The following is a 260,578-nucleotide window of genomic DNA, read 5'->3' on the forward strand; positions in this document are numbered from 1 at the left end:
CTAGAAGATGAAGAACCAGACTTTGTGCCAGGAGAGTGGGATTGGAACACTGTGCTGGAGCACAGGCTAGGAACTGGGAAAACCCCCCACCTGGGAGAATCACACAAAATCCTGAGCCTGCAGAAGCGTCTGCAACAACTGTGGTCTGTGCTTGAGGTCCCCGACAAAGACCGGGTGGACATGGCCATTAAGTACAGCTCCAAAGCCCGTCTGAGACAGCTGCCTTCATTGGTGAATGCCTGGGAGCAAGCCCTGAAGCCCATTCAGCTGCGGGAGGCATTGCTAGCGAGACTAGAGTGGTTTGAGGGACGAGCTTCCAACCCCAACCGCTTCTTCAAAAAGACCAACTTGAGCTCCAGTCACTTACTGGAGGAGAATCAGATCCGCAGCCAACTCCACAGGAAGCTCAACTTAATGGAGTCTTCTTTGGCTTCCCTCCTGGAGGAGATTGAGTCAATCTTTGGCGAGCCAGTGATCTTCAAGGGGCGGCGCTACCTGGACAAGATGAAGAGCGACAAAGTGGAGATGCTCTATTGGCTGCAGCAGCACCGGCGGGTTCGCCATTTGGTCTGGGCCCTGAAGGCCCCCCCACCAGTCAGCCCTGTTCAAGAGCTCAGCAGCCAGCCTTTGGTAGCTCCTAGAAATACCCGTATCACCCCTTGACCAGGCCCAGTGCCCTCAAATGCCTCCCTTACCCCCAAATGACCAGCAGCTCATCTAGACCTCTTTACTGTTTTGGAAGAAGAAATATTTGTCTATATCTGTGAGTGCAGGGTTCAGGAACATTATGCTTCCAACTATGAAGGGACTGGGACTAAAACTATTGTTGTCACAGTGAAATCTCGTAAAAGAGCCCCCAAGCCTAGTAGTCTCATTATGTCAAGCATTGCACAATACAACCCAAATCTCTTATATCAAAAGAACTGAGGGCCAGGCGTGGCAGCTCACGCTTGTAATCCAAGCACTTTGGAGGCCAAGGCGGGCGGATCACCTGAGGTCGGGAGTTCAAGACCAGCCTGACCAACATGGTGAAACCCCGTCTTAAAAATAAAATAAAAGAACTGAGACCTTGGAGTTCATTGTAGTGGGAAAGGTCAGACAGGCAGTTGATCTTTGGACAAACTCACTTTAGCATTCCTTTCACACTACATTAAATTAATTGTCACACAACACTAAATCGTCACCTCTTTTAGTTCTCACACACTATTAGAAAGCTAAAATTAATTAAAATGTTACCAGTTACATGCATATGGTACAAAGTATATCAGGATGTGTACTAAAAAGTAAATCTTCCCATACCTACCTCCAGTATCTCAGTTTCCTGTTGTGGGGATAAGTGTTACAATTTGTTTTGTTTTGTTTTGTTTGAGATGGAGTCTCACACTGTCACCTGGGCTGGAGTGCAGTGGTACAGTGGTGCAATCTCGGCTCACCGCAACCTCTGCCTCCCAGGTTCAAGCAATTCTCCTGTCTCAGCCTCCTGAGTAGCTGGGATTGCAGGTGCTTGCCACCACACCTAGCTAATTTTCCGTATTTTTAGTAGAGACAGGGTTTCACTATGTTTGCCAGGCTGGTCTCGAATGCCTGACCTCGTGATCCACCCACCTTGGCCTCCCAAAGTGCTGGGATTACAGGCGTGAGCTGCCACCCCAGCCTACAATTTTTAAATTTAATTTTTATTTTTTGAGACAGAGTCTCATTCTGTCACTCAGACTGGAGTGCAGTGGCATGATCTCGGTTCACTGCAACCTCTGTCCCTCAGGTTCAGACGATTCTCCTGCCTCAGCCTTCTGAGTAGCTGGAATTACAGGTGCATGCCACCATGCTCAGCTAAATTTTGTATCTTTAGTAGAGACAGGGTTTCACCATGTTGGCCAGGCTGGTCTCAAACTCCTGAGCTCTATCAATTAGCCTCAGCCTCCAAAAGTGCTGGGATTATGGGTGTGAGCCACAGCACCGGGCCTTTTTTTTTTTTTTTTTTAATTTTAGAGATAGGGTCTTGTTCTGCTGCCCAAGCTGGAGTGCAGTGGCCTGATCATAGCTCACTTCTAGCCTAGAACTCTTAGGCTCAAGCTATCCTCCTGCCTCAGCCTCCAGAGTAGCTGGGACTACAGCTGCTCACAACCGCACCTGCCTAATTTTTTAAGTTTCTTCAAAAATATATATTTTTGAGGCCGGGCGCGGTGGCTCAAGCCTGTAATCCCAGCACTTTGGGAGGCCGAGGCGGGCGGATCACGAGGTCAAGAGATCGAGACCATCCTGGTCAACATGGTGAAATCCCGTCTCTACTAATACAAAAAATTAGCTGGGCATGGTGGCACGTGCCTGTAATCCCAGCTACTCAGGAGGCTGAGGCAGGAGAATTGCCTGAACCCAGGAGGCGGAGGTTGCGGTGAGCTGAGATCGCGCCATTGCACTCCAGCCTGGGTAATGAGCGAAACTCCGTCTCAAAAAAAAAAAAAAAAAAAGGCCGGGCGCGGTGGCTCAAGCCTGTAATCCCAGCACTTTGGGAGGCCGAGGCGGGTGGATCACGAGGTCAAGAGATCGAGACCATCCTGGTCAACATGGTGAAACCCCGTCTCTACTAATACAAAAAAAAAAAAAATTAGCTGGGCACGGTGGCGCGTGCCTGTAATCCCAGCTACTCAGGAGGCTGAGGCAGGAGAATTGCCTGAACCCAGGAGGCGGAGATTGCGGTGAGCCGAGATCGCGCCATTGCGCTCCAGCCTGGGTAACAAGAGCGAAACTCCGTCTCAAAAAAAAAAAAAAAAAAAAAATGTATACATATATATATATTTTTGGCCGGGCGCGGTGGCTCACGCCTGTAATTCCAGCACTTTGGGAGGCCGAGGCAGGTGGATCACGAGGTCAAGAGATCAAGACCATCCTGGTCAACATGGTGAAACCCCATCTCTACTAAAAATACAAAAATTAGCTGGGCATGGTGGCACATGCCTGTAGTCCCAGCTACTTGGGAGACTGAGGCAGGAGAATTGCTTGAATCCGGGAGGCAGAGGTGGCAGTGAGCCGAGATCGCACCATTGCACTCCAGTCTGGGTAACAAGAGCGAAACTCCGTCTCAAAAAATAAATAAATAAAATAAAAAAATAAAAATATATGTTTTTTAGGGCCAGGTATGGTGGCTCACGCCTATAATCCAAGCACTTTAGAGGCCAAGGAGGGTGGATCACCTGAAGTTGGGAGTTCAAGACCAGCCTGACCAACATGGTGAAACCCCATCTTTAAAAAAAAAAAGTGCACATATATATATATATGTGTGTGTGTGTATATATATATATGTATATATATATGTATATGTTTTTTGGCCGGGTGTGGTGGCTCACGCCTGTAATCCAAACACTTTGGAGGCCAAGGTGGGCAGATCACCTGAGGTCGGGAATTCAAGACCAGCCTGACCAACATGGTGAAACCCTGTCTTTAAAAAAATAAAATAAAACCGGGTGCGGTGGCTCACCCCTGTAATCCCAGCACTTTGGGAGGCTGAGGTGGGCGGATCACCTGAGGTTGGGAGTTCAAGACCAGCCTGACCAACATGGAGAAACCCTGTCTTTTTTTTTAAATAAATAAATAAATAAATAAAATAAAATAAAATAAAATTTTATATATATATATATATATATATATATATATATACACACACACACACATAAATATATACATATGTTTTCTGAGATAGGATCTTGCTCTGTTGTCCAGGCTGGAGGGCGACCTTAGGTGGGGGATTTCATTTCCTTTTCATTCATTCATCCGTCATATATTTGATGTACATTGTCTGTGGGTGTGGCACTGAGGAAGCAGCAATTAGGAAAGCTGAGAAATCTCTGCCCTGAAGGAGCAGATTCAGACAGAGCCAATAAACATATACAGTGGAAATAATGGGAGAAAGAGGCATGGGGAGACCTGTGGATCACCCATGACCTGCAGCCTCAGAGACATTCCTTTTCTCCCATGAGAGTCTCAGCTGAGTATAGATTCTACCTGAGCCTAACCAAGTCCTGTAATCTGGACTTTGTGTTTCTCATCTCATTGTTTTATCCTGTACTTACAAGACATCATGATGCTCACTTTACATATCAGAAATGCTCAGAGAAGCAGAGCAATTTGCTCAAAATCTTTTAGAGACCAGGTCTCTCTCTGTCACCTAGGCTGGAATGCAGTGGTGCAATCATAGCTCTCTGCAGACTGGAATTCTTGAGCTCAAGTCATTCTCCGACTTTGGCCTCCCAAAGTGCTGGGATTACAGGTGTGAGCCACTGCATTTGGCCTGCTCAGGTCTTACGGTTAATAAGTGAAATCAATTAGGAGTCTACAGGACAGAAGACTTTAATGGTGGGGGCAGAGGCAGGTAGTGGGCTCTATCAATCAATAGGCATTGGTCAAAGGGCCATAACAGAAGGTGAGATGAAACCAATGTTAAAAAGGATCTCCTGCCGGGCGCGGTGGCTCACGCCTGTAATACCAGCACTTTGGGAGGCCAAGGCGGGTGGATCACGAGGTCAAGAGATCGAGACCATCCTGGTCAACATGGTGAAACCCCGTCTCTACTAAAAATACAAGAAATTAGCTGGGCATGGTGGCGCGTGCCTGTAATCCCAGCTACTCAGGAGGCTGAGGCAGGAGAATTGCCTGAATCCAGGAGGCGGAGGTTGCGGTGAACCGAGATCGCGCCATTGCACTCCAGCCTGGGTAACAAGAGCGAAACTCCGTCTCAAAAAAAAAAAAAAAGGATCTCCTGGCCACGCACGGTGGCTCATGCCTGTAATCCCAAAACTTTGGGAGGCTGAGGCAGGTGGATCACCAGAAATCAGGAAGTCAGGAGTTCAAGACCAGCCTGGGCAATATAGTGAAACCCCATCTCTATTAAAAATATAAAAATTAGCTAGGCATGGCGGCACACACCTGTAATCCTAGTTACTGAGAAGGTTGATGCAGGAGAATTGCTTGAACCTGGGAGACAAAGGTTGCAGGGAGCCAAGATTGTGCCACGGCACTTCAGCCTGGGTGACAGAGCAAGATTTCATCTCAAAAAAAAGAATCTCTGGTGTCTTGTTCTCCCTTCTTCCCATTATAGCGGAAAGACACAGGATTTAAAGTCACCCAATCTCTATCATTTATTTATTTATTTATTGAGATGGAGTTTCAGTCCTGTTGCCCAGGTTGGAGTGCAAAGGCATGATCGTGGCTCACTGCAACCTCCGCCTTCCAGGTTCAAGTGATTCTCTTGCTTCAGCCTTCCGAGTAGCTGGGATTACAGGCCATCACAACTAGCTAATTTTTGTATTTTTAGTAGAGACGGGGTTTCACCATGTTGGCCAGGGTGGTCTTGATCTCTTGACCTCGTGATTTGCCCACCTCAGCCTCCCAGAGTGCTGGGATTACAGGCGTGAACCACCGCGCCCAGCCATTGTTGTTATTGATGTCGTTGTTGAGACTCCGTCTCAAAATAATAATAATCATAACCATGTCCACTAATATTTCAAAGGGTTTTCTCTATGCCAGGCCCTGGGCTGAGGATTTTTCAGCCATTAACTCCTTTATTCTTCACAGCAACCTACAGAGGGACTAATGTTAGCCTCTGTTTTGTAGATGAGGAGATGAGGCCCCAAAGGCCGGGAGCCTCCCTGGCTCAAGGGGAGATGGCGTGGGGCAGGGGAAAGACATAATAAGCCTTTGGGGTAGACTTGCTATAGACCTAAGACATTGCTTAATCTCTCAGAGTCATAGAGGCCACCAGAAATTAGGCTCTGGTGACAAAGCTAGTGAGCTCAAGCCAAAGGCTAGGGTCATTCAGGTGTTATTTGGAGAGCTGTCTATAGCAAGACACCTGCTGAGGACCAAGATTTGGCCCTAGGGAAGGAAACCTGCTGGGTGGAGTTTGGCATCAGCCTGGGAAGTGGGGCAGGGAGAAGCATGGCTGGAGGGGTCCCAGGAAGCGGTGAGGAGGGTGAATTGAGACATTCTTGAACATACAAGGAAATTCAGCCCCCAAGGCTCTGGGCCAGAACCTGGGGTAGTGGAGGCATGCTCTGTTAGCACAGAGCCCTTGAGAATTTTTGTTAATAATAATAAAAATAATAATAATAATTATTATTTTTTATTTGGAGATGGAGTTTCACTCTTGTTACCCAGGCTGGAATGCAATGGCGCGATCTTGGCTCACCGCAACCTCCGCCTCCTGGGTTCAGGCAATTCTCCTGCCTCAGCCTCCTGAGTAGCTGGGATTACAGGCACGCGCCACCATGCCCAGCTAATTTTTTTGTATTTTTAGTAGAGACGGGGTTTCACCATGTTGACCAGGATGGTCTCGATCTCTTGACCTCGTGATCCACCCGCCTTGGCCTCCCAAAGTGCTGGGATTACAGGCGTGAGCCACCGTGCCCAGCCCCCTATTATTACTATTATTTTAAAAGACAGGGTTTCACCATGTTGGCCAGGTTGGTCTTGAACTCCTGACCTCAGGTGATCTGCCCGCCTCAGCCTCCCAAAGTGCTGAGATTACAGGCATGAGCCACCACGCCCGGCCAATTATTCTTATTTTTAATGGGGCTGGGTGCAGTGACTTACACCCGTAATCCCAGCACTTTGGGAGGCCAAGGTGGGCAGATCATGAGGTCAGGAGATCGAGACCATCCTTACTAACACGGTGAAACTCTGTCTCTACTTAAAATACAAAAAATTAGCCGGGTGTGGTAGCAGGCGCCTATAATCCCATCTACTCAGGAGGCTGAGGCAGCAGAATCGTTTGAACCGAGGAGGCAGAGATTGCAGTGAGCCAAGGTTGTGCCACTGAACTTCAGCCTGGGTGACAGAATGAGACTTCGTCTAAAAAAATAATAATAATAATAATGCAGATGGGGTCTCTGTCTCTACAAAAAAAAAAAAAAAGAGAGAGAGAGAGAGACAGAGAGAAATATGTCACAGGTATGACTGGCCAGGGCTAGTGTTGTAAGCAATAAAAGAATTTACCAAGACAGTCCTGAGGAAAGAAAGGCAGATTTACTAGAGGGACAGTACATTGCAAGGAAGCAGTGGGCAGCACAGCAGAGAAGGGGCTGTCTGCAAAGAGGCAGGGACTGGAGATAATTTTTACAGAGTCATCCTGGAGGGGCTACATGGGACGTGAGGTACTCGGGAACAGAAAGTGTGCCAGTGACTTGTCTCTGATTAGGTGTCTCTTGGAACAATTGTTCTCCCCAACCTGGGGCTCCTTTCTTGTTGCTTACTGATCTTTTTTTTTTTTTGAGACAGAGTCTCACTCTGTCACCAGGCGCCAGGCTGGAGTGCAGCGGCCTGACTTCGGCTCACTGCCACCTCCGCCTCCCGGGTTCAAGCAATTCTCCTGCCTCAGCCTCCCAAGCAGCTGGGACTACAGGCGCACGCCACCACGCCCAGCTAATTTTTTGTATTTTTAGTAGAGACAGGGTTTCACCATGTTGGCCAGGATGGCCTCGATCTCTTGACCTCGTGATCCGCCTGCCTCGGCCTCCCAAAGTGCTGGGATTACAAGCGTGAGCCACCGCGCCCGGCCTTGTTGCTTACTGATCTTATCAGGACTCCACAAATATGGCAAAAAGAGAGAGAGAGAGAATTTGTAATTTTTCCATTTTCTTTTTTTTTTTTTTTTTTTTTTTTTTTTTTTTGAGACGGAGTTTCGCTCTTGTTACCCAGGCTGGAGTGCAATGGCGCGATCTCGGCTCACCGCAACCTCCGCCTCCTGGGTTCAGGCAATTCTCCTGCCTCAGCCTCCTGAGTAGCTGGGATTACAGGCACGCGCCACCATGCCCAACTAATTTTTTGTATTAGTAGAGACGGGGTTTCACCATGTTGACCAGGATGGTCTCGATCTCTTGACCTCGTGATCCACCCGCCTCGGCCTCCCAAAGTGCTGGGATTACAGGCTTGAGCCACCGCGCCCGGCCTCCATTTTCTTTAAAAACTTTTTTTTGTAGACTGGGCACAGTGACTCACGCCTATAATCCCAGCACTTCGCAAGGCCGAGGTGGATGGATCACTTGAGGTCAGTAGTTTGAGACCAGCCTGGGCAACGAGGCAAAACTCAGTCTCTACTAAAAATACAAAAATTGGCTGAGCACATTGGTTCACGCCTGTAATCCCAGCACTTTGGGAGGCCGAGGCGGGCAGATCACCTGAGGTCAGAAGATCGAGACCATCCTGGCCAACATGGTGAAACCCCGTTTCTACTAAAAATACAAAAATTTGCTAAGCGTGGTGGCATACACCTGTAGTCCCAGCTACTTGGGAGGCTGAGGCAGGAGAATCGCTTGCACCCAGGAGACAGAGGTTGCAGTGAGCCGAGATCCTACCACTGCACTCTAGCCTGGGTGACACAGCAAGACTTCATCTTAAGATAAAAAAAAAAGCCAGATGTGGTGGTTCATGCCTGTAATCGTAATCCCAGCTACTTGGGAGGCTGAGGCAGAGAATTGCTTGAATCTGGGGAGCAGAGGTTGCAGTGAGCTGAGATTGCACCACTGCACTCTAGCCTGGATGACAGAGTGAGACTCCGTCTCTACAAAAAAAAAAAAAGAAAAAAAAAAAAAAGGTTTTTTTTGAGATGAAGTCTCACCATGTTGCCCAGCCTGGTCTCAAACCCCTGGCCTCAAGCAATCCTCCTACCTTGGCTTCCCAAAGTGCTGGGATTATAGGCATGGGCCCCCCACACCCAGCCCAGACAGGTTTCTTGTAGCTCTTGCATCACAGGCTTCCACGCTTGCTCCCCACCCCCACCCCACAGATGTTGGTGTTAGTCCAGGTGTGGTTCTAGTTTCAGGTTTTAAATCACTATACGTAAATCTGACCAAACCTCCAAATGACTACTTGCCAGCTGGTTAAGGAAGGGATTTAATTGTTAAGATGTCAGGCTCTCCTAGGTCTGCAGGCCTCAGACCACCTGAGATGACCTTTTTAAATTAAAAGATATTTCCTGAGAAGGGTTTAGCACTGAGCTCAAAGCAAGCACTGACTATTATGATAATTGTTGAATATCTCCTCTGAGTTATGCAAAGGTGAGGTGAGTAGGAGGTCATTCTGGGATTAGGGTGTAACAGGAAGCTTTTAGAAAACTCTAAACTGCTATATCCTGAGATCTTGCAAAGAAAGTAATGAGGAGGATGTGAATCAATTTAGGCAGGAGGCCCTGGGGCCTTTAGGGGTGGGAGTGAGGGTGGGGAAAGTCAGTATCCTAACTCTGGGCATGATTCAACAGGAAGATCTGTAGGTGCATCAGAGCTGCCCAAGGCTGAGGGACAGCCCGAGATGACTTCAGTCCAGGAAAGAAGTCTGGTCTCAAGACTTGGGGACCAGAATCTCCATCCTTCTGTCCACTCATATGCCTATCCATCCATCCTTCCATCCATCCTTCTATCCTTCCATCCATCTATTCATTCATTCAACAAATATTAGGGCAAACCAACTAAGGGCCAAGCCGTACCATTTTTTGACCCTTAGTCCCTCCTTGGGAGCCCCAACCTTATCATATCTGATGAAATTCACCTATATCCCAACTTAAGTAACATGATACCGTAAATTTTTTTTTTCACCATGTTGGTCAGGCTGGTCTTGAACTCCCAACCTCAGGTGATCCGCCCGCCCTGGCCTCCAAAGTGCTTGGATTACAGGCGTGAACCACCACGCCTGGCCTTTTCTTTTCTTTTTTTTTTTTTACAGCTAGTCAAGTTCTCAAGTATTTTAGATACTGTAAATTTTTTTACTTTTTTCTTTTCTTTTGAAATGGAGTTTCACTCTTCTTGCCCAGGCTGGAATGCAACAGTGCAATCTCGGCTCACCGCAACCTCCGCCTCCCGGGTTCAAGCGATTCTCCTGCCTCAGCCTCCCGAGTAGCTGAGATTACAGGCATGTGCCACGACGCTTGCTAATTTTGTATTTTTAGTAGAGACGGGGTTTCTCCATGTTGGTCAGGCTGGTCTCAAATTCCTGACCTCAGGTGATCCTCCTGCCTTGGCTCCCTAAGTGCTGGGATTATAGGCATGAGCCACCGTGCCCTGATGATACTATAATACTTTTTAGTATTTAACTGACTTCACATTAACTAATTTATGAATTGTGTGATTTTTATTTTGTTATTATTTTTGAGACAGAATCTCACCCTTTCGTCCAGGTTGGTGTGCAATGGCACGATCTCAGCTCACTGCAACCTCTGCCCCCAGGTTCAAGATGAGGTGATCTTATGACATTTAGACCGAGACTGGACAGCTAAGAAGCCCTACGAAGCAGAGGAAATCTCTGCAGGGGGAATAGCTTGGGCAAAGGCCCTGAGACAGGAAACCACTGAGCTAGTGGATGGGAAGGGAGTCACTGCAGCAGGGAATAATGCGGGACAGCAAGAGAGGCATGAAATGATTTCAGACAGCAAGGCTGGGACCAGACCGTGTGCAGCCGTCAGGCCATGGAGGTTGGATTTGATTCTAAGTGCAGGGTATGCCATGAGCTGTCATGGGTTGGGCTCCCCAGGAAGCAGACTCCAAGATGGAGATTAGCAGGTAGGAGGTCAGTTAGGGAGACCTCTCAGGATCAACGGCTGGGGAAGAGAAGGAAAGGAAGTGAAACTGAGCAGGGGAAAACCTGAGCTGCTCAGCAATCTCAATGAATGCCTCCCCTATCCTGCAGGGAGCTCCAAAGCTGGGATGACGCTTCAGGTTTTTCAGTAAATAGAGCTGCTTGGGGAAGGGGGTGTGACTCCCCAGCTGAGGCCATCCCCCTAGCGGCTGACAGCTGAGGGCTACACTCCCAGTAGGTGGACACCAAGTCCATTTCCGAAGGGGGATCCTGTTTGCACATCACAGCCCATACCTGGTCCGGTTTATGTTGTTGTTTTTGAGGTAGAGTTTTGCTCTGTCACCCAGACTGGAGTGCAATGGCACAATCTCCACTCACTGCAACCTCTGCTTCCTGGGTTCAAGCAATTCTCCTGCCTCAGCCTCCCCAGTAGCTGGGATTACAGGCGCATACCACCATGCCCAGCTAATTTTTGTATTTTTGGTAGAGATGGGGTTTCACCATGTTGGCCAGGCTGGTCTTGAACTCCTGACCTCAGGTGATCCACTCGCCTCAACCTCCCAAAGTGCTGGGATTACAGGCATGAGCCACTGTGCCTGGCCGGTTTATGTTTAAGGTCCCTACTTGTGCTAGAGGTCCCTCCAGCTATGTGCAGAGGAGCTTATTGGAGGCAGAAGTGGATTCAGGCAAGCAATCGTGGAGATTTGGCCATGAACAGCAGCCGCGGGCATGGGGAGAAATGGACAGATTGGGGAGATATTTCAGTGAGGGATAGACTCCAGGGCACTTGGAGATGTGCTACATGTGCAGGATGAAGGCAAGGAAAGAATCAATGACACTTCCAGTTCTCTGGACTGAAGAGCTGGGAGAATAGTGATGCCATATGCTGGGATGGGAGATTCCTGAGGACGAGCGGGGATGAAAACAATACCCAGGTTAATTTTGACATCCAGGCGTAGAAGCTATGTAGGTGGTGTGAGGCGAAGGGCCCAGATCTCTCCGTTTTAATTTTTAGCTGCACGTAGGGGATGTAAATTAAGGCTGATTTTTATCCAGTGATGCCAAATTCCTCTCTGGCCCTGCCTCCTTGACTCGGTGGTTGCGCTTCGGAATGCAGTGGCTGCGTAGGAGGTGAGAACCCTGCCGCTTCTTCCAGGGCTCCCGACGCTCGGGAATGCGCAGGACTGAACCTCAACAGCGCCACTGTGTGTCGATAAGGAGTCATGACCGCAGTGGACCCCTGGTCTCAAGTTGCTCTGCCAGCACCCTCAGAAACCAGCCCCCCTCACTCCCCTGCTCTTTCGGACAAAAATCATTGTGGATTCTGGAACGCTTAGAGGTGGGAGGAAGGAGTGACCTCAAAAGAAAGACGTAGGCTGGGTGCGGTGGCACACACCTGTAATCCCAGCACTTTGGGAAGCTGAGGCGGGTGGATTATTTGAGGTCAGGAGTCTGAGGCCAGTTTGGCCAGCATAGTGAAACATCATCTCTACTAAAAATACAAAAATTAGCCAGCTGTGGTGATGTGTACCTGTAATCCCAGATACCAGGGAGTGTGAGGCAGGAAAATCACTTGAACTCGGGAGATGGAGGTTACAATAAGCCAAAATTGTGACATTGTACTCTAGCCTGGGAGACAGAACAAGACTTCATCTCAAAAAAAAAAAAAAAAAAGGCCGGGCGTGGTGGGTCACGCCTGTAATTCCAGTGCTTTTGGAGGCCGAGGCAGGCAGGGATCATGAGGTCAAGAGATTGAGACCACCCTGGCCAACATGGTGAAGCCCTGTCTCTACTAAAAATGCAAAAATTAGCTGAGTGTGGTGGCACACACCTGTAGTCCCAGCTACTCGGGAGACTGAGGCAGGAGAATCACTTGAACCCTGGAGGTAGAGGTTGCAGTGAGCCGAGATTGCGCCACTGCACTCCAGCATGGGCGACAGAGTGAGACTCCATCTTAAAAAACAACAAGCCAGGCGCGGTGGCTCACGCCTGTAATCCCAGAACTTTGGGAGGCCGAGGCGGGTGGATCACGAGGTCAAGAGATCGAGACCATCCTGGTCAACATGGTGAAACCCGTCTTTACTAAAAATACAAAAAATTAGCTGGGCGTGGTGGCGCATGCCTGTAATCCCAGCTACTCAGGAGGCTGAGGCAGGAGACTTGCCTGAACCCAGGAGGCGGAGGTTGCGGTGAGCCGAGATCGTGCCATTGCACTCCAGCCTGGGTAACAAGAGCGAAACTCTGTCAAAAAAAAAAAAAAATTAGCTTGGTATGGTGGCTCACACCTGTAATCCCAGCACTTTGGGAGGCTGGCGTGAGAGGATCACTTGAGGTCAGGAGTTCAAGACCTGACTAGCCAACATTGGGAAACCCTGTCTCTACTAAATATACAAAAAGTAGCCCAGTGTGGTAGCATATGCCTGTAATCCCAGCTACTCAGGAGGCTGAGGCAGGTGAATCACTTGAACCTGGGAGGCAGAGGCTACAGTGAGCTGAGATGGTATCACTGCACTCCAGCGAGGGCGACAGAGTGAGACCCTGTCTGAAAAAAAAAAAAAAAAACTGGATTCAAACTCTGCATCCAGCATTCATCAATTTCTGGGCAAATTTCTAAATCTCCTTTTGCTTTTGTTTCCTCACATGCATCACAGCTATCTCAGAGGGCTGTGTGGGGTTACGCGAGCTGATAATGCACAAGCCGAGGACTCTGAGTGCACATAAAACGTTAGCCATCATTATTGCTGCTGTTAATATTTGTGTGTGCTAGGTACTCTTCTGGGGAATGCCTGCGGCAGACAGGCACTAAGATGGCCCCCGTGATCCCCACCTCCTGATATTTACACCCTGGTTTAATCCCCTCTCCTTAAGTGTGAGTGGGACTGTGACTTGCATCTAACCAACAGGATAGAGCAGAGGTGATCTATGTGATGACATGGATGTGATTATGTTATGTAGGATTGTGATAATCTGTGTTTCCCTTCCTGGCTTTGAGGAAGCGAATGGCCATGCTGGGAGGCTCATGTGTCAAGGAACTGAGGGCAGCCTTGCTTGCAAGTGGCTGAGGACCACAGTCTGGTAGCCACAGAGGCTGAATGCTGTTTGAGTTCTTCTCCCAGCTGAGTCTCAGAGGAGATGGCAGCCCTAGCCAGCTCAGAGTGCTGCCCTGCAGAGGACCCAGGTAAGCCGTGCCGACTCCTGACCCACTGAAATGGGGTAAGAAACATGCATTTTTTTTTTTTTAAGACGAGGTTTCACCATGTTGGCCAGGCTGGTCTAGAACTCCTGACCTGGTGATCCACCCGCCTCAGTCTCCCAAAGTGCTGGGATTACAGGTGTGAGCCACCACGCCCGGCTGCTTTTTTTTTTTTTTGAGACAGAGTCTTGCTCTGTCTCCCAGGCTGAAGTGCGGTGGCACAATCTTGGCTCACTGCCACCTCTGCCTCCTGAGTTCGAGCGATTCTCCTGCCTCAGGCTCCCGAGTAGCTGGGATTACAGGCGACTGCCACTGCACCCAGTTAATTTTTGTATTATTATTATTTTTTTGTAGAGATGGGGTTTCGCCAAGAAACATGCTTTTTTTTTTTTCTTTTTTTTTCTTTTCTTTTTTTTTTTTTTTTTGAGGCAAGGTCTGGATCTATCAGCCAAGGTGGAGTACAGTGGTTTGATCTCAATCTCAGCTCACTGCAAGCTCTGCCTCCCGGGCTTGAGCCATCCTCCCACCTTGGACTCTGGGTAGCTGGGACCACAGGCATATACGACCATGCCTGGCTAATTTTTGTATTTTTTGTAGAGATGGGGTTTCACTATGTTGCCCAGGCTGGTCTTGAACTCATGAGCTCAAGCAATCCACCTGCCTCAGCCTCCCAAAGTGCTGAGATTACAGGCATGAGCCACCACGCCCGGCCATGCATTGTTTTAAACCACTAATTTTGTGGGTAATGGGATGGTTGGTTTGGGTTTTTCTTTTGTTTTTCTTTTTTTTGTTAACAGGATTTCCCTCTGTTTTCCAGGCTGCAGCACAGTGGTGCAACCATGGCTCACTGCAGTCTCCAGTGATCTGCAGCTCAAGTGATCTTCCTGCCTCAGCCTCCAGAGTAGCTGGGACTACACGTGCATGATGTCATGCCTGGCTAATTTTTGTATTTTTTGTAGAGAGAGGGTTTTGCCATGTTGCCCAGGGTGGTCTCAAACTCCTGGGCTCAAGCGATGCTCCCACTTTGGTCTTCCAAAGTGCTGGGATTACAGGGGCAAGTCACTGTGCCGGCTTGCAGTAGTGCTTTACGAAGGTGTAATTAACTAATACACTACCTCTCACCTCCTTAAGCTCTTGGCCTCTTCAAGCCTGCTCTCTTTCTTCTGAGTCATCAATATCTCTGTTCTGATTCCCAGCAATCACCAACCCATATCCTGTGTGTGCTTTAGTGTCTCCATCTTTTTTTTTTTTTTTTTTTTTTGAGATGAAGTTTTGCTCTTGTTGCCCAGGCTGGAGTGCAATGGCGGGATCTAGGCTCACTGCAACCTCCGCCTCCAGGGTTCAAGCAATTCTTCTGCCTCAGCTTCCCGAGTACCTGGGATTACAGGCGTTTGCCACCATGCCTGGCTAACTTTTTGTATTTTTAGTAGAGATGGGGTTTCACCCTGTTGACAAGGCTGATCTCAAACTCCTAACCTCAAGTGATCCACCCGTTTTGGCCTCCCAATATGCTGAAATTACCGGCTTGAGCCACCATGCCCAGCCGTGTCTCCATCTTATTTTATTTTTTGAGATGGAGTCTTGTTCTATTGCCCAGGCTGGAGTGCAGTGGTGCGATCTCGGCTCACTGCAACCTCCGCCTCCCAGGTTCAAGCAATTCTGCCTCAGCCTCTGGAGTGGGTGGGATTACAGTCACCCAGCACCATGCCCAATGAAACGGGGTTTCACCATGTTGGCCAGGCTAGTGTGTCTCCATCTTAAAAGCACTCTTCAGATGCCCCATGCCCCTCTGGCTCTCACCTTGTTTCTCTACTCTCCCTCCTGGCAAAACTTCCTGAAATCCTTGTCTCCAGTCAGTGTCCACATTTCTCACATCCTCTCCTCAAATCACTCCTGCTAATGAGGTGTCCAGTGACCTGTCTGTGGCTAAGTCCAAGGGCACTTCTCTCTCCTCATCTTCCTTGACCTGTTGCTGGCATCTGACACAGCCAGCCACTTCTTCTTTCTTGCAATACATTATATTCTGCTTTCTTTCTTTCTTTCTTTTTTTTAAAGATGGTGTTTCACCATCATGGCCAGGCTCGTCTTGAACTCCTGACCTCAGGTGATCCACCCAGCTTGGCCTCCCAAAGTGCTAGGATTACAGGCGTAAGCCACCGCGCCCAGCCCATATATTCTGGTTTCCTAATCACTCTCTCCTAGACTTCCTTCTCCCTCAGTGTCCACTCCTTCCCAGTATCCTCCACTACCCCCACTTTTCGGTTCACCTTCTGAACACTGGGATGACCCTGGGCTGTTGTATCCTTTTTTTTTGTAACTATACTGAAGAGGGAGACCCAGGCATCTCAGATCAACTTCCCCTTTTTGTTCCTAAGACTGTAAACTTCCCCTCTTCATTCCTAAAACTGTAAACCGAAGCCCTTTTCATATGTAATTCCTGAGCCTGTAAACCGGAACCCCTTTTCATATGTAATTCCTGAGACTGTAAACCAAGACTATTTTCATATGTTAAGCTATAAACCTAAGATTCTTCCACATGTAACATCTAAAGTATAAGCCTATATAAAGACGGAACCAGCCGGGCACGGTGGCTCAAGCCTGTAATCCCAGCACTTTGGGAGGCCGAGGCGGGTGGATCACGAGGTCAAGAGATCGAGACCATCCTGGTCAACATGGTGAAACCCCGTCTCTACTAATACAAAAAATTAGCTGGGCACGGTGGCGCGTGCCTGTAATCCCAGCTACTCAGGAGGCTGAGGCGGGAGAATTGCCTGAACCCAGGAGGCGGAGGTTGCGGTGAGCCGAGATCGCGCCATTGCACTCCAGCCTGGGTATCGAGAGCGAAACTCCGTCTCAAAAAAAAAAAAAAAAAAAGACGGAACCTTCCTTTGTTAAGAGAGCTTGGCTGTTAGGCAACTATGCCACCTTGCTCCCAGCCGAATAAACTCCTTCCTCCTGTATTCAGTGTCCTATGTGGGTAACCCCCCATATAGGCACGGAGGAATGAGAGTGAAGCAGAACCCTGGCACAGTTAGGACTTGAGGAATATCTCACTTTATAGTGTTACTACTCAGCTATTTCCTTTTATATACTCCTTTACATAATCATATATTAGTTTATAGAAATAGGGCCTGACGAATCCCTTTATATAATCCTCTCTATATAATCATAGAATAGTTGATAGTATGAGTGCCTAAAGAATATTTCCCTACATATATACCTATAATTATATCTTAGTTCATAATCAGAGGAATGCCTAGAGTGGACACAGTACAGAGCATGAATTAAGGAATAAGCAGCTTATAATCAGAGGAATGCCTAGAGCAGACATAGTGCAGAGCATGATTTAAGGGAAGAACAGTTACACCAGGACAAGAATCCATGGCCTAGGTGGCAGCGTTCAGTATTGTAAAGATACCCGCTATATGGCAGGCTTGGGGTAAGAGCCACTCCTCCTGATAAAGGAGTTGTAGGACCTTGCTCCAGTTCTTGTGGAAGGCTGCCCTCAGACTGGCAATCCACCTTGGTGTCTGTGAACTTTATCAGCTCTTGCTACTGTGCTGCTTGAAAAGCATCTTCCCATTGAACCCACTGGTAGCTGCCAGAAGGTGGTGGTAACCTTGACAGCTCTGTCACTGCTATGTGACTTAAAGCATCCTCCTATAAATCTTCTTAGAAGTAGTTTCCCATAGATAGAAGTATTGCACACTGCACCCTCTTCACTGCGCACAGCCCACCTTCAAGCCTCGGTGACCTAATGCGGGTGGACCCCTTACTGCACACGGCCCTGGCCTTCATGGGAACGGGCCCCTTGCTGCGCACTGTCCACCGCCTGGCCTAGGTGACCTAATGGGGGTGGACCCCATGTTTTATTGCTCACGACCCTATCACTATCCTTAAAGATGATTTCACTCACTGCCCTGCCCCCTAACCTATACACAATAAACACTTAACGCTTCTGGACATTCGGGGCCTCACCTGACTCCGCTTATAGGTGGCATGGCCCCCCGGGCCCAGCTGCATTTTTCTTGTACTTCTGTGTCCTGTCTCTTTATTTCTCGGATCCTGCGCCTCAGCACAGCATAAGGCTCACCCCACGACCCTGTGGGACACTCAGCCCTACATCGGGCTCCCAATGTGCCCTACAGTCCGAGCGATCCATTTCCCGCGGCCGCTCCTGCTACAATACCATGTCTGTCCTTCCTTCCTTCCCTTCTTTCTTTCTTTTTTAGTATGTATGTATTGTTAAAAACATGCGCTTTGAATGAAGAGACCCCCCCAAACAGGCTTTGTGTGAACAACATGGCTGTTTATTCACCTGGGTACAGGTGGGCTGAGGCCGAAAAGGGCATTAGTGATGGGTGGTAGGATAGGAGTTGGTTTTATGGGTTTCGGGTGGGCAGTGGAAAGTTACAGAGTAAGATCAGTTACACTGGTGGGGGTAGGGGCGAGGAGTATACATTACCATAAGTTCAGTTACAATGGCCGGTAGGGTAAGGCGTAAGAGCAGTTAATATGGCAGTGTGGGGTGAGGAGTATTCACATTATCATAATAACAGTTAAGATGGCCAGGTGGGGTGAGCCATCTTAACCGGGGAAGCTCCACTGGGCTATCAGGGATAATGGCAAAAGCAGGCAGGGGATGGGGGGCGATCAGCCAAGGCAGTCAGGTCTTCAGACTTTCTGGGTTCAGGCTTGTGCATGGAGGCCTGACATGTATGTATTTATTTTTGAGACAGAGTCTCGCTTTGTCACCCAAGCTGGAGTGCAGTGGCGGCATCTCAGTTCACTGCAACCTCTCTCTCCCGGGTTCAAGCGATTCCTGATTCTCAGCCTCCTGAGTAGCTGGGATTACAGACATGTGCCATCTTGCCCACCTAATTTTTGTATTGTTAGTAGAGATAGGGCTTTTTTTTTTTTTTTTTTAAAGATGAGGTTTCTCCATGATCACCAGGCTGGTCTTGAACTCCTGACCTCAGGTGATCCACCCACCTCGGCCTCCCAGAGTGCTAGGATTACAGGCGTGAGCCACCGCGCCCAGCCTGAGATAGGGTTTTGCTGGGGTTTTGCCATGTTGGCCAGGTGATCCTGGCTCACTGCAACCTCTGCCTCCTGGGTTCAAGCCTTAGCCTCCCAAGTAGCTGGGATTACAGGCACGTGCCACCATGCCTGGCTAATTTTTGTATTTTTGTTGTTGTTGTTGTTATGACAGAGTCTCACTCTGTTGTACAGGCTGGAGTGCAGTGGTGCGATCTCGGCTCACTGCCACCTCTGCCACTCGGGTTCAAGCGATGTTCCTGCCTCAGCCTCCTAAGTAGCTGGGATTACAGGCAACTGCCACAGCGCCTGGAGAATTTCTGTAGTTTTAGTAGAGACAGGGTTTCACCATCTTGGCCAGGCTGGTCTTGAACTCCTGACCTGTTGATCCATCCGTCTCGGCCTACCAAAGTGCTGGGATTACAGGCGTGAGCCACCTTGTCCGGCCCATTGTATTTTTTTTTTTAAGATGGAGTTTCACTCTTGTCGCCCAGGCTAGAGTGCAAAAGCACAATCTTGGCTCACTGCAACCTCCGCCTCCCGGGTTCAGACAATTCTCCTGCCTCTGCCTCCTGAGTAGCTGGGACTACAGGCATGCACTACCATGCCTGGCTAATTTTGTTTTTTTTTTTTTTTTTTTTTTTTTTTTGAGACGGAGTTTCGCTCTTGTTACCCAGGCTGGAGTGCAATGGCGCGATCTCGGCTCACCGCAACCTCCGCCTCCTGGGTTCAGGCGATTCTCCTGCCTCAGCCTCCTGAGTAGCTGGGATTACAGGCACGCGCCACCATGCCCAGCTAATTTTTGTATTTTTAGTAGAGACGGGGTTTCACCATGTTGACCAGGATGGTCTCGATCTCTTGACCTCGTGATCCACCCGCCTCGGCCTCCCAAAGTGCTGGGATTACAGGCGTGAGCCACTGCGCCCGGCCTAATTTTGTATTTTTGGTAGAGACAAGGTTTTGGCATGTTGGCCAGGCTGGTCTCAAACTCCTGACCTCAGGTGATCCGCCCACATTGGCCTCCCAAAATGCTGGGATTATAGACTTGAGCCACTGCACCAGCCAATTTTTGTATTTTTATTAGAGACGAAGTTTCGCCATGTTGGCCAGGCCGGTCTTGAACCCCTGGCCTCAGGTGATCTGCCCACCTTGGCCTCCCAAAGTGCTAGGAGTACAGGCATGAGCCACCACGCCTGACTGAATTTGGTGTTTTATTGCTACGTTCTTGAATGTATTGCAAGAAAGTCTTAAGATCTCTGGCTTTTTTTTTTTTTTCTGGAACAGGGTTTCGCTCTGTCACCCAGGCTGTAGTGCAGTGGCATGATTATGGCTCATTGCAGCCTCAACCTCCTGTGATTAGGAGATCCTCCCACCTCAGACTCCCAGGTAGCTGAGACTATAGTGCACGCTGTTATGCCTGGATGATGTTTGTATTTTCTTTTTTTTTATTTTTTAGAAGGAGTTTCGCTCTTGTTACCCAGGCTGGAGTGCAATGGCGCGATCTCGGCTCACCACAACCTCTGCCTCCTGGGTTCAAGAAATTCTCCTGCCTCAGCCTCCTGAGTAGCTGGGACTACAGGCACGTGCCACCATGCTCAGCTAATTTTTTGTATTTTTAGTAAAGATGAGGTTTCACCATGTTGACCAGGATGGTCTCGATCTCTTGACCTCGTAATCCACCTGCCTCGGCCTCCCAAAGTGCTGGGATTATAGGCTTGAGCCACCGTGCCCAGCCAATGTTTGTATTTTTACAGAGTCGGGGTTTCACCATGTTGCCCACACTGGTCTCAAACTCCTGGGTTCAAGTGATCTTCCTACCTCCATCTCCCAAAGGGTTGGGATTATGGGCATGAGCCACCATGCCCAGCCTAAAATCTCAGTTTTAATGTTAATTCTGGTCAGTCGTCCCTGAATTCCACAGGGAGGAGAATATAATGAGACATGCTCAACTCTCACTTATGGCCTGAACTATGATAGTTCTTGAGGTTAACTTTAGAATGTCTTTCACTGAGAGAAAGGGTCATTTGGGTGGTTGGAGGGGATTAGGATTTTATTTTTAATTCACACAGGGAAGAGCATAATCAAGGAGAGCCTAGTATCTGCTGGAATCTCTCAGGTCCTCTCCTCTCAGACCTCAGCTGGCAACTGGGAACATTGAGATGGCTCCACTCTGGCTCCAGCACTAATTTCTGAGTAGCTGGAATGTCACTTTGTCTCTCTAGACCTCTGCTGCTGTAGCAATTCCGGTTTGAACTAGATGATTTTATAATCCCAGATGGATTCTTCCTACCCACTGCACAATGAATTCAGAGACCATAGCATTGCCGTAAAGAAAGACTTTAATTGACACAAGACCTGCCACGCCAAACGGGAGACAGAGTTATTACATCAATCTCACTGAAGGCTCGAAGGTTAGAGTTTTTCAAAGATAGTTTAGTGAGCATGGGGCTAGGATATGGGTGCTACTGATTGCTTGGGTCTGAAATCACAGTAATGTGGAAAATGACCCTCTTGCAGTGAGTCTGTTTCTGGGCGGGGGCCACAGGACTGGTTGAGTCACACATCAGGGTGGGGCCATTCCATAATCAGAAATGCAAAAGCCTGGAAGAGATAGCTCAAAAGGCCAATCTTAGGTTCCACAATAGTGATGTTATTTACAGGAGTAATTGGGGAATTTGCAAACCTTGTAACTTCCAGAACAATGGCTGGTAGTCCTTTAACTATGCCTACATCTGGGGGGCGCAGTGGCTCACACCTGTAATCTCAGCACTTTGGGAGCCCGAGGGGGGAGAATCACGAGGTCAAGAGATCGAGACCATCTGGCCAATGTGGTGAAACCCTGTCTCTACTAAAATACAAAAATTAGCTGGGCTTGGTGGTGCATGCCTGTAGTCCCAGCTTCTTGGGAGGCTGAGGCAGGAGAAATGCTTGGACCCGGGAGACAGAAGTTGCAGTGAGCTGAGATTGTGCCACTGCACTCCAGCCTGGTGCCTGACGACAGAGCAAGACTCTGTATCAAAAAAAAAAAAAAACTATACCTACATCTTTTCAGAATTCAGGCCCCTCTCAACCTTCTAACTTGATGGCCGTTCATTAGTTTTACAAGGACGGTTTAGTTTTGGGGAAGGGGTATTATCATTAAAAGTATAAACTAAATTTCTCCAAAAGTTAGCTTGCCCCATGCCCAGGAATGAGTGAAGACAGCCAGCCTGTGAGGCTAGAAAGCACAGCCATGTCAGATTTCTCTTACTGTCATAATTTTGCAAAGGCAGTTTTAATTTTTTTTTTTGAGGTGGAGTCTCATTCTGTTGCCCAGGCTGGAGTTGAGTGGCACAGTTTCTGCTCACTGCAACCTCTGCCTCCCATGTTCATGTGATTCTCCTCCCTCTGCTTCCTGAGTAGCTGGGATTACAGGCACTCACCACTACGCCCAACTAAATTTTGTATTTTTAATAGAGGTGGGGTTTCACCACATTAGCTAGGCTGGTCTCGAACTCCTGACTTCAGGTGATTTGCCTGCCTCGGCCTCCCAAAGTGTTGGGATTACAGGTGTGAGCCACTGCACCCAGGGCCAAATTCCCTCAAAGTTTCTTTTCCCTGTTTCCTCTTTTTTTTTTTTTTTTTTTTTTTAAAGATGGGGTTTCATCATGATGGCCAGGCTGGTCTTGAACTCCTGACCTCAGGTGATCCAACCACCTCAGCCTCCCAAAGTGCTAGGATTACAGGCATAAGCCACGGCGTCCGGCTTCCCTGTTTCCTCTTTCCTAGGTGGGAACACCTTGCAGGAAAATGTTGTTTTTCTCATCTGTCCTTTTTCACATTAGACTGTGAGCTCCAACAATGTAGCACTATGCCTGTAATGCGGCTGTGCATGCTTTCCCTTGGTAGACCCTGGAACACAATAGGTGAATGCTTGAAGGAATAGTCCCAACCCTGGGCACCTTGCCTCAGTGGTTACTGAATGCTTGCATGATTGCATTTGAGCCTCACAACCGCCTGAGACACTGCCAGCGCTTGGAATATTACCGGCCATTTCACTGTTGAGAACAGGGGCTGAAAGAGGCGATCAAGCTGCAAACCCAGGCTCAGAATTCAACTGCTCTCTCTCTCTCTCTCTTTTTTTTTTTTTGGAAACGGAGCTTCGCTCTTGTTGCCCAGGCTGGAATGCAATGACTGGGTCTCAGCTCACTGCAACCTCTGTCTTGTGGGTTCAAGTGATTCTCCTGACTCTGCCTCCTGAGTAGCTGGGATTATGAGCGCCCACCACCACACCCAACTAATTTTGTATTTTTAGTAGAGACGGTGTTTCACCATGTTGGCCAGGCTGGTCTGGAACTCCTGTCCTCAGGTGATCCACCTTCCTCGGCCTCCCAGAGTGGTGGGATTACAGATGTGAGCCACTGCACCCGGCTAATCACTCACATCTTTTTTTTTCTTTGTTTCTTTTTCTTTGCTCCCTCCCTCCGACTCATCTTTTTCTTTATTTTTTTGAGATGGAGTCTCACTCTGTCGCCCAGGCTGGAGTGCAGTGGCGCAATACTGGCTCACTGCAACGCCTCCTGGGTTCAAGCGATTCTCCTGCCTCGGCCTCCTTGGGTATCTGGGATTACAGGTTCCTGCCACCACGCCCAGCTAATTTTTATATTTTCAGTAGAGACAGGGTTTCGCCATGTTAGCCACGCTGGTCACGAACTCCTGATCTCAGGTGACCCACCTTCCTTGGCCTCCTAAAGGGCTGGAATTACAGGAGTGAGCCACTGCGCAGGGCCACGCCACTAAATCTCTCCAAGCCTTGTTTTCTCGACTGTACGATGGAGATAGCACCTACTTCAGATATTGCTACACCGAATAAAGGGAGCTGGCATATCATGTCTAAGACATAACAAGCGCGCCATATAGGTTAGTAACTAGCTTAGCCTCAGGCCAATGGCCTCCTGTTCCCTAGACCCCGCGCGCCCCACGTGCCTCCTGTAAACAAGCGAGCGCGCAGGCGTCCCAGGCCTGCCCCCATTGGCCGGAGCGCCCGCGGGCAGGAGGAGGGCGGGCGCAGACCCCGCTGGCTGCGGGTTCGGTCGCGGGTGGGTTGGTGTCGTGTCCGTCGGTGTGCGCGTCTGGGCTGCCGGCTTCGCCCTCGCCATGGCGCCCTGGCTGCAGCTGCTGTCGCTGCTAGGGCTGCTCCCGGGCGCGGCGGCCGCCCCCGCCCAGCCCCGAGCCGCCGGCGAGGCCTGGGGGCCGCCGTCCCCGGAGCTGCTGGCGCCCGCCCGCTTCGCGCTGGAGATGTTCAACCGCGGCCGGGCTGTGGGGACGCTGGTCGTGCTGGGCGCTGTGCGCGGCCGCGTCCGGCGGGTGAGTCGGGCCGAGGTACAAGGGTTGGGAGCTTTGCCCTAACCTTGGGATGGGGCCTGTCCTCTGGAGAAACGGATCTCTGGCGATGGGGAACGGGCAGCGCGGCACGGGCGGGGCCGTGGGCGCCATGAAGGGCCGACCCTGCGCGCCTCACCCGCTCCTCTCTCCAAGGCGGGCCAGGGGTCGCTGTACTCCCTGGAGGCGACCCTGGAGGAGCCACCCTGCAACGACCCCATGGTGTGCCAGCTCCCCGTGTCCAAGAAAACCCTGGTGAGTGATGGGGCTCTAGGGGTTCCCCGCCCCCAGGCTGAGTAAGGCAGCAGTTGGATGATGACAGTTCAGGCCTAGACGCAGGGATCTGAGGCAGCTGCTGCCCCACCCTGAACCCCTTCCCAGGCCTCGAGGGCCAGAAACCAAGATGCTCTGAAGCGGGGGGAGGATGACCCGGTGCAGGCCGTGCCTCACTGTCCACTGTGGGGGTGATTGCCTTAGGAGTGCCCCTCATCTGAGGATCCTCCAGCTCCATCTTGCCCAGACCTTGCTCCCATCCAGGCCCCCAGGGCAGCTGCTTTCTCTCCCTCCAGCTCTGCAGCTTCGAAGTCCTAGATGAGCTTGGAAAACACGTGCTGCTGCGGAAAGACTGTGGCCCGGTGGACACCAAGGTTCCAGGTGCTGAGAGAGCCCAAGGCTGCTGGGGAGCCCAAGTCAGCCTTCACTCACGGCTCAGTCATTTCTTCTCTGTCCCAACCCCATCCAGACAATAGAAACGAGACTTTCAGCCCCGTCTTTTCACTGTTGAATGAGGATCCCCTGCCCCAGGTGAGGAGCATGTAGCTTAAGGAGCCAGCCGCTGCCTCATCGCCCTATTCCTCCTTCCCTCCTGGAGTCGGTTTCCCTGGTCAGGCTAAAGATCAGTTTGCCTATCCAGGACTTGACTGTGAAGATGGCTTCAATCTTCAGGAACTTTGTCATTACCTATAACCGGACATATGAGTCAAAGGAAGGTGAGGACCCAGCCTTGGCTGTACCTGTTACAATCAGAACAGGACTTTCTCCCCAACTTGGCACTTTGGGGGAGGGGAAAGACGAGAAGCAGTGCACCTGTTCCAGGACCCCGTAATTCCTGAGCTTTCCTTTAGCCTTCCTGGCCTGGGCAGCCACTCTGAGTACCTGGTCCCTTCTCCCCCTTATCTTCCCAGTCAGAAGCCATGTGTCTTGGCTGGGCGCAGTGGCTCACATTTGTAATCCCAGCACTTTGGGAGGCCAAGGCGGGCAGATCACCTGAGGTCAAGAGTTCAAGACCACCCTGGCCAACATGGTGAAACCCCATCTCTACTAAAAACCCCACAAAAATCAGCTGGGCGTAGTGGCACATGCCTGTGTCCCAGTTACTCAGGAGGCTGAGGCAGGAGAATCGCTTGAACTTTGGAGGCAGAGGTTGCAGTGAACTGAGATTGTGCCACTCCACTCCAGCATGGGTGACAAGAGGGAAAACTCTTTTCTAAAAAAAAAAAAAAAAGCAGCCATGGGTCTTCATCACTCTGGGTAGGGTGGGATGGGGGCAGAGGCCAGATTTTTTGTGCTGGAGAGTTCTTGACAACATGGCCTTTCCCCACCACCTCTTTTTGGTGGTGTCCTCTAGACCCCATTTATTGCTTTTGCACCTGGGAAGTCATCACTTCAGTTTGGCCCCAAAAGTTGATCAGACCTCCCACTCCATCACTTGCACGTCTAGCCCCCACCCCTACCTGCTCCCCAGGAAACCCCTGCCTGCTATCCCCAATTGCCCCTTTTTTTATTTGCCTGGGGTCGAGCCCCTCCTCTTCTGCTCCTTGGTCCTCAGAAGCCCAGTGGCGCCTGTCCATCTTTGTCCGTAACATGGTGCGAGCCCAGAAGATCCAGGCTCTGGACCGAGGTACAGCTCAGTATGGAGTCACCAAGTTCAGTGATCTCACAGGTAGGGGGAGTGGCCAGAGTCCTCATGGAGCCAGGAAGAGATAGGGCCTTGCTCGCAAGGCCTCTGGTCAGGTCTGGCTTAGAACACTCTTCTTCCCCCTGCCCTGTCCACCTTTGCCCACAGAGGAGGAGTTCCGTACTATCTACCTGAATCCTCTCCTGAGAGAAGAGCCTGGCAAGAAGATGAAACAAGCCAAGTCTGTGGGTGACCTTGCCCCACCTGAATGGGACTGGAGGAGTAAGGGGGCTGTCACAAAAGTCAAGGACCAGGTTGGACTCCTAGAAGTGAGGGCGGGACATGAGCACAGCACTGGGGCTGGCGCAGGGATCCAGCTCTGATTCTACCCATCTCTCGTAGGGCATGTGCGGCTCCTGCTGGGCCTTCTCAGTCACAGGCAACGTGGAGGGCCAGTGGTTTCTGAACCAGGGGACCCTGCTCTCCCTCTCTGAGCAGGGTGAGCATCTCGCTCTACCCATGTGTCCCCAGCCTAGCCCCTCAGGAGGGCTTCTTGGGACCAGCCTTCTGTCTCCTAGAGCTCTTGGACTGTGACAAGATTGACAAGGCCTGCATGGGCGGCTTGCCCTCCAGTGCCTACTCAGCCATCAAGAATTTGGGTATGCATTCATGGGGTCAGGAGGGGCCTCTGCAAGAAGTTAGTTTATGATGGGGGGAGACATGAGCATGAGAAACACACAGCACTGGGTTCAAGTCTTAATGCTGACCCAGCTACACACGATGGCTCATGCCTGTATTTCCAGCACTTTGGGAGGCCAAGGTGGGAAGATCGCTTAAAGCTAGAAGTTCAGGCCCAGCTTGGGCAACATAGCAAGACCCCTATCTCTACAAAAAACTAAAGACATTAGCTGGGCATGGTGGCTTGCATCTGTAGTCTCAGCTACTTGGGAGGCTGAGGCAGGAGGATCGCCTGAGCCCAGGAAGTTGAGGCTGCAGTGAGGCGTGTTTGTGCCACTGTATTCCAGCCTGGGTGAAAGACTGCTAGGCCAAGCCCTTGGTGAGGAGTCAGAAGTTGGAATTGAGTTCTGTCTCTGCCACTTTTCTTTTTTTTTTTTCTTTTTTTTTTTTTTTTTTGAGACGGAGTCTCGCTCTTGTTACCCAGGCTGGAGTGCAATGGCGCGATCTCGGCTCACCGCAACCTCCGTCTCCTGGGTTCAGGCAATTCTCCTGCCTCAGCCTCCTGAGTAGCTGGGATTACAGGCACGTGCCACCGTGCCCAGCTAATTTTTTTGTATTAATAGAGACGGGGTTTCACAATGTTGACCAGGATGGTCTCGATCTCTCGACCTCGTGATTCACCCGCCTCGGCCTCCCAAAGTGCTGGGATTACAGGCTTGAGCCACCGCGCCCGGCCTTTTTTTTTTTTTTTTTTTTTTTTGAGGCAGACTTTTGCTCTTGTTACCCAGGCTGGAGTGCAATGGCGTGATCTCGGCTCATCGCAACCTCCGCATCTTGGGTTCAGGCAATTCTCCCGCCTCAGCCTCCTGAGTAGCTGGGATTACAGGCATGCGCCACCACGCCCAGCTAATTTTTTGTATTTTTAGTAGAGACGGGGTTTCACCATGTTGACCAGGATGGTCTCGATCTCTTGATCTCGTGATCCACCCGCCTCAGCCTCCCAAAGTGCTGGGATTACAGGCATGAGCCACCGTGCCCGGCTCTGCCACTTTTCTTGCTGGCTACTGCTCCCTCCTCCCTACCTCTTCCAGCCTCAGATGTGTTATTTCTAGAATGAAGACATTCTTCAGAGGGGATGGCCTGTGGCCTGGGGTAAATGAGGAATGTGAGACCTTGTGTAAGGGGTTTAGTCCACTTCTGGCTGTCAATGGCAAATGGGAGCCCGTCCTTCTCTATCTATCCCCACTGTTCCCCAGGAGGGCTGGAGACAGAGGATGACTACAGCTACCGGGGCCACATGCAGGCCTGCAACTTCTCACCAGAGAAGGCCAAGGTCTACATTAATGACTCTGTGGAGCTGAGCCAGAATGAGCAGAGTGAGTGAGGGGCAGAGTGAGGTGAGGCCAGGAGGGGCTGGGGCCTGGGTGCCCTCTGATGTCACCCCTTCTATTCTCAGAGCTGGCGGCCTGGCTGGCCAAGAGAGGCCCAATCTCTGTTGCCATCAATGCCTTTGGCATGCAGGTGAGGCCCTAGCCCCACTGCCGCTGCCCCATCTCTTGACCTCCTCGACCTCTCAGAGTCGATCCCCTACTCCTTCTCCTCCACCTCCAGTTTTACCGCCACGGGATCTCCCGCCCTCTCCGGCCCCTCTGCAGCCCTTGGCTCATCGACCACGCGGTGTTGCTTGTGGGCTATGGCAACCGTGAGTTCCACTGCCTGTCCTGCATCCAGCCAGGCCACAGGCAGGGGCGGGAGCACAGCATCTCAGGTCCTCTAGAGGGGAAATTGGGGGAATGCCTAGGAACCCTATTCTTTACCTGCTGCCTGGGCCGTGGTGCCAGGTGGGCATCATCTGTCCTTTATGGAAGGGAAGCTGAGCTGTGGTAGGTTGAATATTGATGGCCCAATACCCTGCAAGAGGTGGGTGGGTGGGTGCTTCCTCCCTGCCCCAGGGCTGGACCAGGTCTCCCTGAGGCTGGTAGGTGGGGCCCAAGATTTCTGCTCTTCTCCTAGTCCCTGTCACACAGTAGGCCCAGTGCAAGTATTTGAAGGGTGCAAAGTGATTGAGGCTCTGCCTGGAGAATTCAGGGCCCTGATCCTTCTGCTCTGCACTGCACCCCAGGCTCTGACGTTCCCTTCTGGGCCATCAAGAACAGCTGGGGCACTGACTGGGGTGAGAAGGTGAGTCTTGCCGGCTCGGTCCTTGGCCCTCCAGGCTGCCGTCCTACCCTGGTGCCCTCACCAGCTCCCACTCTCCCCCAGGGTTACTACTACTTGCATCGCGGGTCTGGGGCCTGTGGTGTGAACACCATGGCCAGCTCGGCGGTGGTGGACTGAGGGGCCCCCAGCTCAGGACCTGGTGCTGATCAGAGTAGCTGCTGCCCCAACCTGACACGTGTCCAGGCCCCTCCTCGGGAGGTACAGCTGGCTGAGGGACAGACACTGGGTACCTCAGGGTGAGCAGAGGGCACTGGGCTGGGGCACAGCCCCTGCTTCCCTGCACCCCACTCCCAACCTGAAGTTCTGCACTTGCTCCTTTGTTGAATTGTGGTAGCCCAGGGTGAAGCTCTCGGGGTGAAGGGTGGTGGTTTGGCAGTTGAGGCTGGGGCAAGAACTCTGGGCTCAGGTAATGAGCAGGAAGAAACTAATCTTACCCCAGCTCTGTCCTGCCCCACTTTCCTCTGATACTGTAAATTTTCTGGTTCCCTTGGATTTAGGGATAGTGTCCCCCTTCCATGTCCAGGAAACTTGTAACCACCCTTTTCTAACAGCAATAAAGAGGTGTCCTGGTCCCCAATGTGGTATGAATGCTCAGTTCCCAAGGTGAGGAGGAATGGCAGGGACTCCTGGAGGGTCAAGGTGGGATAGCTGGTTCTGCCCAGGAGCCTGAGGGCGCCCAGCTTCTGCTTCAGGAACCAAAAGGAGATGGGGAGAGGCCCACTGAGGGATCTTTATTCAGAAGCGCTTGGCTGGTCGCTCTCTCAGGCCTTTGCCCTGAGGGACGGATGGGATCAACAACCACAGGGTGCACCCTCTCTCCATTTTGCATAGAGAACCTCAGTGGTTGGGGTTAGAGGTCGCTCTCCCCATAGAGGGCACTGGAGAAGGCCACGTAGTCCAGGGCTCCAGCCGGGGCCCCGGATCCCTTGTAGGGGACCATACGGCGGATGCAGTACTCGGCCTGCTCGGCGGGGAGCTCGCGCCGCAACTCCTCGGGGGTGATGTAGTTCTGGGGAGAAGAGGCATTGAGGGCCCCCAGGTCCCATGCCTTGCCCCAGCCCACCAGCCCCTCCACTGCCTGGAACTTACCTTGTCTCCTGCTAGGATCTTGAAGGAGGCCACAACTTGCTCAGCCGTGTCAGTCTCGGCTGTCTCTCGGGTCATGAAGTCTATGAAGGCCTGGAAGGTCACCACCCCGGCTGCATTGGGGTCCACCATGGTCATGATGCGAGCAAACTCCACTTCCCCCTGCAGAGATAGAGACCAGGCGTTATGCCCATGAGCACTAAAGCCAGGAGGGCTCCTGGGATCTCCTCCTGGGGACTGTCCAGCCTTGGCTTGCAGAGCCCCAGTGACAGGGTGTTCCCTTCCTCCAGAGACCAAAGTCCTTTATGGTAGGCTGAAATCTGCAAATTTGCAAAATCTGCAAAAAGCCCAGCCATTTGCTCCTCCAGAGAGCTACAGCAGGAAGCTGGTCCTGATTTTTTCCCCAGGGCCCCCCATTGCTGTAGTGCTGTTTTTCTACAGGTAAAAATGTTACAAGCTCAGATTTTGGGTCCATACAGAACTGGGTCCAAGCGAGTTTACTCTCTGAACCTTGCTAGCCCCTGTGTGGATGTGATGAAGGTGCAGGGCAGTGTGTGTGAAGATGGGAGGCTTGCAGTAGGTGGTCAGCACAGAGGAGGGGTGCTCACCAGGTCATAGCCCATGGAGATGAGGCAAGCTCGGAAGTCATCGGGCTCCATCATCCCATTCCGCTTCTGTAGGGGGTGAGTGGGTATCAGGCTTGGTCTCCAGCCCCCACCAGCCCCCAAGTGTCTTACCCCACAGGGCCAGGCTCCTGCTGACCCGGTCAAAGTGGTTGAAGGATGCTCGGAACTCGTTGAGCTGCTCCTGGCTCAGGCCCTTGGCGTCTCGGGTCAGTACCTGGTTCTCCACTTCATTGATGGTACGGGCGATGGAGGTGAGCAGCTGCTCCCAGCCCACACGGATGTGCTGGCAGGCAGAGGACAGGCCATCGTCAGTGGGCGGCCAGTGCCTGGCCACTGGCTCTAGCTCCACGCTCAGTCTGCTGAATGACCCTGGGCAAGTCCTCCCCCTCACTGGGCCTCCATCCCCATCTGGAGGCTCCACTGAGTAACCCCCCAGCAGTCCTTCCTGTCTTCTGCTAACCAGCTATGGCCAATCCTGGCCTGGCTTTGGACTGCTCTGTGATTCTGGAAGGGTCGCTTTCCGTTGCTGGGTCTTAAGGGACCTGGCCAAGCTGAACTGGGCACCCTACTGGGACACACATGTTCTGTCCAGCTGTGATCTCCCTGGGCCCCCTGAGCCAGCGCCGCCTGCGCTCTCTGCCGAGAGGGTGCAATCCCACCTCCATGCTGTAGACGGTGTGCTTATTGTCGAACACCAGGCTCTCCTGCAGCAGCTGGTGGTCACCCTCCAGCCGGTCAATGTTAGTCTTGTAGTTGATAATGTTCTGCTCCTGCTGCCGTAGCCCAGCCATTTGCTCCTCCAGAGAGCCGGCCAGCCCCGCCGCCAGCCGTCCCACCTCCTGCAGGGGTACCCAGGTAGCATGAGAGCTCCCGACTCCCTGTGGCCCAGCCCTGGCCCCACTCCCCCAGGTTGGCCGCACTATCCCAGCCCTTACCTCCACCTTCGCCTGGATCCAGGGTCCAATGGCATTGGCCTGGGCCGCAAATTGTCGCCGGAGCCTCTCGTTTACCTGCTGCCGTGCCAGCTCCTCCTGCAGTGTCTGGTCACGGCTGGGCACCAGCTTTCGGACCTGGGAGGAGGGTAGTTATGCCAAAGCTAGCTCTGGTGGCTGGGAAATGGCTTTGAGGGGAGATGGGCTCCAGCCCCTCAAACCGCAGCCCCAGTTGCCTTGCGCCAACTTGTCTGGGATATATGAGAAAGCTCTTGGGCAAGTCACTAACCTATATGGGCTTCAGTTTTCTTATCTGCAAAATGGGGCTGATGGCATCATTTATAACTAATATGGGTGGTTTTATAAAACATGTCCACATGCAAGGCTTAATTCTACTTCACATCAGTGTGACAGGAAAATGCTGCTGTTAATGGCTCATCAAATACAGATGAGGCCAAGATAGGCAAGGTGATTCATCCAGTCCCATGTGGAGTCTGTGGCAGACCCCAGATCTGAAGATGGACTTTATTCTCCATATCTTGGGCCACCCAAGGTTTCAGGGTGGTCAGAGTGTGCAGGAAGGGGTGGAAGGAAGGCTACAGGTGGCACTGACCATGTCCCACTTGGTGTTGATGTCCTGCGGGCTGAGGGTGATGTAGGGGTTGGTGGAGCAGGGCCGCAGCCCATAGGTCTGGCAGATCTTCTGGATCTCGCCCTGGATGCCCATGATGGCGCCTCGCTCTCGGTCAGCCTCGGGCAATGTTGCTTTGAACTGATCATGTGCTCTCAGGAGGCTCTAGGGGTGACAGGAAGTATCAGCTGGTGTCCCCACTTACCACAGGCAACAGAAAGGGCCGCAGTGTGCCCCAGGCCACCCAGTGGTCCTGGGCAGTCCTGACACAAGAACCCTGGCCTCCTGTCTTCCAGCCCAGCACTCGGAAACGGGTTTTCCTCCCATCCCTGTGCCCCAGGAGCGTAAAGTTGTGGCTGGCAGAATTTGAGGCCAGCTTTTCTGTCATTCCATCTGTCACCTGCAACCCTGGCACCCACCTGGGTCTCCTCCACAGAGTGTACCAGCCACACGTCCTGCAGGTCCTCCACGGCACCGTCCAGCCAGTTGTTGAAGGGCGCGGCCCGCCGGGCAAACTCCAGCTGCAGCTGGTCTATGGTCTCCAGGAGCTTCTCCATCCGCTAGGGATGGGTGGTGTAGCGGGTCAGCAGCCTGCCTGGCAGACCTGGCCTCACCTGCCTACACACCCCCCAGCTCCCCCGCCCCCAGCCCCACCTCTAGTGCGTCCCGCCTTTTCTGGGTCAGGGTACCCAGGTTGTCCCACTGGTCGCAGATGGCCTGGCAGCGGCTGTTCACTGAGGCCGCCTCGTGGTAGTCCAGCTCACTAGGAGAGCAAAGTGGGACGAGTGTGGGGCCAGCCCCAGCCCAGATGTCCTAACTGCACTCCCAGGGCTGGAACCAGCGCCCCGCGTCGGGGCGAAGGTGTTGGAGGGAGCCAGGGCAGGTGGTGGGTAAAGCTGGGCGCTTTCCTAGAAAGGGATGTCCCTGGCTCATTAATGTGGGCAGGTGGGTGCCCGTGCGTTGTTAGCTGCAGTCCAGGAGGTGCTTGGGTGGAGGGGCAGGGTTGTGTGAGAAGGGGTGGCCAGGCCAAGGCTGATGCGGAGGGTTTGGGGCAGTGGGCAGGGTTAAGGGAGCAGGTAGGTTAGAGGACAGGCCATGGAGTGGGACAGGTCGAGTGCCAGTGGGAAGAGTGTGGGCATCAGCGGGATCCGGAGATGGGGATGGGGTTTCAGGAGGGGTCGGAGCGAATGGTGAAGGGGAAGGACGTGGGTGCCACAGCGGGGTCACAGAACTCGGGAGAGTCTAGGGTCTTGAGGAGGGCAGTGGGGACAAAGGCGGGGCTAGGGCGGTATTTGGGGCAGGCCTCGAGAGGCCCCGCCTACTTGAGCTCCTGGGCCAGGGCAGCAATGTGCTCCACGCGGTCCTGGTGTGCCGCCAGGTCGCTCTCAAAAGCCTCGTGGCGCCGCAGCAATGCCCGCACTTCTTGCAGCGAAGCTGAGTCGTAGTCGCGCTGGCTCAGCATCTCCTCTTTCCCTGCCCGAAGAGAGGCCGGCTCTGGTCACCCAGTGACAGCAGGGGCAGGGGTGCCGGCTGGGCTGTGTGACCTTGAAGCCTCATCTGTTAAGGTGACAATCGCCCAGGCCTAACGTGTCCTAAGCCCTGACCTGGCCTCCTTTGTTCACCAATAAAATCCTCGATAGAACACCAAATGAATGTTTCTATCCAGAGTAACGTACTTGACTCATGCAATATTTTAGCGTCAGTATACTTTGAGCATGATCTAAGTGATGTGAGGACTGGACTCTTGGACACCTGATACATATAAAGTGCTACATGATGAATTAGAGCAAACCTACAGAAGACCAGAGCAGGGTTGGGCAGTCAGTGGGGAGGCTGAGTTTATAGATAAATGGCCGGGCATCGTGGCTCATGCCTGTAATCCCAGCACTTTGGGAGGCTGAGGTGGGTGGATTGCTTGAGCCCAGGAGTTTGAGACCAGCCTGGGCAACAAAGTAAGAACCGATCTCTACAAAAAAATACAAAAAGTTAGCTGGGTGTGGTGTTGCATGCCTGTGGTTCCAGCTACTACTAAGGCTGAGACAGGAGAATCACTTGACCCTGGGAGGCAGAGATTATAGTAAGCCAAGATTGTACTGTCCTGGGTAATAGAACAAAACTCTATCTCAAAAAACAAAACGAACTGTGGCCCACAGAGGGGCAGTGGCCCAAAGAGAGGCCCAGGTTGCACCACAGCAAGTCAGGGTGGGACTAGAAATCCAGTCTCCAGCTTCCCTGCAGAGCACCTACCCCTGTCCTGTGGATTTTGCCAAGAACCTCCCCTCCTGCCCCTGCACATCACTGTGGGAGACAGTCTAGCCCCGTGAGGTAGTTATGCCTACCCCGGGTCCAGGCTTCGTGCAGGGAGGCTTTCTGCCGGAACTTCTCAGCCAGGTGCTGGAGCCGCTGCAGGCGCCGGATCTCTGAGAGCAGCCAGTCCTCATAGCCCTTTTCCACCTGCTCCAGCCCCCGCCATGCGTTGGCAATGTCCTGTGGGGCAGGCAGGGGTGCCCTTCATCACGGTTCGCCCATTGTACAGATGGGGATATGGAGCCCAAGGTCACCCAGGGAATGCGTGTAGAGCTCACCGAGACCAGCTTGCCCTCGGAGGGCATGAAGGCAGGCCGGTGGCTTAGCCGTAACTTGGTCTGCAGCGTGTTGAAGTTGATCTCCAGCTGGCACTTCTCCTGGACACGGGGTGGCTTGTGCAGGCGCCGGTAGTCCCGAAAGTCCTCCAGCTTGCGCTGCATGGCACTCATGCTGGGCTCGCCCACACGGTTCTCCAGCCATGGGACAGTGCGGCGGATCCACTCCAGCAGCTGACAGGGCCAGGCAGGGGCAAGGCAGAGAGCTCTGAGCCAACCTGCTCAGCTCACCCACCCCTCTCCACCCACACTCAGGCCTTGGCCAGAGGGTACGTGGGGGTGACTTTGACAACTACGAAGGGCAGAATGGGGTAGTCTCCACGAGTCAGGGAAGGAGGGGATGGTTGATTTCTGAGTCCAGGGGCTAGTATAGGTTGGTACAGAGCAAAGGGCTGTGTGACTATCTAAATACAAGTGAATGGATTGATGTGTGAGTAAACAGATGAATGATGAGTGAATCAGTGACTGATCAGGAGCTTGGGTTGGCAGAAGGTCAAGTGATGGGTGGGGGCGGACAGGAGGAGGCTGGGAGGAAGCCAGGGCTACTCTGAGCAGAGGGAGGCTCTGCAGGCCTGTGCTTGGGGTTAGCAGGGTTGGGAGAGGATGGTGGGAGGGGGCTCTCTGGCCCAGCCTCACCTCACTGGCAAGCTTCTCATATTCCTCCATCAGCTTCTCATTTTCCTGGTTCACCGCCAGCACCTTGCAGATCCGGTTGGCAGCTGTCTCTGCCTGTGGGAGGAGTGGGCAGAGGGCTGGCATTAAAGTAAGCTGCCTCTGTAAAGCTTAAAAACCAGAGCCCCTGGCTGGGCATGGTGGCTTATGCCTGTAATCCCAGCACTTTGGGAGGCTGAGGTGGGTGAGTTATTTGAGTCTAGGAGTTCAAGACCAGCCTGGGCAACATGATGAAACACCATCTCTATAAAAAATACAAAACTTAGCCAGGTGTGGTAGCCTGTGCCTGTAGTCCCAGTTACTGGGGAGGCTGAGGCAGGAGACAGGTCAAGGCTGCAATGAGCCGTGATCACGCCACTTCACTCCAGCCTGGGTGATAGAGTGAGACCCTGTCTCAAAAAACAAAACAAAAAAACAAACAAAACGGGAGTCCCTGCAAATAGGGAAAGGGACGAGGGAGCACGGCTCTTAGGTAGGGAGGGAGTTTCCAAACCAGGGTCCTCTGTTCCAGAGCTCTCTGAGGATTGAGTGTGTGCAGCTGGGACAGGGGCACTCCCACCCCCATGGTCTGGCGCCTTCAATGTTGGACTGCAGCCAAGGTTGGGCCCTTGGGTCCACCAGTGCAGGCAGCAACAGTTGGGCCCTCTTACCTGCTCAGCCCCGGCAAAGGCATGGTAGAAGCAGGACACATAGGTCATGATGGCCTTCTCATCTGGCTTTGGGGTGTTCACAATGTCTGGGGGAGGACAGCAAGGTATCTACTGGCCAAGGCAGGGGTCCCTCCCCAGGCAGAGAACTCCCTCTGGGTGGGAGAGTTGGAAGCATCTAGTCATGGCCAACAGCTGCCAGCCACCCAAGCCCAGTGTCGTCTTCTTCCTTGAAGCCCTCTCTCCTCACCCCAGGGCTCAGCGACTTCCCCACCTTCTCTCCTCGAGGTGAGAAAAGTGTGAAGGAGTGGGTGAGTGTGAGTGGGTAGCCACTGTGCCCCTCGTGAGGGACTGATCCACACTGCTTTGTGCCTTGAACTATTCTATACCTTCCTCTGTCTGTCTTTCCCCCAGGCCACAAGCTCCTTGGGGCCAGAACAAGTTCTCCTCCAGCGGTGGCCGCACAGCCCGAGCATCATGCATAGTAGATGCTTAGAAAGTGTTTGCTGCTTCAGTTGACTATTGCCTTGCCTAGGCATGGGGACCACAGGAAGGACGTCCCCCAGGGGAGCTGCCAGTCTTGAGGGACCAACATGATCCCAGGTGACCCAGGTAACTGGATGTGAGGCAGAAGGTATATTACATAGGGGAGAGGCAGGAGAGGCTGGTGCTCCTTGGGGAATGGGGCAGGGGACAAGACAGAGGACTCCTGGAGAAGGGGGACTGTGACCCGGGAGTGGGGTGGGGGCGGTCAGAGCATCTCAGGAGGAGGAAAGGGCAGTGCAAAGGTGTGGAACTTGTACCAGGCCCACCGGAGCCCTCCCCTGGGCTAGCTCACTCTCACCTTCCGCGTCCAGCATCTTGGGGATGTCCAGGTATTTCTCTGCCACCTCGAAGGCAGTGTTCAGGTTGCCGATGGGGTCATCCTAGATGGGTGTGAGGGAGGGAGGTGAAAGGTCAGCTGAAGGCAGAGGTCGTGGACTGGGGTGGCAGAGGCCTACCTTTCGCAGTTTGGCGTAGTCGATGAGGTCGGGGCGGTGTCGGTGGATGAGAGCGCAGAGGGCCAGGCCATCCTTCCAGCTGGACAGAGAGAAGGGGGGGGTCAGGCCTGGGTTCAAGCTGAGGCCCCGTTCTCCCTCGGTTCAGGAGTACCCCCCCGAAGGACAGCCTCATATGTAAAATGGAGTAAAGCACAAACTGCTTAGGTTGGGATTTGAGGCCCTCCATGACCAGATCTGGACCATCTCCTGCAAGCCCATCACGATTCCGTCACATATCCAAGCTTAGGCCTCACCAATTTCTAGATGTTTTTGGCTTCCAGCTTCCCTCTGGCTGGAATGGCCTTCCAGGGATGTCTCAAACACTCCCTCCTCCAGGAGTTAACTGGAACCCTCCTGGATTCAATTCCATTCCACTCAACATTACTGAGTCCTCTTTTCAGATACTGTTCTAGGAACTGTGCTGTGACCTTTTCCTCCCCTGTGGCTTGTGACAGGGACCAGCTCAGTGACCTTCAGTGATCAGAGAGGACTCCTCTCTGTGCCCAGTGCCCCACAGAGGCCCAGACACATTTGCTAACCAGCTGACAGACCTGGTGTGGAAATTCTGCACGTTGACGTTGCGGTATGGTGCTGTCTTCCTCTGGCACCACAGGAGCAAGCCTTCCTTGGCCGAGGTTTCTGGGTGGGGAGGAGGGGGCAGTATTCATTGGAAACGGGTCTGGGTCAGCCCTCTCACTCCTTTTTTTTTTTGAAACGGAGTTTTACCCTTGTTGCCTAGGCTGGAGTGCAATGGTGCAATCTCAGCTTGCTGTAACCTCTGCCTCCTAGGTTCAAGCGATTCTCCTGCCTCAGCCTCTCGAGTAGCTGGTATTACAGGCATGCACCACAATGCCTGGCTAATTTTGTATTTTTAGTAGAGATGGGGTTTCTCCATGTTGGTCAGGCTGGTCTCGAACTCCTGACCTCAAGTGATCCACCCACCTCAGCCTCCCAAAGTGCTGGGATTGCAGGCGTGAGCCACTGTGCCCAGCCTACATTTCTTTCCCTTCCTCCCTCCCTTCCTTCCTTTCTTCTTTTGCTATGTCATCCAACTGGAGTACAGTGACAACAATCATGGTCCACTGCAGCCTCAACCTCCCAGGCTCGAGCAATCCTCCTACCTCAGACTCCCTAGTCTGGGACTACAGGCACATGCCACCATGCCCAGCTATTTTTTTTTAATTTTAATTTTTGGCATTTTTTGTAGAGATGGGGTTTCACCATGTTGCCCAGGCTAGTCTTGAACTTCTGGGAGATCCTTCAAGTCATCTGCCTGCCTCGACCTTCCAAAATGCGGGGATTATAGGCCTGAGCCACTGCACTTGGCCCTGACCTCATTGCCCATTGCTCACCCTCCACAGAGATGTCCTGGATGGCGAAGCGAAGGATGATGGTCCAGATCATGCCCAGGGTCATCTTCAGGTTCCCGTCGACGATCTCTGCAGGGCAGGGGTCAGGGGACAGATTCTGCCTGGCATTCAAGTCCTGTGCTATCTGGCCTCAACTAACCTTCCCTCTGCTCAGTCCTCTGGCCCTTGTCTCCCATCTCAGGGCTGGCACCTAATAGGTGGGCACCTAGCAGATGCTCAGTAAGCATCTATTTTTCTTTTCTTTTCTTTTTTTTTTTGAGATGGAGTATCTTTCCGTTACCCCGGCTGGAGTGCAGTGGTGCGATCTTGGCTCACTGCAACCTCCGTCTCCTGGGTTCAAGCGATTCTCCTGCCTCAGCCTCCTGAGTAGCTGGGACTACAAGTGTGCACCACCAAACCCAGCTAATTTTTTTGTATCTTTAGTAGAGATGGGGTTTCACCATGTTGGCCAGGCTGGTCTCGAACTCCTGACCTTAAATGACCCGCCCACCTCGGTCTCCCAAAGTGCTGGGATTACAAACGTGAGCCACCGTGCGCAGCCATATCTATTTTTTGTTGTTGTTTAGTTGGTTGGTTTTGAGATTTTTTTTGAGATAGAGTTTTCTCTTTTGTGTGTGTGTGACAGAGTCTCACTCTTGTCATCCAGGCTGGAATGCAATGGTGTGATCTTGGCTTACTGCAACCTCCACCTCCCAGGTTAATGAGGAGCTGGGATCAGCCTACCAAGTAGCTGGGATTACAGATGTGTGCCACCATGCCCAGCAATTTTTTGCATTTTTAGTACAGATGGGGTTTCACCATGTTGGCTGGTCAGGCTGGTCTCAAACTCCTGACCTCAGGTGATCCACTCTCCTTGGCCTCCCAAAGTGCTGAGATTACAGGCATGAGCCACTGTGCCCAGCCAAGATGGAGTTTTGGTATGTTTCTCAGGCTGGTCTCCCAGCTCCCAGGCTCAAGTAGTCCTCTTGCCTCAGTTTCCCAAGTAGCTGAGACTACAGGCACGTGCTTCCATGCCTGGCTTGTTACTTAGAAATGATTTCACTGAACTCTTACTAGGGTTCAGGGGCTGCGCTGGCACTTTAGGTATATTTGCTCTTCTTTTTTTTTTTTTTTTTTTTCTCCAACACACTAAAAAGGAATCAAAGGAACTGATCCTAAAACTATGTGTTGTTCAAGCAAAGGGAAGGGGTCAGGTTTTGTCTAAGGGACTATCTCTGTGTTTCACTCTGTTGCTCAGGCTGGAGTGCAGTGGTGCAATCTTGGCTCATTGCAACCTCCGCCTCCCAGGTTCATTCGATTCTCGTGCCTCAGCCTCCCAAATAGCTGAGATTACAGGTGTGCAGCACCACAACCAGCTGATTTTTGTAATTTTAGTAGAGATGGGGGTTTTGTCATGTTGGCTAGGCTCGAACTCCTAGCCTCAAGCGGTCCACCTACCTCGGCCTCCCAAAGTGCTGAGATTACAGGCGTAAGCCACCAGGCCTGTCTGGTAGATTGGCTCTTTACAGGCTCTCTGGCGAGGCAGGGATTATTCCCATTGTTGAGATGAGGAAACTGAGACTCACAGAGGTGATTTGTTGATATCAAGAGAGGCTCCCACTCCCTGCCCACAACCCTTCCTGCTACCTCCTCACCTTCAGCACCAATGGACACCAGCTTAACCCCCTTGCTGGCAATGAAGTCCAGGGCCTTGTTAACGTTGGCGATTTTGTGGAAGCGCATCTTGCCTTTATCTGGCCTGGGCAGCCTCTCTCCTGGGTATAAGAGGAGAGTCCAAGGGCCAAAGGTCATGAGAGGCAGCTGAAGCCATTGCCCACAAACTCTCCCCTCCCCGCCAAGTCCCGTCAAACACTCTGCCACCCTATGGCCCCTGCTGTCCAGATGTTCCTGGGTCCTGGGGCCCAGGTGCACTGATTTCCCATCCTCACCTGAAATGACCTCCAGGAGCAGCATGAGTTTAAGGCCATTGCGGAAATCATCCTCGATGTTCTCGATCTGGGTGCCCGCCTTGCGCAGGTGTGAGTTGCACCAGGCAGTGAAGGTCTGGGGGCAGAGGATGGCACTCAGACCCTACAACCAGGTCTGGGGGATGTGGGGCACGGTCCTGTCTCCTCACTCAGGGTAGGTCTCAGAGCCTTGTATTTCTGAATTCAAGTCTCAGCTCAACTCAGCCACTGACTTGCTGTGCATCCTGGGCCAGTCCCGTTCCCTCTCTGAGCTTTAGTTTTCCTGGCAGGGGAGAAATGGGGTCTGGGACCCATGCAGGTCCCAGTTTGGACTTGGGGCACCCTCCCACCAGCACGTCAGCCTTAGCTGGTCTTAAATACTCGAGGGGCCCTAGAAAATGTTAACACATTCAAAGTGTGGGGCCCTTTGAGGTCTTGAACTATAAGAACCAGTGCAGGGCGATACTGCCTTTCTGAAATCTGAAAACTCCTGGACTGAAGCACATCTGGCCCTCAGGGTTTTGTCTAAGGGACTGTCTCTGTCTTTCTATTTTCTTAGCCCCACTGACCTTCCAGGGCTGTTGTAAATTGGCCTCTGAATAGACCTTAAGTGTGCAAGGACTCTGCCGGCTGTTGGAGGGTCAGCTGGCAAGGGTCAGGCCTTGCCTGATCTCATTTTGTTTTTTTAGAGACAGATGGGGTCTTACTATGTTGCCCAGGCTTGTCTCAAGCTTCTGGGCTCAAGTGAACTGTTGGGATTACAGGCATGAGCTACCATGCCTGGTCTGAACTCATTTCCCGGGGTGGCTGCCCATCCCTTCCCCAATAGTCAGCCTCAGCCTCAGGCTCCGTCTGAGATGGGAGGGATGGTACAAGGCTGTGCATCTGTTGGGGATGGGGTGACATGGCACTTGGTACACAAGTTTCTGCCAACCTGCTGCCCTTCGGGTTCTGAATTCTGTCTTTCCAGAGACGCCTTGGTAGAGTCAGGGTGGGCTCCAAGTCCAGCTGAGCCACTCACTCTCTGTGATCTAGGGTCAGCCCCTTTCCCTCTTTGGGGATTGGTCTCCCCATTTGTGTAATTAAAGTAGGCGCTGAGTACAACTTGATGGGAACCCAAGCACTGAACAGGGCAACTAGATTTCCCACAGTTCCCTCCAACCCTGGAGTCTGAGATGCTTTGAGTCTGGAAAAGGCAGGGGGACAGGCAGGTCTGGGTGGTGCCAGACATGACTCTGAATGAGACGTGCTTCCTGCCCTAAGGGAGCTGATAGTCTATCCAAAAGTCATGTTGATCTGAGATGTGCTGGAAGAAGTCGCTGAGGAGTTTATGGGAGGGACGCTGCAGATCAGGGTGGGGGCCTCTTGGGGAAGGCCAGTATTTGATCAGAACTATGATGGACAGGAATTATTCAGGCAGGGAAGGGCAGGCAAGGGCATTTCAGGTAGGGGCAGCCATGCGGGCAACTGCTTGGTGGCTGAGAGAAACAGTTGCTACATTTGTCAGACTACAAGGATCTGGGCACTGCTGGAATGAAGCTGGGGGTGTTGGGGCAGAAGTGGTAAGAGGCGGGCCGGAGGGGCAGCAGGGGCCAGGTCATGCATGATCTTGGGTGCTAAGCCGGGGAGATTAAATTTGATCTTGAGGGCAACAGGGAGTCAGGGAAGCCTCAGGCAAGAGGGAGGTGGGCAGAACTGTCCATGCTGGTTGCAGAATGGAGCTAAATGGCTTGGTGCGGCAGAGGGGAGAAGTGAGGAAGCAGTAACTGGGACCAGGGCAAGAGAGGAAGGGTGTCAGTGATGGGGACAAGGCAGGATCGCGTGGATGAGACAGAAATGATGGAATGTAAGCTCCCTGTGGCAGGGGCTTTATTTTGTCTGCTGCCAAATCCCAGCACCTAAAACGGTGCTGGCACATAGTAAGTCACCAGGTGGGAGGAGGTGGGCATGCTGCTCCAAGACTGTGTGAAGGAAGCCCTTGGATGGAGGAGTCACTGGGGAGAAAGGGAGCATAGAGGAACAGGGAGAGGGCAGGGCTAAAGCAGAGCACAAGGATGTTTATTACCACCTTGCAATAAACAACGCTGGATGAGAAAGACATGAGCCACATGTCCAACTACAGGGGATGCTGATTGATTGTCAGAGCCTCTATGCTTCGCAGCCGTTGAATGAATGGATGAGATGGTGACTGCAAGTTGCGATGAACAGATGTTTCTGATATTTTGTTAGGTGACAAAGGCAAGTTACAGACTGGCATGTGTCATATGAGGGGCATGAAGACCTGGATCCAGGAGAGGCCCGGGTGGGAGGGCGTAGGGATAGATGTTGCAGAACAGGTGGCAGCTGGAGCCAAGGACAGGGATGTCATCACTGGGAAATTGCCAAACCTGGGACTGCAGCCAGGCTGGAGACAGATGCAGGGGAGCCTAACGGGAGGTCTGTCACCTGGGGAACCCTGGCCGAGTCAGCGGAGCCTCCTGGCCCTTGGGGTCATCTCCTGTTATCTAACCCAGCGGAAGTGTTCTGATTCTAAATTCTAGCATTCTCAGGTCCTGCAAATTCCACTGAGTGCCCCGGTACCCTTCCCTTTCCTGGAGTCATACGGTGTTGGCACACGCTGAGCAGGGTCCAATGGCTCATGGTGCTCTCTTAGTTACCCTTGGCCTGCCACTCCCCAAACTTTTCTCCCTCTGACCTGGATCATCTTCTCTTTGGGAACCCAGGTGTCCTGTCCCCTCCACTTGGGAAAGTCTGGGAGTGAAAATAGCTCAGGGAGGGAGGGGCCCTGAGTGCCCAACGGGCTGGGCCCCTGAGGTGCTGCCTCAGCACTACGTGTCCATCTGGCCAGAGAGTCAGGTTACTGCGTAAGGGGACCCAGGTCTCCCCTTCCTGACCTGTGGCCTTTTCAGCAGACTCAGGGCCCCTGGGGTATCTTGAGAAAGAATGGGGGAGGGGCAAGGGATAAAGATCCTCAGGTTAGGGGGTCTTGAAGTCTGACAGTCTGTGATTTGAGGCCTGTCTCTGCTCCTTTCTGGGCTCCAGTTTCTTCAATTGCTTTTTTTTGAGACGGAGTTTCGCTCTTGTTACCCAGGCTGGAGTGCAACGGCGCGATCTCGGCTCACCGCAACATCCGCTTCCTGGGTTCAGGCAATTCTCCTGCCTCAGCCTCCTGAGTAGCTGGGATTACAGGCACGCGCCACCGTGCCCAGCTAATTTTTTGTATTTTTAGTAGAGACGGGGTTTCACCATGTTGACCAGGATGGTCTCGATCTCTTGACCTCGTGATCCACCCGCCTCGGCCTCCCAAAGTGCTGGGATTACAGGCTTGAGCCACCGCGCCCGGCTCTTCAATTGTTAAATGAGATACAGCGACTATGAACCCCACCCTGGAATGGGGTGGGGTCTGAGAGGACCCTCCTCACCCCACCACACTCCCAAGTCCACTAGCTGCCTGGCTGCAAGCCCTCAGGGTGGGGCCTGGGAATATTTAACTAGAGAGTGGTGGGGGAAAGATTCTTCTTCCTGAACCCCGAAACTTGGATCTCCTGGACTTTGCCCAGCCTGTTTTGACCAGCAGAAGTGGGGCAGTGGGCCCAGGGGAATGAACCCTGCGGGGTGGGGACCCCAGAAACTCTCTTGTCATTCTAAACCCCTCTTGAGGGCTCCCAGTCCTCTCCTCCAGCCCTGGGGACAGCAGACAGCTGATGGGCAGAGCCTGGGCTAGGGACTGGCACTCTAGGTTAAAGACAGCCTCTGCCCCTGTCCTGCTGAGATGCCCAGGACAAACCGCCCGGCCTCTCAGGCCTTGGTTTTACTGTCGGGAAATGGGCGAACACTCACTTTCCGCTGCTGCTTCTCCCAGGCCGGGTCCAGCAGCAGGTCGCGGTCCCAGTCCTCCTCCTGTTCCATGTACTCGCCGCCCCCGCCGCCGCCCGCGAAGGGCCCCTCCCCGGCCCCCAGACCCTCGGGCTGCATAACCATCATCATCTTGCTCGGGCTCCTGGCTTCGCTCCGCTCCGCGCGCTCTCGGACACCCGGGCCCCGTTAAGTAGGGCCCAATCCAGCCCCGGATCGAATTCGCACTAAATATGGGGGAGGAGGGAGGGGCCGGATGGGGCGAAGGAGCTCGGGCTGGACCTGGCAAGGGGTTGTCCTGGGGCCAGGGACTGCGGAGCTGGGGGGCGCCGGGATGGCTCTCGCGGCGGAGATCCTGGGTTTGCATTCCCGCTCCGCTGCGGGGGTGCTGTGTGACCTTGGGAAATCCATGGGACCTCTCTGAGTCTGTTTCCTCCTCTCCATAATGGAAAGGCCGATAATAATAGTGGCCGCGGGCCGCCCTGGCGGCTGCCCTCTGGCGCTCCTCGCTAGCCTCTTCAGCCCCTCGCTGGTGGGACACGGAGCCCTATCCCCATTTCACAGTCAGGAACACGAAGGCGCCGAGCTGTTTTGCATGTTTTCTGGGGTGATGAAGGGAGACACCGGGCGTGGGGAACGGCTCTGAGCCAGCTGGATGGGCCGCGGCAGGGCTATTAATATCGGGGCGGCTGGGGGGAGTAGGGGAGAATTTGCTGAGCCGGGAAACCCCGACGCCGCCCAGGCTGCAATTCAATCCTCCGGGCGCGCCTGGCCTGGGGCGTCTGGCCGGGGGCGCCAGCGGGCGGGGCTCCGGCGGGGGGCGGGGCCTCCTAGGGTGGGCGGGCCGATTACTCCGCGGCGTCTTCCGTGCTCCAGTGCCGCGGGATTCCGAGCGCCTCCTGCTGGTCCGTCGGCCCAATCAACTTGCCCCGTCGGTCGGCCGCTCCCTGAGAGTCTGAGCGCTCGCCGCACCCCTTCGGAGCTTTTATTGGCCGTAGCAGACGTCCGTCTGCCGCTATTCCCGCCCCAATACGGAAGCGGCCGAGTCCTCCGGCTCCGATTGCTGGGGTGTCCAGGCCATGGGGCAGCCCTGGGCGGCTGAGGGCGCGGTTGGGGCGCCCGCGCGGCTGCCTCTCGTGCTCACTGCGCTGTGGGCCACGGCCGTGGGTCTGGAGCTGGCTTACGTGCTGGCGGTCGGTCCTGGGCCGCCTCCGCTGGGACCCCTGGCCCGGGCCTTGCAGCTGGCGCTGGCCGCCTTCCAGTTGCTCAACCTGCTGGGCAACGTGGGGCTCTTCCTGCACTCGGATCCCAGCATCCGCGGCGTGATGCTGGCCGGCCGCGGTCTGGGCCGGGGCTGGGCGTGAGTTGGGCGTGGAATCCGGGGGGAGAAGTGGGAGCCTTTGCCAGGGCGGAGGGGCCCCAAGACTTGAGATGTTAGAACCGGCTTACATTAGGATCCGGGTTGTTAGAGCCAGAAATTTTTTTAGAACCTGGGATGGAAGAGCTAGAACGACTGTTCTTTATTCACTCAAAACTTCTTATTGGGCACCTACTAGGTGCAAGGTACTAAGGGTACAATAGAACAGATTCCTGATCTGGAGCTCATTTAGGGGGCAGATGAGAAACTAGAGGAGTAATAAGAAAATCATATAGAATGCTAGAAGGTGATAGTAGTATGGAAATAAGAAGTAGAGCAGGGTAAAGGGGTTGCAAGTTTCAGCATTAAATAGGTGGTTAGGCTGGGCACGGTGGCTCATGCCTGTAATCCCAGCACTTTGGGAGGCCGAGGCGGGTGGATCACCTGAGGTCAGGAGTTCGAGCCCAGACTGCCCAACTTGGAGAAATCCCGTCTCTACTAAAAAAAAAAAAAAAAAAAAAAAAAAAGCCAGGCGTGGTGGCACATGCCTGTAATCCCAGCTACTCAGGAGGCTGAGGCAGGAGAATCGCTTGAACCCGGAAGGCAGAGGTTTTGGTGAGCTGAGATTGTGCCATTGCACTCCAGCCTGGGCAACAAGGGCGAAACAACATCTCATAAATAAATAAATAAATAAATAGGTGATCAGGCCAGGTGCAGTGGCTCACGCCTGTACTTTGGGAGGCCAAGGTGGGAAGATCACTTGAGGTCAGAAGTTTACAAGCCTGGCCAACATGGTAAAACCCCGTCTCTACTAAAAATACAAAAAAATTAGCTGGATACGGCCGGGCGCGGTGGCTCAAGCCTGTAATCCCAGCACTTTGGGAGGCCGAGGCGGGTGGATCACGAGGTCAAGAGATCGAGACCATCCTGGTCAACATGGTGAAACCCCGTCTCTACTAATACAAAAAATTAGCTGGGCACGGTGGCGCGTGCCTGTAATCCCAGCTACTCAGGAGGCTGAGGCAGGAGAATTGCCTGAACCCAGGAGGCGGAGATTGCGGTGAGCCGAGATCGCGCCATTGCGCTCCAGCCTGGGTATCAAGAGCGAAACTCCGTCTCGAAAAAAAAAAAAAAAAAAAAAAAATTAGCTGGATGTGGTGGTGTGTGCCTGTAATCCCAGCTACTCAGGAGACTGAGGCAAGAGAATTGCTTGAACCTGGGAAGTACATGTTGCAGTGAGCAGAGATTGAGCCACTGCACTCCAGCCTGGGCTACAGAGCGAGACTCTGTCTCAAAAAAAAAATTATTCCACGTCGTATTGATAAATCATAACATTACTTGGTATCCCTTAAGTATACACAACTGGAATTTGTCAATTAGAAAATACAAATTATACCAGGTAACAGGCTCTACACACGCATTTTATGCCAGGCACAGGCTTTTGCCTGTAGTTCCAGCTACTTGAGAAGCTGAGGCTGTAGTGATGTGTTCACAGATTGCACCTGTGAACAGCCACTACACTCCAGCCTGGACACCGTAGCAAGACCCTGTCTTTAAATTTTTTTTCTTTTTTTATTATTTTTATCATGGAATGCTTCATGAATTTGCATGTCATCCTTGCGCTAATCTTCTCTGTATCGTTCCAATTTTAGTATATGTGCTGCCGAAGTGAGCACTAAAATTTTTTTAAATTAATTTTTTTTTTGAGATGGAATCTCACTCTGTTGCCCAGGCTGGATTGCAGTGGTGCGATCTTTGCTCACCACAACCTCTGCCTTCTGGGTTCAAGTGATTCTCCTGCCTCAGCCTCCCGAGTAGCTGGGACCACAGGTACATGCTACCATGCCCAGCTAATTTTTATAATTTTAGTAGAGATGGGGTTTCACCATGTTGGCCAGGCTAGTCTCGAACTCCTGACCTTGTAATCCACCTGCCTTGGCCTCTCAAAGTGTTGGGATTACAGGTGTGAGCCACCACGCCTGGCCAAATTAATTTTTAAAGTAATAAAAATAAATAGGTGGTCAAAGGCAGACCTCATAAAGAAGGAGGCATTTGAGCAAAAACTTGGAGGGGGTGGGGGAGTTAGTCATGTGGAATCTGAGGGAAAGGTGTTCCAGGCAGAGGGAACAGATGAAGCAAAGGCTCTGAGGCAGCTGTGTATGTAGCGTGTTCCTGGAACAGCAAGAAGGCCAGTGTGGCTGGAGTGGAGTAAGAGGGGAAGAGATGTCACAGATGGAAGGATGCTCTAGGACATGGAAGGCTTTGAAATAAATTGGAGAACCACGGAGGGTTTTAAGCAGAGGAGGGTCAGTTTGGTTGCTGGGGTAAGACTGTATGAGGTGGGGCAAAGGTGGAATCGGAGAGCAGTTGAGAGGCTATTGCAGTAATCCAGGGAGTTCCTAGTGATCTGGACAAAGGAGTGTCCATGGTGGAAGGGAGAGATTTACTGGTGGATGTTAGTGGCTTGAGAGAGGTCTCAGGACGGGGGATGTCAGGGCTGGAAGAGACCTCAGACCTGGGGTGCTAGAACTAGAAGGGCCTAGGACATCTTGTTTGGCCTGCATTTACCTGTAAAGAAATTGAGGCTTATGGCCGGGTACTGTGGCTCACGCCTGTAATGCTAGCACTTTGGGAGGCTGAGGTGGGCAGATCACGAGGTCAGGAGATTGAGACTATCCTAGCTAACATGGTGACATCCCGTCTCTACTAAAAATACAAAAAATTAGCCGGGCACGGTGGCGGGCACCTGTAGTCCCAGCTACTTGGGAGGCTGAGGCAGGAGAATCACTTGAACCAGGGAGGTGGAGGTTGCAGTGAGCCAAGATGACGCCACTGCACTCCAGCCTGGGCAATAGTGAGACTCCATCTCAACACAAAACAAAATAAAACAACAACAAAAAAAGAAATTGAGGTTAAGCGGGGTAAATGACTGTTCCTGCTTCCCCAGGATGGGCTCTGGGGCTGCCCCATGCATGATATGGGGCACTCGAGCTGCTAGGGGAACTGACCCTGTGGTTTCTTCCTGCAGTTACTGCTACCAGTGCCAAAGCCAGGTGCCGCCACGCAGCGGACACTGCTCTGCCTGCCGCGTCTGCATCCTACGTCGGGACCACCACTGCCGCCTGCTGGGCCGCTGCGTGGGCTTCGGCAACTACCGGCCCTTCCTGTGCCTGCTGCTTCATGCCGCCGGTGTCCTGCTCCACGTCTCTGTGCTGCTGGGCCCTGCACTGTTGGCTCTGCTGCGAGCCCACACGCCCCTCCACATGGCTGCCCTCCTCCTGCTTCCCTGGCTCATGCTGCTCACAGGTGGGGTGCCTGGGAGGCCTCTGCACAGAGGCGGGGGCCTGGTATTGGGCTGGGGTGTACACCCATTCTGGTGGGAGATGGTCTTTCTGGCCTGGGGGGACACAGCCCCTGTGTCAGTTATGGTGAATAAGGGCAGCTTGGTATTCCCCCGGGGGTGCAGAACAGAAACTGGTGCGTTGAGACAAGGCAGCGTTCTGGCCAGAGAATCGGAAGGATTCCAGGAGTTGTTGAGAGAGGAGAAAGACCTGTGGGAGTTCCCGCGTGGCAGGACGTGGGAGCGAATTCTAGGGGTATTTCTAAGTGAGAGAAGCAGCAGGAACAAAGGCTTGGAGGGTAGGCGGGAATTGTGAGAATTAAGGCCAGATTGGTAGGGGAGGCCTGGCTGGCGGGGTCCCGAGCACTGGTGTGAGATGTCTCTTACTTGACTGGACAGTGGGGAGCCAGTGAAGTGACAGGCAGGAGAAGGCCCAGTTATGGAGGGCAGACTTGGATCAGGAAGCTCCCTGAGATCCCGTGTTCTGGATGACACGTTTCTCTTTCCCCGACACCTCCGCAGGTAGAAGCCCCGCTGGTCCTTTTTACTCTTTGTTCTCTACGCCCAGAATGCTTTGGCCTTTCTTGCCCCAGTTCCTTCCTCCTGACCTTTCCATGGTTCCCTCTGTCACTTTGATCTGTGGTGAGGAACCTCCCCAGCCACTCCGAGTAGTCTCTGTGCCTCCTCATCCTATCCAAGCCCAGCTCTGTGCATGGAGCCCACCCTCTAGCCCAGGGGAGGCCTCCCCCTGGGGTTATCAGAGTCTTCATCTGCCCTCACTGGCTTCCCGACAGGCCCTCCTCTGCCCTCCTCATGGACCCCTCCATGAGTTCCAGCCCTCCAGCCGCACCCCTGTACCTCCTTGTGGTCAACACACACTCCCCTCAGTCACGGAAGACTCCGGCTTCAGTCTCAGACTTTTGCTCAGCCCTGGGCCCTATAAAAATCAAGGTGTCTGGAAGTTTGCATGACCAGCACCCTCAATGCCTTGATGGCTTAGCTCTTGGCCTCCTCCTTCATTTTCCTTCCTTCTCCTACTCCCATCTCCACACCCCAGTCCTGGTCAGAATCCAAAACTGAGTCACCCCCCAGACCACCCATCTGCCTCCCTCTTTCTGCTCCCCACCTCCTCTTCTCTCCATCTCTTACTCCTCTACGCCCTGGCACCTGCTCCATAAGCCTGCAGGCTCGTGGCCCTCATTGCCCGTCTGTGCCTTTCCACCTTTGCCACCGACATCGGCTCAGAGCTCATCCTTCCCACCATTCTCCTGCCAGCGTCGCAAACTTCCTCCCTCATCTTCTTCCGTGGTGCCTTCCTGGCTTCTCTGTGTCTGCCTCTGGCTGCTGAGAGCCAGAGGCACTGGTAGTCTGTGGCAGGTTGATGCCATGCCATGTTCCCGGCTGCTGACCTCAGCAGGCCCTCCGCCATGCCTGGTCTTCCTGTTTGTTCGTAAGCTTGCTCCCGCCAGTGACAGCAGCTCAGACCTTCCCTGCTCTCCCACCCTCCAAGCTCTGACACCGAGAAAGCGAGAAATCAGCTGGCACATCCCAAATTGCACTGTCCTCAAATCGCGGAGACCAGCTGTCTCCAGCTTCTTGTGTTTGGTGCCTACCTCCCTGCTTGGAGTCCTCAGGCTGTGGCGTCTACCTCTCCTGCAGGCTGAGCCCCCTCTGCTGGTTCCTCCAGCTTTGACACCTTGGACAAACCCTCCCTTGTCCTGCTCTAAGCTTCCCGAGGGACTTGCCCAGGCTCATGGGTGCGCATTCCCTGCCCGCTCCAGCCTGACTTCTGCCACCGCCACTCACCCAGGGATCTGTCTCCACGTACTTTAGGACCCACTCGAGTTCGTGCTTTATGAGACATTTTAGACTCATGACAGTGCTGGCCCCCAGGCCCTGTGAAGTGTTCTCTGCCTGGCATCACCAGTGGCTGGGACCTTGGTGCACCTGCCTTTCTTTCTGGTTGCCCTTTGTCATCTTTTATCTGATCCCCAATAACTGATTTCCCCACGCTCCTGTCTAGGCGCCGTTCCCCTCTCACCCTGCGCTTTGGCAGGTCTGGGTGCGCTCGCAGTCTCGGGGCCTTGCACCCCTACCTGACGGTCTCGGGGCCTTGCACGCCTCTTGCAGGGCCACTTGTCCAAGCTGCGCTTCTCCCTGTGCTTGCAGACCTGCAGACTGGCCACCCGCTTGTCTCACAGGTGCCTCTGGTCTGCCTCAGGACCTTCAAAGAGAATGGTTTTTTTTAGATGGAGTTTCGCTCATTACCCAGGCTGGAGTGCAATGGTGCGATCTCGGCTCACTGCCACCTCTGCCTCCTGGCTTCAAGTGATTCTTCTGCCTTGGCATCCCAAGTAGCTGGGATTACAGGTGCCCATCACCATGCCTGACTAATTTTGTATTTTTAGTAGAGGTGGGGTTTCACCATGTCAGCCAGGCTGGTCTTGAACTCCTGACCTGAGGTGATCTGCCTGCCTCAGCCTCCCAAATTGCTGGGATTACAGGTGTGAGCCACCACACCTGGCGCAAACAGAATGTTTTATCCTCATTTTATAAACATAAATGAAGTCTAGTTCACTTACTGAAGAAAAAAGGGAAAAAAATAGGTGAAGTCCACTGCTGCTACCCTCTTAATAAGTTTGCATGGCATCCCCCAACCCCCACCCCTTGCCATGGGCTCTTTTTATTGAGGTGAAATTCATCATTTTAACTATTTTAAAGTATACAATTCAGTGGCTTTTAGTACATTCATGATGTAGTGCAATCACCACTAACTCCAGAATGTTTTCACCCTAAAAAGAAACCCCGTACCCATTAAGGGTCCCTCCATGTCCCACCCTAATCCCCTCAGCCCCTGGCAACCACTCATCATTCTGTCTCTGTGGATTTGCCTATTCAAGATGCTTCACATAAGTGGGATGATAAACATGTGACCTTTGGTGCCTGGCTTCTCTAACTTAGCGTAACATTTCATGGCCTCCCGTACTCCACTAGTTCTGCTGGTACTTGTTCCTCACTGTGGGCCAGGATGGCACAGGATGCTGGCTTTTCTGTGGTGACACACATTAAGTAACAGAGAATGGGCTCTCTCTTTTTTTTTTTTTGAGATAGAGTCTCGCTTTGTCACCCAGGCAGGAGTGTAGTGGGGCGATCTTGGCTCACCGCAACCTCTGCCTCTCAGTTTCAAGCAATTCTCCTGCCTCAGCCCCTCAGCCTCCTGAGTAACTGGGATTACAGATGCATGCCACCATGCCCAGCTAATCTTTGTATTTTTAGTACAGACGGGGTTTCACCATTTTGTCTGGACTGGTCTTGAACTCCTGACCTTGTGATCCGCCTGCCTTGGCCTCCCAAAGTGTTGGGATTACAGGCGTGAGCCACCTCACCTGGCTTTTTTTTTTTTTTTTTTGAGATGGAGTCTCGCTCTGTCGTCACCCAGGCTGGAGTGCAATGGCGCAATCTCGGCTCACCAAAACCTCCGCCTCTCAGGTTCAAGCAATTCTCCTGCCTCAGCCCCTTAGCCTCCCAAGTAGCTGGGATTACAGGGATGTGCCACCACATCAGGCTAATTTTTGTATTTTTTTTTTGAGAGGAAGTTTCGCTCTTGTTGCCTAGGCTGGAGTGCAGTGGCATGATCTCAGCTCACCACAACCTCCGCCTCCTGGGTTCTAGTGATTCTCCTGTCTCAGCCTCCCGAGTAGCTGGGATTACAGGCATGTGCCACCACGCCTGGATAATTTTGAATTTTTAGTAGAGACAGGGGTTTCTCCATGTTGGTCAGGCTGGTCTCAAACTCCTGACCTCAGGTGATCCGCCCGCCTCAGCTTCCCAAAGTGCTGGGATTACAGGCATGAACCACTGTGCCCGGCAGTTTTTTTTTTTTTTTTTTTTTTGAGACAGAGTCTTGCTCTTTCACCGCACTGGAGTGCAGTGGCACGATCTCGGCTTACTGCAACCTGCTTCTCCCGGATTCAGCGATTCCCCTGCTTCAGCCCCCCGAGTAGCTGGGACTACAGGCACGCGCCACCACACCTGACTAATTTTTTGTATTTTAGTAGAGACAGGGTTTCACCATGGCCAGGATGGTCTCGATATCCTGACCTCATGATCCACCTGCCTTGGCCTCACAAAGTGCTGGGATTACAGGTGTGAGCCACTGCGCTCGGCCGAATTTTTGTATTTTTTAGTAGAGACGGAGTTTCACCATGTTGTCCAGGCCGGTCTCAAACTGACCTCAGGTTATCCACCTGTTGTGGGCCTCCCAAAGTGCTGGAATTACAGGCGGGAGCCATTGCGCCCCACTGAGAATGGCCTCTTTGATGTCTGTGAGCTCCCTGAGGGCAGAGACGCTCTCTAGTGCCTGGCACCGCCTCTGGGGCTAAGGAGGTGCTCACCAAGTAGGTGATGCAGGAATGAAGCCGTATCCCAAGCAGGGGGCTGTGCCTGCCTAGTTTACCAGTGTGTTCTTGTCACCCAGCACCGGCTGGACAGTGAGTATCGACAGACACAGGGTTTGCTGAGCAGAGGAATGAGCCCTCCTTTGTGGTGGAGGGGAGCAGGTGAAAGAAGAGCTGGGTTCTACGGCCACTCCCTGACCTCTGCTCTCTCCTTGCAGGCAGAGTTTCTCTGGCACAGTTCGCCTTGGCCTTCGTGATGGACACGTGCGTGGCGGGTGCGCTGCTGTGCGGGGCTGGGCTGCTCTTCCATGGAATGCTGCTGCTGCGGGGCCAGACCACGTGGGAGTGGGCTCGAGGCCAGCACTCCTATGACCTGGGTCCCTGCCACAACCTGCAGGCAGCCCTGGGGCCCCGCTGGGTCCTCGTCTGGCTCTGGCCCTTCCTGGCCTCCCCATTGCCTGGGGATGGGATCACCTTCCAGACCACAGCAGATGTGAGACATGCAGCCTCCTGACTCCAGGAGGAGCCAGAACTGTACAGGGAGGAGGGGTAGGAGGGGGACCCAGGGGGACCCACCCCCAGACTTAGGAAGGAAGTAGGGTTGGACCTTAACATCTGCACTGAACAACTCCATCCCTTCCTTGGCCTTGCCCCTGCCCAGCCTGCACTCCTATGGGTCCAGGGCTTGGGCTGTGACTTGGGCAGAGAAGTGCAGAGGAGGGTCTGGCAGGGGCTGCTTAGGCTGCCTAGCTGCCCCTTTGCCAGGTTAATAAAGCACTGACTTGCTTCTCGGCCTCCCTCCATCTTTGCATGGTTTCTGGCCCCTCACTTTGTTGCTGGGGCTACTGTTTCTGGGTCCCTCTGTCAGGCCTGGAAACCCCAGAATGCCTGAGGGTCTCAGGGGCTGGGGCTCTACCTCCCCTGGCCTGGGTGAGTTGGGGGTGGGGTACCAGCAGGCCAAGGCAGTGTCCTAGTGATCCAGGCTATGAGAATCCAAACCTTCTTTCCCAGGTTCGGCATTTTATAGTTAGAAGCATTTCTGCAACAGCAGTTTCATGGAACCTCTCTTAGCTAACCTGGACCATGAGGCAGCAGTTACGCGCTGAGAATCAATGTGGTAAGACCATGGTGTGGCAGATGGAGGAGGATTCGAACCCAGGTCTCTGTGCTTTTGCCTTTACCCTTCCACAGCCGGAGGAAATGAGTAGGAAAGCAATCAAGGTAAAGAAATGCGCTGGGGCTGTTTGGGCTCCTGTGGAGGGCGGTGCTGAGAGGGCTCGGCCTGCACCTCTCTGGATGCCTCAGGAGCTGCTTGTTACACGTTTTTGTCTAAATAGAATGAATAGAGATCGCCAGTTCCACACAGCAGGCTTAAACACATGAGTTCATCTCAGTTGTCTCTTAGGATCTCTCTAAGTTGATAGCAAAGGAAACCAAATATATACCAAGGGAAAGAAAACAGGAGGGAAGACAGTAGAACAAAGAGCCTGACATTTTCTTTTTTCTCACTCTCTTGTCCAGGCTGGAGAGCAGTGGCGTGATCTTGGCTCACTGCAACCTCCACTTCCCAGGTGCAAACGATTCTCGTGCCTCAGCCTCCTGGGTAGCTGGGGTTACAGGCACCCACCACCACACCGAGCTAATTTTTTTTTTTGTATTTTTAGTAGAGATGGGCTTTTGCCATGTTGGCCAGGCTGAACTTGAATTCCTGGCCTCAATTGATCCACCGCCTCTGCCTTTGTCTCCCAAAGTGCGAGGATTATAGGCCTGAGCTACCATTCCTGGCTGACATTTTCTTTTAAGATGGAGTCTTGCTCTGTTGCTAGGCTGGAGTGCAGTGGTGTGATCTCAGCTCACTGAAACCAGGTTCAAGCAATTCCCCCATCTCAGCCTCCTGAGTAGCTGGGACTACAGGTGCACGCCACCACACCTGGCTAATGTTTTTTATTTTAGCAGAGATGGGGTTTCACCATGTTGGCCAGGATGGTCTCGAACTCCTGACCTCATGATCTGCCTGCCTTGGCTTCCCAAAGTGTTGGGATTACAGGCATGAGCCAACACGCCCAGCTGCCTGGCTGACATTTTCAAAGATGGAAAGTGGATGGAGAATTAAGAGTTGAAATTGTGTGTTCCCAAAAGGAGGGGCCAAGAGGCAAGTGGAATTACCTGTGAGAGCCCCAGAGCAGCTCAGGAACTCCACCAGAACCATGAAGGGTGAGGTGAGGCTTCAGCCAACAGTGGGGACTGGTGGGAAGTCAGTGTAATAAGTGAGTGCTGCTCCCCCACGTCCCCCCACACCCTACCCACGCCATGCAGCCAGCAGCTACCCCTCTGGGTGGGGTGGTGTGACATGAGGATTATTTGAAGGATAAATGGAACCAGAGAAGCTCCAGGTCTTAATCCTGGGAAGGGGAGGGTGAGGTGTTGGACCGAAAAATGGGGTTAAGTGAAAGTCCACAGATACTGCTGGGGGGTTCCTCCCATGAAATAACAGGCTGGGCCCCCAAGAACCTTCAAGAAACCCACCCTTCTGCTAGGCTCTGCCCATGCCCACAAAGATTTTAGCTGCTTGGCTGGTTGTTTTTCTAAAAGGCATGCTCTGTTACTATTTTTTAATGACAGTAGGAACTTGGTGTGCTTGGCACTTGGGGCTGTACATACGCGTTAGCAGACTCACCTTGGTCCTGTTTCATCCCTTGCCCTCCACAATATCTTATTTTATTTATATATATTTTTTGAGACCGAGTTTTGCTCTTGTTACCCAGGCTGGAGTGCAATGACGTGATCTTGGCTCACCGCAACCTCCGCCTCCTGGGTTCAGGCAATTCTCTGCCTCAGCCTCCTGAGTAGCTGGTATTACAGGCACGCGTCACTGTGCCCAGCTAATTTTTTGTATTTTTAGTAGAGACGGGGTTTTACCATGTTGATCAGGATGGTCTCAATCTCTTGACCTCGTGATCCACCGGCATCGGCCTCCCAAAGTGCTGGGATTATAGGCGTGAGCCACCGCGCCCGGCCTCACAATATCTTATTTACATATATATATTTTTTAATTCTAGCAGCTGTATTTTATTTTTTATTATACTTTAAGTTCTGGGGTACATGTGCAGAACGTGCAGGTTTGTTACATAGGTATACACATGCCATGATGGTTTTCTGCATCCATCACCCTGTCATCTACATTAGGTATTTCTCCTAATGCTGTCCCTCCTCTATCCACCCCCCACCACTACCCCTCCCCTAGCCCCCCACCCCCACTTTTTTTTTAAGACTGAGCCTTGCTCCTTTGCCCAGGCTTGAATGCAATGGCCTGATTGCAGCTCACTGCCACCTCTGCCTCCCAGGTTCAAGTAATTCTCCTGCCTTAGCCTCCTGAGTAGCTGGGATTACAGACACCTGCCATCATGTCCTGCTAATTTTTGTATTTTTGTAGAGATGGGGTTTCACCCTGTTGGCCAGGCAGGTCTTGACCTCCTGACCTCAGGTGATCTGCCCACCTTGGCCTCCCAAAGTGCTGGGATTACAGACATGAGCCACTGCACCTGGCTTTTTTTTTTTTTTTAATTAGTGAGGTGCTAAAAAACACATTTATATATAAAATTAATAAGAGAAACAACATCCCCCGTTGCATTTGAGAAAGTTACCAGTTCCTTCGAAGTTCCCTGTGGGGGAGACACTGTCCATTTCAGTCATTCCCTTGCTTTGCTTTATAGTTTTTTTGTGTTTGTATTGGCTTTGCATGTTTTCAGATTTATGAATGAAATCATGCCGAGTTTATTGTTTTACAGTTTGCTTTTCCACTCGAGTATGTTCCTGGGATGTATCCAGATTACTGTGTGGCTGGATGGCATTCCTTTCCCCTGCTGCATAGTGAGCTGTTGAAAATACCACAATTAATTTTTCTATTTGGTTTCACTGGCCATTTTTTCTGCCATGTACCCTTTGAAAATCATCTCCTAAACAGTCTAGTCTTGGCCCTTGCTCTTCCATGTAACCTTGAGAATCAGCTTGTCAAATTCCCCCAAAAAACCCCTTCAGATAGAGAATGGAACCCAGTTGAATCTGTAGATCAATCTGGATGAAATCACCATTTATTTCCCCACTCAGTGTTTTCAGTAAAGTTGTATACCTTTTCCCATAAAGATCATGCCTTTTTAAATTGGACTGATTCTTAAGTATTTTATGCTATTATAAATGCACTATGAAAACAGACTGTGAGCCTGGGCAACTTAGCCAGACCTTATCTCTACAGAAAATACAAAATTAGTGGGGTAGGGCACTGTGGCTCACACCTGTAATCCCACAATTTGGGAGGCTGAGGCAGGAGGATCCCTTGAGACAAGCCTGGACAACATAGTGAGACCCTGTGTCTTAAAAAAAAAAAAAAGCCTTGTGTGGTGGTGCGTCTGTAGTGTGGGGGATGGTGGTAGGCTGAGGTGGGAGGATGGCTTGAGCTCAGCAGGTCAAGGCTGCAGTGAGCTGTGATCATGTGGCTGCACTCCAGCCTGAGTGACAGAGCTAGACTCTGTCTCAAAAAAAACAAAAACAAAATCTGTGTCCAGGCCAGGCATGGTGGCTCACATCTGTAATCCCAGCACTTTGAGAGGCTGAGGCAGGTGGATCACCTGAGGTCAGGAGTTCAAGACCAGCCTGGCCAACATGGCAAAACCCCATCTCTACTAAAAATACAAAAATTAGCCAGGCACGGTGATGCATGCCTGTAATCCCAGCTACTTGGGAGGCTGAGGCAGGAGAATCGCTTGAGCCCAGGTGGCAGAGGTTAAAGTGAGCCTAGATCATGCCACTACACTCCAGCCTGGGTGACAGAGGGAGACTGTCTCAAAACAAAAACCAAAAGAAACAAAACTTGTGTCCAACAAACCAAAACCTTTTTTATTGAGATGGGGTCTCACTCTGTCACCCAGGCTGAAGTGCACTGTCGTGATCATGGCTCTCTGCAGTCCGCCTCCTGGGCTCCATCAATCCTTCCACCTCAGCCTCCTGAGTAGCTGAGACTAGAAGCATGCGCCACCACGCCCGGCTAATTTTTGTATTTTTTTTGTAGAGATGAGGTTTCACAAAATAAAAAAGAGATGAGGTTTCACCATGTTGCCCAGGCTGATCTTGAACTCCTGGGCTCAAGCGACCCTCTCACCTTGGCCTCACAAAGTGCTGGGGTTACAGGTATGAGCCGCTGAGCCCAGCCACCTTTTTAAATTTTTGTACCTCTTTTCTTGCCCCTCTGTATGGGTGAGACTCCTATATAATGTGGATTGCAGGTAGCAGACACTCTTGTTTCTCACTTTAGAATAAGTTCAATATTTCACCATTAAATGTTTGTTATAGTTTTTTTAATTATTGGGCAGCCCTAATGTCAAATATTTTTATTATTATTTTTTTGAGATGGAGTTTCACTCTTGTTGCCCAGGATGGAGTGCAGTGGCATGATCTCGGCTCAGTGCAGCCTCTGCCTCCCAGGTTCAAGTGATTTTCTCCTGCCTCAGCCTCTCAAGTAGCTGGGATTACAGGTGCCCGCCACCATGCCCAGCTCATTTTTGTAATTTTGGGGCTTAATTGGAGTTCCAGAGAGAACAGAGAAAACGAAGTGGGGGAATCAGCCACAAAACAGCAGCCGTACAATTTCCTGGAGCTGAAGGATGCACATCTCCACCCACAGCGCAGCAAATGATAGGAACATATGGTGGCTGGCTGTGGCGGCTCACGCCTGTGATCGCAGTACTCTGGGAGGTGAGGCAGGCATTTCACTTAAGCCCAGGAGTTTAAGACCAGCCTGGCCAACATGGTCAAACACTGTCTCTACTAAAGATACAAAAATTAGCAGGGCATGGTGGCAGGTGCCTGTAATCCCAGCTACTCAGGAGGCTGAGGCAGGAGAATCGCTTGAAACTAGGAAGTGGAGGTTGCAGTGAGCCAAGATCTCGCCACTGCAGTCCAGCAGAGTGGGACTCCATCTCAAAAAAAAAAAAAAAAAAAAAGAGAGCGATCAGGACTGAGAATGTAAGAATGGCATCATGGAATTTCTCAACTGCATTATCTGAAGTTAGAAGACAAGGGAGTACTACCCGCAGGAAAAATATTTTCAACTTTGAATCTTATGACCCAGCCAAACTGTCACATATGTATGAATTAAATAAAGAAATGTTCAGACAAGCAGTGTGTTAAAATTCTTAAAAACTCCAATGACCTTTTTTTTGGAGGGGTAGAGACAGGATCTCACCATGTTGCCCAGGCTGGTCTCCAGCTCATGGGTTCAAGCGATCCTCCTGCTTTGGCCTCTCAAAGGGCTGGGATTACAAGTGTGAATGACCCTACCCGGCTTCTAATGACTTTTTTTTTTTCTTTTGAGAGTTTCACTCTTTTTGCCCAGGATGGAGTACAGGGGCATGATCTCAGCTCACTGCCACTTCCGCCTCCCAGGTTCAAGCAATTCTCCTGTCTTAGCCTCCCGAGTAGCTGGGACTACAGCTGCATGCCACCACGCCTGGCTAGTTTTTGTATTTTTACTAGAGACAAGGTTTCACCATGTTGGCCAGGCTGGTCTTGAACTCCTGACCTCAGGTGATCCGTCTGTCCTGGCCTCCAAAAGTGCTGGGATTACTGGCATGAGCCATGGCACCCAGCCTTCTGGCCACAAGTTTTTAAAGATATTTGAGGATGGCCGGGCGCGGTGGCTCAAGCCTGTAATCCCAGCACTTTGGGAGGCTAAGGCGGGTGGATCACGAGGTCAAGAGATCGAGACCATCCTGGTCAACATGGTGAAACCCCGTCTCTACTAAAAATACAAAAAATTAGCTGGGCATGGTGGCGCGTGCCTGTAATCCCAGCTACTCGGGAGGCTGAGGCAGGAGAATTGCCTGAACCCAGGAGGTGGAGGTTGCGGTGAGCCAAGATCACGCCATTGCATTCCAGCCTGGGTAACGAGCGAAACTCCGTCTCAAAAAAAAAAAAGATATTTGAGGATGTGTTTCACCAAATGAGGGTGAACTGAGAAATAGGAAGCCGTGGGGCCCAGGAATCAGGATCTAGCCCAGGAGAGAGGCAAAAGGAATTTACCTGGAGAACAAATAGTCCTTAGTGAAACAGGGGATGAAGGAAAAGTGTCCAGAAAAAGAGGAGCTGTCAGATGGTGGGGGAAGAATTTGCAATTGGTCTATCAGAAAACAAAGTAAATGAGAAACTCAGGGCAACTCATTCACTCCATAAAAAAAAAGTACAACAAAGTGAATTTAATTATATTCCAATTCTTGACTCTGCAGTTAATAACTTTCACATAATAATAGAAATAGTATTCTAAACTGAGTATTTTTTTAACCTAAAAACCAGGGATGGGGGAGGGGTACAAGAGCTAAAGCCTCATGTACAACAGGGAGTCAACAGGTAATGTCTAAGATTGATAAATCAAGCAGGAGTCATATAAGCACATTTTGAGAACAGCTGAAAGACCTGGAAGTGACTGCTGGGTGGGGGAGCAGTACTAGAGAATGGGAGAGACTTTTCTTCTTGCAAACTGTGTAATTCCACATTAGTAAGTGGGTACACGTTTTTAAATATGTACGTTTTAGAAAGACCAACTCTCCTTGTCCTAATGTCTGCAGCTTCTCTCTAGTGCGTGCACCGGGCACCCTGCACTGTGTCTTGCTTCATGTGGCTTTGTGAACACACTGTCCACATGGTACGGTTCATGTGTTCTTAGTGGTAGGTACACAGCATTACATTATATAAATTGACGTCAGTGTTGGGCATAGGTCTCACATTTCATCCTCAGAAATAGCTATGATGAGAACCCAGATCAGACTTTTTTGTTCCCAGTTCTCGAAGTTCATAGCCTGATTGGGGTGAAAGGGATCATCTGGTCATCTGGCCCATCCTGTGACCCTGCCATGTGATAGCGCAGCCGCCATTTGCACACCTCCAGCAGTAAGGGGCTCATCACTTTCTAGGGCAGGCCCTTCCGTCTCTGCCAAGTTCTTCAGGTTAAGTTGAAATCTGACAGCGTCACTCCCTCTGCCCCAGGTCTTTCCACTTCTGGGTTATAACTCCTGCTTGTTCCAGCTGTGGCTCAGCAGGCTTGATCTAGAAACCCTCTGCCATCCTGACCCAATTGGTCTGTGTCTGCAAGTGGCCACGCAGTGCAGAGTCCCTCGCTTCTTTTAGCCTGACCTCAGATGCATCCCCTGGGAGGCACAGGGGTGGGTGGTGGGCTGCATCACCTCAGTCCCCTTGTCCTGGGCACAGCGGCTGCTGCCGGCAGTGGCAGTCAGCCTGGGGCCCTTAGCCTCAAGGGCAAAAGCTCTGCAGTTACTCCTGTTAAGTGTCAGCTTTCTGGAGTCAACTCCTCCTTCTCCAGAGGGGCTGCCAAACTCACAGTGTATTAGAGGTGAGAGTTTTCGGAACAATCTGGTCAAACTGCCTTATTTTACATGTGGGAGACTGAAGCCCAGAGGGATCTGGTGACTTCCTAAAAGCCTGAGCTGTGTATCACACTGCAGGGTGCACCTTGGCAGGCAGGGGAAGATGCAGGTTTTTAGGGAGCAGGGCTCAGGGAGGCCTGTGAGGTGGGCCAGGTAGACTAGCCAGGAGCTTAGGCCGGGTCTGTGGGTCTCAGCACAGGCCTTTGTTCAGTCTTCAGCTTTATGAAACACCTCTGGGCCCAGCCTTTCCTGCTCATTCTCACGATATGGCCACTGTCCTGGGAACTTCCCACTTACATGACTGATTCGGGCTCCAGGACGTAGAAGGGCATCTATATGGGCAGTTCTGGACTTCTGCCTCCTGTGGCACTTCCCCAAAGGCCCAGAAACACCTCTCCTGGTGCCCCTGGCCCTGGCTCTGCTCTGTCTCGCTCCGCCTGCCTCTCCTGGGGTTTCTTTCTGGGCATAAGCATCCCCGTCAGAAGCAGCTGCTGTGTGATCTCTAGGAGCTCTAGTGGGGCTGAAGCCACCAGCTCCCTGTGGGGCACCGTCTACCCTCCTGCACCCCCTTCTCCCTGGACAACCTTTGTGCACCATCATAGGCCTAAGAACGGCTGAGTCTAAGGTTTCAGAGAAGTTTCCTGGAGAGAGGAGGGCTATTCTCTGGGCTTGCTCAGCTGTCAGGAGAGAAGGGAGCATGTGTTTTGTCTGCAAGCTGAGCGGGCTGCAACCTAGCCTCTGGATCTCCAGGGAGCAACAGGAGGCACAATCTCATCCAAGAAGAGCTGCTGATTTCCCTGGCCAGGCCTAGCCCAGTTTTGGCCTTGGCCTGCAGCGGGAGACGAGTGACGCGCATGAGGGATATGGCAGTGGAGAATGGCTGGGCCTGTCCTGCTCATCTCACTTTGACCACTTCAGAGCTCTGTTCCGAGCCCAGGGTGGTTTCTGAAAAGGCTGGGGAGGGGGAAGGCGTAGCAGGAGCTCAGAGGACCAATGCCTGGTTGGTCCTGAAGGAGGAGTCGAGCCGCTTAGGGTACTCACTAACTGCTACTATAGGCCCAGTGGTGGGGGTGGTAAGAAAGGAGGTGCTTAGGAGAGGGGAGACAAGCTGTCACCCTAGCGCACTGCTGCATGAGGAGTGGGCCTGGGACCACTGAACCTGCCTGGTTTTCCCTGGCTGATTCCTCAGGGGCTTTCACAGCAGCCCAGGGCTCAGGTGGCCACCAGCCCCTCGCTCCCGGGCATGTTGACGTGGGCGCTCAGCAGGGGTGCGCTTTGGCCTTCTCGAAGGACCAGCACCTATGGAGGAGTGACCATGGCAGCGGGGGGGCATGCACCCCTGATCCCTTGCCTGGTCTGCGCCGGCCACAGGGCTCCACTGTGCGGATACTCCCACCCCCACCCAGCAGCCCCTCAAGGGCTTTGTTGGAGCTCACCCTCACTGTCCTCCCCAGGGTCCCACTCGCCCTCCACATAGTACAGGTGCGGGACCTACCTTGATGATGTCTGAGATGCCCTTGTTACTGAGACTTTCCACAAAGGTCTCCAGGGGGTAGCTGAGCCCTGGCACCAGCAAGGGTACCTATGTTTGGGGACAAAGAAGGAAACCAGCCCATGTGCCAGTGTTTGGCATATTCCCAAGTGCATTCAGGCCCACAGTCTCCACTGAGCCTCAGCACCCCTGCAGGGTGGGCAGGACGATTGCTGGGTAGAGGAGGATGCAGGTATGGTGGGGAAGTGAATGTCCCAGGGCCACACAGTGAGTGAAGAAACCTAGATGTCTAGACTTCCACCAAGTCTGGGGCTGTTTACTGCATATTCCAGTCTCTCTGTTTTGGGGTCTCCCAAGTTGGGGTCGGACCTGGGGCCTGGGGGAAACCAGGCCCTTCACTCTGTGGGCGATGCTCTTTGGGGCACAGAGGCTCCTGTTCGTGTTGCAGGAGTGGCTGGGAAGCAGGGTGGGCTCTGGGATCCCCCAGCCTCCAACAGACTTCTGGGAGGTGTAGCTGGGGCTGGGGCTCAGGCTCTGGCAGTTTTCCCAGCACCTTCTATGTGGCTCCTGGAGACCCCTCACAGGCTGCAAGAAGAGCAGCAGAGGTGGGGCTTGGGTTCTCCCTCCAGCTGAGGCCTTGGCCTGGTCTGCGGTGGGAGAGTAGGTCTGCTGGCCACCTCCCAGCCACCTGCACACTCTGACCCTGAGCTGCCGGGGCTCTGCAGGCATCTCACTGGCCCCCTGCCCCGGCCTTTTCTGCTCCGTTTCTAAGTGAGGAGAGTCCAGTACCTTGAAGAAGGCCCGGGGCAGGGCATAGAATGCCTCGTTGTACAGGAAGCAAATCAGCAGCCCCAGGATAGGACGGGCTGTCGAGGTGTTCTGCAGGTGAAGTGTGAGCTTAAAGGTGGGGCCAAGGCCCTGAACCTGTGGAGGGGGCAGGTGGAGAAAGCCCTTAGGACCTGGCGCCCTGCCTGCCTTCCACTAATGCTCTCATATCCCCTTCTCCTACTAAATCTGCCCCCGCAGACACAGAAGACCAGAAGGAGCACAGGGATCAGAAGAGGCCAGAGAGGGTGAGCCTGAGGGAGGTCATACAGCAAGTTGGAGGCAGAGCTGGCCTGGGACTGCAGGCCCCGACTCCCACCTGAGCCCCTCACCCCCACCCCTGCCTGTTTCACCTCCCACTCTCATCCTAGGGTAGCCTTGATGATTTCATCGTTCTCTCGCTCCCGAGTCACCTTGTAGCCTCGTCCTCCTCTGCATCTATTCACTGTCTTTAGGAAAAGAGAAATCGGAACCGATTGGGTCAGATGCCATACCTCAGGTACCCATTTGGAGCTGGTTGGAGCCTTGCTGACCCTAAGCTCATTTGCCTCTGAGCCTGTGGACTCCTCTCCTTGTGCCTGTGCTAGTCTCGGTACCTGTGGGTCAGGTCGGGATGGCCCCTTCCCTGTACCAGGCAGTCCTAATGTTACCAAAGTGACAGACTTCTTTTCTGTACCATAGCTGTAGGGATCCCTCCAGGTTCCGGGGAAGAAATGTCCCCATGTGACTACTCTGGGGGCCTGTCTGAGGCACAACATGGAACAGGGAGCTGGAGAGTGTCCCACCACATGGCCAGCTGAGGGGAGAGGCGGCACAGGAGGGCAGGAAGGTGATGAGGGGCACAGGCTGAGTTGGCTTGGAATCAGCTCTGGGGCTTAGCTGTGTGGCAGAGGAGTTCCTGTGCACCCCAGCCTCTGCCCCCCCGGCCTGACTCCACCTTCACCCAGATGCTCACCATGGCGTGCAGCTTCAGTGGCTCTCGGGCTGTCGCGGACACGGGGCTCAGGCTGGACTCAAGGGCCTGCAGGTAGGTGCGGGCAGCCCGCAGGCGCAGCAGGTAGAGGTCTGTCTGGAAGGCCCGGTGCATGGCTGCAGAGAAGGGGCACAGAGGCTGGCGGTGAAGGTGGGGGGTGGCAGGGAGGAGGCAGGAACAGGGGGCGCTCCTGCTCAGGCTGCTGTGGGGAGGGTGCAAGAGGAAGGTGCTGTGGGAGGGGTCTGCAGGAACTGGGAAGGTGGGGAAGAGCCCAGCCTCTGGCAAAACCGGATGAGGTGGGCTTGCCCTGCCTCTTCCTCGCTCCCCTCCCACCTCCCTGCCCACGCCGTCTGGCTCCTTTGCTGGCTCCTCTGTCCGGCCCTAGAGGCTGGTGTTCTCCTGAATCTGGTCCAATCTCTTCTCATCCTCCATTTTCTTCCCCCAGACAATCCATGTCCTGCCACAGCTCTGACCACCACAAAGAAGAACAGCTGCGAGCTCCTGAGGGCAGGTTCCGCACCCCTCCTAAGTTCTCAGTGACCACGCTCCATACTGCACGTATGTCCCCAGCAGCTCACCTAGCACTGGGCCTGCCTCCTGCTCATCTCCACAGGGAGGTCCCATCAACGCCTCAGACTCAATGCTACGGAAACCAGCCTCATGGTCCTGCCTCCATCACTGCCTCCCTGTCCAAGTCACCTAGGTCCACTCCTCACGTCACCATTTGCAGGATCATTTGACTCTTCCCCAAGCTGCCTCCAGAGATCACCCTGCCCCCACCCCACTGTCTCTCTTCCAGACTGAGCACCTTGGTCTTCCAGGACGGCTTCACTCTTCTGTGCGTGTGTGAGGTGGCTTCTGCCATTCAGGAGACTACATTTTATGTTATCCCACCTATTCACATGTCCTTTTTCTCCAGTACTTTTTCAACTTATTTATTTATTTTTGAGATGGAGTCTCACTCTGTTGCCAGGGCTGGAGTGCAATGGCACCATCTCAGCTCACTGCTACCTCTGCCTCCTGAGTTCAAGCGATTCTCCTGCCTCAGCCTCTCAAGTAGCTGGGATTATAGGCGCCTGCTCCTATGCCCAGCTGTTTTTTGTACTTTTAGTAGAGACAGGGTTTCACCATGTTGGCCAGACTCAAACTCCTGACCTCGTGATTCGCCCACCTCAGCCTCCCAAAGTGCTGAGATTACAGGTGTGAGCCACCATGCCCAGACCTACAATTTATTTTTAATCTATCCAGAACTAATTTTTGTGGCTGGTATGAATAAAAGGTCTAATTTTCTTTTCTACAAGCAAGTTGTCCTATTTTGTGTTTTTGGACAGTCTCACATTTCCCTGCCAATTCAAAATAACACCTTTTGCACACTCTGACTTTCCACATGTTCAGGGTCTGTTTCTGGACTTCCTAGACCTGCCCCTGCTCTCCGTGTCTATTTCTACATCCACACCACAGCTACTGATTCCCACAGCTTGAGTTCATTTTGCTACCTGATAGGGTAAGTCCCCTCAGTCTTATTTTCCTCAAACTTCTTAGGTTTACTCTGAATCAACTGGCCAAGTCCTTAAAACAAACCCCACTGGGATTTTAACTGCAACTTTACTATGCTTCTCGATTAATTTCAGAAGAATCGACAGCTTTACAGCATTAGGTCTTCCCATCCTACAACTTGATGTATCTCTCCACTTAAGCATTCTTGAAGGTGGTCTTTTCTGTTCTTGAAGATAGTTTCACAATTTTATTAGACTTTGTACATTTTCTTTTTCTTTGAGACAGAGTCTCGCTCTTGTTGCTCAGGCTGGAGTACAGTGGTGCAATCTTGGCTCACTGCAACCTCCAACTCCTGGGTTCAAGCGATTCTCCTGCCTCAGCCTCCAGAGTAGCTGGGATTACAGGCACGTGCCACTGTGCCCAGCTAATTTTGTATCTTTAGCAGCATGTTGGTCGGGCTTGTCATGAACCCCGACCTCAGGTGATCTGCTGCCTCAGCCTCCTAAAGTGCTGAGATGACACGCATGAGCCACTGTGCCTGGCCTGCTCTCTTGAATCCAGGTCAACGTGTGCCTCTGCCTATATTACCCTGCCTTGCCTGACTGGGGGTCTGGCAATCATCTTTTAGGGTAAAGCCCAAAATCACCTCACTCTGAAGCCTTTCCCAAGCTTCCCAGGCAGAAGTCTTTACTTTGTGTGCTCCAAAAGCTCTTTGCAGAAACCCCTTCTATACCTGAACATGAAGTTGGCCAGGTAGACTGAATTCCTAAGGTAGGGACTATTCTTTTTTTTTATTTTTTGAGACAGAGTCTCATGTCACCCAGGCTGGAGTGCAGTGGCGCTATCTCGGCTCACTGCAACCTCTGCCCCCTGGGTTCAAGTTATTCTCCTGCCTCAGCCTCCCTGAGTAGCTGGGATTACAGGTGCCTGCCACCTCGCCCAGCTAATTTTTGTATTTTTACTAGAGATAGGGTTTCACTGTCTTCGCCAGGCTGGTCTTGAACTCCTGACCTTATGATTTGCCCATCTCGGCCTCCCAAAGTGCTGGGATTACAGGCGTGAGCCACTGCGCCTGGCCGGTAGGGACTATTCTAATGAAAGGCACCTGGCACAAGGCCTAGCGTAATCATAGGTACTGAATAAATGAATGAACAAATAAACAAATGAGCAGGAAAAACTGGACAAGACGACATAGTCAAATTCTACTTTTCTCTCTCTCTCTTTTTTTTTTTTTTTTGAGAAAGAAGTATCACCATGTTGCCCAGGCAGGTCTTGAACTCCTGGGCTCATGCTGTCCTCCCACCTCTGCCTCTCTAAGTGTTGGGATTACAGGCATGAGCCACTGTGCCTGGCCAAAATTCTGTTTTCCTCATGATAATTCCTGCATTTGGAAGTGACTGCTCCCTTCCCTGAATTCTAAGGCTCTTGCCGTCACTCACAGCACCTTCCACCCCGAGGAACAGTGATTTGCAGGCAAGGTGTACCTCCTAGGGTGTGTCTGGATTTCCAGAGCCACATGACCTGCCTAGTTGGCCGAGGTCTCCTCCCAGTGCGCAGGGTGGCTGCGCAACATTCTCTCAGCTTTGCTATCGAGGAGGAAGAAGAGAAAGGACCCAGTCTGAGTCCTACCGGTGCCAGCCTCCCGCTCTCGCAGCGTCTGATCCACATAAAGCCGGGTCTTCCGGGGCACATTGAGTTTCATGGCCTGGGCTGGTGGGGGACCCAGCTCACTTCCTCCCTCTACAAACACTGCTGTACGCTTCAGGATCTTGATGATCAGTGCGCCGCCTAGGGAAGTGGACAGTGGAAATAGATTTGTTCTCCCCAGTTCTAACCCACATTCCCACTCTTTCTTCCCCAATTTGCCTCCTACAGAGCTGTTTCTGTACACATCTGTCTTCCAGATGAGACTGTTTCTGGAAGGAATGAAGTGTATCTTAATAGTATCCCATCATTAATTCATTAATCCACTTAGCAGTTATTTGTGGAGTACTGGGATGTTCTTGGCATTGTGGCAGGCACTGGGGATGCTGGGTGAACTAGAGAGATAGAATCCAGCCCAGGACCCAGCCGCTGGGTAGGTATCTGATGAGCTGTCCCGTGGAGGCCTAACCCTGGAAGGACACATCTGTACACCTTGCTTTCCACACCCAGGTCCACGCATCCTTCATACCCACCCCCTCCTCTTTCCCCAGAAGCTGGCGTGCCCCTTCACTCCCGACTCCAAAGCCCTTAACAGGTCTGACTCCACTCACCTCGTGTGGTCATGATGAGGGTGTTGTCCTCCCGCCCATAGCGGCCAAAGCAAAGGCTGGTCACTGCATCCTATGTGGAAACGTCAGAGTTTAGTTGGGGAACTATCTTGGAGAGGAAAGCAACAGCCCAGATGTAATCGGTGAGAAGTGCTAAGAGATAGCCCTGGGGCATCGCTGCCTCTGAAATATTTTCTATATTTCTCATCTCCCCTCCAAACTCGCTACCACAGTTCGAGACCAAGTATCACTGGCCCTCACTTTTGGGGTCAACCTCCTAATAGGTTTCCCAGCCTCATCTTTCTGGTCTTTCACCCTAGTCTGTCCTTCGCAATCTGCCTTTGCTGCCTTTCAAAAACACAAACATGTCTGGTCTCTGCTAGAAAACCTCCAGTGGCTTTTGTCCTCTGTTAGGACACTGAAGGCCTTCCACATTTGACTCCAGCCTGCCTTTTCCATCAGTTATCTCCTCTTTACCCTTCTTTCAACCAGCAGACCACCAGCTCTCCCAGTACCTACGGCCCAAGCCAGTTGTTTTCAAATTTTATATTGTGACACAGGACAATTTACACATATAGGTGCACATGCACACATACACACGTTTCACTTGTGACATATTTTTATTTTTATTTTTGAGATGGAGTCTCGTTCCATCGCCCAGGCTGGAGTGCAGTGGTGTAATCTTGGCTCACTGCAGCCTCTGCCTCTCGGGTTCAAGCAGTTCCACCTCAGTCTCCTGCACCACCATGCTCAGCTATTTATTTTTGTTGTTGTTGTTGTTTTTGTTTTGAGATGGAGTCTTGCTCTGTGGCCTAGGTTGGAGTGCAGTGGAGTGATCTCAGTTCACTGAAACCTTCGCCTCCCGGGTTCAAGCAATTCTCCTGCCTCAGCCTCTGGAGTAGCTGGGATTACAGGCATTGTGCCACCACACCCAGTTAATTTGTGTATTTTTAGTAGAGACAGGGTTTCACCATGTTGGCCAGGCTGGTCTAGAACTGTGATCACCTGCCTTGGCCTTCCAAAGTGCTGGGATTATAGGCGTGAGCCACTGGGCCTGGGCCTCACTTGTGACATATACTTTGAATTTACTATTCTATTTTTAAAAATGTTGCTGGTTGTGATCCACTAAACTAATTTAATGACTCACAACTTAGAGTCTGAAAACCTCTGGTCCAAACTCATCAAATGACCTTAATCAAAAGCCTTCATATTTCTCAGGCTTTGTTCATGCTGTTCCCTGTGCAGAATGTTCTTCCTCCATTTGTCCACTGGACAAACTGTTTTGAGGCCCAGATGAACTGTTACTTGTTCTGTGAAGTATCCCATGAAGTCCATCTCCATTTATCTCACCCCCTACTCTTGTCACTCAGCTGCCTCTGTGCTTTTTAGCACTTTGCTCGGCTTTAGTTGGCCCTGCTTTTAAATTTGCTGTGTCTCTGGATGGCTGTTACCTTAGACAGCAAGCCTCCCGAAAACAAGGACACCTCCTCCCACACCAATATGGTAACTTGTACATATGAGGTGCTCAACACTTTTTTTTTTTTTAAACATAGGATCTCACTCTGTCACCCAGGCTAGAGTGCTGTGGTGCAATCTCGGCTCACTGCAACCTCTGTCTCCCCAGTTCAAGTGATTCTCCTGCCTCAGCCTCCTGAGTAGCTGGGATTACAGACATGCGCCACCATGCCTGGCTAATTTTTATGCTTTTAGTAGCAATGAGGTTATGCCATGTTGGCGAGGCTGGTTTTGAACTCCGGATATCAGGTGATCTGCCCACTTTGGCCTCCCAAAGTGTTGGGATTACAGGTGTGAGCAAGTACGCCCGGCATCTACAAATGTTTTTGAAATTCATCAATGTATGGTCAGGAGAGGCAGCTAAGAAGCCCCAGAGGTGAGACTAGGGCAAGGAGGAATAAGCGGCAGATGCCGGAGCTGGGGCTCACCGGGGTTCGGATGACGTTGAGCAGGGCCTTGTCGCGATAAATGTGGACCTCTCCATTGGCCAGTCCAGCCATGACGGCCTGCAGGCCCCGGGAATGCTGCTCCAGGAGGTTCATGGTCAGGATGGCTGCGGGCATCTGCACTGTCCACAGCTTCTTCCCCTGGCAGGGAACAGCCAGTGTCTGTGGAGGGCTCAGGGCTTACAGTGGAAAGAAGGGTTTCTGGGGTGGGGAAGCCAGAGGGCTCTCTTGCCAAGGGGGTGCTGGGGACATAGGCATGGAGGGGCTGCTGCTTCCTGGGGGCTGCACCTTATGGGTGAAGCCGTGCAGGCTGTCTTGGGTGCTTCCCACCACCAGGATCTTGTGTACTCGGACAAGTCCTACAGGCTGGGCGCTCAGCTCGATGCAGTACTTGGGGTGCTTGGAGTCTCTGTGGAATAAATGACACATTGTCCGGCCCTGAGAAATCCTCTCTCCACTTCCATGGCTGACCCTCCTCTTTCTAAACCCTATGGACTCACCTAGGAAGAACACTGGCCCCAAAGCAGATGACCTTGGGATTATTTCCACCTCTGTCACCTTAGTAAATGTGTGGCCTTAGAAAACATCAAGTGTGTTCTCCTACACTGTCTTCCTCCCACCTTTACTATGGTGGCTTGTATGATCATCTGGCATTTAACAGTTTTCAGCGAGTTTACCTAAGGCTGGACTAGCCAGGACAAGTGGACTTAGGCAGTTTACTAACTTACGAGAAAAGGATGAAGAGCTTTGCCCTGTGTGAACGCAGTTTTAAGTTTACTGGCCTCTCAATTTTAGTTTCCCTTATCCAGGAAGTACAGTTAATTCCTCCCTACTTGAGAAGCTCATGCCAATGTCTTTCCCTCTTTGAGTTTCCCTACAACACTCTTCTCCCACTTTCTCAACAACTGCTTCCTTCTGTTTTTGTTTTTTTTTTTGAGACAGTTTCACTCTTCCTGCTCATGCTGGAGTGCAGTGGTGTGATCTTGGCTCACCACAACCTCCACCGCCTGGGTTCAAGCGATTCTCCTGCCTCAGCCTCCTGAGTAGCTGGGACTACAGGCATGTGCTACCATACCTGGCTAATTTTGTATTTTTAGTAGAGATGGAGTTTCTCCATGTTTGTCAGGCTAGTCTTGAACTCCTGACCTCAGGTGATCTGCCTGGCTTGACCTCCCAAAGTGCTAGGATTACAGGCGTGACCCACCGCGCCTGGCCAATTGCTTTCTTCTTAACCTTCAAGCCACCTCCACAGACAGGTGTTTCTGATCATCCTTGCCCATTATTTTTCCCCATTGAGCTTGTATTTTCTCTCCATAGCACTCATCCAATTTTTAGTAATATCTTGGTTTCTTGACTTTAAAACATCTGTCTTTCCCATGAGGATAGGGAGCATATTTATCTTGTTCATCAATATATCCCTAATACCACACACTGTGTAATGCATAGTAGGTGCTAAATAAATATTTCTTGAATTTAAAAAATGCATGTTATATGTGATGTTGAACTAATGCATAAACAAGTGTCATATACCCTGGAAAGTAATAAATATGGGAAATTATTTTATTTCTTCCCATCAATTTCCTTTTTTTTTGAGACAGAGTCTTGCTCTGTTATTCAGGCTGGAGTACAATGGTGTGATCTCGGCTCATTGCAAGCTCTACCTCCTGGATTCAAGTGATTCTCCTGCCTCAGTCTCCCAAGTAGCTGGGGCTAGGGGTGCATGCCACCATACCCAGCTGATTTTGTATTTTTGGTAGAGATGGAGTTTTACCATGTTAGCCAGGCTGGTCTTGAACTGACCTCAGGTGATCTGCCTTCCTCGGCCTCCCAAAGTGCTAGGATTATAGGCACGAGCCACCACACCTGGCCTATCTTCTCATTTCTGATCACGTCACTCCCGTACTGTAGTCACTCAGCCTAGTCTCTCACTTTGCCAGCCCCCATCTCACAAGCCTACAGGTAGCCTCCCTGTGCTTGTGGGCTCAGCCTCCTTCATGAAGTTCTCAGCTCTTTACATTTCCAAATTCCAAGCCTTAAAGCCCATTCTCATCATGCAAGCCTCTGAAGCCCTCAGTTTTCTGAGATGTTCCTCCCGGGCCCAGAGACCAGAGATGTGGCTACCTTCTCAGAATATAGATGTTTCCATTGCGGCAGGCCGCAGCAAGCCGGAATTCGACATCAAACTGGCCAGAAACCTCTAGGAAGACGGGGACGCTGGGAAGGCTCATCTGCAAAGAAGAGGCACAAACACTCCAATTTCTCTGGAGCCCCCGTTCCTCCCTGCCCTGACAGTAACTCCTCTGAGTGAATGCCTGGTCTAAAGTCCCAGTCTCCTCACTCACACCCAGTTTAAACTCATACAGTTTTTCAGGAGGGGCAACATTTACCAAAAGCCTTTTATTCTGTGCCTTTTGACTAAGCGATGCCACTTCTAGGACTGCATTCTAAGGAAGTACTTAAACAACCATGTAGCCAGGTGCGGTGGCTCGTGCCCGTAATCCCAGCACTTTAGGAGGCTGAGGTGGGTGGATGGCTTGAGCTCAGGAGTTAGAGACCAGCCTGTCCAACATGGTGAAACCCTGTCTCTACCAAAGTACAAAAACTGAGCTGGGCGTGGTGGCCTGCATCTGTGGTCCCAACTACTTGAGAAGCTGAGGTAAGAAGATTGCTTGAGCCCAGGTGGTAGAGGTTGCAGTGAGTTCAGATTGTACCACTGTACGTCAGCCTGGGTGACAAAGCAAGACTCTCTCTCAAAAACAAACAAATTCAAGCATGCAAAGATATTTGGGTAAAGAAGTTTGTAGCCCTGGTATTAACAGCAAAAACAAAACAAAACAAAACAAAACAATTTGAATGTACAATAGGCAAAAAACGAAAAACAATTTAAATGTACAATAGGTGGCAGGGCAAATAAATTATGGTACCTCTATATGATAGATATTGTGTGGTCTTTAAAAAGGCTGATGTGGGGCCGGGTATGGCGGCTCACACCTGTAATCCCAATGTTTTGGGAGGCTGAGATGCGCAGATCACTTGAGGTCAGGAATTCAAGACCAGCCTGGCCAACATGGTGAAACCTCATCTCTACTAAAAATACGAAAATTAGCTGGGTATGGCGGTGCAGGTGGCTGAGGCATGAGAACTGCTTGAACCTGGGAGGTGTAAGTTGCAGTGAGCTGAGATAGAGCCACTGCACTCCAGCCTGGGTGACAGAGTGAGATTCTGCCTCAAAAACAGAAAACAAAACAAAAGGTTCAGGTGGTTTTACAGATATAGAAAGACACTGATGATATGCTGCTACATGAAAAGAACATGCTACATGATCCTCCTGTTTTTATTTATTTATTTATTTATTTATCTGTTGTTTTAAGAGACAGGGTCTTACTCTGTCACCCAGGCTGGAGTGCAGTGCCACAATCATAGCTCACTGCAGTCTCAAACTCCTGGGCTCAAGCCATCCTCCTGCCTTGGCTTCCCAAAGCACTAGGATTAGAGGCATGGGCCGCCACAACTAGCTAATCCTGTTTTTATAAAGATAAATATTTACATAAAATTATATATCTATGTCTAAATACGAAAATGTCTAGAAGGACCTATGTGTCAACCTTAACAGTATATATCCATGGATGGTAGGATTTTTGGCTATATATCTTTCTTTATGCTTATCTAGTTTCTAATTTTTCTACAGTGAATATACATATTACCCAGAACTAACTGTGGAACATGCGGAGAGAATGAAGCCTGGGCCCCCAGGGTGCCCAGGGCCAGACCTGACACTGACCTTGGCTAAAATGGTGAAAGCCTCAGGGTCAAGCACCAGGAGCTCCTTGTTCTCAGTGCCCAGCACCAGGCAAGACACAGCATCCTCGTCAGCCAGGTTCTTCTTCAAGGTGGTCATGGTGGTGATGACTGTCTACAGAAGGACTCCAGGGGTCACCCAGAGAACCCCTACACACCACCCCCAAGATACTCCCAGGATGTCACAGGAGGGAAGAAAGAGGGAAAGGAGGATGAAGAGGAAATATCAGAGATGTGACAGAAGATTTAAGTACGAAGCTGTTTATTGCAACAAATCTAACTTTCTAACAAAAGAGGATTGTCTAAGTCTATTATGAGCTATCAATATTATCAAAAACTATGCAGTCTTTTTTTTATTTTTTGAGACAGGGTCTCACTCTGTTGCCCAGGAAGGAATGTGGTGGTGAAATCTCGGCTCACTGCAACCTCTGTCTCACAGGTTCAAGCGATTCTCCTGCCTCAGCTTCCCGACTAGCTGGGATTACAGGCGCACACCACCACTCCCAGCTAATTTTTATATTTTTAGTAGAGACAGGGTTTAACCATGTTGCCCAGGTTGGTCTTGAACTCCTGACCTTGTGATCCACCTGCCTCAGCCTCCCAAAGTGCAGGGATTACAGGCGTGAGCCACCATGTCCAGCTGCAGTCATTTTTTAAAAGTCATATTTTAAAAAAATATTTGGGCCAGGCTCAGTGGATCATGCCTCTAATCCCAGCACTTTGGGAGGCTGAGGCGGGTGGATCACCTGAGGTTGGGAGTTTGAGACCTGCCTGATCAACATGGAGAAACCCCCGCTCTACTAAAAATACAAAATTAGCTGGGTGCCCTACTTGTTCCTTTTGTAATTATAATTGGAGAGAAAACAAAAAATAAAAGATCTCCTTTGTAAGGAATTTCTCCTATAGATATTAGCAGAAGCAAAATGTTTTTATTTAGATAAAGCTGCTCATTGTGTAATTATCATTAAGACTGAAAAAGATGGCTGGGACAGCAGCTCACACCTGTAATCTCAGCACTTTGGGAGGCTGAGGTGGGAGGACTGCTTGAGCTCAGGAGCAAGACCAGCCTGGGCAGCAAAGTGAGACCCCGTCTTTGCAAAATATAAAAATAAAAAAATTAGCTGGGTGGTAGCATGCACTTGTAGTCCAGCTACTCAGGAGGTTGAAGGGGCAGAATCACTTGAACCCAGGAGTTTGAGGCTGGAGTGAGCCATGATCACACCACTGCACTCCAGCCTGGGTGACAGAGGGAGACCCAGCTCCACCCTTCCCCAAGAAAGATTTAAAAAGAGGAATGATTTTCAGTGCCTAATAGAAGGAGAAAGGTTACAAAAATGTGGACAGATATTAGTAGTAACTATTCCCATTCTAGATGTTAATGGTAACTCAAAGATGTGAGTGGTTGTCCAGGTACAATGGCTCATGCCTGTAATCCCAGCACTTTGGGAGGCGGAGGTGGGTGGACCTGAGGTCAGCAGCTCGAGACCAGCCTGACCAACATGGCAAAATTCCATCTCTGCTAAAAATACAAAAATTAGCCGGACATGGTGGCACATGCCTGTAATCCCAGCTACTCAGAAGACTGAGGCAGGAGAATCGCTTGAACCCAGGAGACGGAAGTTGCAGTTAGCTGAGATTGTGCCACTGCACTCCAGCCTGGGTGACAGAATGAGACTGTCTCCAAAAAAAAAAAAAAAAAAAAGCTGTCACTATTAACTGGAATGTGGAAGGCACTGCAGCTTTATAACTATACACACATGGCATGGCTGGAAGGGATATAGCAGAGACACTGGCTGGGTTTCCTTAAAGAATTTACCACTGATATTAAGTGGTCTTTTAAAAAATATATAATTTTTTTTTACAGGGAAATAAAAAGAGAAGGAGGTATTACCTGCCGCTTGATGGACTTGGACTTGTGTTGGTTTACAAATGCCTCCATTTCACTCAGCTCCAGCTGCAGAAAACTAGACACACACAGAACTGGCATCTGCAGGCCCCGGCCTGGCTGCCCTCCTCCATCATTCTGGCAGCTGCTTCCTCCCCCTGGAGCCTCCCAAGCCCTGGCCCTCCACAGTGCCCTTACCTGAGTGACTGGACGGATAAAGGCTCCTCTGCTGTCTCCCTGCAAAGAGAGGGGCCAGCATGGCAGCTGAGTGGAGGAACAGGAACCTGGGCTCGGATGGGATGAAGGAGTGGGGAGGGATGAAGGGGAAGGCAGGCTCTCACCGGATGCTCTCCAGCATCTCCTTCAGGGTTAAGGGGTCGATCTGGTCCTGTGACAATGTGGGAAGAAGGGAGAGCCTGTGAGCTCAAGCCAGGCAGGAAACTCAAAGCCCACGTCCTCAGAGAGCTCCACACTTCTGGATGTACCTCTTGGTCTCTGCCTCTCTGCCAGCCTGCCTCTGCACTGAGCCGCAAGCTCATGCCCTTTATCTGAATCCAGCCTCAGGGCCATGTATATCATCCCTTTTATCAACGCCTCCCCAAATTCCCTCCTTCTCCTGGTGTTTCCAGTCCTCCTTCTTTGGTTTCATCTCCCCCAAAGTTAAGCAGGGGTGTGGCTAGTGCAGAGGAATTTTCTGGGTTCTACTCTCCAAGGGGACTGGCTCTGTGCCTCTCTGGGAGCCACTGCTGAGTAGCCAAGCACAGCATCTTGCCCAGAAGTGCCACCACTAGGCTGGGCATGGTGGCTCATGCCTGTAATCCCAGCACTTTGGGAGGCCAACGCAGGTGGATCATGTGAGGCCAGGAGTTTGAGACCAGCCTGGCCAACATGGTAAAACCCCGTCTCTACTAAAAAAATACAAAAAATTAGCTGGGCGTGATTGCCAGCACCTGTAATCCCAGCTACTTGGGAGGCTGAGGCAGAAGAATTGCTCGAACCTGGGAGGCGGAGGCTGCAGTGAACTGAGATCATGCTATTGCACTGCAGTCTGGGCAAGAATGAAACTGTCTCAAAAAGAAAAAAAAAAAAGGTGCCACCACTGCTGTCCAAGATGGACTATAGCTGATCTACCACCAGCCCATCTTCTTCCCAGGAGCCCAGCCCTCCTCACCCAGTGGCTGCCATCTTTGCCTTCTGGTTCCCAACTCCCATGTTATTTACCTCTTTGGCCTGGTTCCAAAGGTCTTGTTCCAGAGGGTTTGGAGGCAATTGAGGCAGGCTGAACTTGAAGTAGGGTCTGAGATTCTTATACACATAGACACAAGGGCCTGAAGCAAGTGCCAGAGCTGGGGTCCGGGGCTCATGTTGCTCCATGAAGAAGGTGGTGGCTGCAGCTGGCAGAGCAGGTAGCGGGCTTTCGGTCATCACCAGTGGTCCTTTGAGCACCTTCAGGCGGGGCTGCTGCCCACCAGGGCCAAGGTCCCCTACGACCAGCTGCAGGGAGAAGGTGGCTCATTCTAGGCTCAGGGTCTGAAGACCTTTCCACTTGACCCTCTTCTTGCCTTGCTGCTGGTGTGCATTAATTGATTTCTGCACCAACAAAGGCTTTGCCCTCAGGCTTTCAGGCTGCCTGACCTTGGGAAAGCTGACTAGCCTTTCTGAATCTCAGGTTTCCCGCTTGCAAAATGGGAATACTTTCCTCATGACATGTGGTAAAAATCAAATGAGATAATGAGTTACAGAACCTGGTAAGTGCTACTGAGGAGTAAGTGGCAGTTGATGTTTTTATTATTCATTTGGCAAACATTTCTTCCATGCCAGGCACTTCTAGAGAGACACTGGGACAGTGGTAGAGGTCAGCTGGGGAAGGGATGGGGACACGTGTATCTGGGCTGCTGAAGCCTGGTTTCCAAATGCATGGCAGGATGTGCTCTGTGGACACAGAGAGGGGAACCAAGCTCCTTGGTCTCTCAGTTTTCCACCCTCCAATCCATCTTCCAAGCTGCTGAAGCTGCCACACAAGCCCATTCCTCTGAATGAGGCCTGCAAGGCCCCTCTAATCTAGTTCTCAACTTGTTTCCTATCACCGTCTCATTCCTGTGTTCCAGCCAGAAAGGGGGTCCCAAAGAATGCCTGGATACTGAGCATGTAGTATGTGCCAGAGACCACATCAGAAACTGCATGCATCCTTTAACTCTCTCAACAATCTTCTTCTTCTTATTATTATTATTATAATTATTGAGACGGAGTCTTGCTCTTATTGCCCAGGCTGGAGTACAATGGCCTGATATCGGCTCACAGCAACCTCCACCTCCCAGGTTCAAGTGATTCTCCTGCCTCAGCCTCCCAAATAGCTAGGATTACAGGCATGCACCACCACACCTGGCTAATTTTGTATTTATAGTGGAGATGAGGTTTCTCTACGTTGGTCAGGCTGGTCTTGAACTCCCAACCTCAGGTGATCTGCCCACCTCGGCCTCCCAAAGTGCTGGGATTACAGGCGTGAGCCACCATGCTTGGCCTAACAATCTTATTATTTTTAAGAGACTGGGTTGGCTGGGCATGGTGGCTCATGCCTGTAATCTAAGCACTTTGGAGGCCAAGGTGGGCGGATCACCTGAGGTCGGGAGTTCAAGACCAGCCTGACCAACATGGTGAAACCCCGTCTTTAAAAAAAAGGAAAAAAGAGACTGGGTCTTGCTCTGTCACCTAGGCCGGAGTGCAGTGGTGCGATCATGGCTCGCTGCAGCCTTGAACTCCTGGGCTTAAGTGATCTTCCCACCTTAGCCTTCCAAGCAGCTGGGACTACAGGTGTGCACCACTACACCGTCTTTCAACAACCTTATGAAGTAGGTGCCATTAGTAGCCTCATTTCTCAAATGAGGAAGCTGTGTCTTAGAGATGTTAGTAAACGTCACACAGCTATTAAGTGGGACAGCTAAGTCTGTCTGAATCCAAAGCCATAGTCTTAACTACTATTTTATGTGGTAGTTATTTTATATAGGCCTCAACTTTCTAACTTCACATTTACTCTTTCCAAATATGCTATGAACTTCTAAGCCTCTGCACTTCTGCTTGTGCTGTTCCTTCTACCTGAAATGCCTTCCCCATTCTCTCATCTTTGCCTTCTTGAGAGACTTTATTCATCTTTCAATGCCCAGTTAACACATTACTGCATCCTGGTACCTCCAGATAGAATCCATTGTTCTCACTGGTGCTCCCATATTACTTTCTACATGTTCAATTTTAGCATCTACTCACTTCCCCACAAATATTTATCAAGTACCTACTTTGTCCCAGGCACTGGGCTAGATGCTAGGACTCAATGGTGAATAAACTGGCTATTAAACATGCTATTACGTGAAGATACTTAATATTTCTTTTTTTTTTTCCCAGGCGGCACTGAAGGAAAACATTTCTTATTAGCTACTGTGTCTATGGTTTCTCTTCCCTCACTATTGTAAGCCCAGGGCCAAACACAAACTAGGTGTTCAATCAATATCATGGAATAATGGTCAATGGTGTCTGTATCTCCTCCTATGTGCTGATGGATTTCTGAATATAGTGTCCCCACAATGCCTGACACACAGTAGGGACTCACTATACACTTCTCACTATATACTTGCTGAATTACTGAATGCATTATGGATAGGAATTAGGGGGTAAAAACCACTGGGTCCTATTGCACTCTCCGAATGGGGTAGGATTTCAGGACTATCTTCTAGCCACCCACATGATATAGCCATTGCGGTGCCGTTGCCTATAGTAAGGGCTGAGCTATGGAAGAAAAAGTACAGGACTTGGAATCAAACAGACCCAGTTACAAATTCAATAAACTTAACTTCTTTGAAACTATTTTCCCATTAACAAAATGAGAATAAATAAAATCTGTGTTTATGAATGTGCCTCCATGGAAGGTCTAGTCCAGAAATGGATACTGAATCCATGCTAACTTCATTTCTTTTATCCCAATATACTTCTCTACCTTTAAAAAAAGTATGTCTTTTTAAACTTATTTATATTTTTATTTAAAATTGTGTGTGTGTGTGTGTGTGTGTGTGTGTATTTGAGACTGAGTCTCACTCTGTCATCCAGGCTGGAGTGTAGTGGCACAATTTCAGCTCACTCAACCTCCACCTCCTGGGTTCAAGTGATTCTCCTGCCTCAGTCTCCCAAGCAGCTGGGATTACAGGTGCCTACCACCATGCCTGGGTAATTTTTGTATTTTTAGTAGAGACAATTTTTCACACATGTTGGACAGGCTGGTCTCAAACTCCTGAGCTCAAGTGCTCCACCCACCTCAGCCTCCCAAAGTGCTGGGATTCCAGGCGTGAGCCACCATGCCCAGCCTTAAAATTAAATTTAAAATTTAACCTTTTTCTATGGAAAATTTTCATTCATATACAAAAGTGGAGAGACTCATATAATGAACTCCCATATACCCCATTATCCAGCTTCAACAATTGACAGCTTATGGCCAATCTTAAAATCTTTTGATAAACATAAAACTCTCACTTCCCTCCCTTTTACTTTCCCTCCAGATTCTAATGACCGCCCCCAACCAAGAGATTTGCCCTTCCAACAAAAAAAATCATGTTAACTAAATTAAGAGGCTTTGTCTTAGTAGAATCCCCAGAAATATTTGATCTGCTTTACTTTCTGCAGTCTGTATTATGAAACCAATTAAGTTCTCTTCACTTTCCACATAAAAACAAAATTTAATGCGAAGTGTGCTTTTTCACAGTATATGTGAATTCCAGAGTATGCTGGACCTCTTTTCAGCAGTCGGAAAATCTCATTTCTGGGTACACCCCCCTGCCCCCAACTCTCCTGCTAGGGTGATATGCTTACCTTGTATTCCCCATCCCCATGCAAATCTGCCAGCGCTGGAAAACAAAAGGGCCAAAACCAGGGTCTCAGAATCCCAGAGGCTTCACTACAGGACCATCGTCTGACTCCCCATCCCCCTAGAAACCAAGGTTCCTGGTTCCAGAGACTCACCTAGGCAGGCAGAAAAGGTGTGGATGTTGGCCATTGGGTCGTAGTGCGCATCCAACCATTTCGAATTGGCCTCATTGCTGGGAGTGGGGGAAAGAGAGTTGGGGAGTGAGTCCCACAGGAGGGGAAGAAAACTTCGAGGGAGCTGGTACAGGTCACTCAGGAACATAAGATTAGAACGTCTGGGTACAAGTCCGGGGCTCCGCCACTGGCTCACCGAGCGACCTCCAGACACATACATGCACATCTTGGGCCTTGGTTTCCCTATCTAACGTCTAAGAGTCCTTCCAGACTGCCCGAGAACAGAAACCCAGAGCCCGGGGACCAAGGGACCCTCTTTACACGGGTAGGAAAGGAGGCTTTGAGGAGCCCCGCCTTCACCTCTCAGCTCCGCAGCCGTCGGAATCCGATGAGGACACAGCGGCCATCTTGGCAGGCGTCGTCCTGGCAACCAGCCCCGCCCCTGCCGCCGCGTAACGCCCAATAGTGCCCGAGCGCTGGGAAGCGCGAGTACAAAGGTTCCGGGCGCCAAGCTTTCCCAGGGAGGCACAAGAGCCCCTGGGGAGGACGCGCTGGCCATCTTCCTGGGTTGAGGAATCTCTCTTCCCAGCTCATTTACCTTTGTTCCTTTCCAATGAGAGCCACCTTTCCAGGTGTCTGGGTCCTTCAATCTCTGGGTCAGCCACAGGGCCCTCTGGCTTCCAGGGCTGGAAAGTAGCCCCTTCTAGCATTTATGAGCAGCAAAACGAACTCCTGTCTCCATCTTCATGGCTACCTGGTGAGGAGCCATGTCCTGTCTTGCTGCCTTATTCTAGAGGTCCAGGCACAGAGAAACAAAACGCGAGGGTTAAGGGGCAAATGCAGAGGATTCTGACCGAAGTTGAGTTTGTAGGTTCCCAGAACATTAAAAAATGCAAGAAGGCTGGGCGCGGTGGCTCACGCCTATAATCCCAGCACTTTGGGAGGCCGAGGCGGGTGGATCACAAGGTCAGGAGTTCGAGACCAGTCTGGCCAACATAGTGAAACTCCGTCTCTACTAAAAATACAAAAAATTAGCTGGGCATGGTGGCGGGAGCCTGTAATCCCAGCTACTCAGGAGGCTGAGGCAGGAGAATTGCTTGAACCCGGGAGGAGGAGGTTGCAGTGAGCCAAGATCGCACCATTGCACTCCAGCCTGGGCAACAAGGGTGAAACTCCGTATCAAAAAAAAAAAAAAAAAAAAAAGCAAGAAATGCCACAAAGGAGGGCTGCAAAAATCATGCTGTGTTCAGCTCTGTGACTGTATATCCTCATCTAGAGATAATGTCAACATCTTGTTGTGGAAGGGAGGCTTTCCCCCTCCCCAGGCCTTGAGCCCATCACCCTCCTGCTAGGAGCAAATGAGAAGTCAGAAAGGCAAGGAGGAGCCACACACGCTGCAAAGATGGTGGTTGTCTCTGATATTTATTTGTCTGGTTATAAAATTAATACGTGAGGAGCATTGGATTTGGTGAGAAGGTTTTGAACCCTAGCTGTCACGTGCCTCCTGCGGGATCTAGACCAGTGACTTCTCAGAACTGCCATTTCCTCATCTGGTAGACGGGATGGTGAGCCCTGTCTTGCTCACCCCACACATGGCAGTGCAGATGAAATGAGATCAGAGGGGAAGCACTTGGCAAGCTGGAAAGTGCTGACAAATGGAAGCGGTTAGTGTCACCACCCTCAGCTGAGGTAGTACCAAGGTCCATGCTCCTGCCCCTTCCCCTCCTCTAGCCCCTAAATACACATATGAATGGAGGGTCACTTGCAGCCTTGGTTTGGTGGAGTTGGGGGAGAGGCCACACACATCTTCCTCAAGCCTGGCCAGATGGGGCCTCACTGGGGCCCTTCCAGAATCGGGCATCGGCTGTGGCCAGCTGTGTGAGGATCTCCTCCAGCTCAGGCCCATCATCTGGGAAACGCTCAGAGAAGGATCGGATGAGGCCAGCAGCTGAGGCCTCGTATTCTAGAAGCTGCACATCTGAGCCTAGGGAGGAGATGGAGAGAAAACAGCAGCAGGAAAAGGTCTGAATTGGGATACTAAATCATCATAATAGTCTTAATAATCACAATCATAGCAGCAACTGTTTCTTACTGAGCTCTGCAAAAACAAACAAACAAACAAAAAAACTGTGCTCTACATTTTAGGTTAATTACTTAATTTAATCTTTACACTAACCCTGTGAGGAAGGAAATACTACAGAGGGAGTATTAAATGCATGGCTACTTTCATTCATTCATTCATTCAGTCAGTCAAATAAAGATTTAGGCTGGGTGTGGTGGCTTATGCCTGTAATCCTAGCACCTTGGGAGGCCAAGGCGGGAGATCACCTGAGGTCAGGAGTTTGAGACCAGCCTGGCCAATATGATGAAACCCTGTCTCTACTAAAAATACAAAAAAATTACCCGGGCATGGTGGTGTGTAGCTGTAGTCCCAGCTACTTGGGAGGCTGAGGCTGGAGAACCGCTTGAACCTGGATGGCGGAGGTTGCAGTGAGCCGATTGTGCCACTGCATTCCAGCCTGGGTGACAGAGTGAGACTCCATCTCAAATACATACATACATACATACATACTAAACTAAACTAAACTAAATAAATAATAAAATATTTGGCTGGGTGCAGTGGCTTATGCCTATAATCCTAGCACTTTGGGAGGACAAGGTGTGTGGATCACGAGGTCAGGAGTTCAAGACCAGCCTGGCCAATATGGTGAAACCCTGTCTCTACTAAAAATACAAAATTAGCCGGGCATGGTGGTAGGCACCTGTAATCCCAGCTCCTCGGGAGGCTGAGGCTGGAGAATCGCTTGACCCGGGAGGTGGAGATTACAGTGAGCTGAGATTGCACCACTGCCTGTGGGACAGAGTGAGACTCTGTCTCAAAAAAGAAAGTTTTTACGGTACATCACCATTGCAGCCTTTGAAAATCCAAACTGTTCTTCAGATCTAGTGGGAACCACCACTTCCTCCCCAGAACGTTCCTGGATACTCTTGAAGATGGATGCGATCATTGGCTATTCATTAACATTTCCCTTGTATGATGATTTATCTCCATTATCTTATCATCCCCAATAAGCTGTGATCACCTTTGGATCCCCAGTGGCTCCTCCATAGCTTGCACAGGGTTAGACATAACAAAGCAATCAATGATACTGTCCACATGGCTGACATGATTTGTTAATACACTCATTTGGAGCTATAAGAATCTTTTTTTTTTTTTTTTAATAGAGACAGGGTTTGGCCATGTTGGTCAGGCTGGTCTTCAACACCTGCCACAGCCTCCCAAAGTGCTGGGATTACAGGCATGAGCCACCGCACCCGGCCTCATTTGACAGTCACTGAGCAGCTCCAGTGTGCCAGGTTGTGCATGAGGCACTGGGGTATGTTGCTCCTGCCATCATGAGATGTGACCAGCAAGAAAATGGGCAAGTGTGATGGGCACATGAAGAAAATGAAGCTGGGTGGCAGAACAGAGAGGGACTGAAGCGTTACTTTAGGTTGAGGGGGTCAGAGACAACCTCTCTCACAAGGTGCCATTTTACAAGGACCTGAAGGACAAAAAGAATCAGACAGGCAGCTGGGCGTGGTGGCTCACGCCTGTAATCCCAGCATTTATGGGAGGACAAGGCAGATGGCTCATGAGGTGAGGAGTTTGAGACCAGCCTGGCCAACATGGTGAAACCCCATCTCTACTAAAAATACTAAATTAGCCAGGCGTGGTGGTGCATGCCTGTAATCCTAGCTACTCGGGAGGCTGAGGCAGGAGAATCACTTGAAACTGAGAGGCAGAGGTTGCAGTGAGTGGAGATTGTGCCATTGCACTCCAGCCTGGGCAATAGAGTGAGACTTGGTCTCAAAAAAAAGAACCAGACAGGCAAAAATCTGGAGGAAGATCATGCCAAGCAGCGAGAACAGTCTATTCAAAGGCTATAGGAGTGGAGTGAGCTCAGTGGGTAGAAGAAACAGAAGGGTCAGGAGCCTGGAGTACAGTGAGCCAGGGAAGAGGTGGTGAGGCTGGCAAGGGCTGGGGCCAAATCCCAGAAAGCCTCTTGAGGGCATGGAAAAGCATCTAGAATGAGCCTTTTTTTTTTTTTTTTTGAGACAGAGTCTCGCTTTGTCACCAGGCTGGAGTGCAGTGGCGCAATCTCAGCTCACTGCAACCTCTGACTCCCTGGTTCAAGTGGTTTTCTTGCCTCAGCTTTCTAAGTAGCTGGGATTATAGGTACACATCACCATGCCCAGCTAGTTTTTGTATTTTTAGTAGAGTTGGGGTTTCACCGTGTTGGCCAGGATGGTCTTGATCTCCTGACCTCACAATTCTCCCACCTCAGCCTCCCAAAGTGCTGGGATTACAGGCGTGAGCCACAGCGCCAAGCCAAGCCTCTTAATAAATGCTTTTTCCACCGGGCATGGTGGCTCATGCCTGTAATCCCAGCACTTTGGGAGGCTAAGGAGGATGGATCACTTTGAGCTCAGGAGTTTGCCATCAGCCTGGCTAACATAGAGAAACCCCATCTCTATAAAAAATATAAAACTTAGCTGGCTGTGTAGTCCCAGCTACTGGGGAGGCTGAGGCTGGAGAATCACTTGAGCCTGGGAAGCAGAGTCAAGGTCTGCAATGAGTCAAGGTCGCACCAATGTACTCCAACCTGGGTGACAGAGTGAGACCCTGTCTCAATAAATAAATAAATAAATAAATAAAAATAAAATAAATAAATAAAAATAAAAAGGCCAAGTGTGCTGGCTCACGCCTGTATTCTTAACACTTTGGGAGGCCAAGGTGGGCAGATCACTTGAGGTCAGGAGTTCGAGACCAGCCTAGCCAACATAATAAAACCCTGTCTCTACTAAAAAAAAATACAAAAATTAGCCGGGTGTGGTGGCAGGTGCCTGTAATCTCAGCTACTCAGGAGGCTGAGGCAGGCCAATCGCTTGAACCCAGGAGGCAGAGGTTGCAGTGAGCTGAGATTGCACCACTATACTCCAGCCTGAGTGACAGAGTGAGACTCCATCTCAAAACAAACAAACAAAAATAAATAAATGCTTTTTCCTCACCAATAGTAGGTAATGACTTTTTACAAATATTATTCTATTTAACCCTCATAACTGACCATGACGATGCTTTTTTTTTTTTAAGAGTTGAGATCTTGCTCTGTCACCCAGGCTGGAGCACAATGGCACAACCATAGCTCACTGTAGCCTTGAACTCCTGGGCTCAAGCGATCCTCCCACCTCACCCTTTCAAGCAGCTGGGAATACAGGCAGGGGACACCATACCTGACTCAACCACTCTTTTTATTTTATTTTATTTTTTTATTTTTTATTTTTTTTATAAAGACGGGGTTTCACCATGTTGGTCAGGCTGGTCTTGAACTGCCGACCTCAGGTGATCCACCCGCCTTGGCCTCCAAAGTGCTTAGATTACAGGCGTGAGCCACCATGCCCGGCCGACTCAACCACTCTTTTTTTTTTTTTTTTTGAGACGGAGTTTCGCTCTTGTTACCCAGGCTGGAGTGCAATGGCGCGATCTCGGCTCACCGCAACCTCCGCCTCCTAGGTTCAGGCGATTCTCCTGCCTCAGCCTCCAAGTAGCTGGGATTACAGGCATGCGCCACCATGCCAAGCTAATTTTTTGTATTTTTAGTAGAGACGGGGTTTCACCATGTTGACCAGGATGGTCTCGATCTCTTGACCTCGTGATCCACCCGCCTCGGCCTCCCAAAGTGCTGGGATTACAGGCGTGAGCCACCGCGCCCGGCGGACTCAACCACTCTTAATCTGACTCTTGGCTCCTCTACTAAAAAGGAATAATCCTTGTGCAAATTACTCTCTTTGCCTCAGTTTCCTTACCTGTAAAATGGGGATAACAAAAATACCTACCTTATTGGGCTATTGTGAGGATTTAAAAGGTGAATCCCCAGAAAGCACTTAGAAACCACAGGAAGGAATTCAGGTTCACTATAATATCAGCAAGCAATCCACACTCGCTTTATGAATGAAGACACCGAAGTCTAGAAAGGTCAAGCGACTAGGCCAAGGTGACAGGGCAGTTCTGAAGCTGGTGCTCTAACCACTCCATAACATCACATTGTCTTAGGTGTCTCAAGTGACAAGTATCAGGAAAGATGAGTCAAGGGGTGAGAAGAACGTGAAGGCAGTACGGTGCTGGGACCCGAGGAGGTTTGAATATGAAAGGTACAAGCACCGTGCGGCTAGGGCTAGGCTCTGGTGTTGTTGCTTGTAAGGAAGAGGGATGATGCAGCTGTTGATCACCATCCCAGATGCGACTGAGTCGCACTGTCCCCTGGGTTTCACTAGGCTTGCTGGGTCCTAGCTCCCTCCTGACCTGACCCCCAACCTGGGTACCCAACAGGTCTAATTCTTTGGTACGAATGCCTGGCTTCCCCCTGCCTGCATATTCTGCTATCCCCTGCTCTGGTGGTCTTCTTCAGATCTTCTGTCACTGTCTTACAACCTGTTTGACTTTGTGTTTGTTGGGGGGTGGTGAAGTGACAGAAACCAAGATTAGGGCCTGAGGTTTGGCATGGGAAGGACCCTGGAGGTGGGACAGAAAGGATAAGGGCCATGCCGGGCTGCTCTCCCTGAGCCCCTGGGTGGGTTCTTCATGCTCCCCATAGGGCCCCGTGTGGTCCCCATGAAAGGAGCTCGAGAGTCCATTACCTTCAAGGCGAGTGTTGGGCTGAACGATGAGCTTCCGAGATTCCTTACGCAGCAATACTGTGTCCCGGAGGGTGAGGAAGCACTCAGGGGGTGCATCAGTGACTGCCGCATACCCCTCATACAGGGCCCGGCCTCCAGCCACATCCCCTGTGGACTTCAGCACCTGTGGGAGGATGGAGTAAGCGTCTAGGATGGGCTCTGCCACAGGCCATAGCTGATTGTGCTCAGCCCTGGGCAGTCTGTGCTAGGGTTTGAATGTGTCCCCTCCAAAATTCTGGTGTTGAAACTTATGGTTAAGTTTCAACCTAACCATTAAGGCTCCTTCCTCATGAATGGGATTAAGGCCCTTATAAAAGAAGAGGCTTCAGGCTTGGTGTGGTGGCTCACATCTGTAATCTTAGTACTTTGGGAGGCAGAGGTGGGGGAACACTGAGCCCAGGAGTTTGAGACCAGCCTGGGCAACATGGCAAGACCCTATCTCTATTAAAAAAAAAAAAAAAAGGCTGGCTATGGTGGCTCATGCCTGCAATCCTGGCACTTGGGGAGGCTGAGGTGAAAGGACTGCTTGAGCTCAGGAGTTTGAGACCAGCCTGGGCCACATAGTGAGACCTTGTCTCATCTGTAAATAAAAAGAAAAGAAAGATAGAAAACGGAAAACAGGCTTCACGCCCGTTTGGCCCTATTGCCATTTTGCCTTCCACTACGTGAGGCCACAGCATTCCTCCCATTCCTCTCCTCCAGAGATTTTGGCAACAAGGTATCATCCTGGATAGAAGGGGAGAGTAGCCTTCACCAGACAAGGAAACTAGCTGGTGCCTTGATCTTGGACTTCCCCACCTCCAGAACTGTCAGAAATAAATTTCTGTTCTTTATAAATCACCCAGCCTGTGGTATTTTTTTGTGTTACAACAGCACAAAACAGTCTAAGACACTCTGCAAAGTGCTGGGCCCTGTCACTTACAGGCAGTGTAACCTTGGACAAGTTACGAAACCACTCTGAGCTGTTATCTCTAAACAGGAAGAGTTCTGCTCTCACACAGTGTTACTGTGCTGAATGAGTGGGAAACACAGGGCAATGATTAGCACAGACTAAATGCTCACAAAATTAAAGCTAATGTTTCTTGTTTGATTATCTCATTTGACATGTAGCCAAGGCAGGTATTATCATTACCTTTTTTTTTTTTTTTTTTTTTTTGAGACAGTGTCTAACTCTGTCACCCAGGCTGGAGTGCAATGGTGTGGTCTCACTGCAACCTTCATCTCCTGGGTTCAGGTGATTCTCTTGCCTCAGCCTCCTGAGTAGGTGGAATTATAGGCGCCTGCCACTACGCCTGGCTACTATTTTTAGTAGAGACAGGGTTTCACCATGTTGGCCAGGATGGTCTCAAATTCTTGACCTCAGGCGATCTGCCCACCTCGGCCTCCCAAAGTGCTGGGATCATCGGTGTAAGCCACCACTGACCACCATTACCCTTTTTAAAATAAAACATTTCTGGCCAGGCGTGGTGGCTCACGCCTGTAATCCCAGTACTTTGGGAGGCCAAGGCTGGTGGATCACCTGAGGTCAGGAATTCAAGACCATCCTGGCAAACATGGTGAAACTCTGTCTCCACAAAAATACAAAAACTAGCCAGGCATGATGGCAGTGCCGATAGTCCCAGCTATTCAGGAGGCTGAGACGGGAGAATCACTTGAACCCGGGAGGTGGAGGTTGCAGTGGGCCAAGATCACACCATTGTATTCCAGCCTGGACAACAAAGTGAGACTCCGTCTCAAAAAAAAAAAAGTAAAATAAAAATAAGAATAGACTGGGCACGGTGGCTCATGGTTGTAATCCCAGCACTTTGGGAGGCCAAGGTATGCGGATCACGAGGTCAAGAGATCGAGACCATCCTGGCCAACATGGTGAAACCCCGTTTCTAATAAAAATACAAAAATTAGCTGGGCATGGTGGTGTGTGCCTGTAGTCCCAGCTACTTGGGAGGCTGAGGCAGGAGAATCACTTGAACCTGGGATGCAGAGGTTGCAGTGAGCCAAGATCGTGCCACTGCACTCCAGCCTGGCAACAGAGCGAGACTCCATCTCAAAAAAAATAATAAAATAAAATAAAAATAGCCGGGCATGGTGGCTCATGCCTGTAATCTCAGCACTTTGGAAGGCTGAAGTGGGTGGATCACCTGAGGTCAGGAGTTTGATACCAGCCTGACCAACATGGAGAAACCCTGTCTCTACTAAAAATACAAAATTAGCTGGGCTTGGTGGTGCATGCCTGTAATCCCAGCTACTTGGGAGGCTGAGGCAGGAGAATCGCTTGAACCTGGGAGGGGAGGTTGCAGTGAGCCGAGATTGCACCACTGCACTCCAGCCTGGACAATAAGAGCGAAACTCCATCTCAAAAAAAAAACAAAATAAAACATTTCTTACCCAAAAAAGATACAGTATGTATGCTGTAAAGAACATTAAAACAGACACTCATACAGCCACCACCTCACTTCAGAGTTAGTTCAGCTGCTTCTGCTTGACTGCACCCTGTGGCTGCCCCCATTTAAGGAAACCACTATCCTTGGTATATACTTTTTTTTGAGATGGTGTCTTGCTCTGTCACCAGGCTGGAGTGCAGTGGCACCATCTTAGCTCACTGCAACCTCTACCCCCTGGGTTCAAGCAATTCTCCTGCCTCAGCCTCCCGTGTAGCTGGGACTACAGGCACGCGCTACCACACCCAGCTAATTTTTGTATTTTTAGTAGAGACAGTGCTTTACCATGTTGGTCAGGATGGTCTTGCTCTCTTAACCTCATGATCTGCACACCTCGGCCTCCCAAAGCGCTGGGATTATAGGAGTGAGCCACTGAGCCCAGCCGGTAATGTACTTTTTAAAAAATTCCCTTGCTTTCCCTGAGTTTTACTCTAAATCATATATTAAGTTCTTGCTGTTATTATTATTTTTTTTTGAGATGGAGTCTCACTCTGTTACCCAGGCTGGAGTGCAGTGGCACAATCTCAGCCCACTGCAACCTCTGCCTCCCGGGTTCAAGTGATCCTCCTGCCTTAGCCTCCTCTGCAGCTGGGTCTATGGGTATCTGCTATCATGCCCGCCTAATTTTTGAATTTTTAGTAGATAGGGGGTTTCACCATGTTGGACAGACTTGTCTCAAACTCCTGACCTCAGGTAATCTGCCCACCTGAGTGGGCCACCTGGCTTGGCTGCTTTTTGAACTGTATATATTCTGATTTGCTCTTTCTGCTTGGATTACATTTGAGATTCATTTGTGCTAAAATATGCAGCTATAGTTTCTCTTTTCACTGCTGTGTAGTCTTCTACTTAAAACACACAATCTCTTCTACACTGATGTGTAATTTAGTGCTTTTTTTTTTGAGATGGGATTTTCGCTCTTGTTGCCCAGGCTGGAGTGCAGTGGCACAATCTCGGCTCACTACAACCCCTACCTCCCGGGTTCAAGTGATTCTCCTGTCTTAGCTTCCCAAGTAGCTTGGATTACAAGCATACTCCACCACGTCTGGCTAATGTTTTGGTATTTTTAGCAGAGATGGGGTTTCAGTTTCACCATGTTAACCAGGCAGGTCTCAAACTCCTGACCTCAGGTGATCCACCTGCCTTGGCCTCCCAAAGTGCTGGGATTACAGGTGTGAGCCACCGTGCTCACTGGTGCTTTTTGCTAATAATGCTGTTGTGAACATTCCAGTGTGTCTCCTGAGGAACAGATGTAAGTTTTCCCAGAACTCATTCCGTGTAGGTGACAGGAATGCTCAACTTTAAGAGATGCTGCTGCTGTTTCTTGAAATTCCTATGTAACACAGCCTTCCAGAAGCGCAGTGGATGCAGTCCTCATTGCTCAGTCTACCAAGGAGATGCTGGCAGTTGTTAATTTCTGCCATGCTGGTGGGTATAAATTGTAATTAATGCAGCTTAGGTTGAGCTTGCCTGATTACTAACGAGGTTGAGCATCTTCCCTGAGTTGGTCAAGAGCTATTCATTTTCCTCTTCTGTTCATTTGCTTATTTTTCTGGTGACTTTTCTTCTTCACTTTTTTTTTTTTTTTTTGAAACAGAGTCTCACTCCTTCGCCCAGGCTGGAATGTAATGGCGTGACTTCAGCTCATTGCAACCTCTGCCTTCCAGTTTCAAGTGATTCTCCTGCTTCAGCCTCATGAGTAGCTGGGATTATAGGCGCATATCACCACACCCGGCTAATTGTTGTGGGGTTTTTTTTTTTTTGAGACAGAGTCTTGCTCTGTCGCCAGGCGCCAGGCTAGAGTGTAGTGATGCAATCTCGGCTCACTGCAACCTCTGCCTCCTGGGTTCAAGCAATTCTCCTGCCTCAGCCTCCCAAGTAGCTGGGACTACAGATGCACACCACCACGCCCAGCTAATTTTTATATTTTAGTAGAGACGGGGTTTCACTATGTTGGCCAGGATGGTTTTGATCTCTTGACCTCGTGATCCACCCGCCTTGGCTTCCCAAAGTGCTGGCATTACAGGCGTGAGCCACCGTAATTTTTGTGTTTTTAGCAGAGACAGGGTTTCACCATGTTGGTCAGGCTAGTCTTGAACTCCTGACCTTGTGATCTGCCTGCCTCAGCCTCCCAGAGTGCTGGGGATTACAGGTGTGAGCCATCATGCCCAGCTTCTTCTTTACCTTTTAAAAAAAGTTCTTAATTTATTTGTATTTTTTGAAATGGAGTCTCACTCTGTTGCCCATGAGGGAGTGCAGTGGCATGATCTCAGCTCACTGCAACCTCTGCCTCCCAGGTTTGAGCGATTCTCCTGCCTCAGCCTCCTGAGTAGCTGGGATTACCAGCGCCTGCCACTATGCTCGGATACTTTTTTATATTTTTGGTAAAGGCAGATTTCACCATGTTGGCCAGTCTGGTCTCAAACTCCTGACCTCAAGTGATCCATCTGGCTCGGCCTAAAAGTTCTTCATGTATTTTAGATATGAACTATTTGTTAGTATAGCAATCCCCACATATATATGAAGGATATGTTCCAAAACCATGTAGTGGATGCCTAAAGCCATGGATACTACAGGGCCCTATATATACCCTGTTTTTTTTTTTTTGCCATATATACACACCTATGAGAAAAGTTTAATTTACAAATTAGGCACAGGAAGAGATTAACACTAACTACTAATAAAATAGAACACCTGTAACAATATAACACAATAAAAGTTAGGTGAATATAGCCTCTCTCTCAAAATATCTTTTTTCTTTTTGAGGCAGTGTCTCGCTCTGTCGCCCAAGCTGGAGGTCGGGGTGCGATCTTGGCTCACTGCAACCTCCATCTCCCAGATTCAAGTGATTCTCATGCCTCAGCCTCCTGAGTGGCTGGGATTACAGGCACCTGCCAAAACACCCAGCTAATTTTTGTATTTTGGGTTTTGCCACATTGGCCAGGCTGGTGTTGAACTCCTGACCTCAGGTGATCTGCCCACCTGGACTTCTCGAAGTGCTGGGATTACAGGCGTGAGCCACTGCACCCAGCCTAAAAATATCTTGTACTCTACTGTGGCTACCTGCAGCTGCAGAAAGCAAAGCTGCGGATAAGCGGGGACTAACCATATGTGTTGTAAATATCCTATCCTAGTGTAAGACTTGGCACTTTCTTTAGGGTAACTTATGATTAATACGCTTTCTTTTTTCTTTTAGAGACAGAGTCTAGCTCTGTCGCCCAGACTAGAGTGTGGTGGCGTGATCAGGGCTCACTGCAGCCTCTACTTCCCATGCTCAAGCGATCCTCCCATCTCAGCCTCCTGTGTGGCTGGGACCACGGGCGTGCATCACTACACTTGGCTACTTCTTAAACTTTTTGTAGAGATGAGGTTATGTTGCCCAGGCTGGTCTTAAACTCCTGGACTCAAGGAGTCTAGCCTCCCAAAGTGCTGGGATTATAGGCATGAGCCACCACGCCCAGCCAAATTGAGCATTTTTATTGCTGTATAAAGTTCATATTGTAACCTTACATTCAGCATCACTCACACTATTTCTTATGGCTTATCAAACCTTCTCTCTGGGGCTGTTTCTTTTTCCTAAATTATATCCTGAAGAAGTTTTGTTACTGAGGGTTTAGTAATGGTTAACTGTTTTTGTTTGTCCGAAAATGTCCTTCATTCTTAAAAGATGCCCTTATTCTTTTTTTTTTTTAGAGATAGGGTCTTACTCTGTCACCTAGGCTGGAATGTAGTGGTGCAATCATGGCTCACTGCAGCCTTGACCTCTCAGGCTTACACGATTCTCCTACTTCAGCCTCCAGAGTAGCTGGAACTACAGGTGCGCACTACCAAGCCTGGCTAATTTTTGAATTTTTTATAGAGATGAGGTTTTGCCACGTTGCTTGGGCTGGTCTTGAACTCCTGAGCTCATGTGGTCCACCCGCCTCGGCCTCCCACAGTGCTGGGATTAAAGGCGTGAGCCACCCGACGTGCTTACATGTTTACTGGCTACCTTTCCTCACTACGGCATAAGAAACTGCTCACAGCTTATTCTCTGTGCCTGGCACATGGTAACACTCAGTGCCCCTGGAGAGGTTGGTGGGGGCCCCCCAGGTGAGAGGCCTTTGCTTACCTGAAGTTTCCGCAGGAAGCGCTCTAGGGCAGGCTTGCCCACAGACTGGATTTTGCTGCGGTCGAGGCGGACCCGGGCATCTGGGCGCCCATCAGAGCCTGTGGTGGGAGTGATGGTGACGAGTCCCTTGCCAGCCTCCAGCAAGACTCTCAGGATCACAAATCGGGCCTGCATATGGGCCTGCCGGGGTGGGGGAAAGACGACATTTGCAGCCTGTATCAAGTGCTAGGTTCTAGGCCTGGTCTATAGTATATGCTCATTAACTGGCAACTGTTACTGTCAATCTCCCCCACCCTGCGGGTCCTTTACTGCTTATTCCCCTCCCCTCAAATGCTTCCTCCTTTCTCAGCTCACAGAGAGGGTAGGTTGCCCTAGGAGACAGGGAGGCCATTTCCAGGCAGGACCTGGTGCCTGTGCTTCCCGTGTCATCCACTGTGACCCCTGCTGCTCCAGTTCCCCCTGAGGACAGCAGCTACCCTCTCCAGGGCCCCCAAATACTTCTTCCTCCACAACCTTGTTTGTGCTCAAAAGTGGAACCAAGTAGGCATCATTATCCCGTTTACGGATGATAAAATAGAGGCCCAGAGAGGTAGAGGGACTTCCTTAGGGGCGCACAGCTAGTAAAGGAAGAGTCAGGACTCAGACCCATTATTTCTGGACTCTGAATGACATTACATCACCTCCTCAAACCACACCCATCTGATTTTATCAAAAAGTTTCTGTTGCTTACCCCGTGTCCAAAGGACACATAACTAAGCGGCCCCAGAGGCACCATGTGGATGCGAATACTGGCTCTGCCACTTAGCGGCAGGTAGCTTCATCTCCTTGTGCCTCAACTTCCTCATCTCTAAAATGAGGATAACAATAGCACCTACCTCCTGGGGTAGTTAATTCATGGAGGATGCTTAGAATTGTGTGTTGCAGCCAGGCACGGTGGCTCATGCCTATAATCCCAGCACTTTGGGAGGCCGAGATGGGAGGATCATGAGGTCAGGAGATCGAGACCATTCTAGCCAACATGGTGAAACCCCATCTCTACTAAACACAAAAAAAATTAGCTGGGTGTGGTGGTGTGAGCTTGTGGTCCTAACTACTCAGGAGGCTGAGGCAGGAGAATTGCTTGAACCTGGGCAGCAGAGGTTGCAGTGAGCCAAAATTGTGCCACTGCACTTCAGCCAGGCAACAGAGAAAGATTCCGTCTAAAAAAAAAAAAAAAACAACAACAACGAATTGTGTGTGGCACAGAGTGCATCGACTGCGAGGAGTCCTAATAAAGTCACCTCGTCTGATTCACCCTGAATGGTGGCCGGGGAGAGTCCTACTGCCATTTCACAGAGAGGAATTCTGGGGCTCACAAGAGTGATGTGACTTGCCCCTAAGTAGTGGAGTCTGGGATTAAACCCAGTTCATCTGCCTTAAAGGTACAGCGGTCCCATCCTTGCACCCTGATCTTGGCACCCACTGCAGGCTCCCTTCTGCCTCCTGGGGGCTCCACCCAGGCCCCACCTGTCGCCAGTTGGAGGCCTCAGGTGTGTAGAACTCCAGAGCGAGCAGCCCGGCCCGAACCATGTTGAGCCAGTTCACGTAGATCACGTCCTCCGCATCAGCCCCCTCAAAGCCAAAGATCCTGTGGGAGGGGCAGGCAGGTGGCGAATGGTCAGAGGCTGCCCTGTGCCCCTCCCACCAGCCGCCATCACCCACTCTCCACGCCCCTAGCGCTGGCCACCGCACTGGGACAGCCCACCCCTCAGCCCTGCCGCTCTTACTCCAGCACTTGCGGGTGGAGACAGAGGTAGAGCCCCACGCTCTCAGCCCGGCACTCTTCGTAGCTGGAGGCAATGGTGCTGAACTTGCTGTCCCATGTCTCCCCACTCCGATACCAGCTCTGAATCTGGAAAAGGAGCTGGACTGTCAGACTTAGAGTGGCCAATGACCCACTGGTGCCCACCCTCCCAGCACCTGGGGCTCCGCCGAGGCCTCCCTCACCTGCTCGCCCGTCTCTGGGTTGATCACTGTCTCCTGGTCAAAGTTGAATGCTCCTTTTTCATCCTGCAGAACACAGGGCGAGTGAGGGAAAGGAACCCCCGGCTGGGTCCAGGCCTCCAGCCCCAGAATCTATGGGCCTGGAGAGTAGCTCAGAAAGGCAAGCGGGAGCACAGGAGCGGGTGGCGGGAGCAGCAGGTCCATCCACACACTGACGCCTGCACGGCCCTGAGCCCTGTGATGCTGGCTGCCTCCTCAGAGCCATCAGGAGCGTGAGAACCAGAGCTGCCTACCCCACCGCACAGAGAGGAAAACTGAGGGCCAGACAGGGGAGGGACTCACCCCAAGTCCTGTGAAGACCCAGATCTGGTGTCTCCAGACCCCAGTGGGAGATGCCCCAAACGTGTGGGCCAGAGAACCCAGTTGTGCCCACCACGGGCTTCCGGCCGGGCTCCTGGCACTATCAGAGGAGGTCACAGTGTCATCCTCACCCTCCCATCGCATGCCAAGCATCTTTCAGGCAACATCCTTTTAATCCTCACAACCACCCTCTGAGGACAGTGCTACTATTACCCCACTTCACAGACGAGGACACTGAGGCTCAGAGCCTAAGGGCCCCAAGATGGAGTCAGAGTACACAACCTCCATGGACACTGTCTCTCAACACTAATACCTGCTTGCTGAGAACCTACTGTGTGCCAGGGCTTACTGTCTGTCTTCACTTTTAGTCCTCACAACAGCCCACACAGTAGGGGTCAGGAACCTCATTTTACAGATGGGCCAACTGAGGCTCGGTGAAGGAGCTGACTTATCCAAGGCCACAGCCTGGATAAAGCCTGGACAAGGCGCTCCACCAGACTGCTGCCCCAGCAGCTGCTCTCTGCATCCTCCTGACCCTGGGGCCCAGCTCCAGCCCTTCCCCATCCAGGGAAGCAGCCCCATCCCTGGGGAACAGGGCCCACCCAGAACCCCACCCTCGGAGGGAAGGGTCCACACTCCACCCCACCTCTGGTCATCTCCATGCTGGGGGTCCACAATCAGCTTTTTCAGCCCCCCACAAAAAACTGTCTGTGTTTCCATATTCCCTGGGTAGGTGTGGAGGGGCTGGCAGGCAGGAAGGGGCTGCTCTAGGGAGAAGTGGCTCCCAACAATACCTGGAAAGGCCCAGGCTCCACAAAACAGCAGTGCAGACAGCAGTGCCGCCTCAGATGGGAGTACCAGAGATGCCCCCTGCCCCAGCATCTGTCCTGGGGCTGCTGGAGTCACACCCTTAGGGTACGCTTCCTTAGCCTGAGCCAAACAATTCCTCCTGGTGTGGGAATGGCAGCTGAACTGTCCCGGAGGTCCCTCTACACTTCTACACTCAGGCATCTGAGCTCCTGCGACATCTTGAGGGAGGGCAGGACAGAGTCTTCTCTGCTTAAGGGGCCATTTTCCCCACCCGACCCACAGCTCCTGAGGGCAGAGGCTGGAGCAGCTTCACCGCTGGGTAGGGCAGGTTGTGGGAGAGTGGAGCTGTGGGCGGGGGTGCCAGGGCTGGCCGCTGCCTTCTCACCTGCACGAAGAGCTTGCCACTGCCATGGCCCAGCAGCTCGTGCAGGCCCACCTGCACATCAAAGGAGGGCCCCTTCCAGAGGATGTACAGGTCCTGCCAAGACAAGCAGAGAATGCGCTGTCCACTGGCCGGCCCCGGCCACAGAGCCTGTCACCCTCCCCTCCCCTGGGCCATGGGCCCAGCTCAGTGCACGTGCTTGGTGAAGGCCAGTTGTGCTCCACCCAACAGCCCATCTCATCTTTGCAACAACCCAGGAGGAAGGGAGGGAAGCCTCCCTAGTGTGACCCAAGAGGACACTGAGACTCTAAAGTCCGCATGGTCACGTGACTGGGAAGTGGCAGAGCCAGGACTGAAACTGCGCTTTCCTTTCTACTGCTCTGGGTTGTCTGCCTTCCCAAGTCCACTGAGGCAGGTGAGGCCCAGCCCCGACCCTCCGACTACTGGTGCCCACCTTGTCATCCTCCTCCAGAAAGGTGAGCTTTTCCCGCTGTGTGGCGTAGGCCACAGCCAGCACGTTCCCCAGTGACACATTCTTAAAGCCTTCCGTCTGCCTCAGGTCATCATCTGGAGGAGAAGGCGGAGAAGGACCAGGAAGAAGAGGCGAGGGTCAAAGGTCGCAGACAGGAGGCACAGGGCTGTTTGTGGAGGTTGTACATGTGCAGAGGGAGGAGCGACTCTAAAAGGAGGCTTCTGGGACTTGGGGGCTGGGCCTGAGGACACTCACAGTTGGGGATGTTGATGCCAGCAGGGATGCCAGAGCCAGCGAAGGTGAGAACATCCAGGGAGGTGAAGTCGGGGGTAAGAAACTTGTCCTTCTCAAAGGCTGGGGGCCAGGGCAGCTCCTTCAGCAGCTGCTCTGCGCTCGCCACCAGCCGCTCAAACTTGGCACTCATGGCCTTGTTCACCACGGCTACGAAGCCTGCAGGGGAGGGAGGGGGCTGTGGCTTGGCAGGGTTCCAGGAGGGCTCCCACTTCACCCTACTCCAGCCATCACGCATGCACTGAATGCCTATTGTATATGATCACTGTGCTGGCAGCTGGCAACAGCAGTGACCCAGGCCTGGGCCCTACTGGGTCAGGACTGGGGCAGGAAAGCTGCAGCTGCACAAACCTGTCTCCCACTCAGGCCCCTGGGCCACCTGCCCCTTCCCCCTGGGCCTGGGTCTAGGGGCTCCACATGAGCCCCATCAGGCTGTGTGCTCTCCCTCCTCCCAGGCTAATCTCTTCAGTTGTAGCAGGCAGATGCTCAGAATCTTCTATATCCAGGGCAGGGGCTGGGGAGGGTTAGGGCAGTCAGAGAAGTGGCTGAATCCTCAGGCTGGATGCCCTGCCTTGCACAGATAGGTCCCCTGGGGACGTGGGTGGGGGCTGAGGCGGCCTGCCACCAGCCTGGGATGACAGCCTCGGGTCAGGTCTACAGTCACAATGTCTATCCTGCTCCCAGCCACTGAGTGCAGCAGTCTGCATCCTAATCACACTGATGCTCAGAGGCTGGGCTAGTTGGCCCAAGATCACACAGCCGGGTGTGGTGAAGCTGGGCGTGGGAGGCACATGTCTATTTGGAGCCTATGCCCTGACCAGACACCAGAGGCAGCACAGCAAAGGGGCTCAGAGCCAGGGTTCCTGGCCACCCCGCAACTGGGCCCCAGTGCTCACACCTGTTAAGATAAATCCTCATGGGATGATGAACCCTGAATTAGTTAATATAGGTAAGCTTCTTACAACAGTGCCCAATACATTATAAATGGTGTTTATTTACCATGGCTGTTCTTATTGTTATGATTATGGCTGAGGAGGGTGGGGAGAACCCTCAAGGGACGCTGGAAACATGGACTTGGAGGTGGAAAAAGGGACCGTGACTGACCTCCCGCTACCCAAGGAAGTTACCTTCAAATTCTCCTCGGGAACCAAAGGGGTCACGGTAGCTCTCGATGAACCCGATGTAACTGGGGGAGAGAAGGGCAGAGGTAGAGGAGGGGCGGGCAGGAGGGGCAGGCAGGAGGGGCGGGCAGGGTGGAGCTGGTGCCTCACCTCTCCACAATGGGGCCTTTGTCCTGGATCCAGAAGCGGGACCCCCTCTTGTGGGCCTCGATGGAGCCCTGGGTGAAGCTATCTATGTACTGGGCCAGCATCTGCTTCTGGTGGCTGTTGGCTGCATACGCCTGGAGTAAGATGGGGACAGTCAGCCTCGGGCCACCCACCCACCTCCACACCCCCTCTGCTGCCCAGAAGGGTCCCTAGCCTGCACCCCTAAGACCGCAGCCAGTCCAACCTTGGCTTTGTCCAGCTGCTCCACCACCTTCTGGAGGATGGGTGCGTAGTCCCCCCGGGTCACCTGGAAAGGGCTTCCCCGGAATTCATAGCTCTTCAGCTTGGAAGTCACCTCGGAGTCTGGGGAAGGCTCTGGGGAAAGAAGGCGTCACTCAGTGAAAAGGCTGGAGTAAGACACTTCAGCCAGCTCTTCCCCACAGCACTCTTTTACTCTAAGATCTTCGATGGCTCCCTGTAGCCAACAGACATAAGTATAAATTCTCATCTTAAAAAATAAGTATATCAGCTGGGCATGGTGGCTCACACCTGTAATCCCAGCAATTTGGGAGGCCAAAGCGGGCAGATCGTCTGAGGTCTGGAGTTCATGACCAGCCTAGCCAACATGGTGAAATTTCATCTCTATTAAAAATACAAAATTAGGCTGGGCGTGGTGGCTCACACCTGTAATCCCAGCACTTTGGGAGGCCGAGGCGGGTGGATCACGAGGTCAAGAGATCGAGACCATCCTGGTCAACATGGTGAAACCCCGTCTCTACTAAAAATACAAAAAATTAGCTGGGCATGGTGGCGCGTGCCTGTAATCCCAGCTACTTGGGAGGCTGAGGCAGGAGAATTGCCTGAACCCAGGAGGGGTAGGTTGCGGTGAGCTGAGATCGCGCCATTGCACTGTAGCCTGGGTAACAAGAGCGAAACTCCGTCTCAAAAAAAAAAAAAAAAAAAAAAAAAAAGAAAATTAGCCGGGTGTGGTGGCATGCACCTGTAATCCCAGCTACTGAGGAGGCTGAGGCAGGAGAATTGCTTGAACCAGGGAGGTGGAGGTTGCAATAAGCCATTTCATACCATTGTACTCCAGCCTGGGCGACAAGAGTGAAAATTTGTCTCAAAAACAAAAACAAAACAAAAAAACTGGCTGGGTGCAGTGGCTCACACCTGTAATCCCAGCACTTTGGGAAGCTGAGGCAGGTGGATCACCTGAGGTCAGGAGTTGGAGATCAGCCTGGCCAACATGGTGAGACCCTGTCTCCACTAAAAATACAAAAAATTTAGTTGGGCATGTTGGTGGGCGTTTGTAATCCAGCTACTTGGGAAGCTGAGGCAGAAGAATTGCTTGAACCTGGGAGGCGGAGGTTGCAGTGAGCTGAGATCGCGCCACTGCACTCCAGCCTGGGCAACAACAGTGAGACTCCATTCTCAAAACAAAAACAACAAAAAAATAAAAAACCAAAAATATATGTATCATATAACATGTGCTTTCCATGTATTAACTCCTTTAAGCCTCATTCCAACTCTGGGGGGAGGGGGAAATTATTATCTCCATTTTACAGATGGAAAACTAAGGCACCGAGGTGTTAAGTGGATAGCAAGTGGCAGATTGGATTTTAAAAGACAGCCACATCCCGAACATAATCGACAGTCCCACAGGGACACAAGAAGGTGACTGAAGGGAAGAGCTGTGATGATAGCAGAAGGAAGCTGGAGTGAAGTCGGGGGCTGGGCAGCCTTCCAGAAGCTGGAAAAGGCAAAGGAGCAGGTTCCTGCTGAGACTCCAGAAGGAATGCAGCCCAGCTTTGCCTTGCTTTTAGACTCTGGACCTCCACAACTGTAATAGAATAAATCTGTGTTGTTTGGTGCCACTACATTTGTGGTAATTTGTTACAGAAGCAATGGCATGCTGACACACAATTGTATTTTCCTTGTCTCTGACCAATAAAATATACTTCAAAGCTACGTAAAAACAAACAAACACGCAAAAAATAGCCACAGTATTTCCTGTCTTACTGCTCTTTTTTTAAAAAAAAACTGGGATAGGATCTCGCAAGGTTGCCCAGCTGATCTGACTCCTGGGCTCAAGTGATCCTCCTGGCTCAGCCTCCTGACTAGCTGGGATTACAGGTATGAGCCACTGTGTCCAGCTCAACTGTGACTTCGCCCATGGAGATGTGGGATCTGTGTTCCCTCCTCCTGAAGCCGGAAGGTTGTGACTTCGAGGCCAGGTCACACAGGGTGAGCAGGCTTCCGCCTGGCTCTCCTGGGATGTTCACTCTTGGAGCCCAGCTACCATGAACGGTAAGAGGGTGCCACGTGAGGTATTGTGGTCAACAGCCCAGCTGGGTTCTAGCACCTGCGTGTGAGCGAACGAGCCCACGGATGCCTGCAGCCCCAAGTTGTCGCGTCTTCCCAGCTGAAGCCCCAGACATGGTCACCCAGCGACTGGCTGTTCCTACTGTGCTCTGCCTGCATTCCTGACCCAGAGTCTGTGAGCATGAAAAGATTTTTTTTTTTTGAGACAGAGTCTTGCTCTGTCGCCAGACACCAGGCTAGAGTGCAGTGGCACAATCTCGGCTCACTGCAACCTCCGCCTCCCAGGTTCAAGCAATTCTCCTGTCTCAGCCTCCCGAGTAACTGGGACTACAGGTGCATGCCACCACACTCAGCTAATTTTTGTATTTTAGTAGAGATGGGGTTTCACCATGTTGGCCAGGATGGTCTCAATCTCTTGACCTCGTGATCTACCCACCTCGGCCTCCCAAAGTGCTGGGATTACAGGCGTGAGCCACCGTGCTCTGCCAAAAAGGCGGTTTTGTAGCACTAAATTTGGGAAGCATTTGTTCCACAGCAATAGATAAGGACCCACTCAGGTAACCTGGCTGCAGGGCCTCACTCAACCGCTGCCCGACACTGCATCCTGTACGTTAAGTATGGGCCCAGCTTATATTCCAGTGAGATCCACTCCTGTTCCTCTGAACCCACATCTGCCATCATCTCCCTAATGGATACTCAGATCCGCCAAGCGCTGAGCACTGGGGAGACGATGGTGGATGAAACACATAGACCCTCCTCTCGGGAGCTTGTAGTTAGGGAAACTACTGAGTGTGCCAATGGGAAGAGAGAAGGGCATGGACTCTGTTATGGGAAGACGGGGGAATATCCTGAGGAAGGCGATGTCCATGCATGGCCTAGAAGATGGGGAAGAGGTGGCCAGGGCACAAGGAGAGGCCAGAGGAGGTTCTGCATGGGAAGCAGGGAATAGATTGTGCAAAGACCCAGAGAGGGGCCAGGTGCAGTGGCTCACACCTGTAATTCCAGCACTTTGGGAGGCCGAGAGGCAGGCAGATCACCTGAGGTCAGGAGTTGGAGAACAGCCGGGCCAACATGGTAAAACACTGTCTCTACTAAAAATAAAAAATTAGCCAGGTGTAGTGATGGGTGCCTGCAACGCCAGCTACTCTGGAGGCTGAGGTAGGAGAATCACTTGAACCCGGGAGGCAGAGGTTGCAGTGAACCAAGGTCATGCCACTGTACTCTAGCCTAGGCACTCCAGCCTGGGCGATACAGCGAGACTGTCTCAAAAAATAAAAACCCCAAAACAAAAACGAAAACAAAGACCTGGAGAGGGTCCATGAGAACTGGATGCTGTCGAGCACAGCCAGAGCACAGAGCACAGAATGGGAGACTGTGGAGATGCAGGCAGGGGCTGGGGGGTGGGTGGGGAACAAAGTCAGGTGGCAAAGGCCTGCACACACTTCTGTACACACTATTTCCCCTCTCCTGGGAATGAACCCCAATTTCCCTTTGAGAACATCGCTCCAGCCCCCACTACTACTACCCTAGGTGCAGGTGGCTGGGGAAGGGCCAATGTCTTTTTTTTTGAGACGGAATCTTGCTCTGCCACCCAGGCTGGAGTGCTGGAGTGCAGTGGTAAGATCTCGGCTCACGGCAACCTCTGCCTCCTGGGTTCAAGCGATTCTCCTGCCTCAGCCTCCTAAATAGCTAGAATTATAGGCAAACGTCAGCACACTCAGCTAATTTTCGTATTTTAAGTAGAGATGGGGTTTCACCATGTTGGGCACCATCCTGAGCTCAGGTGATTCGCCCGCCTGAGCCTCCCAAAGTGCTGGGATTACAGGTGTGAGCCACCGCACCCGGCCTGAAGGGCCAACCTCATCGCCTGACTACAGGATAGGTGTGAAACCAGGCTGAGCCAGTCAGAGAACTGTCCCTTGCTAGCCCTCAGGGATTGGTTCACAGACAAATACGGGACTAATATAGAGAAACTAGAGCCATTCCCTGGCCTTATGCAGAAACTCCTGGGAGAGAAGGACCCTCTTTCTGCTGGAGTGGCAGGGCTGGTGGCCTGAGCCACCCAGGTCCAGAAATGGCTGGGAGGGAGCAGAAGGGAAGCCTGGGGCTAAGCTCACCTGTGCCAAGCACAGAGGCCAGCCGCACCTCATAGTGGGGCTTCCCTTCTCCGTCGACCTCTTTGAAGAGCCGGGTGTTGTAGGCACTGAGGTTCTAGAAGAGACCAGGGCAGGGGTTTGAGAGTGAGGTCTGGAGAGGGCAGTGGGGTGGGAAGAGGAAAATGGGCCACCCAAGGGGGAGAAGGCATGCAGGCAAAGTAGGCTGGGGGAGAAGGCATGCAGGCAAAGCAGGCCGGGCCTTCCCAGGTGGCTGTGGCAGGGGAGAGGGAGAGAGTGGGCAGGGACAGCCCAGGGCCAACTCTCCTGCTCTGCTCGTGACACTGTGCACTAGCTTTTACTAAGCACTGACTCCAACCACTGTGCCAGGCACTGCATGGCCTCTGTGAACCCAGGGCTACCGGAGGTGGGTGCCACTTCACAGACATGGAAACTGATCACATAGCTGGTAAGTGGCTGAGCTGGGAGCTCCACTGACACACAGACCCCAGAGCCACACAAGGATGTGGCCTGAGATCCTGCCTCCTCATCCTGCTCTGAGCCTGTCATTAAGCTCTACAACCTGGGGTGGGGCAGGGGTGGCACCTTCCCTAGTACACAGGGGCGGGGGGTAGTTGAGCAGAGACCCAGGAGTGGTCACCAGGTGTGAGGGGGCTGGGACTAGGAACCCCACCAAACCGCTGCTACCCTGAGCTCCCCTAACCCCAAACCTGTGAGTCCAGAAAGTCTTGGGCCAGTTTGGCATCTTCCATGGTACAATTCCCAGAGAAATAGGTGGTGATTCCCTGTTGGGGAAGAGAGGGGACATGGGAAAGAGGAGTTGCCGAGGTCAGGGCTGCAGGGATGTCATCTTCCAGGATTCCTGTCCCTCCCTCCTTCCAGCAGCCTCTACCCCTTACCCCTCCATCTACCTCTAGGGGAAAAAGCTGTAAAACAAACAAACAAACAGATGCTCATCTCCAGCCTTCCTGCAGCTCTGCTGAGGCCTCTCTCAGGCTGGCCCACCCCTAAGACTTGCCAAGGTCCTCACCCCAGGCAACTGAGGTGGCCTCCAGAGGTGGGAAGCCTGAACGCCCTCCTTCCCTGCCATCCCCTCCTCAGCTCCCTCTTCCTTCAGCCTTCTTCTCCTTCCCTCCATCAGCACACCGCATCCTGCATGCAGAATGTCAGATCTGGGAGGGCATTCAGAAAGCATTCAACCCGACCTGCTTCCCATTCTACAGATGACAAAACTGAGGCCTGCAGTAGGGAGCAGTATTGCCTCAGGAATGTGAGGCAGAGCCCATCGCCTCCCCATTCCGTGTCCTTCCCTCCTTAACAAGTGGCCTGGAAGGATTCCCTCCACTCCCCCTCCCCTTGGAGGAGTCGGGGCCTCACCTCCTTCCCCAGGCCGAGGTGTCGAAGCCTTGGCTCCAGACAGAACATAAGCTCCCCGCAGGTCTGCCAGAGGCCCCTGACTTCTTCTGGGTGCTGCTGAGCGGCCTCACTCCCTAGGATCACCCGTTCCAGCTTCTCCTGCAGGGAAAGGGAGGCCACTGGTCCAGTCACCCCACCCAAACCTGCCTTCCAGAGCCTCCCTATCCACTCCCAAGCTCTTCTCCCATGGCCTAAGAGCTTTGGCTCGTTGTGTGGTCCATGGACCAGCAGCACTGGTGGGGCCTGAGAAATGTCAAGCCTCCATGTACGGTGGCTCATGCCTATAATCCCAGCACTTCAGGAGGCAGAGGAGGGACATATGCTTGAGGCCAGGCTTGGAAGCCAAGACAAGCCTGGGGAACATAGGAAGACCCCCATCTCTACAAAGAATAAAAAAACTTAGGCAGGGCAAGATGGCTCACGTCTAATCCCCACACTTTGGGAGGCTGAGGCAGGTGGATCACCTGAGGTCAGGAGTTTGAGACCAGCCTGGCCAACATGGTGAAATCCCATCTCTACCAAAAATATAAAAATTAGCCGGACGTGATGGTGCACGCCTGTAATCCCAACTACTTGGGAGGCTGAGGAAGGAGAATCGCTTGAACCCAGGAGGTGGAGGTTGCAGTGAGCTGAGATCCTGCCACTACACTCCAGCCTGTGGGACGAAAGTGAGACTCTATCTCAAAAAAAAAAAAAAAAAAAAATTAGGCCAGGCACAGTGGCTCATGCCTGTAATCCTAGCACTTTGAGAGGCCAAGGTGTGAGAATTGCTTGAGCCTAGGAGTTCAAGACCAGCTTAGGTAACACAATGGGATTCTGTCTCAAAAAAAAAAAAAAAAATTTTTTTTTTTTTTTGAGACAGAATCTTGCTCTGTTGCCAGGTGCCAGGCTGGAGTGCAGTGGTGCAATCTCAGCTCACTGCAACCTCTGCCTCCCAGGTTCAAGTAATTCTGCCTCAGCCTCCCGAGTAGCTGAGACTACAGGCATGTGCCACCACAATCAGATAATTTTTGTGTTTTAGTAGAGATGGGGTTTCACTATGTTGGCCAGGATGATCTCAATCTCTTGACCTCGTGATCCACCCACCTTGGCCTCCCAAAGTGCTGGGATTACAGGAATAAACCACCGCACCCAGCCCTCTACAAAAATTTTTTAAAAAATCAGCCAGGCGTCGTGGTGGCAGGCGCCTGTGGTCCCAGCTACTCTGGAAGCTGAGGAGGATCACTTGAGCCTAGGAAGCTGAGGTTGCAGTGAGCTGTGTTTGTGCCACTGCCCTCTAGCCTGAGTAAGAGAGTAAGGTCCTATCTCAAAAAAAAAAAAAAGAAAAAGAAAAAGAAAGGAAGAAAATTTAGGTGTGGTGGTGCATGCCTACATTCCCAACTACTTGGGAGGCTAAGGCAGGAGGAGCACTTGAGTCCAGGAGGTTGAGGCTGAAGTGGGTCATGATCACACCACTGCAGTCCAGCTTGGGTGACAGAGCAATGCCTTGTGTTAATGAAAAATGTCAGGCTGGGTGCGGTGGCTGACACCTGTAATCCCAACACTTTGGGGAGGCCAACGTGGGCAGATCACGAGGTCAGGAGATCAAGACCATCCTGACTAACATGGTGAAACTCTGTCTCTACTAAAAATACAAAAAATTCACCGGGCATGGTGGCACGCGCCTGTAGTCCCAGCTATTCAGGAGACTGAGGCAGGAGAATTCCTGGGACCCAGGAGGTGGAGGTTGCAGTGAGCAGACATGCCACTGCACTCCAGCATGGGCAACAGAGCAAGACTCCATCTCAAAAAAAAAACATGTCAAGCCTCGGGCCCCCACAGACCTGCTAAATCAGATGCTGAATGTCAGTAAGATTGCCAGGTGACTTGCGTGCATGTGAAAGTCCCGGCTCTTACACCTGCTGTAAGAACCACCTCTGCCCTAAACAGACTCAAGCCTCATAACCCTGGCGGGGATGCCCCCTGCCCAGCGCTCTCCACTGTTCCTTGTTTGCAAGCACCTAAAAGGTCACAGAACGCTTCCACATCCCGCCCTTGTTCGACCTGAAGATCAGCAGTCAGGGAGAGCTGCGCTTTTCATTTATACACGAAGATGCTGCAGCACCCAGTGAGGCTGGTGACACCCACAGTCACGCAGGGTGACAGCAACAGGCTCAAGGGTCTCTGCTTCTGATGCTGCATTCCACCCCCACCCCGCCAGACCCCATCTCCACTTCCCCAGCCCTCCCTTGGCTCACCTTGGGCAAGTTGGGAACAAACTTGGTATCACCAAAGGACTTGTAGTTGCCCATGTTGGAGTAAACACCCGCGGCATAGACCAGGAACGCCTGAGGGGGGAGGCAGGCATCAGAGACCTAGGAAGCACAGCCTCCCTGACCCCAGCGACACCTCCTCCTGAGACGTGAATGCCCCAGCAGAACCAGTGTGGGTGAGGCTAGGAAATCTGTGGGCAGGACCCAGGTCCTGGGAAGCCCCAGTCTGGCCCACACTGACTTCCACAGACCCATTTTCACACCCTCATTGTCCTGCCTAACTGATCTTCTGGGCAGTTCCCACACACACCCAAGCGCTTGTCTGCCTTTGCCCTGTCCATCTCAGCACCCTCTCGGCCACCTGAGGCTTCTGCATCCTTTAAGGCCTAATTCCAGCACCACCTCCATCCTCCTGGGAGCCCGTCCTCAGCCTCTGACCTGTCAGGCAGCTGGCCTCAGAAGCAAGCAACACATGTTGGAGCCGGAGGGGCCTCAGTCATCTATCTTCTCTGTGGCTTCTGCTGGCCCCAGATCTTCCTCTGGTAACAAGACCTCAGACGTCCTCTTGTGGGTGGGGGGCTGGGGGATCTCCCTTCCCCCAGCTCCAGGGATGGGCATGTAAGCTAGCTCAGCCAGTCTGAGAAACCACCATCCCTGGCTACAGGAATGGACCTAAGGCTCAAGCTGGCCCAAGAGCTTTACCTAGGACATTTCCCACTGGCAAAGAGCCTCTGTACACCAGGGATCATCAGGCCTGGAACCCCTGGAGCTCCCCTCCAGGAGTGAGAAAAGCAACGAAGCCGAGAGATGAAGATTGCATCCCAATGGGAGCACTGAATCCCTGCATCCAGCCCTGCCCGAAACTTCCTCTAGACTTGGACTTTTCAATCATGTGAGCCAATAACTCTCTTTTTCATGTAAGCCAATTTGAGTTGGGTTTCTGCTACTCGCAAACATAAGAATTCCCCTGAAAATAGTAACGCTTGGGTTGTACCTTTTCATTTATAAACATTTCCACAGATTATTAGCTCTTTTAATGAGTAAGCCAAGGCCTCAAGATGGGAAGTGATTGCCCACCATTCAAAAGAGGTAGAAGAAACAGCACGTCAGCTCAGGGAGAAGCAATCCAATCCCTTTATTTCACATGTAGAAAAACAGGCCACATTCTTGTACATTCTTGGTGAGAATATAATGCAGTGAAGCTTTTTTAGAAGATGATTTAACAGAATCAGTCAATTGTAAATGTACAGAGCCTTTGACCCAGTAGCTCTCCATCTAGAAATAGATCCTCCTCACATGTGTGCACAAGTATGCTCACCATGGCACTGTTTGTAAGAAAATCAGGGCAAGCTAAATGTCCAGCAATGAAGAAAAGAGTAAATTGATTATAGTGTACATTGTTGTGGAATGCTTCACAGCCAATAAAAAAGAATGAGGTACATTTATATGTACCCCATGGAAGTTCTCCAAGAACTGGCATTCAATGGGAAAAGCAGGACACGAAGCAGGAAAAGAACATTATCTCATTTCTATAAAAGCGAAAATAAGGAACTGAGTCACCATGCAAGTACACATATAGGAATGTAATACACAGATGGCATTGAAAAGGCTGTAACTGGCCAGGCACGGTGGCTCACGCCTCTAATCCCAGCACTTTGGGAGGCCGAGGCAGGTGGATCACGAGGAGATCGAATCCATCCTGGCCAACGTGGTGAAACCCCGTCTCTACTAAAAATACAAAAATTAGCTGGGTGTGGTGGTGCGTGCCTATAATCCCAGCTGCTCAGGAGGCTGAGGCATTAGGATTGCTTGAAACCAGGAGGTGGAGGTTGCAGTGAGCCACGATTGCACTACTGCACTCCAGCCTGGTGAAACTGAGACTCCATCTCAAAAAAAAAAAAGGCTGTAACCAAGGCCAGGCATGGTGGCTCACACCTGTAATCCCAGCACTTTGGGAGGCTGAGGCAGGTGGATTGCTTGAGGCCAGCAGTTCAAGACCAGCCTGGCCAACATGGTGAAAACCCAGTTCTACTAAAAATACAAAAATTAGCCGGACATAGTAGCACATACCTATGGTCCCAGCTACTTGGGAAGCTGAGGCGTGAGAAGCGTTTGAACCTGGGAGGTGGAGGTTTGCAGTGAGCTGAGATTGTGCCATGGTACTCCAGCCTGGGTGACAGAATGAGACTCTCACCAAAAAAAAAAAAAAAAAAAGAAAAGAAAAAGAAAAGGCTGTAACCAGCCTCAGTGGTTACCTCTGAGGAGGGTACTGAGAATGAGTGATCTTTGGGTTTTGTTTTGTGTCTTTCTGCATTGCTGCAATGCACTAAGAATTCATGTATTACTTGACCAATACATCCAAAAACAAAAACCAAGAGACAGGCAGAACATTCTTTCCAGGGCCACACAGTGTGGTAGAGAAGAACTGGTCCTGATCTCAGACCTGATTCCTACTCTGGACTCCTTCCTCTGCCTTCCCTGAATCTCCGCTACAGTTTCTTTTGTTATAATCAGAGCAGCCACCATTTATCTTGAAGTCAGGCACTGTTCTAAGTGGGTCATCACAACACTAAGAGGTACACACATCCCACATGCATATTTTACAGATGAGAAGACTGAGGTTCCAGAGAGGGGAGGAGCCTGAATTTGTAATCTTTGGTTTAATCCTCCACCTACCCCTTGAAAGAGACAGACATTTGCATCCTGGTCTTCCACACCCAGAAGCCATTCAGGAAATGCGGGTTGACGAGAGAACTGACCTGATACTCCTCCTCGGTAAGGCCCTCGGCCAGGGCATGTTGGCGCAGCTGGTCGGGGTCCTGCGCGTGGAAGAGACGGCTGAGAAGAGCATAGATGTAGGGGGCCTCGGGGGAGGTCTGCAGCAGCACGGCCAAGCCTCCGTACCAGGCCGCACGGGACAGGTGGTGGGCATAGAGGCGCTCTGCAGGTGACAGCAGCCGGAAGGCCTCACGGCAGTCCAGGCTAGACACGCCGATGTCATTGGGCAGGATGTACTGGGTGTCCGCCATGGGCCCTGCTGAGAACCATCACTATCATCACAGCTGTTGTTTACCCCACACCAATTGCATACCTGGCTCTGAACTCTTATGATCTCATTTGATCCTCCCAAAAGCCCACATGGAAAGGAATACTATTATAACCCATTCACCAGATATGCTAACTGAGGCTCAGAGAAGGTGAGATGATTCACCCAAGGAGGTCACAAAATACAATGGTGGACCATATTTGGTCTGTAGCCCCTACATCTTAAAGACTGACTCTAAGGCCGGGGATGGTGACTCACGCCTGTAATCCCAGCACTTTGGGAGGGTGTGATGGGTGGATCACCTGAGGTCAAGAGTTCAAGACCAGTCTGGCCAACAGGGTGAAACCCCTTCTCAACTAAAAACAAAAAATTTAGCCTGGCGTGGTGGTGGGCGCCTGTAATCCCAGTTACTAGGAAGGCTGAGACAGGAGAATTGCTTGAACCCAGGAGGCGGAGGCTGTAGTGAGCCAAATCACACCATTGAACTCCAGCCTAGGCAACAAGACTCCATCTCAAAAAAAAAAAAAAAAAAAAAGACTCTAACTATCTAGTATTACATATGGGGAAACTGAGGTTCAGAGAGGCTAAGGGCCTTGCTTAATCCCACAATAGAGACATCAGCAGCAGAGACCCTCATCTCTAGCTCCCAGCCCAGGCCCCTCCCTGCTTCCTTGTTCAAAATTCCTTTTTTCAGAAGGAGTCTCATTCTGTTGCCCAGGCTGGAGCGCAGTGGCATGATCTCGAACTGCAACCTCTGCCTCCAGAGTTCAAGTTATTCTCCTGCCTCAGCCTCCTGAGTAGCAGGGACTACAGGTGCATGCCACCACACCCTGCTAATTTTTGTATTTTTGGTAGAGACGGGCGGGGGGGGGGTCTCACTATTTTGCCCAGGCTGCTCTCAAACTCCTGACCTCAAGTGATCCACCTGCCTCGACTTCCCAAAGTACTGGGATTACAGGAGTGAGCCACTGCGCCCGGTCCTGGTTCAGAATTCTTGACACTTTCCACTGTGCTCACAAAGATAGAGTGCCAGGTCACCAGACGGAAGGCTCAGCCTTTAGCAAGGACTCAGTTCCAGATTCCTCAAAGTCAAGTCCATTGCTTCACTTTTCTGTTCCTCCGTTTCCTCCTCTGTGAAAGAGGGAATAACCCTAGTCTTACCAGGTGGGTGCACTAATCAGATGAGGTCGTCCTGGACGGAAAGTATCCACAGCAATAAATGACTTTCCTTGAACCTGTCCCATCCTCATCCCTCTAACTGCTTTTCCTCGGCCTTCTATTCTCCGGCTCTCTCCCTGTGCTCCGCTAGGGAAGCCACAGAAGTTCACAACTAGAAGAAAACCCATTTTACAGATAGAGAAACTGAGGCTCGGAAGGGCCAACAATTTACTGAAGGTCTGACAGCCCCGTTGGGACCGGCAGATACCCCAACCCGCGGCATTCTCCCCGCCACGCCCCGTCCCGGCAGCGACTGAGTTTCGCGTCTCCCCGCCCGGCCCGGGACTCCAGAGGCACCGCCCTAAAAGCACAACCTCCAGGTTCCGAGAGGGCTATTAACTCTTTGCTGCCTGGAGCGCTTCTTGGCCTCGAAGGCCGGATGAATTTGGAGGCGGTACTGGAGAGTGGGCAGAAAGGGAATGATTTTGCGCTCAGTACAGATTCGTCTTGGTCCCCCGGGATGACACACTGTGACCCCAAAAACCCGGGCGCCGCGCCTCACCTGCAGCTGCTGCTCCGTTCGCAAACTCACTTCCTGCTTCCGGCTCCCCCATTCATTGGGGCTCTGCGAACCCCGCCCCCTTTGGCCAACTGCCTGGCCCCGGGGATCAGATGGGCGTCAGTTCCAGCCAATAGACGCGCCGAGGCGACCTTCTCGGCCCGCCGGCTCCCGCCCCGCAGATTGGCCCCGCGGGCTCGGCCTTTTGTCCGCAGGCCGCACACGCGCCAGACCGGGGACCTCTGTGCCCTGCCTGGCCGCGGCCTAGTCCCAGCAGACCGGACTGACAAGGTCACCAAGCCCAGGCCGAGCTGGCAAGGGTATCAGTGACTTGAGAACCCCCCTTTCCCCAGCCCCGATCCCGCTTTCCTTTGGGGTTTCACCCCAGGGGCCCGGACCTCACTTTTGCAGGTGGGAACCTACACAATAGGAGTAATGTGGCTCCACCTTCCTCACGGGACTCCGGGCCTGGGGTTGGAGACTTGGAGGCTGCAAAGCTATCGGTGGCGGGAATCGGGGCTACTGTCGAGCGGACTCGGGCCAGGGCTGAGGTGGTCCCACCCGTGTAGGGGCGCGGAGAAACGCCTCGAGTGCTTCACTGCACCACCACCCACCCGCCACGGGCCTGGAAGCAGCCGCTAAACATTCCCGAGCCTCAGTTCCCTCAGCACAAACAGGCTGGCAGTTTCCTGGTGCTTGACAGATGCCAGATGGCTGAGAAAGCCTTCTGCGGGCCCCAAAAGGGAGTCCAGGGCAGAGGCGGGCTTGCGGTCCGCTTTTGGACAGGCTCACACCTCAGTCTGAATGGGGCATGTGGAAGGACCTAGGCCAAGTGGGGAGTAGTCTAGGTGAGGGCCCAGGGTCAGACCGGGGATGGAGCGAGGTTGTCTGGAAGTTTTGGCTCTTTGAGCCGGAAAACCAGGCTAATAATTGAATTCACTCCAAGGGATATAGTAGGTTGTGATGTGTTGACTACAGTGCTGCTCCCTATAGTTGTGCAGGGTGAGGGGCTTTTAGGGACTGAAACCCCACAGTGTCCTTGCTGCGCCTGTGTCTAAGCCAGGCAGCGTCCGCCTACCAGACACCAGTTTCATCCACAAAGGCGCCCAAGGCCCTGCTTGGCACAAGAGTGTTACAAGCTTTTAGCTTTGATGATGACTTGTTATATGGGGGAGTTCAACAAGTTGGTCAATGTCCTCAGTAAAGTCACCCCTCTTCTTTCCTGTGCCTCCGTTTTAATTGTCTTTAAAATGGGTGTAAAGGGCTGGGCATGGTGGCTCACACCTGTAATCCAAGCACTTTGGAAGCCAAGGTGGGAGGATCACCTGAGGTCGGGAGTTCAAGACCAGCCTGACCAACATGGTGAAACCCCGATTTAAAAAAAAAAAAAAGTAAAAAAGTAAAATGGGTGTAAAGTTGACTGACAGGTGAAGTAGATATATGCACAGGTAAAGGAGGTAGTGCTGTCCATTGCCAGCAGGGGCAGCTCAGGCAAGCAAAAGATTTCAGTGCTCTCAGGATCCCCAACCAAGCTGCGTGATCACATTTTTATGATTACAGATAATATGAGCATGTACTGAGGTCCCTTGCTATCAGTTTGGCATGGAGGACCTTATTTAATTCTTGCAAAATTCCTGAGGTATCATCACTTTACCCATTGTACAGATGGGGAAACTGAGGCTAAGAGGTTCATGGACTGCTGTAACGCCACATAGTTCAGGTGTCCCTGAACTGGGGCCTGGCCTGATTCAGATCTTGCACCACACTGTCCCCTTCACCTGACTCCAACACACAGACACACACACATGGAGCAGTCTATCACTGGAGTCATAACTCCCCAGCCTTGGCTCTTCCCCCTGGGAATGAACAAGGGGTAGGTGAGGAGTAACACTTATGAATCAACTGTTACAGGTGCCCTCCATATATTCACAACCACCTGGCAAGGTAGTGACTGTTATTCCCTTTAACACTGAGGAAACTGAGGCTCTCAGAACTGGCAAAGCAGAGCTGGGATAAGACCAAGGCTATCTGATCCCCTCCACCAATACCTGAGTACTTGGGAAGAGTTGGATTTTTAGTGCTTTGTTGCATCTATGTGAGGGGAGAGAAGTTGGAATGCTCCAACGCTTCCTGCAGCATCCCCACCCTTCTTCTTGCCCCCACTGCAGCAGTGCCATGCTCTGGAAGCAAGAATCTGATCACACCCTCCTCCTCTCATCACATGTGGTGCCCTCGATCCTCGCAATAGCCCAGGCCTGGTCTTCCTGGCCCCAACCAACTGTGCGGCCTTGGGCAGGTCCATCCTGCCCCTTGGAACCTGCATTCCCCTAGGGTCTGCCATCTGCCTTCTCCTGGGGACCCAGATCAGGTCAGGCCTGTACTCAGAGCCTTCTCTTCATCTCCAGAATAGCCATCTGTCTTCCTGGCTCACTACCCCGAGGAACGGTCTGGGAGCAACCCCAGCAACATCCCTACCTGTGGCCAGGATGAAGAGGAATCTAGTTCAGGCTTGGTTTCCACAGCAATCAGGGCCCATCAGGCCCCAGCAACCTTCCCCACTCCTCATTCCCTTTGGGGGCCCCCCTCCACACCGGGCATGTTTCCTGCCATGCCATGCTGTTCCCCTCACCTGGGCTGCCCTCCCAACTCTCCCTGCCTCTGGAGATGCTCTGCCACTCAAGACTTGGCTCAGTCTCCAGGTCCCTCCTGGGCCTTCTAGAGCTCCTGGTTCTCACTCCTCCAAACACTTCCAGCCTGGCTGATAGCCCACTGCATCCTGGCCTGGGGTGCAGGTGGTCAGCACAGGTGTGGGGGTCAACTTCCGGCACAAGCACAGGTAGGTCCTTCTGCAGACCATGGGCTGCCAGAGGCAGGGCCTTGCCCACTGCAGGGGCCCTGCACAGGGCTGGGCATGAAGCAGGTGCGTGCCCACCAGTCCAGTATCCAAAACCCTGCTTGGTCCACCCCCACCTCTGTTGAAGGAAAGCAACACTGTGATGGAGAGGAGCAGCTGTGGATTCAAATCCTGGCTTGGTGACTTTCTACTTGTGTGACTTGGTGAATCTGCCCTCATCTCCTCAGAAACACAAACAGCAACACCTCCCTTCTTGGGTTACTATGAGGATTAAATAACAAAACCTCCAAGAAGCAGAGCCTGGTGTCTGGAGAGTGCTCAATGGACATAGTTATTATTATCATCAGCACAGTGCGGGGCACGTGGTGGGCATTCGGGGATGATGGCCCTTGTGTCACAGCCAACACTCTTGACCAGTGAGTCCTCTCTCCTCCCTTTGTTAACTCCTGACCATCCACAAATGAGGTTCAGAATCCTTCATCCAGCATCTTCCTTGATCACAATCTTCCCTGGTCATATGGTCTCAACCTTTTGCTCCACCTCCTTCTCTGTTCCCCTGCAGTCCATGCTCTAGCCACCCTGAATCTGTCCCTGGATTCCTGGCTTACTGACACCCGAGCCTGTGCACAGGCCCTCCCTTCTGTATAGAGCACGCTTCCCATCCTGTGGACCCGGAGGGTTCCAAGCAACCATCGAGGCTGAGCTCCTATGCCACCTCCTCCGTGAAGCCTCCCTCACTTTTCCATGACCAGTGAGGCCTGCCACAGCCCAATCATACTCTGATCCTGGCACACATGAAGCTGTTGCCATTTGGTAACAGTCTGTCTGTCATCCACTAGACTGTGAACTCTGCCAGGTGGGGAACCAGGTCTGATTGCCTCTGTATCCCCAGGGACCACGTAGCACAGAGTCCAGCCCACTGTCTATCAGCAAATGCTTGGCCCAGCCTACCACCTACCCACCACTCACTCTGGGCCTGGAGGCATTGCAAGCATGCGGGGCACGTGGGACTTGTGAGGGCAGCTGAGCATCGAGGTTTATAGAGGAACCCAGGGTGGCAGCAAGAAGTGTAAGTGTCTGAAACTGGGTTGGCAGGCGCAGGGCACAGCCAGCCTAAGCTGGGGGTCAGGGGCCCCTGACCCCTTCACTCCCCCAGGGGCACACAGTGTCGGCGGCACGATGCGGGATGCCCCAGGAAGGGCAAGGGCATGGGGCTGGGCTTTCCTCCATCAACCCAGGACAGAGCTGGTGCTGAAGGCCCCATCGGCATGACTGGGGTGGAGATCTTGGGGAACTCCTTGGGGGGCCACAGTTGGGGGGAAGGGCGCAGCCCATCCAACATGTCCATCTGGTGTGGCTATGTGCCAGCAGGGAGTGTCCCACATGCAGAGCTCCCTCTGGGCTGCAGGAGGTGGGGACCTGGGTGGGCAGGTGGGCACAGCAGCAGGGGGCTCCAGGGAGCCTAATCCAGTGGGCCCTGGAAAATGAGACGGACGCAGCCATGCTCGCCGGTAAGCCAGGCCCCGCAGAAGGGGCAGGCGGCATGGAAAGCGTGGGTGCCATGGGGCAGTGGTGTCTGGGCCCAGTAGCGGGCAGTCTTCTCAGAGCAGACGTGGCCGCAGGGTGCAAAGGCATGGCTGGGCGGCCCAGGGTCCAGGCAGAGGCCGGCCTCCTGGCCAAGCCACAGGGGCACATAGGGCCCCACAAGGCGGCAGAGAGGACATTCACGTTCCTGGGGGCCCCGCTCCCGCCGGCAGCCCCAGCCGTGGTAGCCATGGACGTGCCCGCAGCGGACGTAGACCCAGGGCTGCTGTTTGTCAGGTGCCGTGCGGCCACGGGCTGGGCTAGGGAAGGCCAGAGTGCTGAGGCCCACAGGGCACTGGGGCCGCGCTGCATTTGCCTCCTGCCGCTGGGCCTCCAGTTGCTTCAGTGTGGGAGCCCGCAGCAGCCCCGCTGGTGTGCGCCACAGCAGTGTGGCCCCACATAGGTCGATGAGAGAGCCGTCCTGTAGCACGTTGGACTCGTTTTCCACCTGCCAGAGGCAGTAGAAGGGCCTTACTGCCCAAGAGGCCCCTACTGAGCCCGCAGGTCCATCCCACAGAGCCTCCCTGGAGAGGACACCTTGGCTGGCAGGGCAGGCAGGGCAGAAGGGCAAGGCAGGCTAGGAGGCTAAGCAGACGGGCAGGTGCACCCCAGGCACATGCTGACCGCCCCCTCCCAGTGGGGCATGGGCCTTGGTTTCCCCATCTGTCTAATCAGGAAGTCTGGACCCAGACAGTTTTTCTAAAATAAGATGTTTCCCAAAGTGCCTCCTCCTGGAAGAGGCAGGAAGACTTCTAATGAGGAATGCTGGGTACTTAGCCCAAAGCATCTGTCCCAGTGGTTACAGTTAAAAGCAGAAAGTCAGGAGCTGGGCTGCCCAGGCTGAATTCTGGCCTCACCATTGACTAACTGTGTCCCTGGTTGAGTAACTTAACCTCTCTCCATCTCAGTTTCTTCATCCTCAAGGTGGATTGCACCTTCTGGCATCTCAAATGGTTCTCGTGAAGATTAAATGAATCAATCAGGCTGGGTGCAGTGGCTCATGCCTGTAATCCCAGCACTTTGGGAGGCCGAGGCAGGTGGATCACTTGAGCTCAGGAATTTAAGACCAGCCTGGTGAACATGGTAAAACCCCATCTCTACTAAAAATACAAAAAGTTAGCTGGGTGTGGTGCGTCATGCCTGTAGTCCCAGCTACTTGGGAGGCTGAGACAGGAGAATCGCTTGAACCTGGAAGGCGGAGGTTGCAGTGAGCCTAGATTGTGCCATTGCACTCCAGCCTGGGCCAGAGTGAGACTCCATCTCAAAAAATAAATAAATAAATAATCAATCAACATAAAAACTTAGAACAGGGCGTGGCAAATTGTGGGTGCTCAAGCAGAGTAGGCCTGTGAAACGTTCACATGTATCGTTTTAACAAATAATGCTTCCCTAGACCTCCCAGCAGAGTTGACGCTCTGGAAAGAAAAGCCATGCTTTTCTCTGAGGTTTTGCATCTCCTTGGCCGATGTGCTCATGCCTGGGAAGAGCAGTGCATGGCCTGTTTGAGGAGCACAGCCATGTGACCTTGGGCAGCCCCTGCCTCTCTCTAGGACTTACTCTGGCTCCTAACCTCAACTCTCTGATCTGTACCACAAGGAGCTTCCACTAACACCTGTGTCAGAACTATTCTAAGGACACTTTCCTCCTGGGAGAGAACAGTGCGAAACCTGTCTGAACGTGACAGACGTGCTGCCAACACTTTAGGCTATAAACTGCTCGCACATGGGCCAAGTGTCACTCTTATAAGACAGTGTGATTTTTTTTAAGCTGCCAGCAGCCTCAAAGCCACCTGGGACTGCACGGTATGTCTGCGTGCGCCTTGCTTTGCATCACCCCCTGGACCTCCAGTGGTATGCACGCTATGCTTGGGGACCCTGGTCTGTCTGCCTGTCTGTGGGACAAGTGGCACATGCCAAGAACTCCCTGAGTCTGGGATTCCCCAACATGGAGCCTGTTGGGGTTCCCTGGGGCAGAAGGACTAGAGATCATTTCCTGGCTTGGGCAGGGGGATGGGCAGCTTGTGAGGGCCTGGCAAGGATGGGGGTGGGGCGTGGAGTGGGCCACCTACCAGCTTGCCCCGCTGCTGGGCTGAGCGGCTGTCCCGCAATGTGTACACATTCCCACAGACCGAGATCTCCCGCCAGACACCCGGGGCTGAGTCCTCGGAGAAGCCGCCCGCCGGGTGCATCACCAGGACTCCATTGGTGGTCAGTCCATCCATCAGGCCATCTGGGGTCCGCCATTTGGCCGCCCGCTCCTGGGACCACATAAGGGATCAGATCATATCTCCCAGTGGCCACCAGCAGGCCATGTGCCAGAGCCACTGTCCCTCTACTCTCAAGTTTGGAGGTGGCCCAGAGAGGCCTGGCATTGAAGCTGCATGACTTGAGCATCTCTCTGGGCTTCACTTTGCTCATCAGTTAGCTGGGGTTGCTAAGCCCTTCTGGGACCATCATTTGAATTACTGTGGGCTGGTTCACCCCAAGATGCTGCACCTCCCCAGCCTACCCCTTGCCTCACAGACAGAGTTGGTCCCTTCCTGGGCGCTCACTCACTCCAAGGAAGATGTTGCTGGAGGCGTCGAAGCCAGCGGCATAGATGCGGGCAGTATAGGGCGGCCGGCGGTCACAGAGGATGCGGCAGGCATAGCGGGAGATGGTGCTCTGGGCAGAAGGGCCCTCGGCAGCCCCTCCTCCAGGGGATGTGTCTGTTACCACAAAGTCAATCATGTTCTCCGTGGAGCGGCCAATCTGTGAGGACAGGGAGGGCAAGCAGGGACTGTGCACAGGGGACTCTCATGGGCTTCCCCACCCAGAGTACCAGCAGCTGCTCTGTATGCAAGGCCACCAAACAAGGAGGCTGCCAGACCTTGAGGAAGGGGCAATACCAACTCTTTAGGTCCTCTAGGTTCCCAGATGGGGTCTCCAAGTCCAAGAAGCCATGGCCTGGAGCTTCTCCTTCTCTGTTGCCCCCAGCACTGGGGATCACCTCACTCAATAAATACCAGTTGATTTGCTGACAGGATAATAATTAATAATAATATAATAATAATATCTGCTGCTCAAATGTTAGCAGCAGATAGTGAATTCCGAGTAACTATTTGCCATAGGCCAGCCACCATGCTAAGCATTTTATGTGCAATGCCTAAGTTAATCTTCCCGTGGGGTGGGTATTATTATGGGCGTCACTTTACAGATGAGTAAACCAAGGCCCAGAGAACTTAAGTGACGCTGGCTGGGCGAGGTGGCTCACGCCTGTAAACACTTTGGGAGGCCAAGGCAGGTGGATCACCTGAGGTCAGGAGTTCAAGGCCAACATGGTGAAACCCCGTCTCCACTAAAAATACAAAAATTAGCCGGGCGTGGTGGTGCATGCCTGTAATCCCAGCTACTCAGGAGGCTGAGGCAGGGGAACCACTTCAACCCAGGAAGCAGAGGTTGCAGTGAGCCGAGAGTCCGCCACTGTACTCCAGTCTGTGTGATGAGAGCAAGACTCCATCTCAAAAAAAAAAAAAGAAAAAAGAACTTAAGTAATGGAGTCTGAACCCACACATTAGCCTCTCACACCTGAACTCCTGAACCATGTGACCTCCCACAGTCTGGGAGTCTTGAGTTTGAGACTTGATACAGCCGCTGACTTGCTGTATGACTCTGCAGTCAGCAGCCCACACTAGGACATCCTGCTTCCTCGTCTGAAGAGAAGCAACTTTCCCATGGCCTCCCATCATGTAGCCTCACCTGAAATGCTTGCAGAGCCTAAAAGCCTGGTGGCCAGGAGGTGTGTAGAGAGGTCTGAGCATACCTGGAACATGTCTGTGTCACTATCATGTGTATACTCCACTATGACTGAGTGGCTCCGGGACAGTGTGTACGAGATGCTGTGCTGGCCACGGTTACTCAGTGCCTGAGGGGAGAAAAAAGTCACTTGCCAGGGTGTGCAGCCATGATAAAGGTATGCCTCGAGCCAGCAGTTGGAGCTCAAGGCCCAGCAGCCACTCCCTGGGAAGGGGGCAGCTCCATCCTTTGCAGAGGATGGACAGTGCAGCGGGTGTTTCACGTGATTTAAACCCTACAGTCACCCTAAGAATTTTTGAGTAATTGCCTCTTCCAACTACCTGAGGTTGCTGGGATATCAGGGAGCAGGGGCACAGTCAGAAGGTCAGGATATTCAGTGGTGCCAGAGGATGGACCACAAATGGGGTTACCAGTCTGGGCGTGGTGGCTCACACCTGTAATCCCATCACTTTGGGAGGCCCAGGCGGGCAGGTCACTTGAGGTCAGGAGTTCGAGACCAGCCTGGCCAACATAGCGAAACCCTGTCTCTACTAAAATATAAAAATTAGCCAGGTGTGGTGGTGCCCGCCTGTAGTCCCAGCTACTCAGGAGGCTTAGGTGGGTTGAACCCAGGAAGTGAAGGTTGCAGTGAGCCGAGATCACACCACTGGACTCCAGTCTGGGTGACAGAGCGAGACTCTGTCTCAAAAACAAAAAAGAATGGGGTTATCGTTCCCATTTTACAGTTGAAGGAACTGCGGGTCAGAGTAAAACTGGCCTAAAGGCACACAGCTGGAAATATCAGAGGCTGAATTCTAACCCAAATCCTCTAAAGCCAAAGGTTTTTCCTTTACCATTGCAGTGTGACTGTCGCCTCCCACTCTCTGAACCTTAGCTGCCTCTAAAATGGTGCAGCTCATTTCCATCCATTTCCATTTCCATTGGATGGAAAGAAGCAGCACCGTCTTAGAGGTAGCCAAGGTTCAGAGAGGTCCAGTGGTCAAGGAAGTATTTTGCAAATTGTAAAGAACTGTGCACACTGCAAAGGATTTCTCATCACCATTCTCGGCTAGCCCAGTAAGCAGTGAGTGATGACACAAAGTGGGCTCCCCTGTTGCAGTGGGGGCTGTGGGCAGGTAGGACTGGGAAGGCCAAAGATCTGGGCCTTGGGCAGGACCGGCGCTCAGGTCTATGGGTCAGTTGCTTGCCTTGGAGACGAGCGGCGTGGAGATGTGGTGCATGACATCTGGCTTCACTCCGTTGGCATGCGGCCGGCGGCTCAGTGCCAGGCGGCTTCGCCGGCGGCCCTTGTCCCCACTTGCCAGACATCCATTGTAGCTATAGATGTGGGGGGGTTAAGAAGAAAGGGTTGCAAGAGGAGAGAGACAAAGAGGGAAGGTGAACCCCTGATGAGACTTGGAGGAAACTGCCAACTTCTGGGGAGATCCTACGTTAATAAACGAGCTCTAGAAGCCCCTGAAACTAGAAGACCTGCAATAACAAATTGGTGCACTGGGGAGTGGGCAGGGGGTGTCAGAACAGTTTCAAAAGCACTTTCATTCAGTTAACCAAGTATTTCCTGGACACTTGAGCCATGCCTGGTTCGGTGCTGTGCATGGGGGCAGCAGAGCACCACGGGTCAGTTGTGGGCCCTCAGTGGAGAGGTTCCTCAGCTTCTCCAGGAACCTAAGTGCCACCTGCCACACCCAGACACAAGCCAAGGATGCCATAAGCCTAGAAGAAGAAAAGGGAATTCTGGCTCTAAGATCAGGTTTCTGGGAGAGGAAACACCTCTATTGGGTCTTGAAGAACTAGAAAGGGTTCACCTGTAGCAAACTGTCACTTCTCACACCACTACTGGGAACCAAAATGAAAGGAAAAAATGACCCACAATACCACCACCTCCATATGTCTATACATGTCAAATTTCCACCTGCCTTTCCAGCTCTTGTCTGGAGGGGATGGCTGTGAGAGGCACAGAGTGGGTGAGTCATAGCTCTCATTGTTGCCATGGGCTGCTGCCCCTGTGTTCCTGTCCTTTATGTTATCAATCACCTAATGGAATCTGTGCAGTGGCCTGTCAGGCAAGTGGCTTTCTGCCCATCTTACACATGAGAGAAATCAAGGCTCAGGGAGGTAAAGTGACTTGCCTCAGGCTAGTAGGTGAAAATGTCCAGATTCGAGCCTGGTCTGTCCCACTCCAGACTTGCAGAAGCCCCTCTAGATAGAGGCTCACCCTAAGCAAAGGTCCCAAGGCTGTCAGGGTCTGATGAGATTGGGGAATGGTGACTTTGGTGGTGAAGTGTGGCGGGGAGATGACACTGGTGGGAAGGCTCTGAACTCCAGGCTGAGGATGTTATTCTGTAAGCGGTGGGGAGCCAGGAAGGTTTGGGAACAGGAAGTGACAAGACAAATAGCTGCCAAATACAGACAAGGCCGCTTGATTCAGAATCTTCCAGGGAGTTTGTTAAAATCCAGTGAGGTCGGGTGTGGTGGCCCATATCTGTAATCCCAACACTCTGGGGGGCCGAGGCGGGTAGATCGCCTGTGGTCAGGAGTTTGAGACCAGCTTGGCCAACATGGTAAAACCCCATCTCTACCAAAAATACAAACATTAGCCAGGAGTAGTGGGTGCCTGTAATCCCAGCTACTCAGGAGGCTGAGGCAGGAGAACCTCCCAGGTTCTCCTGAACCAGGGAGGCGGAGGGTGCAGTGAGCTGAGATCATGACACTGTACTCCATCCTGAGCAACAAAGCAAGACTCTGTCTCAAAAAAAAAAAAAAATCCAGATTCCCTGGGCCTACCCATTGTGACAGTGATTCTGTAGGCTTGGAGAGGGCCTGTCAATGTATATTTTCAGTGTTCTCCAGCCATCTGTGGTGTGTAGCCAGTATGGACTCTGCTCTGCAGGGGGCTGCCAGGAGGGCCCACACCCGTGGCTCTGCAGCTTCCCACATTAGTGGCCTTGCCTTAGGCTGGAAAGCCAGTCCTGCCTGTGAGATATGAAGCAGCTGCTTTTCCAAGGCAAGCTCTCCCAAGGGAGACATCACTTTTGCCCTTGTGAGCTCTTCCCACACATGGGCAGGGGCAGGCCTTGAGGTGGAGCAGTTCAGGACACAGGCTTGGGCCTGGCTTAAATCTGGCTCTTCTGCTTATCACATGACCTCTGTAAAATGGAGCTAATTTTTTAGGACCTACCTCGGAGGTTCATTTTGAGAACTAAATGAGACGAAGCATTTAAAAGTGCTTGGCACAGAGTTTGGCATATTTATAGCAAGTCCTTGATAAGTGTTCACTATTACTGTTTTTTTTTTTTAAAGCACATGTCAACAAACAGCAGCCTTTTGTTAAAAATCATAATGATATAGCTTATGAAATAGTTTCTTTAGGACTAATGGCAGAGAGAGGCCAAAAGGAGACCTGGTTGGGAGAGGAGGAAGAAGGAAGAGGGTATGTCCCTGGGGAAAGAGCTGAGTGGATGGTGCAGGGATCCTGGTCAGATGGAGACCAGGAAGGGATGAGGTTGGCCTGGCCGCCAGTTCACGTGGCTTCCTCTCTCCTGGCCTTTGCTTTCCCATCTGCAGTGTGTGGGTCAGCTGTGGCTTAGTGAAAGGGCACTTGACCTAGAGTAAGAAAGACCTGGGTCCAAATCCCAGCCCTGCCACTTACCAGCTGTGTGCCCTTGGGCCAGTCACTTCCCCTCTCTGAGCCTCGGTTTCCTCACCTCCTTCCTCACAGCATCTTTGTGAAGATTGAAATGAAATAATGTCCATGAAAGGGCTTGGCACAGGCCTGCCTCCCAGAACACTCGATATGTGCTGGGCGCTGTTCTATGTACTTTACAGAAATCACCTCATTCATTCCTTCTGACAACCCTCTGAGGAAGGGATTATTATCATCCCCATTTGCAAAACAGGGGAAACGGAGGCACAGGGAAGTTCAGCAACTTGCAGAGGCAGGATTTGAACTCAGCTAAGAGTTCTTTACCCCACACCACACATACTAGGTGCTTTAGGAAAAGCAGCTGGTGTTACATTTTTCTCATCTGATCAGGAACTTGGGCGGTTAGAGTTGTCACAGTAATTTGTGAAAAATGGGAAGATAAAATAATAATTATGAATTGAGGTGGGTTTGGTCTATTTTGTCTTTCAGCTGGGAAGGTGAGGAGGGAAGAACAGCAGAAAGCCCTATGTCGGGGAAGGAGGGGTCGGGGCCCTTGTTCTGGCTGTGCTGTGTGTGTGGGGGGGGTGTCTGGTGCCTCACCCCTCCTAGCCAGGGATGCTCACCCCAAGACAATGAGTTCACCATACTTGATGGGCTCCTCGCCTGGCCGTGCATCTTCACCGGGAGAGGAGAGAACACAAGAGCCCTTGTTCCCCCGGTGCTGGAGGTCTGAGGTTCGGGGGGACCCCACTTCAGGGTTTCCTTCCAGCACCATTCTGGGCAGAGTGGGAGAGAAAAGAGCTTTGCAGGTTCCCACCCCAGCCCCGCTCAATCCCAGCTCCAGCCTGCAGCAAGGCCGCCTAGGCTAAGGCAAGGGTGACCTTTCACCGCCTCTACTGCTATGGCAACCACTTCCCCTCTGCCTCCTCTAAACTGCCTGAGGTTGCTGGGATACCAGGGAGGGGTGGCACAGTCAGAGGGTCAGGATATTCAGTGGTGCCTGAGGGATGGACCAACTTGGGGTAGTCAGAGGCTACTTTTTGGCCAAGATCCCAATCTGGGATGTGCTTCAAAGAGGAGCACCCCATGAGTTGGGGGTCCTTACCCCTCATCTCAGACTCAGTTCCTGGGTATAGCGCTTAGCCTCTGGACCTCTGGTTTAGCCCCTCTAACAGGTTCTTTGAATCTACCTGTCCATATGAATCTTTCTGCCCCTTCAAGGTCTAGGCCTCTGTCTGTCTGTCTGTTTTCTCAATGACTCTCTGTCCTCCCAGCTGCTGTCCTTTTCGCCATCTCTCTCCCCCATTCCCCGTCTCTGCCTGTCTGCCCGCCTCCGCCACACCATCCATCTGCCTCAGTCTCCCTATCTCGGCCTCCCCCTGCGGGCAGGCCAATGGACTCCTCCTGGGTGCTCGCCCTCCCCTCCCTCCCTCCCTCCCTCCCTCAGGTGTCTGTCTGCGTCCCGGCCACCCAGGTCTCAGGAGGCCTGTGGGGGTGGCGCTCCCCCCTCGAGCTCGGGCTGCAGCAGAGACGTCTCCCGCAGGCAGCCTGTTTGGAAAACATCCCCGCGCCGGAGGGACTGCGCCAGGGCAGGCCCGCGCCCGGCGCCCTGCGCTCGGGCGGGCAGAACGAGAACCGCGGCCCAGCGCCTACGCAGGTCCACACCCGGAGGCCCCTCCGCACAACACGCGCGAGCGCACGGCCCCGCACACCCCGGGCCCGGACGGCGCAGAGACCACCCGCACCAGCGACCGCAGGGACGCGCGGGCGCGCAACAGCCACCGGCGCCCGCCCTCGGACCCACTCCCTCCGCCACCCCCAGACACGCAAACACGCCCCCCGAGCCCGCCGGGGCCCGCCCGGCTCAGCCCCCGCCCCCTCCGCCCCGGCGGCCTCACCTGGCCACGCTCCGGGCCCCGCTGGGCGCCACTCCCTCCCCGTCTGGCCCCTGCTCGGCCCCGGGCCGCTGCGGCGGGATGGGCCCGGCCCGCGGCGGCTTCGCGCTGCCTCGTCACGGGGACACCCGGGGCCGGGGGAGGGGGATGAGCGCGAACAGCCACGCTCCGCCCCCTGTCCTGAGGCCCCGCCCCATTGTCCCCGCCCCTAGGAAAGCCCCGCCTCGCTCCAGACTCCGCCTCTTGCGGCGACGCTTAGCCCTCTTCGGCGGAGCTCCGCCCCTTCACGAGAGACCACGCCCCTCCCCTGGCACCGCCCTCTGGCCAGGGAAGCCCCGCCCTCCACTCCGACTGTGGGACTCCCTTGCCCCTCCTCTCCGGCTCAGGACTCCCCCTTAGTCACACGACCCGTCCCCCATTTCAGGCTCCCCAGAATCCGCCTCCATTTCCGGGAACTCCGGGATTTTCCCAGAGACCCAGGCGCCCCCTCCTCACCGTAGATCGGGGCTCTCACATGGCGCTGGAGGCCCCTTCCCCGGCCTTAGGCCCGAGGACTCCCCACCCTCAGCTCCGACACCCCGCCTCCCATCTGGGGGCGCCACACAATTAGAGGAGAGGAGGAAAATGGCAAAGGCAAAGGGGGTGTGCGTCAGCGGTGGAGGCAGCCTTAGTTGACTAGAGTCGCAGACTTGTCTTCCAGCCCAGCTTGGGCATCCCCCATTCCTCTCCCCTCAGCCACCTCCCCTCTGCCAGCATGCATACAACACCCGACTTGCTGCAAAGGAAGGAGACCTTTGGGGGAGCACAGCCCGTTCTGAGCCTGGGGTTCGCCAGAGATCTCTTCTATGTCAGGCGCTGTGCTCTGTGCTTTGAGCAAATTAAACCCTTTACTTTAATCCTGGAAGGCAGGCATGATGGTTGCCCATTTTACAGATGAGGAAATAGATTTACAAAAGTGACTTGCTTGTTGTAGTTTGCTAGAAATGGGCCAAGAGGGAATCTCAGCTGTATGAGTGACTTCAGTCACAACTCCTAACTTCTGTACCTTGTTGTTCTGACAAGGGTTGGCAGGATGGAGCCTCAGAGGTGCGGAAAAGAAAGCTTATCTGTATCAGGTAAGGTCCCCATTGCTCAGTACTCTTGGTCTGAAACTATAATTAAAGGCTGGGTTATAGTTCCAGACCAAGTCTTTCGTCTTGTGGGTGGCAGTGGTGGTGTTTTATGAGAAAATCAAGGAAGGCTGCACAGAGGAGGTGGCTTTTGACTTCCATCGTGAAGGATGCATGGGAGTTTACCTAAACATTCCTGAGAGAAAGAGAAAACTGCTGCCACCCACCCCCACAAACTTGTTGTACCTGAAGCTCCCAATCTACCAGACTCTCCTGGGGCCACCACATCCACCCCACTAGCTCCCCCGCCTAAAAATAGCCAAAGATACCAACTGCTTTGCCAACTGTTCTGGGGCCCAGTGGCTAGATGAAACAAGAAAGCACCAGATGGCACATTCTTTAGGGGATAAGACACTAGTCCCAGAGTATCTCCCTGGGAGACCCCCACCAAGCAGACTGCTGGGCTGCTGGCTACAGGTCACACAAACCCTGTGACACAGGATAGCTGTCCTCACTGATGCCTCCAGAGGCCTCTGTTGTGCCGGTGTGCACAGGGACCCTTGGACAGCCTCACTCCCTTGTGTACCCCTAGCTTTCAATGCATTGCCTGCCAGAGCAGGTCCTCAGTGAACACACGCTGAATCCCTGTTATAATCTCCAGTTTACACACCAGGAAGTCGAGGCTGAGGCAGGAGAAGAAACTTGCCCCGGGTCACAAGCCAGGCAGATGCAGAGCTGATGCTTCCACCTGACACTGGACCGCATGGAGGAAGGTCTGAGGGGGATCACCAAGACTCACTGGAGAAGGAGGCAGGGATTTCTCCTGGGGCAGAGTACTGGGATTGGAGCTGTATGGTGGGCACAGCCAGACCTTCAGGGGCCTCAGGGAGCCCGGGTGTGCCCGATCCCAGGATTGCCCAAGTAAGGGAGAGGAAGGGAGAGTTGGACACCAGCAGCAGACACAGATGCCGAAGTTCCAATCTTGGCTTCTGGCTCTAAATCCAGCCCTCTGCCCCAAGAACTCCAGCTTCTTAATCTCTCTAGGCCTCGGTTTCCTTATGTGTAAAATGGGAATAATAATGATGCCTATATGTGGTGAAATAAGATTTTGCAGTATTGTTTTGAAATTCCTTTGTCAGCCCTCCCTTTTCTCTCTTCAATCTGGATCTTGTTCCTGTTGCATCAAAGAAACGGACAAATAAAGGAATAAGATATAAGCTTTATTTAATTCTTGGGTTCGAATGCCTGAAGGTGAGGGGCTTGGAATAGTTTGGAAAGGTAGTTGCATATCTAGTTCTGAAAACATGTTGAAAAAACAAAACAGGGCTGGGTGCAGTGGCTCACCCCAATGCTTTGGGAGCCTAAGGCAGGAGGATCGCTTGAGGCTAGGAGTTTGAGACCAGCCTGGGCAACATAGCAAGTGTCTCTACAAAATTAAAAAATTAGCTGGGCATGGTGGTGCCCGCCTATAGTCCCAGCTACTCAAGAAGTTGGGGCAGGAGAATCTCTTGAGCCCAGGAGATTGAGACTGCAGTGAGCTATGAACATACCACTGCACTCCACTCTCGGCAACAGAATGAGATCCTGTCTCTAAAAAAAATTAAGAAGAAGAAAAAAACAACAAACAAAAAACAACTGCAACAAACTCCTTCTGGGCTGGGAGATTTGAAGAGGAGAAGGGAGAGCTAAGATGCTGGGTTCTGCGCTTGAGGCCATGCTGGAGTGGGAGGGTAGGGTTGGGAAAAGACAGATCCCTCACAGAGATTTGGGGATCCAGGGCAAAGGTGACCTGGGCTTCAGTTCTCAGGCTATAGCTTTAGAGGAAAGCCCTAGAAGCAGGGTGACTACAGCAGTGTGTGGGGTTTGTGCTGTGTCTAGGAGGGCTGGTCTGTAGAGTCTTAGATGTGTGAGTGGCATGGGAAAGCCTTGAGATTTCTGTGCCCCAAAATTGCCAAGCTGAGAGAGGCTGGAGTGTCCTATGGGGAGGTGGATCAAGGTACCTGGATTGACAGCTAGAGGCTGGTAAGATACAGATATCTCAGTAGAAGCTAGCAAGGAAGGTAGCCGGCTACAGGGGCACTGGTCCATAGACTCCTGCTTCTCCCAGTGCCATGACACTGGGGAAGTCCCCTCAGATCTGAGAAACCACTCCAAGTAGAGGAGAAGCAGGTGGAAGAGTGCAAAGGAATGCATTTAAATCTGAAATGGCCGGGCGCGGTGGCTCAAGCCTGTAATCCCAGCACTTTGGGAGGCCGAGGCGGGTGGATCACGAGGTCGAGAGATCGAGACCATCCTGGTCAACATTGTGAAACCCCGTCTCTATTAATACAAAAAAATTAGCTGGGCACGGTGGCGTGTGCCTGTAATCCCAGCTACTCAGGAGGCTGAGGCAGGAGAATTGCCTGAACCCAGGAGGCGGAGGTTGCGGTGAGCCGAGATCGCGCCATTGCACTCCAGCCTGGGTAACAAGAGCGAGACTCCGTCTCAAAAAAAAAAAAAAAAAAAAAAAAAAAAAATAAATAAATAAATAAATAAATCTGAAATGACTGAGAAAAGCTGAAACTTACTCTGATGACACTGTCTTCTAACAGGTGCAATGGGGACTGGAAAGAAGATGATGTTTAGTTTTAGAACACGGGTGAGCAACCTACAACCCATGGGCTAAATCTAGCCTGCTGCCTGTTTTTGTAATAATGTATGGGAGCATAGCCATGTCTACTAGATCATGTACTGTGTGTGGCTGTTTTCATGCTACAATGGCAGAGTTGAGTTGTGGTGAGAGGGACTGTATGGCTCTCAAAGTCTGAGTTATTTATCATCTGGCTCCTTACCAAAAAAAGTTAGCTTAATAAGCTGGAGAATCCCCTTGGGAGGAGGTGCACTCACGTACCCAGCAGGTGAGTGGCTTTGGTGAAAGGCTAATGTTCCTTTGCAGAGAGACTTCCCCTTGGGATGCTTGAATGTCGTGATAGCTGGGTCCTTCAGAGTGAGTGATGCAAGAGAGCAAGACAGAAGCTACAATGTCTTTTTAAAAATTATTTTGGCCAAGTGCGGTGGCTCACGCCTGTAATCTCAGCACTTTGGGAGGCTGAGGCGGGCGGATCACCTGACATTGGGAGTTTGAGACCAGCCTGACCAACATGGAGAAACCCTGCCTCTACCAAAAATACAAAATTAGCCAGGCATGATGGCGAGTGCCTATAATCCCAGCTACTTGGGAGGCTGAGGTAAAAGAATCGCTTGAATCCGGGGGGTGGTGGAGGTTGCAGTGAGCCAAGATCACACCACTGCACTCCAGCCTGGGCTATAAGAGTGAAACTGGCTAAAAAAAAAATTTATATATATATTTATAATTTTTTTTTGGCTTAGCCTCAAAAGCTACACACCTTCATTTCTGTCATATATGATTGGTTCCACAGATCAGCCCTATTCAGTGTGGGAAAAGACTACATGAGGAGGCAGGGATCATTGTGGGGGATCTTGGAGGCTGGCTACCACAGACTGCCCTCTGACTCCCCTTTCATATTAAAAATGCATCCTCCCTCTCACCGACCCCCATCTTGCCCCATTACAGCATCTACTGGAAGTCCAAAATCTCACCACCTTAATCAGGTCCAGGTGTGCATGAAGTCTCTTGTGTATGGATCCTTGGCTATAACCCCTCAAGTACAGTTCCTTTCCATCTGAAAACCTGTGAACTAAAGAGATATGTTATCTTCCCCCGCAAACCCAATAAACAATGATAGGACTGGCATACACTAACTGATATATATCTTTATGTTCAAAAAGTGGAAATGACAGGGCATGGTGGCTCACGCCAATAATCCCAGCACTTTGGGAGGCCGAAGTGAGTGGATCACTTGAGGCCAGACATTTGAGACCAGCCTGGCCAACATGGCAAAACCCTATCTCTACTAAAAGTACAAAATTAGCTGAGTGTGGTGGCACATGCCTGTAATCCCAGCTACTCCGGAGGCTGAGGCATGAGAATCACTTGAACCTGGGAGGCTGAAATGGTGCCACTGCATTCCAGCCTGGGTGAAAGAGCAAGACTCTGTCTCAAAAACAAACAAAACAGGCCAGGCATGGTGGCTCACGCCCAGGACTTTGGGAGGCCGAGGCAGGCAGATCACAAGGTCAGGAGATGGAGACCAGGTACGGGTGAAAACTGGTACCTAGTAAAAATACAAAAAAAATAGCCGAGTGTTGTGGCATGCATCTGTAGTCCCAGCTACTCAAGAGGCTGAGGCAGGAGAATCACTTGAACCTGGAAAGCAGAGGTTGCAGTGAGCCGAGATTGTGCCACTGCACTCCACCCTGGGCGAGAGAGCAAGACTCTGTCTCAAAAACAAAACAAAACAAACAAACAAACAAAAACAAAACAAAACAAAAAGGGAATATGGGAGGCATGCAAGAGTCACTGGTGCCTAGAAATTGTCAACTCTAGCAAGATACAAGTTGGCAGTTCTTTGATTAAGACTCCAAGGCTTGAGAATAACAATCCATGGCTCTTGGCTCCACCCTCCGGGCTCTTAATTCTATTTCCTGAATCATCTTTCCTTTTCCATAAAAGGTAGCCTGTGTTTGCAGCTGAGTAGTTTTCTTGGCCTGCATCCTGTTTATAGAAGTTTGGGGATCCAAATGCCTCTTTTCCATTTCTGTTGTCTCTGTCCTTTACAATCCAAGTTGGCAGTGTTTCTGCCAATACAATTCTCTTAAAAACTTTGTAGATTTCTGGCCGGGCGCGGTGGCTCACGCCTATAATCCCAGCACTTTGGGAGGCTGAGGTGGGTGGATCACAAGGTCAAGAGATCGAGACCATCCTGGTCAACAAGGTGAAACCCCATCTCTACTAAAAAATACAAAAATTAGCTGGGCATGGTGGCGCATGCCTGTAGTCCCAGCTACTCGGGAGGCTGAGGCAGGAGAATTGCTTGAACCCAGGAGGCGGAGGTTGCGGTGAGCCGAGATCGCGCCACTGCACTCCAGCCTGGGTAACAAGAGCAAAATCTCTGTCTCAAAAAAAAAAAAACTTTGTAGATTTCTATGGACCTTATTCACTTCTTTAGACTATGCCCACAAATCTCTTTGAGATAAGCTCCTCTCTACCTTGGGCTCATGCTGATAGACAAATCCTTTAATGCTTCTAGAAGCCCTTATTGTTTGAATGGTTCTGTTGCCTTAGACCTGAAATCTTAGGGAATTTACAGCCATACTCTTGGCTTCAACTTTATACCATGTTTTTCTGATGTGATCTTTTTCCAGAAGCCATTTCTTAATTTTAGCATTGATTTTGGCTAGAAAAACTGGGAATTTTCTTCTTCTTTTTCTTCTTTCCTTCCTTCCTTGCTTCTTTCTTTCTACTTTCTTTCTTTCTTTTCTTTCCTTCCCTCCCTCCCTTCTTTCTTTCTTTCTTCCTTTCTTTCCTTCCTTCCTTCCATCTTTCTTTCTTTCTCTCTCTCTTTCTTTCGAGACAGAGTTTCACTCTTGTTTCCCACACTGGAGTACAAAATGGTCTGATGTCAGCTCATTGCAACCTCCACTTCCTGGGTTCAAGTGGTTCTCCTGCCTTAGCCTCCCAAGTAGCTGGGATTACAGGTGTCTGCCACAACACTTGGCTAATTTTTGTATTTTATTTTATTTTAATTAAAAAAATTTTTTTTTAATTTATTTTTTCTTTTTTGACTCCCCCTACATCAGGATAATTTTTGTATTTTTAGTAGAGATGGGGTTTCATCCTGTTGGCCAGGCTGGTCTTGAACTCCTGACCTCATGTGATTTGCCCGCCTTGGTCTCCCAAAGTGCAGGGATTATAGGCATGAGCCACCATGCCAGGCCATCAGGTATTTAGTTTGTTTGTTTTGAGATGGAGTCTCGCTCTGTCACCCAGGCTAGAATGCAGTGGTGCAATCTCAGCTCACTGCAACCTTTGCCTCCCGGGCGCAAGCAATTCTCCTGCTTCAGCCTCCTGAGTAGCTGAGATTACAGGAGAACTCCATTACACCTGGCTAATTTTCGTATTTTTAGTAGAGACGAGGTTTCACCATATTGGTCAGGCTGGTTTTGAATTCCTGACCTCAGGTGGTCCACCTGCCTCGGCCTCCCAAAGTGCTGAGATTACAGGCGTGAGCCACCGTGCCCAGCCCCCTTCTGCTTTTCTACCCCCTTTCTGCCGGATGTTCTAACTATGAGCCCGGGATGCAGTTTGTGCATTGTTGGGTAGTTTGTTTTCTCCATCTACTTAGCAAGTTTTATTCCCCTTTAAGGGAGACTATCGCCACCCTGTCTAATCTACCTCAGAACGAGAAATAATTCCTGCCAGGGCAACATGACAAAACCCTGTGTCTACAAAAAATACAAAAAATTAACCGGGCATTGTGGTGCATGCCTATAGTCGCAGTTACTTGAAAAGCTGAGGCAGGAGGATCACTTGAGCCAGGGAGGTCGAGACTGCAGTGAGTCATGATTGCACCACTGCACTTCAATCTGAACACAGAGTGAGAGCATGTCTCAGAGAAACAAAAAAACAGGCCAGGCGCGGTGGCTCACGCCTGTAATCCCAGCACTTTCGGAGACTGAGGCAGGCAGATCACAAGGTCAGATGGAGACCATCCTGACTTAACACAGTGAAACCCCATCTCTACTAAAAATACAAAAAATTAGCCAGATGTGGTGGCATGTGCCTGTTGTCCCAGCTACTTGGGAGGCTGAGGCAGGAGAATTGCTTGAACCTGGGAGGCGGAGGTTGCAGTGAGCCAAGATCGTGCCACTGCACTCAGCCTGGGCAACAGAGCGAGACTCTGTCTCAAAAAAAACAAAACAAAACAAAAAATAAAACAGACTCCCTCACTTGGTCAGGGGGCTATTTTTTCAGGAGGGACTAGACATCAGCATTTTTCATCCTGCCCTATCTACCTGTTGTTGAGTCTGAGTTCTGGGTGAGTGTATCTGATATGTGGAAGTGCCCTTCTTCCACACAGCCCCCACTGGTAGGATGGATGTCCAACACTGGGCGTGGCACTGCTGGGAACATTAGGGCACAATTCACTCTTATCCCACTTGTGGAATGGGGGTTCCATTCAGAGGGTGGAGGAGGGGGACTGAGGAGACCTGCGGCTGCTGCACTCGCCCTCCTCCAAGCACTCAGCTCCTGAAGTGGGGGCGTCACTCAGAGAGTGGCATGCTATTGTTCCTGCCCGCACGAGAGCCGTGGCTCAGAGATTTCTCTAGGGAACAGAAGTGGGTAGTAAGGCCGGGGCATGGTGGCTCATTCCTGTAATCCCAGCATTTTGGGAGGTCGAGTTGGGTGGATCACTTGAGGTCAGGAGTTTGAGACCAGCCTGGCCAACATGGTGAAACCCTGCCTCTACTAAAAGTACAAAAATTAGCAGGGTGTGGTGGTGCATGCCTGTAATCAAGCTACTAAGGAGGCTAAGGCAGGAGAATTGCTTGAACCTAAGAAGCGGAGGTTGTAGTGAGCCAAGATTGTGCCACTGCACTCCTTTTTTTTTTTTTTTGAGACAGAGTTTCGCTCTTGTTACCCAGGCTGGAGTGCAATGGCGCGATCTCGGCTCACCGCAACCTCCACCTCCTGGGTTCAGGCAATTCTCCTGCCTCAGCCTCCTGAGTAGCTAGGATTACAGGCACACACCACCATGCCCAGCTAATTTTTTGTATTTTGGTAGAGACAGGGTTTCACCGTGTTGACCAGGATGGTCTCGATCTCTTGACCTCGTGATCCACCCGCCTCGGCCTCCCAAAGTGCTGGGATTACAGGCGTGAGCCACTGCGCCCGGCTCTGTGCCACTGCACTCCAGCCTCCTGGGTGACAGAGCAAGACCCTGTCTTTTTTTTTTTTTTAAAGTAGGTAGTAAGAGAGAGAGAGCTCCACATCTTTCCCTAAAGGAACATTTGCAACAGGTTGTAAAGAAGTTTGAGTTCAAGGTTATGGTGAAAGGCAATAGAGGGAGATTGATGGAATCTGGAGATAAAGGCTAAATTGCAGGCTGGCTAGTCTGCTGAAGAGAAACTGGGGAAAGGGAAACTGGAGAATCCTGGTAGAGTCAGAACAAATCTCAGACACTGACCTCCGGGACTGTTTCTTCAAAGGAGTCACCAGGTTTGATTGGATCCATTTGTGGAGCAGTTTATACCCCAGAGCTTTGTTGAAAATACAGTAATAGACAATTCAGCTGGCAATTACTGGAGCTTAACAGCTGGGTGTGTCAGGGAACAAGTCAGTCAAAGAGAGTCCTGCCAAAACCCTTGTTAACCCACGGTGATTGTGGGTATCCAAAGCTGTACCCCCTGAGGAATATCTGAGGCTTCACACTCTGGCAGCAAGAAGGAGGAGACAGACTTCACTAAAATAATCCTTCCAGTCACCAAACGTTCAAGTAAGGGCAACCGGCCCGAGATTTGTATCTGTCATACACAAGCAACGTCAGCCTCTTGCTTGGTATCTTGGGAGCCCCAGCAGGAGCAAGGAAGAGCAGACAGAGGACGGGAAGGCAGAGGAGAGAGAGGAGGCTGGGCTCCCTTTGACCTTTGATTGGCGACTTGGAGAGTTAGGGACCCAGAACTTCCTGCAAGTAGCTCATTCCCCTCCCTCATTGCCCACTTTCAACGTGTTACCAAGTCCTGCCTACTATGTCCCCACAGCTCCCATCAACCTTGCCATCCCCATTGCAACTGCCCAGAGAGGCAGTACTGAGATATAGCTTCTGTCTCTCCCAACACACACACAGACAACTCTCCCTAGTTGTGTGATGTTGGGCAAGACTCTTCACCTCTCCGAACTCAGTTTTCTCAACTGTGAAGTAAAAATAATAGAGATAGGCTGGGTGTGGTGACTCACGCCTGTAATCCCAACACTTTGGGAGCCTGAGTCGGGCAGATCATGAGGTCAGGAGTTCGAGATCAGCCTGGTCAATATGGTGAAACCTTGTCTCTACTAAAAATACAAAAATTAGCCATGCATGGTGGCAGGCACCTGTAATCCCAGCTACTTGGGAGGCTGAAGCAGGAGAATCGCTTGAACCCAGGAGGCCGAGACCACACCATCTCATTCCAACCTGGGCGACAGAGTGAGATTCCGTCTCAAAAAAAATTATGAATAAATAAAGACACTGGCCAGGTGTGGTGGCTCATGCCTGTAATCCCAGTACTTTGGGAGGCTGAGGCAGGAAGATCATTTGAGCCCATTAGTTTGAGACCAGCCTGGGCAACATGGCAAAACCATCTCTACAAAAAATTTAAAAATTAACTGGGTGTGGTGTCATGTGCCTATAGTCCTGGCTATTTGGAGGACTGAGGCGTGAGGATCTCTTGAGCCTGGAAGATTGAGGCTGCATGAGCCATGTTTGTGCCACTGCACTCCAGCCTGGGCGACAGAATGAGACCCTGTCTCAAAATAATAATAGTAATAATAATAAAGATACCTATCATACAAGACTATTGTGAGAAATTGATGAGATTAGTCAGGAAGGCTTAGCTCAGGCCTGGCTCATGGTGTATGTTAAAAACTCTCTAAAACTCAACCACTATTAACTATTAACTATTAAGTGAGTTCAGACTTCATCATTTCTTGGCTTGGGCCCTCAGGACAGCCCCCATCATGGCCTCTCTGTTTCCGTGCTTGCCCCTCCAATCTATATTCTCCAACTAAGTCAGTGTCAATTTCCTGTTTACATCTTGTCAACGGCACCTGCACCTTTTTTTACTGAGGGTAGGTCTTGGTCCATCTGAGATACTGATTAAAGTGCAGCTTTCTGGGATGTCCCCTCCAAGGATCCCTGCACTTATCCCAATGTCCCAGGCAATCTGCAAGCTAGTCTACATTCATTGGTGCAGGATTCAAGGCCCTTCAGATCTCTTTCTCTTGCTCTGGTCATATAAAATATGCCTACTTTCCCTTCATCTTCACCATGATTGTGAGTTTCCTGAGGCCTCCCCAGAAACTGAGCAGGTGCTGCCATGCTTTCTATACAGCCTGTGGAACCATGAACCAATTAAACTTATTTTCTTTATAAATTACCCAGTCTCAGGTATTTCTTTATAGCAATGTGAGAATGGACTAATACACTTGTGATATAGTGTTAAATGTTTGCTGTGGCTTGGATGTCCGTCTCCTCCAAACCCACATGTTGAAACTTAATCCTGTAGATGAAAACAGTCAGACTCTGTAAAATATTTGAAGAGATTTATTCTGAGCCAAATGGCCTGTGACACAGCCCCAGGAGATGTTAAGAAAATGTGCCCAAAGTGGTTGGGGTACATCTTGGTTTTATACATTTTACGGAGGCATAAGACATCAATACATGTTAGATGTACATTCGTTTGGTCCAGAAAGGTGGGACAACTTGAAGCTGGGGGGAAGTGGCAGTCTAGGGAGGGGAGCTTCCAGATCATAGGTGGATTCAAAGATTTTCTGATTGGCAATTGGTAGAAAGAATTTATCTAAGGACCTGGAATCAATAGAAGTGGGTGTCTGGGTTAAGATAAGATGTTGTAGAGACCAAGTTTTTATTATGCAGATGAAGCTTCCAGGTAGCAGTCTTCAGAGACAATAGATTGTAAATTTTTTCTATCAGGCTTAAAAAGGTACCAGACTCTTTTTTCTTCTCCTAGATAAGGAAGAAGACCTGGAAAAGGAAGGGGATTCTCTTCAGAATGTAGAATTCCCCCATGACAGGACTATTTCAAGATAATGGTAAAGTAATATAATTTGGAGTAAAATACTTTGATTTCTTTCAGGGCCTGCTATCTAACATGGGATGCTATACTAGAATCAGGTTGGAATTTGGTATCCTATTCCTACAAAGAGTCTGCTTTATCAGTCTTAAGATCTGTTTTTACTGGTGAGTTGTGCCTGAATTCCAAAAGAGAGAAGGAAATAATGAGGCATATCCAATCCTCAATTCCCATCACGGTCAGAACTAGTTTTTTGGGTTAACTTTGAAATGCCCTTGGTTGAGAGGAGAGGTCTTTCAGATGGTTGCGGGGCTTAGAATTTTATTTTTGGTTTACATTACTAAATGTGGAAGTGTTGAAAGGTGGGGCCCTTTCGAGGTGATAGTTTCTGCCCTATGGATAGATTAATGTGCGAATCGGTCAGAGTGGTGGGAAAAACTATAGGGAAAGGATGCAAACCTTCTGAAAGTTCAAAAGGTTCTGCAGAGCCCTGGGGGAGAATAGCTGAAGGCAGCTGTTCTATAACCCTGAGGCAAAGGGCAAGGAGTAGGTACAAGGGAATGTGGAGAAATTGATTTAAACAATTTTAACTTACCCAAAGACTAGCTAAACAAATTATTTTATAATGCCCAGATTGCCAGCTCACAGGCACGTCTGCTCCTTCAACAGGTGTTAACCTTAGAGGACTGGAACCTAACCAGTTGTGGCAAACAGACGTTACACACGTCCCTGAATTTGGAATACTAAGATATGTACATGTATCCATTGATACCAATTCCCATCTAATCAGTGCTCATGGTCTTCCTAGAGAGTTCACCCGATATGTCATTAAACATCTTCTCTTAACCTTTGCATTTATGGGGCAGCCCACAAAGATTAAAATTGATAACAGTCCAGATTATACCAGCTCACAATTTCAACAATTTTTTTCACACATGGAATGTCCAACATTCCACAGGTATCCCATATAACCCCCAAGGACAGGCCATAGTAGAAGGTGCCCACTCCACACTTAAAAATATGCTCAGGAAACAAAAAAGGGGGAATATGAGTAAGGACCCTGCAACACTATTGGCACAAGCCTTATTTACCCTTAATTTCTTAAATTTAGATAATAAATTTCAATCAGTTGTAGAAAAGCACTTTGCAAAAATCACTCAAGACAGAAAACCTTCAGTTTTATGGAAAGATGTAAACAGCAATGTATGGTGTGGTCCAAATGATTTGCTAATGTGGGGAAGAGGATATGCTTGTGTTCACACCCCTTCAGGTCCTCTTTGGATTGCAGCATGATGCATCAAACCATACCATGGCATGGCCAGGGCCCAACCCAATACCAGAAATGAAGAAAGTGATCCTGCAGGACCCACAACCCCGGATGATGCGGCTTCCTCGGATGACACAGGCCCCAGACACTACCTGGGGATGCTGAAGAAGACAGCTCCGGAGGCCAGTGAATCCTGCTCCAGACACAGATGCCATTCACTCCAGATAATTTGTTTCTTGCTATGCTTTCTGTTGTACATTGCAGCTCTCATAGGTTATTAACCTTTTTTATTCTCTCACTTTGCCTGCTACCTGTACCTGCTACACTCTATTGGGCCCATCTTCTAGATCTGCCTTTTTTCCACACTGTTACTTGGGCAAACACCCCCTTCCCAGCCTCTAACAATGTGACTGATTGGATGGGAGGGATTGACATATCCCTGGTGGGGTCCCTCAGTAATGGCACACATTGGACTGAGGTGCCAAGTAACACTACATATCACTCCTTGATTGGCAAATAATAATACTGATTATACTCAATGTGTGTCTTATGTTATTTACTGGTTCTAGGATGCAAAGCTGGAATGCGACCTGTAACCACTGCGCCAGTCAAACCTGTCACTGCGCAAATTTGTACACTTCAATCAACAAAACCCGATTAAAAAAAACCCAGAAAATGGAGAGATGTGGGGGATGGTTAGAGTGGTGGCAAAAACTAGAGGGAAAGGACACAAATCTTCTAAGGTTGGAAGGTTCTGTAGAGCCCTGGGGAAGAATAGCTGAAGGCAGCTGTTCTATAACCCTGAGGCAAAAGGCAAGGAGTAGGTACAAGGGAGTGCGGGGGAATTTATCTTAAACAGGCTTGTTTACTTGTGTTGACTGGGAACTGACCTTTGATTATCCATGTGTGACATTCCCTGAAAGGGGAACAATGAATGTTAATTATCTACAGGTTGCGTGGGCTCCAAGTTTTTAGCATTGTGCTTGCACTGGATAAAAGTGAGCAGCTCCAGCTTCTTGGGGCTGCTCTCTGGCCACTAGAGCCAGGCAGTCACCTACCTGCTCTTACACTGCATACCTGTGTCTGAGTCCCCATTTCATTTGTTGGCCGGTGTCTGCGGGACAGACTGGGCAGATTAATTAATCCATTTATAAACTAATGGATTAATGACAATGGATTAGTGAATTATCATAGGAGTGGGACTAGTGGCTTTATAAGAAGAGGTGGCCAGGCGCAGTGGCTCATGCCAGTAATCCCAGCATTTTGGGAGGCTGAGGTGGGTGGATCACCTGAGATCAGGAGTTCGAGACCAGCCTGGCCAACACGGCAAAACCCGGGCATGGTGGCAGGTGCCTGTAATCCCAGCTACTCAGGAGGCTGAGGCATGAGAATCACTTATCAGGGAGGTGGAAGTTGTAGTGAGCCGAGATCATGCCACTGCATTCCAGCCTAGGGGATAGAGTGAGACTCTGTCTCAAGAAAAAAAGAAGAGGCAGAGAGACATAAGCTAGACACTCAGCCCCCTGGCCATGTGATACCCTGCATCACCTCAGGACTCTGCAGAGAGTCCTCACCAGCAAGAGGGCTCTTATCAGTTGTGCCCTCTCAACGTTGGACTTCCCAGCATCCAGAACCGTAAGAAATAAATTTTATTTCTTATACTCAGTTTCAGGTATTTTGTTATAAGCAACAGAAAACAGATTAAGATAGTGCTCAAGGCAAAATACCAATACACAACACACAAATTTTATATACAGTGTGATTGCAATTGTGTTTCAGTTTCCTCATCTGTAAAGTGGGAATAGAAATAGTAGGCCTGACCAGGCGTGGTGCCTCACACCTGTAATCCCAGCTTTGGGAGGCTGAGGAGGGCGGATCACCTGAGGTCAGAATTTCGAGACCAATCTGACCAACATGGTGAAGCACTGACTCTACTTAAAAAATACAGAAATTAGCTGGGCGTGGTGGCAGGTGCCTGTAATCCCAGCTACTGGGAAGCTGAGGCAGGAGAATTGCTCGACCCCAGGAGGCGGGGGTTGCAGTGAGCTGAGATGGTGCCACTGCACTCCAGCCTGGGTGACACAATGAGACTCCATCTCAAAAAAAAAAAAAAAAAAAAAGAAATAGTAGGCTGGAAGCAGTGGCTCATGCCTGTAATCCTAGTGCTTTGGGAGATCAGATTGCCTGAGCTCAGGAGTTTGAGACAAGCCTGAGCAACATGGTGAAACTCCGTCTCTACTAAAATAAAAAATTAGCCAGGTGTGACATCATGTGCCTGTACTTTGAGCTATTTGGGAGGCTGAGGCAGGAGAATTGCTTGAACCCAGGAGGCAGACATTGCAGTGAGCATAGATCATGCTACTGCACTCTCCTGGGCGACAGAGCAATACTCTGTCTCCAAAAACACAGAAATAGTACCTATACTTCTTAGGGTAGTGATGAGGTTTAAATGAATTACTGTTCATGATACAAAAATCAGCCAGGCGTGATGACACGCTCCTGTAGTCCCAGCTATGCAGGAGGCTGAGGCAGGAGAATCGCTTGAATCTGGGAGGCAGAGGTTGCAGTGAGCCAAGATAACACCATTGCACTTCAGCCTGTGAGAGAGCGTGAGACACCGTCTAAAAAAAAAAAAAAAGAATTACTGTTCAGAGACACAGTTCTTACTGCACAAACGTTGGTTGAATAACATAAATTCTGTCTTCTAAACAGTTCATGAATGGGTGCCCCTCCTCTTCCCTGGTCGGAGTCACCATTATCTCTCTACCCTATTCCTTCCTTGGCCTAACAGGTTTCCTTGCATCCACCCTTACGCTACTCCTATGCCTCTTACAAATCCAAGTTCAGGTGACCTTTTCAAAATGCACATATGATGCATATGCTTAACACCCTTCAATGGCTTCCTGTTGCACGGGACACACTCCTTAACAGGGCTGACAAGGCCTGAATGATTTGGCTCCTACCCACCTGTCCAGCCTCATCTTTACTACTACTACTGAACCTCACACATGACCTCACTTTGACTTTACACATTTCTGAGGTACCCTGGGGAGTTGCTTCCTGGCAGTCTGTGAGAGCCAGAATAATCAAAACTGTGTTTCCATTGACCGGCAGTTGGAGATCGCATCCCACAGAGCAGATTACCCCAGATTGCCCCAGATTGCCCCAGATTGCCCCAGATTACCCCAGATTGCCCCAGATTGCCCCAGATTGCCCCAGATTACTCTTGGCTCTCCAGTCACCTGCAACGCCAGTCAACTTTCCTGATTCTGTCAGAGGTGTTTGAACCAGAGTGACTCCATCTTGAATAGGGTCTGGGTAGAATGAGGATGAGGGCTTCAGGGCCGCATTCCCAAGAGAGCAGACATTCTTTGTCACAGAATAAGGAGGTCGGCATGCTGATGTCACAAGATATAAGTCACAAAGACCCTGCTGATAAAACAAGATGTAATTAAAAACGACAACAACAACAAACATCCAAAACCCAACAAAATCAAACTGGCAAAGAAAGAAACCTCTGGTTGTCCCCATTGCTCATTATATGCTAATTCTAATGCATTAGAATGCTAAAAGACACTTCCATGCCATGTCAACACTTGGAAGTTACCCTATATGGTCTAAAAAGGGGAGGATCCCTCAGCCCAGAGATCGCCACTGCTTTCCCAGTGTGAACTCCATCTGACAGGTCTTAGCCAATTTAGATGGTTTTATTTTGCTGAGGTTAAGAATGCACCCATGACACAGCCTCAGGAGGTCCTAACGACATGTGCCCAAGGTGGTCAGTGTACAGCTTGCTTTTATACCTTTTAGATAGAATATATCAATCAATACATGTAAGAGGTTGGGCATGGTAGCTCATGCCTATGATCCCTGAACTTTGGGAGGCTGAGGTGGGTGAATCGCCTGAGGTCGGGAGTTCGAAACCAGCCTGGCCAGCAGGGTGAAACCCCGTGTCTACTAAAAATACAAAAAAAAAAAAAAAAAAAAAATTAGCCTGGCGTGGTGGTGGGTGCCTGTAATCCCAGCTACTTGGGAGGCTGAGGCAGGAGAATTGCTTGAACCCAGGAGAAGGTTGCAGTGAGCTGAGATTGTGCCATTGCACTCCAGCCTGGGCAACAGAGCAAGACTCCATCTCAAAGAAAAAAAATTATCTAGGCATGGTGGTGGACACCTGTAATCCTAGCTACTTGGGAGGCTGAGGCAGGAGAACTGCTTAGGAGGCGGAGGTTGCAGTGAGCTAAGACTGTGCCACTGCACTTCAGCCAAGGCGACAGAGCGAGATTGCATTTCAAAAAAAAAAAAAAGGGTAAAAAAAACCCCAAAACTTACTTTTACTTTTCTCTGTTGGCTTGTTCTTGAATTCCTTCCTGCACGAAGCCAAGAACCAACGTGGCCTCCCAGACTGAACCCCAATTTTGGGGTTTGCCTTGTGACAATTCCTTCATTCAGAAGGGATTTATTGCACTGTGGGTACACAGAGCTAAATCAGACCCAGCCTGGCTTCCTCTGGGCCAAGCTGTCTTCTAAGTGCTTTACCTGAATTCACTAATTTCCTGCCAGATAGGTGCTATTATGGGTTCCATTTTACTAGTAGGGGAAGTGAAGCACAGGGAGGTTAAGGACCTTGCTCAAGGCTTTGTAGCTTAGCTCCAGAGCTGTGGTGAGATTAACAAGCCTGAGCTGATGGACTTCAGAGGCAGAGACAACCACATTCAATTAGTGGGAGTCCAACAAGTATTCCCAATAAAACATTTATATGTGTCTCACAGTTTCCAGTGTGGTTTTATGTGGATTCTCTCATTTTGCTAGATGAGGTATGTTAATGGAAAAACCAAACTCTGTAAAACATTTTAAAGAGGTTTATTCTCTGCCAGTATGAGTGACCATAGCCTGGGGAACAGTCTCAAGATGTCCCAAGGAAGTGTGCCCAAGGTGACTGGGTTACAGTTTGGTTTTATATGTTTTAAGGAGACAGGAGTTATAAGCAAAGACAATAAATCAGTACATGGAAAGGATACATTGGTTTGTGAGAAGACATTTTAAATGGTTCATTTTCAAGGCATGATAAATTTAAGCACTGGCAGCCAGCCTGCGAATGTAACAAACTGCACGGCTCATGCACCTAGAAGCTCACAATAAGCGAACAGAATGTAGAGGAGAGGTCAGCCTCTCAGACACAGAGACTGACTGAAAATGGGAAACAGGAATTGTAGGCCTAGGGGATAAACGAAAGAAGGAGCCAAAGAGACTCCCTCTGACATTCTCCCAGAGAATGTTGCAGGTTTGGAGGGATACCCCCAAACCAGGACAAGGAAAAGCAAAAGATGATAAAGTTGCTATTTTATCTGGCTCAAGGCTCCATTTATAAGCCTTTGGTCTTTTGGCCTAAGTTTGTCTCAGACGAGGATTGGATGTGCCAAGCTTTAATTCTCGATGTGAATGATAAAATCTCATCCTCACAAGAAGAGATAGGTTACCTCTCTGCTGAAACAAGGAATTAGCCCCCATGAAGAAAAAGAACCCAGTAAAAAGCCCTTGTTCACTGAAAAGCCCTGGGACTCCGTCTCATGCTTGCTGCCTCCATACATCTCACAAATTAGGGGAAAGGAAGGTCAAAGGGCGGCAGGGGGGATAGAGGAAGAAAGACCTGGAGATTGTGGGGGAGCCGAATCAACCACTCTTTAGATCCTTATCCAAATTTAAGAAAAGAAATAGAACAATGTAAGAGGGACGTTGAGAACTTCCCTATCCCTTCCACACAGCAGGCATCTAGCATGTTCACGCTTAGGGAAGTTCCCATGAGACAGGGAGAGACTGGCTTCGTAAATGCTCCTCTTACAAGTACTGAAGTTAGGAATTTCAAGAAGGAAATGAAACAACTCCTAGAAGCAGAACAGCTGGACCAATTCCTAGGACCCAGCTTTGACACCTGTGCTAGAATAATGTCTATGATACATATCCTGTTTATAGAAAAAGAAAGGGAAATGATTAGGAGAGTGGCCATGACCATCTGGGGAGGAAACACCCTCTCAGGCAAGGAGTCTTGCCAGCCCAACAAAAATTTCCAAATGTCAATCCGGAATGGGATAATAATGATCCCAGGGACTGAGCCCAAATGCAGAAATGCAGGCCCTCAGGGAATTATTAATTAAAGGGATTAAAGGGTCCCCTCCTATGACACAAAATGTCTCAAAGGCATTCAAGATTCAACAAGAAAAAGAGAAAATTCCCTCTGTATTCCTGCAGAGGCTCAGAGATCAGATGAAAAAAAAAAATTACTCCAGATTAGATTTGGAGGACCCAGTAGGGCAAGGCCTTTTGGAAGCTAACTTTGTAAGTAAGAGCTGGCCTTGCAGACCAGGGAGTGCAGCTGCAGGCATGGAGGTGGCAGGAGCTGCAGAGCTGGAGCAGACAGCCAAAATAAAGGCAGACAGTGTGAGAGAGCTAGTGTGAGCAAATCCCTAATAAGAGAACTAATGTCTATATTACATGAAGGGAGTTATTGGAGACCCCTGGCTTTGTGTGATGCAATACTTAGGAATTATGGGTGTGTAAGGATTTACACCCTTGCTAAGCAAGTAGATGAAAGTTGTGCAACTTGTCAAAGGATAAACAAAAAGGTGATTAGAAAACAGGTGATGGGAGGAAGACCTCCCGGACTAAGACCATTTCAAAGCATTCAAGTAGATTTCACAGAAATCCCCAAAGGAGGAAGACTAAAGTATTTACTAGTGATCATAGATCACCTTTCCAGCTGGATGGAAGCCTTTTTGCCTTCCAACAGCCACTGTTGGAAATGTGGTCAAAATAACATTAGAACAGATTGTACCTAGATTTGACCTGGTGAAAAATATTAATTCAGACAATGGAAGCCACTTTACCTTAAGGGTGTTAAGGGGAATTATGGAAGGTTTACAAATTAGATGAAATTAGCACACCCCTTGGCACCCCCCTTCCTCTGGAAAGGTAGAAGGAATGAATTAAACTCTCTAAAAGCATATCACTAAACTAATCTTAGAAACTAAAGTGCCTTGGACAAATGTCTCCCAATAGCACTACTTAGGATTAAGACAGCCGCAGGAAAAGACTTGGGATTGTCCCCCCACAAGTTATTCTATGGGCTCCCCTATTTGGGCAGAGCTACACATCTCCCCACCATAGAAACCGAGTATCAATTCTTAGGCAATTATATACTGGCCATATCCTTCACCCTGTCATGCCATAAAAAGGACTTCTGACTCAAACTCTGCCTCTTGAGTTCACAGTTCACCACTTCCAGCCTGGAGACTGTGCTGATTAAGACTTAGAAATAACACAAGATTCACCCATGCTGGGAAGGTCTCTATCCAAGATGTAGTTTATTATTCAATGCTCTTAACCACTGAAATGGCCATGTGAACAGCTAAACGGGTGTGGACTCACTATACTTGAGTCAAGGGACTAGTAAAAGAGACCCCGGAAGGGAAGGAAAAAGACCAGTGAGAAGTGCATGGGTCATCTGAGGAACCCTTAAAGTTAACTCTGAGAAAAATCTAAAAAGAAAACATGGGCTGGTCCCATTTCTGGAAGTCAGTATGGCTGGGATGGGCCACTATACAAAGAGCAGAAGGTCAACATGGAAACTGCCAGTTGACTCCTCCCTACCCAATCACCCAATCTCCCTTGGTGATTAATGTGACAAAGACAGCAGGACTCCAAAGTATAAGATTTAATGCCAGGTCTTACCTTGTGGGAATTTGGAAAATCCAGTTCAAGCGATTCTCCTGCCTCTGCCTCTCTGGGATTACAGGCATGTGCCACCACACCAGGCTCATTTTGTATTTTTAGTAGAGACAGGGTTTCTCCATGTTGGTCGGGCTGGTCTCAAACTCCCGACCTCAGGTGATCCACCCGCCTCAGCCCCGCAAAGTGCTGGGATTACAGGCATGAGCCACCGTGCCTGGCTCTGTTGACTGTAATAGATAGAGTTCATCCAATCCACATTCTTTTTTTTTGTTGTTGTCATTTAGTCTTTATTTCATAATCGTAAACTTAACTCAACTCTGCAATCTGGCTAGGCATGGAAGGGAAAAAGGAAAACATGGAACCCAAAGGGAACTGCAGCGAGAGCACAGATTTTAGGATACTGCGAGCAAATGGGGTGGAGGGGTGCTCTCCTGAGCTACAGAAGAAATGGTCTGGTGGTGAAGACAAAACACAAGTCAAACTTATTAAAGTTGTCCACAGTTGGCAATGGTGATCTTCTTGCTGGTCTTGCCATTCCTGGACCCAAAGCGCTCCATGGTCTCCACAATATTCATGCCTTCTTTCACCTTGCCAAAGACCACATGCTTGCCATCCAACCACTCAGTCTTGACAGTGCAGATGAAAAACTGGGATCCGTTTGTGTTGGGTCCAGCATTTGCCATGGACAAGATACTGGGACCTGTATGCTTTAGGATGAAGTTCTCATCATCAAATTTCTCCCTGTAGATGGACTTGCCACCAGTGCCATTATGGCATGTGAAGTCACCACCCTGACACATAAACCCTGGAATAATTCTGTGAAAGCAGGAACCCTTATAACCAAATCCTTTCTCTCCAGTGCTCAGAGAACGAAAGTTTTCTGCTGTCTTTGGAAACTTGTCTGCAAACAGCTCGAAGGAGACGCGGCCCAAGGGCTCGCCATCGACGGCAATGTCGAAGAACACAGTAGGATTGACCATGGCTGATGCTACAAGGTCCCAGGCGGCGGCGGTGTCTGCAAAGCGGCCAATCCACATTCTTACTGATAGCCGACCACCAGAAGGTTGCTGACTCAAACCCAGCATCTATTTGGTTTTGGGCCTTAAATTCATGAGGCACCCCCCTTGGGACTCTTATCGAGTCAACATACATATTGGGATCCAAAGAATTGATCAAATCTCTCCAGTTTCGGTGGCCATGTGTATTTTCAGGTATCTTATGGAATGTCAGGGTGGAGGGAATGGCCAATCGGCTAAAGCACAAGTCCTGGTCCAATTGGACGGTAACAAGTTATGGAGGTTCCTTTTCCCGCAATACCACCAGACATTAGCCCGGGGTTTATGGAGAGCTGAGTAATTGCCATTGCCTGACTCACCAGTGACGTTTAGCATGTGCGTACAAGACGAGAGTTCTCCCACGGGCTTATTGAACTCTGCCCCCTGCTTAGAGAGGCAAAAGGAATGGTACATATTCCCTATAGAGAACAAGGGGATTGCTCTGGGAACTGACCCCCACAATGCAGGAAAGAGCAATGACAGACTCTTAAAAGTCTCATTTCCCCATGCATCCTTGTCCTGGTATAGAGCCAACATGCAATGCATTCCTTCAGGACTAGTACCCCATCCTAGGGAAACAGAACCACTTGTGCCTGAGGTCATCCTGCAGCACATGCATAGCAGTTACTCTTGTTGAGAGCTTGTACCGAAAATTTGACTCATTCTACCCAGGCATTCACATCCCTGTACCCTGTCTCAATTTCTAAGGTTTGCCATGAATGCTTTACCTCAATTATTTTTACCCTTTTAGGATCATTTACTTCATGAACTAAAGTGTTTATTAGGGTCTGGGATTGGAGTAGTCCCAAGCAAATGGGAGGTTGAGTTCTTGATTCGTTTCAGAACAAATAACCCTAAGGGAGTCTTTCCCTGTGATGTCTGCCCCTTACCCATATACCTGAGATGCTACTTTTGGTTCTTGGTTTAGAATAGCTGGATTGCTGGTGGTGATGAGTATAGGACTGCATTCTAAATTCTGGCAGTTATTTGGTGGGGAGCCCTTGGACAGATGTAGTTTATTATTCAAGGGTCTCCAGCTCGGAGTTACCCATCTCATGTTTACCATCCAGCCCTGAAATCGGGTAGTCCACCATACATCATCCCAGCTGGGACAGGGTGATGCCCTACTGTAAGCTATATCTGGTTCAAGGCAAAGATATTTATCCACCTGTGAGAACTGTCTCTGATTTTCCAATTTTTTTTTTGTTGTTGTTAGAGACAGGGGTCTCAATGTGTTGTCAGGATTGGTTTCAAACTCCTGGGCTCAAGTGATCCTCCTGCTTCAGCCAAATTGCTGGGATTACAGGCATGAGCCACCATTCCTGGCCTACAATAAAAGCATTTGCCTCATCCCATCATGAGGATTAAATAATAATGCACTTGTGCTTAGCACAGTGCCTGACATAGAGCAAATGCTCAGAAAACAAGGTAAATGACATGCCAGGCAAGGTGTCAGAGCCCTGGCTTCAGATGTGCTTGACTCGTGGGTTGGTAAGAAGAATTATAGGTTTGAAAAGGAAAGTTTTATTTTTTTATTTTTATTTTTTTGTGAGATGAAGTCTCGTTCTGTAGGCCAGGCTGGAGTGCAGTGGTGTGATCTCGGCTCACTGTAACCTCTGCTTCCCGGGTCCCAGTTCAAGCAATTCTCCTGCCTCAGTCTCCCAAGATTACAGGCACATGCCACCATGCCCAGCTAATTTTTAAATTTTTAGTAGAGAAGGGGGTTTCACCATGTTGGCCAGGCTGGTCTTGAACTCCTGACCTTGTGATCTGCCCGCCTCGGCCTCCCAAAATGCTTGGATTACAGGCGTGAGCGACCTCGCCCAGCGAAAAGGAAAGTTTTTTTTTTTCACCCAGGTATGGGCGGGCTGAGGCCAAAAAGGGCGTCAGCTGGAAAGTTTTATTAGAAAGAAAGAAGGCCATGCAGACGGGGGCCTCAGCAAGAGAGGACTGAGCAAACGGGTGGCTTTTCCTTAGGGGCATTTATGGACCTTGAAACGGGAGGTTGAGGGTAATTTGGGCCACACTAGTCACATAGGTCATGATAAATGATTATATTCGTAGTAACTCTGGTGTCTTAATGTTAGCAAGTGTTGCAAAATGAATTTGGGGATGGCATTCCTGAGATGTATAGCAATTCTAGCTGCTTATACATTTTAAGTTGAAAAGAGGCCTAGAACCAGAGGCTGACATTAGATACTAGGAAAGTTTAATTACTTTTAAATTCCTCATTTAAGGAGTTTTTGTCTCTAGGGCCTGTTCAATGGTCACCAGGTGATTTTTGCTTTCCTCATGATACAATAAGATGCTGGCTTATTTGACTGGTCACAGGTGATGTACAAATGTTCTGGGTCTGTTAAGCCTCACGACAGCTCAGGTTTTATCTTAATTGTACAGATAATAATAGCACGTGCTTACTAGGTGCCAGACATTGTTTTAAGCACTTTGCTAACAGTCTTCACAGCAATCCTGAGAGGTAGGTACTACACATTACAAGACCTGCTGTACTGGGGAGGAGACAGAGCATAAGTAACTTGATCAAGTTCACATGCCGTAGAGCGATCATAGCTCACTGCCGCTTCCAACTCCTGGGCTCAAGCGATCCTCCCGACCAGTAGAGACAGGGTCTTACTGTGTTGCCCAGGCTGGTCTCAAACTCTTGGGCTCAAGCGATCCTCCCGCCTTGGCCTCCCAAAGTGCTGGGATTACAGGCGTGAGCTACTGCGCCCAGCCCAGGGTCTACACTCTTAAGCGTACTGCCTTTCAACAACATGTGCGGAACAGAAAGAGGATAGAGAGATTCCCATTACCAATCAAGAGCTCCAGGTGTATTTCAAACCCTAGGATCATCACCGTGTCCAGCAGATGGCGCACTGGCGCATAGCAATTGGCCGGACCTGCTCACGGAGTCAAAACTACCTTACCCACAATGCTGTGGGGCATCACAGTACCACCTCCTGGTTAGCTGTCCGAGATAGTGCCTGTGCGCGCACCTGGGGGAAAAATGTGTGTACTGAGGCCATTCGAGCCCTCCCTTTATCTGCATAAGACAAGTTAAAAAGTATTTTCTCCTCCTCTCACCCTCCATGTCTTACTAGTTGGCGAGCAGTAGGACTGAAACAAGGCTGCTGTTGGCCTCACCTGCCTGAGCCTAACGTGAGGACCCTTGACCTCTGACTCAAGATGGTGGCGCCCAGGGCGTCGCTCTTGCTGCTGTCCTGAGGTGAACTAAAGCTGGCAGCCCTGCGTCATGTCGAAGGTCAGCCGGGCCTCCCGGGCCCTCAGGAAGCCCGAGGTCGGCGGTGTGATCCGGACCATCGTGCGAGCAGGCCAGGCCATGCCCGGGCCCCCACTAGGCCCAGTGTTGGGTCAGGTGCGGCCATGGCGGGAACCGGGTGTGGGGGTCAAGGGTGGAAGCTAGTACGCGGATGGAGGGCGCTGGCTCTGGAACCACCTGGGCCTCGGTTCAGAGCTCGGCTCTGCGTCTCACACGCTTTATGTCCTTGTGCTGGTTACAAAGTGTCTTTCACCTGGGCTTCCTCATCCCTTCCTCAATGTGCTGTGATGAGAATAACGTGGGAAGATGCCTACAGATCTTTGGGCGCAGCACACCAAATGGTAGTTGAATCTGGGTAGAGATGGGAACCGAGAGAAGTGGAGACGATGGAGGGAACGGACGGCGCCTCCTGGGCGGTAGGAAGCCGTCCCTTCCTCCCAGCACTAACCCCCTGTGCTTCCCTCACAGCGAGGTGTTTCCATCAACCAGTTTTGCAAGGAGTTCAATGAGAGGACAAAGGACATCAAGGAAGGCATTCCTCTGCCTACCAAGATTTTTGTGAAGGTGGAGTCTGGACTCTGATCCCTGGTTTCCTTCTCCCCTTGTTCTTTCTCGGCCCTGGGGCTGGTCACCTGGGGTTGCTTCTCTGCTCCTGACTTGACTTCCTATTACTAGGTTCCACTTTCCCCATTTAGGACTACACCATATTTTTTCAGAGCCCGCCCCATCTTGCCGTATTGCAGTTCCTCCCTTTGCCCCTCCATCTCAGAGCAGAGTTAGGGCAGGAATAGAGGGGACAGGGATGTTTGCTGCAGATTTATTTTTTCTTGTGATTCTGGGGTCTTTTCGAGGGATGCCATAGGAAAGTGAGGTGAAGGAAGCAGAGGCAGGACATTAGAAGTTCCCTGGGATGGGGCAGCAGGAAGAGAGAATCCCATATTTCTTTTTTCTGCTAAGCCTGACAGAACATTTGACATCAAGATTGGACAACCCACTATTTCCTACTTCCTGAAGGCAGCAGCTGGGATTGAGAAGGGGGCCCGGCAGACAGGTGAGGGCCAGGATGGGTGTCGGAGATTCTGGGGGCGCCAGAAGGAAGCAGTAACACCTGAAGAGCCATTTGTTCCTTCCTTCCAGGGAAAGAGGTGGCGGGCCTGGTGACCCTGAAACATGTGTATGAGATTGCCCTCATCAAAGCTCAGGATGAGATATTCGTCCTGCAGGACGTACCCCTGTCCTCTGTTGTCCGCTCCATCATCGGGTCTGCCCGTTCCATGGGCATTCGTGTGGTGAAGGAGTAAGTGTCCTGGCAGGTGGCAGTGGGAAAGTCAACTTTTGATTCAAGGGACCCTAGATTCTAGAGGAGGGGGCAGGGGTGGGAGGCCACATTCATTGATTTGGAATACACTTATTGGGCACCTGTTATGTATTAGACGTTCTGCAAATGTTCTAAGAAATGGAAAGATTTCCATGAAGGATCCAAGTGGGAGAAGTTCAGTGTGACCAGGGTGTATAGTCCTAGAGGCGAGTGGAGAATGACATGAGGGAAGGACCAGTGGGGAAGGACTCTTGAGCTGGGTCAGGTTCATGCTTGCTCCTGAGGCAAACAGGGGACCCCCTGTCATGGGGCTTTGGATGACTTAAGGAATTGTTTCATTAAAGCAAGATGTTGGGTGGGAGGGTGTCTGGCCTAGACAACAGGCTGGACAGAGACAGCGACTCAATCCTTTACTGCTCTCTTGCTGCTGTGTCACATCCCGTGTCAAGGCTGATGATTGATTGTTTCCCAAGAAGGGTGGGGTTAAGCATGGAGCAGACGTGGACTTGACTTTTCTCAAATCTTTTCTTTTACTGGGAGCATGGAGATGGGTAAATCTGACCCCTGCCCTGGGAGAGACACACATGCTCAGCCTGTGATGTCACTGTACAGCATATTTTGGAGCACAGAATACCCCAGTTAATCTGGACTGGCGTACGGCTGATGCCTCAAAGGATGAGTAGGGATTTAATAAGGGAACAAAAGGTTGGGGGTTGGGAGATGGTGTCCCTGGAGAGGAAATATGAGCAAAGGTATGGAGGCTGAGAAGTCAGGGAGGGAGAAGGGGCCAGGCAAGCTGGGCTCTGAGACAGAGGCCCCTTCGAGCCCCTGCAAGACGAGGGGTCCTGTGAGCTCCCACCAGTGACCGACCATGTGCCAACTGTCTGTCTTTCTTCACTTACAGCCTCGGTTCAGAAGAGCTTGCAGCTTTCCAGAAGGAACGAGCCATCTTCCTGGCTGCTCAGAAGGAGGCAGATTTGGCCGCCCAGGAAGAAGCTGCCAAGAAGTGACCCTTGCCCCCCAACTCCCAGATTTTAAAGGAAGCATTTGCAAAGGCTGTGCCCAGGGGGAGGAAGGGAGGTCACACAAATATGGTGATTGTTTTTGTGACTTTGAATGATATATTTTTGTACATCTGGCTTTTTCAAGGCATCAGGCCTGAATAAACATCCTTTCTTGCTCACTGTCAGCTTCAATCTTGGGACCCTGGGGAAGGAGACCGGTACTGATGGTAGCCAATGTGGGCAGACATTAGGAAATTGGGGTCTTCATGCTGCTTCTCAGATGTGCAAACTGAGGCTCAGCCAAGCCAAGTAACTTGTCCAGATCCTTTTTTTTCTTTTTTTTTCTTCTGCCTAAGCCTCTTGAGTAGCTGGGACTACAGGCACACGCCACCATGCCTGGCTAATTTTTGTATTTTGTACTAAGATGGTTTCACCATGTTGGCCAGGATGGTCTCCATCTCTTGACCTTGTGATCCGCCCGCCTCCGCCTCCTAGAGTGCTGGAATTACAGACGTGAACCACTGCACCTGGCCTTTTTTTTTTCTTTCTTAAGTTACCGTTGTTTTGTTTTATTGCCCAAGTTCTGAATAGAACCCAGGCCTTCTCATTCGAAATCCTGTGTTCTTCCCCTCCCCAGAGTGGGAACCATGGGTGCTGGGGCTGGGGTATATTGCCTGCTGCTTCTATCAAAAATCTCTTATCTCTTAGGGACTTGCTAGCTTAGCAGAAACAGGTCCCTGTGGAGATCTCAGCTCACAGCCAGAGGCAGGGTCACTTCACAGAGTGCCCAGATCCCAGGGGCTACTTGAAGCCCTTCTACTAAGCTTCTGCCCCTGGCTCTGGGTCAGATGTGGCCGAACATGAACTATTGTAGGGCTCACAGCTACCACAGAAAGACCAAAGCTTCAGCAGGTTCCTGTCGGAGGCAGAAGTCCTCGGGAAGCCCTTAGCGTTTTGTTTCCTGATTGTCCTTTCAGAAAAGAGCAAGAGCTGGGGGAGAAAGGAGATTCGCATATACTGAGCATGTGTTACGTGCTAGACGCTTCATTTTACACTGAGAAAATATAGAAAGCATAGGTAGATAAACACCTAAAAGAAAAACCTCGTGTTATCCCACCACCCAGGTGATACTCCTGCCAATATTTGGTGTATATCTTTTCTGCTCTTTTTTTTCTTTGTGTGTGTATTTATGTATAATGCATTTTGAAAAAAACAAGTTGGGGTCATACTCTATACATCTATACAACACTGTACTTTTAACTTGGCAACTATTTAGAACATTTAAAAATTATCTTTCTAAAATATTTTAAATGATGGTTTAGTAATCTTTTTTTTTTTTTGAAATGGAGTCTTGCTCTGTCACCCACGCTGGTGCAGTGGCATGATCTTGACTCACTACAACCTCTGCCTCCCAAATTCAAGTCATTTTCTGCGTTAACCTTCCAGTTAGGTGGGGTTACAGTTCCATGCCACCACGCATGGCTAATTTTTTTTTATTTTTAGTAGAGACGAGGTTTCACCATGTTGGCCAGGCTGATCTCGAACTCCTGACCTCAGGTGATCTGCCTGCCTGGGCCTCCCAAAGTACTGGGATTATAGGCGTGAGCCACTGCACCCAGCCAAGACTTCATTTTCTTCTGCCTCAGCCTCCTGAGTAGCTGGGACTACAGGCATGCACCATCATGCCCGGCTAATTTTTGTGTTTTTAGTAGAGATGGGGTTTCACCATATTGGCCAGGCTGGTCTCGAACTCCTCACCTCATGATGTTCCTGCCTCATTTTCCCAAAGTGTTGGGATTACAGGCGTGAGCCACCACTCCTGGCCGTTAACGTTTTTCTTACTCTTTGAGTTTCGTGGATATTGTATTACAGGAACCATAGTAGCTTCAGAATCCCCTTCCAGCGTTAGATGAAGTGAGTGATTGATTATCTTGTTCCAAGGACTAAGGTGAGTCAAGGTAGACTGCAATTTTATCAGACCTCTGGTTTGTGCCTATTCCCTGCCATGGCCCTCCTGGGCTTTGACTGAGAGCTTGGAAGATCTCCAGAAGACTGTGGGAATTCAGTTCTGCCTTTCAGCAGTTTTGAACTTAGCATTCCTCCCCATGCAGGTTTGAAATGTGGCAAATGTCTTGAAGGGGAGATAGTCATGAGTATGTGGCGGGCTGTTGCCCTTTTAAGGACTTTCTCCCTTAAGATACTCCATATGCAGTATACGTCAATTGTTTTTTCTTCAAATACTGATTTTTTTTAATTATATCAATAGTGTATACAGTTTTCTTTTCTTTCTTTTTTTCTTTTGAGACTGAGTCACTCTATTGCCTAGGCTGGAGTGGAGTGGAGCAATCTCAGCTCACTGCAACCTCCGCCTCCTGGGCTCAAGCGATTCTCCTGCCTCAGCCTCCCGAGTAGCTGGGATTACAGATGCCTGCCACCACGCCCAGCTAATTTTTGTATTTTTTAGTAGAGATGGGGTTTCACCACGTCGGCCAGGCTGGTCTCAAACTCCTGACCTCAAGTGACCCACCTGCCTCAGCCTCCCAAAGTGCTGAGATTACAGTTGTGGACCTGTAGTGTATATAGTTTTCATTGTATCAATAGTGAAATTTACTTCCCTTCAAGGTGATTCAGTAACTGAAATAGAAAATAGCATTTTGGATTATGTATTTTTACTAAAGCTTGGCCTATTATAGATTATAGTAGCCCGTGATAAATTAAAATATCCAGATCACACAGGCAATTGGTTTTCAGACAATGTACAGATGTTTTCCATGTGGTCTTAATTTTCCATTTTCCTGCCTCCTGAGCCGGAGTAGGCTCAGAGACTGGTTCAGGAAGCTGCTCAATAAAAAAAAGAAAACTTAAAAAAAAAGAGGTGATAAAGCAGATATGTAAAAGAACCAGTAGAACTAGAAATGAAAAACACGAAGACTGAAATTTAAAACTCAGTTGGAAAACAGGAATTAGCCACCATGCCAAGCTAATTTCTAAGTATTTTTTTTGTAGAGACAGGGTCTCACTCTGTTGCTGGGGCTGATCTCGAATTCCCAGGCTCAAGTGATCCTCCTGCCTCAGCATTCCAAAGTGCTGGGATTACAGGCGTTAGCCACTGCACCTGGCCCCTGGTTATCTTTGGTTCCGTGTTGCTCCATGCCTTTGATAAATTATTTATTGAAGCTCCTTGAGGTCTAAGGTGGATGTGCCCTCATCCAGAAAGGGTTTGAATTAATTCTTTCAGGCATCAGTGGACAGAATTCCAATATTCATCTCACTTCAGTTTTTATTTATTTATTTATATATTTTTTGAGATGGAGTCTCACTCTGTCACCCAGGCTGGAGTGTAGTGGCGCGATTTCAGCTCACTGCAACCTCCACCTCCCAGGTTCAAGTGATTCTCCTGCGTCAGCCTCCTGAGTAGCTGGGAGTATAGCTACATGCCACCATGCCTGGCTAATTTTTGTATTTTTGGTAGAGATGGGGTTTTGCCATGTTAGCCAGGTTGGTCTTGAACTCCTGACTTCAGGTGATCCACCCACCTCACCCTTCCAAAGTGCTGGAATTATAGGCATGAGCCACCATGCCCGGCCTTTCCCCTCCCTCCCTCCCTCCCTCCCTTCCTTCCGTCTTTCTTTTCTCTTTCTTTCCTTCTTTCTTCTTTCTTTCATTCCTTCTTTCCTTCTTTCTTTCTTTTGTTCTTTCTTTCTCTCCTTCTTTCTCTCTCTCTCTCTTTCTTTCCTTATTTCTTTCTCTTTCTTTCTTTTGACGGAATCTCACTCTGTCACCCAGGCTGGAGTGCAGTGGTACAATCTCAGCTCACTGCAACGTCCACCTCCGGATTCAGGTGATTCTCCTGCCTCAGCCTCCCAAGTAGCTGGGATTACAGGTGTGTACCACCATGCCAGGGTAATTTTTTGTAGTTTTAGTAGAGACAAGGTTTCACCATGTTGGCAATGCTAGTCTTGAACTCCTGATCTCAGGTGATCTGCCTGTCTCGGCCTCCGAAAGTGCTGGGATTACAGGCATGAGCCACTGCACCCAGTCTCTTTCTTTTTCACTGAGTCTTGCTCTGTTGCCCAGGCTGGAGTGCAGTGGCACAATCTCAGTTCACTGTAACCTTTGCCTCCCAGGCTCAAGTGATTCTCCTGCATCAGCCTCCTGAGTAGCTGGGATTATAGGCGCCCACCACTGCACCCAGCTAATTTTTGTATTTTTAGTAGAGTAGAGACAGAGGTTTCATCATGTTGACCAGGCTGGTCTTGAACTTCTGACCTCAGGTGATCCGCCTGCCTCGGCCTCCTAAAGTGCTGGGATTACAGGCATGTGCCACCATGCACAGCCTCTTTTTTTTTTTTTTTTTTTAAGACGAGGTCTCACTCTTGTCATCCAGGCTGGAGTGCAGTGGTTGGCCTTCTGGGCTCAGGTGACATTCACACCTCAGCCTCCCAGGTAGCTGGGACCACAGGTGTGCAACACCACTCCTTGCTAATTTCTTGCATTTTTTTTTTTTAGATACAGGGTTTTGCCATGTTGCTCAGGCTGGTTTCAAACTCCTGGGCTCAAGCCATCCACCCACCTCAGCCTCCCAAAGTGCTGGGATTATAGGCATGAGACACTGCACCTGGCCTCTTCTTTCTTATTTTTTAGGTCTTAGCTCAACGTCACCTTAGAAGAGCTTTCTGACACCCCGCTCTACATTAGCACCCTCCTCAGTTCCTCTGTGCCACAGCATGCCAGTTCTTTCCTTCACGGCACACACTGCATGCTCCTTTTAGAGAGTTATTTTACTTTTTGTTATGTCTTCCCACAACTTCAGTGAGCAGGGACTTTGTCTGCCTTGTTTTGTTTTCCCCAGCACCCAGAAAAGCCCCTGGCGCATGTAGGTGTCATAAGTGTTTGTCACATGCAAAAATGAGGTGCCAGAGCCAGTATTTGAGCTCAGTCTTTGTGACTCCAAAACTTCAGCCCTTTCTCATACATTTTGCTCCCAGAACAGCAATCTGGTGTGGGTGGCAAGGGAACTCTTTGACGGTCAGATTTTGCCTCTGCAGTAATTTTGGAAGTACCATTGGGCAATTCCTTTCCTCTCTTTGGGCCTCAGTTTACCCATCTGTTCTAAGATGCAATATTGATGCTCTGAGCCACAGGGACCGTGCCAGGGAAGGGAACGGAAGCAGATAGTTCTATGTCCAGCAGGGGGCGCCATGGGCTCTTTCAACTTCGCTCTGGCGGGCTGCCTGGCTCTCCAGTTCTGAGTGTCAGGGTGCCTTCTCGTCCACACACACTACCATCTCCCGTCACTGCCACCAAATACCAGGGAGGCGTTTCTATTTTTTCTCCCGTAATTTTTACCTTTTAAAGTTGTGGCAGTATTTTGCTTTGTTTTTTTCAAAACAGAATCTCACTCTGTCACCCAGGCAGGAGTGCAATGGCGTGATCTCGGCTCACTGCAACCTCTGCCTCCCGGGTTCAATTGATTCTCCTGCCTCAGCCCCCCTAGTGGCTGGGATTACAGGCGCCTACCCCTATGCCCGGCTAATTTTTTGTATTTTTAGTGGAGACGGAGTTTCACCATGTTGGCCAGGCTGCTGTCCAACTCCTGACCTCAGGTGATCCACCCACCGCGCCTGGCCTAGAATAGATTTAGACTTAGAGAAAAGTTGTGAAGATCATACGAAGTTCTCATAGACCCCACAGCCGTTTTCCCAGTATCAACATTTCACACTTACATGGTACATTTGTCACAATTAATGAGTCAGTTGATACGGTTGATACGTATTATTAACTGAAGTCTATCCTTTATTCAGGCTTCCCCACTACCTTGCGTCCTTTTTCTGCTCTAGTATACTATATTCTATTTCATCATTATGTTTCCTTACGTTTCTCAGATTTTCCTTTTTGTTTTGTTCTGTTTTTGAGGCAGGGTCTTGCTCTGTCACCCAGGCTAGAACGCAATGGTGTGACCATAGCTTATTGCAGTCTGTAACTTCTGGGCTTAAGCAATCCTCCCACTTTAGCCTCCCAAGTAGCCAGAATTATAGGGGCACACCACCATGCCCAGCTAATTTTTGTTTGTAGAGATTGGGTCTTGCTTTGTTGCCCAGGCTGGTATTGAACTCGTGGGCTCAGGCTATCCTCCCACCTTGTCCTCGTCCTCCCAAAGTTCTGGGATTATAGGCATGAGCCAACCACAATTGCCTGTCCAGACTTTCCTTTTTTTTTTTTTTTTTTTAAAAAATATCCCCAGGGAGGTTTTTAGATGGGACTCCAATGTGTGTCTTGAGCTCATGGTCACTTAAGATTCCCTCTGGGGAACTTAGGAACACATGTTTATGGTAGAAACTGATGACTCTAATGGAATCCTTGGATTGATATTCAGTAGTTCTCTCAGCCAGGCGGAGTGCTGTGCACCTGTAATCCCATCATTTTAGGAGGATGAGGTGGGAGGATCACTTAAGCCCAGGAGTTTGAGTCCAGCCTGGGTGATATAATGAGACCTTGTCTCAAAAGAAAGAAAGAAGAGAGAAGGAAAGAAAGAAAGAGAGAGAAAGAAAGAAATTTTTTCAATAAATATAGTAAGACCCTGTCTCAAAAGAAGAAGAAAGAAAGAGAAAGAACAAAAGAAAGAAGAAAGAAAGGAAAAGAAGGAAGGAAGAAAGGAAGGAAGATTCCTTTCAAGAAGACATTTTGAGGATGCCTGGTATATGCCAGTCCTGTGCTCGGTGCCAGGGTCCTCCTGGGGCTGACAGCCCAGTTATTTTGTCCAAGTTGGAGAACAGATGCACAAGGAAGGCAGACGGCAAAATTCCACCCTCCTTTTCCAGGCAAGGACCCAACCAAGGTGGAAAAGTGGTGACAGGTCCTTGGGAGTATCTTCCTTCCCATGGAATTCTCTGAAGGGCATGGCCCCAGAGCTGGAGGATTTGGAATAAAAGGAGGCTTAGGGGCTTTCTCAGGGTTACGCCCTCAGTTCCTGGAACCCAGCCCCTGTACTTCACTGGAGAAAGATTGGGACATAGAGTTTCTTTCCTTTCCTTGAGAAAGAAATGTGCTCTAAGCCTTTGAGGTCACCATTGCCTTCTAATTCAATTTGATAACTTAAGTCCATTCTGCACTTCTCAGTTTATAAATGGATACTATCAAGTTCTAACAGCATCTTTGGGAGATAAGTGCTGTATTTGTGAGTCCCACTTCACTTGTAGAGAAACTGAGCCTCAAGTCCCATTTGGCAAATAATTGGTGGAGGTGAGATTTGAATCCAGGGTTCACTCTGTTGCCCAGGCTGGAGTACAGTGGTGTGATCCTGGCTCACTGCAACCTCTGCCTCCCAGGCTCAAGAGATCCTCCTGCCTCAGCCTCTCATGTAGCTGGGACTACAAGTGTGCACCACACCCAGCTAATTTTTGTATTTTGTAAAGACAGGGTTTCACCATATTGCCCAGGCTGATCTCAAATTTCTGGGCTCAAGAAATCTTCCTGCCTTGGCCTCCCAAAGTGCTGGGATTGCAGGCATGAGCCACTGCTCCCAGCCCATCTCTTCATTTTCATTTGCCCTCACCCTACCCTGTGGCTGTTTGGCCTTCAAGTTTGGAGGAAAACAGCACTTTTGGTAACTTTTTTCTCTTGACCTACTGAATTATATTCTGTTCAAATCGACTTTACAGACCTGGAGGGACAAAAGGAGGGAGTTTCTCACCTCATGCTTGGGAGAGAGGCCCCTGCTGCAGCCCACATTTGCCCTTCTTGAGTAATCTGGGATGGGATGATCTGAGGTGGTGGTTCACTGCCTCTCGCAGCAGAGAAAACAGCCCAGGGCTGGGATGCAGATGCTCTGGGTATGTTGCCCACCCACCTATGCATCTCACCAACTGTGGGAGCAAATAACTTTTTACCTGTGGTCCTCAGTTTCTTCATCAGTGAGATGGGCTAATATGCCTGTTTGAGAGGCTTTGTTGCAGCAAATAAGATATGTAGAAGAGTGTGTCAGCTGAAAGCCCTGTGCAAGGATTACAGACGTGTTTATAATTTCCAATGAGTTGATCCAGGGCCCCACAAAGAAGTTGCTTCCCTGAAGGATCAGGTGAAGAAATAACTTGTAAGCAGAAGCTTCAAGCCCGTGTCCAGAGCCAATATCAAGTTGAATCCTCTTGTCCTCCTCTAGGCCCTCTGTTCCCTCCCACACCACGAGCATTGTAAGCCTGGCGCAGGGAGAAGATGCCAATATTCTCTAGTACTGGATGCCAAGCACCTTGAGGGTAAGACATAACATTTGTTTCAGCCCTAAACTTTCCAGCTTCTAGCACAGTATGGGCCACACAACGTACATGTAGATGTTGAGTGAAAGAATGAATGAATGGGTGAATGAATGAATGAATTCATGAGTAGATGAAGAAATGCTGGGGCCATAAACAGGTCCAGCTTTTACCTCGTGATCCCCAGGCTCCCATCCAAGCCTCCTGAACTTATCCTTCACCCTTCCTTTTACACAGCAGTGCATGACACCAGAGGTACCAAAAAGGCAAACTGGACTTTATTATAAAGTTGGCTACAAAGTCACCGCAGCACCACGAGGTGGCCATCTGGGCAGGCCCAGGCAGTCTGGCGGCCGGTTGAGTCCCGCACCAGGTACACGCACTCGTGCAAGCACATGTGTGACGGCAGGTCTGCCTTCCTCCATCGGAAAGGAACGTAGCGTCTCTTCGCACCCCCCACCCCAGGCGCGGGGCGCAAAAGTCACAGGAAGGGCCGCCAGGGCGGCAGAGTCCATCGGAATTGAAATCCCGTTACTGGTGTGTAGAGAATTCTACGTGGGTGTCAAGAGCCCCTTAGGGCACGGGCTGGCCCGGGTGGGCCCTGCCTTTCCCCCACCAAGGCCTAGAGGTGGCTTGGCCCCTAGGAGTGGAGAACTGGCCCAGGCCAATGGGGCAACGCGGCAGGGAAGTGAGACTCCCCCATTCTCCGCTTGAAATCCCATTCAAGGAAACTCACTACGAGTGAATACAGATTGAAATGGAAACTGGGATAGCTGGAAGTCTCTTGATTTTAAAAAGAAGCTCCCCTCCCTTGCCCTCCCACCTCCCCCCGCAAATCCTGCAGGGCCTGGGGAATCATATATATCCCCCTCTGGCCCCCAGAATCCCCCCAACAGTCCCAGGGGGGTGGAGAGCGGCTCCACGTCTTGATGACAATATGCCATACTTGACGACGTTAAGTCACAGACTTATTCAAAACGTTGGTTCCCCTCCACTTCCATCTGCAGGGAGAGATAGAAAGAGAGCACAATCAGTTAGAACAATTAGGACAGAGGATCCTGGGGCTGAGAATGTGTTGGTGTTAGTATGGGCTTCAAAGATGTTGGCTCAATGACAAAACGATCCCCAGAGACTCAGTAGATTAGGGAGCAATTTGGATGGATGGAGTGAAACTGAGGCCGTAGTCAGGGACTGAGCCTCATCTTTCTTTTACCAACTTCTATAAACTCTTGCTCTGTATCCCTTCAGGGAGCTAGGATACTCTGATAGAGCTCTAGTCCCTCTTCCATCAGTTTGAAGGAGAGTTTCCTTAACTCTGGGACCTTGATTATTTTCATCTGTAAATGGGGGTGGTGAAGGCTGATCTAGTTAAGCACAAGCTTAATAAAGTTAAGCACAAGCCCTCCTTAAGGATTCTCTAGCACTCTACCCCACAGCCCCAACCCCTGCCAGGTCTGCTTGTTCAAAACTTAAGTCTTTCATTTTTTTCCTTATCCCCACTGCTACTCTTTGCAGCAGGTGATGTCATCCCTTAATAAAATAGAGGTACAGAGAGGGGAAATGATTCACCTAATTCTACCCAGCATTTCCTTGGCAGGAGAGGGACTTGGGTTCTTGGACCTTTTGGCTGGACTCACCTTCATGGAAGCTGTCTTGAACTTGGCTCTGGAGTTGATGCAACTCATCAGTAAACCCATCATAGGGGAATGCTGAGACACCTGTCTCAAAGGCGGTTTCATATGTGGCCAGGTCCTCCAGGAAGCTGTGGTCTTCTGGGGACAGGTTGTTGCAAGGTGATGGGGCCCCTCCTGGGCCCTCTGCCTCAGGATCCCCTGAACCCCATTCCTCATTGGGGTCTGGGGTAGAGAGATCCATGAAGATGTCTTCCACGGGCGTCTCTTCCAGGAACATGTTATCAGGGTCAGCCAGGAAGTCCAACTCCTGGCATTTCCAGGGTTTTAGGTCCAGGCTGAGCACAGGGGGGCCTGTCCCCGACAGGGACAGGTTGGAGTCCAGGGGCTCCAGTCCTCCAAGTGGCTCTAGTCCACCAGTGCCAGCCTCAGCTGAGAAGGGTCTGTCCATGCCCTGAGCCAATTGGCTAATCTGCTGGATGAGACGGTCTATCTCGTTCTGCTCCTTTTCAGAGTAGTGGAAGAAGCTCTGCTTGACTGGAGAGGCCTCAGGTGTGAGCAGGCCTTCGGGCACCAGGGGGACATCCACAGAGAGGGGGCCCCGGAGCTGGGCTAGGGCCAAGAGCGTGCAGTCCCCATTACCAGGGCTGCTAGGACTTGGGGGCAACTTCTCATAGAGAAAACTGCATCCCTCCTGGGCGAAGTAAGTCTTGGTAGGATTGGGGCTCAGTTGCTCTGGGAAGGTTTGGCTGGGGCTGTCCAGGTGTGCTTGGAATGCTGTGCTGGGAGGAGTCAGCTGTTCATGGGCAGGGCTACCCATAGGCTCTGGAAAGGTGGCCGTGCTGGGAAGCAGCTGGTCTGGGAAGGTAGAGGTGCAGGGAGTCAACTGGTCTTCGTAGCTTCTGACTGAGGTTTCAGTCAGCTGGCCTTGCAGTGGGCTAGTTAGTGGATCTGGGAAGGTTGCACTGCTGGGTGTCAACTGATCAGAGAAGGTTGCAGTGCTTGGAGTCAGCTGTTCTTGAAGAGTGCTGGATGGGGCGGGCAAGTGGGTCTGGAAGGGCTCATGGAGGCTGAAGAGGAAGGCACAGCCTCCTGGCTGGTGGGGTGTGTAGGGTGGAGTGCACACAAGATCCTTGCTCAGTTCTGCTTGGAGAGAAGGCTCAGGCCCAGAAGGGAATGCCAAGTAACTGAAGTCCAGTTCTTTGGAGGGCCGGGGAAGCTCTTCTGATGCAGAGACAACATTCAGTTCAGGAGCACTGGGGAAGCTGGTGCTTCTGGGAGCCCCCAGGGCTGTAGTGAAGAGTGGGTTAGTGCTGGAGCACTGTTCCTGGGACAGAATGTTCTCAGGGAATGAGGGCAGCATGGTCGGAGTGCCCAGGACATAAGCTGCCTGGTTGTCTTCAGAGTTCAACTGCTGGCGGAGGCTCCAGGCTTCCATGTCACTGGAGAGGAGAGAAGAGGCAGCTGGTAAGGGTCTCGTGTCCATTTTCAGAGCAGTTCCCTGATTTGTTTCTCCTCCATGCTGACCTCAGCTGCCCCCTAGACCCCTGGCTTGTGGCTTACCTGATTGGATAGTTATTGGCAGTAATGGGGCCCTCTGGACCTTCTGAGTATAGCAGGCAGTAAATCCATGCCCAGCCTCCAGTCTTGGCCTGTAGTCTCACCACCATCTCTGCCTGAATATCTCCACTCTCAGCCACTGGGGAGAAAGAAGATGCAGAGTTAGGATGCCCACCAGGCAACTCTACCTACTCCCCACCTTTGCTCACCTCTCCACTGAATTAAGATAGCCATGACATCCTCTTCTCTGACTACCCTCACCTGCACCACTCAGCTCTCTACCTTGACCTCACCACTCAGAGTCCCCAGTTCTGCTTCTATTATTGCCTTGAATCCTCACCCTCATGTTCACCCTATAGCATCTGAAACTGTTGGCCTCTGTTATCTCCCCAGCATCACACTACAGCTCATTCTTTGTCTGGTCTCCCATGCCCTTTCTCAGCTTGCTCTCTTGTCCCCAGCCTCTCTGGACACTCACACAGGCGGTAGTGTTGAGCAGAAGCGTGGGCCAGGTCCTCGGGGTGCAGCAGTCCATACCATGATTTACAAAGCAGTTCACTGCGCTCAAAGCCCAGGTAGATTAGGACACTGGGAAGGTGGAAAGGGTGAGGTCAGCTTTCTGTTTTCCTTGCTTGATACCCATGCATCTCACTCCCTCCCAGATCCTCTGCCCCCCTAAACCCCATCCTCCCTGCCCCTGACTCCAGAATCTAGGGTTCCCTCATCTCCGGCCTGCCTTTCTCTTGGAATCTGAACACTCCAAGCTTACCTCTCAGAGATGTCCAGTAGGACCAGGTCTTTAGCATGACGGCTCTGGAACATGGCCAGGAAGAGTGAGGCAGGGCCAGGGCCAGGGCCAGGGCGGGGTCTCGGCTCCAGTGGGGCACAGAAAGCTGTGAACACGGGGTTTCCTGCCCAGTAGGCCCCAGGTGGGTGAGCATGGAATCGGCCTCGAATAAGCACCAGTTTGTTGCCTGCACTCTGGCGCCTGAGGGACTTGGAGGTGTTGAAACGGCAGCGGAAGAGGCGATCTAGATGGGTGAAGAGAAAAACCGATAAGAGGGTGAGTGGCTGAGCGAGACAGTGGATGCAGGGGAGAAGGGAAGCAAGTGGGAAATTGGACCGAGGAGGGAAGAAGGGAGTCCTTACCAGTGTCCAGGGCAGAGGGCAGGGTGAGTTGCTGGCGCACGGTGAGGTGGTCAGCTGGGTCAATGATGTCGTAGATGCTGTCACCCTGGGCAACCAGGTCCACCTGGAGAAAGGAAAAGAAGAGATGACCATTAGTGAGAACAGAGGGAGCCAATCTTTGATCTATGGTATCTTGCAGGGTATAACCTCTCTCTCCATTGTAATTCCCAGTTCCTCAGGAGTGTAAGGCTTATGGTGCCCCCTTCATGCCCAGCCTCAGCTGAAATGACTCTCAGCACTCACCATGGAGTGGCCCAGATGCTCGCTCACACTCTCAGACAGGTAGAGCAACTTCCCCTCAGCTGTGAACACAAGCAGAAAGCCGGGTAGTGCTGCTACGATATCCTCAAGTTCTTGAGCTGAGAGAAGCCCCGTGGGGCCCGTCAGAGGAGTGCCTGCAGGGCGAGAAGACATGGTGAGTCAGGAGTAAGACTGGGAGGCAAAGCAGAAGTGAGGAAGGCATGGCCTGAGTTTCAAAGAATCCAGAGGAATTTCTCATGGACCTGCCTCTGCAAACACCTGTTGACCCGCTGCCCGCAGTTCTTGGCCAGGGAACCTGTTGCTGTATCTCCATAGCCCGCAAGCCCTAGACTTCTAAACCGGATCGGCGCCTCCTCGGCTCTGAATTTCTGAACCGTGGTCAGAGCTCCCAAGAGGCTCTGAATCTCAGAACCGCGGACAGAGCTCCAAAGCGGACTGTGGGTTCAGAACCGTGGACAGCTCCCTGCTCGGCCGAAGCGGTCGTCAGCACCACGGGCAGCACCCCCCGAAGGCGACAGGAAATCCCTTTCAGCACCGCGGACAGGGCTACGCTTCCCTAGATTCAGGCCGCTCCATCCCTGCAACTTCCCGGGCTTCCCTGCCCAGCTCCCCGAGCGCCTTTGCACTGTCGGGCACCGAGGCCGCTCTGTCCTGGCTCTTCTCCTCTCCTCTCCTCTAAGGCCCCTGGTGTTAGAGATACCGTCCAGGCTCTCTAACTCTCATTCAGAACTAAGATGAGGTTTGGAGGGAGCTCAGGAGGAAAAATAGACAGTCCCGAATCTCCCCAGCTCGCCAGCACGCTGCCCTAGACATGCAGCAGCCCCAGCGGATTCCCCAGCTCCACGGTCTCCGGCTCCCGGCAGCTCGGATCTCCGGTAGTCCCAGCATGCTCACCTCCAGCAAAGAAGACGCCCTTGCGAGTGTAGATGCAGGCGAGGCTCATGATGTGCAGGTAGGACAGCCGGACCTTGTCCGCTTCGGCCAGCGGCAGCAGCTCCTTGAGGTTCCGGATCTCGGCGTTGATCTGGTCCCGGCGCGCCTTGGAGGCGCCCTTGGTGGAGCGGTACATGACCGGCGGCTGCGGAGCTCCAGCTCGGGCGCCCGAGCACCTTCGCTCCCGTCCCGACGCACCGGCGGCTTCCTCCTCCGTGCTTCCCCGTCTCTCGCTCAGGCTCGCTCTCTGTTCTCCTGGGCTCCGCTCGGCTGCGCTGCCCCCCTCGCCTGCCTCACGCCGCCTTATATAGCTCCTGCCAGGCGTGGGGGGCTCGTTTTAGAGCTGGGGGGCGGGAGAGCGGGAGGCTGGGCTAAGCGAGCTGCAGCGGGAGCCGCTGACTGGGGAGGGGGGCTCCTCCTCCCGCCCGGCTTCCGACGTCATCCCATGACGTAGAATGAGAGCGGGAGGGGGGCGAGCGAGGGGGGAGCAGGAGGCTGCAGAGGGGGCCGAGCCTGGCGGGAGCTGAGCGGAGAGGCAGGCGCTGCGTTAGGAAAGCTTGAATGGGGTGTGGGGAACGCGTTCAGTTGAGGGAAGCGACAGGGCCAGGGTTAGGGCGGCCTGAAGCCCCCGGCAGGAGTCTGCAGAGGGCAGAGAGGGGCCGGCACTGACACTAATTTTTCTGAGGATTTGAGGGAATGGGTAGGAACAGGGCTGTCTACAAATCTCCCTCGTTACTTGCCAGACAAGGTCACGTTCACATGCAGTGAAGGAGGACTTTCCTTGGCCTTCGTGGGACAGGTCACAGCTGGGGTTCCTCTCTGGGGACTACTCAACCTGGGATTCCCTTGGCCGTTTTCAAAAAACAAATCAAATCCCCTCCCCGTCTTCCCAAACCGGGCCTTGGCGGTTTATCGGGGGGTGTTCATGGGGGTCTAAGTCCCTAGGATGGGTGGAAAGGGGGTCCAGTGGGAAAGGGACCAGCTGAATTTGGCGTTGATCCTGTTTTCTCACAGCCAGGAATAGAAACCAACACAAGCGCTAGGCTGCAGTGATTCTTGGTTTCCCTGTCAGCTAATTAACCTTAGCTGCTGAAGGGGGAAACTGAGGCAGGGACGCGGGGGGCAGCGAGGACCTGGATCTGCACTTAGGCATCCCTTCCCCCCTCCTCCACCCCGTTACCGGCCCCCAAGCGAGCGCTTCCCCCCGCCCTGCTGCCAGCCTCGGTCTCCCCGCGGGCCGGGGGCGGGGGCGGGGCCGGGGGAATCCCAGCTCCATATTAGGACAGGAATCCTCCGGCGGCTGCCGCGGCGGCGGCGGCGGCGGCGGGCGGGGCATGACTGCCTCCGCACAGCTCTGCAGGGCTCCCCGCTCTGCCTAGGCGGGCAAGATGGGGGAGCAGCCGAGAAGCGAGGGGGCCTCGCCGGACCCTCCGTGACCCCTGCAGCTACCAGGGACCCTGTAACTTCGCCAGGCTCCCTCTACCCTTCTCCACATCTGTGGCGCTAGGGCTGCTGGCTCTGCCTCTCCACCTTCAACTCTCCACCTCTCACCTTCGTTTCTTTTTCTCCTAGCGTACTTGGTGGTCGGTTCAGCTTAGTGCCCCGACCCCTGAAGCTTCCCCTTTCTTGCTTCTCCATATCCTGTCACCTTTGCCCTATCCGATACTCCTCCTTCTTTCTCTTTTCACCACAGATGATTGCTCTCTACAGGGGCGAGGAGATGCCGTTCTTACCCGGGGATTCAATAATGCAAGAAGCAAGTGGGCTAGCGAATGTTCTTATCTGAAATCTCATTTGATGGAGTAGCTGTGTGTGCATGGAATCACTTAAGGGGCTGGAAATCAGGCCACTTAAAAATTGGGGTAGTGGGACTGGGAAGTCCCAGTCACACAGGAAGCCTGGAGATGAACTTTGACATCAAAAAGGGCAGTTTGAGACCAGGGAATTCCCCATTCCTCGTGGAAAGGGATGGTAGCAAGAGAGGTAGAGTGGGAGGAGAGGCAGTCGAGGAGACCTATGTCTTAGAAGAGGGGTACAAAGCTGTGGAGACCCTATCCTGGTGTCTTATGCATTTGGCAGAGGTTGGGGCCATCCTGCGGTAAGCGTCACAACTGAGGTGGAGGGAACGGTGTCCATGTGTCTGTCTGCCACTGTCTGTAATCCTATTGACCTGGATGACAGAGAGATGGTTCCTTCTGGACATGGGTCTGTGTTGCTTCTTTCATTTCGATCTGACCTCTGATGTGCCCATCCACCCCTCTCTCAAGCTTCTATTTGAAGAACCCCTTGATCTTTGGGTCCCCTTCCGTATGATATTCTAGGGGGGTTGTTCCTGTGTTCTTCACCCACTGATGCTAAAGCTGCCTGGGAGACATTCTGAGTGTCCTTCTCCACAATCAGAGGAGTCTACTGGGGGGGTCCCTTGGCCTCCAGAAATCTGAGCGAATCTGCACGGAAGGAATGGGGCTCTGGAAGCTGTCCGTGGTGCTGAAAGAGTCACCACGGAAGTGAGATAGGCTACAGTTTGCCTGGGACATCAAGGTAGGGCTTGGGTTCCCACAGGCCTCAGAGTGAGCCTCCTCTTTGACTGTCCCCTTATTCTGTGTGGATGAATATGGGGGAGTTGCAGGGGGCCAAGATTCCTGGGATCTAGTAGGAGTGAAGTAAGCAAGGGAGGAGAACTGGGCTCAAGGGAAGAGCCCCTGGCTTTTTCCAGAATGGAATAGAAAGAAGCACTTTGGAAGGGAAGAAGGGTCTAGAAAGGGACAAGGGAGGGGGTAGAGAAGAGCTCATCCTAGTTCGCCCACTCTGATTCAAGTTGAGAAGCTCTGTATGCCCCGATGTCTCCTCTCCCTAGGCCAGCTCCCACTCCCCTTGCCTCCCACCTCCATGAAGCTATTTTTAACTGTGCAGAACCAAAAATAGCTTGGCAGCAGCTTCAGGCCGTGGGAGAGGAGCTATTTATATCACCAGTGACGGTTCCGAAATAGCAAGCAGGAGGAGGGGGGTGGCTGGCACACTAGAGAGCTCCTGGCCGCTGCTAAAAATACTGGCAGTGTGAGTCATCCTGGCCTGGCTGAGTCACCCCACTCTCTCCCCCAAGTGGCAGGCAGCAGCAGCAGAACAAGCTAAGAATTAGAAGCCTGAGATGGGGGAGGCATCAGAGCCTGCTGGCTGTGGGAAAGTGGGCAAGGGAATGAATTGGGAGAGGGGCTTTGGGGTGAGTGTGTAGAAGGAATGGGAGAGCAGAGCCTCTCAGCCAAACCTACTGGGCAAGCGTGCAGCATCCCCAGCCAGCTATGCACTACTGCTCAGAGATGCTTGGGCAATGGAAGGAAAAGAGCCAGACTGTGTGTGTTTGTGTTCACTTGACTGAGAGTGTGTTTGTATGTCCTGTGTGTCTGCCTCTAAACCTGTCTGAACATGTTTGTATGTCTTTATCTGTGTATCTGTTTGCATGTGTGTTTGGAGCTGCAAGTCTCTACCCCTGTATGTGTTTACCTGTGTCTGTATCTATGCCTGTCTTTTTTAAAAAGTCTCCAACTTCCCATGCAATTCTATGTTTGTGCCTGTGTGTATTTATGTCTACAACTTTCCATATGCCTCTCTGTCGGTGTCTGTGTTTGTGTCCATATCTGAGTCTGCTCTGGGTCTTTCTCTCAGCATCTGATGGCGTGGTGAGATGTGCATGCATCCCCAGACTCAATATAGTTTCTGTTGCCCTCTCTGATGTCACTTGTTGGGCTCCTGCACCATCTATGTCTTGCTCAGCTCTTTCTACCTAGCATCTTCCCCTCTTTCCAAGAACCCCCTAACCATTTGTGAAGCTCTCTCTGTTGCATACAATCTCTAGTAAAAACATGGAGGAAAAGAGCCCCACATGACCTCTCCCTTTTCTCTTGAATCATCCTGAATTCTCCCTGGCCTGCAGGAGTAAGTGGTTTTCCATCACTCCATATTTGGAGAGCTGAGAGAAGAGAAGGGCTTTCTTTAGTTCCCAAAAAAAAAAATTCCTGGTGTGGGCACAGGCATGCATAGCGCGCATGCACACACACACAAGCGCACATACACATGCACGCACACACACACAACTGAGAGAATGAGAGAGAGAAAAAAATATCAAGGTCCCTTCTTTACTGAGACGAGCTCGCATCTGTTGCCATAGCAACCCACCCACTCTTTCCCCGAAAAATCACCAAGAAGAGGTGATGGCATCGAGGAGGGATTGGCTGATTCCTTTCTTTATTATTTTTTCCGAAAAAGGGTTTTTGTAACAAAAACAGGCTGTGAGAGCTCTTGCTCCTGTCTTGCATAGCTTTATTGGGAACCTGGGGGAGGGGCATCACCCCCCAGCCTTTATCAGAGAAGAGGAGTTGTATCTTTTCTAGAGATTTGGAGGAGGATGACCCCCTGGGAAGGAATTGAAGGGTGGATGAGGAATCTGCTTCTTCAGAGCCAGCATGGAGACTCCTGGATACTAGTCTGGAGATTTGGAGCAAGGATCTTGACAGAGGGCTGTCAAAGTGTTATCTTGTCTTGCTCTGGACAAATGTGTCTGTGAGAAAGAGAGAGCAGGGGGAAGGGAAGGGAAGTGGGGAGAGAGAGAAAGAATATGAATGAATGAATCACTGGATGGGGCTTCAGAGAAGATCACAATATGCCAAAGGATGCAAGCTTGCAGTAGTGGTCAGACCAGACAGGTGGGCAAGATGGTGCAAGAAAGATGTATTGATGCAATTGGTGGTGGTGCAAGTCACCAATGAGACCACAGCTGCAACTACTTAACTTGTGGCCATAGGTGAATGTTCCGGAGGAGCACTGAAGCCCATTTTTCATAGTTCTATTCCCAGCCAGAGTCTCAAAGGCCTCCTCCAAAGCCTGGCCACCAGCCACTGCAGCCACATCACTCTCTCAAGTGAACCGTTGCCTCCTGCCAAATGATTGGATGGTGGAAAGAAAGGGATTCCTTGTTTCCTCCCGTGCTTGGCTTGCTACAGAAATGGGGTCACTTGGGGCTGGAGCTTGGAAAGACAGATGAAGAATCTGACCCTGGAGAGAGACACCTTCCTTTCTGACAGGCTGCTGCCACCCTCAGCAGACAAGGGCATGGCCAGGTGAAGTTGGGGTGGGCAGTGGGTGCAGCTCCACTTAGCATCACACAGAGGGATGAAAAGACTTCAGATTGGCTCTGACCTGTTAGATACATTCTCATGGCAAATCTGACTGATATCATTATTATTATTTATACACAGAGTGTAGTGGCCTGATGAGAGCTCACTGCCACCTCAAACCCCTGGGCTAAAATAATCCTCTGTGCCAGCCTGTTGAGTAGCTGGAACTACAGGCATAAATCCAGATAATTTAAACATACATCCAGATAATTTAAACTTTTTTTCTGCCCAGGCTGGTCTTGAACTCCTGACCTCAAGCAATCCTCCCACATTGGCCTCCCAAAGTGCTGAAGTTACAGGTGTGAGCCATGGCATCCAGCCTTGACTGATATTATGATGCTTATTTGATAGATGGTGAAACAAAGGATCAGAGATGGAGAATGACTTAATCAAAGTCACACAGCAAGTCTCTGGCAATGCTGAGCCTCATCCCTAGCTCCTGCTCCCAACCTATGCTTGCTCTCTTGCACCATGTGGTAGGGCTTAGGGCTAGGGTTTACAAATTATGGACTGCAAATCTAGCCACATCTAGCCTGCTGCCTCTTTTTGTAAATCAAGTTTTATTGGAATACAGTCACATCCATTCATTCACTCATTGTCTATGGCTGTTTTCACATTACAATGGAAGAGCTGAGTAGTTGCAACAGAGACCATATGGTTCGAAAAGCCTTAAGTACTTTTTGACCCTTTTTCACTAACTGACCCTTTACAAAAAAAGTTTGCCATCCTTAGACTAGAGGATGAGTTCACACCAGGAATAGTTGCACTTGTTTCTCTTTCTCACCCAGAAAGCTCTCTTAGTCCAGGGTATATCGAGCTATCATCTAAGCTCCCTTTACTATTCCAAATGCCATGGAGAAGTAGTGCTCCTGGACACCCTAATGGAGGAGAGGTGGGAAGCCCAATGGGCCAGGCTCCTTATTAGCTTCCAGTCCCCTTTGTGTCATCCAGGCAGGATGATGCTCCACTTCCTGCAACAGGAGTTGGAACGGGCAATGAGGAGACAGGGTACCCCAATAAATCCCTATTCCAAACCTAGTCTTCAGGACTGCATTTTGGGAAGGGGGAGTTTCAGGGCTGGTGATTAAGGTATTGTCAGGAAGACAAAGTGGACGTATGAGAGGAAAAGGAGGGTATTGTGGGATCTTGGGCCTCCTGAAGCCTCCAGTCTGACCCAGGGGAAGAATCTCTCTCTGTCTTCTCAGAGAGGTTGATTAACTTGCCCAGGATCACACAGCTAGAATAAGAGAAATCCACAACTGAACCCAGGTTTTCCTGACTTCTACTTTTTGTTTTTGTTTTTTAACTAGATTGTTCTTTTGAACTGGTGGATTTGAAACTAGGGAAAGGTTTTCTAACAGAGTCCTAACGCCTCCCCATCCTGCGTCCACAGCTCTGCGGTCAGTGCAGTGAGAAGAGGAGCCCCACGCGGAGCTGGCTTGTGCAGCGGCGTGTTGTCTTCCGCTGCGTCTTAGCAGGCTGTGTTCCTTTTCCTGAGGCCTTTTCATTATGCTATCACTCCCTCAATTCTACTTGCACATGAAAGCATTCAGAACATTTTATCTATTTATGGTTATGAAATCAACAAAGCTCATGTAAAGAGGGTGCAGGCTGGCACCCACGCATTGAGATGGCCAGAGCTGGGTGAATGAGCTGAGAGCCAGGAAGGTGAGGGGCATAGAACCATGGAGGGGGTGGGAGAGGGAGAGTGGAGTCCAGGTGGGAAAAATGAAACTTTTCTGAGCAATGTCCTGAAGGCAGGGGCTGAGAGGAGAGGACACAAGGAATGCAGCGAGGAGCATGTCAGAGCAGCCACATTCCAAGAGAGAAAAGAAACCTAATCAATTAAAGCCACTTTTCAAATGCAGAGCAGTGACCAACACTCCTGAAGTGCCTGGGGAGGCTGGAGGAGACGGACTTTCCCCACATTCATTTTCAGAGTCCTCTTCATCACCACTCCCAGCTGGAGAATTCCTCCTTGCCCTGCCGATCCTCCAGTGGAGTCTGGAGACCCCTCCAGTGCCCCCCAGCCCCCTGTGCTTCCTCATCACTGTGCTCCGCACACTGCATTGTCCCTGAGTGTTTACTTGGCTGTCTCCGCTATCAGCATCTACATCTGCTCTTCATGTTCCCAGCATCCAGCACAAGGCCTGGCACAGAGGAGGGGCTCGGGCATGTAAGTCATTCATGCAACCAACAGCTAGGGGCGGAGTCTGTGCCAGCCTCTGCGGTGATGACAGCTGGTCTTGGCCTCATGGAACCTGCAGGCTGGTGAGAGAGCAAGGGGTCTATCCAGCCACTTCAGTGGGCTACTGCTGTCAAGGAGGCATGCTGAGAGTTGGGGAGAGCAAGAAGAGGGGTGACCCTGCTGGAGGAATTGGCACTGGCCTCCCCAAGTTGGTGCATTTGAGTTGAGCTGCTGGTGGCAAGTCAGTGCTGACTGTGCCAGGCTGTGCTGGGTGGGTGGCTGGGTGGACAGAGGAGTGTGGCCTCATAAATGAGACTCGACACAGTCCCAGTAGCCACCAAAGAAGCCACTGTAGCTGAGGTTGTGTTAACAAGGGCACACAGCAAAGGTGGAGAGAGGGTAGCCTCTGTCAGGGCCAGGAAGTTTGGTTCTAGGACTTGTGCTATGAGTTCAAGCCCAGCCTTGAGCAGAGCAACCAGTGGGGAGGGGCTGACTGCCCCTGGGGCTGCGAGGCAGGGCCCAGAGCATCCCCCAGGCCTGGCTCTGGTAGGCCCTCCAGCCTGTCTGCCCTCATGCACCCCCTTGCCTCTCTTCCAGTTCCATGAGCCTTCTTCTAGTCCTTGGCCTGCCACCCTCCCATCTGCCACAGTGCCTTTACACATACTGTTCCCTCTCCCGGGGTGCCTCTTTCCTCTGCCAAGTTCTTCCTATTTTCCCATTGAGGAAGGCGACTCAGGCATCTAGGATCACCTCCCCCTTGACTTCCACCCTGCATTTCAATAGAATAAAAGCGTGGCTGACTGGCACCCCCTAAATCACCTTCTAGTAAATATCAGGCTTGGTATTGGGGAAACTCTCTGGAAGACACTGTTTTTACCTAAACAAGATCAAACCCCCACCCCACTCCTCCATCTGGAGAGCAGAAACCTTTCATATGTGATTCCTAAAACTGTAAACCCAACACCCTTTCATATGTGATTTCTAAGGCTGTAAACCTTAGATCCTTTCAGGTGTAATATCTAGAGTGTACGCCTATATAAAGGCAGAGCTTCTCTTTGTTAGCTGAGCTGGGTCATTTGGACAAATTATCGCCTGGCTCCCAGCCGTAATAATAATAATAAACACTTCCTGCCCAGTTTGGTGTTCGAAAGGTCTGTTTTTCATGGCCGCTCCTGCTACACCGTTAGCCCAAACATCACCTCCTCTGGAAAGCCTCCCCTAACCTTCCCACTGAGGTCAAATCCCCAGTTACAGGTTCCCAGGCACCCCGGGCCTCTGCTGGCACTTGGTGCTACAGCGATCTAATACTTTATTTTGGTGAGGAATTTATTGTCTCTCCTCCACTAGACTGCAGTCACCGTGGCAAGGGACCGTGACTGCTTTGCCCACTGTCAACTCCAGCATGGACTAAAGTGCTTCATAAACATTTGTAAGAATTTTTTTTTTTTTTTTAAAGATGAGGTTTCACCATGTTGGTCAGGCTGGTCTTGAACTCCCGACCTCAGGTGATCTGCCCGCCTTGGCCTCCAAAGTGCTTGGATTACAGGCGTGAGCCACCACGCCCGGCCCAAGAAATTTTTAAAAGATGGAAGCAATGGAGAGATGTTCCTCAGAGAAGAGGGGGCTTGAGGGGGTGATTTGGCATTTGCAGATGTTTGAAGGACCATCAAGAGGCAGAGAGAGAGACATGGTCCGCGTGGAAAGGCTGGCGGGTGGGGGTGTACCTGAAGCAGGAGAGGAGGATCTGGGCTGAGTTCTGCCTCCTCCACAGACTGCCTTTGTGACATTGGTCAGTGAAGTGGCTTAACGTCTTGTGCCTCAGTTTAACGATTTGTTTAAGACAGAAGTGGGGAGAATAATGGCCCCTCCACCAAGGGACTGATGTGTACATTAAAGGAGTTAAGTAGTTAAAACACTCAGAAAATGCCTGGTGCATAAAAGAAGCACAAGAAATGCTCAATGGCAGAATGTTGGTCATTATTTTAACTTTAAGAAAAACACAATTTTGAACAAGGCTATGCAGAGACAGCAAGGGCTGGTTCAGGAGGTGAACCCGTCCTGGCACTGCAAGTATAGAAGTAGCCTGGGTACCCACTGGCAGTTTTGGTCCAGGCCAGGTCTGAGAGCACCAGATGGAGTAAGCCAGGCTGGGGCTGCAGCCTGGAGAAGTCGAGGGATGCACAAAGTGGCCCTCAGGGCTCTGGCTCGGGCCCCAGCAAGCCCCTTTCCTGGGCAGCAGCCGCCCCCTCCACTGCTCACCAAAGCCAGGGATGGAGGGCTTGGGCCAGGCCCAACACACCCTCCTGGTGCTCAGCAGCCCAGCTCCCCTCGCCATTCTTCCAGAAGCTGACCTGGCATGCTCTTCCCAGCTTAAGATCCTCATGGCTCCCACTATCTCCCGTTACTAAACCTCCTCCAGGCCGGCACCTCCTCTCTTCCCCTTCTGCCCACAGGTGCCTTGGCCTCCAGAGGCTCCAGCTTCAAGTCTCTCCTTGTTACTATCAGGGCACAGCTTGTAACATGGGAGTTTGCCGATGCGGCACCTACCCACACCTTGTGTACCTGATGAGTGTGTTAATTCATGAAAACTCACAGCCTATGACATGCCAGCCATTATTACTCCCACAGGCCCTAGGCCAGCCGAGAGGGAGTCTACAGGGAATGGTCCAGGGGTCCCAGGAAAGACTAATGGGGTTTAAGGCTCCAGTGGTCAGAGAGGGGCAGGGACTGGGCCTAGGAGCCACAAAGAAGAGACACCCACGAGCAGGGAAAATGATGCTCTCCATGCCTGGGAATGTGGGAACCACAGGGAGTTGGGTGAACCATGGTGAACAGGGCAGAGTTACTGTTATGGCTGCTGATGGAGCAGCTTTTGAAGCCAGGAAGGGCTGAGCACTGGTGGGAGGGGAGGAGCACCAGGAAGCTTTGGTGGAAAGGACCATCGGGTTGAAGGGAAAGCTCCTGAGTCCCCAGTCCTGACAGGGTGTGAGCTGGGAGAGCCTTCTGCCAAGGAATCCAAGGTCCAGGAAGAAGAAGAGGTGAGCTCAGTCTAGATGTCAGCGGATTGTGTTTGGTGCAGGGGGATAGTTCTGGACAGGAGCAGTGGAAGACGTGGATTCTGTTCCCAGCTCTGCCACTAGCCTGTTAGAAGTGTTCTGCAAACCTCTTCCCCTCTCTGGGCCTCAGCTTTTGTATTTGCGAAATGGCAGTGGGTCGGACCCCTTAGTCTCAAAGGGCCCTCCCAACCCTCTGGAGCATCTCCGGGCCTGCTGGGCCCCCTGTCCCAGAGCCTCTTGGCTTTGGAAGTTGAATGCTGCAACCCCAAGCCCCAGTTTCAGGTGGCGACAAGCCCATTGTCCAGGGCTAGGGTCTGAGTGGCCCTGAAGGCTCCCAGAGGACCAAGTCCTCGGCCTTGGATGGGCAGGGACCCTGGAGACCTGGCCTGTGTGGACGCAGGGGAGCAAGTACTGGGACTGAGCCTGTGGTTTTTCTTCTTCCACTCAACCCATCGGGGGCCATTCTCACAGCTTGGTGCTAGGTACACCAGGGGACTCACCGCTGGAGGGATCCGATGGGTTCCAAGGTGCACAAAACAGACGCCCAGATCGTCCTCAGGTGGTCTACACAGCCTGTGGCTAAAGCAACTGCTGTCTCCAGCACTCCTTAGCTTCAGTCTGGTGGGAGGAAAAAAATCCCCTTGGCAGTGTCCTACAGGCGGCCACAGAGGCCCCCACAGCCTGGCCAAGATGCTCAATTTCAGAAAATCCCAGACTCATAATTGGAGTGGGGGCCTTTGAAAGATGGTCTTGGATAACTGAGGCCTAATGCAGAGAATGGAGTGACCCAAATGACACGGCTGGCACTTGGCGGAGGTGGACCTGGACCAGGTCCTTGTTTCGTGGTGCAGTGGCCATGTGGGCCTCCCATGGGCTGGCCTCTCGGGTCCAGGTGGCTGAGAAGGAGCCTGGGCCAGGGGGTGGGGTTCTAGGTCCTAGTCTCAGCAGCTCCCTGACTTGCTGTGTGACCTTGGCAAATTGTGTCTCTCCAAGGGCTGCCTGAGTCTCCCCCTTCTGCACTGACTGCGTGGCACTGGGAGTGGATGCTCCACGGAGGAACCATTCAAGGTCCCAGGGCCAGCTGTGTGAGAGCAGGAACTCTCCTCACCACCCTCGGAGCCCTCAAGTGCTGCCTCGTGTGTTCAGCTCCACCTCTGGGTCCCCCATCCTGGTCCAGAGAGGGGCCTAGGGATGTCTGGAAGCCATGCAGCTCCTTGAGAAGGGTCAGGCACTTCCCAGCTGTCCTGCGGGTCCTGGTCAAATGCCTCCAGGAAATGCTGCAGGGAGAGGGCAGAGGTCAATAAGACCGGCAGCGGGTCCAAAGGGCTGGGTCCATTTGGCTCTGGGGATCCCTGCCGGACCCCCCACAGGCCACACCTCCATCCAGAAGCCGACTGGTCCTTGTAGGCAGTCTGGGGAAAGGTTTGGTTCCAGAAAGTTCCAGAGCTGGTGGCTGCAGGAATCCTTCAATGGAGGTGACGTTTGCAAGCAGCAGCAGCCTAGTTGGGTGGTCGTGGAGTCCGTGACATCCAGAAGCTTTTCCAAAAAGCCTGCCCAGGTTCAGACTGCGCTGGGGAAGGGGAGGCAGCTGGTGGCAGAGCAGAGGTGTCCAGCACCTCTGCTTGGTGCACACAGACGGGGCTGGCTGTACTCAACTGTAAGGAACAGGGCTTGACCTCTGGCCAAGAGGTCAGCAGCCGTGGACTCTGGCCCACGCTCTTCCCCCAGGAACGTGCCGTGTGGCCCTGGTCAATCACAACTTTCCTCCGGGCCTCAGTTTCCCTTCCAGTTTAAGGAGAGGGTTGGAGCAACTGGTAAGGGGCTTTCTCGGGATCCTAACTCTGCTCCAGGCCGAGCTCAGGAAGAAAAAAGTTAAGGGGCCGGGGGCCTGGAGGGAGGCAAAGGCCTCCAGAGTTCCAGGGTGGCCCCGAGGGCAGTGAAGTCCTCACCTGGTGTTTTCACCCTGTGGCCTTGTCCAGAGAGGATCTCCGAAGGCGCTAGGCCTGGCATCTCGCTTCCTTCCAAGGTTTGGGCAGAAGTCTCCCCTGTCGGAGGAGGGGGGAGGGGGCGAGGGGCAAGGGCAGGACCTCCTTTCTCTCTGGTTGAAATGTCCCCATAGTGGGTGGGGGCGCTAAGATGGGGGTGGGGGAGGGGGCGTGTGGCGCCGGGGACTCCCCGGGCCGGGCCGGGCCGGCGCAGGGCTCACGGCTCGGGGGCGGGGGCAGCTCCCGGGCTCTGGTGGAGCCGCCACTCAGCCGGTTGCCTTAAAAAGGCGCCAGCGCGCGCGCATCAGCAGAAGGGCTGCGGCTCTCTTCCAAATTAGGCAAAAATTGGGAGGCCGCGGGAGACGAGCTGTGAGAAGAGCGCGGACGTCACCCGGGGCCTCCCTCTCCCTCCCGCTCCCCGCGCCTGCATCACGTCCCCATGGCAACGGCGTGCCGCGGCTGCGATGAATGAGCCAACGCGAGGACAGGCGCGCGCCCCCTTCCACTAGGCGTCACGGCTCCGCGGCTGCTCAGGGGAAGGGGCTGCAGCCCGGCTCCCGGAGGAAGGGAAGCCCCCCTCAGATTCACAAAAGCCCGGGACCCATTCATTCCCAGCTGATCTTGTTGCGTCCCGGGAGCCCGGCGGCTACTCGGTCCAAGGGTCCTCGACCCTCTGGTTCAGGACTTCCTGGCTCCCCGGGCCCCCCTTACCCGGCCTCTGCTCTCCCGGGATCAGCCCTCCGCTAACCAAAGCCTGCGGAAAACCAGGTATTTTGCAGCTTAGCGCCACCGCGTGGCCTACCACGGCGCTGCGGCGGCCGTGCTTGGCGGCTGGGGTCCCGCCGTCTATGTCGCCCTCTGGCGTCTGCAAGCGGGGAATAGCGCAAAAGAACTCAGCAATTTTCACACCAGAACTCTGATTAACGCGGGACTCATTCTTATCACTCTTGTGATTAATTTGTGATCAATCACACTTGTGATTAACGTTCAGCAAGCGCGCTTCATGTGTTAGGCACTGTGCTATGTGTTTTCTTCGTATCCCTCCGTGTCATTCTCACAGCAACTCTGTAATGCAGAATATTACTGTCATTTTATTTTATTTTTTTTGAGAGAGGGTCCCACTCAGTCGTCCGGGCTGTAGTGCAGTGGCATGATCTCGGCTCACTGCAGCCTCCGTCCCCGGGGTTCAAGCAATCCTCTCACCTCAGCCTCCCCAGCACCACCACACCCGGCTAATTTGTGTATTTTTAGTAAAGATGGGGTTTTGTCATGTTGCCCAGGCTGGTCTCGAACTCCTAGACTCAAACAATCTGCCTGCCTCAGCCTCCCAAAATGCTGGGATTACAGACGTGAGCCCCTGTGCCCGGACGTTATCATTTTAAAGTGAGAAAAACTGAAGCTGAAAGAAGTGGCTTTGCGTAAGATCCCATGGCAGCATGGGGTGGAACTGCCTCCCGAACTCATGCCTGCGAAAGTGCTCTTGAGCCCTTTCACTCCCACAGCAATTGTCTCTTTTGCCTAATGTTCTCTCTTTTTTCCTTTTCTTTACTGATAAGTCATTGTGGATACTATTTTTTGCTGTATCCATCAGGGTTCTATTGCTGAAACCACTCTTACCGTTTTAAGCAGTAAGGGATTCTGTATAGGGTTTCGGTGTTTATAAAATAATTGGGAGGGCTGGAGAAATGGGCTCTCCACTGGGCTTTCAGAAATGACATAAAAAACAACCCTGTAGAATCAGCCCACCCTGGGGTACTTTGAACTCTGCCGCAATCTGAGGCTGGAGAATCTTCTGTTCCTAACCACTGGCTCTGAGTGACATCACTTTGGCTAAGGATTGGGAAGCGGCCACTGCGAGTGTTGATTCTAGGAATGCACTGCCTCGGCTGGCATCTGAGAGATGGAAAGTCAGCGTCAGGACTGTTGGCTCCAAAACTGGTTGAGCCTGAGCACTGGACAGCAGGATAGATGCCTCCACACTGCTGCCCATCGCATGGGAATGCATCTGGCTGGCGGCATCTAAGTCACATCCAGATCCTTTGCTGTAAACAAGTCTGGGAAACAGTGTGTTTCTCTTTGTAGTCTCTGAAGAACAGGAAAGCACACTGCCAAATGATTGGGAGAGATGATGAGTGAACCAATTCACCACACCTGCCGAATCCCACCCTTTCAGTCACTCAACATTCATTTGTGTCCTTCTCATCCTCAAACGTCCAACAATGATGTGAACTGACACCTGGCGCCAACACAAACACTCTGTCTTTCTCATACAAATACAAAAGCACTAAGTCACGCTGTATTAGTCTGTTCTTGTACTGCTATAAAGAAATGACTGAGACTGGCTAAATTATAAGAGAATCAGTTTAATCGGCTCATGGCGCTGAAGGCTGTACAGGAAGTATGGCAGCATCTGCTGCTGGGGAGGCCTCAGGGAACTTACAGTCATGGCGGAAGGCAAAGCGGGAACAGGCATCTTCACATGGCTGGAGCAGGAGGAAGAGCGAGCAGGGGGAGGTGCTACACACTTTTAAACAACCAGATCTCGTGAGAACTCACTCAATATCACAAGAGAATAACATGGAGGGGATGGTGCTAACCCATTCATGAAAATGCCACCCATGTGATCCAATCACCTCCCAGCAGGCCCCACCTGCGACATGAGATTTGGTGGCGACACAGATCCAAACCATATCACACTCCTTAAAAGACAGCATTAGTAGCTCAGTGTTCCATCAGTCAACACATCCATTTCTGGGTATTATTCAGCCTTCTTTGGTTCAATCCCAAATCCATCTTGATATCCTGTAACTTGTGGACTTAAAATATGAACCACCATCTATACTCTCCATCAGTTCTCTACCTTGAGAACACTGACATTTTGGGCCACATAATCTCTGTTGTGGGGGACTTTTCTGTGCATTGTAGGATGTTTAGCAGCCTCCTGTACTCTATCCGCTAGATGCAGTAACACTTCCCCTTCCCAAGTCATGGCAATTGAAAACGTCCTAGAAAAATGTCTCTAGACATTGCCAGAGGTCTTTGTATTAGTGTGTTTTCACACTGCTATAAGGAACTTCCTGAAACTGGGTAATTTATGAAGGAAAGAGGTTTAATTGACTCACAGTTCTGCATGGCTGAGGAGGCCTTAGGAAACTTACAATCATGGTGGAAGGGAAGCAGGTACCTTCTTCACAAGGCGGCAGGAGGGAGAAGTGAGATTTCAGGAAAAAAAAAACGACACTTTTAAAACCATCAGATCTCATGAGAATTCCCTGTCATGAGAAAAGCACGGGGGAAACCATCCCCATGATCCAATCACCTCCCTCCCTGTAAATGTGGGAATTACAATTCGAGATGAGCTTTGGGTGGGGACACAGAGCCATATCAGCCCCCTACGGGCCAAAATCACCCCTGGCTGAGAATGATCACCATAGAGAAAACCGAAGAGGAAAGGCAGAGGGGAAGGAAAGTGCAAATGGTTACACAATAGGACAAGGACAAAGCATTCAATGCCTGCTGGAATCTTCATTTCTCCAACAGGCCTAAGGCTGTAGTTGATATTTACGACTACCTTTTTTTTTTTTTTTTGAGATGGAGTCTTGCTCTGTCACCCAAACTGGAGTGCAGTGGTGTGATCAAGGCTCACTGCAGCCTCGGCCTCCTGGGTTCAAGCGATTCTCCTGCCTCAGCCTCCCAAGTAGCTGGGGTTACAGGCACACGCCACCATGCCCCGCTAATTTTTGCATTTTTAGTAGAGATGGGGTTTCACCAAGATGGCCAGGCTGGCCTTGAACTCCTGATCTCAAGTGATCCACCCACCTCGGCCTCCCAAAGTGCTGGGATTACAGGTGTGAGCCACCGCACCTGGCTACAACCTTTCTTCATGACCCCCTCCACCTTCTCTTTGCCTTCAGCCAACCATGGCTGATCAGGGTGTTTTCTCTGGTGGGGTGACCCAAATTTTCAACTCTGTAGGATTTGAACCATTAGTGAATCTGCCAGAAGTTTTTGTCATGAGTCCTCAGTTCTGTTCCTTCCAAATCCGGGACTATTGGGCATCATCATCACCACCAACATCCATTACAGATAAACTTACACAGTGCTTACTATGCTCCAGGTGCTAAGTAAGTACTTTACCTATATTAATTCAGTCGACAGCACAGAACTTTATGAGGTAAGATAGTACTATTATCTTCTTTAAAATGGTAAGAAGAGGTAATAGGTGTACAGAAAGTTTAATAACTTGCTTAAGGTCACATGGACAGTAAGTAACAAAGCCAGGACTTGAACCCAGGCAGTCAGCTCAAATCTGAGCTCTTAACTCCTGAGGTAGTAATACTTCTCACAACAGCTAAACTGTTATCCAAGGCCCTTGTGTAGAGCCACAGTTTAGAACAAATCTCCACAAAACAAAGTGGACTAGATGTGCCCCTGAAAACTGTCTGCTTGGAGGTATCTCTTCGCATTGTCTTTCAGTGACACCCATATGCGGGCTGTGATGCTGTAGCAGTCCAATTCCAGCTGGCACCACATCACGCAGAGCCCTCTGTGCACTGGGCTCAGAACTCCTCACCAGGCCATAGGTGTGAGTTGAGGGAAACGCGGCCAGGCAGGGAGAGTCTGGGGTCACTGGAAGTGGGAGTCTCCTGCTCGTTGGACCCACTTCTGTTTCCAGGCTATGCTTGAGCTTGAGGCCATATGGGTACCTTTGACTTAAGGATGAGGAACGACTTTGCAAGCCCAGCCCATGGCTTGGTGGATCAGGCAAAACTCAGTTCTTTATGAGTATCTCAGCTTGTGTTCTGAAGAGGGTATGGTGCTGCAAGGGACCACAGACTCGGGGAAAGCACTGTGAGAAATGTATATCTCACGGTTCTGGAGGCTGGAAGTCCAAGATCGAAGTGTCAGCAGAATTGGCTCCTTCTGAGGGACTTCTCTCTGTCTTCATATCGTCTTCCCTCCATGTGTGTCTGTGGCCAAATTTCTTCTTCTTATAAGGATATTGGTCAGAATGGATTAGGGACCACTCTAATAATCTTATTTTAATTTTAATTCTTTAAAGACTGTATCACCAAATATGGTTATATTCTGAGGTACAGGCGGTTAGAATTTCAATACATAAGTTTGGGGGCAGAGGAGAAGACGGACACATCAGCCCATAACACAGGCTAAAGAAAAAGAAAAATCACAGGATCACATCAATTGATACAGAAATTGCATTTCAGTCCAGGTGTAGTGGCTCACGCCTATAATCCCAGCACTTTGGGAGGCTAAGGCGGGTGGATCATTTGAGATCAGGAGTTCAAAACCAGCCTGGCCAATGTAGTGAAACCCCATCTCTACTAAAAATACAAAAATTAGCCAGGCACGGTGGTGCACGCCTGTAATCCCAACTACTCAGGAGGCTGAGGCAGGAGAATCGCTTGAACCCAGAGGGCAGAAGTTGCGGTGAGCCAAGATCACCCCACTGCACTCTAGCCAGGGTGACAGAGTGAGACTCCATCTGAAAAAGAAAAAAAAATTAGCCAGGCATGGTGGTGGGTTCCTGTGGTCCCAGCTACTCAAAAGGTGAGATAGGAGGATCACTTGAGCCTGGGAGGTCGAGGCTGCAGTGAGCCGTGATCGTGCCATTGCAATCCTGCTTGGGTGACAGATTGAGATCCTGCCTCAAAAAAGCATTTTGCAAAATTCAACAATCATTCATGATAAAGACTTTCACAAAAGTAGGAATAGGAGGCCGGGTGCAGTGGCTCACACCTGTAATCCTAGCACTTTGGGAGGCTAGGATTGAGATGGGTGGATTGCCTGAGCTCAGGAGTTTGAGACCAGCCTGGGCAACACGATGAAACCCCATCTCTACTAAAATACAAAAAAAATTAGCCAGGTGTGGCGGCAGGCACCTGTAATCCCAGCTACTCAGGAGGCTGAAACAGAAGAATCACTTGAACCCAGGAGACAGAGGTTGCAGTGAGCCAAGATGGCACCATTGTACTCCAGCCTGGACGACAGAGCAAGATTTCATCTGAAAAAAAAATAATAATAATACATTAATAAAAATAAGAATAGAGGAAATGCTCTGAACTTGATAAAAAGCATTTACAAAAGCACAACAGCTAACACTATACTTAATGGCAAAACTGAATGACTTCTAAGATTGGGAACAAGGAAAGGATGTCAGATCTCACTGCTTTTATTTTTATTTTAGTGTTATTTTTGAGACAGGGTCTTGCTCTGTCGCCTAGGCTGGAGTGCAGTGGTGCTCACTGCAACCTTGACCTCCCGGGCTCAGACAATTCTCCCACCTCAAACTCTCAAATAGCTAGAATTACAGGTGTGCACTTCCATCTTAATTCAACTTAGTACTAGAAGTTCTTGCCACTGAGATAAGTCAAGAAAAGGAAATGAAAGGCATACAGATTGAAAGAAGGAATGAAACTGTGCCTATTTGCAAATGATATGATTCTTTACATAGAATCTACCAAAAAAAGAAAAAACAAAACAACAACACTCAACTCTAGAAGTAATAAATAACAAAATTGCAGGATATATGGCTGGGTGTGGTGGCTAACACTTCTAATCCTAGCACTTTTGGAGGCTGAGGTGGGCAGTTAGCTTGAGCTCAGGAGTTCAAGACTAGCGTGGGCAACATAGTAAAATCCTGTCTTTATTAAAAAAAAAAAAAGATTGCAGGATATAAGCTCAACATACAAAAATCAATTGTATTTTTATGCACTAGCAATGATCGCATGGACACGGATATTAAAAATCTACTGTTATTTGTTTTATATATATATATATATATATATATATATATTTATTTATTTATTTATTTGTTTGGTTGGTTTTTTCAGACAGAGTCTCTTTTGGTCACCCAGCCTGGAGCACAGTGGTAAGATCTTGGCTCACTGTAACCTCCACCTCTCAGGTTCAAGTGACTCTCATGCCTCAGCCTCCCAAGTAGCGGGGATTACAGGGGTGCACCACCATATTCAGATACGATTTTTTTCTTTCCTTTTCTTTCTTTCTTTCTTTTTCTTCTTTTTTCTTCTTTTTTTTTGAGATGGAGTCATGCTCTGTTGCCAGGCTGGAGTTCAGTGGTGCAATCTCGGCCCACTGCAACCTCCACCTCCCAGCTTCAAGCGATTCCCCTGCCTCAGCTTCCCGAGTAGCTGGGACTATAGGCACGTGCTGCCACGCCTGGCTAATTTTTTGTATTTTAGTAGAGAAGGTGAGGCCAGGTTGTAATTAGGAGGTGGAGGAGCTGAAGGGGTTTGAGGTTTATCATAAGGCGGAGGATCATTGGGTCGGGCCAGCGGAAAGGAGAGTTCCTCAGACACATCAGGGTCAGAAAAGGAAGAGGAGGGTGGAGGGGCTAAGGGCAAAGAGGAGGTTTCTTTGGCCAGAAGTACCTTGGTGGTGGTGCAAGAGGAACAGAGGGTGGGTTGGGAACGAAGATACCAGAAAGCCTGCACGTTTTTAATAATCATAATTAGACAGAAACCAAGAAAAGACATGGCCAGGGCTATGTGCCACATGGCTACAATTAAGACAGTATTACATACAAGACTGACAAAGAAAGGGTGGGTGTCCCCCAGATGGGAGACCAGTCTGATGCTTTCCTGGTCACGTCCCTGTGGAACCGCGGGTTGAGGCCCACACAAGCCCCGTAGCTGTTAGGCCGCGGAACTACACATACATTCACTCACTCACTCACTCACTTACTTACTCCGGAATTAGGAAGAAAAAGGAGAAAAAACATGTTCTCACTCATAGGCGGGTGTTGAACAAGGAGAACACATGGACACAGGGAGGGGAGCACTATACATGGGGGTCTGTTGTGGGGGAGTGGGGGGGGACAGCGGGGGGGTGGGGAATTGGGGAGGGATAGCATGGGGAGAAATACCAGATATGGGTGAAGGGGAGGAAGGCAGCAAATCACACTGCCACATATGCACCTAAGCAACAACCTTGCATGTTTTTCACATGTACCCCAAAACCTAAAATGCAATAAAAAAATAAATAAATAAAAAAAAAAAAAAAAAAAAAAAGTAGAAAGCAGGAGATGGTAGAGTTAAAAGTAGAAAGCAGGAGAAAGTAGAATTAATAGAAAGCGGGAAAAAGCAGAGTTAATAGAAGGAATTAATAGAAAGCGGGAGAAAGCAGAGTTAATAGAAAGCAGAATTACTAGAAAGCAGAGTTAATAGAAAGCAGAGTTACTAGAAAGCAGAATTACTAGAAAGCAGTTACTAGAAAGCAGAATTACTAGAAAGCAGAATTACTAGAAAGCAGAATTACTAGAAAGCAGAATTACTAGAAAGCAGAGTTAATAGAAAGCAGGAGAAAGTAGAATTACTAGAATTCTACGGACTCACGGCGGGAGGCCTCCTGGGGTCACGGACCCGTGGGGAGGGAAGCCGGGGGTCACGGACCCCGCGGCGGTGGGAATCCCTGACGCTGCGCAGCGGTTTCCTGACAGGGACTCCCTGAAAGCAGCAGGTGGGGTAGTGGGTAACAGAAGTCTTACCTTGTGGTGAAACAAACGGCAGCTTCCCGGTCCGGCTCTGCGTGGAGGAGTCAGTTTCCCCGGGGAGGGGTCTTAAAACTCCTTCCCGGCCAATGCACCATCTGTAAGGTCTGTTCTCACCGAGGACGAAATGAAGAAACTGAGGCCAGCACAAAAATGATCCAATGCAAGGGAATTTATTCAGGCTCCCGGACGAGGTTCTGCGGCCCGACAGGAGGGGCCGGAGAAGTCGCGCGGACTCCTCTCAGGCACGGGGTGGAGGCGTCCGATTGGCTGTGGCCAAGGTGAGTGGGACAAACTGAAGGGGAGTGGGACCCGGATAGGACAAAATAGTAGACAGGGAGTGGAGCCTGGATGGGACAAAATGGTATCAGGTATGTCCTGATGGGGCTTTTTTCCCGGGCTCCCGGCGGGGGGGAGGAGGCATGTCTGAGCTCCTGGCAAGGGAAGGAGGCGTGTCCAAACTCCCCGCGAGGGGAGGGGGCGTGTCCGAACGCCCCGCGAGGGGAGGGGGCGTGTCCGAACGCCCTGCGAGGCAGTCAACCTTACAGAAACAACCTGGGATTCATTTTATTTTATTTTAGTTTTAGAGACAGTCTCACTGTGTTGCCCAGGCTGGAGTGCAGTGATGTAATCTCAGCTCACTGCAACCTCTGCCTCCCCGGTTCTAGCAATTCTCCTGCCTCAGCCTCCCAAATTGCTAGGACTACAGGTGCATGCCATTACGCCCAGCTAATTTTTTGTATTTTAGTAGAGACAGGGTTTCACTGTGTTGCCCAGGCTGGTCTCAAACTCTTGAGCTCAGGCAATCCACGTTCCTCGGCCTCCCAAAGTGCTAGGATTACAGGCGTCAGCCACTGCGCCTGGCCGCCTGGGATTAATTTTTACGATAATTTATCAGCTTAAATTTCCCTCGGAATAGACTGAGTCAGGCTCCTTGCCGGCCTGGAGATAAGGAAACCTTGTTTTATTCCCAGCCAAGGCAACAGCTGAGACGAGCTTTCTGGTTGCCTTCCTGGCCAGTGGGAAGCTTATTGGTCTTCCTTACAAAGTGATTGCAGCCCTTCACGGGTCCTGGCTTTGTGCAAGGATCTTATTGCTAATTTAACCCCTGTCAAAACCTGAGATTCCATCTTCTGTTCCCGAATGCGGTTAAAAACCAGTCTTTCTCCCTTGGGGAACTCGTAAGCAAATGTTCGACTGCCCCCTTGTGGAGACTCCAGGCAAGGCCGAGATGGCCTTTTTAGGCAATCTGTTTTTATTTGACAAATAGTCTCGCTCTCTTCCCCAGACTGGAGTGCAGTGGCACAATCTCAGCTCACTGCAACCTCCATCTCCCAGGTTCAAGCGACTCTCTGGAGATAAACAAATTAGAGTGGTAGACACACCCCTCCCTGCCATCCATCTATAATCTGAGAGGGCGCCCACCTATGTTTAAGGGGGAATACTTTTGCACTGAGTGACACAAGAGTGACTCAGCTCTGGAGGACCCTAGGATGTGAAATTGTGTGATGTTCCTGATCCCTGTCTCTCTGCTTATGTCTATATATATATATATATATATAAAGAAACACGGTCTTGACCAGGCGCGGTGGTGGACACCTGTAATCCCATCTACTCAGGAGGCTGAGGCAGGAGAATAGCTTCAACCGGGGAGGCAGAGTTTGCAGTGAGCCAAGATGGTGCCACTGCACTCTAGCCTGGGTGACAGAGTGAGAGCCTGTCTGAAAGAAAGAAAGAGGGAGAGAGAAAGAAAGAAGAAAGAAGAAAGAAGAAAGAAGAAAGAAAGAAAGAAAGAAAGAAAGAAAGAAAGAAAGAAAGAAAGAAACATGGTCTCACTCTGTCACCCAGGCTGGAATGCAGTGGTGTTCTCTGTGCAACTTCTGGACTCAAACTATGCCCCTACCTCAGCCTCCTGATCAGCTAAGACTACAGGCACATACCACCATGCCCAACTAATTTTTTTTTTTTTGGGGGGATGGAGTCTCGATCTTGTCCCCGAAACTGGAGTGCAATGGCACGATCTCAGCTCACTGCAACCTCCACCTCTTGGCTTCAAGAGATTCTCCTGCCTCAGCCTCCTGGGTAGCAGTGAGGAATGGAAATGTTGGGTGGGAGCCCCTACACGGAGTCCCCACTGGGGCACTGCCTAGTGGAGCTGTGAGAAAAGGGCCACCATCCTCCAGACCCCAGAATGGTAGATCCACCCACAGCTTGCACTGTGCACCTGGAAAAGTTGCAGACACTCAACACCAGCTCGTGAAAGCATTCAAGATGGGGGCTGTACCCCGCAAAGCTTCAGGGGCAGAGCTGCCCGAGGCCACGGGAGCCCACCTCTTGCATCAGTGTGACCTCGGTGTGAGAAACGAAGTCAAAGGAGATCACTTCAGAGCTTTAGGATTTGCTGCCTGCCGGGCATGGTGGCTCACGCCTGTAATCCCAGCACTATGGGAGGCTGAGGCGGGTGGATTGCTTGAGGTCAGGAGTTCGAAACCAGCCTGACCAACATGGCAAAACCCCATTTCTACTAAAAATACAAAAATTAGCCAGGCATGGTGGCGTGCACCTGTAATCCCAGCTACTCAGGAGGCTGAGTCAGAAGAATCGCTTGAACCTGGGAGGCAGAGGTTGCAGTGAGATGTTACTCATCTTTCTTCTTATCATGCTGGCATATGGTAGTAACATGTGCTGCTTCAGGACACCAACTCAGAAGCAAGATGTCCTGGGTTCGAGTCCTGGCTCTGTCTCTTTCCATCTGCAAGGCCACAGACAAGTGACATAACTTCTGTGTGCTTCCATCTCCTCCCCCATAAAATGGGGAAGTTACAGCACCTCCCTCATAAGGCTGTGATGATTAAAAGAGTGGATACATGTGAAGAGCTTAGGACAATGACTGGTGTATGCAAAGTGTTCAATCAATGTTATTTTTAAGTCACTAAAAGCAAAGCAAGGGCCGGGCATGGTGGCTCACATCTGTAATTCCAGCACTTTGGGAGGCCGAGGCAGGCAGATCACCTCAGGTCAGGAGTTCGAGACCAGCCTGATCAACATGGGGAAATCCCATCTCTACTAAAAATACAAAATTAGCCAGGCGTCATGGCACATGCCTGTAATCCCAGCTACCTGGAAGGCTGAGGCAGGAGAATTGCTTGAATCTGGGAGGCGGAGGTTGCAGTGAGCTGAGATCGCACCATTGCACTCCAGCCTGGGCAACAAGAGTAAAACTCCATCTCTTAAAAAAAAAAAAGCATGCCACCCAACAGAGTTGCTCCTGGTGCTGGGTCCCCCAGTCACCATGGGGGTGCTCTGCCTTTGGTGGGGGGCCTCATTTTCAGGCCCCCTCACGTTGCATTGCCTTGTGGTTCTCAGGGCCTTTCTCTTTGCCACTTTGCTGCTGCAGCCCCATTTATGTTACAGAAACCACCAACCTCGAGGGGGCCAGGGTCCTGCTTCCAAGTGTTTAGCGGAGCCGCCTAGCTTTGGCCAAGCCACAGCGTGAGAAGGGAGCATGTGCATCACGGGGAGAGGTAGAAGTTGGGCCAGCTAGGGTCCCAGCCGGGCCTGCAGCCCGGGCCGACTTTCTTTTGGCGGGGGGGCTCGAGGTGGAAGTGGTGGGTAAGGAAACCCCTGCAGCTGAGTGTGCTGTGGGGCCCTGGGCTGGCTGTCTTGGAGCAGAAGATGAGGCCTGGGCTGCAGCTGAAGCAGCTAGATCTGAAGATGGACGAGCCCGCTTCAAGCCGCGGGTTCCCTGCTGCTGCCCATGAAGGACCACAGGTTTGGGCTGGGTGGTGGCTGCAGCGGTAATGGGAAGTTTCAGCCCTGGGCTGGGACCACTGACCCTCTGTCCGGCCAGGGTGGTGGTGCCCTTTCCTGAGGCTGTGCTGGGGCCCTGGGCTGGCTGTCTTGGAGCAGAAGATGAGGCCTGGGCTGCAGCTGAAGCAGCTAGATCTGAAGATGAACGAGCCCGCTTCAAGCCGCGGGTTCCCTGCTGCTGCCCATGAAGGACCACAGGTTTGGGCTGGGTGGTGGCTGCAGCGGTAATGGGAAGTTTCAGCCCTGGGCTGGGACCACTGACCCTCTGTCCGGCCAGGGTGGTGGTGTCCTTACCTGAGGCTGTGCTGGGGCCCTGGGCTGCAGCTGAAGCAGCTAGATCTGAAGATGGACGAGCCCGCTTCAAGGTGCTGCTTGCAGCTGGGAAGCGGGCAGGAATCAGCGAGGTGACCTGGGCTGAGTCCCGGGAGTGTGCAGAGGTGGCAGGAAGGGGGTCTGAGGAGGAGACCAAGGGGTCTGCTGACCTGCGCTTCCTCCCAGACACAGGAGGTCTAGAGGGGGACCCTGCAGCAGATGGTAGGAGGGCCACGGGGTCCCGGCGGCCTTGGGACTTGCATCTCTCCCGCTGTGCATCCCTGCTGGGTGCTTTAGGGACAGAAGGCAAAGAAGACGCCCCTGTTGCAGGTGAGGACAAAGCGTGGGAAAGCAGTGAGGCTCTGCAGTCCCGGATGCTCTTGGCCTCACCCCGCAGTGCACTGTCAATGCACAGGAGCGCCACCTTTTTCTCCAGGTCCAGGTCTTCAGCAGTGACCCGGAACCCCAGCTGTAAGGGAGGTGACAGCATCAGAGGCTCCCCTTGCCTGCGTGGCAGCAGAGGGAACTTTCGTCTAGGAGGCCTAGAGGCCTGAGATGTCTGGGAGCCACTCCTGGGGGCCGGTTTCTCCCCAGGTGCTGAATCTGCCACCTTTTCACACTGGGTCTGACCCCGAGAGACAGCCGGAGGGCTGACCTCACTCACTGTCTTTGAAGAAGTGAGGGGCAGCTGGCAGTGGGATGAGGCTGGCCCCTTCCTCCTCTTTAGCCACGGGAAGCCTCCCGTGGAGCTGTAGGAGCTGGAGATGGCATTTCGTTTGGGGCAGCAGCTCATCCCGGAGGGCTGGGATTTCTTGCCAGATGGGATTTCTGACCTCTGGGTATGGAGGTCTCTCTGCAGGGGCCCAGGCCTGGGCACGAAGGGAGAGAGGCCTCCATTGTCCCGCAGCGGCCTAAATGCAGACCGTGCATCCCTGGTGCCCTCAGGGCCCCCTTTCTGATCATCAGGCTTCTCTTGGGCTCTGGGGTCCTTGCCCTGCTCAGGCATCCCTGCCCCACTCACCTTGAGGGCCCTCGACATGATCAGGTTCTCTGGATAGGAATGTGGGGCACAGCTGGGTGTTGTGGGCCCCAAAACGGTGACTACCTGCTCCAGTGCCTCACTAAGAGTCCTCATGCTCAGTGCACTCGCTGAGCTGCAGGACATTCTGCTATTGCGAGCACACAGCACTGGCTTGCTGCGGTACCTGTGCCTCAAATTGAAGGCAGGATCGCCGGAACGGAACACAGGGCTTGTAGGATACCGAAAACCTTGGAGTTCTTTCGACACCAGGCTGATTCCGTGTGTCTGGGTACTTGCAGGATGGCTTGCCACTCCGTCCAGGGGCAGGAGCAACGGAGAGGTCCCACAAGGAAAGTGAACTGAGGGATGCGGGCAGCAGGCTCAAGGCAACTGAGTCCTACTGGCGGGTCCTCGGCCCCGGGACGGGACCGGGACAGGGATAAGGGGCACAGAGTGTCCAGGTAACCGCTCCTGGGAGCAGTGGGGTATTTTCAGACCCTTGAACTCTCGAGAGCTGGGCTCTGAGCGTCCTCTCGTCTGCTGCCAACTCGGTCAAAGGCTAAGGGAGCATTCCCCTGTTGCCAGGAAACGCATCATTCAAATCTGAGCGAGTGGGGCGCGTGCAAAGACGCGCGCAAGTGACAGATCCGCGCCGGAAGTGCGACCTTACGGGATTCCCGGGACAAGGTATGCGCGCCAGGCACCCGCTGGCAATGCGGAGTCGGCGGACAAAATATGAGCGCGAGGCACCTGCGGGCAATGGCGGCGGGGGAGGGCGCGGGGGTAGAGAGGGCGCCTGATAGGTACTGGAAGGAGAGGCGCGCGCACAACGGACGCCAGACCTTAACGGTTTGGCCGGCAAGGTTCGCGCGCAAGGCACCTGATGGCAACGGAAGGGGCGGCGCGCGCACAACGGACGCCAGACCTTAACGGTTTGGCCGGCAAGGTTCGCGCGCAAGGCACCTGATGGCAACGGAAGGGGCGGCGCGCGCATGAGGTACTGTAGGGAGAGGCGCGCGCACTAACGACCTGGGACCTTAACGGATCGGCGCGGCAAGGTAAGGGCACAAGGCACCTACTGGCAACTGCGGGATCGGGGGCGGGGTAGGGAGCGGTGCGCGCACTAGGTACTGGAGGGAGAGGCGAGCACAAAGGACCCTGGTTGGTCTTCCGGCTGCCGGCCTCCTAGGCACCGCTGCCGCCACTGCCGGGGCCCAGGAACCTCTTCAGCACTACGGACAGCGCTCATTCGCCCAGTCACAGCCCGCGCCTCAGCCGGCATCGTTTCAGAACCACGGACAGCTCCTTGGCGCACCCCCAGCCGGGCCCTGGCGGCAGGGCTCACACACCCCAGGAGCTCCATCAGCACCTGGGGACACTTGGGGCCAAGGCCAACAATGTTTTGTTTTGTTTTTTTGTTATTGTTTGTTTGGTTTTGGTTATACACGGGGCAGGGAGCCTCTTGAGGAGCCAGTCTGTCCCTTGTCTGCCTGCGGAGGTGCTGCTGGGCTGCCTCAGACTTGGCTCGGCTGCTGCGTAGGCTTCCTCTGGCTTTAATTTACACAGACACAGGTGAGATTAGAACCCTCTTTGCAATGGTGGATGTCCTTTCCCCTACTGAGCTTGATTGTCCCAGGTCAAGCCTGAACTGATGTGCTGGCCATGAAACTCTCAAGCAAAAGGGCTTCGATATACTGGTCTTTATGGGGCTGGGACCTGCCAAGCTATATCACCTGTCTCCCTGCTTTTAGCTCTCCCTCTATCTGGGAGGTGGGTAGTTCCATTCTGCTGGCACTCTTGCCATTAGTCAAAGCCTCTGCCCAGTTTTGCGCCAACAACTCGTGGCACCTGGCCAGCCATAGCTGTCGCTAAGATCTGTGTTAGTAACTTGGGGTGCTTTTTGTCTCAGTGGCATTGTCCTGGACTGTGGTTTGCAACGGCCATGGAAGAAGCACAGTATCTGAACCAGGGCGCCAAGAAGTTAAACTCCCTGATTCTCCAGTCAGTTGCACTTCCTGGGTGGGGCAGCAACCTGCCCTGCCTTGTTTTGCCCTCCTAGGGCAGTCCCATTGAAAAGAACCTGGTACCTCAGTTGGAAATGTGGAGATCACTCCCCTTCTGCATCTCTCTCACTGGAAACTGGGCTCTGGAGCTGTTCCTATTCGGTCATCCATATACAGTTTTAACATGCATAATACAAATGTAACACCTGTGAGAGTGATCTAACATTCCTAATAGTACTGTAACACTCATAAATGCAAAAATAACCACTCATAACACTAATGTACCATTCACAATACAAATATAACAATCATACTACTTATCTAACACCCATAATAGAACTGTGACACTCACAATACAAAATACAATACACAATATTAATAAAACATTGGTAACACTGTTGTAACATCTGTAATGCTGTCTTGACACCTGTAATTCAACTGTAATACTCATAATACCAATATATCATCTACAATACAAATGTAAAAACTGTAATACTGATGGAACAACTGTAATACTTATCTAACACCTGTAATACTAATGTAATGCTCATAATAGTAATATAGCATTTGTAATACAAACAGATAATAAGACTGATACAACACATATATTACTGATGTGATGTCTGTCATACATATGTAACACCTGTAATACTGACATAACGTTTCTACTCTTACCAGGGCGCTTGGTTTTACAGAGTCCACTGAGCTAGATTTGGGTTGGATTTGGCCTCTATAATGAAATTTGATGCTGCTGTCTCTGCTTTAGTGACATGATATTAATCTTGTCATTTTTAATTAAAAAGTAGTTTACTTCCCAATAGTTTTACACTTCTAGAAAACTTGCAGTAGCATTTAGCATATCTTTCCTTTCTCTGCCCCCCTAAACCCCATCCTCCCTGCCCCTGACTCCAGAATCTAGGGTTCCCTCATCTCCGGCCTGCCTTTCTCTTGGAATCTGAACACTCCAAGCTTACCTCTCAGAGATGTCCAGTAGGGCCAGGTCTTTAGCATGACGGCTCTGGAACATGGCCAGGAAGAGTGAGGCAGGGCCAGGGCCAGGGCCAGGGCGGGGTCTCGGCTCCAGTGGGGCACAGAAAGCTGTGAACACGGGGTTTCCTGCCCAGTAGGCCCCAGGTGGGTGAGCATGGAATCGGCCTCGAATAAGCACCAGTTTGTTGCCTGCACTCTGGCGCCTGAGGGACTTGGAGGTGTTGAAACGGCAGCGGAAGAGGCGATCTAGATGGGTGAAGAGAAAAACCGATAAGAGGGTGAGTGGCTGAGCGAGACAGTGGATGCAGGGGAGAAGGGAAGCAAGTGGGAAATTGGACCGAGGAGGGAAGAAGGGAGTCCTTACCAGTGTCCAGGGCAGAGGGCAGGGTGAGTTGCTGGCGCACGGTGAGGTGGTCAGCTGGGTCAATGATGTCGTAGATGCTGTCACCCTGGGCAACCAGGTCCACCTGGAGAAAGGAAAAGAAGAGATGACCATTAGTGAGAACAGAGGGAGCCAATCTTTGATCTATGGTATCTTGCAGGGTATAACCTCTCTCTCCATTGTAATTCCCAGTTCCTCAGGAGTGTAAGGCTTATGGTGCCCCCTTCATGCCCAGCCTCAGCTGAAATGACTCTCAGCACTCACCATGGAGTGGCCCAGATGCTCGCTCACACTCTCAGACAGGTAGAGCAACTTCCCCTCAGCTGTGAACACAAGCAGAAAGCCGGGTAGTGCTGCTACGATATCCTCAAGTTCTTGAGCTGAGAGAAGCCCCGTGGGGCCCGTCAGAGGAGTGCCTGCAGGGCGAGAAGACATGGTGAGTCAGGAGTAAGACTGGGAGGCAAAGCAGAAGTGAGGAAGGCATGGCCTGAGTTTCAAAGAATCCAGAGGAATTTCTCATGGACCTGCCTCTGCAAACACCTGTTGACCCGCTGCCCGCAGTTCTTGGCCAGGGAACCTGTTGCTGTATCTCCATAGCCCGCAAGCCCTAGACTTCTAAACCGGATCGGCGCCTCCTCGGCTCTGAATTTCTGAACCGTGGTCAGAGCTCCCAAGAGGCTCTGAATCTCAGAACCGCGGACAGAGCTCCAAAGCGGACTGTGGGTTCAGAACCGTGGACAGCTCCCTGCTCGGCCGAAGCGGTCGTCAGCACCACGGGCAGCACCCCCCGAAGGCGACAGGAAATCCCTTTCAGCACCGCGGACAGGGCTACGCTTCCCTAGATTCAGGCCGCTCCATCCCTGCAACTTCCCGGGCTTCCCTGCCCAGCTCCCCGAGCGCCTTTGCACTGTCGGGCACCGAGGCCGCTCTGTCCTGGCTCTTCTCCTCTCCTCTCCTCTAAGGCCCCTGGTGTTAGAGATACCGTCCAGGCTCTCTAACTCTCATTCAGAACTAAGATGAGGTTTGGAGGGAGCTCAGGAGGAAAAATAGACAGTCCCGAATCTCCCCAGCTCGCCAGCACGCTGCCCTAGACATGCAGCAGCCCCAGCGGGTTCCCCAGCTCCAGGGTCTCCGGCTCCCGGCAGCTCGGATCTCCGGTAGTCCCAGCATGCTCACCTCCAGCAAAGAAGACGCCCTTGCGAGTGTAGATGCAGGCGAGGCTCATGATGTGCAGGTAGGACAGCCGGACCTTGTCCGCTTCGGCCAGCGGCAGCAGCTCCTTGAGGTTCCGGATCTCGGCGTTGATCTGGTCCCGGCGCGCCTTGGAGGCGCCCTTGGTGGAGCGGTACATGACCGGCGGCTGCGGAGCTCCAGCTCGGGCGCCCGAGCACCTTCGCTCCCGTCCCGACGCACCGGCGGCTTCCTCCTCCGTGCTTCCCCGTCTCTCGCTCAGGCTCGCTCTCTGTTCTCCTGGGCTCCGCTCGGCTGCGCTGCCCCCCTCGCCTGCCTCACGCCGCCTTATATAGCTCCTGCCAGGCGTGGGGGGCTCGTTTTAGAGCTGGGGGGCGGGAGAGCGGGAGGCTGGGCTAAGCGAGCTGCAGCGGGAGCCGCTGACTGGGGAGGGGGGCTCCTCCTCCCGCCCGGCTTCCGACGTCATCCCATGACGTAGAATGAGAGCGGGAGGGGGGCGAGCGAGGGGGGAGCAGGAGGCTGCAGAGGGGGCCGAGCCTGGCGGGAGCTGAGCGGAGAGGCAGGCGCTGCGTTAGGAAAGCTTGAATGGGGTGTGGGGACCCAGGCGTCCGAACGCGTTCAGTTGAGGGAAGCGACAGGGCCAGGGTTAGGGCGGCCTGAAGCCCCCGGCAGGAGTCTGCAGAGGGCAGAGAGGGGCCGGCACTGACACTAATTTTTCTGAGGATTTGAGGGAATGGGTAGGAACAGGGCTGTCTACAAATCTCCCTCGTTACTTGCCAGACAAGGTCACGTTCACATGCAGTGAAGGAGGACTTTCCTTGGCCTTCGTGGGACAGGTCACAGCTCGGTTCCTCTCTGGGGACTACTCAACCTGGGATTCCCTTGGCCGTTTTCAAAAAACAAATCAAATCCCCTCCCCCTCTTCCCAAACCGGGCCTTGGCGGTTTATCAGGGGGTGTTCATGGGGGTCTAAGTCCCTAGGATGGGTGGAAAGGGGGTCCAGTGGGAAAGGGACCAGCTGAATTTGGCGTTGATCCTGTTTTCTCACAGCCAGGAATAGAAACCAACACAAGCGCTAGGCTGCAGTGATTCTTGGTTTCCCTGTCAGCTAATTAACCTTAGCTGCTGAAGGGGGAAACTGAGGCAGGGACGCGGGGGGCAGCGAGGACCTGGATCTGCACTTAGGCATCCCTTCCCCCCTCCTCCACCCCGTTACCGGCCCCCAAGCGAGCGCTTCCCCCCGCCCTGCTGCCAGCCTCGGTCTCCCCGCGGGCCGGGGGCGGGGGCGGGGCCGGGGGAATCCCAGCTCCATATTAGGACAGGAATCCTCCGGCGGCTGCCGCGGCGGCGGCGGCGGCGGCGGGCGGGGCATGACTGCCTCCGCACAGCTCTGCAGGGCTCCCCGCTCTGCCTAGGCGGGCAAGATGGGGGAGCAGCCGAGAAGCGAGGGGGCCTCGCCGGACCCTCCGTGACCCCTGCAGCTACCAGGGACCCTGTAACTTCGCCAGGCTCCCTCTACCCTTCTCCACATCTGTGGCGCTAGGGCTGCTGGCTCTGCCTCTCCACCTTCAACTCTCCACCTCTCACCTTCGTTTCTTTTTCTCCTAGCGTACTTGGTGGTCGGTTCAGCTTAGTGCCCCGACCCCTGAAGCTTCCCCTTTCTTGCTTCTCCATATCCTGTCACCTTTGCCCTATCCGATACTCCTCCTTCTTTCTCTTTTCACCACAGATGATTGCTCTCTACAGGGGCGAGGAGATGCCGTTCTTACCTGGGGATTCAATAATGCAAGAAGCAAGTGGGCTAGCGAATGTTCTTATCTGAAATCTCATTTGATGGAGTAGCTGTGTGTGCATGGAATCACTTAAGGGGCTGGAAATCAGGCCACTTAAAAATTGGGGTAGTGGGACTGGGAAGTCCCAGTCACACAGGAAGCCTGGAGATGAACTTTGACATCAAAAAGGGCAGTTTGAGACCAGGGAATTCCCCATTCCTCGTGGAAAGGGATGGTAGCAAGAGAGGTAGAGTGGGAGGAGAGGCAGTCGAGGAGACCTATGTCTTAGAAGAGGGGTACAAAGCTGTGGAGACCCTATCCTGGTGTCTTATGCATTTGGCAGAGGTTGGGGCCATCCTGCGGTAAGCGTCACAACTGAGGTGGAGGGAACGGTGTCCATGTGTCTGTCTGCCACTGTCTGTAATCCTATTGACCTGGATGACAGAGAGATGGTTCCTTCTGGACATGGGTCTGTGTTGCTTCTTTCATTTCGATCTGACCTCTGATGTGCCCATCCACCCCTCTCTCAAGCTTCTATTTGAAGAACCCCTTGATCTTTGGGTCCCCTTCCGTATGATATTCTAGGGGGGTTGTTCCTGTGTTCTTCACCCACTGATGCTAAAGCTGCCTGGGAGACATTCTGAGTGTCCTTCTCCACAATCAGAGGAGTCTACTGGGGGGGTCCCTTGGCCTCCAGAAATCTGAGCGAATCTGCACGGAAGGAATGGGGCTCTGGAAGCTGTCCGTGGTGCTGAAAGAGTCACCACGGAAGTGAGATAGGCTACAGTTTGCCTGGGACATCAAGGTAGGGCTTGGGTTCCCACAGGCCTCAGAGTGAGCCTCCTCTTTGACTGTCCCCTTATTCTGTGTGGATGAATATGGGGGAGTTGCAGGGGGCCAAGATTCCTGGGATCTAGTAGGAGTGAAGTAAGCAAGGGAGGAGAACTGGGCTCAAGGGAAGAGCCCCTGGCTTTTTCCAGAATGGAATAGAAAGAAGCACTTTGGAAGGGAAGAAGGGTCTAGAAAGGGACAAGGGAGGGGGTAGAGAAGAGCTCATCCTAGTTCGCCCACTCTGATTCAAGTTGAGAAGCTCTGTATGCCCCGATGTCTCCTCTCCCTAGGCCAGCTCCCACTCCCCTTGCCTCCCACCTCCATGAAGCTATTTTTAACTGTGCAGAACCAAAAATAGCTTGGCAGCAGCTTCAGGCCGTGGGAGAGGAGCTATTTATATCACCAGTGACGGTTCCGAAATAGCAAGCAGGAGGAGGGGGGTGGCTGGCACACTAGAGAGCTCCTGGCCGCTGCTAAAAATACTGGCAGTGTGAGTCATCCTGGCCTGGCTGAGTCACCCCACTCTCTCCCCCAAGTGGCAGGCAGCAGCAGCAGAACAAGCTAAGAATTAGAAGCCTGAGATGGGGGAGGCATCAGAGCCTGCTGGCTGTGGGAAAGTGGGCAAGGGAATGAATTGGGAGAGGGGCTTTGGGGTGAGTGTGTAGAAGGAATGGGAGAGCAGAGCCTCTCAGCCAAACCTACTGGGCAAGCGTGCAGCATCCCCAGCCAGCTATGCACTACTGCTCAGAGATGCTTGGGCAATGGAAGGAAAAGAGCCAGACTGTGTGTGTTTGTGTTCACTTGACTGAGAGTGTGTTTGTATGTCCTGTGTGTCTGCCTCTAAACCTGTCTGAACATGTTTGTATGTCTTTATCTGTGTATCTGTTTGCATGTGTGTTTGGAGCTGCAAGTCTCTACCCCTGTATGTGTTTACCTGTGTCTGTATCTATGCCTGTCTTTTTTAAAAAGTCTCCAACTTCCCATGCAATTCTATGTTTGTGCCTGTGTGTATTTATGTCTACAACTTTCCATATGCCTCTCTGTCGGTGTCTGTGTTTGTGTCCATATCTGAGTCTGCTCTGGGTCTTTCTCTCAGCATCTGATGGCGTGGTGAGATGTGCATGCATCCCCAGACTCAATATAGTTTCTGTTGCCCTCTCTGATGTCACTTGTTGGGCTCCTGCACCATCTATGTCTTGCTCAGCTCTTTCTACCTAGCATCTTCCCCTCTTTCCAAGAACCCCCTAACCATTTGTGAAGCTCTCTCTGTTGCATACAATCTCTAGTAAAAACATGGAGGAAAAGAGCCCCACATGACCTCTCCCTTTTCTCTTGAATCATCCTGAATTCTCCCTGGCCTGCAGGAGTAAGTGGTTTTCCATCACTCCATATTTGGAGAGCTGAGAGAAGAGAAGGGCTTTCTTTAGTTCCCAAAAAAAAAAATTCCTGGTGTGGGCACAGGCATGCATAGCGCGCATGCACACACACACAAGCGCACATACACATGCACGCACACACACACAACTGAGAGAATGAGAGAGAGAAAAAAATATCAAGGTCCCTTCTTTACTGAGACGAGCTCGCATCTGTTGCCATAGCAACCCACCCACTCTTTCCCCGAAAAATCACCAAGAAGAGGTGATGGCATCGAGGAGGGATTGGCTGATTCCTTTATTATTTTTTCCGAAAAAGGGTTTTTGTAACAAAAACAGGCTGTGAGAGCTCTTGCTCCTGTCTTGCATAGCTTTATTGGGAACCTGGGGGAGGGGCATCACCCCCCAGCCTTTATCAGAGAAGAGGAGTTGTATCTTTTCTAGAGATTTGGAGGAGGATGACCCCCTGGGAAGGAATTGAAGGGTGGATGAGGAATCTGCTTCTTCAGAGCCAGCATGGAGACTCCTGGATACTAGTCTGGAGATTTGGAGCAAGGATCTTGACAGAGGGCTGTCAAAGTGTTATCTTGTCTTGCTCTGGACAAATGTGTCTGTGAGAAAGAGAGAGCAGGGGGAAGGGAAGGGAAGTGGGGAGAGAGAGAAAGAATATGAATGAATGAATCACTGGATGGGGCTTCAGAGAAGATCACAATATGCCAAAGGATGCAAGCTTGCAGTAGTGGTCAGACCAGACAGGTGGGCAAGATGGTGCAAGAAAGATGTATTGATGCAATTGGTGGTGGTGCAAGTCACCAATGAGACCACAGCTGCAACTACTTAACTTGTGGCCATAGGTGAATGTTCCGGAGGAGCACTGAAGCCCATTTTTCATAGTTCTATTCCCAGCCAGAGTCTCAAAGGCCTCCTCCAAAGCCTGGCCACCAGCCACTGCAGCCACATCACTCTCTCAAGTGAACCGTTGCCTCCTGCCAAATGATTGGATGGTGGAAAGAAAGGGATTCCTTGTTTCCTCCCGTGCTTGGCTTGCTACAGAAATGGGGTCACTTGGGGCTGGAGCTTGGAAAGACAGATGAAGAATCTGACCCTGGAGAGAGACACCTTCCTTTCTGACAGGCTGCTGCCACCCTCAGCAGACAAGGGCATGGCCAGGTGAAGTTGGGGTGGGCAGTGGGTGCAGCTCCACTTAGCATCACACAGAGGGATGAAAAGATTTCAGATTGGCTCTGACCTGTTAGATACATTCTCATGGCAAATCTGACTGATATCATTATTATTATTTATACACAGAGTGTAGTGGCCTGATGAGAGCTCACTGCCACCTCAAACCCCTGGGCTAAAATAATCCTCTGTGCCAGCCTGTTGAGTAGCTGGAACTACAGGCATAAATCCAGATAATTTAAACATACATCCAGATAATTTAAACTTTTTTTCTGCCCAGGCTGGTCTTGAACTCCTGACCTCAAGCAATCCTCCCACATTGGCCTCCCAAAGTGCTGAAGTTACAGGTGTGAGTCATGGCATCCAGCCTTGACTGATATTATGATGCTTATTTGATAGATGGTGAAACAAAGGATCAGAGATGGAGAATGACTTAATCAAAGTCACACAGCAAGTCTCTGGCAATGCTGAGCCTCATCCCTAGCTCCTGCTCCCAACCTATGCTTGCTCTCTTGCACCATGTGGTAGGGCTTAGGGCTAGGGTTTACAAATTATGGACTGCAAATCTAGCCACATCTAGCCTGCTGCCTCTTTTTGTAAATCAAGTTTTATTGGAATACAGTCACATCCATTCATTCACTCATTGTCTATGGCTGTTTTCACATTACAATGGAAGAGCTGAGTAGTTGCAACAGAGACCATATGGTTCGAAAAGCCTTAAGTACTTTTTGACCCTTTTTCACTAACTGACCCTTTACAAAAAAAGTTTGCCATCCTTAGACTAGAGGATGAGTTCACACCAGGAATAGTTGCACTTGTTTCTCTTTCTCACCCAGAAAGCTCTCTTAGTCCAGGGTATATCGAGCTATCATCTAAGCTCCCTTTACTATTCCAAATGCCATGGAGAAGTAGTGCTCCTGGACACCCTAATGGAGGAGAGGTGGGAAGCCCAATGGGCCAGGCTCCTTATTAGCTTCCAGTCCCCTTTGTGTCATCCAGGCAGGATGATGCTCCACTTCCTGCAACAGGAGTTGGAACGGGCAATGAGGAGACAGGGTACCCCAATAAATCCCTATTCCAAACCTAGTCTTCAGGACTGCATTTTGGGAAGGGGGAGTTTCAGGGCTGGTGATTAAGGTATTGTCAGGAAGACAAAGTGGACGTATGAGAGGAAAAGGAGGGTATTGTGGGATCTTGGGCCTCCTGAAGCCTCCAGTCTGACCCAGGGGAAGAATCTCTCTCTGTCTTCTCAGAGAGGTTGATTAACTTGCCCAGGATCACACAGCTAGAATAAGAGAAATCCACAACTGAACCCAGGTTTTCCTGACTTCTACTTTTTGTTTTTGTTTTTTAACTAGATTGTTCTTTTGAACTGGTGGATTTGAAACTAGGGAAAGGTTTTCTAACAGAGTCCTAACGCCTCCCCATCCTGCGTCCACAGCTCTGCGGTCAGTGCAGTGAGAAGAGGAGCCCCACGCGGAGCTGGCTTGTGCAGCGGCGTGTTGTCTTCCGCTGCGTCTTAGCAGGCTGTGTTCCTTTTCCTGAGGCCTTTTCATTATGCTATCACTCCCTCAATTCTACTTGCACATGAAAGCATTCAGAACATTTTATCTATTTATGGTTATGAAATCAACAAAGCTCATGTAAAGAGGGTGCAGGCTGGCACCCACGCATTGAGATGGCCAGAGCTGGGTGAATGAGCTGAGAGCCAGGAAGGTGAGGGGCATAGAACCATGGAGGGGGTGGGAGAGGGAGAGTGGAGTCCAGGTGGGAAAAATGAAACTTTTCTGAGCAATGTCCTGAAGGCAGGGGCTGAGAGGAGAGGACACAAGGAATGCAGCGAGGAGCATGTCAGAGCAGCCACATTCCAAGAGAGAAAAGAAACCTAATCAATTAAAGCCACTTTTCAAATGCAGAGCAGTGACCAACACTCCTGAAGTGCCTGGGGAGGCTGGAGGAGACGGACTTTCCCCACATTCATTTTCAGAGTCCTCTTCATCACCACTCCCAGCTGGAGAATTCCTCCTTGCCCTGCCGATCCTCCAGTGGAGTCTGGAGACCCCTCCAGTGCCCCCCAGCCCCCTGTGCTTCCTCATCACTGTGCTCCGCACACTGCATTGTCCCTGAGTGTTTACTTGGCTGTCTCCGCTATCAGCATCTACATCTGCTCTTCATGTTCCCAGCATCCAGCACAAGGCCTGGCACAGAGGAGGGGCTCGGGCATGTAAGTCATTCATGCAACCAACAGCTAGGGGCGGAGTCTGTGCCAGCCTCTGCGGTGATGACAGCTGGTCTTGGCCTCATGGAACCTGCAGGCTGGTGAGAGAGCAAGGGGTCTATCCAGCCACTTCAGTGGGCTACTGCTGTCAAGGAGGCATGCTGAGAGTTGGGGAGAGCAAGAAGAGGGGTGACCCTGCTGGAGGAATTGGCACTGGCCTCCCCAAGTTGGTGCATTTGAGTTGAGCTGCTGGTGGCAAGTCAGTGCTGACTGTGCCAGGCTGTGCTGGGTGGGTGGCTGGGTGGACAGAGGAGTGTGGCCTCATAAATGAGACTCGACACAGTCCCAGTAGCCACCAAAGAAGCCACTGTAGCTGAGGTTGTGTTAACAAGGGCACACAGCAAAGGTGGAGAGAGGGTAGCCTCTGTCAGGGCCAGGAAGTTTGGTTCTAGGACTTGTGCTATGAGTTCAAGCCCAGCCTTGAGCAGAGCAACCAGTGGGGAGGGGCTGACTGCCCCTGGGGCTGCGAGGCAGGGCCCAGAGCATCCCCCAGGCCTGGCTCTGGTAGGCCCTCCAGCCTGTCTGCCCTCATGCACCCCCTTGCCTCTCTTCCAGTTCCATGAGCCTTCTTCTAGTCCTTGGCCTGCCACCCTCCCATCTGCCACAGTGCCTTTACACATACTGTTCCCTCTCCCGGGGTGCCTCTTTCCTCTGCCAAGTTCTTCCTATTTTCCCATTGAGGAAGGCGACTCAGGCATCTAGGATCACCTCCCCCTTGACTTCCACCCTGCATTTCAATAGAATAAAAGCGTGGCTGACTGGCACCCCCTAAATCACCTTCTAGTAAATATCAGGCTTGGTATTGGGGAAACTCTCTGGAAGACACTGTTTTTACCTAAACAAGATCAAACCCCCACCCCACTCCTCCATCTGGAGAGCAGAAACCTTTCATATGTGATTCCTAAAACTGTAAACCCAACACCCTTTCATATGTGATTTCTAAGGCTGTAAACCTTAGATCCTTTCAGGTGTAATATCTAGAGTGTACGCCTATATAAAGGCAGAGCTTCTCTTTGTTAGCTGAGCTGGGTCATTTGGACAAATTATCGCCTGGCTCCCAGCCGTAATAATAATAATAAACACTTCCTGCCCAGTTTGGTGTTCGAAAGGTCTGTTTTTCATGGCCGCTCCTGCTACACCGTTAGCCCAAACATCACCTCCTCTGGAAAGCCTCCCCTAACCTTCCCACTGAGGTCAAATCCCCAGTTACAGGTTCCCAGGCACCCCGGGCCTCTGCTGGCACTTGGTGCTACAGCGATCTAATACTTTATTTTGGTGAGGAATTTATTGTCTCTCCTCCACTAGACTGCAGTCACCGTGGCAAGGGACCGTGACTGCTTTGCCCACTGTCAACTCCAGCATGGACTAAAGTGCTTCATAAACATTCGTAAGAATTTTTTTTTTTTTTTAAAAGACGAGGTTTCACCATGTTGGTCAGGCTGGTCTTGAACTCCCGACCTCAGGTGATCTGCCCGCCTTGGCCTCCAAAGTGCTTGGATTACAGGCGTGAGCCACCACGCCCGGCCCAAGAAATTTTTAAAAGATGGAAGCAATGGAGAGATGTTCCTCAGAGAAGAGGGGGCTTGAGGGGGTGATTTGGCATTTGCAGATGTTTGAAGGACCATCAAGAGGCAGAGAGAGAGACATGGTCCGCGTGGAAAGGCTGGCGGGTGGGGGTGTACCTGAAGCAGGAGAGGAGGATCTGGGCTGAGTTCTGCCTCCTCCACAGACTGCCTTTGTGACATTGGTCAGTGAAGTGGCTTAACGTCTTGTGCCTCAGTTTAACGATTTGTTTAAGACAGAAGTGGGGAGAATAATGGCCCCTCCACCAAGGGACTGATGTGTACATTAAAGGAGTTAAGTAGTTAAAACACTCAGAAAATGCCTGGTGCATAAAAGAAGCACAAGAAATGCTCAATGGCAGAATGTTGGTCATTATTTTAACTTTAAGAAAAACACAATTTTGAACAAGGCTATGCAGAGACAGCAAGGGCTGGTTCAGGAGGTGAACCCGTCCTGGCACTGCAAGTATAGAAGTAGCCTGGGTACCCACTGGCAGTTTTGGTCCAGGCCAGGTCTGAGAGCACCAGATGGAGTAAGCCAGGCTGGGGCTGCAGCCTGGAGAAGTCGAGGGATGCACAAAGTGGCCCTCAGGGCTCTGGCTCGGGCCCCAGCAAGCCCCTTTCCTGGGCAGCAGCCGCCCCCTCCACTGCTCACCAAAGCCAGGGATGGAGGGCTTGGGCCAGGCCCAACACACCCTCCTGGTGCTCAGCAGCCCAGCTCCCCTCGCCATTCTTCCAGAAGCTGACCTGGCATGCTCTTCCCAGCTTAAGATCCTCATGGCTCCCACTATCTCCCGTTACTAAACCTCCTCCAGGCCGGCACCTCCTCTCTTCCCCTTCTGCCCACAGGTGCCTTGGCCTCCAGAGGCTCCAGCTTCAAGTCTCTCCTTGTTACTATCAGGGCACAGCTTGTAACATGGGAGTTTGCCGATGCGGCACCTACCCACACCTTGTGTACCTGATGAGTGTGTTAATTCATGAAAACTCACAGCCTATGACATGCCAGCCATTATTACTCCCACAGGCCCTAGGCCAGCCGAGAGGGAGTCTACAGGGAATGGTCCAGGGGTCCCAGGAAAGACTAATGGGGTTTAAGGCTCCAGTGGTCAGAGAGGGGCAGGGACTGGGCCTAGGAGCCACAAAGAAGAGACACCCACGAGCAGGGAAAATGATGCTCTCCATGCCTGGGAATGTGGGAACCACAGGGAGTTGGGTGAACCATGGTGAACAGGGCAGAGTTACTGTTATGGCTGCTGATGGAGCAGCTTTTGAAGCCAGGAAGGGCTGAGCACTGGTGGGAGGGGAGGAGCACCAGGAAGCTTTGGTGGAAAGGACCATCGGGTTGAAGGGAAAGCTCCTGAGTCCCCAGTCCTGACAGGGTGTGAGCTGGGAGAGCCTTCTGCCAAGGAATCCAAGGTCCAGGAAGAAGAAGAGGTGAGCTCAGTCTAGATGTCAGCGGATTGTGTTTGGTGCAGGGGGATAGTTCTGGACAGGAGCAGTGGAAGACGTGGATTCTGTTCCCAGCTCTGCCACTAGCCTGTTAGAAGTGTTCTGCAAACCTCTTCCCCTCTCTGGGCCTCAGCTTTTGTATTTGCGAAATGGCAGTGGGTCGGACCCCTTAGTCTCAAAGGGCCCTCCCAACCCTCTGGAGCATCTCCGGGCCTGCTGGGCCCCCTGTCCCAGAGCCTCTTGGCTTTGGAAGTTGAATGCTGCAACCCCAAGCCCCAGTTTCAGGTGGCGACAAGCCCATTGTCCAGGGCTAGGGTCTGAGTGGCCCTGAAGGCTCCCAGAGGACCAAGTCCTCGGCCTTGGATGGGCAGGGACCCTGGAGACCTGGCCTGTGTGGACGCAGGGGAGCAAGTACTGGGACTGAGCCTGTGGTTTTTCTTCTTCCACTCAACCCATCGGGGGCCATTCTCACAGCTTGGTGCTAGGTACACCAGGGGACTCACCGCTGGAGGGATCCGATGGGTTCCAAGGTGCACAAAACAGACGCCCAGATCGTCCTCAGGTGGTCTACACAGCCTGTGGCTAAAGCAACTGCTGTCTCCAGCACTCCTTAGCTTCAGTCTGGTGGGAGGAAAAAAATCCCCTTGGCAGTGTCCTACAGGCGGCCACAGAGGCCCCCACAGCCTGGCCAAGATGCTCAATTTCAGAAAATCCCAGACTCATAATTGGAGTGGGGGCCTTTGAAAGATGGTCTTGGATAACTGAGGCCTAATGCAGAGAATGGAGTGACCCAAATGACACGGCTGGCACTTGGCGGAGGTGGACCTGGACCAGGTCCTTGTTTCGTGGTGCAGTGGCCATGTGGGCCTCCCATGGGCTGGCCTCTCGGGTCCAGGTGGCTGAGAAGGAGCCTGGGCCAGGGGGTGGGGTTCTAGGTCCTAGTCTCAGCAGCTCCCTGACTTGCTGTGTGACCTTGGCAAATTGTGTCTCTCCAAGGGCTGCCTGAGTCTCCCCCTTCTGCACTGACTGCGTGGCACTGGGAGTGGATGCTCCACGGAGGAACCATTCAAGGTCCCAGGGCCAGCTGTGTGAGAGCAGGAACTCTCCTCACCACCCTCGGAGCCCTCAAGTGCTGCCTCGTGTGTTCAGCTCCACCTCTGGGTCCCCCATCCTGGTCCAGAGAGGGGCCTAGGGATGTCTGGAAGCCATGCAGCTCCTTGAGAAGGGTCAGGCACTTCCCAGCTGTCCTGCGGGTCCTGGTCAAATGCCTCCAGGAAATGCTGCAGGGAGAGGGCAGAGGTCAATAAGACCGGCAGCGGGTCCAAAGGGCTGGGTCCATTTGGCTCTGGGGATCCCTGCCGGACCCCCCACAGGCCACACCTCCATCCAGAAGCCGACTGGTCCTTGTAGGCAGTCTGGGGAAAGGTTTGGTTCCAGAAAGTTCCAGAGCTGGTGGCTGCAGGAATCCTTCAATGGAGGTGACGTTTGCAAGCAGCAGCAGCCTAGTTGGGTGGTCGTGGAGTCCGTGACATCCAGAAGCTTTTCCAAAAAGCCTGCCCAGGTTCAGACTGCGCTGGGGAAGGGGAGGCAGCTGGTGGCAGAGCAGAGGTGTCCAGCACCTCTGCTTGGTGCACACAGACGGGGCTGGCTGTACTCAACTGTAAGGAACAGGGCTTGACCTCTGGCCAAGAGGTCAGCAGCCGTGGACTCTGGCCCACGCTCTTCCCCCAGGAACGTGCCGTGTGGCCCTGGTCAATCACAACTTTCCTCCGGGCCTCAGTTTCCCTTCCAGTTTAAGGAGAGGGTTGGAGCAACTGGTAAGGGGCTTTCTCGGGATCCTAACTCTGCTCCAGGCCGAGCTCAGGAAGAAAAAAGTTAAGGGGCCGGGGGCCTGGAGGGAGGCAAAGGCCTCCAGAGTTCCAGGGTGGCCCCGAGGGCAGTGAAGTCCTCACCTGGTGTTTTCACCCTGTGGCCTTGTCCAGAGAGGATCTCCGAAGGCGCTAGGCCTGGCATCTCGCTTCCTTCCAAGGTTTGGGCAGAAGTCTCCCCTGTCGAAGGAGGGGGGAGGGGGCGAGGGGCAAGGGCAGGACCTCCTTTCTCTCTGGTTGAAATGTCCCCATAGTGGGTGGGGGCGCTAAGATGGGGGTGGGGGAGGGGGCGTGTGGCGCCGGGGACTCCCCGGGCCGGGCCGGGCCGGCGCAGGGCTCACGGCTCGGGGGCGGGGGCAGCTCCCGGGCTCTGGTGGAGCCGCCACTCAGCCGGTTGCCTTAAAAAGGCGCCAGCGCGCGCGCATCAGCAGAAGGGCTGCGGCTCTCTTCCAAATTAGGCAAAAATTGGGAGGCCGCGGGAGACGAGCTGTGAGAAGAGCGCGGACGTCACCCGGGGCCTCCCTCTCCCTCCCGCTCCCCGCGCCTGCATCACGTCCCCATGGCAACGGCGTGCCGCGGCTGCGATGAATGAGCCAACGCGAGGACAGGCGCGCGCCCCCTTCCACTAGGCGTCACGGCTCCGCGGCTGCTCAGGGGAAGGGGCTGCAGCCCGGCTCCCGGAGGAAGGGAAGCCCCCCTCAGATTCACAAAAGCCCGGGACCCATTCATTCCCAGCTGATCTTGTTGCGTCCCGGGAGCCCGGCGGCTACTCGGTCCAAGGGTCCTCGACCCTCTGGTTCAGGACTTCCTGGCTCCCCGGGCCCCCCTTACCCGGCCTCTGCTCTCCCGGGATCAGCCCTCCGCTAACCAAAGCCTGCGGAAAACCAGGTATTTTGCAGCTTAGCGCCACCGCGTGGCCTACCACGGCGCTGCGGCGGCCGTGCTTGGCGGCTGGGGTCCCGCCGTCTATGTCGCCCTCTGGCGTCTGCAAGCGGGGAATAGCGCAAAAGAACTCAGCAATTTTCACACCAGAACTCTGATTAACGCGGGACTCATTCTTATCACTCTTGTGATTAATTTGTGATCAATCACACTTGTGATTAACGTTCAGCAAGCGCGCTTCATGTGTTAGGCACTGTGCTATGTGTTTTCTTCGTATCCCTCCGTGTCATTCTCACAGCAACTCTGTAATGCAGAATATTACTGTCATTTTATTTTATTTTTTTTGAGAGAGGGTCCCACTCAGTCGTCCGGGCTGTAGTGCAGTGGCATGATCTCGGCTCACTGCAGCCTCCGTCCCCGGGGTTCAAGCAATCCTCTCACCTCAGCCTCCCCAGCACCACCACACCCGGCTAATTTGTGTATTTTTAGTAAAGATGGGGTTTTGTCATGTTGCCCAGGCTGGTCTCGAACTCCTAGACTCAAACAATCTGCCTGCCTCAGCCTCCCAAAATGCTGGGATTACAGACGTGAGCCCCTGTGCCCGGACGTTATCATTTTAAAGTGAGAAAAACTGAAGCTGAAAGAAGTGGCTTTGCGTAAGATCCCATGGCAGCATGGGGTGGAACTGCCTCCCGAACTCATGCCTGCGAAAGTGCTCTTGAGCCCTTTCACTCCCACAGCAATTGTCTCTTTTGCCTAATGTTCTCTCTTTTTTCCTTTTCTTTACTGATAAGTCATTGTGGATACTATTTTTTGCTGTATCCATCAGGGTTCTATTGCTGAAACCACTCTTACCGTTTTAAGCAGTAAGGGATTCTGTATAGGGTTTCGGTGTTTATAAAATAATTGGGAGGGCTGGAGAAATGGGCTCTCCACTGGGCTTTCAGAAATGACATAAAAAACAACCCTGTAGAATCAGCCCACCCTGGGGTACTTTGAACTCTGCCGCAATCTGAGGCTGGAGAATCTTCTGTTCCTAACCACTGGCTCTGAGTGACATCACTTTGGCTAAGGATTGGGAAGCGGCCACTGCGAGTGTTGATTCTAGGAATGCACTGCCTCGGCTGGCATCTGAGAGATGGAAAGTCAGCGTCAGGACTGTTGGCTCCAAAACTGGTTGAGCCTGAGCACTGGACAGCAGGATAGATGCCTCCACACTGCTGCCCATCGCATGGGAATGCATCTGGCTGGCGGCATCTAAGTCACATCCAGATCCTTTGCTGTAAACAAGTCTGGGAAACAGTGTGTTTCTCTTTGTAGTCTCTGAAGAACAGGAAAGCACACTGCCAAATGATTGGGAGAGATGATGAGTGAACCAATTCACCACACCTGCCGAATCCCACCCTTTCAGTCACTCAACATTCATTTGTGTCCTTCTCATCCTCAAACGTCCAACAATGATGTGAACTGACACCTGGCGCCAACACAAACACTCTGTCTTTCTCATACAAATACAAAAGCACTAAGTCACGCTGTATTAGTCTGTTCTTGTACTGCTATAAAGAAATGACTGAGACTGGCTAAATTATAAGAGAATCAGTTTAATCGGCTCATGGCGCTGAAGGCTGTACAGGAAGTATGGCAGCATCTGCTGCTGGGGAGGCCTCAGGGAACTTACAGTCATGGCGGAAGGCAAAGCGGGAACAGGCATCTTCACATGGCTGGAGCAGGAGGAAGAGCGAGCAGGGGGAGGTGCTACACACTTTTAAACAACCAGATCTCGTGAGAACTCACTCAATATCACAAGAGAATAACATGGAGGGGATGGTGCTAACCCATTCATGAAAATGCCACCCATGTGATCCAATCACCTCCCAGCAGGCCCCACCTGCGACATGAGATTTGGTGGCGACACAGATCCAAGCCATATCACACTCCTTAAAAGACAGCATTAGTAGCTCAGTGTTCCATCAGTCAACACATCCATTTCTGGGTATTATTCAGCCTTCTTTGGTTCAATCCCAAATCCATCTTGATATCCTGTAACTTGTGGACTTAAAATATGAACCACCATCTATACGCTCCATCAGTTCTCTACCTTGAGAACACTGACATTTTGGGCCACATAATCTCTGTTGTGGGGGACTTTTCTGTGCATTGTAGGATGTTTAGCAGCCTCCTGTACTCTATCCGCTAGATGCAGTAACACTTCCCCTTCCCAAGTCATGGCAATTGAAAACGTCTCTAGAAAAATGTCTCTAGACATTGCCAGAGGTCTTTGTATTAGTGTGTTTTCACACTGCTATAAGGAACTTCCTGAAACTGGGTAATTTATGAAGGAAAGAGGTTTAATTGACTCACAGTTCTGCATGGCTGAGGAGGCCTCAGGAAACTTACAATCATGGTGGAAGGGAAGCAGGTACCTTCTTCACAAGGCGGCAGGAGGGAGAAGTGAGATTGCAGAAAAAAAAAAACGACACTTTTAAAACCATCAGATCTCATGAGAATTCCCTGTCATGAGAAAAGCACGGGGGAAACCATCCCCATGATCCAATCACCTCCCTCCCTGTAAATGTGGGAATTACAATTCGAGATGAGCTTTGGGTGGGGACACAGAGCCATATCAGCCCCCTACGGGCCAAAATCACCCCTGGCTGAGAATGATCACCATAGAGAAAACCGAAGAGGAAAGGCAGAGGGGAAGGAAAGTGCAAATGGTTACACAATAGGACAAGGACAAAGCATTCAATGCCTGCTGGAATCTTCATTTCTCCAACAGGCCTAAGGCTGTAGTTGATATTTACGACTACCTTTTTTTTTTTTTTTTGAGATGGAGTCTTGCTCTGTCACCCAAACTGGAGTGCAGTGGTGTGATCAAGGCTCACTGCAGCCTCGGCCTCCTGGGTTCAAGCGATTCTCCTGCCTCAGCCTCCCAAGTAGCTGGGGTTACAGGCACACGCCACCATGCCTCGCTAATTTTTGCATTTTTAGTAGAGATGGGGTTTCACCAAGATGGCCAGGCTGGCCTTGAACTCCTGATCTCAAGTGATCCACCCACCTCGGCCTCCCAAAGTGCTGGGATTACAGGTGTGAGCCACCGCACCTGGCTACAACCTTTCTTCATGACCCCCTCCACCTTCTCTTTGCCTTCAGCCAACCATGGCTGATCAGGGTGTTTTCTCTGGTGGGGTGACCCAAATTTTCAACTCTGTAGGATTTGAACCATTAGTGAATCTGCCAGAAGTTTTTGTCATGAGTCCTCAGTTCTGTTCCTTCCAAATCCGGGACTATTGGGCATCATCATCACCACCAACATCCATTACAGATAAACTTACACAGTGCTTACTATGCTCCAGGTGCTAAGTAAGTACTTTACCTATATTAATTCAGTCGACAGCACAGAACTTTATGAGGTAAGATAGTACTATTATCTTCTTTAAAATGGTAAGAAGAGGTAATAGGTGTACAGAAAGTTTAATAACTTGCTTAAGGTCACAGGGACAGTAAGTAGCAAAGCCAGGACTTGAACCCAGGCAGTCAGCTCAAATCTGAGCTCTTAACTCCTGAGGTAGTAATACTTCTCACAACAGCTAAACTGTTATCCAAGGCCCTTGTGTAGAGCCACAGTTTAGAACAAATCTCCACAAAACAAAGTGGACTAGATGTGCCCCTGAAAACTGTCTGCTTGGAGGTATCTCTTCGCATTGTCTTTCAGTGACACCCATATGCGGGCTGTGATGCTGTAGCAGTCCAATTCCAGCTGGCACCACATCACGCAGAGCCCTCTGTGCACTGGGCTCAGAACTCCTCACCAGGCCATAGGTGTGAGTTGAGGGAAACGCGGCCAGGCAGGGAGAGTCTGGGGTCACTGGAAGTGGGAGTCTCCTGCTCGTTGGACCCACTTCTGTTTCCAGGCTATGCTTGAGCTTGAGGCCATATGGGTACCTTTGACTTAAGGATGAGGAACGACTTTGCAAGCCCAGCCCATGGCTTGGTGGATCAGGCAAAACTCAGTTCTTTATGAGTATCTCAGCTTGTGTTCTGAAGAGGGTATGGTGCTGCAAAGGACCACAGACTCGGGGAAAGCACTGTGAGAAATGTATATCTCACGGTTCTGGAGGCTGGAAGTCCAAGATCGAAGTGTCAGCAGAATTGGCTCCTTCTGAGGGACTTCTCTCTGTCTTCATATCGTCTTCCCTCCATGTGTGTCTGTGGCCAAATTTCTTCTTCTTATAAGGATATTGGTCAGAATGGATTAGGGACCACTCTAATAATCTTATTTTAATTTTAATTCTTTAAAGACTGTATCACCAAATATGGTTATATTCTGAGGTACAGGCGGTTAGAATTTCAATACATAAGTTTGGGGGCAGAGGAGAAGACGGACACATCAGCCCATAACACAGGCTAAAGAAAAAGAAAAATCACAGGATCACATCAATTGATACAGAAATTGCATTTCAGTCCAGGTGTAGTGGCTCACGCCTATAATCCCAGCACTTTGGGAGGCTAAGGCGGGTGGATCATTTGAGATCAGGAGTTCAAAACCAGCCTGGCCAATGTAGTGAAACCCCATCTCTACTAAAAATACAAAAATTAGCCAGGCACGGTGGTGCACGCCTGTAATCCCAACTACTCAGGAGGCTGAGGCAGGAGAATCGCTTGAACCCAGAGGGCAGAAGTTGCGGTGAGCCAAGATCACCCCACTGCACTCTAGCCAGGGTGACAGAGTGAGACTCCATCTGAAAAAGAAAAAAAAATTAGCCAGGCATGGTGGTGGGTTCCTGTGGTCCCAGCTACTCAAAAGGTGAGATAGGAGGATCACTTGAGCCTGGGAGGTCGAGGCTGCAGTGAGCCGTGATCGTGCCATTGCAATGCTGCTTGGGTGACAGATTGAGATCCTGCCTCAAAAAAGCATTTTGCAAAATTCAACAATCATTCATGATAAAGACTTTCACAAAAGTAGGAATAGGAGGCCGGGTGCAGTGGCTCACACCTGTAATCCTAGCACTTTGGGAGGCTAGGATTGAGATGGGTGGATTGCCTGAGCTCAGGAGTTTGAGACCAGCCTGGGCAACACGATGAAACCCCATCTCTACTAAAATACAAAAAAATTAGCCAGGTGTGGCGGCAGGCACCTGTAATCCCAGCTACTCAGGAGGCTGAAACAGAAGAATCACTTGAACCCAGGAGACAGAGGTTGCAGTGAGCCAAGATGGCACCACTGTACTCCAGCCTGGACGACAGAGCAAGATTTCGTCTGAAAAAAAAAAATAATAATAATACATTAATAAAAATAAGAATAGGGGAAATGCTCTGAACTTGATAAAAAGCATTTACAAAAGCACAACAGCTAACACTATACTTAATGGCAAAACTGAATGGCTTCTAAGATTGGGAACAAGGAAAGGATGTCAGATCTCACTGCTTTTATTTTTATTTTTAGTGTTATTTTTGAGACAGGGTCTTGCTCTGTCGCCTAGGCTGGAGTGCAGTGGTGCTCACTGCAACCTTGACCTCCCGGGCTCAGACAATTCTCCCACCTCAAACTCTCAAATAGCTAGAATTACAGGTGTGCACTTCCATCTTAATTCAACTTAGTACTAGAAGTTCTTGCCACTGAGATAAGTCAAGAAAAGGAAATGAAAGGCATACAGATTGAAAGAAGGAATGAAACTGTGCCTATTTGCAAATGATATGATTCTTTACATAGAATCTACCAAAAAAAGAAAAAACGAAACAACAACACTCAACTCTAGAAGTAATAAATAACAAAATTGCAGGATATATGGCTGGGTGTGGTGGCTAACACTTCTAATCCTAGCACTTTTGGAGGCTGAGGTGGGCAGTTAGCTTGAGCTCAGGAGTTCAAGACTAGCGTGGGCAACATAGTAAAATCCTGTCTTTATAAAAAAAAAAAAAAAGATTGCAGGATATAAGCTCAACATACAAAAATCAATTGTATTTTTATGCACTAGCAATGATCGCATGGACACAGATATTAAAAATCTACTGGTATTTGTTTTATTTATATATATATATTTATTTGTTTGGTTGGTTTTTTCAGACAGAGTCTCTTTTGGTCACCCAGCCTGGAGCACAGTGGTAAGATCTTGGCTCACTGTAACCTCCACCTCTCAGGTTCAAGTGACTCTCATGCCTCAGCCTCCCAAGTAGCGGGGATTACAGGGGTGCACCACCATATTCAGATACGATTTTTTTCTTTCCTTTTCTTTCTTTCTTTCTTTTTCTTCTTTTTTCTTCTTTTTTTTTGAGATGGAGTCATGCTCTGTTGCCAGGCTGGAGTTCAGTGGTGCAATCTCGGCCCACTGCAACCTCCACCTCCCAGCTTCAAGCGATTCCCCTGCCTCAGCTTCCCGAGTAGCTGGGACTATAGGCACGTGCTGCCACGCCTGGCTAATTTTTTGTATTTTAGTAGAGAAGGTGAGGCCAGGTTGTAATTAGGAGGTGGAGGAGCTGAAGGGGTTTGAGGTTTATCATAAGGCGGAGGATCATTGGGTCGGGCCAGCGGAAAGGAGAGTTCCTCAGACACATCAGGGTCAGAAAAGGAAGAGGAGGGTGGAGGGGCTAAGGGCAAAGAGGAGGTTTCTTTGGCTAGAAGTACCTTGGTGGTGGTGCAAGAGGAACAGAGGGTGGGTTGGGAACGAAGATACCAGAAAGCCTGCACGTTTATAATAATCATAATTAGACAGAAACCAAGAAAAGACATGGCCAGGGCTATGTGCCACATGGCTACAATAAAGACAGTATTACATACAAGACAGACAAAGAAAGGGTGGGTGTCCCCCAGATGGGAGACCAGTCTGATGCTTTCCTGGTCACGTCCCTGTGGAACCGCGGGTTGAGGCCCACACAAGCCCCGTAGCTGTTAGGCCGCGGAACTACACATACATTCACTCACTCACTCACTCACTCACTTACTCCGGAATTAGGAAGAAAAAGGAGAAAAATAGAGTTAAAGTAGAAAGCAGGAGATGGTAGAGTTAAAAGTAGAAAGCAGGAGAAAGTAGAATTAATAGAAAGCGGGAAAAAGCAGAGTTAATAGAAGGAATTAATAGAAAGCAGGAGAAAGTAGAGTTACTAGAAAGCAGAGTTAATAGAAAGCAGGAGGAAGTAGAATTACTAGAAAGCAGGAGAAAGCGTTAATAGAAAGCTGCCGCCGTCTTAGGTGGAAGAGAAAGCTAAGTGCGAGAAGCGGCCACCGTTTTGAAAGGGAGAAAGAGAGAAAGCTAAGAGAGAGAGACAGAAAAAGAAAAAAAGCCGAAAATACAGTTTTTTAGAAAACGGGAGCCTTTTATGCCAAATGGGCTAATTTACAACAACAAATTTGATATAAGCCGGGGGTTTGGCTCTGCCGTGAGGCAGGGCTGCTTAAACAGGGCTTCTGAGTACCCACACCTCGGTTGCTGGTGAGGGTTCAGGAAAGTGGGGACGTCTCCCTCAAATTCCTGACCCTAAATATACCCCTCACGGGGAGAGAACAAGAGTGTAGGGACGTCTCCTCTTACACTCAGGTCCTAAACTGGAGTCACGGACCCGTGGGGAAGGAAGCCGGAGTCCTCACGGACTCGCGGCGGGAGGCCTCCTGGGGTCACGGACCTGTGGGGAGGGAAGCCGGGGGTCACAGACCCCGCAGCAGGGAAGCCGGGGGTCACGGACCCCGCGGCGGTGGGAATCCCTGACGCTGCGCAGCGGTTTCCTGACAGGGACTCCCTGAAAGCAGCAGGTGGGGTAGTGGGTAACAGAAGTCTTACCTTGTGGTGAAACAAACGGCAGCTTCCCGGTCCGGCTCTGCGTGGAGGAGTCAGTTTCCCCGGGGAGGGGTCTTAAAACTCCTTCCCGGCCAATGCACCATCTGTAAGGTCTGTTCTCACCGAGGACGAAATGAAGAAACTGAGGCCAGCACAAAAATGATCCAATGCAAGGGAATTTATTCAGGCTCCCGGACGAGGTTCTGCGGCCCGACAGGAGGGGCCGGAGAAGTCGCGCGGACGCCTCTCAGGCACGGGGTTTTATAGGGAGTGGAGGCGTCCGATTGGCTGTGGCCAAGGTGAGTGGGACAAAATGAAGGGGAGTGGGACCCGGATGGTGGGGAGTGGGGCCCAGATAGGACAAAATAGTAGACAGGGAGTGGAGCCTGGATGGGACAAAATGGTGTCAGGTATGTCCTGATGGGGCTTTTTTCCCGGGCTCCCGGCGGCGGGGAGGAGGCATGTCTGAGCTCCTGGCAAGGGAAGGAGGCGTGTCCGAATGCCCCGGGAGGGGAGGGGGCGTGTCCGAACGCCCTGCGAGGCAGCCAACCTTACGGAAACAACCTGGGATTCATTTTATTTTATTTTAGTTTTAGAGACAGAGTCTCACTGTGTTGCCCAGGCTGGAGTGCAGTGATGTAATCTCAGCTCACTGCAACCTCTGCCTCCCCGGTTCTAGCAATTCTCCTGCCTCAGCCTCCCAAATTGCTAGGACTACAGGTGCATGCCATTACGCCCAGCTAATTTTTTGTATTTTAGTAGAGACAGGGTTTCACTGTGTTGCCCAGGCTGGTCTCAAACTCTTGAGCTCAGGCAATCCACGTTCCTTGGCCTCCCAAAGTGCTAGGATTACAGGCGTCAGCCACTGCGCCTGGCCGCCTGGGATTAATTTTTACGATAATTTATCAGCTTAAATTTCCCTCGGAATAGACTGAGTCAGGCTCCTTGCCGGCCTGGAGATAAGGAAACCTTGTTTTATTCCCAGCCAAGGCAACAGCTGAGACGAGCTTTCTGGTTGCCTTCCTGGCCAGTGGGAAGCTTATTGGTCTTCCTTACAAAGTGATTGCAGCCCTTCACGGGTCCTGGCTTTGTGCAAGGATCTTATTGCTAATTTAACCCCTGTCAAAACCTGAGATTCCATCTTCTGTTCCCGAATGCGGTTAAAAACCAGTCTTTCTCCCTTGGGGAACTCGTAAGCAAATGTTCGACTGCCCCCTTGTGGAGACTCCAGGCAAGGCCGAGATGGCCTTTTTAGGCAATCTGTTTTTATTTGACAAATAGTCTCGCTCTCTTCCCCAGACTGGAGTGCAGTGGCACAATCTCAGCTCACTGCAACCTCCGTCTCCCAGGTTCAAGCGACTCTCTGGAGATTAACAAATTAGAGTGGTAGACACACCCCTCCCTGCCATCCATCTATAATCTGAGAGGGCGCCCACCTATGTTTAAGGGGGAATACTTTTGCACTGAGTGACACAAGAGTGACTCAGCTCTGGAGGACCCTAGGATGTGAAATTGTGTGATGTTCCTGATCCCTGTCTCTCTGCTTATGTCTATATATATATATATATAAAGAAACACGGTCTTGACCAGGCGCGGTGGTGGACACCTGTAATCCCATCTACTCAGGAGGCTGAGGCAGGAGAATAGCTTCAACCGGGGAGGCAGAGTTTGCAGTGAGCCAAGATGGTGCCACTGCACTCCAGCCTGGGTGACAGAGTGAGAGCCTGTCTGAAAGAAAGAAAGAGGGAGAGAGAAAGAAAGAAGAAAGAAGAAAGAAAGAAAGAAAGAAAGAAAGAAAGAAAGAAAGAAAGAAAGAAAGAAACATGGTCTCACTCTGTCACCCAGGCTGGAATGCAGTGGTGTTCTCTGTGCAACTCCTGGACTCAAACTATGCCCCTACCTCAGCCTCCTGATCAGCTAAGACTACAGGCACATACCACCATGCCCAACTAATTTTTTTTTTTTGGGGGGATGGAGTCTCGATCTTGTCCCCGAGGCTGGAGTGCAATGGCACGATCTCAGCTCACTGCAACCTCCACCTCTTGGCTTCAAGAGATTCTCCTGCCTCAGCCTCCTGGGTAGCAGTGAGGAATGGAAATGTTGGGTGGGAGCCCCTACACGGAGTCCCCACTGGGGCACTGCCTAGTGGAGCTGTGAGAAAAGGGCCACCATCCTCCAGACCCCAGAATGGTAGATCCACCCACAGCTTGCACTGTGCACCTGGAAAAGTTGCAGACACTCAACACCAGCTCGTGAAAGCATTCAAGATGGGGGCTGTACCCCGCAAAGCTTCAGGGGCAGAGCTGCCCGAGGCCACGGGAGCCCACCTCTTGCATCAGTGTGACCTCGGTGTGAGAAACGAAGTCAAAGGAGATCACTTCAGAGCTTTAGGATTTGCTGCCTGCCGGGCATGGTGGCTCACGCCTGTAATCCCAGCACTATGGGAGGCTGAGGCGGGTGGATTGCTTGAGGTCAGGAGTTCGAAACCAGCCTGACCAACATGGCAAAACCCCATTTCTACTAAAAATACAAAAATTAGCCAGGCATGGTGGCGTGCACCTGTAATCCCAGCTACTCAGGAGGCTGAGTCAGAAGAATCGCTTGAACCTGGGAGGCAGAGGTTGCAGTGAGATGTTACTCATCTTTCTTCTTATCATGCTGGCATATGGTAGTAACATGTGCTGCTTCAGGACACCAACTCAGAAGCAAGATGTCCTGGGTTCGAGTCCTGGCTCTGTCTCTTTCCATCTGCAAGGCCACAGACAAGTGACATAACTTCTGTGTGCTTCCATCTCCTCACCCATAAAATGGGGAAGTTACAGCACCTCCCTCATAAGGCTGTGATGATTAAAAGAGTGGATACATGTGAAGAGCTTAGGACAATGACTGGTGTATGCAAAGTGTTCAATCAATGTTATTTTTAAGTCACTAAAAGCAAAGCAAGGGCCGGGCATGGTGGCTCACATCTGTAATTCCAGCACTTTGGGAGGCCGAGGCAGGCAGATCACCTCAGGTCAGGAGTTCGAGACCAGCCTGATCAACATGGGGAAATCCCATCTCTACTAAAAATACAAAATTAGCCAGGCGTCATGGCACATGCCTGTAATCCCAGCTACTCGGAAGGCTGAGGCAGGAGAATTGCTTGAACCTGGGAGGCGGAGGTTGCAGTGAGCTGAGATCGCACCATTGCACTCCAGCCTGGGCAACAAGAGTAAAACTCCATCTCTTAAAAAAAAAAAATGCAAAAAAAAAAAAAAAAAAAAAAAAGAAAGAAAAGCAATAGTAAAAACAAAACACAAAGTCCCTAACTTCACCATCGGCCTGGGGCTGCCTACCTCCCCGCTCACAGGCTGCTTCCCTGTGGCCTGAGTTTCCCTTTGCTTCCGGTGCTTGGAGATTTCCTTTTCTTCCTTGCAAGTTCCCTTAATTCTATATTTGTGGACTTGGATATTTTATTCCACACCCCTCCGGGTTGTAGTTGGAAAAGTTCAACACTAGTCTAAACTTCTGTTCAGAGTAGGAGCTCCCTCCATGTCACCGCCCTTTCTGCCCCACACCTCTGAAAGCATCAGAATGGAATTAGATGGTGTTTGCATTGGGGTAGGCTAAGCTGCTGAAACAAATAGGCCCCAGAAATGTTGGATTTTCTCTCACATAATAGTTTAGGGTAGGGGTTCCAGATTGGTGAGGATCTCTGTCCAATGCTGTCATCCAAGCCCCCCGGCTGGCATCAGAGCTGCCTTTACACAAAGCTTCCACGAGCTTCTGGTTGTGGCCATTCCAGCCCCAAGATGGGGAAAAGACCATGGAGGCCCTGCAATGAGAACTTCTATAGGCTATTTCAGAAAGCAGCGCATGTCACTTCAGTCAAATTCTGCTACAGGCCGGGCATGGTGGCTCACACCTGTAATCCCAGCACTTTGGGAGGCTGAGGCAGGAGAATCACTTGAACCCAGGAGGCAGAGGTTGCAGTGAGCCGAGATTGCACCACTGCACTCCAGCCTGGGAGACAGAGCGAGACCTTGTCTCAAAAACAAAAACAAAAACAAAACAATGACAAGAAATCGACTAGAGAGAACCTAGCACATGGACAAGGCTAGGGACCCTGGGAAAGGAAGCGTAGACCACGTGACATGCCCAGTTACAAGTCCATTCCCACCAAAGAAGAAGAGAAAGGCTTCTGGTGGGTAGCAAGCATTCTCCACCACAGAAGAAAAACCACAGGATCCTGCCTAATAAAACTTGGGTATGGGACTCCTGGGCCATTCGAAAAGACCTTTCTTAGGAAGGGGCATTTCAGGAGGAATCAGAGTTACTCACACAGAGGTGACACCCTCCTCTTGGTCTTGAGAACAAAAAATCTGGAATATTTCAGGAACCAAAAGGGCTGGCATGGCGGGGGCCTGATGGACTAAGGGAAGAGGAACTGGCGATGGTGCTGAGGAGAGGGCAGGAGCCCACTCAGGCAGGTTCTTGCAGGCTGTAAATAGATCCAGCTCTAGCTGGGAGTACGGTGGGAAGCCATCCAAAATTGTAAGCAGGAAATTGATATCATCCAATTTTCATTTTTAAATGATCACTCTGGCTGGCAGTGCCCAGATCTTGGCACCCTCTCTCTCTCTCTTTACCTTTCTCTCTCTCTTTCTTTTTATTGAGATGGAGTCTCACTGTTACCCAGTCTGGAGTGCAGTTGCTTGATTCTGGCTCACTGCAATCTCTGTTGCCCAGATTCAAGCAATTCTCATGCCTCAGCCTCCCAATTAGCTGGGACTACAGGCACGCGTCACCACGCCCAGCTAATTTTTTTATTTTTATTTTTAGTAGAGACAGGATTTCACCATGTTGGCCAGGCTAGTCTTGAACTCCTGACCTCAAGTGATCTGCCTGCCTCAGCCTCCCAAAGTGTTGGGATTACAGGCGTGAGCCACCGTGCCCAGCAGAGATACTCCTTACTCCAGGAGATAGAGCTTAGTACCATCCTCCTGTGACTGTAGGCTGGACTCAGCAACTAGCCTCCGAAGAAAAGAGCATGGAAATGACAAACAGTAACTTTATACTAGAGAAACTTGGCAAATGTGACTTAACCAGGTAACCAAAGTCCATATCAAGAATATCTGCATAGGCCAGGTGCAGTGGCTTATGCCTGGAATCCCAGCACTTTGAGAGGCCAAGGTGGGCAGATTGCTTGAGCTCAGGAGTTTGAGAACAGCCCAGGCAACATGGTGAAACCCCATCTCAAAAAATTAGCCAGGCGTAGTGGCATGCACCTGTGGTCCTAGCTACTCAGGAGGCTGAGTAAGGAGGATGGCTTGAGCCTGGGAGGTGGAGGTTGCAGTGAGCCGAGATCACACCACTGCACTCCACCCTGAGTGACAAAGTGAGACCCCCACCTCAAAAACAAAAAATCTGCATAGAAAAACCACCATTATCAAAGTCAAGCGAAAAACTAAGAAAAAATTCACAACTCATATGACACACAAACGTTTAGTTTTCCCAAAATAAAGACCTCCTGCCATTCACTATTAAGAAGGAAAAAAAAAGACCAACCACCCAGTAGAAAAATGGGCAAAGAACATAAAATTCTCAGAAAAAGAGGCTTTTAAATAGATTTAGCTTGAACCATATAAAGTTGCCAATATTGACTTCTGACTCATGAAACTGACAACTTCATATGATTCAACTATTAAAAGTTGCTAAACCACAACAAAAATAAATGCCAATTAAAACTATACTGGTACAATTTTCCACCTACAGTACAGTTAAGAACAAAACATTTAACAGCATCCTGCTGGCTGGATAACAGGCAGCAACACGTATAGCTGGTGGAACTGTGAACTGGTGCAATCTCTGTAGAGAGCCATTCAGCAGCATCTATTAAAATTATAGGTGTATGTATCCTCAAAAGCATTTCCACTTCCAGGAATTTCACCTACAGATAAATTCCCAAAGGTTATTGCACCATTATTTATAATAACAGAGGAATGGAAATAATCTAGTTTATTTTATTTTATTTTATTGATTGATTGATTGATTGATTTCGAGACGGAGTTTCGCTCTTGTTACCCAGGCTGGAGTGCAATGGCGCGATCTCGGCTCACCGCAACCTCCGCCTCCTGGGTTCAGGCAATTCTCCTGCCTCAGCCTCCCGAGTAGCTGGGACTACAGGCATGCGCCACCATGCCCAGCTAATTTTTGTATTTTTAGTAGAGACGGGGTTTCACCATGTTGACCAGGATAGTCTTGATCTCTTGACCTCATGATCCACCCGCCTCGGCCTCCCAAAGTGCTGGGATTACAGGCCTGAGCCACCGCGCCCGGCCAATCTATTTTATTTTTTTGTTCGTTTTGGTTTCTTGTTTATTTTATGCATTTTTTTTTTTGTATTTTTTTCTAGTTTGGAAACAATCTAACCTAAATGTCCAATAAGGGACTATCTTTTTTTTTTTTTTTTTTTTTTTTTTTTTTTTAAGAGATGAGGTCTCATTATGTTCACCAGGCTGGTCTCAAACTCCTGGCCTCAAGAGATCCTCCCATCTCGGCCTCCCAAAGTATTGGGATTACAGGCGTGAGCCACCATGCCCAGCCAATAGTGGACTAATTTAAAACATTTTGGTTTAGCTATACAATGAACAACTATGCAGATAGTACATAAAAACAAGTTTAAGGAATCAGGTAATATGATTCAGAGAAACTGCTCCTGGTATAGCACAACTAAAATACTGGGGAAAATGTGAAAATATCTTTCTGACAAATGGTTAAATAGGAAAAGTAAGAGAAATTCTTACTTCGTAAACTTTTGTTCATAGAGAGCTTCGAACTTACAGAAAGATAGAATAACACAATGAACACTCATAAACCCACAACCTAGGTGGCAATTGTTGATATTTTGCAACATTTTTCAGTCTATATGAAAAAATATAATATCACATAATTACATATAAAATACACATAATATAGAAAGTAAAGACCAAGTATCATGATTATCTCAACCCTAATTACTTCCCATACATGCTGAATACTTTCTTAAATTACCAATGTTCAGAGATAAGTGTTGGTGTGCTGCAGCCAACCACTTCCAGCAGTGGCAAAGACTGTTGGTTTTTTATTTTGTCTTGTTTTTGTTTGTTTGTTTTTTATTTCTTTCTATTATTTTTTTGAGACAGAGTCTAACTCTGTTACCCAAGCTGGAGTGCAATGGTGCAATCTCAGCTCACTGCAACCTCCACTTCCCGGGCTCAAGTGATTCTCCTGTCTCAGCCTCCTGAGTAGCTGGGACCACAGATGTGCGCCATCACACCCGGCTAATTTTTGTATTTTTAGCAAAGATGGGGTTTCACCACCTTGGCCAGGCTGGCCTCGAACTCATGGCCTCAAGTGATATGCCTACCTTAGCCTCTCAAAGTGCTGGGATTACAGGAGTGAGCCACTGTGCCTGGCCTGTTTTTTATTTCTTTTAAAATTATCATCATGGATTCATGGGCTTTTATAGATTCAATATATTTGCTCAATTCTAATCACTTTTTTTTAAAGGGCTCCCATGAGATTTCCCAACCACAAGTCTGTCCTCACATGAGTTGGGAGCTAATGAGATTTTGTGGCTCACCTAAGAAAAATCAGCAGGCAACTCAGCAAGTCACTGCATTGTTCATTGACAACACTTGGCCATCAAGGATCTTCAGAAAACAGCTTTCTGATTTAAAAAAATTGCCGCCTGTAATCCCAGCACTTTGGGAGGCCGAGGCGGGTGGATCACGAGGTCAAGAGCTCGAGACCATCCTGGTCAATATGGTGAAACCCCGTCTCTACTAAAAATAAAAAAAAAATTAGCTGGGCATGGTGGCACGTGCCTGTAATCCCAGCTACTCAGGAGGCTGAGGCAGGAGAATTACCTGAACCCAGGAGGCGGAGGTTGCAGTGAGCCGAGATCGCGCCATTGCACTCCAGCCTGGGTAACAAGAGCAAAACTCCGTCTCAACTAAAAAAAAAAAAAAAGAAAAAAAAATTGCCTTCTCAGCTTCTGATTAAAAAAATTAGAAAATACTACAAATCAATGAATGTTTTCCCACATTGTTAGTAGATTGAACCATGGGAAATTGACATTTTTGTGGATTAAAAAGCAATTTGATAAAGAGCATCTACAAAAAAACTACAGCTAACAATATACTTTATAGTGACAAACTTGAAGCTTTCCCACTAAGATCAGGGACAACCCAAAAATGTCCCTCACCACTGCTTTTCAACAACCTACCGGAAGTTCTAGCCAACACAATAAATTAAGAAAAGGAAATAAAAGGCATACAGATGGGGAAAGATGAAACAAAGCTGTCTTTGTTTGCAAATGACATAATTTTCTATGTAGGAAACTTGAAAGAATCAAAAAACCTTCTGGAACTGATAAGCATAATTAGAATTAATAAGCTATAATTAGTTATTAGTTAATAACTAATTATAGCAAGGCTGGAGGATACAGGTTAATTTCAAAAGCCAATCATTTTCTCATATATAGCAATGAATAAGCAAATTTAAAGCACATTATAACTTCCGTTAGCATCTCAGAAATGGAAATACTTAGGTGTAATAAATATAACAAAATATGCAAGATCTATATGAGGAAAACTACAGGACTCTGATGAAAGATATCAAAGAGGAATGAAATAAATGGAGAGGTCTGGGACTGGTGGCTCATGCCTATGATTCCAGCACTTTGGGAGGCCAAGTTGGGAGGATCACTTGAGTCCAAGAGTTTGGGACCAGCCTGGGCAACATAGCGAGACTTCAGCTCTACAAAAATTTAAAAACTTAGCTGGGTGTGGTGGCACATGCCTATGGTTCCAGCTACTCAGGTGGCTGAGGTGGGAGGATCACCTGAGCCCAGGAGGGCGAGGCTGCAGTCAGCTGTCATCGCACCATTGCACTCCAGTCTGGGCAACAGAGTGAGACCTTGTCTCAAAATAAAATAAATAAGATAAAATGGAGAGATAGTCCATGTTCATGGATAGGAAAGCTTCATATTGTTAAGATATCTCTCTTCCCAACTTGATCTATAGATTCAATGTGATTCTAATCAAAATCCCAGGAAATTATTTTGTGGATATTGACAAACTGATTCTAAAGCTTAGATGAAGTGTCAAAAGACTCAGAATAGCCAACACGATATAGAAAAAGAACAAAGTCGGAGAACTGACACTACCCAACTTAGATACTTAATATAGTGGCTGGGCACAGTGGCTCACTCCTGTTATCCCAGCACTTTGGGAGGCAGAGGAGGGAGGTCAGGAGTTCAAGACCAGCCTGACCAATATGGTGAACACTATCTCTACTAAGAATACAAAAATTAGTTGGCTGTGGTGGTGCACACCTCTAGTCTCAGCTACTCAGGAGGCTGAGGCAGGAGAATTGCTTGAACCCAGGAGGCGGAGGTTGCAGTGAGACGAGACTGCACCACTGCACTCCAGCCTGGGAGATAAAGCGAGACTGTCTCAAAAAAAAATTAATATAGCTACAGTTATCAAGACAGTATGCAGTGATAGTGAAAGAATAGACAAATAGATCAATGAAACAGAATTGAGAGCCCAGAAATAGAGCCACATAAATATATATAACAAAGTGAAGACAGTCTTTTCAACAAATAGTGCTGGAACAACTGGACATCCACATGCAAAAAATGAATCTAGACACAGACCTTAAACCATTCACAAATGTTAGCTCAAAATTGGTCATGTACCAGCCTGGCCAATATGGCGAAACCCCGTCTCTACTAAAAATGCAAAAGTTAGCCGGGTATGGTGGCACGCACCTGTAGTTCCAGCTACTTGGGAGACTGAGGCAGGAGAATCAATTGAACCCGAGAAGCGAAGGGTGCAGTGAGCCAAGATTGTGCCACTGCACTCCGACCTGGGCGACAGAGCGAGTCTCATCTCAAAAAAAAAAAAAAAAAACTGGTCATGTAAAATGCAAAGCTATACAAAATGTCTAAGCTGTACACACCATATAAAACTTCTAGAAGATAGCATAGGAGAAAATCTAGATCTCTTGGGTATAGTGATAACTTTTTAGATACAACTCCAAAGGCACAGTGCATGACATAAGTAGTATAGGTTGGACTCATTCAAATTTAAAAGTTCTCCTCTGCGAAAGACACTGTTGAGAGAATGAAGAGACAAGCCACAGACTGGAATAAAATATTTTCAACACACACATTTGATAAGAGACTGGTATACAAAATATACAAAAAAGGGCTAGGCATGGTGGCCCATACCTGTAATCCCAGCACTTTGGGAGACTGAGGTGGTTGGATCACCCGAGGTCAGGAGTTCAAGACCAGCCTGGCCAACATGGTGAAACCCCATCTCTACTAAAAATACAAAAAATTAGCTGGGTGTGGTGGTGCATGCCTGTAATCCCAGCTACTGGGGAGGCTGAGGCAGAGAATCGCTTCAACCTGGGAGACGGAGGTTGCAGTTAGTGGAGACTGAGCCATTGCACTCCAGCCTGGGTAACAGAGTGAGGCTCTATCTCAAAAAAAAAAAAAAAAAAAAAATGTATACATGGCCTGGCATGGTAGCTCACACCTGTAATCCCAGCACTTTGGGAGGCCAAGGTGGGCGGATCATGAGGTCAGGAGAGCGAGACCATCTTGGCCAACATAGTGAAACCCCGTCTCTACTAAAATACAAAAATTAGCTGGGTGTGGTGGCGTGAGCCTATAGTCCCAGCTACTTAGGAGGCTGAGGCAGGAGAATTGCTTGAAGCCAGGAGGCGGAGGTTGCAGTGAGCTGAGATCACTCCACTGCACACCAGCCTGGTGCCTGGCGAAAGAGGACTCTGTCTCAAAAATAAATAAATAAATGAAACATACATACATACATAAAACAAGATATCACTGCATACTTATTAGAATGGCTAAACTCTAAAACACAACACCAGTGCCCACAAAAATGTGAAGCACCAGGCATTGTTCCATTGTTGGTGGAAACAAAAAATGGGAGAGGAACTTTGGAAGACAGTTTGGCAGTTTCTTACAAAACTAAACAGTCTTACCATATGATCTAGCAATGGTGCTCCTGGGTATTTAACCCAAATAAATTGAAAACTTATGTCCATACAAAAACCTACACACAATTGTGTATAGAATCTTTATTTTTGATCACCAAAACATGGAAGCAACCAAGATGTCCTGAAATAGGTAAATGGATAAACAAACTGTGGCAATTCATACAATGAAGTATCACTTAGCAATAAAAATAAATGAGTTGTCTGGGCACAGCGGCTCCTGCCTGTAATCCCAGCACTTTGGGAGTCAAGGCAGGAGGCTTACTTGAGTCCAGGAGTTCGAGACCAGCCTGGCCAACATGGCAAAATGCTGTCTCTGCTAAAAATACAAAAATTAGCTGAGCATTGTGGCAAGCACCTGTAATCCCAGCTACTTGGGAGGCTGAGGCAGGAGAATCACTTGAATCTGGGAGGTGGAGGTTGCAGTGAGCCAAGATCATGCCATTGCACTCCAGTCTAGGCGACAAGAGTGAAACTCCATCTCAAAAAATTTAAAAAGTTAAAAAAAATTTTTTTTTTTAAAAATGAGTTATCATGCCATGAAAAGACATGGAGGAACCTTAAACACACATATAAGTGAAAGAAGCCAGGCCGGGTGCAGTGGTTCACGCCTGTAATCTCAGCACTTTGGGAGGTTGAGGCCGGTGGATCACTTGAGGTCAGGAGTTGGAGACCAGCCTGGCTAACACGGTGAAACCCCGTTTCTACTAAAAATTCAAAATTAGCTGGATGTGGGAGCTCACACCTGTAATCCCAGTTACTCCTGGGTCTAAGGCAGGACAATCGCTTGAACCCGGGAGGTGGAGGTTGCAGTGAGCCAAGATCATGCCACTGCACTCCAGCCTGGGCAACAGAGTGAGACACTGTCCAAAAAAAAAAAAAAAAAAAGCCAGTTAGAATGGCTACATACTGTATGATTCCAATTTTACGACATTTTGGAAAAATATAGAGACAATAAAATATAGAAAAACTATAGAGACAATAAAAACATCAGTGGTTCAGGAGATGGAGGGGAGGTACAATGAATAGGTAAAGCCCAAGAGACTTTTAGGGAGGTGAAATTATTCTGTACGGTGGGTATGTGACATGCATTTGTCAAAACCCATAGAATGTACAACTCCAAGAGTGAATCTTGATTGTAGCCTATGAACTTTACAGTTGTCAATAATAATGTATCAATATTGGTGCATTAATTGTAACAAATGCACCATACCATGCAAGATGTTCATAACAGGGGAACCTGGGTGGCGGGGTGGAAGGGTGGGTATATGGAACTCTACTATTTGTGCAAGTATTCTGTAAATCTAAAACTGTGCTAAAAATAAAATCTATTTATTTTTAAAAACCATGTTGATAATTTTTATGAGCCTAGACTCTAAATCCTTTTTACATTTAGACCAAATACATTATTTGCAAGGCTTGAATATACACAGCATTCTTGGGTAACACAACTACTGTTTATGTTGAGGGACAGCTGCACTTTCACTTCTTTGGAACTTTACCAGGACTTGGCCACATTTCAGAAAATCACATCCTAGCATAAAGAAAAGACAACTGTTTAAGGTGATGAACATTCCAATTGCCCTAATTTGTTCTTTACACGTTATATGAATATATTAAATTATCACATACACCCCAAAAATATGTACATCTATTATGCATCAATAAAATAAATAAATAAAAATAAAATTTAAAACATAAATTATGAAAAAAGTTTTTTAAAAAAGAAAAGAGGCCGGGCAAGGTGGCTCATGCCCATAATCCCAGCACTTTGAGAGGCTGAGACAGGCGGATCACCTGAGGTCAGGAGTTCGAGAACAGCTTGACCAACATGGAGAAACCCCGTCTCTACTAAAAATACAAAATTAGCCAGGTGTGGTGGTGCATGCCTGTAATCCCAGCTACTCGGGAAGCTGAGGCAGGAGAATCACTTGAACCCAGGAGGCAAAGGTTGAGGTGAGCCCAGATTGCGCCATTGCACTCCAGCCTGGGCAACAAGAGCAAAACTCCGTCTGAAAAAAAGAAAAGAAAAGAAAAGAAAATTCTGGCAAACTAGTGGTCTCTGAGTGGCCAGTTTCGCTGCATGCTTGTATCGCACATGAGTTTGCAGCCGTGGATTCACTGCAGTTTTATAAAGAGGGCAAGCACCTGACAGCTTCATGTACCATCAATATGAACACATTCATACATATTGTGTTATTGCTAAATAATTTCCTTTAGGACTCTTCTGCAGTACAATCAGGATATTATATCGACATCAAATGTTTTCGTGTATAAGTAGGTTTTGCTCTGTATGAATTGCATTGCAGGATAACAACAAAATATTTATTACAAGGATGATGAAATTCGCCCCAGCTGACTGCCTGTCCTTTGAAATGAAATCTGAACTACTTACTCAGCCCTCAGGCTTGCCATAACCAGCCTGGCTGCTGTAGGGACTCTGTCCCCTCCTCCCACCAATGCCGGCCAATGGAATCTATTTGTATGTCCCAGAATGTGTCAGCACTCTCTTGTCCCTTGTCTTGGGACAGGCTGTTCTCTCCCTGAAATGCCCTCATCCTCTCCCTTCACTGTCTCAACAAATACAGTGCTCCCCAACCTCCATTCTTCAAGTCCTTCCTTCACAACCTGTGCCATAGGGGGCTGCCCCAGCGGCCTCACTTGATTTTCTTTAAATGACTCATTTTCCATAAATAAACTGATTTTTCAAAGAAAAGTTGATATCATGATCATAAACAGGAAACTAGTCTGAGTAACCCTGAAAATAAAGTTGCCATAAAAATAATATAAGGAATATACAAGTTAATAACTTTTGATAGAATTGTCAGCAGTTGCCCTGAGACTAACTGAGGGATAGGGATGGCGGGGGCAGATTAAGAAATGTTAGCCACCTGTTAACACCCTTGACATACTCAGAAGCTTGAAAGAAAATGGAAAGAATAACTTTCTCTTCTAGCCTAATTTAATGTTGCCCTTGTTCTCCCTAAAATCACCTGCATTTTACTACAACCCATTTATCACTCAGTGGCGCTAGAGGCTGCCAGTAAACCAGTGGACCAGACAAGCACAGTCTTTGCCCCTACAGATTCACAGTCGGCTGGTGGAAAAACACAAGCAACCTGGGAATGGCTATAAAATGTCATTGCTTAAGAAAATAGTTTGCGGCTGGAAGCGGTGGTTCACGCCTGTAATCTCAACACTTTGGGAGGCTGAGGAGTGCGATCACCTGAGGTCACAAGTTCAAGACCAGCCTGGCCAGAAGACGAGTTCCAGACTAGCCTGGCCATCTCTTTAGTAGAGGTGGTGAAACCCCGTCTCTACTAAAAATACAAAAATTAGCTGGGCGTAGTGGCGCGTGTCTAGTCCCGCCTACTCGGGAGGCTAAGGTACCTGCACCGCTTGAACCTGCCTGAGAGGCGGAGGTAGAGATGGCGCCACTGCATTTCCGCCTGGGCGACAGAGCCAGACTCCGGGAAAAAAAAAAAAGAAAGAAAGAAAGAAAAAGAAAATAGTTTGTGATTTAGGGCCTCTCACTTCTCCAGCGTCCCGGATACGCCCGGGGATTGTAGAGAACCCACACCTATTCGAAGATCATAAGAGTAGGAGCAAATTAATGATTTCTAATCTTTTCAAAGTTTTTTTTTTTTTTTTTTAAACAGAAAAAAAGAGTGGGGAGTGGGTGCATCTTACTATATTTAATGTGATGTGGAGTGAGACCGCTGAAAGTAATGTTGTTTTTTCCAGGCACTCCCGGAGACCCAGCTCGGCGAAGCCCGCCAGGACTGCGGGCGAACGGCGGCGGCTCCGGTTCCCCGGCCCGGGCCGGGCTCGGGTTACACTCTGGGAGGGGCTCCGCAGCGGCTCCCTAGTTAGGGGGCGCCCCGGTGGGTTCCGGCGTTAGGGGTCTCAGGAGCGGCTCTGGCATCATCTCGGAGCTGGCGAAGCGGGAAGAGTCCCGCGACAGGGCTGCCCCCAAAGAGCCCTCGGCGGGGGATGGGGGTGAGGTTACCCCCGCCCCTCCTGCCTCCTTCCCCTCCCCCGCAGGGATCCGGGACCCGCGCCCGCGGAGGGGACACGGGCTGCGGGGAGGGGCTGTGCCCGGAGCTGGCGGGATCGGAGGCCGGGAGGTGGGGCGGGGCCTGAGCCGGAGTTCTGAGTCCCTGCAGCGGGTGGGGGATGGAGACAGGGGTGGCGCGACCCTCTGTCTCCGCCCCGGGGGCGGAGCCCAGGTCCCAGCCTGCGGGGCGCCAGACTCACGAAATCCGCCCGGGGCTCCCTGCGCCCCTCCCGCCGCCCCGCACCCAGATTTGGGGAGACCCGCCCCCTGGCCCCGGGTCCTGCGGCCCTTGGCCCCTGCGCAGGTGCAGGTGCGGCTTCCCCTCCCCTTTCACCCAGGCGCACCTGCAGCGGCGGCCATGGCGCGAGGAGACGCCCCGCGGGACAGGTGAGTGGGCCGGGGTGGGTACGGACTGGGACCCTAGTGGCCAGGGTCGTTGCAGACCCGATCCCTGGAAGCGCTCCGAGGCTCAGAGAAGGCCGGATCGAACTACAATTCCCATCAGCCGACTCCCTCGGCCGCCGGAGCCGGGGTGATGGGGGTTGTAGTCCGCTCCGGAGGGGGCGGCCTGGGAGGCGGGAGGGCCCTGGGAGGCGGGAGGGCCCGCGGAGGCGGGTGCGTCCTCGGGGTGACCTTCCCAACCGATCCCCACAGCTACCACCTGGTCGGGATCAGCTTCTTTATCCTGGGTCTGGGCACCCTTCTTCCCTGGAACTTCTTCATCACCGCCATCCCGGTGAGACTCGCGGCGGAGTGGCAGCCCGTGGCCACAGCCAGCACCTCTCCCTCCCGCCCGCCCTTTGGGATGAGGCTTACAGGGGCGCTTCACCGCGCGCCTGTGACCCCTCGTTGTGCTCATCTGTGGGCTGAAGCTCGGAGCCTCAGAGAGGGGAATGCTTCCCCCATGGCTAGGAAAGCAGCAATTCAGGAATGCCCGAATCGCAGAGGAGCAAGGCCACCAGCCCACGGGGTCTGGCACGAGCCAAGGCGCTGCCCACTTACTTCCTCTATGTGTTGTTATTCCTGAGTCAGTCACCCCAAAAGTCGGTTATTGAACCTTTGATTTTCTTTGCGATATCATGAATAACATTCATTCATTCATTCAACAAACTTTGTGCACCTACTGTGGAGCAGGCACTGGGGACACAGGAGGAAACAGCAGGGAGGCTCTTCAGGAAAAGCAGGAATGTGGGGTTTGCATTGTCTTTGGGACCGGGTTATTCATCTGTATTCACTGCAACAACTTTACAAATGCCTCTTGGGTACCTGGCTCTGTGCTGGGCCCTGGAAACCCAGAGAGGAATCAGCCCCTGGTCTTGAGAGCAAGAGGGGGCCAAAGAGCTATTAATAATGTAACATGATGCGTGCCATCCCAGGCTTGCAGCAGGTCCCCAGGGGAGGGAGAAAGTTCCTTCTGCTTTGTGGAAGACATTTGTAAGTTGGGAGTAGGGCAGGCAGAGTGCATAAGGAGGGGTGTGGCCTGGAGGGCATTCCAGGCAGAGGTGACAGCCATGCCAAGGCAGACAGGCAAGAGAGAGCCAGCCTGTTTAGAGAGAGATCCAGAGCCAGGACTGCCTGGAGCTTAGCAGGATGGAGCAGAAGATGAGGCACAAAGGGAGACTGGGATCTGATTCTGAAGGGCTGTTCCATTTGGGGCTTTGCCCTGCAGGCAATAGGGAGGCATGGAGCAGGGTGTTGATGTTAAGCAGAGGAATGGCAGGCTATGTGCTCTAGAGAGAATACAGTTGGTCAGCACCTAGGCCAGAGCCCGGCTGACGGTAGGTGCTCAGTAAATACCCACAGAATGAATGAATCTAGCAGCTGCTCCAGGAGTAGAGGTGGGGGCTGGAACCAGGGCACTGAAGAAGAGTGGCCGTCCAAGACTGGACGAGGCTCGTGCTGGGGTCTCCTAATGCTTGGGATCTGTCCCAGACTTCAGCCATTCAACTCAGCACACATTCATGAGGGAGCTCTGACTGTGTGCCGGGTGCTGGGGACAGAACAAGGACTTGGCAGACAAGCCCCAGCAGACATTAGGAAGCCACCACAAGTGAGGGGGAAGGCAGCGGGGTAACGCTGAGAGGTGCTGACCCTCCATCACCTCCCCACCTGGCAGTACTTCCAGGCGAGACTGGCAGGAGACAGCAACAGCACAGCCAGGACCCTGAGCACCAACCGCACGGGCCCCGAGGATGCCTTCAACTTCAACAACTGGGTGACGCTGCTGTCCCAGCTGCCCCTGCTGCTCTTCACCCTTCTCAACTCCTTCCTGTACCAGTGGTGAGAGGCCTGCCCTGGCTCCTGTGCCCCCTGTTGAGGCAGCTTCATTTGGGCCCAGGAAGGCCTCCCCACCCCTGACTCCCACCCCTATCCCCCGCCAGCCCTACTGCCCAGCTCCATTGCTGAACCTCCTTCCCCAACCTCCTCTGGCCTGGGCCACGCTGATCCACTCTGCCCCCTCTGAGCAGCATCCCGGAGACGGTGCGCATTCTGGGCAGCCTGCTGGCCATACTGCTGCTCTTTGCCCTGACGGCAGCGTTGGTCAAGGTGGACATGAGCCCCGGACCCTTCTTCTCCATCACCATGGCCTCCGTCTGCTTCATCAACTGTGAGCATCTCTGCCCCCTCCCCAGCCAGCCCATGCAGGGCTTCAACCTGGCCTCCTCATCCCTGAAAGGGCCCAGCATATCTGAGAAGGGAAGACAGCCTCATAGTCGCTCATATCCCTGGTGAAGAAACTGAGGCCCAGAGGGAGAGGAAGAGTCACTTGTCCAGGCCTCACAGTGCCCTAGGAGCAGGGTTCCTGGTCGATAGCTCCACAGACCAATGGCTGCACCTCAGAAGAGGACTGAATGGCAGGTGTTGCCCCAAGTGCCCAGAGTCCCTAGGGAAGCTCACACCTGCCCAACCTTGTCCAGAGTCCCCTGTGCATCCAGCGGACACCTCCTCCAGTGAGCCTCTGAGGCCTGCCCAGTTGAGCAGCAGCCCCCATCCCTGTCCCTCCGCAGCCTTCAGTGCAGTCCTGCAGGGCAGCCTCTTCGGGCAGCTGGGCACCATGCCTTCCACCTACAGCACCCTCTTCCTCAGCGGCCAGGGCCTGGCTGGGATCTTTGCTGCCCTTGCCATGCTCCTGTCCTTGGCCAGTGAGTACGATTGAGTGGCTGGAGAGCTGGGGTGGCCTCTGAGGTTTGGGGAGCAGAGAGGGCATGTGAGAGCAAGAACCTGGGTTCTGGGTGAAGACAGAGGTGAGGGGGTGATATGGAAATGGGGATTGTGTCTGGAGCTAGGGAGTGGGGCCCATGGGCCCTGGAAGTGGAGGAGGAGTAATAACCAAGTGTGGACCGGATTAACTCAGGGCCAGGGGCAGGATTCCTGGGGCCAACACTGGCATGTGACAGCAGGTTGAAGTTGAAGGATGAGGGGATGGGTTTGGGATTCAGGTAGACTTGGGTTTGAATCAGCTTCAGTGCTCATCAGCTGGGGGCATTGGACAAGGCTTGTCACCTCTCTGTGCTATTTCCCCACCTATGTGATTGTTATAGCTCCCTGCTTAGATTGTAATGAGCACACAATAAGAGAAGGCTCCTGGCACATAGTATGTGCTCAACAAAAATGACGCATAGAGGAAAGTGAGAGAAGTGTAGGGCTGCTCTGGGGCCCTGTACAAGATTCCCAAGTCTGTCAGTGAAGGGAGGAGTGGAAGAGGCTGGGAGTGGGTCTGAGAAGTGCACAATGGGAAATGGGACAGGAGCTGGAAGCCCTGTGAGAGCCGGCAGGACCAGGTGCCTCTCTCCTGCAGCTGACGTTTCTCTGCAGGTGGCGTGGACGCCCAGACCTCCGCCTTGGGGTACTTCATCACGCCCTGTGTGGGCATCCTCATGTCCATTGTGTGTTACCTGAGCCTGCCTCACCTGGTGAGCCTGCTGTTGGGCTCCAGGCCCCACCTCAAAGCATCTCTGACAGAGTCCTGAGTCTGAGGCCCCGAGAAAGGCCAGGGGAGGTGAAGGAGACCTAGCCCCAGCCCTGACCGCCAGAGAAGACACTGAGGGACCCCAGCCTCTAGGCCAATGGTGTGGGGAGGGATCCAGACACCTCAGCCAAGCCAGGCAGGCCCAACACTTTCCTGTCCTCTGCAGAAGTTTGCCCGCTACTACCTGGCCAAGAAACAATCCCAGGCCCAAGCTCAGGAGCTGGAGACCAAAGCTGAGCTCCTCCATTCTGGTAAGCCCTGAGACCCTCCTGGGGAAGTGGGAGATGCAGGGGAAGCTAGAGTCACTTCCCCTAGGAAGCAGTTCCCTCCGCAGCCAGAGCCCACCTCTAGTAGCCTTGTGCAAAAAGGAAGATCATGACGGGCAGTTGGTAGGGTTAAAGTCATCCCTGCTGTTCTTCAGGCCTGTTTCCACCTCTGTAAAATGAGGAGGCAATAGAGCTTCCACACCTGCAAATTTTGGATCCAAAGACCTCTGAATTTGAATCCTGGTTTCACAGCATCTCAGCTGTGTGGCCTGAGACAAACCACTCAGCCACTGCACCCCACTGAACCTCCAAGTGTTATTTGTAAAGCAATGGTCATGAGATAATCCATCTAAAGTGCTTCGCTCATGCCCGACCCACGCATGCGCTTCCTGGCAGCTATGCCTTTCCGTCGTGAATTCCCTTCGCCTGCAGCCTGGGCTGGAAGAAGATCACTGGTTTTTTGTTTTGTTTTGGTTTGGTTTTGAGGCAGGATCTCACTCTGTCACTTGGGCTGCAGTGCAGTGGCACAATCATAGCTCACTACAGCCTCGATCTCCTGGGCTCAAGTGATCCTCCTGTCTCAGCCTCCCAAGTAGCTGGGACTATAGGTGCAGGTCATCATGCCCGGCTAATTTTTGTATTTTTGTAGAGATGGGGATTCACCATGTTGCCCAGGTTGGTCTCAAACTCCTGGGCTCAAGCAATCTGCCCGCCTCGGCCTACCAAAGTGTTGGGATTACAGGTGTAAGCCACCGTGCCTGGCTGAGGATCACTTGTTTTAACTGCTGGGAATCTCTCTGTTGGGCCTAGAAGTCGGGAAACCTGGGTCACAGGATGACCCTTCCCACTCCCCCCTTGCCCCAGATGAGAAGAATGGGATTCCCAATAGTCCCCAGAGGGTAGCTCTGACCCTGGATCTTGACCTGGAGAAGGAGCCGGAACCGGAGCCAGATGAGCCCCAGGAGCCAGGAAAACCTTCAGTTTTCACTGTCTTCCAAAAGGTTTGGCTTGGATATAGCCCCCAACCACCATCCCTGGGGAAGAATGGGTCTTACATGGTCTCCCCCAAGGTCATAGGGTCATAGTGGGTCAGGGACACAGCTGGGCCAGGCCCTGTGTCCTGCTTCTGGAAGGGGCTTCAGCCAGAGGGTGGGGCCCTGGGACTGCCCTGCTTGCTCACACCCCTGCCTCTGGCTCCCAGATCTGGCTGACGGCGCTGTGCCTTGTGTTGGTCTTCACAGTCACCCTGTCCGTCTTCCCTGCCATCACAGCCATGGTGACCAGCTCCACCAGTCCCGGGAAGTGGAGTGAGTGTCGGGGTGCAGAAGACGGCAGGGCAGGGGGCACGAAGGGGAGAGGAGGGGTGAGGGGAGTTGGGGACCACTATGAGCTGCAGCCCTCTCCCTCCCAGGTCAGTTCTTCAACCCCATCTGCTGCTTCCTCCTCTTCAACATCATGGACTGCCTGGGACGGAGCCTGACGTCTTACTTCTTATGGGTAAGCACACCGGGGCTGGGTGATCCGATGTTTCAGGAAGTAGTTTGGGATCTGAGGGCTTGAAAGAGCATGGAGGGGATTTTCCAGTAGTCCAAGTGACCTGGCAATGGAACCACTGGCCAAGCACCAGGGAGCACCTGGGCCCTGGAGGTGTGCCGGCCAGGGCTCGCTCTGTGAGCTCCTTGAAAGCAAAAGTCATGTCCAGCTGACCTCTGTGTCCCCAGCATCCAGCCTTCGCTGCTCGAGAATGTTACATGGAGTTTCCTGCACCACGTGAGGGACTGAGCAAGAGTCTTAGTTTTGGGGTTGGTTTTAGCCATGGTGTTGTATCTTTAAATGAAATCTTCCAAAAAGACGATAAATAAAGCAGATGAAAGAACTGCTCTGATCCAAGTCAGAATAGGAGCTATCACTGCTTCCAATCCCACTCAGAAACCCCATCTGCTCCCAGAGGGGTCTGTGGAACCCCCAGGGGTGCTCTGAGGAACTAAGTGTGTAAAGTGTAGGTGTTGTGGAGAGCAGAAACTAGAGCCTGGGAGAAGCAGAGGTGAGCCCCTGGCCAGTCCCTGATTGCTGGGCAGCCTCTGCCCAGGCCCCAACGCTGAGTCCGCTCTCATTGGCTCACAGGGCAGGTCAGAAGAGGTCAGAGGGTGATGGATGGGTCTATCCTATGGGTGGGCCAGGTGTGGTGGCTCACGCCTATAATCCCAGCACTTTGGGAGGCCGAGGCAGGTAGATCACAAGGTCAGGAGTTCGAGACCAGCCTGGCCCACGTGGTGAAACCCTGTCTCTACTAAAAATATAAAAATCACCCAGGCATGGTGGCACGCGCCTGTAATCCTGGCTACTTGGGAGGCTAAGGCAGAAGAATTGCTTGAACCCAGGAGGTGGAGGCTGCAGTGAGCCAAGATTGAGCCACTGCACTCCAGCCTGGGTAACAGAGCAAGACTCTGTCTCAAAAAACAACAACAACAAAACAAAATCCTAACACTTTGGGAGGCCAAGGCAAGAGGATCGCTTGAGCTCAGGAATTCAAAATTAGCCTGGACAACACAGTGAGACCTTGTCTGTATATACACACCCACACACACATTTTTAATGAAAAAAAAAAAAAAAGGCGGGGCTGGGTGTGGTGGCTCATGCCTATAATCCCAGCACTTTGGGAGGCTGAGGCGGGTGGATCACTTGAGGTTAGGAGTTCAAGACTAGCCTGGGTAACATGGTGAAACCCCATCTCTACTAAAAATACAAAAATTATCTGGGCATGGTGGTGGCAGGCACCTATAGTCCCAGCTACTCAGGAGGCTGACGCAAGAGGATTGCTTGAACCCAGAAGTGGAGGTTGCAGTGAGCGGAGATCAGGGCCACTGCACTTTAGCCTGAGTGACAGAGTTGAGACTCCATCTCGAAAACAAGGTACCCTATGGGTGTTCTGAGATGGCCTGGAGCAGAGACCTGGCTCCAGGGACCACACTGACCCCAGCCTCTGCCACAGCCAGACGAGGACAGCCGGCTGCTGCCCCTGCTGGTCTGCCTGCGATTCTTGTTCGTGCCCCTCTTCATGCTGTGCCACGTGCCCCAGAGGTCCCGGCTGCCCATCCTCTTCCCGCAGGATGCGTACTTCATCACCTTCATGCTGCTCTTTGCCATTTCTAATGGCTACCTGGTGTCCCTCACCATGTGCCTGGCGCCCAGGTCTGGGGGAATGGGGTGGCTTGGGGGCTGAGAGTGGGGAAGTGGGTTCACTCTTTGGAGAGGGACAGCCTGCGAGGGAGGGCTTGTCCTGCTTCTGGCCAGCCCAACCCTAACTGTTCACGGGCCTCGCTGGCTCCCCCTGCCGGGCAAGGCCTTAACTGCAGGGGAGAAGAGAACTGGGTGCAGGAGGTACCTGCCCAGCAAAGTAGCCCAGGCACTGCTTCTGGGGGCTCTTCGATGGGCCTCAGTTTCCCCATCTGTAAAATAATGGGCTGAACTGTTATCCCTCAGGGTCCATCAAGCTCTAAAATTCTCAGTTTGAGGAGAGCTAAGGTATTATGTGGTTGTTGTTTTTTTTTGAGACGGAGTCTTGATCTGTGGCTCAGGCTGGAGTGCAGTGGGAGTGATCTCTGCTCACTGCAACCTCTGCCTCCCAGGTTCAAGCAATTCTGCCTCAGCCTCCTGAGTAGCTGGGACTACAGGCGTGCACTGCCACACCTGGCTAATTTTTGTATTTTTAGTAGAGATGGAGTCTCACGGTATTGGCCAGGATGGTCTTGATCTCCTGACCTTGTGATCCGCCCGCCTTGGCCTCCCAAATTGCTGAGATTACAGGAACCACCGAACCCGGCTGAGAGCTAAGGTTTGACCAAAAACAAGGTTCATGGGCTATTTCCTCAAGGGGCAATGCAGTGGAGAATCCAGAGAGAATGAAACTGACAGGGTGGGGGCACTGTGGAAAGCGCAGGCTGTGGAATCTGGAATCCCATCATGTTGGACCCAGAGGCCCTGAGAGATGTCCTTGTCCAGCAGCTTCATTTACATACCAGGAAACTGAGGCCCAGAAAGAAGGGGCTAGTTATGGTGACACAAGGGTTGGGTCAGAGGCCCAGATGATGGGCAGAGGGCGGTGGAGCTGGGTTCAGGTTTGGGCCCAGTGTTTTCTAAGAGCTCCTGTTCCCCGTGTTCCAGGCAGGTGCTGCCACATGAGCGGGAGGTGGCTGGCGCCCTCATGACCTTCTTCCTGGCCCTGGGACTTTCCTGTGGAGCCTCCCTCTCCTTCCTCTTCAAGGCGCTGCTCTGAAGCAGTCCCTCCAGGCTCTTTGGCAGCGTCTTCTCAACATCTCCTTCCGGAGCTGAGATCCAGCCCAGGGCGAATGGCAAGCTCGGCTCAGGCTTCTGCTGGGGGGCGGGACCCTGGGCCTGGGGCTGCCAGCAGGGGCCAGGAGCCGCTCTCCATCCCTTGGAGTGCTGTGGGGAAGAATTCACCCTGGGTCATTCTAACCCTCACCCAGGAATGGAGGTGACTCACACAAGACCTCGTGGAAACGGTGACGACCAGGGACAAGTGGGAGCAGGGCACAGCTGCTCCCCACCACCAGCTCTGCCTATGTGCATCATCACCAGGAGCAGAGGCAACCAGAGGGTTCAGAGTGGGAGGTGGGGCCAGTCCAGGGCAGGAGCTCCTCATCCTCCCAGGCTTCAGCAACCCAGGGTAAAAGGTGCCAGGGATGTTGTGGGGACCTGGGAGGAGGAACAGGTGTTGAGGACCTGAAGGTGCTCAAAGCGCTAGGCTCAGCCTCAAGCAGTGTTTTCATTGCCAACACTTACTGTCCCCGCTCTCCAGAGCCCAGCTGGGCCTGGGCCCCAGAACCACAGCTAGCCTGCATGTGTGCACTGCACTTTACAGTTTGCAAAGCTCTTCCATACCCACTCTCTCACTGAAGCCTAATTGAGGCCCTTGGAAGGAGCTGGACAAGGACTGTGCTTCCCCCACTATACAGGGGAGGAAACTGAGTCCTGGGGGAAGTGACTGGTCCGTGGTAGAGCTGGGGACTCAGCCCTGTCTCCGTCCTCCCTGTAGGTGCTGTTCTTCCTGCCCAACACCTGTTTTTCTTTTCCTCGAGGGGTCCGGGGCAGGAGCCCTGGGTTCTTACTCCCCTTTTTGCTGTTTCTCCTTCTGTGGACCCTGCTCCTGGGTCTAATAACAACCCCATTTATTTGTATGATGCGTTCACCAAGTTTTTATTTCTGAAGTGCTGTTGGCTCTATTGGCCTCAATGACTTGGGTGGGGTCAGAAAGACTGTACCCCCTTGACAGGTGGGATGACTGAGGCCCCAGGAAGGGCAGGGATTGGTGAGCATCTCTGTGCTGGGTCCTCTGGACCACATGATAGCTGGGGGGTATTGACCTGCAAGGAACCCGGAGCTCCTGGGCAGAACACTTGGTTGGATGGACAACTGTTGCTCTCCCCCCGCCGCCATGAACCCCTGGGCTCTCACTGGCATCCTCTGCCTCCCCGGGGTTGTTACTCCTCAGAAATCTAGGCTTAGTAAGCCAGTCGGCCTGGGCAGGGCTTTGGCGACCCCACCAATTCTAAATTCAGAGGGTGGAAAGGCCTGCTTCACCACACACCTGGCTACCCTGCCCATCCCAGAGAAAAGCAAGGGTTTTCTGCCCACCTGCCTTTGTGAACATTCACTGAGCACCTATTAGATATCAGGTGCTCAGCACAGGGTACCTGCTCAGAAGCCAGGCGCTCTTTTGGCATCAAATAGGAAGACAGGCAAGATATGACCTCAGTTGCCAAAATAAGCCACAGGACAGACCCCAAGTAAGGATTCATTCCTTTCAGCACTGTTCACAGACAGCTGCCCCAGACTAGGCCCTGCCTGGTCTGGAGACCCTGAAACAAAAGAGACACAGTCCCCACTCCCAAGGCCATGGGAGGCCAAATGTAACTTGTGATAACGGCTTATGAGGCTCCTGCAGAAGCATGTCGAGGGAGCTGCTGATTCCACCTGAGAAGTCAGGGCAGGCATTCCGGAGGAGGTATTTCCCCAGCTGTGTCCTGGGGGATGAATATGAGCTTGCTAGTCTGAGGTGGAGGAGGGGCAGAAGCAGAGAAGCCACAGAGGAGTTGATCCCCACAGTCCAGTGGGTGGCGATGGGGCACAGACAGTGTCTTAGAGAGGAGGACGGATACAGGAGACATGAGGGAGACTGCCTCTATGGAGGCCAGCTAACCTTGTGGTTAAGTGCATGCATGCTGACCCAGAGTCCCGGGTTCAAATCCAGACCCTTTTCTTTATGAGCATGGGCAGCTGGAACCTGCCCGAGCTGGAGTCCTGGAGTGAGGCTGAAGCTAGAGCACCAGCTCTGACGACATTAGGGAAATGGCTGTTGGAGTCCTAGGAGTCTCTTGCAAGACCAGGAGGCCTAGCTGTGCTCTTTGGAATTGGGGCAGGAGCCCAACACTTGCTGGATCCCCTTCTCTTTCTCCACCTTCAGAAGAGAGTACAGCTGTTGTCCGTTGTACCTGAAAGTTCCCTAGAGGCCGGGTGTAGTGGCTTATGCCTGTAATCCTAGAACATTGAGAGGCCAAGGTAGGTGGATCACCTGAGGTCAGGAGTTCGAGACCAGCCTGACCAACATGGAGAAACCCTATCTCTACTAAAAATACAAATTAGCCGGGCGTGGTGGTGGGTGCCTGTAATCCCAGCTACTTGGGAGGCCCAGGTAGAAGAATCCGTTGAACCCGGGAGGCAGAGTTTGTGGTGAGCTGAGATCACGCCATTGCACTCAGCCTGGGCAACAGGAAACAAAACTCTGTCTCAAAAAAAAAAAGACAGCTCCCTAGACCTGCCAGATCCACCTGGGACCAGGAAGGCAGATACCCACCTGCCCACCTCACAGGCCAGACAGTCCCAGGTAACCCACTGGGGCCACCCGTCACCCACAGCAAGACCAGGGTCAGGCTGGGTAGTGGAGGATAGGGCCCAAAAAGAGGATACTCGCCCCTTGGGTGTCCTTATGATGTCACAACCTGGGATTCCATCTTCCCATTCTACTTCCCAGTAGACCCAGCGAGACTTTCTTATCAGCTCAGGGTGTAGGGGCTTTGATGCTGGAAACAAATTCTTGGGCTGCTTGGCTACACTTGCCTGCCCCTCGCCTGACACACAGTCCCCAGCTTCTGCCTCCCCATCCTGTCACAGCTCTGCCAACAGGCCCGGATTCCCTCAGAAGCAGCCAGTTTCCATCAGCAAATACTTGCACTGCACAGGGTCCTGGGCTGGGCTCAGTGAACAGACACATCCTCACCCTCAAGTTGCTGTGTTTCATGGAAGAGGAAGCTGGTAGTTAGAATTCTACTACATGAGGCCAGGCACGGTGGCTCACATCTGTAATCCCAGCACTTTGAGAAGCTAAGGCAGGCAGATCACCTGAGGTCAGGAATTTGAGACCAGACTAGTCAAAATGGTGAAACTCCATCTCTACTAAAAAAAAATACAAAAATTAGCCAGGTGTGGTGGCGAGCACCTGTAATCCCAGCTACCCTGTAGGCCGAGGCAGGAGAATCACTGGAACCCCAGAGATGGGGGCTGCAGTAAGCTCAGATCACGCACTGCACTCTAGCCTTGGTGACAGAGCAAGACCCCATCTCAAAAAAAAAAAAAAAAAAGGGCCAGTCACTGTGCTTCACACCTGTAATCCCAGCACTTTGGGAGGCCAAGGTGGGAGGATCACAAGGTCAAGAGATCAAGACCATGCTGGCTAACATGGTGAAACCCTGTCTCTACCAAAAATACAAAAATTAACTGGGCATGGTGGCGGGCGCCTGTAGTCCCAGCTATTTGGGAGGCTGAGGCAGGAGAATCAGTTGAACCCTGGAGGCAGAGGTTGCAGTGAGCCGAGATCACGCCACTGCACTCCAGCCTGACAACAGAGTGAGACTCCATCTCAAAAAAAAAAAAAATTTCTACTACATGAAAAGCATTTTACATTTGTTATCTGCTTTTCTACCTGCCTCAACACGTCAGATGTTGTCAGAGTTCAGCCCTTTTTAAGTGGGCCCAGAGGCCTCCCTACCTAACCCTCATGCCCTGCTTTGTATGGGAACTGCATCTCTGGCCAGGGCTGACTGGGCCAGGGCTGACTGGACCAGGGCTGGGGTCTGAGCCATAGCAGCCACCCACTGGCCAGCAGCCTATGAGGTGTCCTGGTCCAGCTTCCCTGATGAGAGGAACCAATCAGATCATCTCTCTTGGGAGAATGAAGCTACAGCATGAGTGGGGGTTGTCTAGAGGTTACTGGCACATTAGAAGGAATAGGTCATAAGCAGGGTCAAGGTCACAGGCAGGGTCATCAGCATAATAGAATGGGGCATTGATATCCTAGATGGAGCCAGGTGGCATCCTTGTTCTTCTCTCTTTCTTTTTCTCAGGATTTCTTGAAGAAACTACTGTTGACTGAGGTCACCTGGCTAGACTCCACCCTCCCGCTTTTTTTTTTTTTTTTGAGATGGAGGCTAGCTCTGTTGCCAGGCTTGAGTGCAGTGGTTCGATCTCGGTTCACTGCAACCTCCACTTCCTCGGTTCAAGTTATTCTCCTACCTCAGCCTCCTCAGTAACTGGGATTACAGGCATGTGCCACGATGCCCGGCTAATTTTTTTTGTATTTTTACTAGAGATGGGGTTTCGCCATGTTGGCCAGGCTGGTCTTGAACTCCTGACCCCAATTGATCTTCCCGCCTTGGCCTCCCATAGTGTTGCAATGACAGCTGTGAGCCACTGTGCCCCGCCTGGACTCCCTTTTCATTGCAGCCCCAAAGAGTTTGTGAAGCAGAAGCTCTGGGCATATCCCATTTTACAGATGAATAAACTGAGGTTCTATAGGGCTTAATATTAATAGAATGTAAGCAAAGGTAGTAAAACAGACAGCTTCAAGGGCCTGCGCCCTTAAAAAAAAATACTAACAAAAAAAAATTTAAAAACGAAAAAGAAAAAAACAAATAAAAAAATACTGAAAAAATGAGCAACAACTGTTGGAACCACCTTTGTGGGAACTCTGGAAAATAAAGATTTACAACAACCCAGCAAATGCTGAATCAAGAAAGCAGCAACTTAAAAATAATGAGCGCTTTGCAGTATTTTACCTGGTCTTGCTCCATTTTCCTTCTGGATTGGTGGTGGTGTGAAGATGGCATTCCCAATGTGAGATCCTAGCCTTTTTTTCAATGCAGCAAAGCAGACTTTGTTCTAAAAAGATTGTATCTGTCAGTTCTGGCCTGTGTGAGGGCTACCTAAAGCATTGATGCCAGACACTTGCTTTTGTTTTGCCTAACTCAGAAATCTCTCAGAATGCAAAAGCTTCTACTTAGAAGACAGTTCTCCAAAACACTGAAAGGCAAATTAACAACCCACTGCTGTCTGGAGCAAAGACTGCAGTTTACATGAACAATAGACAAGCTGAAAGGCTGTAAGGAAAAGCTGGGGAGAGATTCTTTTGGGAACTGAAATGCTCCCATAAATATCAAGGGATTTGGAAAGCCATGTACATGCAGGGCAAGATGCATGCTCAGAAAAGACTCAAGAAGTCCAGGCCTGGTGGCTCACGCCTGTAATCCCAGCACTTTGGGAAGCCAAGGCGGGAGGATCCCTTGAGGCCAGAAGTTCAAGACCAGCCGGGGCAACACAGCAAGCAAGACTCCATCTCTACTAAAATAAAATAAAATAGCAAGGCACATGGTGGTACGTGCCTGTAGTCTTAGCTACTTGGAAGGCTGAGGCAGGAGAATCATTTGAGGCCAGGAGTTCAAGGTTGCAGCGAGTTGTGACTGCGCCACTGTACTTCAGTCTGGGCAACAGAACGAGACCCTATCTTTTAAAAAAGGAAGGCATTAATGGAGAAAATGAAGAATGAAAAGATACAAGACATGTAGAAAACAAATAGCAAAATGGCATAAGTAAGTCTTCCCTTATCAGTAATTACTTTTTTTTTTTTTGAAACAGAGTCTCACTCTGTCGCCCAGGCTGGAAGTACAATGGTGCAATCTTTGCTCACTGCAACCTCTGCCTTCCGGGTTCAAGCAATTCCCCTGCCTCAGCCTCAGCCTCCAACTCAGAGAAGCTGAGTAACTGAGACTACAGGTGTGTGCCACCACACCAGGCTAATTTTTGTATTTTTAGTAGAGACAGGGTTTCACCATGTTGGTCAGGCTGATCTCGAACTCCTGGCTTTAAGTGATCCACCCACCTCGGCCTCCCAAAGTACTGGGATTACAGATGTGAGCCGCCGTGCCTGGCCTCAGTAATTACTTTAAATGGAAATGACTCAACTCTCTCATTAAAAGGTGAGATTGTCAGAATGGATTAAAAATTTTGTTTGTTTGTCTTTAGAGACAGGATCTCACTAAGTTGCCAAGGCTGCTCTCCAACTCCTAAAGCTCAAGCAATCCTCCTGCCTTGGCCTCCCAAAGTGGTGGGATTACAGGTATAAAACACTGTGCCTGGCCCAAGAATGGATTTTAAAAATGATTCGACTGGGGCTGGGTGGGGTAGTCACGCCTGTAATCCCAACGCTTCGGGAGGCTGAGGCAGGTTGAACACCTGAGGTTGGGAGTTCCAGACCAGCCTGACCAATATGGAGAAACCCTGTCTCTATTAAAAATACAGAATTAGCCAGGTTTGGTGGTGCATGCCTGTAATCCCAGCTACTTGGGAGGCCGAGGCAGGAAACTCACTTGAACCCAGGAGGTGGGGGTTGCAGGGAGCAGAGATTAATGGAGATTACATCCATTACACTCCAGCCTGGCAACAAAAGCAAAACTCCATCTCAAAAAACAAAAAAAGATTTGACTGCATGCAGTGGCTCAGGCCTGTAATCCCAGCACTTTCGGAGGCGAAGGAGGGCAGAATTGCTTTAGCCCAGGAGTTCAAGACAAGCCTGGGTAACAATGCAAGACCTAATCTCTACAAAAAAATTTTTAAACTTGGCTGGGTGCTGTGGCTCATGCCTGTAATCCCAGCACTTTGGGAGGCTGAGGCGGGCGGATCACCTGAAGTCAGGAGTTTGAGACCAGATGGGCCAACACGGTGAAAGCCCGTCTCTAGTAAAAATACAAAAATTAACTGAGGGTGGTGGTGTACACCTGTAATCCCAGCTACTCAGGAGGCTGAGATAGGGGAATTGCTTGAACCCGGGAGGCAGAGGTTGCAGTGAGCCAAGATCATGTCACTGCACTCCAGCCCGGGTGACAGAAACTCTGAGACTGTCTCAAACAAAACAGAACAAAAGAATTAACATCAATCCTACATCAGTGTAGTGTGGGAAGTAAAAAGAAAAAAGAAATTTACAACAATCCTTCTCAAACTCTTCCAAAACATAGAAGAGAAACACTTTACAACTCATTCTAAGTGACCTGAGACCACAGCTATATATAGACATCCCAAGAAAACTACAGACTGTATCTCACATGAATATAGATGCAAAAATCCTCAACAAAACACTAGCAAACTAAACCCAGCAACATATTAACAGAATTATACACCATGATGAAGTAGGAATTATTCCAGAAATGCAAGATTGTTTAACATACAAAAATCAATCAACGTGGCCGGGCTCGGTAGCTCACATCTGTAATCCCAGCACTTTGGGAGGCTGAAGCAGGTGGATCACTTGAGGTAAGGAGTTTGAGAGCAGCCTGGCCAACATGGTGAAACCCGTCTCTATTGAAAATACAAAAAAAAAAAAAAAATTAGCTGGGTGTGGTGGTGCACACCTGTAATCCCACCTATTCAGGAGGCTGAGGCAGGAGAATTGCTGAACCTAGGACGTGGAGGTTGTAGTAAGCCGAGATGGCACCACTCACTCCAGCCTGGGTGACAGAGCAAGACTCCATCTCAAAAATAAAAAAGGCTGGGTGTGGTGGCTCATGCCTATAAATCCCAGCACTTTGGGGTGGCCTCTTGCCTGTAATTCCAGCACTTTGGGGTGGATCATGCCTGTAATCCCAGTACTTTGGGGTGGCTCATGCCTGTAATCCCAGCACTTTGGGGTGGTTCATGCCTGTAATCCCAGCACTTTGGGGTGGCTCATGCCTATAATCCCAGCACTTTGGGAGACCAAGACGGGCAGATCACTTGAGGTCAGGATTTCGAGACCAACCTGGAAAACATGGTGAAACTCTGTCTCTACCAAAAATATAAAAATTAGCCAGGCGTGGTGACACATGCCTGTAATCCCAGCTACTCAGGAGGCTAAGGCACAAGAATTGCTTAACTCAGGAAGCAGAGATTGCAGTGAGCCAAGATCGTGCTACCACACTTCGGCCTGGGAAACAGAGCAAGACTGTCTAAAAAAAAGAAAAAAATCAATCAATATAAAACACCACATTAATAGAATGAAGGGGAAAATATCACATGATTACCTCAATTTATGAACAAAAAGCAGGTGACAAGATCGAACATGATTTCAAGATAAAAAGCATATGACAAAGTCCAACACATGTTCATGATAAGAACGCTGAATAAACAAGGAATGGATGGAAACCTCCGCAACCTGATAAAGGGCATTTGTGAAAAATCCACAAGTAACATCATTTTTTCTTTTTTTTGAGATGGAGTTTCGCTCTTTGTTGCTGGAGTGCATGGTGCGATCTCAGCTCACTGCAACCTCCACTTCCCAAGTACAAGTGATTCTCCTGTCTCAGCCTTCCAGGTAGCTCGGATTCCAGGCATGTGCCACCACACCCAGCTAATTTTTTTTATTTAGTAGAGACCAAGTTTCACCACGTTAGTCAGGCTGGTTGTGAACTCCTGACCTCAGGTGATCCACCCGCCTTGGCCTCTCAAAGTGCTGGGATTACAGGTGTGCGCCACTGTGCCTGGCCTAATAACATCATACTTAATGGCGAAAGACCTACAGCCTTCCTCCTAAGATCAGGAACAAGACAAGGATGCCTGGTTTCACCATTTTATCTATTCGACATTGTACTAGAAGTTCTAGCTACAGCAATTTGGCAAGTAATGAGTTTCCACATGGAGGCGGGAAAAAAATGGCAAGAAAAAGAAACGAATGTCAACCAAATTGAAAAAGAGGTAAAACTATTCATAGTCACAGATGACATAATTATACATATATAGAAAATCCTAAAGAATATGTGCATACACACACACACACACACACACACACACACACACACACTTTTAGAGCTAATAAAGTCAGCAAAGTTGCAAGATTCAAGATTAACACACAACAGCTGGGCTCAGTGGCTTGTGCCTGTATTCCTAGCACTTTGGGAAGCTGAGACAGGAGGATCACTTGAGGTCAGGAATTCGAGATCAGCTTGGCCAACATGGTGAAACCCCACCTCTACTAAAAATACAAAAATTAACTGGGCGTGGTGGTGCATGCCTGTAGTCCCAGCTACTCAGAGGTCGAGGGAGGAGAATTGCTTGAACCCAAGAGGCGGAGGTTGCAGTGAGCCAAGATTGTACCACTGCATTCCAGCCTGGGCAACAGAGTGAGACTCTGTCTCAAAACAAAAACAAAAAAAAGGCTGGGTGCGGTGGCTCACACCTGTAATCACAGCACTTTGGGAGGCTGAGGTAGGTGGATCACCTGAGGTCAGGAGTTCGAGATCAGTCTGGCCAACATGGCAAAACCCCATCTCTACTGAAAATAAAAATGTAGCCGGGCATGGTGGCATACACCGGTAATCCCAGGTACTCAGGAGGCTGAGGCAGGAGAATCGCTTAACCTGGGTGGGGGGCGGAGGCTGCAGTAAGCTGAGATCACACCACTTCACTCCAGCCTGGGCAAAAGAGCGAAACTCCATCTCAAAAAAAAAAAAAATTCAGTTATATTTCTATATACTAACAATGTTAACAACCTGAAAAGGAAATTAAGAAAACAACTCCATTTATGATAGGATACAAAAGAATAAAATACCTAGGAACAATTAACCCAGGAAGTAAAAAACTTGTCCACTGAAAATTACAAAACATTGGCCGTGCTCAGTGGCTCAGGCCTGTAACCCTGGCACTTTAAGAGCCTGAGGCAGGCAGATCACCTAAGCTCAACAGTTCAAGACCAGCATGGTCAATGTGGTAAAACCCTCTACTAAAATACAAAAAATTATCTGGGCATGTTGGCACATGCCTATAATCCCAGCTACTTGGAAGGCTGAGGCATGAGAATCACTTGAACACAGGAGGTGGAGGTTGCAGTGAGCTGAGATCATGCCACTGCACTCCACACTGGCAACAGAGTGAGATTCTGTCGAAGAAGAAGAAAGAAGGAAGAAGAAAGGAAGGAGAAGAAGAAGAAGAAGAAGATTACAAAACATGACTGAAATTAAAAGTTTTTTTGGCTAGGCACAGTGGCTCACGCCTGTAATCCCAGCACTTTGGGAGGCTGAGGCGGGCGGATCACGAGGTCAGGAGTTCGAGACCAGCCTGGCCAACATGGTGAAACCCTGTCTCTACTAAAAATACAAAACATTAGCCTGGTGTGGTGGCAGGCACCTGTAATCCCAGCTACTCAGGAGGCTAAGGCGAGATAATTGCTTGAACCTGGGAGGTGGAGGTTGCAGTGAGCCGAGATCCTGCCATTGCACTCTAGCCTGAGCAACAGTGTGAGACTCAAAAAACAAAAAAAAGATTTTTTTGAGACCGGGTCTCACTCTGTCATCCAGCTTGGAGTGCAGTGGCCCAATCATGGCTCACTGCAGCCTTGACCTCCTGGGCTCAGGCAATCCTCCCTCCTCAGCCTCCTGGGTAGCTGAAACTACCATGCCCAGCTATTTAAAAACAAAATTTTTTTCTGTAGAGCTGGTATCTCAATGTGTTGCCCAAGCTGTGCTGAAATAAATTAAAGAAGACCTAAAGAAATGAAAAGATATTCTATGTTCCTGGATCAGAAGATGTACATTGTTAAGATGGCAATACTACCCAAAGTGATATACAGATTCGGTGCAATCTCTATCAAACTTCCAGCCAAGCACAGTGGTGCATGCCTGTAGTCTCAGCTACTCAGGAAGCTGAAGTGGAAGAATAGCTTGAGCTCACAAGCTTCACACCAGCCTGGGGCAATATAGTGAGATCCTGTCACTTAAAAAGAAAAGAAAAATCTATCCTTAAATTCATATGTAATTGCAAGTAACCCTAAATAACTAAAATAATACTGAAAAAGAGAACAAAGCTGGATGGAAGACTCACACTTCCCAATGTCAAAAGTTACTTTGAAGCTACGGTAATCAAAACAGTCTGGTGCTGACATAAGGATGGACATGTAGTCCAATGGAATAGAAATGAGGCACCAGAAACAAACCCATCTTTGGCTAATCAATTTTTGACAAAAATTCTAAGACCATTCAATGGGAAAAGATAGTCTAACAAATCTGGACCCCTAATCTACACCATATGAAACTAACTCAAAACAGATAAATGACCTATAGTATAGGACCTAAAACTACAAGACTCAGAAGAAAATGTAGGCGTAAATCTTCATTACTTTGGATTTAGCAATGAATTCTCAAATATGACACTAAAGCCATAAGCAACAGAAAAAAAAAAAGATAAATTGGAACTTCATGAGAATTTTTTCTTTTTGAGACAGTCTCATTCTGTTGCCCAGTCTGGAGTGCAGTGGCACAATCTCTGCTCACTGCAACTTCTGCATCTCAGGTTCAAGCGATCCCCCACCCCAGCCTCCCAAGTTGCTGGGACTACAGGTCCATGCCATCATGCCAGCTAAATTTTGTTGTTTGTTTGTTTGTTTTGAGATAGAGTTTCACTCTTGTTGTCCAGACTGGAGTGCAGTGGCGCAATCTTGGCTCACTGCAACCTCTGCCTCCCAGGTTCTACCAACTCCCCTGCCTCAGCATCTCAAGTAGCTGGGATTACAGGCATGAACCACCACACCCAGCTAATTTTGTATTTTTAGTAGAGACGGGGTTTCACCATGTTGGCCAGGCTTGCCTTGAACTCCTGACCTCAAGTGGTCCGCCTGCTTTGGCCTCCCAAAGTGCTGGAATTACAGACATCAGTTACCACGCCCAGCCCCAGTTATAGTAATTTTTTAATGAAAAAAACTAAGTTTTAGCAAGAATGTGGAGACATTAGAACCCCTATACATTGCCGGTTAGAATATAAAATGGTACAACTGCCAGGAGAAACAGTCTGGCAGTTCCTCAAAAAATTAAACGTATAGCTACCATATGACCAAGCAATTCCTGTGCTAAGTGAAAGAAGCCAGACATAAAAGATCATATATTGTATGATTTCATGTATTTGAAATATTCAGAATAGGCAAATCCACAGAGACAGGAAGCAGATTAATGTTGATGGGGAGTGGGGAAGGGGAACTGGGGAGGAACTATTAATAGGCGTGGGGTTTTCTTTTTTTTCTTTTTTGTTTTTTTTCTCCAAATGATCAGGCAACGGGAGGTATGGGGTTTTTTCTTTGGGGTGATGGAAATGTTCTGATACATAATAAAGGTAGTAGTTGTACAACACTGTGAATAAACTAAATGCCATGGCAGTGCACACTTTAAAATGGTTAATTTTAAGTTATGCATATAACTTCAATTGTTTTAAAAAAAATATTTTAAAAAAAAAAGCAAGTTACTTAAGACCACACAGCAGAGTCAGAATTCCATCTTCAGAGCCCATACTCTGCCTGTCCTGCTTCCCAAGAAAAGTACCTCCAGAGGCCAGGCGCGGTAGCTCACACCTGTAATCCCAGCACTTTGGGAGGCCGAGGCAGGCAGATCATGAGGTCAGGAGATTAAGACCATCCTGGCCAACTGGTGAAACCCCATCTCTACTAAAATACAAAAAGTTAGCCAGGCATGGTGGTGTGCACCTGAAATCCCAGCTACTCAGGAGGCTGAGGCAGGGGAATCGCTTGAACCTGGGAGGCGGAGGTTGCAGTGAGCAGAGATCGCGCCACTGCACTCCAGCCTGGAGACAGAGCAAGACTCTGTCTCAAAAAAGAAAGAAAGAAAGAAAGAAAGAAAGAAAGAAAGAAAGAAAAGTACCTCCAGAGACCCAAGAGTGCCATGCAAGACAGTAGACCAGTAGCCAAGCATGAACTTGCTTGGTTAAGACAATTAATTCCATCCTTCTGGCACTTGGAGGCAGGGGACTCCCTCCAGGCTGAAGGCAGCTCTGGAGCTACCAAAGCCAGGCCATGAAGCCCATGTAGTTGGGGGCCTAGGGAGGGGGCAAGCCCTCGGGAGGAGGGAGAAAGATGTCAGGGGTGAACAGACCTCACATTAGGTGCAGTTGGAAAAACTCAGGGTGGGCAAAGCCCTTAGCTAGGGCTGACATGATGGGGCCTCAGGAAACTACAGTCATTGGCCTTAACCTTGGGACAAGTGAAGGGTCTGATTATATCTTTTAGGCCTCAATCAAGCCTTCAACTGACTTCGGACAGGACCCTGTTAAAACTGCAGCTGGGGCTGGGTGCAGTGGCTCACACCTGTAATCCCAGCACTTTGGGAGGCCGAGGTTGGTGGATCCACTGAGGTCAGGAGTTCCAGACCACCCTGACCAACATGGAGAAAGCCCGTCTCTTAAAAAAAAAAAAAAAAAAAAAAAAATTAACCAGACATGGTGGCACACATCTGTAGCCCCAGCTACTTGGGATGCTGAGCGAGAGAATTGCTTAAACCTGGGAAGCAGAGGTTATAGTGAGCCGAGATCGTGCCATTGCACTCCAGCCTGGGTGACAAAGCGAGACTCCGTCTCAAAAACAAACAAACAAAAAACTGCAGCTGGGAAATGCCCATCTGTGAATGGCCCAATCTGGGACTGCACTGATTCAGTTCCTGAGGGGTGGGTGGTTGTGGGTCTAGGTAGCAGAAACCAGCCTGGGAAGGGGACAAGGGGTGGAATCTCGGGTGAGTCTCGGGTCTGGCTGGAGCTGTGGGAGGCAAGTGGGAGGAGCCCAGTGCCGTGTGTAGCAGTAGAGTCTCTTGGTGGTTACTTTTATTTGTCAAGTTGGTTAGGTCAAGGCACCTAGACAGTTGACCAAATATCAGTTTAGATATCATTATGAAGGTATTTTTTAAGAAAAAATTTACATTTAAATCAGTAGACTTTATTCTAAGTCTACTTTCTCTGAAGGTGATTTCCTTCTCTGAAGGAGAAAACCCAGTTATCCACTTCAGATGCCAATTGCACGTAGTAGGTTGTTGCTTACTTTCTTTTTTTTGAGACGGAGTTTCGCTCTTGTTATCCAGGGTGGAGTGCAATGGCGTGATCTTGGTTCACTGCAGCCTCCACCTCCTGGTTTCAAGTAATTCTCCTGCCTCAGCATCCTGAGTAGGTGGGATTACAGGCAGTCGCCACCATGCCCAGCTAATTTTTTGTATTTTAGTAGAGACAGGATTTTGCCATGTTAGCCAGGTTGGTCTCAAACTTCTGGCCTCAGGTGATCCACCTGCCTTGACCACCCTGAAGTACTGAGATTACAGGCGTGAGCCACCGCATCCAGCCAGTTGCTTACACTCTGACCAACCAGATATAAAACCAAGTTCCTGCCGCGCATGGTGGCTCATGCCTGTGATCCCAGCACTTTGGGAGGCTGAGGCAGGTGGATCACCTGAGGTCAGGAGTTCAAGACCAGCCTGGCCAACAGACCAAAACCCTGTCTCTGCTAAAAACATAGCCGTGGTGGCACACACCTGTAATCCCAGCTACTTGGGAGACTGAGGCAGGAGAATCGCTTGAAGGAGGTTGCAGTGAGCCGAGACTGCATCACTGCACTCCAGCCTAGGCGACAGAGCAAGACGCTGTCTCAAAATAAATAAATAAATAAAATAAAATAAAATAAAATAAAACCAAGTTCCCCTGACTCCTTCCTCAGGTTCAATTTGCTAGAGAGTTCCCAGAACTCAGGAAACCACTTATGTCTATTCATTCATTATAAAGAACATTACAAAGGATACAGATGAACGGCCAGATGGAAGAGGTGCACAGGGCAGGGTGTGAGGGGCAGGGTGCAGAGCTTCTAGACCGCCTCTGGACACACTACCCTCCAGGAACCTCCAGGTGTTCCGCTATCTGGAAGCTCTCCAAACCCTGTCCTTCTGGGGTTTCATGGAGCCTTTATTAATTTAGCATAATTGACTACATCATTGGCCACTGGTGATATACACAATTTTCAGCCTGTCTCTTCCTCCCCAGAGCTCAGAGGGTGGGGCTGAAAGTTCCAACTCTCTAATCACATGGTTGGTTCCTCTGGCAACCAGATCCCATCCTGAGGCTATTCAGGAGTCCATGAAGACTTGCACCATTAGAATAAAAGATACTTCTATCACCCAGGAAATTTCAAGGGATTTAGGAACTCTGTGTTAGGAACTGGAGAGAGAGAGATGAAACTTGTATTTCTTTTTGTTTGTTTGTTTTTGAGACAGCGTCTTGCCTTGTTGTCCAGGCTGGAGTGAAATGGCATGATCACAGCTTGCTGTAACCTTGAATTCCTGGGCTCAAGCGATCCCACCATTTCAGTCTCCCGAGTAGCTTGGACTACTGGTGAGCACCACCATACTCGGCTAATTTTTTTTAAATTTTATAGAAATGGGGTCTCACCATGTTGCCCAGGCTGGTCTCAAACTCCTGGGCTCAAGTGATCTTCCCACCTCAATTTCCCAAAGTGCTGGGATTACAGGCATAAGCCACTGTGCCTGGCCATGGCCATTTATTATTTTATAATAGCACAACCTTCCATAATGTGGGTGGGTCTTATTCAATTAGTTGAAGGCCTTAATGGAAAAAGACATAGAGGGAATTCTGCCTCTAGACTGCCTTTTTTAGTGAGACAGGGTCTCACTTTGTCACCCAGGCTGGAGTACAGTGGTTCGATCACAGCTCACTGCAGCCTCAACTTCCTGGGTTCACAATCCTCCCACCTCAGTTTCCTGAGTAGCTGGGACTATAGGCATGTGCCACCATGCCTGGCTAATTTTTGTTTTGTATTTTCATAGAGACAGGGTTTCACCATGTTGCCCAGGTTGGACTCAAATTCCTGGCTCCAAGCAATCTGCCTGCCTTGGCCTCCTGAAGTGCTGGGATTACAGGTGTGAACCACCACTCCTGGCTAGACTGCCTTTTAACTTGAGCCGCAACATCCAGTTCTCCCTAGGTCTCCAGCCTGCCCTGTAGAATTTGGACTTGCCAGTCCCTATGATCACATGAGCCAATTCCTCAAAATCAATCACTCTCTCCTGCTCTCTTTCTGTCACATGTACACACACACACACACACACACACACACACACGGTTGTTTCTCTGGAGAACTCTAACACAAGTCTCTCTGGGGAGAGCCCAGGGATGCCCTGCCATCTGGCCTGTAATAAAGGCACCAGCAGATCCCTTGTCAATGGTTATTAACACCATTTTTTGTTTGTTTGTTTGAGACAAGGTTTCACTCTGGTGAGAGCCACCACACCTGGCTATACTGGTCTTTGAATCTCCCACTCCCCTCTTTGTTACAGACGGTCCCCTCTTCCCAGCCAGGTGCCTCAACCCACAGCAGCAGATTTCTGCCACCTCTGGGCCTTCCATGTGGCTTTCTCTGATCTTGACATCACACCAAGGCCCAGTCACCATTTTACAGTGTCCCCTTACACTAGGGTCTCCGGAGACACTTCACTTCGTAAGCATCTTTTTTTTTGTTTTAAGACAGGGTCTCGTGTCTTGTACTATTGCCCAGGCTGGAGCGATCTCGGCTCACTGCAACCTCTGCCTCCCGGGTTCAAGCGATTCTCCTGCCTCAGCCTCCTAAGTAGCTGGGATTACAGGTGCCCGCCACCACGCTCAGCTAATTTTTGTTTGTATTTTTAGTAGAGACAGGGTTTCACTATGTTGGCCAGGTTGGTCTCAAACTCCTGACCTCATGATTTGCCCACCTCGGCCTCCCAAAGTGCTGGGATTACAGGCTTAAGCCACATGCCAGGGCCATAAGCATCTTATCAATTCATTCAACAAATATGTACTGATGATGCCTGCTGTGCGGCCAACACTGTAGTCGGGGGCTGATGGCAGAGAAGCAGGCGAATCTTCTTTGAGGTAGTAAATGGGTATTGTATGAGCACTACAGATGAAACTCAAATGCTCAAAGGGCCATGGGCAGACAAAGAAGGGCAGGGTTGGCATTTTGGCAAAGAGAAGACTGTTTGCAAAGTGGGGGCCACTCTGGTGCTGTGGCCAATTTTCACCCTGGTGGGATGCAGGCCAGCCATTGCCAGATCTTCCAAACTTTAAAATAAAAGGTAGGCCTGGCTCAGTGG

At 50.9% G+C, this 260,578-nt stretch overlaps 13 protein-coding genes, 2 long non-coding RNA genes and 2 pseudogenes across 42 annotated transcripts in view; 6 read left to right on the plus strand and 11 right to left on the minus strand.

The window, feature by feature from the left end:
* CCDC87 (coiled-coil domain containing 87) overlaps positions 1-920 on the plus strand; it is a 2,888-nt gene extending 1,968 nt beyond the window's left edge. The window contains exon 1 of the mRNA XM_012436962.3: positions 1-920. This exon is cut by the window's left edge and continues 1,968 nt beyond it. Within this exon, the coding sequence (XP_012292385.3) occupies positions 1-663 (663 nt within the window). The 3' untranslated portion in view covers positions 664-920.
* A 23,003-nt stretch (positions 921-23,923) lies between these two features.
* On the plus strand, positions 23,924-29,520 carry CTSF (cathepsin F). Its single transcript, XM_064364703.1, is given in 14 exon segments — positions 23,924-24,133; positions 24,305-24,403; positions 24,718-24,804; positions 24,806-24,952; positions 25,062-25,137; positions 25,977-26,090; positions 26,214-26,359; positions 26,448-26,544; positions 26,624-26,704; positions 27,980-28,099; positions 28,180-28,244; positions 28,335-28,425; positions 28,846-28,904; positions 28,986-29,520. Coding segments are annotated over 14 exon segments (1,467 nt in total). The 3' UTR covers positions 29,061-29,520.
* A 129-nt stretch (positions 29,521-29,649) lies between these two features.
* ACTN3 (actinin alpha 3) lies at positions 29,650-44,619 on the minus strand. 2 transcript variants are annotated; one of them, XM_012436918.3, is made up of 21 exons: positions 44,376-44,619; positions 40,518-40,632; positions 40,224-40,343; positions 38,572-38,658; positions 37,771-37,858; positions 37,181-37,259; positions 37,024-37,105; positions 36,183-36,268; positions 35,497-35,589; positions 34,804-35,034; positions 34,558-34,705; positions 33,541-33,691; positions 32,873-32,981; positions 32,638-32,778; positions 32,201-32,383; positions 31,591-31,725; positions 31,315-31,494; positions 30,792-30,938; positions 30,638-30,703; positions 30,033-30,191; positions 29,650-29,952 (listed from the first exon to the last, which is right to left on the minus strand). In XM_012436918.3, exons 1-21 carry the CDS (start codon positions 44,520-44,522, stop codon positions 29,794-29,796), a joined length of 2,706 nt encoding a protein of 901 aa, XP_012292341.1. In that variant the 5' UTR covers positions 44,523-44,619; the 3' UTR covers positions 29,650-29,793. The 2 variants fall into 2 exon arrangements, with proteins under 2 accessions (XP_012292341.1, XP_064220772.1); XM_064364702.1 differs by having other exon boundaries at positions 40,224-40,632; positions 44,376-44,540.
* Positions 44,620-45,469: 850 nt separating this feature from the next.
* ZDHHC24 (zinc finger DHHC-type containing 24) lies at positions 45,470-66,506 on the plus strand. Of its 6 annotated transcripts, none has more exons than XR_010338274.1 (6): positions 45,470-45,750; positions 48,776-49,053; positions 53,703-54,705; positions 64,435-64,732; positions 64,915-65,260; positions 65,652-66,506. XR_010338274.1 is itself a non-coding variant. In XM_021671355.2 (3 exons), exons 1-3 carry the CDS (start codon positions 45,470-45,472, stop codon positions 53,996-53,998), a joined length of 855 nt encoding a protein of 284 aa, XP_021527030.1. In that variant the 3' UTR covers positions 53,999-59,655. The 6 variants fall into 6 exon arrangements, 1 of the variants encoding a protein (XP_021527030.1); XR_010338275.1 differs by having other exon boundaries at positions 64,435-64,481; positions 64,605-65,260; XR_010338273.1 differs by having other exon boundaries at positions 64,435-65,260.
* LOC135270278 (U6 spliceosomal RNA) lies at positions 47,328-47,423 on the minus strand (annotated as a pseudogene).
* On the minus strand, positions 60,717-63,049 carry LOC105706469 (uncharacterized; annotated as a pseudogene).
* Positions 60,717-82,156, minus strand: BBS1 (Bardet-Biedl syndrome 1). 2 transcript variants are annotated; one of them, XM_012436925.2, is made up of 17 exons: positions 81,979-82,156; positions 81,601-81,677; positions 81,451-81,485; positions 77,821-78,093; positions 76,941-76,987; positions 76,798-76,836; positions 76,606-76,678; positions 74,698-74,829; positions 73,038-73,144; positions 71,205-71,325; positions 70,899-71,057; positions 68,959-69,028; positions 68,333-68,491; positions 65,189-65,322; positions 64,198-64,332; positions 63,412-63,498; positions 60,717-63,215 (listed from the first exon to the last, which is right to left on the minus strand). In XM_012436925.2, the coding sequence occupies exons 1-17, from the start codon at positions 82,023-82,025 to the stop codon at positions 63,129-63,131; spliced, it is 1,782 nt and encodes a 593-aa protein (XP_012292348.2). In that variant the 5' UTR covers positions 82,026-82,156; the 3' UTR covers positions 60,717-63,128. The 2 variants fall into 2 exon arrangements, with proteins under 2 accessions (XP_012292348.2, XP_012292347.2); XM_012436924.2 differs by lacking the exon at positions 81,979-82,156 and having other exon boundaries at positions 81,601-81,965.
* An 863-nt stretch (positions 82,157-83,019) lies between these two features.
* On the minus strand, positions 83,020-113,441 carry DPP3 (dipeptidyl peptidase 3). Of its 4 annotated transcripts, none has more exons than XM_012436929.2 (18): positions 113,321-113,441; positions 111,314-111,588; positions 108,540-108,629; positions 106,264-106,401; positions 105,597-105,671; positions 104,890-104,983; positions 100,692-100,822; positions 100,451-100,581; positions 100,307-100,365; positions 99,144-99,338; positions 98,871-98,983; positions 98,420-98,512; positions 96,868-96,930; positions 96,648-96,772; positions 96,388-96,508; positions 94,882-95,061; positions 88,297-88,459; positions 83,020-83,602 (listed from the first exon to the last, which is right to left on the minus strand). In XM_012436929.2, the coding sequence occupies exons 1-18, from the start codon at positions 113,370-113,372 to the stop codon at positions 83,430-83,432; spliced, it is 2,271 nt and encodes a 756-aa protein (XP_012292352.2). In that variant the 5' UTR covers positions 113,373-113,441; the 3' UTR covers positions 83,020-83,429. The 4 variants fall into 4 exon arrangements, with proteins under 4 accessions (XP_012292352.2, XP_012292351.2, XP_012292354.1 ...); XM_012436928.2 differs by having other exon boundaries at positions 111,314-111,591; XM_012436931.2 differs by lacking the exon at positions 113,321-113,441 and adding an exon at positions 113,133-113,308.
* Positions 113,442-113,516: 75 nt separating this feature from the next.
* LOC105706494 (uncharacterized) lies at positions 113,517-120,255 on the plus strand. Its single transcript, XR_001104841.2, has 4 exons — positions 113,517-113,728; positions 118,664-118,838; positions 119,523-119,605; positions 119,882-120,255. It is a non-coding gene; the product is annotated as an uncharacterized LOC105706494 (long non-coding RNA).
* On the minus strand, positions 116,478-127,213 carry PELI3 (pellino E3 ubiquitin protein ligase family member 3). Of its 3 annotated transcripts, XM_064364705.1 has the most exons (8): positions 127,091-127,213; positions 125,816-125,968; positions 125,199-125,270; positions 122,737-122,866; positions 121,557-121,658; positions 120,311-120,505; positions 119,824-120,012; positions 116,478-118,203 (listed from the first exon to the last, which is right to left on the minus strand). In XM_064364705.1, the coding sequence occupies exons 2-8, from the start codon at positions 125,965-125,967 to the stop codon at positions 117,634-117,636; spliced, it is 1,410 nt and encodes a 469-aa protein (XP_064220775.1). In that variant the 5' UTR covers position 125,968; positions 127,091-127,213; the 3' UTR covers positions 116,478-117,633. The 3 variants fall into 3 exon arrangements, with proteins under 3 accessions (XP_064220775.1, XP_064220776.1, XP_064220777.1); XM_064364706.1 differs by lacking the exon at positions 125,199-125,270; XM_064364707.1 differs by lacking the exon at positions 125,199-125,270 and having other exon boundaries at positions 125,840-125,968; positions 127,091-127,126.
* Positions 127,214-148,359: 21,146 nt separating this feature from the next.
* Positions 148,360-148,884, minus strand: LOC105706477 (peptidyl-prolyl cis-trans isomerase A-like). Its single transcript, XM_012436895.2, has one exon. The coding sequence runs from the start codon at positions 148,858-148,860 to the stop codon at positions 148,366-148,368; it is 495 nt and encodes a 164-aa protein (XP_012292318.1). The 5' UTR covers positions 148,861-148,884; the 3' UTR covers positions 148,360-148,365.
* A 3,213-nt stretch (positions 148,885-152,097) lies between these two features.
* On the plus strand, positions 152,098-154,713 carry MRPL11 (mitochondrial ribosomal protein L11). Of its 3 annotated transcripts, none has more exons than XM_012436965.3 (5): positions 152,098-152,308; positions 152,681-152,776; positions 153,170-153,263; positions 153,350-153,509; positions 153,646-154,416. In XM_012436965.3, the coding sequence occupies exons 1-5, from the start codon at positions 152,186-152,188 to the stop codon at positions 153,713-153,715; spliced, it is 543 nt and encodes a 180-aa protein (XP_012292388.1). In that variant the 5' UTR covers positions 152,098-152,185; the 3' UTR covers positions 153,716-154,416. The 3 variants fall into 3 exon arrangements, with proteins under 3 accessions (XP_012292388.1, XP_012292386.1, XP_012292387.1); XM_012436963.2 differs by lacking the exon at positions 153,646-154,416 and adding an exon at positions 154,435-154,713 and having other exon boundaries at positions 152,102-152,308; XM_012436964.3 differs by lacking the exons at positions 152,098-152,308; positions 153,646-154,416 and adding exons at positions 152,485-152,553; positions 154,435-154,713.
* Positions 154,714-163,670: 8,957 nt separating this feature from the next.
* On the minus strand, positions 163,671-180,858 carry LOC105706471 (neuronal PAS domain-containing protein 4). Of its 5 annotated transcripts, none has more exons than XM_064364712.1 (10): positions 180,149-180,858; positions 179,272-179,389; positions 168,318-168,670; positions 167,406-167,557; positions 167,124-167,226; positions 166,744-167,005; positions 166,453-166,562; positions 165,978-166,113; positions 164,421-165,856; positions 163,671-163,784 (listed from the first exon to the last, which is right to left on the minus strand). In XM_064364712.1, exons 3-10 carry the CDS (start codon positions 168,490-168,492, stop codon positions 163,756-163,758), a joined length of 2,403 nt encoding a protein of 800 aa, XP_064220782.1. In that variant the 5' UTR covers positions 168,493-168,670; positions 179,272-179,389; positions 180,149-180,858; the 3' UTR covers positions 163,671-163,755. The 5 variants fall into 5 exon arrangements, with proteins under 5 accessions (XP_064220782.1, XP_064220780.1, XP_064220781.1 ...); XM_064364710.1 differs by having other exon boundaries at positions 179,272-180,048; XM_064364711.1 differs by having other exon boundaries at positions 179,924-180,858.
* Positions 180,859-183,099: 2,241 nt separating this feature from the next.
* On the minus strand, positions 183,100-189,708 carry LOC135270056 (uncharacterized). Its single transcript, XR_010338278.1, has 2 exons — positions 189,281-189,708; positions 183,100-186,778 (listed from the first exon to the last, which is right to left on the minus strand). It is a non-coding gene; the product is annotated as an uncharacterized LOC135270056 (long non-coding RNA).
* Positions 189,709-190,032: 324 nt separating this feature from the next.
* On the minus strand, positions 190,033-195,327 carry LOC135270057 (putative POM121-like protein 1). Its single transcript, XM_064364714.1, has one exon. It carries the CDS (start codon positions 194,568-194,570, stop codon positions 192,741-192,743), a length of 1,830 nt encoding a protein of 609 aa, XP_064220784.1. The 5' UTR covers positions 194,571-195,327; the 3' UTR covers positions 190,033-192,740.
* A 1,384-nt stretch (positions 195,328-196,711) lies between these two features.
* Positions 196,712-211,533, minus strand: LOC135270058 (neuronal PAS domain-containing protein 4-like). Its single transcript, XM_064364715.1, has 5 exons — positions 209,940-211,533; positions 198,978-199,330; positions 198,066-198,217; positions 197,784-197,886; positions 196,712-197,665 (listed from the first exon to the last, which is right to left on the minus strand). Exons 2-5 carry the CDS (start codon positions 199,150-199,152, stop codon positions 197,400-197,402), a joined length of 696 nt encoding a protein of 231 aa, XP_064220785.1. The 5' UTR covers positions 199,153-199,330; positions 209,940-211,533; the 3' UTR covers positions 196,712-197,399.
* A 23,733-nt stretch (positions 211,534-235,266) lies between these two features.
* SLC29A2 (solute carrier family 29 member 2) lies at positions 235,267-244,501 on the plus strand. 10 transcript variants are annotated; one of them, XR_010338279.1, is made up of 14 exons: positions 235,383-235,454; positions 235,722-235,803; positions 237,184-237,347; positions 237,536-237,675; positions 238,076-238,210; positions 238,884-238,981; positions 239,204-239,288; positions 240,168-240,304; positions 240,505-240,610; positions 240,700-240,800; positions 242,078-242,216; positions 242,300-242,495; positions 243,468-243,655; positions 243,791-244,501. XR_010338279.1 is itself a non-coding variant. In XM_064364716.1 (13 exons), the coding sequence occupies exons 1-13, from the start codon at positions 235,426-235,428 to the stop codon at positions 243,577-243,579; spliced, it is 1,524 nt and encodes a 507-aa protein (XP_064220786.1). In that variant the 5' UTR covers positions 235,383-235,425; the 3' UTR covers positions 243,580-244,501. The 10 variants fall into 10 exon arrangements, 9 of the variants coding, with proteins under 9 accessions (XP_012318330.1, XP_064220786.1, XP_064220789.1 ...); XM_064364716.1 differs by having other exon boundaries at positions 243,468-244,501; XM_064364719.1 differs by having other exon boundaries at positions 243,472-244,501.
* The last annotated feature ends 16,077 nt before the right edge of the window (positions 244,502-260,578 follow it).

This window comes from Aotus nancymaae, unplaced genomic scaffold (genome assembly GCF_030222135.1).
Source record: "Aotus nancymaae isolate 86718 unplaced genomic scaffold, 86718_ANA_hifiasm-v0.15.2.pri h1tg000059l, whole genome shotgun sequence".
In the NCBI taxonomy this organism is placed as follows: Eukaryota; Metazoa; Chordata; class Mammalia; order Primates; family Aotidae; genus Aotus; species Aotus nancymaae.

What these genes read in the sequence shown, in the direction of transcription:
- ACTN3 (XM_064364702.1), bottom strand. Translation starts at nt 44,522, where the DNA reads ATGATGATGGTTATGCAGCCCGAGGGTCTGGGGGCCGGGGAGGGGCCC. An exon ending in CCTTTGCCGGGGCTGAGCAG is followed by an intron (nt 35,590 to 36,182) that starts GTAAGAGGGCCC and finishes CTCCTCCCACAG; the next exon opens with GCAGAGACAGCTGCCAACCG. An exon ending in GCACGAAGCCTGGACCCGGG is followed by an intron (nt 33,692 to 34,557) that starts GTAGGCATAACT and finishes CTCTTCGGGCAG; the next exon opens with GGAAAGAGGAGATGCTGAGC.
- ZDHHC24 (XM_021671355.2), top strand. Translation starts at nt 45,470, where the DNA reads ATGGGGCAGCCCTGGGCGGCTGAGGGCGCGGTTGGGGCGCCCGCGCGG. An exon ending in GGTCTGGGCCGGGGCTGGGC is followed by an intron (nt 45,751 to 48,775) that starts GTGAGTTGGGCG and finishes TTCTTCCTGCAG; the next exon opens with TTACTGCTACCAGTGCCAAA. An exon ending in CTGGCTCATGCTGCTCACAG is followed by an intron (nt 49,054 to 53,702) that starts GTGGGGTGCCTG and finishes CTCTCCTTGCAG; the next exon opens with GCAGAGTTTCTCTGGCACAG.
- BBS1 (XM_012436924.2), bottom strand. Translation starts at nt 81,844, where the DNA reads ATGTGCATGTATGTGTCTGGAGGTCGCTCGGTGAGCCAGTGGCGGAGC. An exon ending in ATGGGGATGGGGAATACAAG is followed by an intron (nt 78,094 to 81,450) that starts GTAAGCATATCA and finishes TTCTCCCTGCAG; the next exon opens with CTGGTCGTAGGGGACCTTGG. An exon ending in CACTGAAGCTGCACGCCATG is followed by an intron (nt 64,333 to 65,188) that starts GTGAGCATCTGG and finishes CCCCCTCCACAG; the next exon opens with GTTCAGGGCCTTGGCCCCAC.
- DPP3 (XM_012436928.2), bottom strand. Translation starts at nt 113,372, where the DNA reads ATGGGGGAGCCGGAAGCAGGAAGTGAGTTTGCGAACGGAGCAGCAGCT. An exon ending in ACCTCGGCCTGGGGAAGGAG is followed by an intron (nt 105,672 to 106,263) that starts GTGAGGCCCCGA and finishes CTTCCCCAACAG; the next exon opens with GGAATCACCACCTATTTCTC. An exon ending in GGCCTCTGTGCTTGGCACAG is followed by an intron (nt 100,823 to 104,889) that starts GTGAGCTTAGCC and finishes TTCTTTCCCCAG; the next exon opens with AGCCTTCCCCAGACTCCGAG.
- PELI3 (XM_064364705.1), bottom strand. Translation starts at nt 125,967, where the DNA reads ATGGTGCTGGAAGGAAACCCTGAAGTGGGGTCCCCCCGAACCTCAGAC. An exon ending in CCACGCCGCTCGTCTCCAAG is followed by an intron (nt 121,659 to 122,736) that starts GCAAGCAACTGA and finishes TTCTCCCCTCAG; the next exon opens with GCACTGAGTAACCGTGGCCA. An exon ending in CCAGCAACATCTTCCTTGGA is followed by an intron (nt 120,013 to 120,310) that starts GTGAGTGAGCGC and finishes ATGTGGTCCCAG; the next exon opens with GAGCGGGCGGCCAAATGGCG.
- LOC105706477 (XM_012436895.2), bottom strand. Translation starts at nt 148,860, where the DNA reads ATGGTCAATCCTACTGTGTTCTTCGACATTGCCGTCGATGGCGAGCCC.
- MRPL11 (XM_012436963.2), top strand. Translation starts at nt 152,186, where the DNA reads ATGTCGAAGGTCAGCCGGGCCTCCCGGGCCCTCAGGAAGCCCGAGGTC. An exon ending in GAAGGGGGCCCGGCAGACAG is followed by an intron (nt 153,264 to 153,349) that starts GTGAGGGCCAGG and finishes CCTTCCTTCCAG; the next exon opens with GGAAAGAGGTGGCGGGCCTG. An exon ending in GGCATTCGTGTGGTGAAGGA is followed by an intron (nt 153,510 to 154,434) that starts GTAAGTGTCCTG and finishes CTTCACTTACAG; the next exon opens with CCTCGGTTCAGAAGAGCTTG.
- LOC105706471 (XM_064364712.1), bottom strand. Translation starts at nt 168,492, where the DNA reads ATGTACCGCTCCACCAAGGGCGCCTCCAAGGCGCGCCGGGACCAGATC. An exon ending in AGCATCTGGGCCACTCCATG is followed by an intron (nt 167,227 to 167,405) that starts GTGAGTGCTGAG and finishes TCCTTTCTCCAG; the next exon opens with GTGGACCTGGTTGCCCAGGG. An exon ending in TCAAGACAGCTTCCATGAAG is followed by an intron (nt 163,785 to 164,420) that starts GTGAGTCCAGCC and finishes CTCTCCCTGCAG; the next exon opens with ATGGAAGTGGAGGGGAACCA.
- LOC135270057 (XM_064364714.1), bottom strand. Translation starts at nt 194,570, where the DNA reads ATGTCCTGCAGCTCAGCGAGTGCACTGAGCATGAGGACTCTTAGTGAG.
- LOC135270058 (XM_064364715.1), bottom strand. Translation starts at nt 199,152, where the DNA reads ATGTACCGCTCCACCAAGGGCGCCTCCAAGGCGCGCCGGGACCAGATC. An exon ending in GGGCGTCTTCTTTGCTGGAG is followed by an intron (nt 198,218 to 198,977) that starts GTGAGCATGCTG and finishes CTCGCCCTGCAG; the next exon opens with GCACTCCTCTGACGGGCCCC. An exon ending in GCCCTCTGCCCTGGACACTG is followed by an intron (nt 197,666 to 197,783) that starts GTAAGGACTCCC and finishes TCACCCATCTAG; the next exon opens with ATCGCCTCTTCCGCTGCCGT.
- SLC29A2 (XM_064364716.1), top strand. Translation starts at nt 235,426, where the DNA reads ATGGCGCGAGGAGACGCCCCGCGGGACAG. An exon ending in AACTCCTTCCTGTACCAGTG is followed by an intron (nt 237,348 to 237,535) that starts GTGAGAGGCCTG and finishes CCCTCTGAGCAG; the next exon opens with CATCCCGGAGACGGTGCGCA. An exon ending in CACCAGTCCCGGGAAGTGGA is followed by an intron (nt 240,611 to 240,699) that starts GTGAGTGTCGGG and finishes TATGAGCTGCAG; the next exon opens with CCCTCTCCCTCCCAGGTCAG.